Source organism: Coregonus lavaretus (genome assembly GCF_964263955.1).
Source record: "Coregonus lavaretus genome assembly, chromosome: 9".
In the NCBI taxonomy this organism is placed as follows: domain Eukaryota; kingdom Metazoa; phylum Chordata; class Actinopteri; order Salmoniformes; family Salmonidae; genus Coregonus; species Coregonus lavaretus.
The window spans coordinates 32,513,749-32,767,638 of record NC_139996.1 but is presented as its reverse complement, the minus strand read 5'-3'; the positions used below and the strand labels follow the sequence as shown (position 1 = coordinate 32,767,638).

Here is a 253,890-nt window from a genome sequence, read left to right as displayed (position 1 = left end):
GCTTCATTAAATAGTACCCGCAAAACATCAGTCTCAACGTCAACAGTGAAGAGGCGACTCCGGGATGCTGACCTTCTAGGCAGAGTTGCAAAGAAAAAGCCATATCTCAGACTGGCCAATAAAAATAAAATATTAAGATGGGCAGTCTGAGATATGGCTTTTTCTTTGTCCTCTTGCTCAGTTGTGCACCGGGGCCTCCCACTCCTCTTTCTATTCTGGTTAGAGCCAGTTTGCGCTGGTCTGTGAAGGGAGTAGTACACAATGTTGTACGAGATCTTCAGTTTCTTGGCAATTTCTCGCATGGAATAGCCTTCATTTCTCAGGACAAGAATAGACTGACGAGTTTCAGAAGAAAGTTATTTGTTTCTGGCCATTTTGAGCCTGTAATCGAATCCACAATTGCTGATGCTCCAGATACTCAACTAGTCTCAAGAAGGCCAGTTTGATTGCTTCTTTAATCAGCACAACAGTTTTCAGCTGTGCTAACATAATTGCAAAAGGGTTTTCTAATGATCAATTAGCCTTTTCAAATGATAAACTTGGATTAGCAAACACAACGTGCCATTGGAGCACAGAACTGATGGTTGCTGATAATGGGCCTCTGTACGCCTATGTAGATTTATTCCATAATAAATCAGCCGTTTCCAGCTACAATAGCCATTTACAATATTAACAATGTCTACACTGTATTTCTGATCAATTTGATGTTATTTTAATGGACAAAAAAATTGCTTTTTTTTTTCGAAAAGAAGGACATTTCTAAGTGAACCCAAACTTTGGAACGGTAGTGTATTTCTAGCTGCATGTTCAGATTGGCGGCTCCTCATCTGTAGTATATTCATTTCGTACACACATATTATCTCTCTTATGGATAACTTTATATGTCTGTACAATATTACTTATATCAGATGTTTTATTCATAGATTTTAGATGTGTATTACAATTGTTTTTGTTGATAAACGCTATATATCCATTGTTTAGCTGGAATGGAATGTTCGTATCCTGTATATTTAACATATAAATTCAACACGTCATAAATCTAACCTCATGCTATAGTGCTTGGTAAGAGTTAGGCCTCGTCCCAAATGGCACCCTATTCCATACAGTGAGGGAAAAAAGTATTTGATCCCCTGCTGATTTTGTACGTTTGCCCACTGACAAAGAAATGATCAGTCTATAATTTTAATGGTAGGTTTATTTGAACAGTGAGAAACAGAATAACAACAAAAAAATCCAGAAAAACGCATGTCAAAAATGTTATAAATTGATTTGCATTTTAATGAGGGAAATAAGTATTTCACCCCCTCTCAATCAGAAATATTTCTGGCTCCCAGGTGTCTTTTATTCAGGTAACGAGCTGAGCTCCTAATCTCAGTTTGTTACCTGTATAAAAGACACCTGTCCACAGAAGCAATCAATCAGATTCCAAACTCTCCACCATGGCCAAGACCAAAGAGCTCTCCAAGGATGTCAGGGACAAGATTGTAGACCTACACAAGGCTGGAATGGGCTACAAGACCATCGCCAAGCAGCTTGGTGAGAAGGTGACAACAGTTGGTGCGATTATTCGCAAATGGAAGAAACACAAAATAACTGTCAATCTCCCTCGGCCTGGGGCTACATGCAAGATCTCACCTCGTGGAGTTGCAATGATCATGAGAACGGTCAGGAATCAGCCCAGAACTACACAGGAGGATCTTGTCAATGATCTCAAGGCAGCTGGGACCATAGTCACCAAGAAAACAATTGGTAACACACTACGCCGTGAAGGACTGAAATCCTGCAGCGCCCGCAAGGTCCCCCTGCTCAAGAAAGCACATGTACAGGGCCATCTGAAGTTTGCCAATGAACATCTGAATGATTCAGAGGAGAACTGGGTGAAAGTGTTGTGGTCAGATGAGACCAAAATCGAGCTCTTTGGCATCAACTCAACTCGCCGTGTTTGGAGGAGGAGGAATGCTGCCTATGACCCCAAGAACACCATCCCCACCGTCAAACATGGAGGTGGAAATATTATGCTTTGGGGGTGTTCTAAGGGGACAGGACCACTTCACCGCATCAAAGGGACGATGGACGGGCCATGTACCGTCAAATCTTGGGTGAGAACCTCCTTCCCTCAGCCAGGGCATTGAAAATGGGTCGTGGATGGGTATTCCAGCATGACAATGACCCAAAACACACGGCCAAGGCAACAAAGGAGTGGCTCAAGAATAAGCACATTAAGGTCCTGGAGTGGCCTAGCCAGTCTCCAGACCTTAATCCCATAGAAAATCTGTGAAGGGAGCTGAAGGTTCGAGTTGCCAAACGTCAGCCTCGAAACCTTAATGACTTGGAGAAGATCTGCAAAGAGGAGTGGAACAAAATCCCTCCTGAGATGTGTGCAAACCTGGTGGCCAACTACAAGAAACATCTGACCTCTGTGATTGCCAACAAGGGTTTTGACACCAAGTACTAAGTCATGTTTTGCAGAGGGGTCAAATACTTATTTCCCTCATTAAAATGCAAATCAAATGATAACATTTTTGACATGCGTTTTTCTGGATTTTTTTGTTGTTATTCTGTCTCTCACTGTTCAAATAAACCTACCATTAAAATTATAGACTGATCATGTCTTTGTCAGTGGGCAAACGTACAAAATCAGCAGGGGATCAAATACTTTTTTCCCTCACTGTATATAGTGCACTACTTTTGACTAGATCTCATGTTACGGTATTGATACATTTTTAAATATATATATATTTTAAATATTAATGTCCAAATGTATAATTCTACAGTACTTTAATAAAAATGTAATTATATGTCACATTTGACTGTGTAAAACCTTGCAGTGCTACACTTTTTCTCTGAGAGGGAGGCGAATACAATGGGGTCTGAAATTATTGAGAGCCTTGATAAAGTAAATAATTAATGTATTAAATAAATAATTCAAATAATGAGTTATATTGTATGCAAAAAAAAATGGAAAATTATATTATTTTATACTAACACAATTGCTCAGAGAAAGAGATTTTGTTTAACAAGTAATACTTTTTTTTCTCAAAAAGGTAGGGGTCAAAATGATTGACATCCCTAAAGATTCTTATAAATAAAGTAGTCAAAGTTTAGTATTTGTTCCCATATTCCTAGCACGCAATGACTACATCAGGCTTGTGACTACAAACTTGTTGGATGCATTTGCAGTTAGTTTTGGTTGTGTTTTAGATCATTTTATGCCCAATAGAAATGAATGGTAAATAATGTATTGTGTCATTTTCAAGTCACTTTTATATAAATAAGAATAGAATATGTTTCGAAACACTTACCATGATTATGAATACTCCTTAATGAATCGTGATTAATGATGATTGAAAAAGTTACAGAGGATCAAAGATCATACCTCCAAGACATGCTAACCTCTCACCATTACCAATAACAGGGGAGGTTAGCATGTCTTACTGCTCATCTTTATCAAGGGTGTCAATCATTTCGGACCCCACTGCATATCTCGTTTTGCAACAAAAAGTGATGATTTGTCTCTCTGAAATAAAACCATCTAATGATAGGTTTCAAACAAATACATGTCTGTCATTGTCACGTTCGCTTATAGACGGGACGGACCAAGGCGCAGCGTGATATGCGTACATGTTTATTTTAATGAATAAACAACCGACAAAACAATAAACAAACGAAACGTGAAGTCCAAGGTAGAACACAAAACAACCTACACGGAACAAGATCCCACAACCCACTAGTGCCAATAGGCTGCCTAAGTATGGTCCCCAATCAGAGACAACGAGCGACAGCTGCCTCTGATTGGGAACCACACAGGCCAACATAGATCTATACGATCTAGATCTAAACATAGAAAATGCAACATAGAACTTACAACACAGATAATACACACCCTGACTCAACAAATACGAGTCCCCAGAGTCAGTGCGTGACAGTCATTTAACAACCCCATGACATGATTACATGAGGAAGAAACACACCAAAAAAAAAAGCTAATTTACCAACATTTTTGAAAATGGATATATGGTGTTTTGGAATTAAACTCTTCAGTTGGATAATATGGTTCCAGGGGGATGCTGTCTGGGAGAGCTGAGATTAGAATGTAAATGATCACATAAACCTCCAACATCTGGAACCCAAGACAGATTCTTCAAGCCTTACCAGGCAAGGCTTAACAGCAACATCTCAAACACTGCATCCTAAGTTTGTGAGGTTGCTATTCAATCAGAGAGCACTGTGGGATGTTTTGTAGCATTGAAGGCTCAGCCTATTTTTGTTATTTCGTTTGGGACTCACTGAGGATTACTGAGAGGATTACTCAGAGTAAAACCTCTAAAACAATAGAGCTCACCTGCAGGCAAGCATAATGAAATACACCCAGGTCTAGGCAGTTTGAATGTTAAGGACTGAAGGCTCGGATCGCTGCCACTGCTCAACTGTGCAGTCATCCCGTGTGCTTAATACAGTGTTTATGAACAGATAAACCACTTAACTTACATTCAACATCACTTCTTATTGTCTGGCTCAAGTCTGACCTAGAATTATATTTACATTTACATTACATTTTAGTCATTTAGCAGACGCTCTTATCCAGAGCGACTTACAGGAGCAATTAGGGTTAAGTGCCTTGCTCAAGGGCACATCGGCAGATTTTTCACCTAGTCGGTTCGGGGATTAGAACCAGCGACCTTTCGGTTACTGGCACAACGCTCTTAACCACTAAGCTACCTGCCGCCCCATATTTAGTTATTTGTGTTGAAGAAATATGGATGAACGTGTACATAATGTATTTGATTAATATTCATATGTATGTACATATACAATGGCACATCAATATATAGTAGGCTGGCTATATACAGTGGGGGAAAAAAGTATTTAGTCAGCCACCAATTGTGCAAGTTCTCCCACTTAAAAAGATGAGAGAGGCCTGTAATTTCCATCATAGGTACACGTCAACTATGACAGACAAATTGAGGGAACAAAAATCCAGCAAATCACATTGTAGGATTTTTAATGAATTTATTTTCAAATTATGGTGGAAAATAAGTATTTGGTGACCTACAAACAAGCAAGATTTCTGGCTCTCACAGACCTGTAACTTCTTCTTTAAGAGGCTCCTCTGTCCTCCACTCGTTACCTGTATTAATGGCACCTGTTTGAACTTGTTATCAGTATAAAAGACACCTGTCCACAACCTCAAACAGTCACACTCCAAACTCCACTATGGCCAAGACCAAAGAGCTGTCAAAGGACAGCAGAAACAAAATTGTAGACCTGCACCAGGCTGGGAAGACTGCATCTGCAATAGGTAAGCAGCTTGGTTTGAAGAAATCAACTGTGTGAGCAATTATTAGGAAATGGAAGACATACAAGACCACTGATAATCTCCCTCGATCTGGGACTCCACGCAAGATCTCACCCCGTGGGGTCAAAATGATCACAAGAACGGTGAGCAAAAATCCCAGAACCACACGGGGGGACCTAGTGAATGACCTGCAGAGAGCTGGGACCAATGTAACAAAGCCTACCATCAGTAACACACTACGCCGCCAGGGACTCAAATCCTGCAGTAGAAGACGTGTCCCCCTGCTTAAGCCAGTATATGTCCAGGCCCATCTGAAGTTTGCTAGAGTGCATTTGGATGATCCAGAAGAGGATTGGGAGAATGTCATATGGTCAGATGAAACCAAAATAGAACTTTTTGGTAAAAACTGAACTCGTCGTGTTTGGAGGACAAAGAATGCTGAGTTGCATCCAAAGAACACCATACCTACTGTGAAGCATGGGGGTGGAAACATCATGCTTTGGGGCTGTTTTTCTGCAAAGGGACCAGGACGACTGATCCGTGTAAAGGAAAGAATGAATGGGGCCATGTATCGTGAGATTTTGAGTGAAAACCTCCTTCCATCAGCAAGGGCATTGAAGAAGAAACGTGGCTGGGTCTTTCAGCATGACAATAATGATCCCAAACACACCGCCCGGGCAATGAAGGAGTGGCTTCGTAAGAAGCATTTCAAGGTCCTGGAGTGGCCTAGCCAGTCTCCAGATCTCAACCCCATAGAAAATCTTTGGAGGGAGTTGAAAGTCCGTGTTGCCCAGCGACAGCCCCAAAACATCACTGCTCTAGAGGAGATCTGCATGGAGGAATGGGCCAAAATACCAGCAACAGTGTGTGAAAACCTTGTGAAGACTTACAGAAAATGTTTGACCTGTGTCATTGCCAACAAAGGGTATATAACAAAGTATTGAGAAACTTTTGTTATTGACCAAATACTTTTTTCCACCATAATTTGCAAATAAATTCATTAAAACTCCTACAATGTGATTTTCTGGATTTTTTTTTCTCATTTTGTCTGTCATAGTTGATGTGTACCTATGATGAAAATTACAGGCCTCTCTCATCTTTTTAAGTGGGAGAACTTGCACAATTGGTGGCTGACTAAATACTTTTTTCCCCCGCTGTACATAATGTATTTTTGTAAACATAATTTCATTGCTTTGAATGCTTTACTTCCTGATTTTCTAGCCTTTTGATGGGGCAAGAGGCTATGCGTAAGCTGAGACCCTGGTGGAATAGGAACGGTATAGAAAGAAGCAAGGTTTTATAATATTAAACACCATGAGGATAACTCCTGCTTGACTCCATGACATGAAAAGTTAGCTGCGTTTAAAACCTAGTACTAATTGAATGTATGTCTGAGATAAACTACCATGTTGGAAATGTTACTGTACCTTTTAAAAAGTTAATGTTTTCCACTGCCTTTGCCCTATTCAACAGCTTTACTGGTCAATTTGGATTTGCAATGGTTTAGCATTTTTTATTGTCAATTGATCTTGTTTGCTAATGCAGCAAAGTTATGTGTGATGGTCATGGAGGCAGTAGTAAACTGGAGTGAAAACCTGAAGGAAATCTATTTTAATCTGCATTCTAAAATATATCAAGTGGATTAAGTTGATCATTAACAATTTAAATATTTAAATAATATTGTGTGGCTATAACAACAGCTAGCACTGTAACATTTTAGGTCACTGGATAACACATTTTAGGCTGTTGGCAAACTCTCTTTTTCAACAAAGTGTGTGTGTGTGCGTGCGTGCGTGTGTCTGTGCGTATGTGTGTGTGTGCTTGTTTGTCTGTGTGTGTGTGTGTGTGTGTGTGTGTGTGTGTGTGTGTGTGTGTGTGTGTATGTACCTGCTTGTGTGCATTGTGCCAGTGTAATAACACTTGGTGAATAAAAGCTATGCCTTTTATGCCTGCCTCTCCTTTATCTTGCTTTACAATAGGCTTTTTCATTCCTGTACACATCAGTTCATAAGCATAATTATTCTTTGGAAATATATGATGTTAATGTACCTGCATTGTATAGTTCTGTACTAGCAGTTTTAATAGAACAAAAGTGTTGTGTTATATGCTTGGGACTCTTTATGATAGGCATGTAGAACTGTGCACTCTTCCTTTTTATGATATGTTGAAAAAGAAGAAACCATTCTGTCTGTAACCTCATTGGACATTGACCATACATCTCTCAAAGATGGAAGCAGATGAGATGAAGGGTGCAAATTCAACAGATTCTATATTCCTCCCTTTGAATATGTGATACTGTCATCCTAAAGGCGGCCCATCAAACAGAATCCTTATTTAGAGCCCCGGGGATGAATAAGCCTCTGAGGGACATTCATCTATGGGGTTTTTCCACTGTGGACAGTCTACACACTGGACCAAGTTCAGAGATACTGGGCTTGGGAGAACAACATCCGGATATATGTCATTCAATTGAATAGTGTTTATTGACAATCTTCAGTAGAAGCCTATCTTTAGTACAGAAAGCCATGTATCTCCACAGGGTGCTCCGGTCTTATTTGACTGTGTTTTCAACATTGGTTCAATTTGTTCTTTTCACTTTCACTAATTGTCTGTCTGTATGAAGTATATTTTGCTACATTTATAAATAATCAATAAAATGGTGATGACTGATGCTGAATCTGCATTTACTTTCAATGGGTTTTACATGTTCTACTCAGTGTACTAAAGCCAGCCAATTAATGACGGCCTCAAAATGTCCTTTAGTTTTGATGAAATACCAAATGGAAATGTTGGTGTTGCGAGTTAGTTGATGGCTTTAGTACACTGAGTGTTCACTTGTGTTCAGTGACTGCAATTTGGACAGATACGGTACCTTCCTGCACAGGACTTCAGATTTACATTTGGTGTAAAGATGGGAGGTATGCAAAACTTGCTCCTAGTTATTTGGAAGACTTTATATATTAATATTTAATCCCTCCCAGCTGCCTCAGTAAACAGAAAAACATCTCCAGTTAACTGAATGGAGACTTGGTCCCAGCACACACCATATTCCTATACCATAGACTGTAAGTAAAGACAGATTATTAATTCATGACGTGACAAATGTTGACATGTACAGAATGTAAACATAGAGCATTCTAATTCATGCGCAGATCATATTAGAAAAGGAGATGTTATGTTTGACATGTAAAAAATGCAACATCCACACATCCCTCCCTCAAGGTTCAAACGTATATCAGGCTTCAAATCTGGAACCTCTATCTCTCTGATCTGTTTAGTGCAGTTATGGATAAAATTATGCTGTTAAGAAATGTAGGAGATCACCCATGTAGATCAGTAGTTCTTTACAAACCCTGCCCATCCATGGCCAGTGTTCCCCTGCAAAAACCACTGCATGCAGTAATCCTAACACAGCCTGATTGATCGTAGACAACCAAGGGCGTTTGATCATAACTCTGGCTCTGGCTACCCTCCTGTCTGTGGCTTTGCTGTTCTGATCTATCAGAAAACCCCACCCGTCGACAAGAGGTTCAATTAAGGTTATGTTTTATAAAGCCACTGTCTGAAGATGAGAGTGACTGAGTTTTCAGCTAGGGGTATTTTGGAAACCTTGGCTCCAGCCCCAGTGAACAACATCAAGTGTGCAACTTGGGATTTGGGCTTTGGGAGCAAGCTGACCTACTGAATAATGAGAGTTTCATTCTCTTTAAGCCTACAAGTGTCAAGTAGAAAGGCCAACTCTGTCCACAAAATGAAACCATACCCTAAAACAAATAATTGCTAATTTCTACTCTTTTACATAACAAGTGGTTTGTACAGTTACAGTGCCTTCAGAAATTATTCATACCCATTGACTTATTTAACATTTGGTTGTATTACATCCTGAATTCAAAATGGATTACAAGTATTTTTTGTCACCCATCTACACACAATACCACATAATGACAGTTATTATTTTTTGTGCAAATTCATTGAAAAGGAAATACAGAAATATCTCATTTAGATAAGTATTTACAAAACTTTGTAAAAGCACCTTTGGCGGCAATTACAGCTGTGAGTTTTTTGGGGTAAGTCTCTAAGAGCTTTGCCCACCTGGAATGTAAAATATTTGCCAATTGCTCATTTAAAAATTCTCCAAGCTCTGTCAAGTTTATGTTGATCATTGTAGACAGCCATTTTCAAGTCTTGCCATATATTTTCAAGCGGATTTAAGTAAAAACTGTAACTAGGCCACAACATTCAATGTCATCTTGGTAAGCAATTCCAGTGTAGATTTGGTCTTGTGTTTTAGGTTATTGTCCTGCTGAAAGGTGAATTAGTCTCCCAGTGTCTGTTGGAAAGCAGACTGAACCAGGTTTCCTCTAGGATTTTGCCTGTGCTTATAGCTGTAATATGTTTATTTTTATCCTAAAAAAAAACTAGTCCTTGCCAATGACAAGCATGCCCATAACATGATGCAGCCACCACCATGCTTGAAAATATGAAGAGTGGTACTCAGTGATGTGTTGTGTTGGATTTGCCCCAAACATAACGCTTTATATTTAAATTACAGGTTGAAATGCAACAAAATAGGAAAAATGCCATGGGGGGTGAATACATACGCAAGCCACTGTATATCTTTGTAGTGACTGGGTGTATTGATACACCATCCAAAGTGTCATTAATAACTTCACCATGCTCTAAGGGATATTCAGTGTATGCTTATTTTTTATCTTTTTTACACATCTACCCATCGGTGAGCTTCTTTGCGAGGCATTGAAAATCCTCCCTGGTCTTTGTGGTTGAATCTGTGCTTGAAATTCACTACTCGATTGAGGGACCTTACAGATAATTTTATGTGTGGGGTACAGAGATGGGGTAGTCATTCAAAAATCATATTACCCACTATTTTTGAACAAGGAATGTGTCCAATCACCTTATTATGCGATTTGTTAAGCACATTTTTACTCCTGAACTTATTTAGGCTTGCCATAACAAAAAGGTTGAATACTTATTGACTCAAGACATTTCAGCTTTGTAGTTTTTATTAATTTCAAAAAATGTCTACAAACAAAATTCCACTTTGACATTATGGGGTATTGTGTGTAGATCAGTGACACAAAATCTGCGTTCTCCAAGAGGGAATCCCCCATGATTGATTACTGCTGCTTGAAAATCCCTTTCAATGTTCACTTAATACATTCAGGAAGACAATAGGTGATTTATCACTCAGGAAATCCTGATATTGCCCCTACCAGCTCCAAACAAAACAAGCACACACTTGCTTATTAAAACTGTGCCCAGGGGGCTGACTGGAGTTTACTTTCAGCATTTCCCTCTCGTTTCAGCAGTCTATAAGTCTGAGAGCAACACAGAGAAAATTTTGATTAATTTTTCCTTTCCTCTCCCCTTCAGATACAAGGTCTCAAGTCATTGTCTGAACTGAGAGGGGATAGGAAAGGTGAGATCATGCAGATGGAGATTGAGAAGAGGAATGGAGAATGCAAAGCAGAGAGGGGATAGGGAGCAGAAAGGGAGAGAACACAAGGTACACTACATGACCAAAAGTATATGGACATCTGCTCGTCGAACATCTCATTCCAAAATCATGGTCATTAATATATAATTGGTCCCCACTTTGCTGCTATAACAGCCTCCACTCTTCTGGGAAGGCTTTCCACTAGATGTTGGAACATTGCTGCGGGGACTTGCTTCTATGCGACCACAAGCGCATTAGTGAGGTTGGACACTGATGTTGGGAGATTAGGCCTGGCTCGCAGTCGGTGTTCCAATTCATCCCAAAGGTGTTCGATGGGGTTGAGGTCAGGGCTCTGTGCAGGCCAGCCAAGTTCTTCCACACCGATCTTGACAAACCATTTCTGTATGGACCTCGCTTTGTGCACGTGGGCATTGTCATGCTGAAACAGGAAAGGGCCTTCCCCAAACTGTTGCCACAAAGTTGGAAGCACAGAATCGTCTAGAATGTCATTGTATGTTGTAGCGTTAACATTTCCCTTCACTGGAACTAAGAGGCCTAGCCCAAACCATGAAAAACAGCCCCAGACCATTATTCCTCCTCCACCAAACTTTACAGTTGGCACTATGCATTGGGGCAGGTAGCGTTCTCCCGGCATCTGCCAAACCCAGATTCGTCCGTCGGCTTGCCAGATGGTGAAGCGTGATTCATCACTTCAGAGAAGGCGTTTCCACTGCTCCAGAGTCCAATGGCGGCAAGCTTTACACCACTCCAGCCGACGCTTGGCATTGGGCATGGTGATCTTAGGCTTGTTTGCAGCTGCTCACCCATTTTATGAAGCTCCCAATGTGTTGCAACCGAGGACAGACGATTTTTACGCGCTACGCGCTTCAGCACTCGGCGGTCCCATTCTGTGAGCTTGTGTGGCCTACCACTTCGTGGCTGAGCCGTTGTTGCTCCTAGACATTTCCACTTTACAATAACAGCACTTACAGTTGACCGGGGCAGCTCTAGCAGGGCAGACATTTGATGAACTGACTTGTTGGAAAGGTGGCATCCTATGACGGTGCCACATTGAAAGTCACTGAGCTCTTCAGTAAGGCCATTCTACTGCCAATGTTTGTCAATGGAGATTGCATGGCTGTGTGCTCAATTTTATACACCTGTCAGCAACGGGTGTGGCTGAAATAGCCGAATCCACTAATTTGAAGGGGTGTCCACATACTTTGTATATATTGTGTACGTGTCAAGATAACAGATGGCTAAGTAATTGAAGAGGAGGAGAAGGAGATGGGCTGCTCAGTGTGTGGACTGACCTTGAAAAGACGGTAAAAAGCAATGCTGATACAAGTGGCATAGCTTTGGATGATTGAGATTAAATGAATCATATTTTGTGCTCAAAAGGGATGTATTTGAGATGACACTGGGCCATTGTAAAGTACTGCATGATGATATATAACACACAAACACTATTCAGTCATTGTCCTCTCTCCCACATTATAATACATCCTGATCCGACACTAAAACACAGGGTTAGATGGGCTGGTTAACAGTGTGGATGCTGTGCTGTCACATGTCCCAGTCACCCGTGGTGAATTGATCTAATGAACAAGTGAAATAAAGAGAGATTTTAATTTTTGTTCTGCCAGTAATTGTGTTGAATATACATTTGATAGAAAGGGTATTGGTCGAGTGATTGTTTGACCTTTAACTAATTGTTTCAAATCAATCAAACTCTCATAATCTCTAATAACAACACCAGAGATTTCCAGTCTACAAGAGGCAATCTACACAATTATCTTGTCTGTTTGTACATGCAAAGGGCAATGTGCAGCAGAAATCATTGTTGTGTCAGCCATTGAAAACATAATGTAGTTGGTTATTGAGAGTTTTGACCCTGCCCATATTTTCCCCCCAACAAAACACTGACTGCCCTTAAATTGGATTGAAGCAGCAGAGTTGTTTGTTACATTCTCCTTCCCTCTGGTCTACATGTAGGATGGCACTCTATTCAGATCAATATTCTCTAACCCTATGGCCTCACTTCCCCCCTAGGGACTTCTCTCTCTGTTGGATACAGACAAACAAAAAACAGGGGTATGTAGGGGCTGAAAGTCCTGGTCATCCCCTTTCCTGCTCACCCTCCCCCTGTTTCTGCATGTTATGATATTGTTTCTTCTCAAAATGTCATAAGACCATTGCATGGCACTTGAAACATAACATTTCAACCTAAGATTGGTTCCCTGAAGGATCCAGTGACTGGATGAGCAGTTTGTATTTTCTTGTTTCTCCCATCTTACGTTCTCTCCATATATATACAGTGGGGAAAAAAAGTATTTAGTGAGCCACCAATTGTGCAAGTTCTCCCACTTAAAAAGATGAGAGAGGCCTGTAATTTTCATCATAGGTACACGTCAACTATGACAGACAAATTGAGAGAAAAAAAATCCAGAAAATCACATTGTAGGATTTTTTATGAATTTATTTGCAAATTATGGTGGAAAATAAGTATTTGGTCACCTACAAACAAGCAAGATTTCTGGCTCTCACAGACCTGTAACTTCTTCTTTAAGAGGCTCCTCTGTCCTCCACTCGTTACCTGTATTAATGGCACCTGTTTGAACTTGTTATCAGTATAAAAGACACCTGTCCACAACCTCAAACAGTCACACTCCAAACTCCACTATGGCCAAGACCAAAGAGCTGTCAAAGGACACCAGAAACAAAATTGTAGACCTGCACCAGGCTGGGAAGACTGAATCTGCAATAGGTAAGCAGCTTGGTTTGAAGAAATCAACTGTGGGAGCAATTATTAGGAAATGGAAGACATACAAGACCACTGATAATCTCCCTCGATCTGGGGCTCCACGCAAGATCTCACCCCGTGGGGTCAAAATGATCACAAGAACGGTGAGCAAAAATCCCAGAACCACACGGGGGGACCTAGTGAATGACCTGCAGAGAGCTGGGACCAAAGTAACAAAGCCTACCATCAGTAACACACTACGCCGCCAGGGACTCAAATCCTGCAGTGCCAGACGTGTCCCCCTGCTTAAGCCAGTACATGTCCAGGCCCGTCTGAAGTTTGCTAGAGTGCATTTGGATGATCCAGAAGAGGATTGGGAGAATGTCATATGGTCAGATGAAACCAAAATAGAACTTTTTGGTAAAAACTCAACTCGTCGTGTTTGGAGGACAAAGAATGCTGAGTTGCATCCAAAGAACACCATACCTACTGTGAAGCATGGGGGTGGAAACATCATGCTTTGGGGCTGTTTTTCTGCAAAGGGACCAGGACAACTGATCCATGTAAAGGAAAGAATGAATGGGGCCATGTATTGTGAGATTTTGAGTGAAAACCTCCTTCCATCAGCAAGGGCATTGAAGATGAAACGTGGCTGGGTCTTTCAGCATGACAATGATCCCAAACACACCGCCCGGGCAACGAAGGAGTGGCTTCGTAAGAAGCATTTCAAGGTCCTGGAGTGGCCTAGCCAGTCTCCAGATCTCAACCCTATAGAAAATCTTTGGAGGGAGTTTAAAGTCTGTGTTGCCCAGCGACAGCCCCAAAACATCACTGCTCTAGAGGAGATCTGCATGGAGGAATGGGCCAAAATACCAGCAACAGTGTGTGAAAACCTTGTGAAGACTTACAGAAAACGTTTGACCTGTGTCATTGCCAACAAAGGGTATATAACAAAGTATTGAGAAACTTTTGTTATTGACCAAATACTTATTTTCCACCATAATTTGCAAATAAATTCATTAAAAATCCTACAATGTGATTTTCTGGAGAAAAAAAATCTCATTTTGTCTGTCATAGTTGACGTGTACCTATGATGAAAATTACAGGCCTCTCTCATCTTTTTAAGTGGGAGAACTTGCACAATTGGTGGCTGACTAAATACTTTTTTCCCCCACTGTATATCTTTAATGGAAGTTGAAATATAAAAAACAACATGACAGTAAAAGAGCATTTGAGTCTTAGTTATTATTTAATGATTCTCTATTTTTATTGATATCTGAGTATAGATTAGCATCGGTCAATGTATGTAACTTATCCCACTGCATAATGTCCAGAGATTTCTCCAGAGGGATTTATAGCAGAGAGCGTTTATGATCGCCATAAAGCACCAATCACAAAAGCCCATGAGGGGTTACACTGTCTGCCGTATAGGATGCTATGTGTGTGTACGCGTGCATGCGTGCTTGTGTTTGTGTGTGCGTGTGTGTGTAGCAAGTACAAAACTGTGATTAATTTATCTCTGTAATCATATTCTAATTTCCAACTGAGATGGGAATGGTCCTTGAAAGAGTCCCAGTGGAAATCATGCAAGGCAGCAGTGGGCTTGCAATTGCTCTGCACTCAGAGAAACAGTGATTAATAATCGATTGTACAGAGGGAGAGTGGTATGTGTGCTGAGGAGGAATGATAGCAATGCACAGAGTCATATACACAATGTCTATGACATGGAAAATCCATTGCCTGTACACACTCATTTTGCTACACCCGCAACAAGATCTGCTAAATATGTGTATATGACCAATAAAATTGGATTTGATTCGATTTCTTCCTCTGTGGCAATATTTTCTTCAAATCTGTACCTGAAAAAATATTGTGTTACTGTTATTGTGTTTGTTTATTTGGCTCACTGTATTATCATTGCTACATAAACAAAATTGGTCAACTCTTTAGCAACAATTACGAAGTTGTTAATCTGAAAAGTGTTAATATTGACAATTCGTCAGATAAAATGTTTATACTCTGTAAAGCATATACACTCAGTGGGACACAAAATAACAGTGCAAGAGCATGATACCGTACTTACAGTTGAAGTCGGAAGTTTACATACACTTAGGTTGGAGTCATTGAAACGTGTTTTTCAACCACTCCACAAATGTCTTGTTAACAAACTATATTTTTGGCAAGTCGGTTAGGACATCTACTTTGTGCATGACACAAGTCATTTTTCCAACAATTGTTTACAGACAGATTATTTCACTTATAATTCACTGTATCACAATTCCAGTGGGTCAGAAGTTTACATACACTAAGTTGACTGTGCCTTTAAACAGCTTGAAAAATTCCAGAAAATGATGTCATGGCTTTAGAAGCTTCTGATAGGCTAATTGACATAATTTGAGTCATTTGGAGGTGTACCTGTGGATGTATTTCAAGGCCTACCTTCAAACTCAGTGCCTCTTTGCTTGACATCATGGGAAAATCAAAAGAAATCAGCCAAGACCTCAGCAAAAAAATTTTAGACCTCCACAAGTCTGGTTCATCCTTGGGAGCAATTTCCAAACGCCTGAAGGTACCACGTTCATCTGTACAAACAATAGTATGCAAGTATAAACACCATGGGACCACGAAGCCGTCATAACGCTCAGGAAGGAGACGCGTTCTGTCTCCTAGAGATGAACGTACTTTGGTGCGAAAAGTGCAAATCAATCCCAGAACAACAGCAAAGGACCTTGTGAAGATGCTGGAGGAAACAGGTACTGACAAAAGTCAGTGTACCAAATCTACCAACTCTGACTCATTATGTTTGTAGTGCTGTCCATCTGCCAACAGACAGATAGATACACAGAGTAAGAAAGATCATCATGAGAATAATTGAGCGGGAGAGAAACAGTCAGTTGAGCTTTTAATAGAGCTGCTTCCTTCTCCATGTTGATAAATAATTCACAGCAGTCAGCAAATTCGGATTTAACGGATGATATTTACCTTTTTGGAGAAAAAGGGGGGGGGTATAGACAGACTGAGACGGGAGAATGTGGTGGACATTGCTATGCAGGAGAGAGACATGAGTGTCAATACTTTTGAAGGGATTGAGCAAATAATCTTTATCAGGGGGACAGAAGAGCACTCAATCCGAAATGTTTAGCCGTTAACCTCCCATCTACTATTCAGGTCTCTGACCACATCTGCACTGCAGGACCAGGCCTAAAAGACAGCTGTCAACCTGAGGAACAGCAGGGTAAAAACAGGGTAAACTATTAGGCACACACGTGGTCTGGTAAATCTTCTCTCTCTCTCTCTCTCTCACTCATGCAATGCAATGCAATGGGCTTTACTGGCATGGGAAACATATGTTTACAGTGCCAAAGCAAGTGAAATAGATAATAAACAAAAGTGAAATAAACAATAAAAAATTAACAATAAACATTCCACTCACAAATGTTCCAAAGGAATAGAGACATTTCAAATGTCATATTATAATACATGCAAATAGTTCAAGTACAAAAGGGAAAATAAATAAACATAAATGTGGGTTGTATTTACAATGAGGTTTGTTCTTTACTGGTTGCTCCTTTCTTGTGGCAACAGGTCACAAATCTTGCTGCTGTGATGGCACACTGTGGTATTTCACCCAATAGATATGGGAGTTTGGATTTGTTTTTTAATTATTTGTGGGTCTGTGTAATCGGAGGGAAATATGTGTCTCTAATATGGTCATTCATTTGGAAGGAGGTTAGGAAGTGCAGCTCAGTTTCCACCTCATTTTGTGGGCACTGCACATAGCCTGTCTTCTCTTGAGAGCCAGGTCTGCCTATGGCGGCCTCTCTCAAAAGCAATGCTCACTGAGTCTGTACATGGCCAAAGCGTTCCTTAATTTTGGGTCAGTCACAGTGGTCAGGTATTCTGCCACTGTGTACCCTCTGTTTAGGGCCAAATAGCATTCTAGTTTGTTCTGTTTTTTTGTTAATTCTTTCCAATGCGTCAAGTAATTATCTTTTTGTTTTCTCATGATTTGGTTGGGTCTAATTGTGTTGCTGTCCTGGGGCTCTGTGGGGTCTGTTTGTTTTTGTGAACAGAACCCCAGGACCAGCTTGCTTAGGTGACTCTTTTCCAGGTTAATCTCTCTGTAGGTGATGGCTTTGTTATGGAAGGTTTGGGAATCGCTTCCTTTTAGGTGGTTGTAGAATTTAACGGCTATTTTCTGGATTTTGATCATTAGCGGGTATCGGCCTAATTCTGCTCTGCATGCATGATTTGGTGTTTTACGTTGTACACAGGGGATATTTTTGCAGAATTCAATTTGGTGTTTGTCCCATTTAGTGAATTCTTGGTTGGTGAGTGGACCCCAGACCTCACAACCATAAAGGGCAATGGTTTCTATAACTGATATTTTTTGCCAGATCCTAATTGGTATGTCGAATTTTATGTTCCTTTTGATGACATAGAAGGTCCTCCTTGCTTTGTCTCTCAGATCGTTCACAGCTTTATGGAAGTTACCTGTGGCGTTGCTGTTTAGGCCGAGGTAGGTATAGTTTTTTGTGTGCTCTAGGGCAACGGTGTCTAGATGGAATTTGTATTTGTGGTCCTGGCAACTGGACAATTTTTGGAACACCATTATTTTTGTCTTGATATATATGTTGAAGAGGGTGGGGCTCAAGCTGCATCCCTGTCTCACCCCACGGCCCTGTGGAACGAAATGTGTGTATTTTATTTGTCCATTTCAACCGCACACTTGTTGTTTGTGTACATGGATTTTATAATGTCATATGTTTTTCCCCCAACATCGCTTTCCATCAATTTGTATAGCTGACCCTCATGCCAAATTGAGTCAAAAGCTTTTTTGAAATCAACAAAGGATGAGAAGACTTTGCCTTTGTGTTGGTTTGTTTGTTTGTTTGTTTGTTTGTCAATTAGGGTGTGCAGGGTAAATACGTGGTCTGTCGTACGGTAATTTGGTAAAAAGCCAATTTTACATTTGCTCAGTACATTGTTTTCACTGAGGAAATGTATGAGTCTGATGTTAATGATAATGAGGATTTTTCCAAGGTTGCTGTTGACACATATCCCATGGTAGTTATTGGGGTCAAATTTGTCTTCACTTTTGTGAATTGGGGTGATCAGTCCTTGGTTCAAAATATTGGGGAAGATGCCAGATCTGAGAATGATGTTAAAGAGTTTAAGTATAGCCAATTGGATTTTGCGATCTGTATATTTTATCATTTCATTTCGGATACCATCGACACCACAGGCCTTTTTGTGTTGGAGGGTTTGTATTTTGTCCTGTAGTTCATTCAATGTAATTGGAGAATCCAGTGGGTTCTGGTAGTCTTTAATAGTTGATTCTAAAATGTGTATTTGATCATGTACTGTATATGTTTTTGTTATAGAGCCAAAAAGATTGGAGAAGTGGTTTATCCATACATCTCTGTTTTGGATAGATAACTATTCGTGTTGTTGTTTGTTTAGTGCGTTCCAATTTTTCCAGAAGTGGTTAGATTATATGGATTCTTCAATTACATTGAGCTGATTTCTGACGTGCTGTTCCTTCTTTTGCTGTAGTGCATTTCTGTATTGTTTTAGTGATTCACCATAGTGAAGGCGTAGTAGGGTCAGGCTTTCTGGGTCGCTATGTTTTTGGTTGGATAGGTTTCGCAATTTCTTTCTTAGGTTTTTGCATTCTTTAAACCATTTGTCAATGTTGTTCATTTTCTTAGGTTGTCTGCTTGGAATTTTTAGATTTGATAGGGAAGCTGAGAGGTCAAATATACTGTTTAGGTTTTCTACTGCCAAGTTTACACCTTCACTATTACAGTGAAATGTTTTGTCCAGGAAGTTGTCTAAAAGGGATTGAATTTCTTGTTGCCTAATTGATTTTTGGTAGGTTTCTACACTATTTTCCTTCCATCTATAACATTTCTTAATATTATGCATTTCCTTTGGCTTTGATGCCTGATGATTGATTATTGCTCTGTTCAAGGAGACTGTGATTTTGCTGTAATCTGATAGGGGTGTCAGTGGGCTGACTGTGAACGCTCTGAGAGACTAAAGTAATTTACAGTACTACTGCCAAGGGATGAGCTGTAGGTGTACCTACCGTAAGAGTCCCCTCGAAGCCTACCATTAACTGTGTACAGACCCAGTGTGCGATAGAGCTTCAGGATTTGCAACCCATTTTTGTTGGTTGTTTTGTCATAGTTGTATCTAGGGGGGCATATTTGGGAGGGAATGCTGTCACCTCCAGGTAGGAGTTTGTCCCCCTGTGTGCTTTTAGGTCGCCACAGACCAGTACATGTCCCTGGGCCTGGAAATGGTTGATCTCCCCCTCTAGAATGGAGAAGTTGTCTCATTAAAGTATGGGTATTCTATTGGGGGGATATAGGTAGCACACGAGGACATTTTTCTCTGTTGAGATAATTTCCTAATTAATTTCTAGCCAGATGTAAAATGTTCCTGTTTTGACTAATTTAATAGAGTGGGTTAGGTCTGCTCTATACCAAATTAGCATACCCACTGAGTCTCTTCCCTGTCACACCTGGTAGTTTGGTGGATGGGACTACCAGCTCTCTGTAACCTAGAGGGCAACCAGTGGGTCTGTCTCCTCTATACCATGTTTCTTGTAGGATGACAATGTCACATAGGTCTGATCTGGGGGGCCTATATAGGGTGTGGCCAGGCTGTATAGGCTGAGAAATAGGAGGACATTTGTTTTTGGGGACTGCAGTCTCATTTCCAATGTCACATCAGATTGTTTTTGCCCTTTACAGGCTGTTTGACTGTGGCAATAATTTATTCATTGACTACAGCTCAGCATTCAACACCATAGTGCCCTCTAAGCTCATCACTAAGCTAAGGATCCTGGGACTAAACACCTCCCTCTGCAACTGGATCCTGGACTTCCTGACGGGCCGCCCCCAGGTGGTAAGGGTAGGTAACAACACATCTGCCACACTGATCCTCAACACGGGGGCCCCTCAGGGGTGCGTGCTCAGTCCCCTCCTGTACTCTCTGTTCACCCATGACTGCAAGGCCAGGCACGACTCCAACACCATCATTAAGTTTGCCGACGAGTGGTAGGCCTGATCACCGACAACGATGAGACAGCCTATAGGGAGGAGGTCAGAGACCTGGCCGTGTGGTGCCAGGACAACAACCTCTCCCTCAATGTGACCAAGACAAAGGAGATGATTGTGGACTACAGGAAAAAAAAGAGGACTGAGCACGCCCCCATTCTCATCGACGGGGCTGTAGTGGAACAGGTTGAGAGCTTCAAGTTCCTTGGTGTCCACATCACCAACGAACTATCATGGTCCAAACACACCAAGACAGTCGTGAAGAGGGCACGACAAAGCCTATTCCCCCTCAGGAGACTGAAAAGATTTGGCATGGGTCCTCAGATCCTCAAAGAATTCTACAGCTGCACCATCGAGAGCATCCTGACTGGTTGCATCACCGCCTGGTATGGCAACTGCTTGGCCTCCGACCGCAAGGCACTACAGAGGGTAGTGCGTACGGCCCAGTACATCACTGGGGCCAAGCTTCCTGCCATCCAGGACCTCTATACCAGGCGGTGTCAGAGGAAGGCCCTCAAAATTGTAAAAGACTCCAGCCACCCTAGTCATAGACTGTTCTCTCTGCTACCGCACGGCAAGCGGTACCGGAGTGCCAAGTCTAGGTCCAAAAGACTTCTCAACAGCTTCTACCCCCAAGCCATAAGACTCCTGAACAGCTAATCATGGCTACCCGGACTATTTGCACTGCCCCCCCACCCCATCCTTTTTACGCTGCTGCTACTCTGTTAATTATTTATGCATAGTCACTTTAACTCTACCCACATGTACATATTACCTCAACTAGCCGGTGCCCCCGCACATTGACTCTGCAACGGTACCCCCCTGTATATATAGCCTCCCTACTGTTATTTTATTTTACTTCTGCTCTTTTTTTTCTCAACACTTTTTTTGTTGTTGTTTTATTTTTACTTTTTTGTTTAAAATAAATGCACTGTTGGTTAAGGGCTGTAAGTAAGCATTTCACTGTGATGTCTGCACCTGTTGTATTCGGCGCATGTGACCAATAAAATTTGATTTGATTTGATTTGATCACTCATCCAACACAATTCATAACATTCATTGACCATATAAAAACCATAGGCTTTTCATTGCCTTGCCCTGTTTGGTGGAATTGTTTATCTGAACATTCTAATTCAAAAGTCACCCATGTAGCCAGTTGAGCACAAGCTCAGCAAGAAGCATGAAGTAAATTTCATCCCCAAAATGTAATAGGAATACAACAGATGACGGGGGTTGCATAATCATAAGGAAAACGGTGAGAGATAGTGGTCTAATCCAGGGGTTCCCAAACATTTTCACTCGGGCCCCCATTCCAGCATTGGGGAACATTGGGGAACGTTTCAAGCCGGACTGAGTTCCTAAAATACAAATACATTATAAAAACCCTAGCGCCCCACAGTTTGGGAACTCTGGTCTAATCAATATCACATGCATATAGCGCCATCCTGAGGATATGTCTGGTAAAATTAAAAAGCAGAACAATGTTTATTTGTTTATAATTCCCAGTAATTAAGCCTAATCAAAATGTAGCTAACCTATTCTGGTTTTATAGAGCAACATTCTGAGGTTTAGGCTTCAGGTCTTTACACCAGATCACATTTCAAGTAGCCTAGCTGTGATATAGACCTTGCAGCATCAAGAGAAAACAAAATTCAGAAATTCATAGAATTAACCACATCAACACTTATGCCATTAGCCTAATAATGAAACAATTATGACAGAGTTAGTTAGCAGGACAATAACTTCAGGTAGGTCTGCCCTACACTGTAATTCAAGAGCTATTTCAACGTTTCATGTATTTTCCACACTTTTGACAGTTGTTCTTGTAATATTTTAGATAAAAAATATATATATGCGTTGGAACGATACTTTTCTTTGTATCCAGGAAGTGACCTCAGGACGTACTCGTGAGGATTTTCTGGGGTCGAAACAAGCCGACGAGGAGGTCGTTCCTACGAAGAAGTTTGCAGGAAAAAAGGTGGTCCCACTCATAAACACCGTCTTATGAAGCGAACGACTGAGCGCTTCTATCTGCTTTTTTTTTGCCACCGTGTTGTTGCCTTTACGCGCAAAATGAAGCCCTAAACTTGTTGCAATTTACTTGAAACGTAAGGGAGCAGTATGCCGTTTTATCATCTGGATTCAACTTTGAAAAATCCGAACCAAAAAAATAGAGAACAGCTGAGAGTGGGGTGAGGAGGAGGTTGGCTTTGGCAAGTTGTGGACTCCTGCCTTGTTACTCCCGCTGTCGTATGTTGCTAACTAGCTTGCTAATTAGCTAACTTGGATATAAGGACCTAAGGTGAGATTTTATGTTGTTTTGATGTTTCAGAGTCCAGAATAAGATTACATGTACTTTTTTATTTTTTATTTTTTTATATAACATTCAATCAAGATTAAATGTAATGGCCTGGAACTTTATCTTGCTTATTGTTTCAAATCCCAACCACAAACTTTCAGACAACTTTTAGGCCTATACTTTTAGTTCATGCTACAGAGGAATGCTAGGCTACTATCGGCATTTAGGTTTGCTACAATCATCATGGCCGACAAAGTAATTTTGCTGGCTACATCCACCAAATGATACAATGTTGTCGTAAGCTGCACAATGTATCATTTTCTCAATTGTGGATACATTATATATTTCATACATGGCGGCTGTTGCCAATACCACTATTTTCCTCGTTTACAAGGTCAGTATAAGATGGGATGGGGGGTCTGAACCGTTATTTAGCCTTATGTCAACACATGCATACTTTCTTATAGGCAATCTTGGTAGGCCCGATTATACAACGTTTACCAGACAGCCCAGTGTTGATTCTACTAACATAATTATTGATTTTATTTTGTATAGTCAACACTTCTCAGTTGAGGTAGAACATGTGATACATTGCCACAGCATTGCAAATAGGCCTATATGGACTTTTTTTGGTGTTGATCTTGGAATAGAACAGTGATTTATTTTAAATGTATAATTGTTTACGCTGTATTCTTTCTTTCAGTCTACTACAGTGTGGAGAAGTATTTTCTGAGTGGTCTGCCACAGTGATTGCCATTGATAAAGTTGGTTCAGTGGGCCACTGCAGCATTTCCTCAAGAACATTGGCAGCCTGCTGTGGCTTGATGCTTTTCAGTGCTTGGATGTTGTGTGGGCGATAAGGATGTCCTGCTGCTCCCAGCGGGACAGGATTGTGATGTGATGGGGTGCAGGACGAGCAAGGTCCTCCCTGAGCCACCTGGAGATGTCCAGCTAGACTTGGTCAAAAAGGTGGAGCCCCCCCAGACCGACATCTACAAACATTTCATCCGAGGCGACGGCAGTGGGAGTAAAATGAGAGGTGAGAAAACAGGCTCTCCCTCACCCCAGGCCCAGGCACCCCCAGATACAGGCCAACCAGAGGCCTCTGACCCACGCAGAAACAAGGTAGCCAAGTACCGAGCTAAGTTTGACCCACGGGTCACAGCCAAATATGACATTAAGGCGCTGATAGGCCGAGGTAGCTTCAGTCGGGTGGTGCGAGTGGAGCACAAGAGCACGCGGCAGCCCTACGCCATCAAGATGATAGAGACGCGCTATAGAGAGGGACGTGAGGTATGTGAGTCAGAGCTGTGTGTCCTGCGGCGTGTACGCCACACCAACATCATCCAGCTGATGGAGGTGTTTGAGACAGCTGAGAGAGTATACATGGTGATGGAGCTGGCTACAGGGGGAGAGCTTTTTGACCGTATCATCGCCCGTGGCTCTTTCACAGAGCGTGATGCTACACGCGTCCTACAGATGGTACTGGACGGGGTCAAGTATCTACATACACTTGGCATCACCCACCGTGACCTCAAGCCTGAGAACCTGCTCTACTATCACCCCGGAGCGGACTCTAAGATTATGATCACTGACTTTGGGCTGGCCAGCACTCGTAAAAAAGGTGATGAATGCTTGATGAAGACCACTTGTGGGACACCAGAGTACATTGCCCCAGAGATCCTGGTACGAAAGCCATACACTAATGCTGTGGACATGTGGGCTCTGGGGGTCATCTCCTACATTCTGCTAAGTGGCACCATGCCCTTTGAGGATGATAACCGCATGCGCCTCTACCGTCAGATCCTCAAGGGGAAGTACAGCTTTTCTGGGGAGGTAAGCACATATGACTTTACACCCTCTTCATCCATTTATTTTCTGTTTCTTACTAATTTGTTGACTCAGGAGTGTCAACTTATGTAAATAAGATATTACTGTATTTCATTTTCAGTAGATTTACAAACATTTCTAAAAACATGTTTTCACTTTGTCATTATCGGTATTGTTTGTAGATGGGTGAGAGAAAAAAAATGAATACTTTCTGAAGGCACTGTAGATTTTAAAACAAATATTTGAGTAGATTGTTTTGGAGTAGTGGACTCTACACATGATGGTAATTATCAGAAATACCTTCAGCATCATGTCGGCGTGGGGATGTAACATCTGTAAGCTGTGTATGTGTCATGTATGTTAAGCTCATATGAGATTTATCTGTGGGTCTAAAAAACAGTATATTGGGTGTCTGCTGGGTGATTGGAAATGCAGCAGTTTACAGTTCAGGGGGTGGAACATCTAGGGCTGCGGCGGTCATGACATTTTGTTAGCCGGTTATTGTCATGCAAAAGACTGCCGGCCTCAAGGTAATTGACTGTTAATTAACATAAACACGTTTAGCATCCCCAGGCCTCCACGCATACAAGCTGCTGATGCGCACCTTTTGGAACATCTACATTTAAAAAAGTCTAATAAATCAATTGAATATACACCATCACAATAAAAACATTTATTTTAGGCCGGGCTAAAGAAACATGATATGACGAAAAATGTATTTCAGAACAGTTGCCTACTGTATGTTATCTGGCTATCCGCCATGCCATAGGCTTTAGGCTAGTTCATTTTGCAGACAAGATATGCTTTAAGTCCCACGCCATTATTTTATATTATTTTATAGGAAGAAGAATATAATTTAGCTAAATAAAATAGAAGGGATATTTTTCCCAATTCCGGAGCGAGTGCGCATATGAAGTGGCTGTGTTGAGCATAAAAGTGATCATTTGAAACAGGTCCTATATGTTCGATTTAAGATATAACATATTTAATTAAACTGTTGATAGCCCCTCTCACTGTGTGCTCGAGAAAGGAATGAAGGAGAGAGGGGTGAAGATGGAAACGCAAGTTGGTAATGTCAGCCTATTAATTATGAACATTTTAAAAACTCCCTATTACTAGGCTATTCAAAATCAAATACAAATTCACTAATTGTAGACTAACTCTGTAATTATGTACCGAAGACATCTTAAATTAGTTTTTCTTTTCCTGCCATGCATAATATGCGGTAGGCTATGTATTGTATACGCACAGTCATTATTTTAATTCAGGGTTTTTTTTCGGGCTTGGGCTCATATATAGGCCTATTCTTTTTGAATTCATCCTCACCTTAGAAAGCGTTGCGTTAGGCTTTGAAACATCCACAAAGACCATGTTTTCCACTCAGTTTCAACCTGTTGTTGAACTTCTTTCTTCAAATTGATGAGTCACAGTTAGGTACGTTTTAAAACCACATACTGTTTTGATGATAAGTGTTTGATGTGATTTTTGATTGAATTTGCATTGACGTCATAGTGGTTAGAGGGACAATAGAGCCCCGAGTACCAGGCCATTAGCGACCTGATGATTGTTTAGCGAGTTGAGTACTACCAACGCATGTCCAGAGTGCATAAAATGAGATTACCGTGACTCAACGGTCACATGTCATTTTACTGCGGTCATGACTCATGTGGCAGTAATATGGTCACTGCAACAGCCCTAGTAACATCTGACTGAGGTAGAAACAAGTGTTCAGTAGGGCACTTGAGTGTGCTTAGTGGTCAAGAACTCGAATGAAAATGAAGAGGATTTTGACTCCGCTGTAGTAAAGACAGATTCCTCATATTTACAAAGCTACCCAATCATGCCAAAAGAGTTGAGGAACACCTGAATCCTTGCAGAGAATCAAAAGGTAAGTTAAAAACAACTAAAAGATGTCTCTTTGTTAAATTCATACTGGATGCATTGCAGACAGTTGCTTATGTGTTAGGTTTCATTTTAATCAAAAACGTGTGTCTGTGTTTCTCGACTGGGCGTAATGCTCATGTCTTGTCATCTCTAAACTTCCAACACGACCCCCCTACGTGACTTTGTGACGTAGCCTAAGGCTGGAGTTCCTGGAAGCAACCACAGTATGCTTAATGTGTGTGTGCGTCAGGGCCTTTCTTATACTCTGAATCAGACAGGCTCAGCTTCTCAGTGGGGGTAACATACATGGGTGTAGCTATTTTTCCTTTATAAAGGCCTAATGTTTATGCTGTAGTCTGATGGCAACCACCCCCTGTCGTTTATCACTGGACAGCGCTTTGGATGAGACAAAGACAATCTTGGCCATGTCTTTTCCCTTGGATCCTAGGGTTCTGAAATTGTACTCAATATCTCGTTACCGTATGTTACTCTACAGAAAAATTATTGGCCTTTATGTTCACATTGTGAAGTTAGTACTGCGCTATTAGCGTGTAAGTCGCTCTGGATAAGAGCGTCTGCTAAATGACGTAAATGTAAATGTAGCCTGTAGGTTTACAGAGCCTTACAGTACAGTAATGTTAAACTGTAGCTGCTTTACACAGTGCTGCCCTCTTGTGTGTATTGGTCATTATAGCCATGTCCCAAAATTGAACTGGTATCAACCAGTGTGCTAGAGAAATGGACTCTCTCTGCTACTTAATTACTTTGATTTGACCCCCCCCCCCCAATAGTGCATTGAAATGTGCAGTTTCTCGACATTTAAACCTCTTTCTTTCTCCCTGCTCAGCCATGGCCCAGTGTGTCTAACCTGGCGAAGGACTTCATCGACCGTGTGCTGACTGTTGACCCCAGTGAGAGGTTAACAGCAGGCCAGGCTCTGAAGCACCCCTGGATCGTCAGCATGGCCGCGTCGTCCTCCATGAAGAACCTGCAGCGCTCCATCTCCCAAAACCTCCTGAAGAGGGCCTCGTCACGCTGCCACAGCACCAAGTCTGCCCAGTCCACACGCTCCAGCCGCTCCACCAAGTCCAACAAGGCTCGCCGTGCTCGGGAGAAAGAGCTGCGTGAGCTCAACCGCCGCTACCAACAACAATACAATGGCTGAGTAATAGTTACGTGGGTTGCAATGTTGAAACTCATAATGTTGTGTGTCTCATTGAGACCACAAGCAGGGACTTACCAGCAGCTGCCTGGAACAGCAATTCAGCTCCTAGGCCATAGTGCCACTGAGGCAGCAAGCAAAACATCCTCAGATTTCACCCTTTTTTCCTAGATTCCTATTCCCTAATGTTTCTTTCCTGTCCTTGTGTGTCTCACATATTTATTTATTGTTGTCATGATTATATTGTTTCTGTAGAAATGGTCACTTGAAGCTGTCCATCTAAACGGATCTGTTGAACAAAATTCTAGGAATTAAGTTTTAGGAAGGGGTGTTAAAATACTGTTCCTGCACTCGTTCTTGATTATTTGCTGTGAATTTATGTTACAAGAACAGTGGGTTACTTGCTTTGGTGGAGATACTTTTGGCCATGTAGTGTATGTGGACACCTGCTCGTCGAACATCTCATTCCAAAATCATGGGCATTAATATGGAGTTGGTCCCCCCCCTTTCTTCTATAACAGCCTCCACTCTTCTGGGAAGGCTTTCCACTAGATCCACTTTATCCATTCAGCCACAAGAGCATTAGTGAGGTCGGGCACTGATGTTGGGCGATTAGGCCTGGCTCGCAGTCGGCGTTCCAATTCATCCCAAAGGTGATGGATGGGGTTGAGGTCAGGGCACTGTGCAGGCCGGGTCAAGTTCTTCCACACCGATCTCGACAAACCATTTCTGTATTGACCTCGCTTTGTGCACGTGGGCATTGTCATGCTGAAACAGGAAAGGGCCTTCCCCAAACTGTTGCCACAAAGTTGGAAGCACAGAATCATCTAGAATGTCATTGTATGCTGTAGCATTAAGATTTCCCTTTACTGGAACTAAGGTGCCTAGCCCGAACCATGAAAAACATCCCAGACCATTATTCCTCCTCCACCAAACTTTACAGTTGGCACTATGCATTGGGGCAGGTAGCGTTCTCCTGGCATCCACCAAACCCAGATTTGTCCGTTAGACTGTGAGATGGTGAAGCGTGATTCATCACTCCAGAGAACATGTTTCCACTGCTCCAGAGTCCAATGGCGTAGAGCTTTACACCACTCCAGCCGACGCTTGGCATTGGGCATGGTGATCTTAGGCTTGTGTGTGGCTGCTCGGCCATGGAAACCCATCTCATTAAGCTCCTGACGAACAGTTCTTGTGCTGACGTTGCTTTCAGAGGCAGTCTGGAACTCGGTAGTGAGTGTCGCGCTATGCACTTCAGCACTTGGCGGTCCCGTTCTGTGAGCTTGTGTGGCCTACCACTTCGCGGCTGAGCCGTTGTTGCTCCTAGACGTTTCGACTTCACAATAGCAGCACTTACAGTTGACCGGGGCAGCTCTAGCAGGGCAGAAGTTTGACGGTGACTTGTTGGAAAGGTGGCATCCTATGACGGTGCCACGTTGACAGTCATTTAGCTCTTTAGTACGGGCCATTCTACTGCCAATGTTTGTGAATGGAGATTATATGGCTGTGTGTTCGATTTTATATACACCTGTCAGCAATGGGTGTGGCTGAAATAGTCGAATCCAATAATTTGAAGGGGTGTCCACATACTTTTGGTAATGTAGTGTATATATCCTGAGATACGTACAAAAAATACAGTGATACTTTGTGCTAAAACACAAGAATGTCAGTAGCTAGGTTTCCATCCAATTGACGACAGATTTTCATGTGAATATGCCAAAAATCTGCATAAAAACAATATGCACATTTTCCCACCAGAGATGTGTTTCCAGCAAATTGACTTGTTGTGGATAAAAGGCTGTGCGTGATGACGTAGTGCACATATAATTAACTTTTTTGCTGTTCAATTCCTGTAAAAAAATATAAGTAAATGGGTTTCCATCGCATTTTCAAATCTGATGGTTTTGTCACAAAAAAATTGTGTTATATAGCGAATGTGCCCACTCTGGTATTGACACTTGCGCTCTAGCCAACAACTCGCAGATACTGTGCAGGTATAGCCTACATGATGAGATTATTATGGACATCATGTCACCAGAATAAGACCCTCGATATTTATTGGAAAGGAGCCTCAAGCTCATCACTGTGCACTTTCACCACCCTGTGAAGTTCATCATAACTTATTTCATCTGCCTAATAAACTGCATGCTTTCCCGAGTTATAGTGGGAGGACCATACATGTCATCACGTGACTCCAAGTTTACTTCGATATGATGGTTCTATCAATATTTGTGCATAAAAGCATTTCCACCTCTATTTCTCAGATAATTAATTTTACCGACACAAAAAGATCCCACCTTGTGTAGCGTGTTTTGTCGACATTTGGAAAGTGTACAGAAAAATGTGCTGTTTCCATCAGGCCTGTCGTGACATTTTTTTATCCAGTTGGATGGAAACCTGGTTAATGAAGGCCAAAATAAACATGTATTTATTTAATTTTGGTTTAGAAGTCAAGTATATCCAATATTATTGTATTCTGTCCAGTTGCTTTCATGATTTGAAAATTAAGTATTTTTCTTGCCAGGATTCAGTTTTTGTAACGTGTAAATGTAGGAGTTGTTTCTATTCATTTTGGGATTATTTTTTAACTGTGATCTTGAAAGACTATGGGAGGTTGACTGGAAACTCTAAATAAGGAAAGATGAGCCAGCGCTTTTGCAGAGTTTTCATTGTGGGGACTGGGGACTGATTCGGATCTAACCCTGTCTTGTCTCTGCACTTTCCTGGTCCTGCTACACCGTCTGAGATGGACAGCCCTGTTGTAATGAAGTATACACGTCAAGTGATGTGTAATTTAACAAACTGATGGAGAATCGATCCAATAGGTCGCTAACTGATGGAGAAAACTCCAATATTGGTTGAAGGCTCAGTATTAATTTAATTTGTTATCAAATATTTCTTTCCAATTTGTTCAGAGTAATGCAGGCATGTCATGTTTTTATTGTATTTTTTCCATAATTGTCATTGAACAAACTGTATAGTTAGTTGATTGACAACAATATTTGTGATATTGTGGATGCTTTGCCAGTCATAGAGCTCACAGACAGCTGTTGGGAGAGACCAATTCAAATCTGGCACTTGTTCTCTGTTGTCAAGTCTTTTAATAGTCAAGAATAATTGCCATAAAATGATATGCTTAAAAACAAATCTGGAGTGTTGTGATGACGTATTTTACATTGTTCTTTTAAATAATTATCTTCAATACTTCAAGGTTTTATTATTTTTAGTGTACCTTGTTATAGCCTGTGAATGCACTTATTCTAATTCTATTCAAGTGATGGATCAAGAACCTGATCACATTTACCTGATCGTTTCCAGTTTCTAGCATTTCATTTTGAGGGGTCATTCAAAAGCAATTGTGTGTAAAAAAAAAAAAAAAAAAAGATGTATACCTCTTTTGGTTATTGTGTTGACAGGCTGTAGGTTTTATGTCTTAATTACAACTGCTCTTGTTAGATACTTTTGTGTTTACCTTTTTGTACTCCCCAACCAGAACCACCCATTGTAAGCAATTGGTATGATGTGGTCATATGTACTTTTAAGTAATTTGCAGTGAGAAGCTGTGGTATTTTGAAGCAAAAGAAATTAAGATACTAGAAAGTCAACAGAGCCGTATCAGCTGACCTCAGTCTCTCTTTTGGTGTTCCTATAATGTTACATTATTCTCTATCTACACTGTTGGTCCTACTGCTGTTATTTGTTTTGTAAATCGTTGCATACACAGTCAAGTGCAGTGGTGTCTTCCCCCCCACACTTCACTTGGTCACCTGTTGACATAATGGTAACTCAATTTTAAGAGCATCTCTGTTTGTTACATGAAGTGCCTATTGTTATAAATTACATTTGTATTGTTGATGTCATTGATGTTTATGTTTCTGTAAGTAGACACTTTTTTGTTTAACAACTCTGTGTTTGTCATGCAACATAGTTTTCAGACCCCAAACAAAGTTTTCAGACCCCTTGACTTTTTCCCACATTTTGTTACGTTACAGCCTTATTCTAAAATGGATTAAAGACACTTTTTTCCCCTCATCAATATACACACAAACCCCATAATGACAAAGTGAAAACAGGTTTTTAGAAATGTTTGAAAATGTATGAAAAGTAAAAAACAGAATACCTTATTTACATAAGTACTCAGACCCTTTGCTATGAGACTTGAAATTGAGCTCAGGTGCATCCTGTTTCCATTCATCATCCTTGATGTTTCTACAAGTTGATTGGAGTCCACCTGTGGTAAATTCAATTGATTGGTCATGATTTGGAAAGGCACACATCTGTCTATACAAGTTCCCACAGTTGACAGTGCATGTCAGAGCAAAAACCAAGCCAAGAGGTTGAAGGAATTGTCCGTAGAGCTCCGAGACATGACTGTGTCGAGGCACAGATCTGGGGAAGGGTACCAAAATATTTTGCAGCATTGAACGTCCCCAAGAACAGAGTGGCCTCCATCATTCTTAAATGGAAGAAGTTTGGAACGACCAAGACTCTTCCTAGAGCTGGCCGCCTGGCCAAACTGAGCAATCGGGAGGGAAGGGCCTTGGTCATGGAGGTGACTAAGAACCCGATGGTCACTCTGACAGAGCTCCAGAGTTCCTCTGTGGAGATGGGTGAACCTTCCAGAAGGACAACCATCTCTGCAGCACTCCACCAATCAGGCCTTTATGGTAGAGTGGCCAGACGGAAGCCACTCCTCAGTAAAAGGCACATAACAGCCCGCTTGGAGTTTGCCAAAAGGCACCTAAAGGACTCTCAGACCATGAGAAACAAGATTCTCTGGTTTGATGAAACCAAGATTGAACTCTTTAGCCTTAATGCCAAGATTCATGTCTGGAGGAAACCTGGCACCATCCCTACGGTGAAGCATGGTGGTGGCAGCATCATACTGTGGGGATGTTTTTCAGCGGCAGGGACTGGGAGACTAGTCAGGATCGAGGGAAAGATGAACGGAGCTAGAGAGGATCTGCAGAGAAGAATAGGAGAAACTCCCAAATACAGGGGTGCCAAGCTTGTAGCGTCATACCCAAGAAGACTAGAGGCTGTAATCGCTGCCAAAGGTGCTTCAACAAAGTACTGAGTAACGGGTCTGAATAGGTATGCAAATGTTATATTTCCGTTTTTATTTTATGAATATGCAAAGATTTCCTAAAATGTTTTTTCTTTGTCATTATGGGGTATTGTGTGTAGATTGACGAGGGGAAACAAACAATTTAATCAATTTTAGAATAAGGCTGTAACATAACAAAATGTAGAAAAAGTCAAGGGGTCTGAATACTTTACAAATGCACTGTAAGATGCATTTCCACCCCACAGAACTAATAATGCCATGGTTTCAGTCACTTGTTGATTGGTTTTTGAAACACCACTGTCTTACATTTATTTTCAATCAAGGTTTGGTTTTAATGCACAGTTGAGATTCTAAATTCCCAGTACAGCCCAAAAACACAATTGCTGGACCAAAAGAGAATAAAAAAGAAAAATGTTCAAATGAGGCAAAGGTTTAAAATATAACACTTAATTGTAAAGTGTGCAATGTGTGCCAGGTCAATGAATAACCAAATAGTATTTGCAAGCGATTTTGCAGAATGTAAACATTTTCCTAAAGTGTTCGCTTTCACCTTTTTTATCTGTACTATACATGTATAAATGCTGTTGACCTTTTTCTGAAGCAGCCAATTCAACACTGTCTCCTGAATATAATTATTTTTATGTATTTTGAATGTTCTTGTTAATGTGTGTTTAAATGAGTGTTAACACATTGATTCTTCGACATTAACTATTTTTAAATTGTGAACTGGTTCAATTAGTCATGTTTTTTTATGCAAATGTGCCAAATAAACTCGAACCTGACTACTTTTTTTTTTTAATAGTCATTTAAATCAGTTTTCAGCAATGATCAGTCTTAGTGATCGTTTTTTGCCAAAATCTATGCAAGTACCAGCCATATGTTCATACCAAAGTGAATGGAAACGCACCCTTATTCACACAGTGTCTCATGCGTTGTCAGTTCCCTGTGTTTTGATGGATTCGCCTTCATTGTGGTCTTCCGTGTGAGCCCTAAGCATTTTTTTGTTTGGCAGTCCTAGTAAAACATATTCCGCAAATTTGACAAAAGGGTTTTGCTGCAATGTAATATTGATGGTGATCTATCATGTTTAATCCTTTGTGGGTATTGTTATATGGTTAATTAAATTAGCTAAGAATTTAAAATACTTTCCACAGACCTGGTTTACAACGACAAGGAGCAGCATTGCTATGACTGGTTGATTTCAGATTGGACAACCCTAAGAGAAATTCTCCACTCATCATATCAACACCATGGTTCGAATTATCAATGCATCTACAAAAACCAAGACTGTGAAATTGTGCTTTTATCTCGTTTACCAGTTGATGTGTACAATATGTTTACATGATAGACTAGTGTTGATGAGTAGTTTAAATGTAGCCAATAAATCAGTGTAACTATGTAATGGTGGTGGATTCTGCAATCTGCATCCCATCCAGTAGGCATGGCCAGACAGCTAACGTCGTTGCCTGGCAAAGAGGCGTCTCTGTGTGTGTTGCTGCTGAATGATGGTTAGCTATCTGAACGTCAGTGTTCTGCAGCGGTGAAGTTATTGCTTTTGTTTGAGACCAAGCCAGGTTGCTAGCTACCAATCTCACTAGCCAACACAATACACGATTATATTATTCAGGCTGGCGTCAAGCGACTGGCAAATTAAAGGTGAGTATATATTTCTGCCAGGTAAAATGATAACGTTAGCTAAGCTAGCAGAATACTTGCTAGCTAGCGTATGTGTTAGCTAGCTAGGCTAGCTGCGGTTCACGAGACGAGAGAAACATTGATATGTTGACACTGTCGGCTACTATGGGCTAGATAGCTAGCTAACTAGTTATCTAATGGCGGACTAGCTAGCCAATGGAATGTATTTTATCAACATGCTTCATTAGTTGACTGGATACCGTTAGCTGTACAGCATCGCTCCGCGAACAGCGTGTTGTGTTGGGAACTTCAGTGCGTTTTAGCTAGCTAACTAACGTAGCAGTATCCCATTTAGCATGCGTGCATACATTTATGGATAGTCCCGGGAATCAAGCATACTACCCTGTCCCCTTACGAAAAAAGATTGCAGTCAGAGTGAAGTATAATTAGTGGTGGGGAGTCGACTCCAAAATCGATTAATTGTCACGGTGTCGACTCCTATTTGTGGGTTTCGACTCCTAAGATTCAGTATCTTTTTGCAACGGAGGAAACTATTTTCCGTATCCTACTTCGAGAACGACAACAGTCTTGCGTCTTTCACAACAAAGAAAGACCGAGCTAGCGAGGGAGAGAGATGGGAAGGGCAAAGCTAGGCATAGGTAAGCATATCGGCCACCAGTAGGGGCTATCAATGAGTATGCTGAGCTATTCTACACACAACAGACCGAAGACCACACATCAGCGTTTTTCATAGCGAAGAGAAAGGGGAGCAGGCGAGGGTGAGTGAGGATAGGGGCAGGCAGAGACAGTCAGAACCGTGCGCATAGGCTATAGCCTTTTTATTTTTTTATTTACCCGTTATTTAACTAGGCAAGTCAGTTAAGATCAAATTCATATTTACAATGACGGCCTACAGTGTCTTGGTAATTTGTATCTAGCAATGCCTCTGTAAATTCACCTAAAGTATATATTAGGCTCAGTGGCGACCCGTCATTTTGAGCCCCACCTGTTAAGCTAAAAATATATTTTTTGCAATGTTATTTTGACATTAATACTTGTCACATATCAGTTTGCAAACAATGTAATAAAACATTCTAACAAATCATTGATTTAATAAAACTGCATACAAACATGGTCTCTTTTTTGCTTTCTTGAGTAAGGTAGGTGTTTCAGCCTAGCTCAGTACTTTCTGTGGTGATGGGGCAGCCAGCGGAAAATATGGAGCACAGAGGTTGGTAATGTTCTCTAGTTGCCCCGTGATTGGCTCAGTGTTCTGTCACTCATGGGGCCACTGTCAGCACAAAATGTAAGGGTAGAGCTAGAAAATTCAAGCCCCTTGGGTGCTGCCATAGAGTTATATTAGAAGTGTCCATCAAAGAAGGCTCACAGTCATTGGCCACAGATAAAATGTCAAATGACATTATATCTACAGTAGCTTTGATTGGACTGATCATGTCAACATCATACTTTAAAAATCTTAGCTAGCAAGCTAGCAGTGATCATCATGAATCAAGTCAACAATCTACTGGCAAAGCCTTTATAATCCATCCAAATCATATGAAGATAGATAATTAAGAAAAATTATAGATAAAACGTATTGGTGCTCATCGGCCATTGGACATAAACATTACACAAGTTGGAAATTGCAAATTCAATAATGAGTGGTTTGGAAGGAATCAGCATTGCAAAGCAATCACTAGCCTGCTATTCAGTGGAGTGGGTGTGTGGTCCCAAGTCTGGGTTTAAGGGTCTCTTTTCCAAGCTTAAAAGGATAAACATTCAACATTGGCTATGCTGTCAATCCAGCATGACTTCTGCCGCGCTCAGAACAACTGGAAACCCCGAACTGGGAAATCTGGCTTCAGTGAGTTCAAGACAACTATGAACTCAGGGAAAATAAACGAGCTCCTACTGGGAAAATACGTTTTGAACGGTCATCCAACTCGGAATTGCAAGTCGGGAACTCTGTCCTCTTTCTAAAGCTCCGACCTGAAGATCACTGATGTCATCATGATTCAACCTTGTTTTTTTTCAGAGTTCCCAGTTGTCTTGAAAGCACCATAAATCCAGAGAATGCCAGACTTTGATGACAAAGTTTGATGACAAAATTTGCCCATGAAGTACTGCCGCACCACCTTCCTGTTCAAGTGAGCACAGTACAACAAGGTCAGTCAAAAAATGTATTGTATGCTGCTGCATAAATGATGTAATATGCCAGGGAGATGTATACTGTCTGTAGCTAATAAAGTAATACTAAGTGTATGTTCTGTAGTAAGCTGTTAGTAGCCCATGTGCATCACCCTAATAATTTGGTCACTTTTCCCCTCATAATTTTGCCTACTGTTCTGACTTGGTGGTGCACATGTAGCCTATAGCCTGTTTTAGAGAAATGTAATCATCGAATATTGTAAGAGCTTTCATTGTCTGCTTAAATGCCCCTTTATTTATCCTACGAGTTCCTACATCCTAGCTCGCTCATTAATGTCTTAATTGAAATTACGGATTGCCTCTTATCCGCTCGTCGTCCCCTTATGCCATAGTTTGTACATCTCAATTGTCAGTAGAAACCACATTTGTTTAAGCAAGTCAGCCATATCAGCAATGTTTTTTTTTAAAGGCAGTAAATGAGGCTGAATGAACTGTTTCGCTGCCAGACAAGGCTCCACTGATAGCCAGGTGTAGCAGTGGTAAGGTGTTGGGACTCTGCTGTTGGGACAGCTTTATGTAAGCCCTAACAGTTTGTGGGCACTGTTTGTCACCATTATAGTGCAATTAATGTATTGTTTAGTGTTGCGCTGTGTAGAGGTTTTGCTTGCATGCATGAAAAAAGAAATGGGGAGGAGTTTGCCCCACCAAGATTTACATGCTAAAATCGCCACTGATTAGGCCTTCTCAAATAGTGGGGCGCGCCCCCCTGGGGGGGCTCGGAGCGATGCCAGGGGGGGCGCGTGTGACCCGGGGAACATGCTTTTTTTTGCTGCAGGGAGTAGGGTTTTTTTGCACCGAACAAGAGCACACAGCACAGAGCAGGAGATATGAAGTGCAGATAACAAACCCTTAAGAGACACCATGGAAAAATATTTAACAGGTATGAAAAGAAAGGCGGAGAGAGACGGAGATAATGAGACAAACGTAAGTCTCCCGAAAGCTAAGACGAGGAAATATGACGAAGCGTATGTAGCGCTTGGCTTCACTGTGACTACGGTCGGAGACGAGGAAAGACCGGTATGTTTACTGTGTCTAAAAATTTTGGCAGCGGACAGCATGAAGCCAAATAAATTAAGGCGTCACTTAAAGACATTACACCCCAATCACGCTGATACACCCCAATCACCAGACCACTAAAACGTATTCTCTGCTATCTGTGAGGAGATGGGAGCTGAACATCAAGCTGTGCTGTTTCACAGTGAAGCAAGGTGGCTGTCACGAGGAAAAGTCTTGTCCTGAGTTTTTGAGCTCTGAGAGCAGATAAGAATGTTTTTGGAGCAGGAGCACAAGTATGACCTCGCAGAAATTTAGTGATGAGAACTTCCTGGCAAAACTGGCCTACCTGAGTGACATATTTGGAAAGCTAAATGAACTAAATCTACAGCTTCAAGGGAAAGATAAACACCTCCCTCAGGTCACAGACAAGATCAGCTCTTTCACTCGAAAGCTTGCAATGTGGGGCAGGCGACTTGATGAAGGAAATACTGATTCATTCGAGAACCTGCATGAATTTGTTGACACTACTGACTATGAAGCCACTTCAGTGATTCCATATATTAAGGAGCATATTTCATCACTGATGGGATTCTTTAAAAAGTACTTCCCTGAAAACAGTTCCCAATATGACTGGGTGAGAGATCATTTCAATGCACCAGCTCCAACTGGTTTCAGCTCTGCAGAGGAGGACCAGTTCATTGATATGACGTCTGACTCCACATTGAGACTGAGGTTCACATCACAGACACTGAGTGAATTCTGGCTGAGTGTAGAGAGGCAGTATCCACTCTTAGGGCAGAGGGCCATGGGCATTCTTCTTCCTTTTGCAACATCTTATCTTTGTGAGACTGGCTTCTCTGCTGTTGCTGCACTGAAGACCAAGTACAGGTCCCAGCTAAACATTGAGCAGGAGCTGAGAGTTGCAGTATCATGCTTCAAACCCCGCTTCGAAAAGCTGTGCACTGCAAAACGTGCTCAATGTAGCCATTAATCCTGACTTCCTCATTTTTTTTTTTTTTTTTAAATCAGCACATTGTTTTATTCATTTTTGTTTTATAGGTCAAAGTGTTTCATATATTGTGCTCCTGAGTTAATGTTGCTGATCAATTTGAATGTATTATTATTTATTGATTATATTTTATTTTTCAGTATCAAATGGTCAAAAAATGTTTACAGTTTGAATAAGGATTGCATTTTTGTTTTAATTTCAGGCAAATTGATGCACTTTAAGTATTTTCTGTTACAGACTAAAAAACGATGTTAATAAAGTTATTCTTTGTAAGTTGATCTATATTTCTTTCTTTTTTCTTTTGTTTTCTTTAATGTTAATAAGGATACATGTTATGCAGAGGTGTACTTATAACAATTTTATAGACAAATGATACTATTTACAGTCGCGGCGGAGAGTTGGGGGGCACGAAATGTTTACTTCTTCCTATGGGGGGGCGTAACAGAAAATAATTGAGAAGCACTGGATTAGCCTAACAATGAGTATGGCTAAGCTATTCTTCATAGTGCCAGTGAATTAAAGTTGAACATTGCCAAATGCATCGGTTTAATTAGGCCTAAATGTTCAATAAAAGGTATTGCCTATAGCTTATTTAATGAAACCCTGGCTGTCTGGTGATGTCCTAGGTCAGGGCTATCCAACCATGTTCCCGGAGAGCTATCAACCTTCCTCTAGGTTTTCACTACAACCCCAGTTGTAACTAACCTGATTCAACCAGCTAATTATTGAATCAGATGCGCTAGATTAGGTTTGGAGTGAAAATCTACAGGATGGTAGCACTCCACGAACAGGGTTGGATACTCCTGTCCTAGGCAATAGATCGCAAAGCAGCATCCCCGATAAACTTTTTGGAAATGTCAAGTTCACTTTCTCTGTTGGTCTGTTGTGTAGAATAGCTCAGCCTACTAATTGATAGCCCCTACTTTAGTGAACTTGCACGAGACATTGCAAGCCAAGAAATTGCGAAATACAGCATTGCGATAGCCTATAGACTACATACAGTGGGGAAAAAAAGTATTTAGTCAGCCACCAATTGTGCAAGTTCTCCCACTTAAAAAGATGAGAGAGGCCTGTAATTTTCATCATAGGTACACGTCAACTATGACAGACAAATTGAGAAAAAAAAATCACATTGTAGGATTTTTAATGAATTTATTTGCAAATTATGGTGGAAAATAAGTATTTGGTCACCTACAAACAAGCAAGATTTCTGGCTCTCACAGACCTGTAACTTCTTCTTTAAGAGGCTCCTCTGTCCTCCACTCGTTACCTGTATTAATGGCACCTGTTTGAACTTGTTATCAGTATAAAAGACACCTGTCCACAACCTCAAACAGTCACACTCCAAACTCCACTATGGCCAAGACCAAAGAGCTGTCAAAGGACACCAGAAACAAAATTGTAGACCTGCACCAGGCTGGGAAGACTGAATCTGCAATAGGTAAGCAGCTTGGTTTGAAGAAATCAACTGTGGGAGCAATTATTAGGAAATGGAAGACATACAAGACCACTGATAATCTCCCTCGATCTGGGGCTCCACGCAAGATCTCACCCCGTGGGGTCAAAATGATCACAAGAACGGTGAGCAAAAATCCCAGAACCACACGGAGGGACCAAGTGAATGACCTGCAGAGAGCTGGGACCAAAGTAACAAAGCCTACCATCAGTAACACACTACGCCGCCAGGGACTCAAATCCTGCAGTGCCAGACGTGTCCCCCTGCTTAAGCCAGTACATGTCCAGGCCCGTCTGAAGTTTGCTAGAGTGCATTTGGATGATCCAGAAGAGGATTGGGAGAATGTCATATGGTCAGATGAAACCAAAATATAACTTTTTGGTAAAAACTCAACTCGTCGTGTTTGGAGGACAAAGAATGCTGAGTTGCATCCAAAGAACACCATACCTACTGTGAAGCATGGGGGTGGAAACATCATGCTTTGGGGCTGTTTTTTTGTAAAGGGACCAGGACGACTGATCCGTGTAAAGGAAAGAATGAATGAGGCCATGTATCGTGAGATTTTGAGTGAAAACCTCCTTCCATCAGCAAGGGCATTGAAGATGAAACGTGGCTGGGTCTTTCAGCATGACAATGGTCCCAAACACACCGCCCGGGCAACGAAGGAGTGGCTTCGTAAGAAGCATTTCAAGGTCCTGGAGTGGCCTAGCCAGTCTCCAGATCTCAACCCCATAGAAAATCTTTGGAGGGAGTTGAAAGTCCGTGTTGCCCAGCGACAGCCCCAAAACATCACTGCTCTAGAGGAGATCTGCATGGAGGAATGGGACAAAATACCAGCAACAGTGTGTGAAAACCTTGTGAAGACTTACAGAAAACGTTTGACCTGTGTCATTGCCAACAAAGGGTATATAACAAAGTATTGAGAAACTTTTGTTATTGACCAAATACTTATTTTCCACCATAATTTGCAAATAAATTCATAAAAAATCCTACAATGTGATTTTCTGGAAAAATAATTCTCAATTTGTCTGTCATAGTTGACGTGTACCTATGATAAATTACAGGCCTCTCTCATCTTTTTAAGTGGGAGAACTTGCACAATTGGTGGCTGACTAAATACTATTTTTTCCCACTGTATGTTGATTACCGATGTACGGTTCTGACTGTGCCTGGTGGCCGACAGGCCTACCTATGCTTGGCTCTACCACTCCCATCTCAATTCAATTTCAATTTAAGGGGCTTTATTGGAATGGGAAACATATGTTTACATTGCCAAAGCAAGTGAAATGGATAATAAACAGAAGTGAAATAAATAATAAAAATGAACAGTAAACATTACTCACAAACGTTCCAAAGGACTAGAGACATTTCAAATGTTATATTATGTACAGTCGTGGTCAAAGGTTTTGAGAATGACACAAATATGAATTTTCACAAAGTCTGCTGCCTCAGTTTTTATGATGGCAATTTGCATATACAATTTGCATATGTTATGAAGAGCGATCAGATGAATTGCAATTAATTGCAAAGTCCCTCTTTGCCATGAAAATGAACTTAATCCCCCAAAAACATTTCCACTGCATTTCAGCCTTGCCACAAAAGGACCAGCTGACATCATGTCAGTGATTCTCTCGTTAACACAGGTGAGAGTGTTGACGAGGACAAGGCTGGAGATCACTCTGTCATGCTGATTGAGTTAGAATAACAGACTGGAAGCTTTAAAAGGAGGGTGGTGCTTTAAATCATTATTATTCCTCTGTTAACCATGGTTACCTGCAAGGAAACACGTGCCGTCATCATTGCTTTGCACAAAAAGGGATTCACAGGTAAGATAGTAAGATTGCACCTAAATCAACAATTTATCGGATCATCAAGAATTTCAAGGAGAGAGGTTCAATTGTTGTGAAGAAGGCTTCAGGGCGCCCAAGAAAGTCCAGCAAGCGCCAGGACCGTCTCCTAAAGTTGATTCAGCTGTGAGATCGGGGCACCACCAGTGTAGAGCTTGCTCAGGAATGGCAGCAGGCAGGTGTGAGTGCATCTGCACGCACAGTGAGGCGAAGACTTTTGGAGGATGGCCTGGTGTCAAGAAGGGCAGCGAGGAAGCCACTTCTCTCCAGGAAAAACATCAGGGACAGACTGATATTCTGCAAAAGGTACAGGGATTGGACTGCTGAGGACTGGGGTATCTCCCGAGTGGTGCAGTGGTCTAAGGCACTAGCTGTGCCACTAGAGATCCTGGTTCGAATCCAGGCTCTGTCGTAGCCGGCCGCGACCGGGAGACCCATGGGGCGGCACACAATTGGCCCAGTGTCGTCCAGGGTAGGGGAGGGAATGGCCGGCAGGGATGTAGCTCAGTTGGTAGAGCATGGCGTTTGCAACGGCAGGATTGTGGGTTCGATTCCCACGGGGGGGGCAGTATGAAAAAAATAAAATAATGTATGCACTCACTAACTGTAAGTCGCTCTGGAGAAGAGCGTCTGCTAAAATGACTAAAATGTCAAATGTAAAAAATAAAGTCCACCTGTGACTAAAATGTAAAGTCATTTTCTCTGATGAATCCCCTTTCCGATTGTTTGGGGCATCCGGAAAAAAGCTTGTCCGGATAAGACAAGGTGAGCGCTACCATCAGTCCTGTGTCATGCCAACAGTAAAGTTTCCTGAGACCATTCATGTGTGGGGTTGCTTCTCAGCCAAGGGAGTGGGCTCACTCACAATTTTGCCTAAGAACACAGCCATGAATAAAGAATGGTACCAACACATCCTCCGAGAGCAACTTCTCCCAACCATCCAAGAACAGTTTGGTGACGAACAATGCCTTTTCCAGCATGATGGAGCACCTTGCCATAAGGCAAAAGTGATAACTAAGTGGCTCGGGAACAAAACATCGAAATGTTGGGTCCATGGCCAGGAAACTCCCCAGACCTTAATCCCATTGAGAACTTGTGGTTGATCCTCAAGAGGCGGGTGGACAAACAAAAACCCACATATTCTGACAAACTCCAAGCATTGATTACGCAAGAATGGGCTGCCATCAGTCAGGATGTGGCCCAGAAGTAAATTGACAGCATGCCAGGGCGGATCGCAGAGGTCTTGAAAAAGAAGGGTCAACACTGCAAATATTGACTCTTTGCATAAACTTAATGTAATTGTCAATAAAAGCCTTTAACACTTATGGAATACTTCATTATACCATAGTAACATCTGACAAAAATATCTAAAAACACTGAAGCAGCAAACTTTGTGAAGACCAATACTTGTCATTCTCAAAACTTTTGACCGCGACTGTATACATACAGTGTTATAACGATGTGCAAATAGTTAAAGTACAAAAGGGAAAATAAATAAACATAAATATGGGTTGTTTTTACAATGGTGTTTCGTCTTCACTGGTTGCCCCTTTCTTGTGGCAACAGGTCACAAATCTTGCTGATGTGATCGCACACTGGTATTTCACCCAATAGATATGGGAGTTTATCAAAATTGGATTTGTTTTCGAAATCTTTGTGGGTCTGTGTAATCTGAGGGAAGTATTTGTCTCTAATATGGTCATACATTTGGCAGGAAGTGAGGAAGTGCAGCTCAGTTTCCACCTCATTTTGTGGGCAGTGTACACATAGCCTGTCTTCTCTTGAGAGCTTTCTCAATAGCAAGGCAATGCTCACTGAGTCTGTACATAGTCAAAGCTTTCCTTAATTTTGGGTCAGTCACAGTGGTCAGGTATTCTGCCACTGTGTACTCTCTGTTTAGGGCCAAATAGCATTCTAGTTTGCTCTGTTTTTTTGTTAATTCTTTCCAATGTGTCAAGTAATTATCTTTTTGTTTTCTCATGATTTGGTTGGGTCTAATTTGTGTTGCTGTCCTGGGGCTCTGTGGGGTCTGTTTGTGTTTGTGAACAGAACCCCAGGACCAGCTTGCTTAGGGGACTCTTTTCCAGGTTCATCTCTCTGTAGGTGATGGCTTTGTTATGGAAGGTTTGGGAATCGCTTCCTTTTAGGTGGTTGTAGAATTTAACAGATATTTTCTGGGTTTTGATCATTAGCGGGTATCGGCCTAATTCTGCTCTGCATGCATTGTTTGGTGTTTTACGTTGGACACAGAGGATATCTTTGCAGAATTCTGCATGCAGAGTCTCAATTTGGTGTTTGTCCCGTTTTGTGAATTCTTGGTTGGTGAGCGGACCCCAGACCTCACAACCATAAAGGTTAATGGGTTCTATAACTGATTAAAGTATTTTTAGCTAGATCCTAATTGGTATGTCGAATTTTATGTTCCTTTTGATGGCATAGATGGCCCTTCTTGCCTTGTCTCTCAGATCGTTCACAGCTTTGTGGAAGTTACCTGTGGCGTTGATGTTTAGGCCGAGGTAGGTATAGTTTTTTGTGTGCTCTAGGGCAACGGTGTCTAGATGGAATTTGTATTTGTGGTCCTGGCAAACTTTTTACACCATTATTTTTGTCTTACTGAGATTTACTGTCAGGGCCCAGGTCTGACAGAATCTGTGCAGAAGATCTAGGTGCTGCTGCAGGCCCTCCTTGGTTGGGGACAGAAGTACCAGATCATCAGCAAACAGTAGACATTTGACTTCAGATTCTAGTAGGGTGAGGCTGGGTGCTGCAGACTGTTCCAGTGCCCTCACCAATTCGTTGATATATATGTTGAATTGGGTGGGGCTTAAGCTGCATCCCTGTCTCACCACACGGCCCTGTGGAAATAAATGTGTGTTTTCTCTAATATCTCTGGTACAGCTAGCTAGCTTGTTGCTTTGTTATCTAGTTAACTAGCTAGCTCTAACACTATTTTTATAATTATTAGCTAAGTCCCAATCTTCATGACCTAATAAATAATATATTCTAATTAAAACAGATAATAGACATAATAATGGTTTAACCATTAGTGTAGGAATGGATGTAAGCGTGTACATATAACTTGTTTTTTAGCCTTGCACCTGTAGTTTCATTACATACTTTGCATAAAAGTTTGTCACTCTTTAAACTATTTCATCATCTTCTTCTCCGGATGAACTATTATGTTGAGGTTGTGGAGCCCAGTCCGGAACAGGATATAAGTCCGGAAAATAATTTTTAAGGTTTGCTCCCAATCTGTGCTTTTTAGTTTCGTAGTCATGGCAAGCCCATCCTCCCCCGGGGATAACACTCCATTCGCATTCAGTGTTGCCAAACGGACAGTCCAGTGGGCCCCCTTTGATGTTGCACGGTTTTCCTCTCTTATCAACATACTGTCCTGGAGCTCCTGAAGCTGGATATACTTCCTTGGGTGATTTGTTAACAATTGTCTGTACAGTCATTTAATCGTGGTTTGAATCAAGAATGATGTCAACAGAGGTAGTATGCAACAAAATACTACTCCCATTACTACCAAGGCTACACCTATCATATTTGCAGTCTTTGCAAACATGGCTCCCCATTTTCCCAGAGTCAAGTCCAGCCAATCCCAGGCATGAGCATCATGCCCAGCATTGTCTCTGACTTCTTGTCGTAGTCCTTTGAGTTTTGTCATGGCCTCAGTGAATGACCCTTCTGGGGAGGTGTTTTTGGGGATAAAGGTGCAGCACTGTTTCCCAAACAAAAAAGACAGGTCATTTTGCTAGTTGCATGCACCTGTTCTCCTAAAGTCCGTATAATTTATGAACCTCTGTTGATTGTAATAAATGTAATTAATCCATTCTAAGATTAATATTGATTCAAATCCTGACCCAACTTCGTCTCTTGCCTTATATTCTTTTGGAATTCCTCTAGGTTGGCCAATTGCATCTAAATATATATTAGGGTCAGACACATAATCTCTTTTTGTCCTTTTTAGTAGGGTATTTTGAGTTTCAACTCAAGGAATCCCACTCCACTATTACAGCTTGTTGTATCAACTGTACCCTAGCACAGAGCCCTTTCCAGTCCCCTGGTAACGTTGCCCTGAGTCGTCGCTCTTGGCAGACCCAGAAGAAATCTGCCAATGCCACTGACTGATCTTCATATGGAGCAATCAGGGGCAATGCCAAGGTCTGATTCTGACATTGTTCTGGTGTCACTATTTGTCCTTTGCTTGTCCCTGCTGCCTGGTACGTAGCCCTTTATGGCGTATCTGCATTCCAAGAGGTATCAGTGGTTAAGTGCCAGGTAGTACCACACTTACCCTGGAATTTCCCAAAATCGTGTTTCCCTTGAGTTCTATTAAAACACTCATTGCTCATTGCTACACCATAGGTCTTAAATTGGTAATCTGACTCATCTAATTTACATGCATCCTCTGTCTGATGGTGCGCCGACTCCTTTCGCAACTCGAGTGCAGTGATTCAGATACCACGTAGTGCTTCCTTCCACCTGTATGGCCGTAGGCGTAGCTCGAACCACCTTGTATGGACCTTCTCCCTGAGCTGGTTCCACTTCCTTCGGAAGACCCTGATGTACACTTGGTCCCCTGGCACCACCGGACCGGACACCTCTGGTCCTGGCTCTGGTCCTCGTCTTTTTTCCTGGAGATAAATAGTTTTATGTATAGCAGTTAGTTGTTTCACATATGCTTTGAGTTCCATTTCTAATTGTTCAAGTGAGGGACCCTTTATAGGGTCCTCTCAGAACTGGCACTGGCATGGGTCGACCCGTAAGCATTTCATGCGGGGTTAGGTGCGTGTTTCTGTTAGTTTACATGCGATAGCTCATTAAGGCAAGCAGTAATGCATCCATCCAGTTAAGCTTTGCACTAGCACATATTTTATTTAGCCTTGAGGGTTCCATTTATTATTTCAACCATCCCTTGCGACTGTGGGTGATACACACATACCAGTCTTTGCTTTATCCTTAGCTGTTGTAATACTTGTTTTACTGTTTTCGGAATAAATGCTGAACCGTTGTCTGAACTGATTTCTGTCGGTATTCCAAACTTGGGTATCACTTCTCTGGTTAGGAATTTGATTACTGTTCCTGATCATAGGTCTACTGATGGTACTGCTTCTACCCATCTACTGAACCTATCTATAATTACAAGCATGTATCTTTTTCCATTCACTTTCTTAATCATATCCACGTAGTCTATGACCAAGTGTCGAAATGGTCCCTCTGTGACCGGTATGTGACCTATAGGTGTGGTTATGCCCTTGCGCACATTGTTTTGTGCGCAAACTTCACATTTTGCCAATGTATCATCTACCATTGCCTGTAGATATGGTGACCAATATCCTTGCTGTTTGATCTTCCTTATCACTTCCCCCCTTGTGCAATGGTCAAAATCATGCGCATCTGTTATTAACAGGTTAAGTACAGGGTGCTACAATAGTACCCTCATGGGATCTCCATAACCATGTCACATCTTTCGTAGCTCCTCTTTGGTGCCACTTTGTCTGTTCGTAGGGTCCTGCCCTTTCATGCATTCTAATGATGTCATCTAACTGAGGTGCAGATTTTATAATGACCATTGGTGCTAGCATCGGGATGATGCATTTGGAGGCCTGTTTAGCAGCTTCATCTGCTGCATTATTGCCCCTGATAACAAATTCATTGCCTTTATTGTGAGCCTGACACTTAACTATAGCCAGCCGTGTCGGTTACATTAGTGCTGTCATAAGTTTCACAATTTGCTTGTGATGTTGTATAGGCGTGCAATCACTTTTCCTGAACCCCCGTTGTTTCCAGACTGCCCCAAACAGGTGACACACACCATGTGCATAGGCTGAATCAGTGTAGATGTTAACTGTCTTCCCTTTCCCCAGCATACAGGCCGCAGTAAGTGCTTTAAGTTCAGCCAGTTGGGCTGAACATGGCTGTGGGCAATGTTCTGTCATTACTTCTCTAAATTCCCTTCCTTGTTTCTTCACTACTGCAAATCCAGCCTTGTTTCCTGTGTGGTCTTTGTAACAAGACCTGTCTACAAAATAGTCCTCCACATAGCCATTTCCCAGATCGGGCAATGGTGTTGACTCTAAGTCTGGTCTAAGCCGGTTGAATGTCAATGATTCTGTCACACAATTGTGTGCTAAACCCTTGAATTCTAACGGAATTCTTTCTGCCGGGTTCACTGAACTACAGCGTTTCATGGAGAAATCTGGGTATGTTAATAGGGTCATGTATTCCAAAGTTCTTGCATTGGTAAGCACAAATTTTCCCTGTTCTATTAGCTCCACTATTTTATGATGTGTGTACATTACTATAGGGTAGCCAATAGTAATGGTGGATGCTTTGTCATATGCATACTGCAGAGCAGCTAGACCCTGATAGCAGGGTGGATATCCCTGTGCCACAGAATCCAGTCTGGTGCTATAGTATGCAATAGGCTGCTTCCGTCGCCCACTGCAGGACTCCTGCATAAGAACTGATGCTGCATAACCGTCACACCGATTTGCTGCGGATAACAGAAACGGCTTTGTGTAGTCCGGGGCTGCTAGAGCCGGGGCAGACTGCATTTATTGTTTTAATGTTTCAAATGCAGTTAAGGCATCATTCGTCCAATCAAGGTTAGCCCTAAGGTTTAGTTGCCCAGCATTTTTCATAAGTTCTCGTAGAGGGGCTGTTTTGACAGCATATTCTTGTTTCCATTCAGTGCTGAATCCTGTCATCCCTAAAAACGTCATCACTTGGGCAACTGTGTGGGGTAGCGGTGCTTTGCTGATGCCTTCTAATTGTCCTGGTGCTATTGCTTTTGTACCATGAGCTATTGTCCGTCCCAGATATTCAACTTGAGGCTGGCAGTATTGGAGCTTTGTTTTCGATACCTTGTGTCCCCCTTCCACTAGTTTTGTCAAGAGTCATGGAATCAGTATGACATTGTTCCAAGGAAGGAGCACATTAATTTCAGTTATCATATCTCCATCCAGGGATTCCTCATCATCTTCCTCATTTACCTGCATTCTCTCCAGGGCTTCTCTTACCCCTTCGTAACAATCAAACCTTTCTGAGTTAATTTCTGTATTCTGCTCAGTCTTTCTTAACCTTTCTACACCCCTTTCTTTTGCTGGAGAAGGCGCAGATGGAGTCCCTCTCTCCTCTTCCAGTTCTATTTCTCCTTTTATTTCTACATTTACATTTTACATTTACATTTTTTTTACATTTATGTCATTTAGCAGACGCTCTTATCCAGAGCGACTTACAGTTAGTGAATACATATATTTTTTTTTTATACTGGCCCCCCGTGGGAATCGAACCCACAACCCTGGCGTTGCAAACACCATGCTCTATCAACTGAGCTACATCCCTGCCGGCCATTCCCTCCCCTATCCTGGACGACGCTGGGCCAATTGTGCGCCGCCCATCAGTCTCCCAGTCGTGGCCGGCTGCGACAGAGCCTGGATTTCTACCACTCCAGACACTAGTGGGTACTGTCCGCTGGTGTATGGTGGGGGTCTTATGGACCAGTTCTCTTTCTTTCTGTTTGCCTTTTCATCATCCTTTCTCAACATGCTCCTAGCCTTTCGCATACTTTTTAGTAGCCCTTCTCCTTCTGCCTGGAACATTTTTAGCATTTCCCTTTCTCTCTCTTTTTTTCTGTCTCTTTTTCCCTTTATCACCTGCTTTATAGTTCTTTATCATTGTGTCCATTTCTTCACATACTGAGACATCAAACGTTCCTCCTGTTGGCCATACTGTATTCATTTTCTTAGTGCGTTGCTCCCATTTTTTTGACGTTTTTATCTGCATACAGGGTATCTATCCCCAGGATTTCTACCGCTGTTTTACTCATTTCTGCTGCCTGTATTCTTGGACTCCCCACTGCCAACCTCAAGTGTGATTCTTTTTCCGTATTTGGTTTAATAGTTACCAGTATTTTCCTTAGTGTCAATCTAGTAACTGCCTGTGGTTTCAATATCACTGGTATTTTGTTTATTGTCGACTCTACTCGTCTTAGTACCACTGAAATTTATATCTCTGGGTCTTTTATTTGTTGTCCAGTAACTCATTTTCCTCTTTCAAACCCTTCCTGCTCTCCTATGTCCAGATATAATTCTATCTGGGTGTCTATGGGTACTACTACAAAGTGTAAGGTTGTTGCCTGTGCTAATTCCTCAAGCGTCTGCCCTATCCGTCCCACAGTCCAATTTCTTCCAATTATGCTTCCCCAATCTACGTATGGCCACTCTTCTACTTCCTCTAGATTCTGTATCTCAGTTTAACTTCTTTCCCTCCGTTAAGCTACAGTGAGGGGAAAAAAGTATTTGATCCCCTGCTGATTTTGTACGTTTGCCCACTGACAAAGACATGATAAGTCTATAATTTTAATGGTAGGTTTATTTGAACAGTGAGAGACAGAATAACAACAACAAAAATCCAGAAAAACACATGTCAAAAATGTTATAAATTGATTTGCATTTTAATGAGGGAAATAAGTATTTGACCCCTCTGCAAAACATGACTTAGTACTTGTTAGCAAAACCCTTGTTGGCAATCACAGAGGTCAGACGTTTCTTGTAGTTGGCCACCAGGTTTGCACACATCTCAGGAGGGATTTTGTCCCACTCCTCTTTGCAGATCTTCTCCAAGTCATTAAGGTTTCGAGGCTGACGTTTGGCAACTCGAACCTTCAGCTCCCTCCACAGATTTTCTATGGGATTAAGGTCTGGATACTGGCTAGGCCACTCCATGACCTTAATGTGCTTCTTCTTGAGCCACTCCTTTGTTGCCTTGGCCGTGTGTTTTGGGTCATTGTCATGCTGGAATACCCATCCACGACCCATTTTCAATGCCCTGGCTGAGGGAAGGAGGTTCTCATCCAAGATTTGACGGTACATGGCCCTGTCCGTCGTACCCTTTGATGCGGTGAAGTTGTCCTGTCCCCTTAGCAGAAAAACACCCCCAAAGCATAATGTTTCCACCTCCATGTTTGATGGTGGGGATGGTGTTCTTGGGGTCATAGGCAGCATTCCTCCTCCAAACACGGCGAGTTGAGTTGATGCCAAAGAGCTTGATTTTGGTCTCATCTGACCACAACACTTTCACCCAGTTCTCCTCTGAATCATTCAGATGTTCATTGGCAAACTTCAGACGGGCCTGTATATGTGCTTTCTTGAGCAGGGGTCCTTGCGGGCGCGGCAGGATTTCAGTCCTTCACAGCGTAGTGTGTTACCAATTGTTTTCTTGGTGTATATGGACTTTCTCATAACACACTTATCTCTCTTGATTGCCACCACCTTTTTGTAGCTAATCTCAAAAACCTCCATTTCACTTTTTTACCCTTATTTCTAGACCATTCGGTAGCTTATAGCTTTCTACTCTCAGTATTTCAATGGTCATTCGTGCATCATTCACACTCCTTTTTCCCAGTGCGAGACTAGGCGCGTCCTCCCTACCGGGTCACACTCAAGTGACGGTCCAGGAGAGGTGCGCGTCCCCTTCCCACACTCACTTTCACTCTCACACTTCCACACGCTTTCCTAAGCGACCTGCAAATTCAGCCCTTTCCTGATACACTTCCTCGACACAAAAAAATTGTATTATACAGGGGTTTTGCCTGTCTATGCAGCCCTTTATTGATACACTTCCTCGACACAATAAAGCGGTATCCTCAGGACTTTTTGCCTGCTTATGCAGCCCTCTGATGATACACTTCCTCAACACACCAGAGCAGTATCCGCTGGACTTTCTTTCACGTGACCCTACCTTGGGATTTTTACTGTTGCAACCCTCAAGGCTTTTATTCCTTCATTGTTTTGCATGCATTATTTGAACCCAAAAGCTCCCAATTCATATTTTTCAAGTTCTTAAATTTGGAGAGACGTACTTGGTGTCCTACCGCTGAGGCCAGGCCCTGGGGCGAACCACACAAGCTCTATTCTAATAAGCAAGAACTTTGCTTACCTTTTTTAGTGGCCACTTGTTTGTGTAGTTCGTCCAAGCCGTCCACAGCTGCAGCTTTTCACCATTCTTGGTCCCTTTTTGCCAATCCTGTTCGTTGACGCCAAGATATGTTGTGGAAATACTTCTCAAAGATATCTCTCAGACACTGGAGCTTGTGAGCTCAGAATATACTTTATTACAAAATAACAAGCCGAGCTGGTCCGCGGAGCAACTGCCAGTCCCAGACTTGGAGCTCTCTTTTTATACAGCTTCATCTTTTCATATCATATCGGAACCCCTTCTTTATGCAAATAGCCACCCTCCCTTGACCTTGAGCCACTATGGTTTCTTTGTCTAGCCTCTTTCCTGTCTATACCCATGTCTGCTTGGTTTCCCCTCTTGCCTGACTATTGGTGACGTGATAACGACAGTTCCTTTAAAAATAATACACATACACACCTGATGATAATTATATAGTACATTGATTACTGCTGTCACTTCGGCCGAGGCTGCCTCCTCTCCTTGTTCGGGCAGGCTTCGGCGTTCGTCGTCACCTGAGTACTAACCACTGCCGCTCCAATCATCACAATTGTCTTGTCTCGTTATCACACACACCTGGTTCTAATCCCCTAATTAGTCTGTGTATAAGTGTTCCCTCTGCCCCCTTGTCCTTGTGGGTGATTGTTTATTGAGAAGGTTAGTGAAGCTCGGTGGAGCTTGTGTATTTTGTTAGACGGGAGTATTTTCCTGTGTGCCTTGTATTTTCCAGTGCACCTGTTTTGTGCCCTGGAGTGTGTTTGACGCAGTTCTGCGTAAACCTGTATTTTGCGGATTAAAGCCTGTTATTCTGTGATTTACCCTCTGCGCCTGACTCCTTCAACACCACCTCATTACAACTGCAGTCACAATGTGGTTGTCCAGTCATGCATCTGGATTACAAAATATGTTTCATACATCATATGTTTCAAAATATAGACAGGTGTAGTCACTAATCCTCTTTTAAACCCATAATGATTCTGCTTATTGTTCAATGATTTTATAATATATGTAATGGAAAAATACCTATAATACTTCCCAAGTGGGAAACCTGGGTATCATCTTTCTACAACGAGTAAGCAAGTCGGAAGTTTCTGACATGACGCAAACGTGGCAGTAGTTGCTGCCATATGTTAGTCACTAGCCAGAGTTGCTGAAAAAGAACACTACTACTAATACTATAGTATACTATAGTTACCTTTTTGCAGACTTTACTGTAGTATTTACTATAGTGGTTTTGCTTAATCTTTGACATAGCAGTGGGGGCTTTGTTCTTGAGGAAACCTACTATGCAAAATACTCAAAAGAGCACATTTTCGATAACCTGTAGATAGGACTGAGGTGTGAACCGACAGTTCACAGCTTCTGCTCTTTTTTTAAATAACCAGTAGGGAACACAATATATGCAATATACTTGGCATGTAGGTTTCTCACTTATGGCTCAAATTGGGATATGGGGGAGGGAAATGAGCAGGGTATATGCAAATTTAATACTGGGGTTTATAGTAATTACTGTAGTGTTTTTGCAGACTGTGTTTTTGTGGACATTACTCTAGTCTTTACTGAAGTGTTTTTGTGGTCTGTAGTATTTACTATACACTACATGACCAAAAGTAAGTGGACACCTGCTCGTCGAACATCTCATTCCAAAATCATGGGCATTAATATGGAGTTAGTCCCCCTTTGCTGCTATAACAGCCTCCATTCTTCTGTGAAGGCTTTCCACTAGATGTTGGAACATTGCGGCGAGGACTTGCTTCCATTCAGCCACAAGCGTTAATGTGGTCGGGCACTGATGTTGGGCGATTAGGCCTGGCTCGCAGTCCCAAAGGTGTTCGACAGGGTTGAGGTCAGGGCTCTGTGCAGGCCAGTCAAGTTCTTCCACACCGATATCGACAAACCATTTCTGTATTGACCTCGCTTTTTGCACGGGCATTGTCATGCTGAAACAGAAAAGGGCCTTCCCCAAACTGTTGCCACAAAGATGGAAGCATATAATATTCTAGAATGTAGTTGTATGATGTAGCGTTAAGATTTCCCTTCAATGGAACTAAGGGGCCTAGCCCGAACCATGAAAAACAGCCCCAGACCATTATTCCTCCTCCACCAAACTTTACAGTTGTCCGTTGAACTGACGGATGATGAAGCGTGATTCATCACTCCAGAGAATGCATTTCTCTTGCTCCAGTCCAATGGCGGCGATCTTTACACCACTCCAGCAGACGCTTGGCGTTGGTGATCTTAGGCTTGTGTGCAGCTGCTCGGCCATGGAAACCCATTTCATGAAGCTAACGACAAACAGTTATTGTGCGGACGTTGCTTCCAGAGGCAGTTTGGAACTCGGTAGTGATGTTGCAACCGAGGACAGATTACTTTTACCCGCTACACGCTTCAGCACTCGGTGGTCCCGTTCTGTGAGCTTGTGTGGCCTACCACTTCACAACCTGAGCCATTGTTGCTCCTAGACGTTTCCACTTCACAATAACAGCACTTAAAGTTGACCAGGGCAGCTCTAGCAGGGCAGACATTTGACGAACTGACTTGTTGGAAAGGTAGCATTCTATGACGGTGCCACGTTGAAAGTCACTGAGCTCTTCAATACAGGCCATTCTACTGCCAATGATTGTCTATGAAGATTGCATGGCTGTGTGCTCTATTTTATACACCTGTCAGCGACGGGTGTGGCTGAAATAGTCGAATCCACTAATTTGAAGGGGTGTCCACATATTTTTGGTCATGTAGTGTAGTGTTCTACAGTATACTACAACATTCTATAGTACGTACTACACGTGATCGAGGTATACTACAGTGTGTAGTATAGTATACCACAATTTACTACAGAATTCTATAGTAAGTACTGTAGTGTTCTGTAGTATTCTTTTTCATGTGGGTAACAAATGTTTGCAATGATTAGAGGTCCAATGCAGCCATTTTTATCTCAATATCATTTCTGGGTAACAATTAAGTACCTTACTGTGATTTGTTTTTCAATTAAAATGGTCAAAAAGAAACGACTAGCTTCTTAGCAAAGAGCAATTTCTCAAGCAAGAATTATGTCTGGGAGTGGTCTGAGGGGAAAACTGAAAACTAGCTCTTATTGGCAGAGAGGTTTGAAACTCTCTTTCTTATTGGTCTATTAACTCATTTACCGCCTGGTAATGTTACTAGGCAGGCCTAAAGTCCATCCCACCACAACAGGTTACAATTTCAGGCAGCCTTTTCAAACAGCTCTTACACTAAAAGGGCATTATCATAATTTTAACAATTTCACATTATTATTCCAACCTCATAGTGTGAAAATATATACACAGGAAAATCACTTTTTTGACAGCATTGGGCCTTATTATTAATTAGACTGCGCGTCTTTGTCTTACTTGTGTTTAATAAGCTGTCTAGATAGTTTTTACAAACATGTTAATCATGTCTTTTGTGTACAACATGTAAATAGCTGCATGTAGCCTAAAGGCATCAGCATGCTTCCGAACTCAGCTAGCCGAACCGAACGAGTGTGCTCGCGTACTCCCTTAAAATACATTCACTTGAAAAACGAGAAAAAAGCGGCAGTAGTACTGTTTGTCCATTTAGTGACGCCGTAGCAGGTATACACTTCCTCAAAATAGTCAGAATGAATCTAAGATAACTCAAGAAATCTGTCATTAATTTTGACGTTTTTGCCGAATAGATCTTAATCATGCAATTTTACATCTAACAAAGATGTTTGGTGCAGTAGAAATTTTGTGTCCCCGAACAACCAGAAAAACCATCACGAAGTCCAAAATGAACAAAAACACCACAAAATGTTGTCATAATATATGCACAAACTCTACCAAACTAAGTAGAGCAGAGCAGCAGCAGCGGAGTGGGCAGCAGCTACGGAAAGAAATATCCTGCACATGCGCATAAATATTTCTATCATTAGCCAGGCAAATCGAGTTTCCCGAAAATCTGGAACCGCAGTCACTCCATTTATAGTTTTGTGTTTATATACAGTACCTTGCAATAGTATTCTTCCCCCTTGGCGTCTTTCCTATTTTGTTGCATTACAACCTGTAATTTAAATGGATTTTGATTTTGATTTCATGTAATGGACATACACAAAATAGTCCAAATTGGTGAAATGAAATGAAATAAATAACTTGTTTCAAAAAATTGCAAGCGTTCAGATTCCAAACTCTCCACCATGGCCAAGACCAAAGAGCTCTCCAAGGATGTCAGGGACAAGATTGTAGATCTACACAAGGCTGGAATGGGCTACAAGACCATCGCCAAGCAGCTTGGTGAGAAGGTGACAACAGTTGGTGCGATTATTCGCAAATGGAAGAAACACAAAATAACTGTCAATCTCCCTCAGCCTGGGGCTCCATGCAAGATCTCACCTTGTGGAGTTGCAATGATCATGAGAACGGTGAGGAATCAGCCCAGAACTACACGGGAGGATCTTGTCAATGATCTCAAGGCAGCTGGGACCATAGTCACCAAGAAAACAATTGGTAACACACTATGCCGTGAAGGACTGAAATCCTGCAGCGCCCGCAAGGTCCCCCTGCTCAAGAAAGCACATATACAGGCCCGTCTGAAGTTTGCCAATGAACATCTGAATGATTCAGAGGAGAACTGGGTGAAAGTGTTGTGGTCAGATGAGACCAAAATCGAGCTCTTTGGCATCAACTCAACTCGCCGTGTTTGGAGGAGGAGGAATGCTGCCTATGACCCCAAGAACACCATCCCCACCGTCAAACATGGAGGTGGAAACATTATGCTTTGGGGGTGTTTTTCTGCTAAGGGGACAGGACAACTTCACAGCATCAAAGGGTACGATGGACGGGGCCATGTACCGTCAAATCTTGAATGAGAACCTCCTTCCCTCAGCCAGGGCATTGAAATGGGTCGTGGATGGGTATTCCAGCATGACAATGACCCAAAACACACGGCCAAGGCAACAAAGGAGTGGCTCAAGAAGAAGCACATTAAGGTCCTGGAGTGGCCTAGCCAGTCTCCAGACCTTAATCCCATAGAAAATCTGTGGAGGGAGCTGAAGGTTCGAGTTGCCAAACGTCAGCCTTGAAACCTTAATGACTTGGTGAAGATCTGCAAAGAGGAGTGGGACAAAACCCTCCTGAGATGTGTGCAAACCTGGTGGCCAACTACAATAAACTTCTGACCTCTGTGATTTGCCAACAAGGGTTTTAAGTCATGTTTTGCAGAGGGGTCTAAGACTTATTTCCCTCATTAAAATGCAAATCAATTTATAACATTTCTGACATGCGTTTTTCTGGATTTTTTGTTGTTATTCTGTCTCTCACTGTTCAAATAAACCTACCATTAAAATGATAGACTGATCATTTCTTCGTCAGTGGGCAAACGTACAAAATCAGCAGGGGATCAAATACTTTTTTCCCTCACTGTAGCTATGCAAAGTGCCAGATAGGTAACCATTTACAGTAACTGCTGTTCATTATTACTCCGTCAATAAACACCATCAGCCGGCAGAAGATCTAGCTACTGTAAATTAGCTACAGAAAGTAATGGAGAAATCTGACCTTTCTGCAGCAGGTAGCTCTGGCCAGGCAGCTTCACTACCAGCTAGCATGACTGTAGCCAGTAACCCAGCCGTTTTCCATTCTTTTGTCTTATTTCTTGTTTGTTTCACAATAAAACATATTTTTCATCTTCAAAGTGGTAGGCATGTTGTGTAAATCAAATGATACAAACCCCCTCAAAAATCAATTTTAATTCCAGGTTGTAAGGCAACAAAATAGGAAAAATGCCAAGGGGGGAGAATACTTTCGCAAGCCACTATTAGTTTTTATTTCTATTAGTTTCAGTTTAGTTTTCAGGTCCACTTTACTCGTTTTTATTTAGTTTCAGTTTTAGAAAACATTTCTATTTAGTTTTTATATTATTTCGTTTCAGTTTTAGTGTTCGGGACAGAAAGTAGCCTATGCGTGGGAGGCTAGGAGACATTTGTGTTGTATATGTTTTGGGGATGTAACTTCTAACAACTGGAAAACACGACTCTTGTCCCAGTTCATTTGCAAAATATAGTTTTGACCGACATGGTTCTGCTTCATTTTTATTTTTTCGGACAATTGTTCTAAGAGGGGGATGAGGTGCCCAGAGGTTTGATGTTGTTTTCTCATGTGTGTTTTAGGGACCACTCGCTGGTGGACGTCTGACTAATTACGTTCGGCACTCTGTTCAGATGTGCTAAGTATTCTTGGCCGGCTAACGCCACCAGTGTGTCCAAGCATTTACACCCTATTTTAACCCAGCAGACAGTGTTCCCAGCCGGAGCCTGAACTAGTTGTTTGGTTTGGGTCTCAGAAAGGCCCATCTGGTGTGCACAAAGGGAGGGAGAGAGCTGTCCATATATTCCAGGAAAAGGCTGCCTTAGTGGTATAATGTAACTGGTTCTTGCTAACTTTGGAGGGGTTGTGACTGCAGGGTCCATACCTCAGGACGCTGAAGGGAAATGAAACCCCACCTGTCCAGGGTAAGTGATTTAGAGGGTGGGATTTTAAGACTACTGACTTATCCCAATGATAAGGGATTTTTCCCTTGGGGCCAAGCCTTTGTGGCTGAGTTTTGGCATTCCCCCAGATTTCAGGTAGTTTCCTTGCAAGAGTGGAAGTCCTCTACGTCAAACCAGCAGTACCAATGGTTAGAGGTCCCTTTGACCACCCCATTACGATTTTATGTTGCCTTGTAACTACTGAAATTACATTGTACACTAGTTTACCCCTCAAAAACTAGGCTACATAGGATCTAAGTATACAGAACAAAAATTAAAATCCAACATGCAACAATTTCAAAGATTTAACTGAGTTACAGTTCATATAAGGAAATCAGTCAATTGAAATAAATAAATTAAGCCCTAATCTATGGATTTCACATGACTGGGCAGGGGTGCAGCCATGGGTGGGCCTTGGAGGGCATAGGCCCACACACTTGGAAGCCAGGCCCACCCACTGGGGAGCCAGACCCAGCCAATCAGAATGAGTTTTTCCCTACAAAAGGGCTTTATTACAGACAGAAAGGAGAAATGCTCACTAACAGGGATGTAAACACATTTGTGCACCAAATTTGAGAGAAATAAGCTTTTTGTGAGTATGGACAATTTCTGGGATGTTTTATTTCAGCTCATGAAACATGGGACCAACACTTTACATGTTGCGTTTATATTTTTGTTCAGTATAGATTGATTTGATTGGAGAACAGAAAGCATGAAGTTGCTGAAGCATATGTGTGCATTATATTTTATTATGTCCCATTAATATGACAATGTGTCTTCCATTTCGTTCCAGGTATTTGAGGAAAAGATCTGCAGTGGAACTCTCTAGGCTACACAACCACCATCCTCATCTGCCTCTGTGGATCTCCTCTGTGTGTGAAAATGGATCCCCGATAGTTGCCTGGCTGAAGGACAGATCAACACACTGGACTTTAAAGATGGAGAGGAAACGCAGAAAGAAATGAAAGAAGCTCAGGCCATGTGCAATGAGGGCATCTGTGAGCGCTGGACATGAACTGCTCTGTTGATGATTGCCATATCAGCCATATTTTTGTCTTGTCATATGTTAAACAATTCCCCCTGGCTGCTAGGACGCCTGCTCTGGGCTTGGAGGGATAAAGACTATTTCTGATGGGTAGTGAACAGAAAAGGACAGCTTGGACTATGACCCTGGTGCCTATATGGCTCTCCATAGTAGTGGTCCTGCTATGTGGCAGGTTCTTTCTAGTGGGGACAGAGGGAGGGGATGGGGCTGTGTCCTCCTCCACCTACTCTCCCAACCCTGATGAGACCCACAGTTCCAACTGCTCAAGTCTCACTGTGAAACTGGAGTTTTCGACCAAAGTAGTCGAACATGGTAAGCTATGTTACTGTAGTTTACAGACTAGAACACCAATGGCAGGAAGGGCTGCCTCTTGGCTACTCCTATGGAACTTCTGCTGTAAAATCATGACTGACATACAAGGTCCATACTCACCATTTCCTAACATTTCATTATTTGGGTCAAAGCCAAAGGATGTTTGGGAGATATTCAGGCCACATTCTCTTTATGGTGATTGCCATTTATGACATGTAAGTCAAGTTTATCTTTGTTTTATGGTGTTTTTTCAATGAATTGTCACTCATTGACCACATACCGATAACACAACCTGAGCGTGGCAGGACGATCACTGTCAAGCTGCTCTACTCTACTCTACCTGGCTGGAGGTTCCCACATGGCTTAGCAGGCTTCAGCCAAGGGGTATTCAACTATTAACATACGAGGTCCGGAGCCTGCTGGTTTTCTGTTCTACCTGATAATTAATTGCATCCACTAAATCAATCCCTGATTTAGAGGGGAACAATGATAAAAAGCAGTGGAACTGGCTTCGAGGTCCGGAGGTCGTGTCTAAACTTGACACTTACATGCAACTTCTGCTATCAGAATACGAAGATAGCATTGAAAAGACGGGTGGTCTGATTGTGTACAGATCTGGCTGACACTTCAGAAGGTGGTCTGGCTGACCACTTCAGAAGGTGGTCAGGGATGCATTGTGTGCGGATTTCTCCTCAGTCTGACGCAATCAGGCTACCGAAAGCTCATACAGTGGGTGACATCATCAGCACTCCACTGTGGTCCACAGTGGTCCTCTGTAGCTCAACTGGTAGAGCACGGCGCTTGTAACGCCAAGGTAGTGGGTTCGATCCCCGGGACCACCCATACACAAAAATGTATGCACGCATGACTGTAAGTCGCTTTGGATAAAAGCGTCTGCTAAATGGCATATTATTATTATTATTATTATTACTCCTCCCACAGCATGTGAGAAACTTGTTTGCTGGCCTCATAAATGCTAGCATTCTAGCTAATATTTAGAAAAAACATTTGTTTGGCTAGAGTTATGCTAACCTGTTTGCAATCCCTTTAGCGTTGCTTGCTTGCTGGCTAGCTACAGAGGTTAGCTGGCTAGTTAGCTACAGTAGTTAGCTACTGTCATCAGTTGTTGTGGCATTATCATATTTTGCCTTTTCCACCGTTTGTAGAATGCATGCTGGCCTTTGAATATAGCGCCGGAAAAGGGAATCTGGACACGGTAGACACATTTATATATAGGTGTAGACGCATGAGACGTTTGGAATTCCATGATCAGAACTCTATGATCAGAATACTAAAGCTGCATGAACGGGTCAAGTCTAGACACGGCCAGAGTTGAGTTTTAGGGCTTTAGCCAAACTGTGTTGGATCCTTCATTGTTGGATGGAGTATTCATTGGCTGTTGTCCCAGAGCGTACATACCCCCTCCTTCCTCTTAAAGGTCCAGGACTCGAGTCAGAGTAGTCTGTCTGGGATGCGTGTCTGTGCAGCCTTGCTGGCAGAGCACCATGGCAGAATATAACATGGTATTTATAGTCCCCTTATTATTGACCTTTATTCCACAGCCTTATTTTTCAATGAATTCCTACTGACTCAGTGAGAGCAGTGCATTGTGAAGCAGGGCGAGGGATCATCATGATAGAGTGGTCGGGCTAAGCGGTCAAGATCATGTGAAGGGCCTTGTGCAGAGTCAATAAAGAATTGGCTTGTAGTTTTATGTCTCTGCCAACACATTCATACTAAATTCATGAAAGTTAAGCTACATTGGTGCCACGCGCCAGGGGTCTGTGCAATTGTACACCGACGATGGCACAATGTAGCTAACTGAAAGTTATTCAGTATGATTTGATTCTAGGCCTCCTTTTGTCATTCATTGCTGTTTTTATGGGCTTTTATTTCACTGTTGTGACAGCAGAGGAACTGCTAGTACAATGCAGACTTGCAGGGTATCAGTGCAGACTTGAAGGGTATCACTGTACCAGTTTTTCTTCTAGAAACAAGAGAATATTACAGTGACTGTAATGGCAAACCTTGAGCTTTAAGGACATCTAAAACCAATGGAGTAATGAGTTTTACCTATATCGCTCTCCCCAAATGGCAATGCCACCTATAAATCCGTTGACATTGGAATGTCCCACAGCTGAAGCACAACTGCCTTGGAGATGTTTAATGATTACCCTGTTCTCTCTTTCTCCAGAGTACATAGTGGTGTTTAATGGCTACTTTACAGCCAAGGCACGCAGTCTCTTCATCAGCAGTACTCTGCGGACCGCCGAGGCCCTGGACTGGCACATCGTGCTCCGGGAGAACCCAGCCAGTGACTTCCCCAGTGACTTTGAAGTGGTGCAGATCCGCCAGGCCTCTCGCAGCAGCCTGCTCACCCTGGAGGACCACCCCTACATCAAGAGGGTCACTCCCCAGCGCAAGGTGTTCCGCACACTCAAGTATACACCTGACTGTGAGTCTCCATCTCCGCTCAGCCCTGCTTTTCTTGTTTTAACTGATCCACATACTTTATGCTTTGTCATATAGACAGTCCCCATATCCCACATACAGTGGCTTGCGAAAGTATTCACCCCCCTTGGCATTTTTCCTATTTTGTTGCCTTACAACCTGGAATTAAAATGGATTTTGGGGGGGTTGTATCATTTGATTTACACAACATGCCTACCACTTTGAAGATGCAAAATATTTTTTATTGTGAAACAAACAAGAAATAAGACTAAAAAACAGAAAACTTGAGCGTGCATAACTATTCACCCCCCCAAAGTCAATACTTTGTAGAGCCACCTTTTAAAGCAATTACAGCTGCAAGTCTCTTGGGGTATCTCTATAAGCTTGGCACATCCAGCCACTGGGATTTTTCCCCATTCTTCAAGGCAAAACTGCTCCAGCTCCTTCAAGTTGGATGGGGCCTGCTGGTGTACAAGAATCTTTAAGTCATACCACAGATTCTCAATTGAATTGAGGTCTGGGCTTTGACTAGGCCATTCCAAGACATTTAAATGTTTCCCCTTAAACCACTCAAGTGTTGCCTAAGCAGTATGCTTAGGGTCATTCTCCTGCTGGAAGGTGAACCTCCGTCCCAGTCTCAAATCTCTGGAAGACTGAAACAGGTTTCCCTCAAGAATTTCCCTGTATTTAGCGCCATCCATCATAAATTCTGACCAGTTTCCCAGTCCTTGCTGATGAAAAACATCCCCACAGCATGATGCTGCCACCACCATGCTTCACTGTGGGAATGGTGTTCTCGGGGTGATGAGAGGGGTTGGGTTTGCGCCAGACATAGCGTTTTCCTTGATGGCCAAATTTTAGTCTCATCTGACCAGAGTACCTTCTTCCATACATTTGGGGAGTCTCCCACATGCCTTTTGGCGAACACCAAATGTGTTTGCTTATTTTTGTCTTTAAGCACTGGCTTTTTTCTGGTCACTCTTCCGTAAAGCCCAGCTCTGTGGAGTGTACGGCTTAAAGTGGTCCAATGGACAGATACTCCAATCTCCGCTGTGGAGCTTTGCAGCTCCTTCAGGGTTATCTTTGGTCTCTTTGTTGCCTCTCTGATTAATGCCCTCCTTGCCTGGTCTGTGAGTTTTGGTGGGTGGCCCTCTCTTGGTAGGTTTGTTGTGATGCCATATTATTTCCATTTTTTAATAATGGATTTAAATGGTGCTCCGTGGGATGTTCAACGTGTCGGATATTTTTTTATAACCCAACCCTGATCTGTACTTCTCCACAACTTTGTCCCTGACCTGTTTGGAGAGCTCCTTGGTCTTCATGGTGCCGCTTGCTTAGTGGTGTTGCAGACTCTGGGGCCTTTCATAACAGGTGTATATATACTGAGATCATATGACAGATCATGTGACACTTAGATTGCACACAGTTGGACTTTATTTTTTACATTTTACATTTTAGTCATTTTAGCAGACGCTCTTATCCAGAGCGACTTACAGTTAGTGAGTGCATTCATTTTAATTCTAACTAATCATGTGACTTCTGAAGGTAATTGGTTGTACCAGATCAAATTTTTTGAAACAAGTTATTTTTTTCATTTCACTTCACCAATTTGGACTATTTTGTGTATGTCCATTTCATGAAATCCAAATAAAAATCCATTTAAATTACAGGTTGTAATGCAGCAAAATAGGAAAAATGCCAATGGGGATGAATACTTTTGCAAGGCGCTATACGTGTGTGTGTGTGTGTGTGTGTCAAGTCATATAGCTGCCCTCCGGTCATGTTTTTCTGTGTTTGATCGACGTTTAGCAGGGATCATATATCATGCAGCACCTACATCCTAACCAGCAGTGGGGCAGCTCCAGGAGAGCACTGTTTGTGCCTGGGGGTTGGTAGAAACTCCTCTCAGGACCTGGGTCAGTATGAATGAGTGCTGTGTCTGGGCACATTGGAGCCCCCTCCAGCCCAGAGCCATTTTACATTTACATTTTAGTCATTTAGCAGACGCTCTTATCCAGAGCGACTTACAGTTAGTGAATACATATTATTTTTATACTGGCCCCCCGTGGGAATCGAACCCACAACCCTGGCGTTGCAAACGCCATGCTCTATCAACTGAGCTACATCCCTGCCGGCCATTCCCTCCCCTACCCTGGACGACGCTGGGCCAATTGTGCGCCGCCCATGAGTCTCCCGGTCGCGGCCGGCTGCGACAGAGCCTGGATTCGAACCAGGATCTCTAGTGGCACAGTTAGCACTGCGATGCAGTGCCTTAGACCACTGCACCACTCAGGACCACTGCGCCCTAAATAGTCGTCCTCCTCCCACCACCTAGTCTGCATCTGTATTGCAGGAATCACTCACCACTACAATGACCGTGCTGCACTGCAAACCAACACCAGTACCACTTTAAACATTATTTAATTGAAAGGGGACATTGAAAATGAACTTGATGGAAGGGGAGTGCATTCAAAATCACAGCGCTCTCCTCCGAGTTGATGAACCATTTCATAGTTTCCAAGGATGTTTTATTCCATTGACATTAATAAGGCTAGAATTATCTCCACCGATTGACCTCCTGGATCCATTTAGAGGTGGTAATAATTATGAGCAGGCAGCGGTGGTATCATCATCACTGTTGGAGTGACTAGGAGAATACAGATTGTAATATAATTACACTTCATAGTGGAGACATCAGCAGCTCTGTCAGTGTCGCTGAAGACTAACTGTTACTGCAATAGGGCCATTTCACATGATTAGATCAGTGGTGCTTGTTAACCGCCCACCACCATCTCCTATATATTGTCGCTGATTATTGTAGTGGTGCTGTTTCATTTGGAACCCAATCAAGTTCAACGAGCTCATGTATTCTGCATGATGAACTACATTCAGTAGCTAGTTAACATCCAGATGAAGTCAGAAAGCAGCATTTGTGGTATTCTGTTGCTTCTTGATTTGAAATGAGAACAAAAGAGATTACTTCACTGTACACAGAATAAAGAGATATTTCATATCACATTGGGGAGCTGTCGATTTCTCTCAATATTGTACACACACTAACAATGTATGACTGAATGTTTGTTTTTCACTCCTGGGCTTTTTCAGCGATGATTGTTCTTGATGTTTTCCTCTCTTGTCATCTCTGCCCGTCAGCGCCGGACCCCGGGGCACCCTGCAACAACGACACCCGCTGGACCCAGAAATGGCAGTCGTCCCGGCCACTGTGCCGGACTAGCCTGTCTCTGGCCTCGGGCTTCTGGCACGCCACGGGCCGCCACTCCAGCCGGAGGCTACTGAGAGCCATCCCCCGACACGTGGCCCAGATCCTGCAGGCTGATGTCCTCTGGCAGATGGGACACACTGGTGAGGACAGACATACAGCAGGGGGTACTGTGTGTTTGTTTGGCTAACAAGTTTGTGGTTGTTTACATTAACGTGTCTTGTGTACATACTTCTTGCAGTTGTAGTTTTTGAGTACATTTATTTGCTGGTTGATTCTAACTGTCTGTATTCTCTGTGTGTAGGTTCCGGAGTGAAGGTGGCTGTTTTTGACACAGGACTCATCGAGAAACATCCACATTTTAAAAACGTGAAGGAGAGAACCAACTGGACCAATGAAAAGACACTTGATGATGGTAAGATCATGGGTTACTAAGTGAACCCTCTTCTCTCCTTTAGTGATGTGATCTGATTCTGTGCTGTGGCCATTGACACTAAGTTCGGTCTCTTCCTTCTCTCTCCAGGGCTGGGACATGGTACCTTTGTGGCAGGGGTCATTGCCAGCATGCGAGAGTGCCAGGGCTTTGCCCCAGACTCTGAGCTTCACATCTTCAGAGTTTTCACCAACAATCAGGTCTCATATACCTCTTGGTTCCTGGATGCCTTTAACTATGCCATTCTGAAGAAGATTGATGTCTTAAACCTCAGCATCGGCGGTCCAGACTTCATGGACCACCCATTTGTTGATAAGGTGAATAATAAAGAATCCCAAAAGCATTTAAACTGATTTACTTTTTTTAAGTTTATCCCATTCTGAGTATCTTTTGATGAAAATGTGTGTTTGTGTGTGCCAGGTTTGGGAGCTGACTGCTAACAGAGTGATCATGGTCTCTGCCATTGGGAACGATGGACCACTATATGGGTGTGTTCTGACACCGAGAGGAGGTGTGGTGGTCAAAAGGGCGTAGCATTGATTGTTACAAGAAACCAAGATAAAAATATATGTAAAATAATAATTACAATTCCATATGTATCCTAGCACCCTGAACAATCCAGCGGATCAGATGGATGTGATTGGTGTCGGTGGGATCGATTTTGAGGACAACATTGCCAGGTTCTCCTCGCGCGGGATGACTACATGGGTGCGTCTCACTCACAGCATAACCCTGAATAACCTCTCAAATGTCTATCTCAGTGTACTCTTACCTTTCCCAGTAAGACTAAACTGAACTCTGTTCCCCAGCCAACCTGGTATCAGTCCCAGACTAGACATCTAACCCTGTGATCTGCAGCCCCCGTCTCTCACACTCAGCCATAGGAAAACACTGAGATAGAGGAATTGAATTTGTTCAGACCATGAAGCCTGTTTTTTGTGGGACATATAAATGAGGAATGCAAACAAATCTCAGTTTACTCACTTACTTATATGGCGCTGCCTACTCCTGATGATTATTTTTCTAATCAAATGAGCAAAAAATATTTAGCTTTGTCTGGGATGCTAAACCATTCAAGATAAAGCGTGCCTATCTATATAATGAATATGAACTGGGTGGGTTGAGATTATTAAATATAAAAGCACTAAACCTCTCTAAAAGCTTCACTTATACAAAAGTTTTACTTGAACCCTAAATTACTAATAAAAGCTCATCCATTGTTTAAAAATGGCCTTTTTGCCTTTGTGCAGATTGATATGTCTCATTTTCGATAATTGAAAATGAAACCTTTTTCAAAGTATCTCTCTTTTTCAAACAAGCATTGCAGAGCTGGTTACAATTTCAATTTCATCCCCCTGAAAAGATAGAACAAATATTATGGTTGAACTCAAATGTGCTGGTTGATAAAATACCTGTATTTATGGAAAATATGTTTTAAAAGGGTATTTTGTTTTTAAACGACATTGTAAATTGGAATGGTAGAGTTATGTCTTTCATGGAGTTATCAGAATTGTATGGGAAGGTCTGCTCAATCCAAGATTACAACCAATTGATTACAGCATTACCCAAAAATGGAGGAGGCAGGTGGCAGCGGGAGGAGGTAGGGAACTGGTCTGTCTGCCCAATATAAAGGCTCAACTGGCAGAGGAATAAAGATTGCATATATACCAGTTTCATTTGTAGACCAGGATGTTGACAGCTGTGCCATACAGATTGCAAAATAGTTGGGAAGAGATTTCTGATGTACCGAGTCCATGGTACAGGGTGTATGAGTTGATATATAAAACTACGGAAGATTCAAGACTTTGTGCTTTTCAGCTAAAATTATTGTACAGAATTCTTGCCACCAACAAAATGTGGAATATTTGGTGCATACAATAATCACAGCTCTGCAGATTTTGTTGTGAGGATACAGAATCAATAGATCATTTGTTTTGGTATTGCCCTCAGGTAGCCTGTTTCGGGTCTCAGGTTCAGGAATGGCTGAAAAAGCATAACATTAATCTAAAATTGACCCTAGAAATAGCATTGTTGGGAGATCTGGAGAGACCTGGTCTCTGAACTGTGGGGAGATCTTGGAGGGCGGTTGGGAGCTTGGGCCAGTGGCTGATAGGTCGCTGGTTCGGGTCCCCGTTTTTGACCTTGTGGGAGATCTGTCGACGTGCCCTTGAGCTGACCCTGGTTGCTTCTGTGGGTCGCTCTGGATGGGAGTTTGTTAGATGACTGAATGTAATGTTGAGCGGCTTCACTGCTAGTAGATTGTATGTTTTAATATTTAAAAATAAAAAAACATTGTCTGTTTTTTTCCATGTTCTCCTCTCTCACTCACTCTTTATTCAACACGATTCTCTCTGCCTGCTGTTTTAGGAGCTGCCTGGGGGGTATGGCAGAGTGAAGCCTGACGTTGTGACCTATGGCTCTGGGGTGAGGGGCTCAGGGATGAAGGAGGGCTGCCGCTCTCTCTCAGGAACCAGTGTAGCATCACCTGTAGTGGCAGGCGCTGTGACCCTACTGGTGAGGTGAGTTCTCACAATCAGTACCTTTACGGGTTCATTTATGTTTGTGTGTATGAGTATAGTTTGTGTGTATGAAAAAGTTGCTTGTTCCTTGCCTGGCTGTCTACACCTCCCTCTTCCCCTGGCCCCTCCCTCCCACATGCTCTTAGCTCTCCCCCATGCTCTTAGCTCTCCCCCACTTCCTCCACAACACACACACTCTCTCACACACATACATATATGTTATTCATGGTCAAACTTTGCTTTGTGAGAAATACGTTGCTGCTTTTTATCTGTGAGCAGAATAACTTTAGAACATAGTGTTACAAGGAGTGGCTGCTGCATTCCCTACCAGAGGCATGACTACTTTTTACTGAAATGCTGAGACATGGCTAATGGTGAACATACTTCTATAGTCTGCCAGCAGTTTACTCTCAATTTATTTGGTTCAATAATTACCATTGCAACATATCTCAATGGGTTGTCATACATCTTGTGTCTGTAAACATTATGCTACTAGCTAGCTACAGCCTAATGTATAGGGCTAGTAGCATTAAAGCACAGTATCAGTATCTGAAGGAGACATCTTACTCAGCAGCATTTCTCTTAAGAGACCATGAACACCTCATTTGCAGTGTTAGTGACATAGTTATCAGCTGATAAATTGCAACAACTGTCTTCAGGTTCAAGATGCAGTTACAATTTAACAGAAATAATGTTTGTCTGTGTGTTGTGGACCATTTGGAATAAATGAAATTGATAGCTATCCTTCACTTCAAAACAACAAGGACACAGACATTTAACAGAATCAATCTACTTTCCCTCCAGGGAAGGAGCTGACACACTTTCACTTTTTCTCTCCACTTCTTATGTTTGTATCTCTTAAGATCCAGACCGATTGACTTCTCACGTCTCTTACAAATGGGTTTATTGCACCTAAATCTCCATCTCTCCGTCTCTGTTTCTAAAATCTCATCCCTCTTTTTCTCATAGCAAGCTGTTGAGTCAGATGGAAGCTCTCATTTGCTTTTTATTTCTCATCTTTATTGATCATTGAAACACAATGCAAAGTTAATGTAATAGTTGTTAATCCAGCTGTGTCCCTCCTACAGCACAGTGTTGAACAGAGAGCTGGTGAACCCAGCCAGTATGAAGCAGGCTCTGATCGCCTCAGCACGGAGGCTCCCTGGAGTCAACATGTTTGAACAGGGCCACGGAAAACTGGACCTCATCAGAGCCTACCAGATCCTCAACAGCTACAAACCCCAGGCCAGGTTCTACACACACTCATCATACACTCTGTTTACATAGTATTCACTTTGTTATATGTTCACTCTTTTTACTTATTGAAAAGGTTCTAGCAATGTCCAGTGGTCCTCTTTCATAACTAACCTGATCTCATGTTGATTTGATCCTGTTTGTCTTTAGTCTCAGTCCCAGCTACATCGACCTGACTGAGTGCCCCTACATGTGGCCCTACTGCTCCCAGCCCATCTACTACGGTGGCATGCCCACCATCGTCAACGCCACCATCCTCAATGGCATGGGTGTGACTGGCAGGATTTTGGACAAAGTACTTTTATATAGAAGGCTTTAGGTCTCATGTTCTGACATGCTGTGTTCTTTTAGTTGGATCATCCTCCCGTTTGGTGACATTCTCCTTTTTTGTGCTGTCCAGCCCATCTGGCAGCCTTACCTACCACAGAATGGTGACCACATTGATGTGGCAGTCTCCTATTCGCCAGTCCTCTGGCCCTGGGCTGGATACCTGGCAGTCTCCATCTCTGTCGCCAAGAAAGCTGCATCATGGGAGGGGATTGCCCAGGGTCATGTGATGGTGACCGTGTCCTCGCCTGCTGGGAATAATGTGAGTAACAACCAGGATATGTTTAGCATATTTACCGTATCTCACCTTTCACTGTTTTTTTTATGTGATTTCTGTAATCTCACACTGACATCCTCTAATGTAGATTTTTAACCAGAGAGCATCATATTTAGATACTACTGTTAGGGTTAGCGTTATCAAGCTACCTGCTAGCAAAATAGCTTGCTGTATCCTGGGTCAATAATATGCCATTTAACAGACGCTTTTATCCACATTTTTGTGTATGGGTGGTCCCGGGGATCGAACCCACTACCCTGGCGTTACAAGTGCCGTGCTCTACCAGCTGAGCTACAGAGGACCACCATCAATGGTTCAATGTTCTGACCCTCATTGTTGTGTAATTCCTCAGTCTGAGGTGGGTGGGGAGATGACCTCTACGGTTAAACTGCCAGTCAAGGTGAAGATAGTGCCCACTCCTCCTCGTAGTAAGAGGGTTCTGTGGGACCAGTACCACAACCTGCGCTACCCGCCTGGCTACTTCCCTCGAGATAACCTGCGCATGAAGAATGACCCACTGGACTGGTGAGTTCTTTGGGCAACTATTTACCTCAGTATCACTGTTTATTTTTAAGAGATAATATTAGGCTGTTTCAGGTGTACTGGCTATTTGGGGTCATTGCAGTCTGCAGTGCAACTCTTAAAACGTGCCTATAGAGGGTGCCATAGCATAAGAGCAAGCCAGACCTTTTTCCCCTTTACAATCATAGCTTTTTTTTGTGATTGGTGTCTTGATATTAGCTTTGTCTGAATCATTTGTAGGAATGGAGATCACATTCACACCAATTTCAGGGACATGTACCAGCATCTGAGGAGTACGGGTTATTTTGTGGAGGTCCTGGGTGCACCCATCACCTGCTTTGATGCTAGTCAATATGGTGAGAATATTTTTGCTCTCTTTGTCAGTTGATTGTGATCTAAAATATTTTAGAGAGGGATATGGGGGAGCAGCACCTGAATGAATGGCTTCTCATGCTGTCATTGCTTACAGCAGTAGTTCCAGTGCCTCTGCATGCATAGCAGAGATTATTGTTTTTCTGTGTCTCGGTCTGACATTTTCTGTATGTGTTTAGGGACATTGATGATGGTGGACAGTGAAGAGGAGTACTTTCCAGAGGAGATAACCAAGCTGCGGCGAGACATTGATAAGGGACTGTCTCTCATTGTCTTCAGTGACTGGTACAACACTTCTGTCATGAGGAAAGTAAAGTTCTACGATGAAAACACCAGGTAGGTATTATAACCCCACTTTGTAGCTTCTCTGAATCTCTCTCATAAACTAAAGTCCTCATTCAAACATCAAAGGACAGACAGGGCATCAAGCCTCAGCATAACCTGTGTCAATAGGGGACGGCTGTAGCCTTGAGGTTAGAGGAGTGGGCCAGCCGGTTCGAATCTCAGTGTTGATGGGGTGTAAATTCTGGCGTAAGTAAGCCGGCAATCTCAGGTGTCACCTACTTGCGAGGGACTAATCCCCTTAAACTGCTCATTGGGTGCTGCACTGCGATTGCCCTCTCCAGCCTGTTTGTGTGTATATCAAAGGGGTTGGGTAATGAAAAAGCAGAAGACAAATGTCAGTTTTGTATGGACTAATAAAAGTACATCTTATACTTACCGTAAAACTTACATTAATGGGCGTTCATTTGCTTCAATCACTGAACACAACAGGCGCTTAGAGACAGGCTTCTACAGTATTTGAGCCAGGTGTCCATTTCCTTAATGCACAAAGTTTTTGCTTAGTAAAATGTTGAAAAGACTACCACACTGTTTATTGTGATTAGTATGACCAGTATAAACATTATAATAAGCAATCCATCGCAGATCTGACTTGCAAAGACTAGGCTGCCTTATCATATACCCCCGATTTCGCGCTTCAGAGCTATGTCTATGGTAACCTCATAAACAATTAATTTAGACCCAGCGTTTATTTGAAACAGGCGTTTATTTGCTGAAATGTGTGCCGATGCCCGGCATATTAGCATAGACATGACATCAGTCAAAACAAGATATGGTATCAATAACAAGATACGAGCTGAAATGAGCCACCTACGATTCCCCACAAGGCAGCTTGTTGTCATTGTTGCTAGCTATCAGACCATCCAGAATCATAGCAACACACTGCCCCATCGACGCGTGCTCATCGTTTTCGTGACGTTGTCAGCTAGCCCATCTATGTTGTACAGGTGGCCTTTCATTTGTATCCCCTCTCATGGGTTGAATATGTTCTCCTCAGGCAATGGTGGATGCCAGACACAGGGGGCGCCAACGTACCAGCTCTAAATGATCTGATCTCTGTATGGGGGATGGCCTTCAGTGATGGGCTCTATGAGGGAGACTTCACCATGGCAGACCACGACAGTAAGAACACACACGCGCTCACACACCCTCATTCACTCGCTGTGTCACTCATTTGTGTGTAAATCTAGAAAATGAATCAAGGTGAGATGGATTAATACATGTTATATTATTTAGTGTAATGTTTAAACTCGTCTGTCTCCTCAGTGTACTATGCATCAGGCTGCAGTATTGCAAAGTTTCCAGAAGATGGGATTGTGATTGCCAAGACCCTAAAGGATCAAGGTGCAAACACCCACTTCCACAATACACCTGACAGCGGTTACCGTGGAGATGTTCCCGTGGCTGTATATTCTCGTGTCTCTCTCCTTTCTCTCATCTCTCTCACATATTCACTCCCCCCCCCCCCCCACCCACATATTCAATCCCCCCCTCTTTCTTTCTTTCTTTCTTTCTTTCTTTCTTTCTTTCTTTCTTATTTCCTCAGGGCTGGAGGTCTTGAAGCAGGAGACTGTGGTTGTGGATGGTGTTCCCATACTGGGAATGTACCAAACACCGTCTGAAGGGGGAGGTCGGATAGCCCTTTACGGAGACTCAAACTGTATAGATGACAGTCACAGGCAGAAAGGTAGAGACCCCGCCTGCATTTTCAGACCTCTAAAACCATATTATCTGAGAAACTGTCAGTTATTGAAATTTGTATGATTTGAACTTATCGGAAATTATCAGTTGGTGTGGTTTTGACCATTGTGTTGTGTTCCCCCCATAGACTGTTTCTGGCTACTGGATGCTCTCCTGCAGTACACCTCCTACAGCATGACACCTTCTAGCCTCACCCACTCCAAGAGCAGGGTGGCTCCTCCCACTGGCACCAACCACCCCCTGCCAGAGAGACTGGAGGGTAAGACAAACACTAAGCCCTCAAACATATCCAGCTCAGCACTTGTGTTTCAGCTTTACATACTTAGTTGCTATCCCTCTCCTCCACAGGTAATCATCTATATCGGTACTCAAAGGTATTGGAGGCTCACCTGGGAGACCCAAAGTCACGCCCACTCCCTGCCTGCCCTCACCTGTCATGGTCCAAGCCACAGCCACTTAACGAAACGGCACCCAGGTGTGTGCCAAGTCTCTAAGCCATGTAACAATGTCCCTACCCCCTGAAGTGTTATTCCTTTGGTTAATTTCCATCTCCTGGCTTTCCTTTCATTTTCTATCAAACATATGGGGAGATTATGTTGAATACACTCTCCTTAACTGTTAATCTCCTCCATATTGATAAGTACAGTGTCGTAACGCGCATCCATGGCTTTATTTGTTACACAGTAACCTATGGAAGCACCAGAAGCTGCTATCTATTGACATGGACAAAGTGGTGCTGCCCAACATCAGAAACTACAAACCTCAGGTCCGGCCTCTGTCTCCTGGGGAGAGTGGAGCCTGGGACATCCCTGGAGGTGAGAATACATACCGAGTAGCATTATCACCTACTCAATCGCTCAACAGCACATGTTTCAGATGTACTGTATTCTGAGTCCGTTTGTAAAATGCACACAAACTGTTTAAATATCTAAGAGATCTGTTTTTCTGTCTATTCATTGTCCATTTTGATAATGCTACTATGTGCTGCTTTCTGCCTCCAGAGTTACTAAGTGACCCCTGACACCCATGTCCTCTCCCCAGGTATAATGCCAGGCCGCTACAACCAGGAAGTGGGCCAGACCATCCCCATGTTTGCCTTCCTGGGAGCCATGGTTGTGCTGTCCTTCTTTGTGGTGCAGCTCACCAAATCCAAAAGCAAGCCCAAACGACGGAAACCCAGAGTCAAACGTGCAACTTACCTTCAGCATCAACAACTGGCACCAACAGGCAAGAACCCCACAGTGTGAGGCTGCCTTCCCATCCACCACAGACTATTGGGCCACAGTACACAAGGCCCTGAACTCTGGAAGACTATGCTCCCCTGAGATGTTGAGACTGTATGTGTGCTTCTGCCTTTGAGTTGGGGCTGTTGGATGAAAAAGATTAATGGGCAGTTTGTTTGTCTGACTTTGAAATATGCAGCCTACAAACCCAGTCAATTACGTTTTCCACAGGATCTTGCCTCCACTCTTCAAAGGAGCTTTTCATTCCACTGACCAAACAGAGTTTGATTGAAATGTCTGTCCGCTATTCGCATTTATTGAATCTGCATCGTCCCCCGATTGGCCTCTCATCTTCCCTGTGTTCTTTTAAAGTCAGATTAGGTTAACTGGATTGAATTGATATATTGGGATCCTTATTTAGGACTTGCTTTCTCTTTTTGTTCAGGCGATTATGGGGTTGCTTAATTGGTTGTCTTGTTTGTTTTTATATTTTGTATAATGAGCTCTGGTGAGGCATTCTGTTAATAACCATCATGATTTAACTGTCAAAGGAGTAGCATTGGCAAACTTCAAATTAATTATAAAGCGTAAGCCTTGGGTCCCTTGTTTATTGTTGTAATGTTCTAATATCGAAGATGACCCACGCATCTGTCATCTATATACTGACCCCATCCCAAATGGGAATGATAGGCAGCATCTGAATTGATGAAATGATATGGTGTCTATCTTTCCCATTCATTTGGCATTGAGCCATGTAACTGGGTGCCTGGATGGATCTACACAACAGATGGCTATGGACGTGGACCAATCTTCGTAATAAACGACTTGAGGCCTGAAAGTGTCTGACAAACTTTTAAGTGGGCTATCAACATATTTGTGGCAACTGAAGATTCATTTCATATGCCGTTGTTGATGAAACTGTTCTTCAGCTAAAACAAGATGAATGGCCTTGTCATGATCTGTCAGCATGAGTGAGTGGTTTACAAACCCTCTCGGTAAAATAGCTGTCTTCCAAAGTGGCTACATTCTTGATCAATGATCAAATAAAATATTTTACCTTAAAGTAAGTCATGGTCAAACAGTTTTCTAAGGACAACTCTCGCATTCCTCATGTACGTTGGTGTTTGAAACTCTGTCCCACACAGTGTCATTGTTATATATGAAAAGAGTGAATGCACCTGTTGGGATTTTCTACAGAGCTGCATTTTGATAAAAGTGGTTCACATATCAGAATAGCTGTATATAAATGATCTCGGTAGTGTAATGCCATACCAGCAAAACCAGAGATGCTAATACTTCCCATCCCAGTATAGCCTGCCTCAAATTCCATCAGAGCTGTCTGAGGATCAGTCTCCTTGTTGCCCATTCAGTCGCCCCTTTGGTTGTGAAGTAGACTAATTCCATTAAAGGTGATGGGGGCCGGGCGGTCCTGCTAAAGCCCCAGCTTGATCCACTTTTAATGGGGGAGAATAGCCTGTGAAAATGTCACTGGTCCCTCTCGGATGACAGCCCACAATGGATGCTAATTACCTGGAGAACATGGGAACTGACCCTGTGACCAGTTATCTGTGGTTAAATGGATTTTAAAAAATCTTGTCCTAAGCGAGGTCACATGCCCTCTTTTCCCTTGGAAGGTTCCCAGCAGCCAGGAAAAGTAGCCAACGATTTCCCCTGCTGACATCCCCAAATATGACAGTAAGCAAACTCATACCTACAGGCTTCACCACAACAGACCTGAGGGATATACTACAATTTAAGCTAGATCTACTCTGGGTTTTCTAAAGCTAGCCAGCTTCAGTTAGCTTCACATTCCAGCTCAGGCTTCATCTGTACTATGACGGTGGATATTGCTTGTCCGCCTGCCTCTAACTCTAGCAGGCTTGTAACTGCGTGTGCATGTCACACGTGGCTAGTCGAACACCGAACTCTTCATTGAGACAATGCTGAAACATCAATCCAGGGGCATGTCAGTGCCACATTTTCATTTGTGCCAAAATCAAAATGAAAGAACAGTTATCTTGCAAATTCAGCAGGCTATGGTGTAAAAAAGGCTATTAGAAGTGCTGCAGTTTAAGCTTGCTTGAGTTAGCGGCAGCTGCATGATCAATATCCTCCTTCGTAGTATGGATGACGCTTGAACTGGAACGTGAAGCTAACTGAAGCTTGCTAAATTTATAAAAGCCTGAGTAGATCTAGCTTCAATCGTAGTATACCCCTCTGAATGGCAGGGACCTTGGCCCCAGTGATGTACTGGGTCATCCACACTGCACCACCCTCTGTACCGTGTTGCGGTCATGGGCGGTGCAGTTGCCATACCAAGCGGTGATGCAGCCAGTCAAGATGCTCTCAATGGTGCACTGTCGTGCCCTATTCACAACTGTGTGGACCATGTTAATTAAGTCCTTATAATGATATACCCACTTATAAATGCCTCAATGTTACGTCAATGTTTTTAAACGACCCAAATATATACTGTAAAGCCTCAAAACATGGATACAATTATACATTTGATATCATGGGTGGTCAGTGCTTGCATCCATAGCTCGGTCTATGAATTTGAGAGTGGTTACACTTTTTTCTAGCCCCAAGGACGCTTTTATTGTTTCAGTTAAGGATTCTAGTTAAGTAATTAATATTGGGCACTAACAGTTTGTACATGTGTTAATTCATGAAGGCAAAGATTATCTATCATATTGACATGATAGTCGAGTGACCGCTCTAACAATGGAAATACAGTGGGGAGAACAAGTATTTGATACACTGCCGATTTTACAGGTTTTCCTACTTACAAAGCATGTAGAGGTCTGTAATTTTTATCATAGGTATACTTCAACTGTGAGAGACGGAATCTAAAACAAAAATCCAGAAAATCACATTGTATGATTTAAGTAATTAATTTGCATTTTATTGCATGATATAAGTATTTGATCACCTACCAACCAGTAAGAATTCCGGCTCTCACAGACCTGTTAGTTTTTCTTCAAGAAGCCCTCCTGTTCTCCACTCATTACCTGTATTAACTGCACCTGTTTGAACTCGTTACCTGTATAAAAGACACCTGTCCACACACTCAATCAAACAGACTCCAACCTCTCCACAATGGCCAAGACCAGAGAGCTGTGTAAGGACATCAGGGATAAAATTGTAGACCTGCACAAGGCTGGGATGGGCTACAGGACAATAGGCAAGCAGCTTGGTGAGAAGGCAACAACTGTTGGCGCAATTATTAGAAAATGGAAGACGTTCAAGATGACGGTCAATCACCCTCTGTCTGGGGCTCCATGCAAGATCTCACCTCGTGGGGCATCAATGATCATGAGGAAGGTGAGGGATCAGCCCAGAACTACACAGCCGGACCTGGTCAATGACCTGAAGAGAGCTGGGACCACAGTCTCAAAGAAAACCATTAGTAACACACTACGCCGTCATGGATTAAAATCCTGCAGCGCACGCAAGGTCCCCCTGCTCAAGCCAGCGCATGTCCAGGCCCGTCTGAAGTTTGCCAATGACCATCTGGATGATCCAGAGGAGGAATGGGAGAAGGTCATGTGGTCTGATGAGACAAAAATATAGCTTTTTGGTCTAAACTCCACTCGCCGTGTTTGGAGGAAGAAGAAGGATGAGTACAACCCCAAGAACACCATCCCAACTGTGAAGCATGGAGGTGGAAACATCATTCTTTGGGGATGCTTTTCTGCAAAGGGGACAGGACGACTGCACCGTATTGAGGGGAGGATGGATGGGGCCATGTATCGCGAGATCTTGGCCAACAACCTCCTTCCCTCAGTAAGAGCATTGAAGATGGGTCGTGGCTGGGTCTTCCAGCATGACAACGACCCGAAACACACAGCCAGGGCAACTAAGGAGTGGCTCCGTAAGAAGCATCTCAAGGTCCTGGAGTGGCCTAGCCAGTCTCCAGACCTGAACCCAATAGAACATCTTTGGAGGGAGCTGAAAGTCCGTATTGCCCAGCGACAGCCCCGAAACCTGAAGGATCTGGAGAATGTCTGTATGGAGGAGTGGGCCAAAATCCCTGCTGCAGTGTGTGCAAACCTGGTCAAGACCTACAGGAAATGTATGATCTCTGTAATTGCAAACAAAGGTTTCTGTACCAAATATTAAGTTCTGCTTTTCTGATGTATCAAATACTTATGTCATGCAATAAAATGAAAATTAATTACTTAAAAATCATACAATGTGATTTTCTGGATTTTTGTTTTAGATTCCGTCTCTCACAGTTGAAGTGTACCTATGATAAAAATGACAGACCTCTACATGCTTTGTAAGTAGGAAAACCTGCAAAATCGGCAGTGTATCAAATACTTGTTCTCCCCACTGTACATGTCCTCAAAGATGGAAGGCAGGCGGGAGAGGGCAGATACAGGTGTGAACAACAGACACAACTCTGATATAAAGTTGTTTTTCTTCAAATTTGCCAAAATGCCACGTGCGCCCACTTATATCAATGCATTCGTAACAACCTAACTATTACGACACTTCTATTAGCTCAAATAAGCCTTACATAACAAATGATACATTTCATTTTTTGTTGACCAAATTAAACTCTCATTGACCTTTGACCCGGTCCGTGTACATTTTCTTATTTTGATTTGAGTCAAAACGGAGAGTGGAAAAACTGAAAACGGCTGGGTTACTGGCTACAGTCATGCTAGCTGGTAGTGAAGCTGCCTGGCCAGAGCTACCTGCTGCAGAAAGGTCAGATTTCTCCATTACTTTCTGTAGCTAACTTACAGTAGCTAGATCTTCTGCCGGCTGATGGTGTTTATTGACTGAGTAATAATGAACAGCAGTTACTGTAAATGGTTACCTATCTGGCACTTTGCATAGCTAACTTAGCCTATTGCTTACACACACACAACAATATCCAATTAAGATATAGTCAGTGCTGATGTGTAGTGTATGCGTGTGTGATTCTGAATGTTCCTGCAGGAGAAAAGCACAGTATGGCATCTCAGCTGATCATCATGAACTTCATGTAGTTACATTAGCCAATACAGTAAGTTAAAATATGCCTTTTTATTGTTATGGGTATACTTCACAAACATCCTTTCCTGCTCACTGAAAGGCAGACATAGGCTATACTTCTCTGAATGTATACAGGTGTAGGATCTTAATTTGATCACCCTGTTGTTGCTGGAGGAAATGCAAACTTGTAGTGTATTCTAGGTTTAAAAAGGCTTCTAAAGTTTGTAATTTCCACTTCAAAATGTCAGACTTGACGAGGTGTTATGGTGTGGGAGTGCTTTTCTGTGAGATATACAGTGGGGAGAACAAGTATTTGATACACTGCTGATTTTGCAGGTTTTCCTACTTACAAAGCATGTAGAGGTCTGTAATTTTTATCATAGGTACACTTCAACTGTGAGAGATGGAATCTAAAACAAAAATCCAGAAAATCATATTGTATGATTTTTAAGTAATAATTTGCATTTTATTGCATGACATAAGTATTTGATCACCTACCAACCAGTAAGAATTCCGGCTCTCACAGACCTGTTAGTTTTTCTTTAAGAAGCCCTCCTGTTCTCCACTCATTACCTGTATTAACTGCACCTGTTTGAACTCGTTACCTGTATAAAAGACACCTGTCCACACACTCAATCAAACAGACTCCAATCTCTCCACAATGGCCAAGACCAGAGAGCTGTGTAAGGACATCAGGGATAAAATTGTAGACCTGCACAAGGCTGGGATGGGCTACAGGACAATAGGCAAGCAGCTTGGTGAGAAGGCAACAACTGTTGGCGCAATTATTAGAAAATGGAAGAAGTTCAAGATGATGGTCAATCACCCTCGGTCTGGGGCTCCATGCAAGATCTCACCTCGTGGGGCATCAATGATAATGAGGAAGGTGAGGGATCAGCCCAGAACTACACGGCAGGACCTGGTCAATGACCTGAAGAGAGCTGGGACCACGGTCTCAAAGACAACCATTAGTAACACACTACGCCGTCATGGATTAAAATCCTGCAGCGCACGCAAGGTCCCCCTGCTCAAGCCAGCGCATGTCCAGGCCCGTCTGAAGTTTGCCAATGACCATCTGGATGATCCAGAGGAGGAATGGGAGAAGGTCATGTGGTCTGATGAGACAAAAATAGAGCTTTTTGGTCTAAACTCCACTCGCCGTGTTTGGAGGAAGAAGAAGGATGAGTACAACCCCAAGAACACCATCCCAACCGTGAAGCATGGAGGTGGAAACATCATTCTTTGGGGATGCTTTTCTGCAAAGGGGACAGGACGACTGCACCGTATTGAGGGGAGGATGGATGGGGCCATGTATCGCGAAATCTTGGCCAACAACCTCCTTCCCTCAGTAAGAGCATTGAAGATGGGTCGTGGCTGTGTCTTCCAGCATGACAACGACCCGAAACACACAGCCAGGGCAACTAAGGAGTGGCTCCGTAAGAAGCATCTCAAGGTCCTGGAGTGGCCTAGCCAGTCTCCAGACCTGAACCCAATAGAAAATCTTTGGATGGAGCTGAAAGTCTGTATTGCCCAGAGACAGCCCCGAAACCTGAAGGATCTGGAAAAGGTCTGTATGGAGGAGTGGGCCAAAATCCCTGCTGCAGTGTGTGCAAACCTGGTCAAGACCTACAGGAAACGTATGATCTCTGTAATTGCAAACAAAGCTTTCTGTACCAAATATTAAGTTCTGCTTTTCTGATGTATCAAATACTTATGTTATGCAATAAAATGCAAATTAATTACTTAAAAATCATACAATGTGATTTTCTGGATTTTTGGTTTGCAGGTTTTCCTACTTACAAAGCATGTAGAGGTCTGTCATTTTTATCATAGGTACACTTCAACTGTGAGAGACGGAATCTAAAACAAAAATCCAGAAAATCACATTGTATGATTTTTAAGTAATTCATTTGCATTTTATTGCATGACATAAGTATTTGATACATCAGAAAAGCAGAACTTAATATTTGGTACAGAAACCTTTGTTTGCAATTACAGAGATCATACGTTTCCTGTAGGTCTTGACCAGGTTTGCACACACTGCAGCAGGGATTTTGGCCCACTCCTCCATACAGACCTACTCCAGATCCTTCAGGTTTCGGGGCTGTTGCTGGGCAATACGGACTTTCAGCTCCCTCCAAAGATTTTCATTGGGTTCAGGTCTGGAGACTGGCTAGGCCACTCCAGGACCTTGAGATGCTTCTTACGGAGCCACTCCTTAGTTGCCCTGGCTGTGTGTTTCGGGTCGTTGTCATGCTGGAAGACCCAACCACGACCCATCTTCAATGCTCTTACTGAGGGAAGGAGGTTGTTCGCCAAGATCTCGCGATACATGGCCCCATCCATCCTCCCCTCAATACGGTGCAGTCGTCCTGTCCCCTTTGCAGAAAAGCATCCCCAAAGAATGATGTTTCCACCTCCATGCTTCACGGTTGGGATGGTGTTCTTGGGGTTGTACTCAACCTTCTTCTTCCTCCAAACACGGCGAGTGGAGTTTAGACCAAAAAGCTCTATTTTTGTCTCATCAGACCACATGACCTTCTCCCATTCCTCCTCTGGATCATCCAGATGGTCATTGGCAAACTTCAGACGGGCCTGGACATGCGCTGGCTTGAGCAGGGGGGACCTTGCGTGCGCTGCAGGACTTTAATCCATGACGGCATAGTGTGTTACTAATGGTTTTCTTTGAAACTGTGGTCCCAGCTCTCTTCAGGTCATTGACCAGGTCCTGCCGTGTAGTTCTGGGCTGATCCCTCACCTTCCTCATGATCATTGATGCCCCACAAGGTGAGATCTTGCATGGAGCCCCAGACCGAGGGTGATTGACCGTCATCTTGAACGTCTTCCATTTTCTAATAATTGCACCAACAGTTGTTGCCTTCTCACCAAGCTGCTTGCCTATCGTCCTGTAGCCCATCCCAACCTTGTGCAGGTCTACAATTTTATCCCTGATGTCCTTACACAGCTCTCTGGTCTTGGCCATTGTGAAGAGGTTGGAGTCTGTTTTATTGAGTGTGTGGACAGGTGTCTTTTATAAAGGTAACGAGTTCAAACAGGTGCAGTTAATACAGGTAATGAGTGGAGAACAGGAGGGCTTCTTAAAGAAAAACTAACAGGTCTGTGAGAGCCGGAATTCTTACTGGTTGGTAGGTGATTTTCTGGATTTTTGTTTTAGATTCCATCTCTCACAGTTGAAGTGTAGCTATGATAAAAATGACAGACCTCTACATGCTTTGTAAGTAGGAAAACCTGCAAATTCGGCAGTGTATCAAATACTTGTTCTCCCCACTGTGTGTGTGTATATACATACATACATACATACATACATACATACATACATACATACATACACACTAACAGTCAAAAGTTTGGACACACCTACTCATTCAAGGGTTTTTCTTTATTTTTACTATTTTTTACATTGTCGAATAATAGTGAAGACATCAAAACTATGAAATTACACATATGGAATCATGTAGTAACCAAAAGTGTTATACAGTGGCTTGCAAAAGTATTCACCCCAATTGGCATTTTTCCTATTTTGTTGCCTTACAACCTGGAATTAAAATGGATTTTTTTGGGCGTTTGTATCATTTGATTTACACAACATGCCTACCACTTTCAAGATGCTAAATAAAAAAAATTGTGAAACAAACAAGAAATAAGACCAAAAAAATGAAAACTTGAGTGTGCATAACTATTCACCCCCCCAAAGTCAATACTTTGTAGAGCCACCTTTTCAAGTCTCTTAGGCTATGTCTCTATAAGCTTGGCACATCTAGCCACTGGGATTTTTGCCCATTCTTCAAGGCGAAACTGCTCCAGCTCCTTCAAGTTGGATGGGTTCTGCTGGTGTACAGCAATCTTTAAGTCATACCACAGATTCTCAATTGGATTGAGGTCTGGGCTTTGACTAGACCATTCCAATACATTTAAATGTTTCCCCTTAAACCACTCAAGTGTTGTTTTAGCAGTATGCTTAGTGTCAATGTCCTGCTGGAAGGTGAACCTCCGTCCCAGTCTCAAATCTCTGGAAGACAAACAGGTTTCCCTCAAGAATTTCCCTGTATTTAGCGCCATCCATCATTCCTTCAATTCTGACCAGTTTCCCAGTCCCTGCTGATGGAAAGACATCCCGATGGAGCTCTCGGGGTAATGAGAGGTGTTGGGTTTGCGCCAGACATAGCGTTTTCCTTGATGGCCAAAAAGCTCAATTTTAGTCTCATCTGACCAGAGTACCTTCTTCCATATGTTTGGGGAGTCTCCCACATGCCTTTTGGCGAACATCAAACGTGTTTGCTTATTTTTTTCTTTAAGCAATGGCTTTTTTCTGGCCACTCTTCCGTAAAGCACAGCTCTGTGGCGTGTACGGCTTAAAGTGGTCCTATGGACAGATACTCCAATCTCCGATGTGGAGCTTTGCAGCTCCTTATGGGTTATCTTTTGTCTCTGTTGCCTCTCTGATTAATGCCCACCTTGCCTAGTCCGTGAGTTTTGGTGGGTGACCCTCTCTTGGCAGGTTTGTTGTGGTGCCATATTCTTTCCATTTTTTAATAATGGATTTAAAAATGGTGCTTCGTGGGATGTTCAAAGTGTCAGATATTTTTTTTTTGAACCCAACCCTGATCTGTACTTCTCCACAACTTTGTCCCTGACCTGTTTGGAGAGCTCCTTGGTCTTCATGGTGCTGCTTGCTTGGTGGTGCCCCTTGCTTAGTAGTGTTGCAGACTCTGGGGCCTTTCAGAACAGGTGTATATATACTGAGATCATGTGACAGATCATGTGACACCTAAATAAAAGTCCACCTGTGTGCAATCTAACTCCTTATGTGACTTCTGAAGGTAATTGGTTCCACCAGATCTTATTTAGGGGCTTCCTAGCAAAGGGGGTGAATACATATGGACGCACCACTTTTCCGTTATTTATTTTTTTGAATTTTTTGAAAGTTATTTCATTTCACTTCACCAATTTGGACTATTTTGTGTATGTCCATTACATGAAATCCAAATAAAAATCCATTTAAATTACAGGTTGTAATGCAACAAAATAGGAAAAACGCCAAGTGGGATGAATACTTTTGCAAGGCACTGTAACTCTGGGTCTTCCATTCCTGTGGCGGTCCTCATGAGAGCCAGTTTTATCATAGTGCTTGATGGTTTTTGTGACTGCACTTAAAGAAACTTTCAAAGTTCTTGACATTTTCCGTATTGACTGACCTTCATGTCTTAAATTAATGATGGACTGTCATTTTTCTTTGCTTATTTGAGCTATTCTTGCCATAATATGGACTTGGTCTTTTACCAAATAGGGCTATCTTCTGTATACCTACCTTGTCACAACACAACTGATTGGCTCAAACGCATTAAGAAGGAAAGAAATTCCACAAATTAACTTTTATGAAGGCAGACCTGTTAATTGAAATGCATTCCAGGTGACTACCTCATGAAGCTGGTTGAGAGAATGCCAAGCGTGTGCAAAGCTGTCATCAAGGCAAAGGGTGGCTACTTTGAAGAATCTCAAATCTCAAATATGTTTATTTGTTAAACAGTTTTTTGGTTACTACATGACTCCATATGTGTTATTTCATAGTTTTGATGTCTTCACTATTATTTTACAATGTAGAAAATAGTAAAAATAATGAAAAACCCCTGATGCTGTACCCTACTGTGCTGAGACAATATGACTCTAGAACAGTTTTACACTATTTTAAATGGAATGCTCAACAGTGATTATCCCTCTCAATTCAATGGGGCTTTATTGGTATGGGAAATATAATGTATGTTAACATTGCCAAAGTAAGTGGAATAAATAAGCTCAAATTAACAGTTAACTCTCCCTCTATCTATTTCTCTCTGTCTTGACAATCCTCACAGTTCACTCACAGAATGTATGTAGGCTGATTGATGGCACCTGCAGGCCTGTTTGAGTGACAATTGGACAGAACATATCAGAATTCTTGGACCTTCACTTCACCAATTTGGACTATTTTGTGTATGTCCATTACATGAAATCCAAATAAAAATCCATTTAAATTACAGGTTGTAATGCAACAAAATAGGAAAAACGCCAAGTGGGATGAATACTTTTGCAAGGCACTGTAACTCTGGGTCTTCCATTCCTGTGGCGGTCCTCATGAGAGCCAGTTTTATCATAGTGCTTGATGGTTTTTGTGACTGCACTTAAAGAAACTTTCAAAGTTCTTGACATTTTCCGTATTGACTGACCTTCATGTCTTAAATTAATGATGGACTGTCATTTTTCTTTGCTTATTTGAGCTATTCTTGCCATAATATGGACTTGGTCTTTTACCAAATAGGGCTATCTTCTGTATACCTACCTTGTCACAACACAACTGATTGGCTCAAACGCATTAAGAAGGAAAGAAATTCCACAAATTAACTTTTATGAAGGCAGACCTGTTAATTGAAATGCATTCCAGGTGACTACCTCATGAAGCTGGTTGAGAGAATGCCAAGCGTGTGCAAAGCTGTCATCAAGGCAAAGGGTGGCTACTTTGAAGAATCTCAAATCTCAAATATGTTTATTTGTTAAACAGTTTTTTGGTTACTACATGACTCCATATGTGTTATTTCATAGTTTTGATGTCTTCACTATTATTTTACAATGTAGAAAATAGTAAAAATAATGAAAAACCCCTGATGCTGTACCCTACTGTGCTGAGACAATATGACTCTAGAACAGTTTTACACTATTTTAAATGGAATGCTCAACAGTGATTATCCCTCTCAATTCAATGGGGCTTTATTGGTATGGGAAATATAATGTATGTTAACATTGCCAAAGTAAGTGGAATAAATAAGCTCAAATTAACAGTTAACTCTCCCTCTATCTATTTCTCTCTGTCTTGACAATCCTCACAGTTCACTCACAGAATGTATGTAGGCTGATTGATGGCACCTGCAGGCCTGTTTGAGTGACAATTGGACAGAACATATCAGAATTCTTGGACCTCCGCTGAAACCCTCTTCTCCTTCCCCGTCCTTCAAGGAAAGTCCCTTATTTACACTTCCTGTTAGTCATGATGCTCTCAAGATGAGTCTCAATTTCTCGCATGTCGTGTGGTATTACCTATAGATGACACTCAAATTGGTTGTCCACATCAGACTAATTACTTGTTACCTGTGTGTTTAAATATTGCATCCTTCTCACAGAATTTGAATGATTCCTCAACTGCCCCATGCTTTCTCTCCAGGATACATTGGGGGAAGTTGTTTTGCTGTTGGCACCAATGCCATGCTGTCAGGTTGCCAAATCAACTACTTTATCCCCCTCATACTAAACTTTCTCATTCTTGTTCAACTGCCCTTTGATTAAATCGGTTTAATTCAATGTTTAAATTAGCTTCAAGTGTGTTTTTTTTACTGAAAGTTGACAGATGGCACTTGTATGGAGGGATGTAGGCGTGGGGAGAGAGAGAGTGGATAGATGGGTGTCGATGGGTTTGGTTGAAGAAACTCCCTGTCCCTCTACCTCCCCTCCTTCTCTTGATAAGTAATACAAGTGAATGTAATTGCTGCATTTTACCTGTGATCGAAAATCAAATAATTTTAGATTTTTAAAATTTACAAGCTAAGACTAAATGAGATTTCATGATATTACTGTCTTTACACATCTATTTACTATGGAACAAATGCAGTCACCATCCACTTCAGCTAGCATTTACTGTTTTTAAGCCTGTTTTAACATTTTAAGGTAAAGCACTTTGGATTAAGTGTCAAAAATGTGACACAGGCTGTATTATTATTATGCTTATGTATGTACAATAAGGTATCCAGTATTCTTAAATATTCTTACATGTATTTATCTACTACTTGACAAATGCAGTCACCATCCACCATCCATCCTGAGTGGCGCAGTGGTCTAAGGCACTGCATCGCAGTGCTAACTGTGTCACTAGAGATCCTGGTTCGAATCCAGGCTCTGTCGCAGCCGGCCGCGACCAGGAGACTCATGGGCGGCGCACAATTGGCCCAGCGTCGTCCAGGGTAGGGGAGGGAATGGCCGGCAGGGATGTAGCTCAGTTGATAGAGCATGGTGTTTGCAACGCCAGGGTTGTGGGTTCGATTCCCACGGGGGGCCAGTATAAAAAATATATATATATGTATTCACTAACTGTAAGTCGCTCTGGATAAGAGCGTCTGCTAAATGACTAAAATGTAAAATGTACACAATAACCCCCGTGTTGTAAAAACATTAATCCACTAGATGGCAGTAATGTGCTACCACCTTCAAAGAGGTCTAATGTGAGAGTTTTTCTATTCACCCTTCAAGTACTGAGAAAATGTCCAAATTAATGAAATTCCCAGAATTTGCATTGCGAACATTGCTTTGATGGATACTAGATATGAATGGTTGTGATCCAGACACGTGACATGCAAAGTACAAGTGTCATACAAAGTGGTTAATGTTGAGCCCCCAACTCCTGTCTGTCACTCACTTCATTAAATATCTTAAACATATACAGTTGAAGGTGTGGTCTGTACCTTGTGAATATTTCCTTTTGATTGCACAAATATTCCCATTTGTTCTCTCTGCTAAAAAAATTAAGATGTTTTTTAGAATTACTGCCACAGACATATGTTGAATACTCAGGCACTGGCTCATTGTAAGAGAGGGAAGGGGTCAGAGAATGTACATATTTAGCAGATGCTCTTATCCAGAGCGACTTACAGTTAGTGAGTGCATAAATTTTTCATACTGGCCCCCTGTGGGAAACGAACCCACAAGCAAGCGCCATGCTCTACTAACTGAGCTTCAGGGGACTAAGAGGCAAAGGCCTGAGGCTACAGCCCACTAACAAATGACCAGCCAGGTCACCACACACACCTGCAGTACACTCCTCTCCCCACCCCCACTTACTTACACACATACATTCAAGGAAGATCTAAGTATGTATTCACTAAAGGGCCAATTCCCACTTAGGAAATGTACGCTTTTCCTACGCACGCCTTTCTTACACACTTCTCAGTAGTTGGTATTCAGACTTACCTTATGCAGGTGCGTAACAGGCTTTGCAAGTGTGGTTCCCTTGCGCACGCTGAATACATTTAATTCAACTGCTGAAAATCCTCCCAATTGATGGCCAACAGATTTTCTCATGGAGTTTTCATTCAATAGGGCTTTCAGCACAGGAGGTTGGTGGCACCTTAACTGGGGAGGACGGGCTCATAGTAATGGCTGTTACGGAATATTTGGAATGGTAATCAAACTCAAACACATGGTTTCCATGTCTTTGATACCATTCCATTTACTCCATTCCAGCCATTATTATGAGCCGTCCTACCTTCAGCAGCCTCCTGTGGTTTTCAGCACATTTAACTTAAGCCATCCCTTTAAATACAGTGTACCTTTAATTAGAATTTTGTCAACAGAAAGTAATGGAGAAATCTGACCTTTCTATAGCAGGTAGCTCTGGCCGGGCAGCTTCATCTTGTTGCAGGTTGAGGGACTAACTTACTTCCACTAGCAACTACTAGCTAGCATGACTATAGCCAGTAACCAGGTAGGGCTAGCTAGCCAGCCTGCTAGCTAGTCAGTAGCGAGCTAGTGCTAGCTAGCCACCTAGTGCAAGCCAACTTTGTTCAGTTGTTGTTGAGTTTGTTCTATTGGCATGCTGACTTCATAATAAGCCCAGCATCTTAGCTAACATTAGTATTTTTATCTTCCTGTCACACTCACACAGTCTAAGCCTTTCTTTGTGCTGCCAACCTAGGTTCTAAATACACCCCCTAAGATAAATAAATATTCTATGAGGGGGCGTGTACTTCCAGGTATGAACAAAATGAAAAACGAAAGTGTCATAAATGTTGTTGTTATTTGTTTTACCTTATTCCATGTCCAACATTGAAACAATAAAGGAGCGAACAAGTTGATTTACAATTTTCGTTTCTCAAATTCAGAAACTAAAAACGAGCCGTTTTCTGTTTTTCCACTCTCCGTTTTGACTAGGAAATCAAAATAAGCAAAGTACACGGACCTTCCCAACCCAATCCCTTGCTCCAGCCTCCTTTCTAGTTCACCTTTATTTCTTGAGCAGATTCGTGTGAGCACACCGCCTGGCACGAGTCGCAGAGGTTTTTCGGAGAGTTTGGAGCAAGTCTGACCAAGCATGGAAGAGTTGGCGAGAGAAAGCATCAGTTTGCTGGCCAAGCCCACGCTCGATACCGATGGCCCAAGACTTGGATCTATGGGAGCAATTTTCATCATGCTCAAATCTGCGCTTGGTGCAGGACTTCTCAACTTCCCATGGGCTTTCGAGAAAGCCGGGGGAATTCGCTCCGCGGTCGCCGTGGAAATGGTTAGTGACTTTACTGACCCCAGTACCACAATTTATTTGATTTGATACATTCCTGTTTTTAAACTTAATTTTAACCACCTCCTGTTTTAAAACTTATTTTAAACCAATTTAAACGATCTATATAGGCCTACTCCAAACCTATTGATTTAGGCATGTAATTTACTGTGCAGGTGAACCATCTAGAATTGGGTGGTGGGAATCAAATCAAGTCAAATTGTATTCGTCACGTAAACAACTGGTGTGGACTAACAGTGAAATGCTTAGGCTACTTATGGGCCTTTCCCTACAATGCAGAGAGAAAGAAAATAAAGAAAGGCTAGAAAAGTAAAACACATAAAAATAGATACACAAGGAGTAATGATAACTTGGCTATATACAAGGGGTACACCTGTCTATATTTTGAAACATATAATGTAGTCCCCTGTAGCTCAGTTGGTAGAGCATGGCGCTTGCAACGCCAGGGTTGTGGGTTCGTTTCCCACGGGGGGCCAGTATGAAAAATGTATGCACTCACTAACTGTAAGTCGCTCTGGATAAGAGCGTCTGCTAAATGACTAAAATGTAAATGTAAAATGTACCAGCAATGTTCCCTCAAATTTTTTAGTGCAAACTTGAACATTGTGAAAATTCTGTGCAACTACCAGCGCACGTTTACTGTGAACACTGGGGCTGTACCCCCTTTAATTTACTGTTTTAACAGTGGCCAAGTAGGCTACTGTGGCTATTTGATCATAATGTAGGCCTACCAGAGTGGCCTACCACAAAAAAACGATGCCGAAAATGCATCACATAACATTTTAACATGGAAATATCGGTTCTATCATTCAGCCTACAGTAGCAGCCAATGTGTGGTTTTCAATGTAGGCCTACATTCCATGAGACCTTTGAAAAAAACATGCAGGGTTTGACATTAACCTGTTTATCCACTTGTCCTTCAGACAAGGGGGTGACTGAACATTTTGTTGTGTTGTTTGATGCAAGAAACCACTTTACAAAATAAAATTCATTATTATCCCCATACCATTATTACAGAGAATCATACAAAGTATGCTACCCTCTGCCTATTGGCTACTTAGCTTATTCAAGCCTGTCTTAAAATACAACACTGTCCCTTTAAGGCATAAAAAAAAACTCTTTACCTGACTTGCTTTTCAAAGATGACTAGAAATGTACACGTTTTGTGCTCTTGTAGGAAGCAATCACTCCCTCATTGCTGACTACAAATTAGCAATAACTGGGCTAATAACTCACTAACTAGCAAAGAACATGAACAAATGTGGCTACATGAAGCTCTCACTTTGATCTCTAAACAAGCGCATAATAATCACGACCGCTCATACAGTCCAGTTCAAAGTGAATGGTACAAATCCATATATGGCAATGGTCTATTTGCATATAGGCCTACTGCAGCTCTGATTGGTTATGGCGCACTAGTCTGTATAGAGTACGGGCCTGAGTCCTGCCTGTCAATGCAATATAATCCTATTCCGATGCGCTCTGCCTACAACAAAATCTCTTGCATAGTTAGTTTTGATAACTAAGTCTTGCATAGTTCGTTTTGTTTCGGTATGTTGCATTGAAAGTGGCTAATATTGCGTTGATTCGATCACGGACACGTGCGCAGCTTAGAGGGAACATTGGGTACCAGTACCTAGTCGATGTGCAGGGGTACGAGGTAATTGAGGTAGATATGTACATATAACTAGGAATAAAGTGACAGATAGTAAACAGTAGCAGTAGCATATGTGATGAGTCAAAACAGTTAGTGCAAAAAGGGTCAATGCAGATAGTCTAGGTAGCTATTTGCTTAACTATTTAGACAACTATTTAGCAGTCTTATGGCTTGGGGGTAGAAGCTGCCGTGCGGTAGCAGAGAGAATAGTCTGACTAGGGTGGCTGGAGTCTTTGACAATTTTTAGGGCCTTCCTCAGACACAGCCTGGTATAGAGGTCCTGGATGGCAGGGAGCTCGGCCCCAGTGATGTACTGGGCCGTCTGCACTACCCTTTGTAGCACTTTGCGGTCGGATGCCAAGCAGTTGCCATTCCAAGCTGTGACGCAGCCAGTCAAGATGCTCTCAATGGTGCAGCTATATAACTTTTTGAGGATCTGAGGGCCCATGCCAAATCTTTTCAGCCTCCTGAGGGAAAAGAGGAGTTGTTGTGCCATCTTCACAACTGTGTTGGTGTGTTTGGACCATAATAGATCCTTAGTGATGTGGACACCGAGGAACTTGAAGCTCTCGACCCGCTCCACTTCAGCCTCGTCAATGTGAATGGGGACGTGCTCGGCCCTCCGTTTCCTGTAGTCCACGATCAGCTCCTTTGTCTTGCTGACGTTGAGGGAGAGGTTGTTGTCCAGGCCTTCCACCGTCGTGTCGTCGAGGAGGGGTCAACATGCCAAGAGATGGATAGCTTGTCTAATTGATTAATTATGGGTAGCCTACATATTCTTCATCTGAATAATTGCATCAATATTGATCATTTCCAGTTTTTGCATTTTGTATATAATCAATATCAAGCACCGCAGTCAAGCACATGATTCTCAGCAGTTGTACACCCTAAATTCACCTTTCTGTGACATTCCCTCTGGTTATGCCTTCCCCTCATCCCTGTTATCCTTTATTAGCCTGGCTGACGTGAATCACGAGGACTTCGAGTTTGGTGTCAGCCAGACTAATCCTTTATAGGCCTACTCTCTTATTATTTGCTCAATCACATCTCTCTTCTCCCACTCAGCAACCTCTTGTATCTTCATCTCTCCTCTGCCCCAGGTGTCCCTGGTGTTCCTCATCAGTGGGTTGGTAATCCTGGGCTACTCCTCCTCCATCAGTGGTCAGAACACATACCAGGCCGTGGTGAAGGATGTGTGTGGGCCTGCCATCGGGCAGCTCTGTGAGGTTGTCTTCGTTTTCAACCTCTTCATGATCTCTGTGGCCTTCCTGGTCATAGTGTCAGACCAGCTGGAGAAACGTGAGTATGTTCATGCTTCTCCCCGACTGCATGATTCCCTGACTATCTCTTGCTGGATTATGTTACCATTTGATAATCAAGTCATTCCTTCATGAACTATTTCTTCTGGAGCCTTTGAAATCATCAGATTTTCATGTCCCCACTTCTCATTATGTAATGATGATCATTGGAAATAGGTTAATGATATAGACTTTCAACTTCATATACAGTATCTGATACATGTTTCTTTATGTCATTTATGTGTTTGTGTTGCAGTATGCATCTCCCTGTATGAGTTGATCACTGGATTACCCGAGGCAGAAATGCCATACCACTGGTACACACACCCACATTTCGCCCTCATCCTCCTGTGTGTCTTCCTCATCCTCCCTCTCTCCATCCCTAAAGAGATCAGTATTCAGAAGTACATCAGGTGAGTGAGTCATTTATGGGCAGTGTACTACAGCATTGCAAAGATTTAAACCCAGGCTACTTGGTGCAGAACATTGCACCATTTGTGTGGCGGTTGGCTGCCATATTCAATCTCATGTTATACTCAACCCTTTCCCTCTTTTGAAGTGTTTTAGGTACTCTGGCAGCTACATACTTAACAGTGGCCATCATTGTGAAATATCACACAAGAGAGGGCAGTGAGGTGCACGAATCCCCCTTGTACACTAGTGGGTGAGTGCTTGTCATCTCAATTCGTATTCTTTTTTTTTCTTTGAGCAATTTCTGTCCTTGTTACATAGTCTGAGTGAGGTGAACAATATCGATATGATTTTATGATAGGCCTATATGAGGGCCTTTAGCATAGGCCTATATGCTACTTGGAAAAATGCTGTCAAGTTAAATGTAACCTGTAAAGAAGTCTGTGAGATCAGGATCTAAGATGCTCTTTAATATAAGCTGCAATTAGTCCTTGTTCCCTTGTTAAAGGTATTTTAATTGTGAACTACATTTTGACTGTCTGGGAGTGGAGTCCAAGCCCTCAGCCCACACATTGTAATGTGTAGGTGTGATTGACAGAAACTGTAAAAGACTGAAATTGCCTCAGGTCAGACTAGGTCCTGTTGAAAAGGCCCTTTTCAGAGCCACTCTGAAGTTTTCTTGTCGTCTTTCTGTAGAATAAACTCTTGGGCTTCGATGTTCAGCGTTATACCGACCATCTGCTTTGGCTTTCAGGTGAGTACGGCTTCAATCATGTTTGGTTTTCAAAGTGGTCACTTGTGAGGTTTGATTTATTTTCTTTATGACGCCAGTGGTTTAAAGTCTGGCATTTACCCCAAATTCTGGTCAATTGAGGAGCTGTCTATTAATGAGCATCACAATTCAACAGAGCCTCAGGCTATCCGGCAGAGGAGAGCTGTTTCTCTGTTCAATATTTTAACTTGGGTAAGATTGGAAGAAAATTGGAAAATATCACTCATTTTCAGAGATATTATTTGTAATCTTCTGAGTAACCAAGGAAACACAGGGGGATTGTCAGAAATGTAATAAAAGGGAAGTAGGGAGAGAGGCCCACAAAGCCCATCTCCCTAAGCCCCTGAACCCCCAGGCTGATTGATTACTGAGCTGGAGAAAAAAATAGGAAGGATGGGAATCCTGAAGGGAGGTGGGATGGAGGATTGTTAGAGAAAGATCGAGGAAAATTAGATTGAGGAACCTGGAAGAACCTTGCTAGTGTAATGTATATAGTTGAATTGTCAGCTTATGACAAAGGCTCTGACGTTCTATGATTGGGAGCATTAAGAGCTGTGGAGCCCCATGTTATAGATAGCTCTGGCCCTTACATTGAGACTAACTGGCCACCAGAATGATTCAAAGGATTACACTAAGTGTTGGGACTCATGTCTGTCACAGGTCTATGTAGTCATGTTTCTCTGAGCTTTGCATTCTGACCCTGCCATGTTCTGTTCTGTATCATTCTGTGCTCCAGTGTCACGAGGCCTGCATAGCCATCTATAGCAGCATGGAGAACAAAAGCCTGTCCCATTGGGTACTCATCTCTGTGGTGTCCATGTTCTTCTGCCTGGTCATTTACTCCCTAACTGGTGAGACTCATCCCTTCAATGCTCCGTCTCATAGCACCAATTGATTGTAGTGAACACAGTGACTATTCTACTGTAGACTCTTAGAAAAAAAGGTTCCAAAGGGGTTCTTCGGATGTCCCCATAGGATAACCCTTTTGGGTTCCATGTAGAACCCTCTGTGGAAAGGGTTCTACAAGGAACCATAAAGGGTTCTACCTGGAACCAAAAGGGTTCTACCTGGAACCAAAAGGGTCCTTCAAAGGGTTCTCCTATGGGGACAGCTGAATAACCTTTTAGGTAAAGTTGGTGTCTGAATGTGTTTCTCCTCTTTCTGGTTTAGGTGTTTATGGATACCTGACATTTGGCAAGGATGTTGCAGCAGATATTCTGATGTCATACACAGGGGACGATGTCCTCATGATCATTGCAAGACTGCTCTTTGGGATCTCTATCATCACCATCTACCCCATCATCCTCCTGCTTGGAAGGTAACATGATGGCTGGAGAGCATTTAATAATGGGCATTAAATAGAAATAGCATTCATTGGCCATTAAATCAGAACATTTAAGCCAAAATAAAGAACTTGTTATGAAATGTGTCTGTTTTGACCCAGTGAGTCTCATTGCACAGTGTCTCTAACGTCCTGCACACAGGTCCGTGATTCAGGACCCACTGCTGAGTTTCCGTCGGAGCTTCCACGTTGTGACGGAGTCATATGAGAACTGTAGCCGCGTGGGGCTGACTATAGCTTGGATCACTGTCACCCTCCTCATTGCCATGTTCATCCCAGACATCAGCAAGGTTATCAGTATCATTGGGGGAATCAGCGCATTTTTCATCTTCATCTTCCCAGGTTGGCAAATTATCCCCCTTTCACACCTTCACTCTCTCCCACACAGTTGTATGTGAATCGAACCAGCAGAGATAATGTATGTTTGCTTCATCTGCAGGACTATGTCTAGTATTTGCCATGCAGTCAGAGCAAGTATCTTTCAAAACACGGTGAGTTTAAATCAATCATGGTCACTCATGCAAACCATTCATCCATCCAAATCCTTCTTTTAATTTACTCAATTGTTCTCCTTTATTTTCTCACTACCCCTCCCCCATTCCCTCTCAGAGTGGTCCTAACAACATGGGGGATGATCACTCTGATCTGTGGAGCCTTCATCTTTGGACAGAGCACCACCATCGCCATCATGCAGCTCCTCAATAAGATCTAACTCTAACTGGTACATGTCTTCATTGTATGAGATTTGTTGGTTGGGTAGGACTAGGGGAGATTCTTATTCTTCTTACTTTTGTATTATTCCATTTGCACAATGTGTTCTGCTCACTGTCCAATACACTGAAGGAAATCTCAATGAAAAGTTTACATAATAGGTAAAAAACAGTATTTATAGCCATAACTAAAGAATGGCCATAGAGTAAACATGTCATATGAGGGTGGGGGGGGGGGGGGAGAAAGTGAGTTATTTTCACTTTTTGTAAATGTTTGTCTTGTGTGTGTGGAGGTGTTTGCATTGATATTTTGTATGAACATAAGTGGTGTATTCTCGCGTAGATTGCTAACTCAAGTTACAATTTTGCCTTTTGTGTACAGTATGTCGATGTTTGTCATTGTATTGACATGTTAATCAGAAGTAAAATGTTTTATAGGAAATATGCACTGGCATTTGTGTTCATACTACATGTTGTGTGCATGCTTTCCCAGAAATGTAAAGCAATGAAGCAACAGATTCATGGTGTATTTCAGTATTTCCATTTTATTGAGTTTTATCACTCTACATGATCTAGAATTTCAACAGTTTTAAGACTAATTATAGTACGTTAAGTCTCTACACTGAGAGAGAAAGCATTTTACTGAAACATACATAAGTATAAGAATTAGTATTTCTCTAAACATTGCCATAAAAGTGAATGTTCATTCTGTATGCCATTTTCTATTCATATATATTTGTTTTGTTTGTCCTTTATAGGAATACTATAAAAGAAAAATAAGAAATGCACAAAACCCAGTGACAGTAGCATGGCTAAATACTACGGCAAATAAATTACTGGTCATTCATTTTAACATGCACTCGAGAGATGGGGAGAACAAAATTGGTTGCACAGTTTAGGAAACAGCCAGGAATGTTACAGAAATAGTCTTGGCATTTTTTGGCTGGCTCTGACCTGTTCATACAGAACCCAACGGAAGCTACCTTTCCAGTAGAATGTACCCACATACGTCTGTCAACAAGGGAGCCATGCTCTTGCTCCATTCTGTAATACTGATGCTGAGGCTAATATAAAGCCCAAGGCATGCTATTTATTATTTATTAATATCACGGGTGCATTAACACTGAGAAGTCCAGGGTTCTCTCTAAGTAATGTGGCCTAGCACCAGAGATAGAACTGGACATGAGTTAATTCCATTTCAGTGGTGGTCCTAGTTATGATCAAAGGCAAGTAAACAAAGTTTAATTATTTACAGTGAACAAGGACAGTCTTTGTTATTACTTACATGACATAATCTGAGACGATCTGATAATCTGATCCTGGGGGAGTGAGGGTTTGATATTCCCCCATTGGTAAAGGACAAGCTTGCCACCACCATGTGCTTACAGGACAAACAAAGTTCAATGGAGAAGTGGGTGAAAGATTCCACCCTCTAAAGGTAGATCAAGATGAGTGATTCATACATTATTCTTTATAGATAAAACACATTTATTGTGATCATTTGTAATAATCTCATACTTTAAATATATGTAATCGCTATATTTCATGAATTTACATTGTGCTTTTCGACTGTTTCTGTTTGATCATGTTGATTTCAAGTTGGTGAGGTTGGGGTTGGACAAAGTCGTCATGCTCCTAGATGTGCAGAAGAGGTTCTTCAACTGGGTTGGTGGGTGAACATTCTTTCTGATATATTTTCTGTTACTATCATTTGCTTGATAGGCATGTGAAACATCTCCTTTTTGCTCAATTGCAATGAACACTGTGATTGTAATATGTGGCTGCGCGTTAGATGTTTTTAAATCGAATTACTCTGTGTTTATGGGTAGTTTATCCCTCGACTATAGGTCCCGAAGCTTCTGTGCATGTGCGGATCACGTTCTGCTCATGGGTTTATTCTCTACTTTATGCACAGTCTCTGCTCTACAAAGGTAGGCTATGCTACAGTTTGTTAACACCATCTGCTCTAAAATTCTCTCACTGTACATTTCAATTCTCTCACTGTACATTACATATTCAAAACAACACTGTAGGCTACTTCTAAACAACACTATAACTCAAGATCTAAATTAATATCCCCATGAAACTGATTGAGATCAAATGGTTGGTATGCAGATGCTGCATGGATGTTACACCAGTAAAACTTGACAAATGATCATCAGTGAGAAATGTGAAGGTAAGGAGACCACAAAAATGAGTGCGTAAAGTAGAGGTAAAGAAACACATGCGCAGAAGCTTCGGGACTGAAGGTCCTGGGGAAAAAAAGATCCTGGGAAAAGTCGGATCTGTAGCCACTCTATTATGGGAATTCCTACAACCTCAACCACCTGCTGATGTTTAAGGCTTGAGATTAGTTGTTCAAAACCACAAGTTTTGCTGCTTTTGTTGTAACCGCATCTGCTGAGGAATTTTGCACTGTACCACTAAAGACGTCAATACAAATATAATTATAATAGAACATGTTTTCATATAATTTTACTAGAATTTAACAGCTAATATATCCATTGCTGATTCATACATGTACTCTTAACACAACGAAAAAAAAAAAACCTTAACCACTTGATAGAGACGAATGTTGTGGGCTCTATTACTCTGTCATTAGCAGCAGCAGCAGGCATGGATGACATGCACTAGAGCCTCAAAAGCAGGTTAACTGTTCACCTCATTTCTACCATGACTTGAGGGTGAACGATACAATGAACAAATGCATTGGATGGAGGTAATCTCGCTTTAATGCACTGTTTAATATTCACTGCAATTGATGCCTTCCATTTTGCCTCAATATCAAACAGACACTGTGTAAACATGTACTACCAAAAGAGAGAAAGAGAGGGATTGTGAGAGCGAGGTAAAGGGGGTATGGGGGAGCTAAGGATGGGGGTGTTGCGAATTTAGGCGATGCGGCCCCACCCCCATCAGTCTCTGCTCAGGCTGCACCAGGCGGCTGCAGGGAGAGAGAGGGAGGAGGAGTTCAGTTAGACACAAGCAGCTAAGGAATAGAGAAAAACAAGTTATCATTTACAACACATTCACACTCAGGTCTAGTGTTTTTCTGCTCAATGTGATAATACAATGATGATACACTGCATAATATCATTCAAATTGAAAGTCATACATTTTCAGGTTTGTCTGAGGTAAGTCTATGACACGCATTTATACCAATAACAATAAGTCCACAACAATAAATATCAGGGTATGTGTTTTCCCTGACTGCTCTTCTTCAAACAGTTCTCTCCCCCAGTAGGTTCCATCGCTATCAGGGCTCCCCATCCCAGACACACGGCACTGTGCCAGCATTACCCAGGGGATTGTGCTCTATGCCAGCTCTCTCTCAGGAGACTAACCTGGCACAGCAACAGTGGACATAGCTTCAGGCTGGCACAGAGTGTCCACTTTAACATGTTGAAAGGCCTTGAAGGACGCAGTCTGGAGGTGCCTGAGGACAGAGGTGGTGTGCATGAGATCACATATAAACACAGACGCGCACACACATGCAGACGCACACACACACTCCTTCAGTTCTCCTACGCCCCATAGATTATAATGTGATTGTGAGCAGTAAAATATTAATAGAGAACTTACAAGATAGAGACTCATCACAGCCTCAGCACATCCCCAAAAACATCAATAAGTAATTACAGTTTGTCAGCCTTATTCAGTGACTGTGGCTGTAGCTAGGTTCCTGCTGTGATAGAGCTTTGTACCTCTGGAGTCTACTTAACCAAAGTCTGACTCCAGATGTTAGCTTTGTATCAACATTTAAACAAAAACACTAAGCAATGACGGCTCTTCTGTAATCATTTACCCAATTGTGTAAAAAATACACATATCTCATATGAGAACTGTGCTTACAAAATAGTAGACACCAACATATCAAATTAATGTGCATTATTGATTCCATAATTTCTGGAAATTGTACCTATGGGATTATAAGAAGACCAAGGAGTGAAGGGTCAGAAGATGTGGGGGAGGGAGGGATGACTCCATACCTGAGAAGTCAAATGAGACACAATTCTAGAACTTACTTTTTCCACTCCTCCTCTCCATCCCAGAACTCATACATCACGAAGGACAGCCCATCTGGCAGCCGCACTGCAGTCACACTGAGGAAGAAAGGAATAAAAAAAGAGAGAGTGAGACACTGGCAAGTCAATAATGGGCATTGGACATTGGAACAGTGGAGAACTAGAAAATATTCAAATAAAGAGAGTGAATTGCCAATAAGCTTACGCAGACAGATGTGAGAGAGTGATGTGTGGTAGCTGAGCACAGAAACACTTTCACACCACATAAACCATAATAATAGACGCCCATAGTCAACCATTATAGTAGAAGCCCATAGTCAACCATTATAGTAGAAGCCCATAGTCACTTGACTTCAGCTCCACTCACTCCCACGCATAATCCTCCACTGGAGGGCAGTAGTGGTTCAGATGGCTGAGTTGTACCTCAGGGGTTTAGTGCAGTAGAAGAGTTCTACTGTATGAGCTGGGTTTTATGTTTCCTTCCATCACAGTGGAGCTCGCAACTGGAGAGACTCCTGACACATCTTATTGACCTGCTGAATGCTTCCATTACAGCTGGCAGCTCTCTGTCTGAGGTTACATCTAGATCAGACGACTGCATTGTTTCATTTGACGGGCCACTTCTGTGCGAGGAGGCTCCACAATCACATTCATCAAACCGAAAAAAACATGTCTAAGTTAATGTGTGTCCATCTAAAAGAAAGATGTGGACAAGGGGAGGGTGTTTGCATGTGTGTCTGTGCATCCATGCGTGTGCTTCCTTCCCATAACTTTGTCAATGTTTGTGTGTTTGTCTGTGTGTTTGTCTGTGTGTTGTGCGTGTAAGTTCAAGGACAAAACATTTGCATAATTTACAGGATGTATTAGTACCATATAGAAGCACATATAGGAACCAAGAGTAGAGAGATGAGGGAGGAAAATAAAGTTTCAGACTTAAATAGTGGTAATGTGTGAAAGAAAGAGAAGAGAGAGAGAAAGAAAACCATCTATTCACAGTACAGACTCAGAGCCCAATTCCTCAGTGATCAATTATTGACCATCCCTACGTGTATAATGATGGGACTACAAAACACTGCTGACAGCAGCCAGCCCATTTTCTGGACTTGGCTCCAGGGAGTAGCTCTGAAACCGACCGTAGAGGAACTTGTCCTTTTGAACTGAGTCTTACACACTCTAGGCATGAGAATCTGCTGCTACATTGATTGGAAAGAAGATACAATTGTACTATAGGCAGCAGCAATAATAGTGAAAATAAATGTAATCTTCTCTACAAATCAGCTATTTCCAGCAGTGCTCTAAAGCGTATTTGGAGGTTGTGCAGTAGGCTGCTGCACACTACCTCAGCTCAGAGCAAGAAGATCTGAGAAGCTCTGTCCACCTAAACCCAGGTTTCTCTAATCTGCTCAACCCTATTTTCCACTTCATCGTCCCTTGTCACATGGAGATTCCTCCTGGTTGATGATAGTTGTGGAGAGGCAGAGGACAACAGCGTGTCTAACAGGTTTATCCAGTCTGATTGCCTCTTCAGTCCCCAGCACATCCTTTCTCTGCCAGATGCTCTCTCAACCATCCCTAACCTGTACACACCAGCACTCAGAGGCTCTCTGTCTCTCCCTATCTCCCTCAACTGTAATGTTGACTTATTTGTCCTTTATTTTCTCATATCTATTCATGCTCTCTCTGAGTTTCCTTCCACTGAGCCTTCCTGCCATTATACTTGGAGCTGAGATTAGTACCTTGCAGAGCATTGTGACAAAATAAGCATTATAGATGTAGGATCTTAATTTGATCACAAGTTGCAGGAGTATATTACTTTTAAGACTTGTAGTGTATTTGAGTTTTAAAAAGGCTTCTGAAGTTTGTAATTTCCACTTTGAAATTACAGACTTTATTTTCCCTTAAGAAAAATGAATCAACACCTACAAACATATCCATTAATTAAAATCCATATAATTCACATTTCCTGTTGCTTCAGGATAATTTTCCTGCTGTAACAAACTGGCTCAAATTAAGATCTTCCATCTGTTAGAAGGCATGGCCCATCACTCCAGAGACTAATGTGAGGATTTGTGAAGGCATGACACAATCACAACAGGGTTAACAAAGAAATGTGTCAGGGCATCTGTCTCACGATATTAAGTTGTATATTGAGGATTGGTAAAGTACTTGAGCAGGGTTCGTATTTAACCAGTTAGGTTGTGAATACATCAGCCATGTAGAAAAACACACACTGTGGACAAATGGTCACCAAAGGTATTGTGTGAGATGGACAATGAAAGACACACAGATAAAGTTAAATAGGTGGACTCACTGGAAGCAGTCTCTTTCAGCAGAGACATTCTTCAGGTACTGCTTTAGGGCCTCACAGAACTCTCCCAGCTGCTTCTGGGATACCGTCATCTCCTGACGAATCAGGTACAGGGACTGGACAGAAAGAAAGACAGAAGGAAAGAGTGAGAGGTTGAGAAAAAGAGGGAGATAAAAGCAGAAAAATAGGTAATGAAATCAATTAAATAGTGTGATGGGAATGCTCTATGGCATGGTTCATCAACTAGATTCAGCCGCGGGCTGATTATTTTCTTGAGCGGATGGTCGGGGGGCCGGAACATAATTACATATAATTTATAGACTGCAAATTGACCGCAAGAAGCCCAAACAGATATCATATTTGACTAAAACATAATAATTTTAACCCTTGCTTACATTTATAAACAATCACGTCTCTCTATTATGTGTGGCAATACTTGGGAACAGATTTCCAAAATGTAAATCACTTGGAGCTGATTTCCTGGTGTTTTTACAGTATTTGATGTCTAACAATGAAAATGTTATAATTTTTTGGCTCAGAAAACTTGGGGGCCAAATAAAACCCCCCAGTGGGCCAAATTCATCCCACGGGCCGCCAATTGGGGAACCCTGCTCTATGGAGTGCTTGCAGTGTGCTGTATAGCCATGGTATAGACCCTTTTCCAGTACAAGACACACTGACATCACGCACAGATGCACGCGTCTCTTGGCGGCAGTAAGAAAGCCATCACCATGGCTCAGCTGGTAGAGCACGGCGCTTTTAACGCCAAGGTAGTGGGTTCGATCCCCGGGACCACCCATACACAAAAAATGTATGCACGCATGACTGTAAGTCGCTTTGGATAAAAGCGTCTGCTAAATGGCATATTATTATTATTATTATTATTATCTGCGAAAATCACTTTTTGGGGTTCTCATAGGCTTACAATGATGTTTTGATTCTTGCTTGAACAGTCGCTAAGATTATATTTGGTTGTGATCTTTGCAAAATAACTATTTTGGATGCAGCATTTGTTAGCTAGAATGCTAACGCTCATTGCCATTGATATACTTTAGGCTGTAGCAAAAGCTAGCCAAAGAGCCATTTTACTGGTTGAAGTTAAAGTGTGTTTTAAGTATAATGCAGTTGATTTGTGATGATGACACACATATTATAATAAGCAGGACATTCATACAAGCCTTAAAATCCAATTATAATCCAAAAGAAGTGTGAAATGCACTCATAAGCAACATGGGGGGCCAGTATAAAAAAAAAGATGTATTCACTAACTGTAAGTCGCTCTGGATAAGAGCGTCTGCTAAATGACGTAAATGTAAATGTAAATGTAAATAGAGGCTTTTTTTGCTGCCGCTCTGTAATAACTCCCCTTTGTTCTGCCACCAACTTGCACGCATTGCCCTCTTGCGGCAATGTTTCTAAACACAGAAAGGGATCTATTGCAGATTGCCCTTTTGTCAGGTCAGTTGACGATAGAAAGTAATGATTGAGGCTAATCCAGCATTATCAAGTAGTAGATTCTCATTGAATGTCAGCATTAGGAAAGATCTTGGCATTTGAAAGAGAACTGCTTATTGTCATTCTCCTCTCCTCCTGTATACTGTATAAAAAAATCTAAATTGCATAACGTTTGTGCTATGTTCACGTTTAATGTGTCATCTTTAGTCGTTACGGTCACATTTCAAATTCATAGACTCTTTATGGAATGGAGCTCTGCAGCTGTTTCCCTTCCACATACAGTAATTATTAATTTTTATGTGGTGTCATGATGTATGCTGTCAGTTTAATTCAGATGTTCATTGTATTAACCCTAATTGAACAGTAACCCATTATCTCCTCTATAAATATGGCATTTCAAATTGCAGGGTTGTAGCCAGTGGTTAAATTGAGCCAGAGCTACCCGGAGCCGGGCTCCTGCACATTGGGTTAATGATAGCCAGGCGGAGCCAAGCTCCAGCACCTTACGGGTCCAACAAGGAAAGTAGGATAAAAATAAGGATAAAAGTAGGATAACCGTAATTTGGCATAACCCTAATCCTAATCTTGCCATTACCCTAACACTAGCTTCATGTCCACTTCCCTGTTCAATCCTAAACCTAGCCTCAACCACAACCCTAACATTAACTTAATGTCAACATCCCGGTTCAACCCTAATCCTAGCCTCAACCACAACCCTAACCCTAAACCTAGATTAATGTCCACATCCTGGTTCAACAATAACCCTCAACCACAACCCTAACTACAGCTCCAACTCCTATCATTAAATCATGTTCTTTCTGTATAAAAAAGTATTATACTGCATGTATTTATGTCACTGATTGGGTGACTGCTATACAGTCGGCTTGCGAAAGTATTCACCCCCCTTGCCATTTTTCCTATTTTGTTGCCTTACAACCTGGAATTAAAATTGATTTTGGGGGGGTTTGTATCATTTGATTTACACAACATGCCTACCACTTTGAAGATGCAAAATATTTTTTATTGTGAATTGGATTGAGGTCTGGGCTTTGACTAGGCCATTCCAATACATTTAAATGTTTCCAATTAAACCACTCATGTGTTGCTTTAGCAGTATGCTTATGGTCATTGTCCTGCTGGAAGGTGAACCTCCATTCCAGTCTCAAATCTCTGGAAGACTGAAACAGTTTCCCTCAAGAATTTCCCTGTATTTAGCGCCATCCATCATTCCTTCAATTCTGACCAGTTTCCCAGTCCCTGCCAATGAAAAACATCCCCACAGCATGATGCTACCACCACCATGATTCACTGTGGGGATGGTGTTCTGGGGGGGATGAGAGGTGTTGGGTTTGTGCCAGACATAGCATTTTCCTTGATGGCCAAAAAGCTCAATTTTAGTCTCATCTGACCAGAGTACCTTCTTCCATATGTTTAGGGAGTCTCCCACATGCCTTTTGGCGAACACCAAACGTGTTTGCTTATTTTTTTATTTAAGCAATGGCTTTTTTCTGGCCACTCTTCTGTAAAGCCCAGCTCTGTGGAGTGTACGGCTTAAAGTGGTCCTATGGACAGATACTCCAATCTCCGCTGTGGAACTTTGCAGCGCCTTCAGGGTTATCTTTGGTCTCTTTGTTGCCTCTCTGATTAATGCCCTCCTTGCCTGGTCTGTGAGTTTTGGTGGGTGGCCCTCTCTTGGTAGGTTTGTTGTGATGCCATATTATTTCCATTTTTTAATAATGGATTTAAATGGTGCTCCGTGGGATGTTCAACGTGTCTGATATTTTTTATAACCCAACCCTGATCTGTACTTCTCCACAACTTTGTCCCTGACCTGTTTGGAGAGCTCCTTGGTCTTCATGGTGCCGCTTGCTTGGTGGTGCCCCTTGCTTAGTGGTGTTGCAGACTCTGGGGCCTTTCAGAACAGGTGTATATATACTGAGATCATGTGACAGATCATGTGACACTTAAAGTCCACCTGTGTGCAATTAACTAATTATGTGACTTCTGAAAGGTAATTGGTTGCACCAGATCTTATTTAGGGGCTTCATAGCAAAGGGGGTGAATACATATGCACACACCACTTTTCCGTTATTTATTTTTTAGAATTTTTTTAAACAAGTTATTTTTTTCATTTCACTTCACCAATTTGGACTATTTTGTGTGTGTCCATTACATGAAATCCAAATAAAAATCCATTTAAATTACAGGTTGTAATGCAACAAAATAGGAAAAACGCCAAGCGCATGAATACTTTTGCAAGGCACTGTACAATACATTCATTTAAATTATGTCTAACATTATTCTGATATGTGACATAGGGACTGTGACAATGCAACCAAACTGCTTCAATCTATAGTTGGTTGGTTTTCTTCATTATTTAACAGCTGAGTCCAATATGTGGTGCTTCAGCGGGTGGGAGAGATAAAACTAATTGAAGCCATTAGAAACTCCTGTCTGACAGGACCATTCCAAACCACAGTTATCATCCCCTCTGGGCCTGCGCAAAACTCAATCAGAAACAGTAAATTACCTATCTTACCTCAAACCAGAGCACTATTATTACATTTCCTCTTCCATTCCAGATGGAGAATAAATCAACTATTACCAAGGCACATGCAGCATTTACCAGGCTACCTAAAATAAGGGCTAGGCCCATCATGCTCAATTAAAGTTGATTCAAATGTGTGCCTTTCATTTGTCATCTAGGCTGGTTTTAACAACACAGCGTGTGGCACAGACAAAAACTTGTAACTGTGTATCTCAGCATGAGTTTCCATAAAATAGTCATTGTTCGTGGGGAGATCTATAAAGTGTCATCATTACTGAATGTGAAAATAGGGACAGTTCACAAACGGTCCTTGAGTCTATAAGGCTGTTTGATAGGAAATATTTTTACTGCCATAAAGATATCAGAGGCCTTATCAATGGCCGTATTAAAATCCCATCCATTCATCCCCCTTTTCTCTCTTTATTACCTACATTATTTAATGTGTGTGCCTCTCTCTCTCTCTCTCTCTCTCTCTCTCTTTCTCTCTCTCTCTCTCTTTCTGTGTTTGTGTGTGATTGTACTAGGGTTTGTCTGTGCGTATGGCTCAGGGTAAGATCTATATGTAAATAAACATTTATATTATTATATGTAGATATATATGTGCACATGAACACATGCAGGCACACGTGAAATAATGAAGGCAGTAAGGAATCCATTGAATATATCATGATATAATAGCGTATGACTGTGTATATGAGGGTGTGTGTGTGTGTAAGAGAGAGAGTATGAATGTATGTACGGGAATGTGTCCCCCATAGGGTATGGAAGAAGATGGGGGAGAACTCAGAGGGGAATCACAGAATTGCACCATTACCATGGAAACTGGGGAATACCCCCCCCCCCCCCCCCACACACACACCATTTTCAGGCCTCCATCTCCCCTTCCTCAGCTAGCCCTACTCTCCCATCCATCTCCCTCACTGTAACCCAGCTCAGTAAATCATTGAATCATTTATTCACAATCATATGCATATATTTACATATGCAGCTTTACGTAAACCAGATTAAAGAGCTCTGTCTTGGAGACAGAATGGTGTGAGTGCTGATAAAGGAATCACGCATCTCCTAGAGCAGGGATCATCAAATAGATTCAGTCGCGGGCCGATTTTTTGTTGAACAGACGGTCGGGGGGCCGGAACATAATTTAGAAAACAAATGTGATTGCAAATTGACCGCAAGAAGCCCAAACTGATTTATATTTGACTAAAACATAATAATTTCAAACCTTGCTTACATTTGTATACGATCACATACAGTGCCTTCAGAACGTATTCATACCCCTTGACTTATTCCACATTGTGTTGTGTTACAGCCTGAAAATATCTAATTTACATAAGTATTCACACCCCTGAGTTAATACTTTGTAAAAGCACCTTTGGCAGAGATTACAGCTGTGAGTCTATCTGGGTAAATCTCTAAAAGCTTTCCACATCTGGTTTGTGAAACATTTGCCCATTATTTTTTTCAAAATCTTTAAGCTCTGTCAAATTGGTTGATGATCATTGCTAGACAACCATTTTCAGGTATTTTCAAGCAGATTTAAGTCACAACTGTAACTCGGCCACTCAGGAATATTCAGTGTCTTCTTCGTAAGCAACTCCAGTGTAGATTTGGCCTTGTGTTTTAGGTTATTGTCCTGCTGAATAATGAATTAATCTCCCAGTGTCTGGTGGAAAGTAGACTGAACCAGGTTTTCCTCTAGGATTTTGCCTGTGCTTAGCTCCATTACGTTTCTTTTTTATCCTGAAATACTCCCCAGTCCTTAACGATTACAAGCATACCCATAACATGATGCAGCCACCACTATGCTTGAAAATATGGAGAGTGGTACTCAGTAATGTGTTGTATTGGATTTGTACCAAACATAACACTTTGTATTCAGGACAAAAATGTAATTGCTTTGCCACATTTTTGCGGTATTACTGTAGTGCCTTGTTGCAAACAGGGTGCATGTTTTGGAATATTTGCATTCTGTACAGGCTTCCTTCTTTTCACTATGTCAATTAGGTTAATATTGTGGAGTAACTACAATGTTGTTGATCCATCCTCAGTTTTCTCCTATCACAGCCATGAAACTCTGTAACTGTTTTAAAGTCACCATTGGTCTCATGGTAAAATCCCTGAGTGGTTTTCTTCCTCTCCGGCAACTGAGTTAGGAAGGACATCTGTATCTTTGTAGTGAAAGGGGTGTATTGATACACCATCCAAAGTGTATTTAATAACTTCACCATGCTCAAAGGAATATTCAATGTCTGTTTTTTTATTTTTACCCATCTACCAATAGCTGCCCTTCTTTGCGAGGCATTGGAAAACCTCCCTGGTCTTTGTGGTTGAATCTGTGTTTGAAATTCACTGCTCGACTGAGGAGTACAGAGATGAGGCAGTCATTCAAAAATCATGTAAAACACAATTATTGCACTCAAAGTGAGTCCAGGCTTGCCATAACAAAGGTGTTGAATACTTATTGACTCAAGACATTTCAGCTTTTTATTTTTAATTAATTTCCAAAAAGATTCTAAAACATGATTCCAGTTTGACATGATGGGGTATTGTGTGTAAATCGACATTTCATCCATTTTAAATTCAGGCTGTAACTCAACAAAATGTGGAAAAAGTCAAGGGGTGTGAATACTTTCTAAAAGCACTGTATGTCTCTATATTATGCATGGGAATACATGGGAACACCCGCGGGCCAAATTCGGCCCGTGAACTGCCAGTTGGGGAACCCTGTCCTAGAGGGACGATTCTCTTTCTGCAGTGGTGCATTCCTCCGCACCATAATACCCTCCAAATGAGCAAGGTTGCATATCTTTCTCCAATGATTCTCTCTCCCTGTCTTTCTCTCCATCCCTCATGGCACAGTGGTTGTACCGACAAGGGCCAGTGATTTCAGGACTGCCAATCTAAAATAAAGCTGTGTGTGGTCTAGGAGACTATTAACAACTGTGAAAATGCATTCTAAACCCTTAAAGAAACTGCAGAAACACTGTGGTGTGATGTGCAAGAGCAATGATGCGTTCACACTCTGACTCTCTCCCGATGGAGACAGTATATGTTTGAGCACTGGTCACTCCCACAAGGCTACAGTGAGCAATAACTACTGCTCAGTCCATCTAATGCTGCGATTCTTCACCACATAGCTATTGAGTTTCATATTCAGGAACAACCAATTGGAGAGTGGATGAAAATATTTATTATCCAGGCTGCACCCAGGATGAAAAAGGTCAGTCAGAAGTACCACTGTGGTCAGTGCTATACACAGTATCCACTGTACTGGCTGAAGTTAGGTCAGATAACTCAGGTCTGCAGCACTGCTCTGTCCCAGGTACAGTATATCACTCTGAACTGGGTAATGGAAGGAGAAATACAGTGTGGTCTTTCAGGTAAGGCAGACTGGCCCTTTGTTTTCCTCACAGTCAAACCAGATAAATCAGTGTCAATAATGGGGTTCCTGCATACCGAGTGCTTCTTGAGGGCATGCACCGCACCCCCATTTTTTCTAAGCATGCAATCAATATGTAAAAGGAAATGCTTGACTATTGAAATTCACAATTCAGCAAGAAAACAGAAGCCTGAGCATCATTAGCTGTGGCACAGTACATTGGAAGCATGTAATTAAATAGAGACTAAGGCATATCAAAGAGATAATAATCAGACCCTAGTCTCATATCCATGTGTGACCTGGGTGCTGGAGAGGAGGGGAAAATTACTGGAATGATTCAGGCATTTGCATTAAGAAACACTGCATAATACACATACAGCAATGGTACCGCGTTAGTATCAAAATGCCATACAAAATGCATTCTAAGAGCAATTGCAAGCAAGGATACTCAGTAAGCTATTTCAAGGCATTTCAAATGTGGATGGTGAACTCTGGCACCTCTGCTGTACATGCTGTTGTAGAAAACATTACTCTAGACACTATCTTTCTATTCTTGATTGTATGCTGAGTGAATCACTTTCAGCAGTGCTCACAGCACTAAGAGAAACCCTGCTGAGAGTATGGTGGGTCAAAAGGTCCAATCTTCTCTCCCACTTTAAGAATACCAGTCGGGCCTTCTAATGTGCCCCTATTGAGCTCTGGGTACACAAGCACACATGCAGTCCCACACCAATCAGACCGGCCCAGCTGACAGGTGAAGCCTGCTCTAATCCTATTAGTCGGAGCAAATGATAGCTCTAGATGCTGACAAGGATTAATGGGAGAAAAGGAATTATTCAATTTGCTTGGATCCCTCAAGCATCAATAAGGCAGAAGCCAATCAGAGCCAGGATACGGGCGGCTTGGTTCAGATTCAGAGCAGGCGCTGCCAGTGGACTGCTGCAGTAGGACCCTAGGAGCGAGCAGGGGAGCTGCACTGATGCTCAGATAAAGACACCAGTCCCTGTATTATTCATCAGATCCATCAGACCTCTGATTGTCCCTGTGTGAACTGCTATCTCTCCATCTTACTCATACTGACAGCTCTACAGGCCACTGCCTCCACATCTCATACAAATCAAATCAAATGTTATTTGTCACATGCCCCGAATACAACAGGTGTAGACCTTACAGTGAAATGCTTACTTACAAGCCCTTAACCAACAATGCAGTTTTAAGAAAAACAAGTGTTAAGTAAAAAATAGATAAGTAAAAAATAAAAAAATAAAATGAAAGAGCAGCAGTAAAATAACAGTAGTGAGGCTATATACAGGGGGTACCGGTACAGAGTCCATGTGCAGGGGCACAGGTTAGTTGAGGTAATTGAGGTAATATGTACATGTAGGTAGAGTTAAAGTGACTATGCATAGATAATAAACAGAGAGTAGCAGCAGCGTAAAAGAGCTGCTCTCGATGGTGCAGCTGTAGAACTTTTTGAGGAACTGAGGACCCATGCCAAGTCTTTTCAGTCTCCTGAGGGGGAATATGCTTTGTCGTGCCCTCTTCACGACTGTCTTGGTGTGTTTGGACCATGATAGTTTGTTGGTGATGTGGACACCAAGGAACTTGAAGCTCTCAACCTGCTCCACTACAGCCCTGTCGATGAGAATGGGGGCGTGCTCAGTCCTCTTCTTTTTCTTGTAGTCCACAATCATCTTCTTTGTCTTGATCACATTGAGGGAGAGGTTGTTATAATGGCACCACACGGCCAGGTCTCTGACCTCCTCCCTATAGGCTGTCTCATTGCTGTTGGTGATCAGGCCTACCACTGTTGTGTCGTCGCCAAACTTAATGATGGTGTTGGAGTCGTGCCTGGCCATGCAGTCATGGGTGAACAGGGAGTACAGGAGGGGACTGAGCACGCACCCCTGAGGGGCCCCCGTGTTGAGGATCAGCATGACAGATGTGTTGTTACCTACCCTTACCACCTGAGGGCGGTCCGTCAGGAAGTCCAGGATCCAGTTGCAGAGGGAGGTGTTTAGTCCCAGGGTCCTTAGCTTAGTGATGAGCTTTGAGGGCACTATGGTGTTGAACGCTGAGCTGTAGTCAATTAATAGCATTCTCACGTAGGTGTTCCTTTTGTCCAGGTGGGAAAGAGCAGTGTGGAGTACAATAGAGATTGCATCATCTGTGGATCTGTTGGGGCGGTATGCAAATTTGAGTGGGTCTAGGGTTTCTGGGATAATGCACTTCATGGCTACAGACGTGAGTGCTACGGGTCGGTAGTCATTTAGCCAGTTTGCCTTAGTGTTCTTGGGCACAGGGACTATGGTAATCTGCTTGAAACATGTTGGTATTACAGACTCAGTCAGGGACAGGTTGAAAATGTCAGTGAAGACACTTGCCAGTTGGTCAGCGCATGCTCGGAGTACCCCTCCTGGTAATCCATCTGGCCCTGTAGCCTTGTGAATGCTGACCTGTTTAAAGGTCTTACTCACATCGGCTACGGAGAGCGTGATCACAAAGTTGTCCGGAACAACTGATGCTGTCATGCATGCTTCAGTGTTGCATGCCTCGAAGCGAGCATAGAAGTAATTTAGCTCATCTGGTAGGCTCTCATCACTGGGCAGTTCGCGGCTGTGCTTCCCTTTGTAGTCTGTAATAGTTTGCAAGCCCTGCCAAATCCTTCGAGCATCAGAGCCAGTGTAGTACGATTCAATCTTAGTCCTGTATTGACGCTTTGCCTGTTTGATGGTTCGTCAGAGGGCTTAGCGGGATTTCTTATAAGCGTCCGGGTTAGAGTCCCGCTTCTTGAATGCGGCAGCTCTACCCTTTAGCTTAGTGCGGATGTTGCCTGTAATCCACAGCTTCTAGTTGGGGTATGTATGTACGGTCACTGTGGGGACAACGTCATCGATGCACTTATTGATGAATCCAGTGACTGATGTGGTGTACTCCTCAATGCCATCGTAAGAATCCCAGAACATTTTCCAGTCTGTGCTAGCAAAACAGTCCAGTAGCTTAGCATCTGCGTTATCTGACCACTTCTTTATTGACCGAGTCACTGGTTCTTCCTGCTTTAGTTGTTGCTTGTAAACAGGAATTAGGAGGATAGAGTTATGGTCAGATTTGCCAAATGGAGGGTGAGGGAGAGCTTTGTACGCATCTCTGTGTGTGGAGTAAAGGTGGTCTAGAGTTATTTTTTTCTCTGGTTGCAGATTTAACATGCTGGTAGAAATTAGGTAAAAAGGATTTAAGTTTCCCCGGATTTAAGTCCCCGGCCACTAGGAGCGCCGCCTCTGGATGAGAGTTTTCCTGTTTGCATATGGCCTTCTACAGCTCATCGAGTGTGGTCTTAGTGCCAGCATCGGTTTGTGGTGGTAAATAGACAGCTATGAAAAATATAGATGAAAACTCTCTTGGAAAATAGTGTGGTCTACAGCTTATCATGAGATACTCTACCTCAGGCGAGACTTCCTTAATATTAGATTTCGTGCACCAGCTGTTGTTACAAATACACACAGACTGCCACCCCTTGTCTTACGAGAGGCAGCTGTTCTATCTTGCCGATGCAGCGTATATCCCGCCAGCTGTATGTTATCCATATTGTCGTTCAGCCACGACTCAGTGAAACATAAGATATTACAGTTGGTAGGATATCTGTGATCTTAGTTAGTCTATTTTGTTATCCCATGATTGTATGTTGGTTAATAGGACTGATGGCAGAGGCAGATTACGCACTCGCCGTCGGATCCTTAAGAGGCACCCCGACCTATGTCCCCGATATCTCCATCTCTTTCTCATGCAAATGACGCGGATTTGGGCCTTGTCGGGTGTCTGAAAAAATCCTGTAATCGCTGTCCTGATATAAAGAAGCTATTTCGGTCATAAGAGACGGTGGCAGAAACATTATGTACAAAATAAGTTACAAATAACGCAAAAAGTAACACACAATAGCACAATTGGTTAGGAGCCCGTAAAACGGCAGCCATCTCCTTCGGCGCCATTCTTACAGGCATACTAAGGGAGGGATATATAAATTATTTAAAGAACCAGATGGAGAAACTTTGGCCTCTTCAGTAAAAATTAATCATGAAAGGGTCATAAAAGCATAATACCATTTGGCATTTGAAGAGTATGCTTGTTGCAGACTACACAAACTGTAAAGCAGTTTGTGTAGATGGCGTAGTAGTGCAGTCCTGTTTTTGTCGTGTGTCTGTAAATAGCCTGTAAATACCCTGTTTTTTTTGTATTTTTCGTACATATTTTCCTATCAGACTTTTCATCCTTCTACAAAATATACTTTCCTGCAACCCGCCTCACTCAATGTGGAACGGATTCTATTATTGACTTACCTTTTATCTAGAATTGCCAGTTGAAACTAGCTAGCCAGCTAACTAGCTACTTGCTATTAGCCACAGTTGCTATTTCACCCAGAACATTGGATTTTCTGCCGGAATAATTTAATCACTGGACATTAATCACCGGATCGCAACTAGCTAGCCGCAACCGAATGGATGTTGCTGTTTGGCTAATCACCACTGCCCCCGATGCAAGCACCAGTTAGCCTCGAGCTAGCCTAGAGCCAGGCTCATATCCCGGCTATCTACCTCTAGGTCTACCGGACGGGAGTAGCCAGCTAACTAGCTACTTGCTATCAGCTACCGTTAGCGGTTTTTCACCATTGTCCGTGGCCTGCACCACCTACCAGCCAGCTCTAGTCTGGACTATTATTCGGCCAGTCTGCACTGTCTGCACAGTGCGTTATCGACCCAGAACATATCCGTTTTTCTGCCGGAATCACTGAATCACTGGACCTTTAACTCTGGCTAATCATCCTGAGCTAGGCCCATCTCCCATCTCCCGGCTATCTACCTCTCTGTCAACCGGACGGGACCACCTAGTGTTGACACGGAGCCCAGCCGATCCTACACGACTGGTCTGCCGACGAAATCGTCTGATGAGGTAGATTTTACAAAAGGCTTCCCGTTACGACGTTGACCACGAAGATTCCATCTGCTAGCCCCGGCCTGCTAGCACACGCTAGCCGTGCCCTCTTGCTCGCTAGTGCTTTAGCAGCCCCCAAACTACCTCCGAACTATCCTATTGCTGTTCACCGGACCTTATAACTCAGCTATACAGCTGATGTCTGCTGGACTGTTCCTTTTTACGGTACTGCATCCTGTTTATGTTTAGCCTCAGCCCAAACTGTGTCGTCATTACCAGCTGTTGTCTTAGCTCTCTCAAATTACACCTTGATTGCTTTATGCATCTCTCCCTTGTCAATATGGTTAGCTTATTGTTGTTTCGGTTATTTCTAATTGTACTATTTCACTGTAGATCCCCCAGCCCAGCTAAACCTGCCTTAGATAGCTCCTTTGTCCCACCCCCCATACATGCGGAGACCGACTCAATTGGTGCCTCCAGTGATGCTATCTCTTTCATTGTTACCCAACGCTTAGGTTTACCTCCACTTTACTCATATCCTTCCATATCCTTGTCTGTACATAATGCCCTGAATCTTTTCTACAACGCCCGGAAATCTGCCCCCTTTATTCTATGTACCCAACGCACTAGAAGACCAGTTCTTAAAGCCTTTAGCCGTATCCTTATTCTAGTCCTCCTCTGTTCCTCTGGTGATGTAGAGGCTAACCCAGGCCCTGCAGCCCTCAGTATCACTCCTACTCCCCAGGCGCTATCATTTGCTGACTTCTGTAATCGCAAAAGTCTTGGTTTCTTGCACGTAAATATCAGAAGTCTACTTCCTAAGTTTGAGTTATTCACTGCGTTAGCACACTCCGCCAACCCTGATGTTCTAGCAGTGTCTGAATCCTGGCTTAGGAAGGCCACCAAATATTCTGAAATTTCCATCCCCAACTATAACATTTTACGTCTAGATAGAACTGCCAAAGGGGGTGGAGTTGCAATCTACTGTAGAGATAGCCTGCAGAGCTCTATCATACTATCCAGGTCTGTGCCCAAACAGTTTGAGCTTCTACTTCTAAAAATCCACCTTTCCAGAAATAAGTCTCTCACTGTTGCCGCTTGCTACAGACCCCCCTCAGCCCCCAGCTGTGCCCTGGATACCATATGTGAATTGATTGCCCCCCATTTATCCTCAGAGTTCGTACTGCTTGGTGACCTAAATTGGGATATGCTTAACACCCCGGCCATCCTACAATCCAAACTAGATGCCCTCAATCTCACACAAATTATCAACGAACCTACCAGGTACAACCCTAAATCCGTAAACATGGGTACCCTCATAGATATCATCCTGACTAACTTACCCTCTAAATACACCTCCGCTGTCTTCAACCAGGATCTCAGCGATCACTGCCTTATTGCCTGCGTCCGTAACGGGTCCGCGGTCAAACGACCACCCCTCATCACTGTCAAACGCTCCCTAAAACACTTTAGCGAGCAGGCCTTCCTAATTGACCTGGCCCAGGTATCCTGGATGGATATAGATCTCATTCCGTCAGTAGAGGATGCCTGGTTGTTCTTTAAAAGTAATTTCCTCTCAATCTTAAATAAACATGCCCCATTCAAAAAATACAGAACTAAGAACAGATATAGCCCCTGGTTCTCCTCAGACTTGACTGCCCTTGACCAGCACAAAAACATCCTGTGGCGTACTGCATTAGCATCAAATAGCCCCCGCGATATGCAACTTTTCAGGGAAGTTAGGAACCAATATACATAAGCAGTCAGGAATGCAAAGGCTAACTTTTTCAAACAGAAATTTGCATCCTGTAGCACTAACTCCAAAACGTTTTGGGACACTGTAAAGTCCATGGAAAATAAGAGCACTTCCTCCCAGCTGCCCACTGCACTGAGGCTAGGAAACACTATCACCACCGATAAATCTACAATAATCGAGAATTTCAACAAGCATTTTGCTACGGCTGGCCATGCTTTCCACCTGGCTACCTCTACCCCGGCCACCAACTCTGCACCCTCCGCTGCAACTTGCCCATGCCCCCCCCGCTTCTCCTTCACACAAATTCAGACAGCTGATGTTCTGAAAGAGCTGCAAAATCTGGACCCCTACAAATCAGCTGGGCTAGACAATCTGGACCCTTTCTTTCTAAAACTAGCCGCAGAAATTGTCGCAACCCCTATTACTAGCCTGTTCAACCTCTCTTTCGTAACGTCTGAGATCCCCAGAGATTGGAAAGCTGCCGTGGTCATCCCCCTCTTCAAAGGGGGTGACACTCTAGATCCAAACTGTTACAGACCTATATCCATCCTGCCCTGCCTTTCGAAAGTATTTGAAAGCCAAGTTAACAAACAGATCACCAACCATTTCGAATCCCACCGTACCTTCTCCGCTATGCAATCCGGTTTCCGAGCTGGTCATGGGTGCACTTCAGCCACGCTCAAGGTCCTAAACGATATTATAACCGCGATTGATAATAGACAGTACTGTGCAGCCGTCTTCATCGACCTGGCCAAGGCTTTCGACTCTGTCAACCACCGCATTCTTATTGGCAGACTAAATAGCCTTGGTTTCTCAAATGACTGCCTCGCCTGGTTCACCAACTACTTCTCAGATAGAGTTCAATGTGTGAAATCGGAGGGCCTGTTGTCTGGACCTATGGCAGTCTCTATGGGGGTGCCACAGGGTTCAATTCTTGGGCCGACTCTTTTCTCCGTGTATATCAATGATGTCGCTCTTGCTGCTGGTGACTCTCAGATCCACCTCTACGCAGGCGACACCATTTTGTATACATCTGGCCCTTCATTGGACACTGTGTTAACAAACCTCCAAACGAGCTTCAATGCCATACAACACTCATTCAGTAGCCTCCAACTGCTCTTAAACACTAGTAAAACTAAATGCATGCTCTTCAATCGAACGCTGCTGGCACCCGCCCACCCGACTAGAATCACCACTCTCGACGGGTCTGACCTAGAGTATGTGGACAACTTTAAATACCTAGGTGTCTGGTTAGACTGTAAACTCTCCTTCCAGACTCACATTAAGAATCTCCAATCCAAAGTTAAATCTAGAATCGGCTTCCTATTTCGCAACAAAGCCTCCTTCACTCATGCTGCCAAACATGCCCTTGTAAAACTGACTATCCTACCGATCCTTGACTTCGGCGATGTCATTTACAAAATAGCCTCCAACACTCTACTCAGCAAATTGGATGTAGTCTATCACAGTGCCATCCGTTTTGGCTCCAAAGCCCCATACACTACCCACCACTGTGACCTGTACGCTCTTGTTGGCTGGTCCTCACTACATGTTCGTCGTCAAACCCACTGGCTCCAGGCCATCTATAAATCACTGCTAGGCAAATCCCCGCCTTATCTTAGCTCATTGGTCACCATAGCAGCACCCACCCGTAGTCTGCGCTCCAGCAGGTATATCTCACTGGTCATTCCCAAAGCCAACACCTCCTTTGGCCGCCATTCCTTCCAGTTCTCTGCTGCCAATGACTGGAACGAATTGCAAAAATCTCTGAAGCTGGAGACTCTTATCTCCCTCACTAACTTTAAGCATCAGTTGTCAGAGCACCTTACCGATCACTGCACATGTACACAGCCCATCTGAAATTAGCCCACCCAACTACCTCATCCCTATATTGTTATTTATTTTGCTCTTTTGCACCCCAGTATCTCTATTTGCACATAATCTCTTGCACATCTAGCATTCCAGTGTTAATACTAATTGTAATTATTTTGCACTATAGCCTATTTATTGCCTTACCTCCATAACTTGCTACATTTGCACACACTGTATATATATTTTCTGTTGTATTTTATGACCTTATGTTTTTTTTACCCCATATGTAACTCTGTGTTGTTGTTTTTATCGCACTGCTTTGCTTTATCTTGGCCAGGTCGCAGTTGTAAATGAGAACTTGTTCTCAACTGGCTTACCTGGTTAAATAAAGGTGAAATAAAAAATAAATAAATAAAAAATATTAGTAATTTTTGTTTTTGGTTAAGCATGTTTCAGATTTATAGATAAAGAACTTAGCCGAAATTGTTCAAATTGTTTATCAATTGTTCATATCGAAGCAAGAGGCCATAACAACAATATGAACAGAATGTATGCTTTCCCTGAGGTTTCAGGGTCAAATAACCACCCATGGGAGGCACTTAAAATACATATTTTGAACTCAAGCACTGAGTCTGACCACTTTGATAGGAAAAAAAGAAATAACATGCACTCATGCTTTTCATGCAGGGAGACGAAAAGCAACTTTTAGACACGATTAAAATTGAAAATAAATTGGAAGTAATCTTCTTGGCTGCTTTCAGCTTGAGAGAGGAGGTGGATATGAGATGCCAATGATTCTCTGTGCAAGCTGAGAGCTTCAGAATGGAGATGTGTCTACAGGGGGTCGTGAGGGGTAGTGAGAGTTGGAGCAGCAAGTCCCCCACAGTGCCACAGCCATACCGTGCCCCCCTACCAGGCTCTCAGGCATAATGATGCTACTTACTGCGCTGGCTGTGCCATCAGTGTCTGTTAGCCTCTGATGCAGGTCAAACCAAACTGTCTGCAACAAGAACCAAAACACAAGAACCACAAGTGGGTTAGTGTTAACCCTAAACTGCACTGGAACAGTGGAACAGAGGAACCCTACTCTGCACTGCACACACCCAGGTGGGCAGGTTTATTCCACCTCCCATGTCTTATTTGCAACTGTACAGAAATAATGCATGTTTCTTTTAATCAGACTCAAGACTTGCCTTCATGAATGAATATCAGTTTTGGGGAAGCTACTCTGAATATATAGTTTACCAAGCTACCAATCAATTTACACTGAAATAAGTTAAGCTACACTACAGCTACCCTTAATAAAAAAACAGTTTACTTATCTAAAGTTACTTTGAAAAAGTAGTTCACTGTATCCAAACTACTTAGTGAAAAATTATCATATCTAAATCTGAAATGTCATAGACTACAAATTGCAAGAACAAATCACTCTGGAGTCAGATGTTAACACAATGTGTAATTTAGCCTATTAAACACAAAAAGTGAGAATTAGGTACACAAAAAGTGTTTCAAGACAGAATTAGGCAGGTCTGATGCTGAAAAATAAAGGAAATTCTTGCCTACTTCATCTATATTTTATTTTTGCAAAAAAAGTAGTGTGTAGTTCCAGTAGTTAGCTTCTAGTTGAGAAGTTAATAAAAACTGCAGTAACTAAGGTGGTCATGAATTATTATTTTATTGCTGCTTTATTACAGTTAACAATGGAGTTCCCTTCAAACTGTCAAACTATCCTCCTATTTGTTTGTAGAACATATTTTTTATGTAATGAAGGAAAGGCTTGCTTTGTATTTGAGCAGAAATCTGGCTTGAATACTGTGACACGCTATATCGTTTAGCTAGCTAATATACTCACAGATATGTAGAGGAAAATGTTACACTACAGAGAGGGTGGCTATCACATAGTATAATGTGGAAGGGCCTTAGATCATATTTAATATCGAATCACAGAGATCTTAATCAGAGATGCGCATCTCCGACCGCAAGAAAATGTAAAGCCCAGAAAAACCCATCACTGTATTACAGAGCTATATTTCCCATCACATCATAAAAGGAAAATTATACCCAAAAACGATATTTTGGTATTTGTTTCATTAGTCCATTGATGACATAGTCCCAAAATATTTTGAATGTCAGTAATGAAGTTTTCAAAATGTATTACTTAAAAAATACAGAAAGACAGCATCCTACCGGCTGTATTTCTGTATTTTGAAAGTTATTTATCTTGAAAACTTGATGATATGCAAAACATTTTGGTACTATATCAACAATGGACTAATGAAACAAAAACCAAAATATTGTTTTTGGGTTCAGTTTTCCTTTACATCCAATCAAAAGCAGTGATAGGAGAAAGTGGGCTGGATCAACTGAGTCAAGTTACAATTTATTTATTTATTTTACCTTTATTTAACTAGGCAAGTCAGTTAAGAACAAATTCTTATTTACAATGACGGCCTACACCAGCCAAACACGGACGACGCTGGGCAAATTGTGCGCCGCCCTATGGGACTCCCAATCACGGCCGGGTGTGATACAGCCTGGAATCTAACCAGGGGGTCTGTAGTGACGCCTCAAGCACTGAGATGCAGTGCCTTAGACCGCTGCACCACTCGGGAGCCCAATGGCATTAGCAATGCAGGCATTCTGTGGCCTATTCATCTGAAGCCTAGTCTACAGCAGGCCACATAGGACAGAGCCAATACATTACATGAGACAAACTGTGATGAGTACGTTATGGACTGAAACTATTGAAAACTCATGTAGAATTCACATTCTGTGGTGTTTCTGAAGTTACTCTCATCTTTCCGGTGGGAGTGGAGTTAAACACTGTATTGTATAGCAGTATCCTTCCCACAAATGTCTTACTGAGTGCATATTGGTGCATAATGACGAGCAGACTTAACGCAGATGTGTCTGAATGTGGGTTGAGACCCTGGATTTTCTTTCATTCAGCACCAGATACTGTACAGATGTAAGATCTTAATTTGAGCCAGTTTGCTAAATTACAGCAGAAAAAGAATCCTGCAGCAACAGGAAATGTGAATTATTATGTGGATTATAATTGAAGCTGCAATATGTAACTTTTTGGGCGACCTGACCAAATTCACATAGAAATGTGCATTATAGATCTGTCATTCTCATTGAAAGCAAGTCTAAGAAGCAGTAGATATGTTCTATGTGCGCTATTTCAATGCTTCTCGTTCTTAAGTTTCTTTTTTGCATCTTTTACTTCCGGTTTTGTACACCAGCTTCAAAAAGGTGAAAACACAATATTTTGGGTTATTGAAAATACACTACAAGTTTGCATTTCCTGCTGTGCAGGAAAATTCTCTGCAACAAAATAGTGATCAAATTAAGATCCTTCATCTGTAGCAATATGAGGGCTGCTGGAGAAAAAAAGAAAGCATGCTGGTGCTCCAGTTGCCACGGTGATTGAGGCATTTAAAATGACACAACGGGGAAAGGAAATGATGCTTCCTGAACCAGCAGGCAAGCATTCTACAGCATTCCACAGCATTATACAGACAACAAGAGCTCTGATGACAAGGATCCTTCACACATCTGGGATGGGCTTGAGGTCACCTCTGGTTAAAATCCTCCTGCAGGTAATATACAATGACTAGATCAGTGTGTGCAAATAAGTCACATTGTATAGGACTAACAATTTAAAGCATATGCCTGGTTTGCAAGAGAAATCCAGAAAAGTACATTCATGAGTACAATCACAGACGGAGATAGCATGGAAATAGCTGAGGGGACTACTACTTTGATCTCGTGAGGCAGAAGACAACTCAATTTGTGCAATGCATGTTAGTCATAACGGCATCCAGTAAACAAAATTCTCACTCTGTTCGAAACCCTTTTGTAATACATTTTTTCACACCCATTAATTTGTAGTCCCTCTCTTATAACATGGATAATAAGCACTTGCGGCAAACAGCGCAGCCCGCTGCAAATACATATTTTCTGTGAGGGAACATTTGTCTGATCCCCCCAAATCCATCCCGCCATAGATGTACAGTACAGTTGACTGCTCCAGGATAGTTCCTAGCCCTGTGACACAGAAGGTCTGCCTCGGAAGACCCAGAAATCCTCCCTTTAGGAATCTTCACTGGGATCTGACAGCGCCTTCCTTGTTCTCTCAGGGGCGCTTCATCAAGCGTGGAATAAACCTATTCAGCTATTCTTAGCTGCTGCAATAAGAACTCGCCTGCCTGCCAGATACAACAGAATTAACTGGAGACTCCATTAGTCTACCATGCTCACTGCATACAAGACATGGGCAACGGAGAGAGACAAAGAGGAGAGCGAGTGAGAGAGAGAGGAGCGAGAATGAAAGAGAGAGAGACACAGAGAGAGAGTGAGGGAATGAGTGAGGGAAGACAGCGTGGAGAAGGGGAGAGGGCATGAGGGGGGAGAAGAGTGCTAGGGAGAGAGGGAGGGATGGGTGAAAGAAATAGCAAGACATATTGCAATAGTTTGGAAGTCAGGGCTCTATAATTGCTTCCTTTGTCTCTTTCTTTCTCTCTCCCTCGTGCTCTTCTCTCATCCCTCCCCTTCCCCCCATCTTCCTATCGCGGATTTTTTTGGGGGGGGCGCATTTTACGTTCATAAACCATGTCGAGGGCCGTTTTAAAGGGTCGTCACTAGTTACCACAGCCACAAAGTCAAAAACCAATACAATTTATTTTCTTAAAATCTGATTTTAAACCTAACACTAACCTTAACCTTAACCACACTGCTAACCTTAAGCCTTAATCTAACTTTAAATTATGAATTTTCAAGGTATTGTACGATATAGACAATTTGGACTTTGTGGCCCTTAACCTTTTATTTTATTTCATCTTGTTCAGTCAAGTTAATTACGCCATTAGCTAGCTAGCTAGCAACCTGATAACTTTACCAGTAGTATATCCAAACATTTGGGGGCACAGTAAGAAAGGAAAAGGGATAGCTTCTTCAGGAGATCAATGATCATAGCAATGAATTAATGAATGACTGATCTCTTGCATGTTGTAGTCACAAACTTGACACTTTTAAAAAGGCTGTACAATTTTCAATGTAATGCATCTCAAATTTGTGCTTTTACATAATGTAGAAACCTAACATTCCACAAATGTATTTTTAATTTCAATGACAGGTATTTGTATTAAGATTTTATTTATTTTTATAATAAACAAAATGTATTTACAGGGTTACAAATTAGTTTCTAAGGCACAACATGTGCTTCAGAAGTAGCTAGAATTCATATAGGCCTGGGCTGTTCAATGTCAGGCCTGGAGGGCCAAAAAACTGGAACCTGGGAAACCAAGTGAGTGCAAAAATACCAAGTAGAAACAAAAACGAGAAGTGTTCAGTAAGGACCAAAATTGAACATGTAACAAATCGTATTTTCTGGTACTACAAAATGTTATGTTGTGCTCCTAGTTTTTTAAAGTAGGGAACACCGGGCCTCCCGAGTGTCGCAGCGGTCTAAGGCACTGCATCGCAGTGCTTGAGGCATCACTACAGACCCGGGTTCAATCCCGGGCTGTATCGCAGCTGGCCGCGTACAATTGGCCCAGCGTCGTCCGGGTTAAGGGAGGGTTTGGCCGGCTGGGATGTCCTTGTCCCATCGCGCTCTAGCGACTCCTTGTGGCGGGCGCATGCACGCTGACACGGTCGCCAGTTGTACGGTGTTTCCTCCGACACATTGGTGCAGCTGGCTTCCGGGTTAAGCGAGCAGTGTGTCACGAAAAAGGGTTAAAAAGTCAAAGAAAGTAGGGAGCACCAGTGCTGCAAATACATTTTTACAATTTAGAGCCCTGCCTCTGAGGTGCAGCACAGATTGGATGTGTTGTTGGAGATGCACTAAAGAGGCACCATAGGATGTACTAGAGATAGAGGGGCCGGCCCGCCCATTAGGCATGATTAGGCACCCTCCTAGGGCGGCAGATTGACGAGGGTGGCATTTCCCAAGCTAAACTGACCAAGACGCACCTCCAACAACACATAACACCACACATAATTCTGCCCCAAAACAATTGAAACATAATTCACCCAGTGGCATACAGTGAGGGAAAAAAGTATTTGATCCCCTGCTGATTTTGTATGTTTGCCCACTGACAAAGAAATTATCAGTCTATAATTTTAATGGTAGGTTTATTTGAACAGTGAGAGACAGAATAACAACAACAAAAATCAGAAAAACGCATGTCAAAAATTGAATAAATTGATTTGCATTTTAATGAGGGAAATAAGTATTTGACCCCCTCTCAATCAGGAAGATTTCTGGATCCCATGTGTCTTTTATACAGGTAACAAGCTGAGATTAGGAGCACAATCTTAAAGGGAGTGCTCCTAATCTCAGTTTGTTACCTGTATAAAAGACACCTGTCCACAGAAGAAATCAATCAATCAGAATCCAAACTCTCCACCATGGCCAAGACCAAAGAGCTCTCCTAGGATGTCAGGGACAAGATTGTAGACCTACACAAGGCTGGAATGGGCTACAAGACCATCGCCAAGTAGCTTGGTGAGAAGGTGACAACAGTTGGTGCGAATATTCGCAAATGGAAGAAACAAAAGAACTGTCAATCTCCCTCAGCCTGGGGCTCCATGGAAGATCTCACCTCGTGGAGTTGCAATGATCATGAGAACAGTGAGGAATCAGCCCAGAACTACACGGGAGGATCTTGTCAATGATCTCAAGGCAGCTGGGACCATAGTCACCAAGAAAACAATTGGTAACACACTACGCTGTGAAGGACTGAAATGCTGCAGTGCCCGCAAGGTCCCCCTGCTCAAGAAAGCACATATACAGGGCCGTCTGAAGTTTGCCAATGAACATCTGAATGATTCAGAGGAGAACTGGGTGAAAGTGTTGTGGTCAGATGAGACCAAAATCGAGCTCTTTGGCATCAACAAAACTCGCCGTGTTTGGAGGAGGAGGAATGCTGCCTATGACCCCAAGAACACCATCCCTACCGTCAAACATGGAGGTGGAAACATTATGCTTTGGGGGTGTTTTTCTGCTAAGGGGACAGGACAACTTCACTGCATCAAAGGGACGATGGACGGGGCCATGTACCGTCAAATCTTGGGTGAGAACCTCCTTCCCTCAGCCAGGGCATTGAAAATGGGTCGTGGATGGGTATTCCAGCATGACAATGACCCAAAACACACGGCCAAGGCAACAAAGGAGTGGCTCAAGAATAAGCACATTAAGGTCCTGGAGTGGCCTAGTCAGTCTCCAGACCTTAATCCCATAGAAAGTCTGTGGAGGGAGCTGAAGGTTCAAACGTCAGCCAAACGTCAGCCTCGAAACCTTAATGACTTGGAGAAGATCTGCAAAGAGGAGTGGGACAAAATCCCTCCTGAGATGTGTGCAAACCTGGTGGCCAACTACAAGAAACGTCTGACCTCTGTGATTGCCAACAAGGGTTTTGCCACCAAGTACTAAGTCATGTTTTGCAGAGGGGTCAAATACTTATTTCCCTCATTACAATGCAAATCAATTTATAACATTTTTGACATGCGTTTTTCTGGATTTTTTTGTTGTTATTCTGTCTCTCACTGTTCAAATAAACCTACCATTAAAATTATAGACTGATCATGTCTTTGTCAGTGGGCAAATGTACAAAATCAGCAGGGGATCAAATACTTTTTTCCCTCACTGTATGGGCTATTAAGGTGAGTGCTGATGCTGCCCCATGATAAGCAGTGCCCACTTTGCCAAAGGCAGGGGTGCAAAATATTGATCTTGTCCATGCCCAGTGCACCTCTCCATGGTACTGTTGGAGAGATGCAGCGCTGCGGCACTCCACCAACGCTTCACCAACTCTCTGTCAAAGTCATCTAACACAAATCATGTAGCAGCCTATACAGTAGAAATACTATAAAGCCTCTGTGGCCTTTTCTGTAGCCTACAGGGTGACCAAATGTATGATAATGTCATGAGACAGACACTTTTTACATCATGAGTGTTTCTGATTAAATAGCCTAAATGGCATCCTATCAAATAAAAATGGGCTTCGATGTGAATATGAATTAACATGTTAACAAACACACCAAACCCTATAAACAGGACAGGCCAAAGTAAAATGGACAATAGCCTGTGGAATGAAATTAAGCTACTCACGACTGCTGTCCAGGAGTTTCAATCAGTGGGCTAAATTGTCATGATAATCAGTGATTTCAAGTTTGTATTCATCAATTTCTGAGCTGATCATGGCGAAGAAGAAAATACAAACTGCAATTTCCAAGATTATACAACATGCAACAATTTCAAATTCTTTACTGAGTTACAGTTCATATGAGGAAAACAGTCAATTGAAATACATTCATTAGTTAGGGGCATGGATCAGAAAACCAGTCAGTATCTGGTGTGACCACCATTTGCCTCCTGCAGCGCAACACATCTCCTTCGCATAGAATTGATCAGGCTGTTGATTGTGGCCTGTGGAATGTTGCCCCACTCTTCTTCGATGGCTATGCGAAATTGCTGGATATTGGCGGGAACTGGAACACGCTGTTGTACACGTCGATGCAGAGCATCCCAAACATGCTCAATGGGTGACATATCTGGTGAGTATGCAGGCCATAGAAGAACTGGGACACTTTCAGCTTCCAGGAATTGTGTACAGATCCTTGCGGTACGGGGCCGTGCATTATCATGCTGAAACATGAGGTGATGGCGGCAGATGAATGGCATGACAATGGGCCTCAGGATCTCGTCACAGTATCTCTATGCATTCAAATTGCCATCGATAAAATGCAATTGTGTTCATTGTCCGTAGCTTATGCCTGCCCATACCATAACCCCACCGCCACCATGGGGCACTCTGTTCACAACATTGACATCAGCAAACCGCTCGCCCACACGACACCATACACTCTGTCTGCCATCTGCCCGATACAGTTGAAACCAGGATTCATCCGTGAAGAACACACTTCTCCAGCGTGCCAGTGGCCATCGAAGGTGAGCATTTGCCCACTGAAGTCGGTTACGATGCCAATCCGCAGTCAGGTCAAGACCCTGGTGCGGATGACGAGCACGCAGATGAGCTTCCCTGAGATGGTTTCTGACAGTTTGTGCAGACCCAGTTTCATCAGCTGTCCAGGTAGCTGGTCTCAGACGATCCCGCAGGTGAAGAAGCGATGTGGAGGTGGAGGTCCTGGAATGGCGTGGTTACACATGGTCTGTGGTTGTGAGGCCTGTTGGACGTACTGCCAAATTCTCTCAAACGACGAATGGTAGAGAAATTAACATTCAATTCTCTGGCAACAGCTCTGGTGGACATTCCTGCAGTCAGCATGCCAATTGCATACTCCCTCAAAACTTGAGACATTGGTGGCATTGTGTTGTGTGACAAAACTGCACATTTTAGAGTGGCCTTTTATTGTCCCCAGCACAAGATGAACCTGTGTAATGATCATGCTGTTTAATCAGCTTCTTGATATGCCACACCTGTCAGGTGGATGGATTATCTTGGCAAAGGAGAAATGCTCACTAACAGGGATGTAAACACATTTGGGCATAACATTTGAGAGAAATAAGCTTTTTGTGCAAATGGAACATTTCTGGGATCTTTTATTTCAGCTCATGAAACATGGGACCAACACTTTACATGTTGCGTTTGTATTTTTGTTCAGTGTCATTTTTTTGAGCAGGGTGGGGGTTCTTACCTTGTTCTCAAGGCGTCCAATCAGCTCAGCCAGTCGGTTGATTTGTGCCTCCAGCGTCTCTTTCCTCACCTCCACCACCCCTGATAGAACAGAGCATACAACACCTGATGCCAACACACTCCCAGCATTCAACACATTTTATGGTACAGATCTTTTGCTCCAGAGTCTATGAATATGTGATGCAAATAAAGAGTTCCAACCAGGTCTGATAAATAGGGAATACAATTTGTTAATCAGGAAAAATCATGACTATTCAAGGTTTGACGTTGAAATATATACCTAGTGCCTCAGCTCTGTGTAGAAAGAAATAACACATTCTATCCTAGCGCACTTGGCTCTTGTGATTAGCTTTGCCTTTGTAAGTCACCCTGGATATTAGTGTGTGCTGTGAAGGCCCAGCAGGGACGACAATGACAATAGAATGAAACACACTGAGAAGCCCTGTGATAGGAGGCCTCAGTGAGGCAGAAATGAACAGGTAGGTAAATAATATTAATTATTCCATTCTTCTCCCCTCCATGTGATGCAACACAACCAATTAGTGGTGGAAAATGGCTTTCTGCTCTTTAAAATCATCACCTCTCAAGGTGCCAAGCCAATTAGAGGATGACACTTCCCCCTGTGTGGATGAGCTTACCACAGAAGCACAGAGCTTAGAGGAGCTGCGGCATTTTGGAACTACCAGCCATAACCATAGAGACCTTTGAAGCATGCACATAGCAGGCACATTTGGTCAGTTGGGGCTGAATGGCTGAATGGCTGCCCAAGCTGTTTGAGCATACTCTCTGTCATATGCAGGAGAGCAGTCATTATTCCTGACTGGCCATGCTAACAACAGACAGCCATCTCCATGTGCAGCTGCCTCACCATACTGTCTAACATATGGCAGTCGCAGATAGGCTGTGAGCAAGGAACATTTTCATTCCACGCACTGGTGCCTGCACACTCACACACACAAGCACAAGCACACAATTGTCAAAATGCATGGAGTGTGGCTTGCCTCAGGTAACATTGAACAATGAACAATGGCTCATTTAAAAACAAAATTTCTCCCATAGTGTCATATACTCCTGCAAGGAGGCAGTTCCACAAAACTGATCAGTGTGAATGTTTAAATTGAGCACTTTGACTGGCAAGGTATTCTCTGATCAGTGAAGAGAGAGCACAGACAGATTCTGCAACGAGAATGTTTTGTCTGCCATGATACAAAAAAGAGGGATATAGCAATATAGCAGGAAAAACTGTAGGAAAAAAAGATATTTGATAAAAGTGTGTGGGATAGTCAGGGGAGAACAAGTGAGTCTACGAGTAAGAGGCAGGGGGAGTGGGGCACAGGGAAGTATTGATCAATATTTTCTTCCTGATAAAATAAATGACAGGCCAGACAAAGCTGGCCCCAATCAAGGCCTTCTTCCTAGCGGCTGACAGCTGTAATACTGGCTTTTATTGCCCTAACGGTCAGGTTTATGAGTGTCTGTGGGAAATGTTTAACTGCTGTCAGGCTTAAGTAATGGACTCAAAATTGCCCCTTTCTATAGACAATTTCAATGGTTTCCATGTCATTCTAATGTAATTCTATAAAGATTGTTATTAAATGAGAGCAATTTTGACTGGAATTAATTTGTGAGGCCATAGCCAGAAGCTCTATCTCTGCTTTACAGTGGAGCCGCGCTCTAATTGAAATTCAGGAATGGATTCAGGGAAAATTGGATTATTTATCCCCATTGAAAAGTAGTTTTCAGCACTTGGTCTACTCCCAAACAACTGTATACTTACAGTACATAATGCTTATCTACTGTATGCATGATGCATGATGATTGTGCACTCTTTCTTTATTCTGTAACTGCTCTGAATGCTGTACGTTATGCAAGCTGCTTTAAATGGATTGATTCCAGAATTATCTTTGAGACAGAAGCATGAAACAGCTGAAATGTCATTGTGGTTCTGAATGAATGAAGAAATCTAAAAATGATGGTGTCTGGCAAATGCACACTGGTTCTGGTAGACTGATATTGCTACTGAAACCCATAGGCCTACATCTTTACAGCGGCTCACTGCAGAACATAGGGCCAACTCTAACTGAAGTGATGGCTGTAAGCAGAGTAAAATGTATGTGACTTTTTGATCTGCATATCTGTGTCATTGTACAGCCACCCTCCCTCCCTCCCTCCCTCCCTCATCCTCTCTGTGGGAGAGCTGGAGCCGCCAGGCACATCTCTATGTTCCTGTAGATGATTGATTGAGAATGTAGAAAATGGGAAATAAAAGAAGAGAACAGTGCTTTTGATTTCCATTCTGCTTGATTAATACTACCAGGCTTGTCTCCAAGCTAATCACAAATGCAACTGACAAATGTATGTCGCACTTCATTCAGAAAACATTTAATTTACATTGCATTTGGTTCAGGTGACACGTCTACATTCTGCTTAAATGTGATGTGTTTTTAGGGGAGAGAGAGGGTGTTCTTAGGGGAGAGAGAGGGAGACAGAAGGTAAAGTACATCACTTAAATGAATCAGCAGATTGTAGAAGGGGCTGGATAATCGACTCCAATCTATACAAACCTTCTTCAGTGAGAGACGATATACTGTAGGCCTATGCCAGTGTATCTTGTGTGTGACACAGGCATAGAGGCCTCACCTGTAGCAGTGTTGATGTTCCTCGGGGCAGCATCCTTGACAGCACTGACTCTGTTGTTAGGAGGGTAGTCAGTTACTGGGTTCTCATAACGTTTCTCTGGAACCCGTTGACTGACCTTAGTAGGGTACCTATACAGAGAGAGCGAGAGATAGAGAGAGACAGACAGACGGACGGACAGACAGACAGACAGACAGACAGACAGACAGACAGACAGACAGACAGACAGACAGACAGACAGACAGACAGACAGACAGACAGACAGACAGACAGACAAAGAGAGAAAGAGAGAGAGAGAGAGAGGGATGAGAGATGAGAGAGAGGATGAGTGAGGATCACAGTAGCCAGAGAAGGCACATAGCTAGGAACCTGAGTGATTTCCATTTGGGGGACTGCCAGGCTAAATTTCACACACATAAAGACATGACACAGCAGTGGTGTCCTCCTCACTCCACAACTCACCCTGATTGGCTACAGTGCTGCTCGTCAATAGCGTCCACAGCACTCTCCACCGAGTTCAGCAGAGAATGGATCTGATTGGCTGATTCCTTCAACAGGAAGCGGGTAACAAATTGCTCCACGTTGGTTCCTCGCTCGTACACCTGGTGAGAGGTGAGATGGAGAGAGGAGTACGGGGGAGGAGATAGAGGATGAGAGAACACACCAGATAAGTCCCTCTCCATGTCTTTCACTGCCTCTGAAAGCTTCCTTCCAGCAGAGTGCTTTTTGCTATATTATTATGTTTTTGTTTCAGAGTGTTCAAGGGTTTTTCAAGGTTGAAGACAGGCACTTTCTCTAAGCTTAAGAGGAAAAAAAAGGAAATATAGGGTGGTAACATTAAGGAGTCTGAAACCTGGACTCAGAACTGCACAGCAAGACAGAACTAAGGACAGTTTCAGTTTCACAGGCAGTAGTCAGCTAGGATGCAGCCTTGGCCATACTCATCTATAGTCAGTTTAATTTCACTGGTTGAAATATACAATATTCTTCCTGCTTTGCCATTGTGGGGAAATGGTCTGTGCTGTCAAACAAGCTTTATGTTGTTTTGGATAAACTTCATTGTCAGCTCTTGTAAGCAGACACACAATACGATTCCTGAGATAATTGGAACACTGTTATATCAGCCTTATAATTTATTGTCATAGAAATACGTAAACAGGCCAAGAAAACAGAAAGTGAATATCGAATTCCATTATCTCAGCCAATGTCAGCTGTAGGTTCAGAAACAGTTTGCATACTGGTCTGATAAGAACAAATGAAACAATGTGCTGAATCTAAGACTTTGTATTGGCATTTCTGGTGATTGAATACCAAAGAATGAACATTAATCCAAGTCTCATCATTGCTTGGAGATATGAAATATAGTCTACTGTGTGACATTAGAGAATCTACTAAGAGGCTGTCTGATACTTTAGAAGAGTTATAACTTTGTTCTCAAATTGCACACTATTGACATTGCTGAGCTGGTATAGTAAAGATGCAGACAGAATGGAATGGAATCTGGGGTTGGTGCCGTGGCAATGTTTCATCAGCATCAGATTTTTTTTCGAGGTTGTAGAGTTCAGGTTATAGTGTGATAGCAGGAAGGAGGAGGTTTAAGAGTGTGGTCATTCCTCCACCATCCTCTGCCTCTGCCCCCGTCTCTGCCTCTGACCCTGTCTCTGACCCTGTCTCTGGCTCTGCCTCTGACCCTGCCTCTGCCTCTGACCCTGTCTCTGGCTCTGCCTCTGACCCTGTCTCTGACCTGCCTCTGCCTCTGCCTCTGCCTCTGACCCTGCCTCTGACCCTGTCTCTGACACTGTCTCTGGCTCTGCCTCTGACCCTGCCTCTGACCCTGTCTCTGACCCTGTCTCTGATACTGTCTCTGGCTCTGCCTCTGACCCTGCCTCTGCCTCTGACCCTGTCTCTGACCCTGCATCTGCCTCTGACCCTGCCTCTGACCCTGTCTCTGACACTGTCTCTGGCTCTGCCTCTGACCCTGCCTCTGACACTGTCTCTGACCCTGCCTCTGACCCTGCCTCTGACACTGTCTCTGACACTGTCTCTGGCTCTGTCTCTGACCCTGCCTCTGACCCTGCCTCTGACCCTGTCTCTGCCTCTGACCCTGCCTCTGATCCTGTCTCTGGCTCTGGCTCTGCCTCTGCCTCTGACCCTGCCTCTGACCCTGTCTCTGCCTCTGACCCTGCCTCTGATCCTGTCTCTGGCTCTGGCTCTGCCTCTGCCTCTGACCCTGCCTCTGACCCTGCCTCTGACCCTGCCTCTGACCCTGTCTCTGCCTCTGGCTCTGCCTCTGACCCTGCCTCTGACCCTGTCTCTGACCCTGTCTCTGCCTCTGCCTCTGGCTCTGCCTCTGACCCTGCCTCTGACCCTGTCTCTGACCCTGTCTCTGACCCTGTCATTGCCTCTGACCCACCTGTCTCTGACCCTGCCTCTGACCCTGTCTCTGCCTCTGACCCTGTCTCTGACACTGTCTCTGACTCTGCCTCTGGCCCTGTCTCTGGCTCTGCCTCTGACCCTGTCTCTGACTCTGCATCTGGCTCTGCCTCTGACCCTGTCTCTGACTCTGCCTCTGACCCTGTATCTGACCCTGCCTCTGACCCTGCCTCTGACCCTGTCTCTGCAGAGAGGAGATGATGGATTCCATAAAGGACTATACTGCACCAAAGTAATACTGAGAGCATTCATATAGTAGACCATATAACAATCAAGCATGCCAGTATTTTCATTAAAAAACTATCAAAACAGTGATACAATGTTGTTTACAAGTACAGGGTGTAATTTAGGGACAGTATCAGCAAGAAATAATGGTTTATGCAATGGATTGAAAATATATTGCATGGACAGTTATGTAGACACTGGTATTGTGCTGGAGATAATGAAAATGAGGTTGAAAAGTAGTATAATTGCCCTTTAAGATTGTTTGCACAAACAGAGACTTTTTGATTGATCTAAGCAAAGTATAAACATTAGCTTCAGATCATTTGATATTACGTCAGTCATTTTTGTGTGCATATGTCACACAAGTAGAGCAACATATGATACATCAAGCGTGTGGTTGGCCTTGTGTACTGCACTAATGGTCAGCCTGCTGAACGGTCCTCCAGGGGAGACAGACAGTGAGGTCTATTAGTAGTGTGATAGTAACGCAGGCAGGGGGAATACTACAGTGTTGGCTCACAGGTCCATATTCTATTACGCTGAGGTCACCAGTATAGGGTGTGGGCGCAGACTGCAGCCTGTTAAATGTGGGTTCAAAGCCCTGCGTCATTGACAAGTTTTTATTTAACCAGGCAAGTCACTTAAGAACAAATTCTTATTTACAATGACGGCCTACACCGGCCAAACCCGGACGACGCTGGGCCAATTGTGTGCTGCCCTTTGTGACTCCCAATCACTGCCGGTTGTTATACAGCCTGGAATTGAACCAGGGGGTCTGTAGTGACACCTCAAGCACTGAGATGCAGTGCCTTAGACCGCTGAGCCACTCGGGAGCCCGATAGTTACGGGATTCCCAGCTCCATATGAGGTGTTGAGGAAAATTACATGAATCTGGAAAACTGATTATCAAATGGCTGGCCCGGAGAAATAGCCACAACCTCTAAATGCATGTGAGTAGATCTCATTTCACAAAATCTCTAATTCAATTCAGAGCCATCCATATTAAATGGCGGCTGAATAAGGTGTATCTTGTCTCAGATGTGCCTGTAATATGATTGACAATTCAGAGGTGGGAAAATCAGAAAAGGTGTTTTGTTAACTAATGGGCTTGTCAAATATCAAATATTAGTATGCTGAGCAGCAGCACCTGAGCCAAAGCCCATTCAGCCACAGATCATATCACTGTAGGTCATTACCACAGGAGGTTGGTGGCACCTTAATTGGGGAGGATGGGCTCATGGTAATGGCTGCAGCGGAATCAGTGGAATGGTATCAAATACATCAACACATGGTTTCCTTGTGTTTGACGCCATTCCATTTGCTCCGTTCCAGACATTATTACAAGCTGTCCTCCCCTCAGCAGCCTCCACTGGTCATTACACAGGGAGATAGAAAGCATTAATAGATAACATTAAGCCTGGCTGCTGTAGGCTGATTACTGAAGACGAGCCATAGAGGTCTAATTGCTGCTCTGTGTGTGTGAGCTGAAGAGTCTGGTGATGAATAGGACTATGATCTCTTCATTAACAGGGTCTCCCTCCAGGGACAGACACACACAGGAAGGGTCTCAGAGAGAGTCACTGTGTGATAAAGGCTTTCAGCAGTCAGTCAGTCCGACAGTCAGTCAGAAAATGAGACATAATGAGGGTTGAATGCATTGTGAGACAGAGAGACCTGAATTGAGTTGAGTGATATTTGTCACTTCTATCCCTTTCAGGGTAGGCTACCATAATATTATGCAAAATCTAGACATACAGTAACCTCCTGGAAGCTCATATTTTTATGACTTTTAAGATGACGGTGCCTGATGATTCCTTATTGATAATGTGTGAGCCTTAGCCTTGGCTTCCTCAAATACTTTATTCGAAGGCCCTGCTAAAGCAATTGTACACAAGAGGGTGTGCTAAACTACTTTTTTAGCACTGCTGTGCTGCAGTCATAGGTACAATTGCTTTTCTACAATGGGTTACCAATTAAATAAATAACTTTATTTTGATAAATGTATTCATAGGCTACTATTTCATCCCTTAACAAAAATATAGGCCTAGTCCCGACATGGTTGCTAGCCAAGTTATCGGTCAGGTTGCCAGAGACGCGACCCAGTTGTGAAGTCTTTTTATTCTATATCTATGGACACGACCCAGTCGTTCGTTCTAAATGTTCTGTTGCCATGCTGGCTGGCAATGCTCTTATCCTTTGCATGCTAGCTAGCCTACTAAGGCTAACACAATCACTTCAAACTGAAGCTGGTAAGACAGCAAACTAGCTGCATTTAATTTTGTTTGACCTGTTTTTCTATTCACATTTCTTTCTATACAGTAAAATCATAGGCTTACCCATGCTAAACGTTTTTTTTTAGTATGGCTTAGAACGCATCTCAACCAATCACAATGCTTGTTTTGACCAACCTGTTGTAGAATTAAATATAATTTATGCATATCCAAATGGTGTTGCTAAGCAACATATGGTCCTCTGTAGCTCAGCTGGTAGAGCATGGCGCTTGTAACGCCAGGGTAGTGGGTTCGATCCCCAGGGCCTCCCATACACAAAAATGTATGCACGCATGACTGTAAGTCGCTTTGGATAAAAGCGTCTGCTAAATGGCATATTATTATATTGACTGCTGTTGCTAGGATACTATTAATTGGTTCATGTCAGCCAACAGCCACTTTAGAGTGTGTAGCTTTGAATGTTTATATTTTAAAATAGATAAAAACATGAGTTATCTTGGCATATTTGTTTTCAAACAGATCACACCTTTTTTGGTAGGATTGCATTCCAGCTGGACTACAGACTGTGACACAGAGGAATGCTTTGCTGTAGAATAGGCCTTGCACAAGACTGAAAATTCTAAGCAAAATCAATAATTCTACTTGAGCCTACGATAATGCCCATTTTCTGTCTATAAGGATAATGTTACACTGTCAATTCCATAAAAAACACAGTTCACATAGTTCACAAATATCAAATAATATTTCATGATATTTCATGACGACCTGACGTCTGTTGTGTATGTACTTAATCATTGCAATACATAATTATCATACCCTGGAATTGACAGAGCTATGGGATATAGGAAGTTAGGCAAGGACGAAGTTTGACTTCTCACACAAGTTTGACTTGTATTACCTCTACTGTATTATGAGAGAAGGTTCACAGTGTTACACTGTCACTAGCACCTTATTGAGTGGCTGAAGAAAGGTTTGGGATTTTCGTTTTAAACTCATCCCCTGCATGATTGAGTCTGAACAGTGACAGCCAGGTAAAGGTGCTGTGCTGCCTGCATCAGTAGAACTCCTTTGGTCCTGCTCCAGACCCAGTTAGACAAAGCTTCAGAGAAAATGAAAGAAAAGATTGAATCTCAATCGCATTAGTGAGGCTTGAAAGCAGGAGTCAGGACATAAGGCAGTTTTTCAGGCATGGATACAGCCATTCAGCGGCTGCTATGTTGTAGAGACTTTATAAGACTGGTCTACTAGATCTACTGCTGGAGAAAATTAATGGAGGAGACGAGGAGCCTCCTCTCAAAGGAGCCAATGATTAAGCTGTATCTCTTCCATTGTGTGTGTGTGTGTGGTAAGTCAGGGGAATCCATACAATGTGAAATGAAGTCTCTGCTTTTCTTCATCCTCTTGCTGCAGATGTCTGTGCACATGCCATGGCTGTGTGCGTTTCTTGAGCCTCAGTGAGTTCAGAACGCTGAGAGGAACCTTATGGAAGCTTTTATCATCCCCTTCTACTCTACAGAGCTCTGCAGCAGTTCTACCAGAAAGGACACTTCTCACAATGACATTTGTCACCCCTTCAGCAAAGATAAAAACCTGCTAAGGTCCACCTTCATGTTCTATGGTTTGCGGATTAAATGACTTAAGATGGTTCTACGAATAAACTGAAAGGGCGATTAGCTGACTAATATGCCAGAAATTATACAAACATTTTAAGCAATGTAGATATTGGTATTCCAAGATTGTCTCTCTAGGAGAGAGTCATATAGATTGAATGCAAAGTGTCATTTCAAAATGATGTCTTCAATAAGAAAAGGCTCAACCATTGACTGTCAATATGGGAAAATGACATCATGTAAAGGTGTGGATTAAAGTAGGAAGACTAGCAATTCACCAGATGGGTATTCCAATGATGTACAACCCAGGCATAGAAAACCCTAAAGGGTACACCAGAGGCTCTCTTGACAATATCTCCACATCCATACCACGAGACTGGAGAGGTAACTGGATTCTGATGAATACACACAATCAGTACAGAACTGCTCAAGCATGACTTAAATACATCAATATCCACCTGTCAGTCGAGCCGTAAAAACAGTGAAAGCAGTAGTAGTAAAAGTAGTAGTAAAAACGGAAGAGAGACAGGAAATGGGAGTTCTGCAGTTATCTCTGTGTGAGGTTGGGACTGACAGTTTAGCGGAAAAGTCTAAACAGAATCCTTGGGACGTCCCAACTCTGATGTCACCCAAGTGAAGTTGACATTTAAAATGGTTAAGGTAAGGGTTCATGTTAGGGTTAGGTAATGGTTAGGGTAAGGGTAGGGGTTAAGGTTAGAGTTAGGGTGTAGGGTATGGATGTTCCAAGGATCCCAGATAGCGCTAGCCATAGTTTAGCAGGTGCAGAGTGGTCTCCAGTAGGGTGTACCTCTTTCCCAGAGGACACCTCTCTCCACTCTCTATACACACCATCAGGCCAGCAGGAAGGTAACGACAAACAATGCCCCCAAATACCACCAAATGAGTCCCGTCCAGCACCTAATTATAATCGCTGCTCACCAACATTTTCCAGGCAATTTTAATCAGGAAGGGCATTTTGGAGAAATCACAATCACAAAGGCCTGGGATTCTGTAATGATGATAAGGCTTTTGTTTGGATGGCGGAGAAGGCTGAACAATAAATACTTTTCAGCGAGGGCTTTTCTCTATCGCCTTTGATTAAGACTTGACGCAGCACGGCTGTATCTCTGGATCCCTGCCTGGGTTTCACATGTGCGACTGTACTCCCTGCCACAGAGGAAGCGCTACTGAGGAGTCATACTGTAAATTGGCTAAATGCTTCTCATTGCTCTAGCTCTTTTGTCCCGCCGCTCGGTGATTGAATGTAATGATGCAGAAGGACTGCATTCAGTAAAACCACTGTACTGACAACCTGCCTCTTCAAAAGGGAATAACGAGACAATATTATATGATTGCATGAAAGGAGCTCTCCACTGCAGTGCGGTAAGAAAAGAAAGAAAGTCCATAGCCAAACTCCTCCGACAGTCTGTTTCAATTCACATGGCGTTTATATTTCAGACAGGGATCACTTCTGGGATATAACTTCCCACAATTCAGACAACTAACCACGAGTCTGCAGCACGGCAAACACGCTCCTGCAGCATCACTGAAGACAAAACGGGTGGAGAGAGAGAGGGAGGCTGTGGAGTCTGTCTCGCTGACTGGCGCCTGCAGCCATACAGTAAACCCCCAGAGAGGTTTACTGTAGAGCAGGAGGCTCCCAGGCTTAACGAAAGAGCACATTCCCTCCTCTATTAGCCAGGGATGGGCCAGCCCACGTAGTGCTGCTGCTCCATCACATAAATCTTCATCCTCCACACCCCAGACCATGCTGCCCAAACAATATATCTCTCCCACACTCTCCCATGCTACCTACATTTCTCACCCCCACTCTCCCAAACTCCCTCTCTTCCAGCCTCCCTAAGCCCCTTAACCACACTCTCCCATCCTCCCTACATACCTCTACCCCTCTCTCCCATCCTCCCTACACACCTCTACCCCTCTCTCCCATCCTTCCTATATCCCTCTACCTCTCTCTCCCATCCCTCCTACACCCCTCTACCCTATTGTCCCATCCTCCACACTCCTCTCTCAACCTATCTCCTATTGTCCCTACACACCTCTATCTCCCTCTCTCATCCTCCTTACATACCATCTACCTCAGTCTCTCAATGTCCCAGTCCCATTTTCCACTTGTCTACACAGTAGCAGTGATGTTAGATGTTAGATGGTGATGTGTGGTGGACAGGCCCTCTCTGTGCCCCCTCCATGTTGATACTTCAAGACAAGCTACTACAGCACCCTCTTAATGGATAAGGGATACCAACTCAACATAAAGGTGAGAACAATGTGTTATGAAGAGACAGAGAGAGACAGAGAGAGAATCCTTGACCTATTTCAAATTCATAAGATGTAATTATAAACACTGCTTGACTTGGGTAGGAGTTCACTGGAGCTGAGTACCGGCACCTCAGATTTTCCACTGCTTGAGCTCCGCATGGCAAGCGGTACCGGAGCGTCAAGTCTAGGTCCAAAAGGCTTCTTAACAGCTTCTACCCCCAAGCCATAAGACTCCTGAACAGCTAATCAAATGGCTACCCAGACTATTTGCATTGTCCCCCACCCCACCCCCTCTTTTACGCTGCTTCTACTCTCTGTTTATTATTTATGCATAGTCACTTTAACTCTACCCACATGTACATATTACCTCAATTACCTCGACTAACCTGTGCCCCCACACATTGACTATGTACCGCTACCCCCTGTATATAGCCTCACTACTGTTATTTTATTTTACTGCTGCTATTTGTTATTTTTATCTTTTACTTATCTCTTTTTTACTTAACACTTTATTTGCTTAAAACTTAGGCTTGAAAGTAAGCATTTCAATGTAAGGTCTACACATGTTGTATTCGGCACATGTGGCAAATAACATTTGATTTGATTTGATTTGTTCCTCTTAAAGAATATTAGTTCAAAAGTATTGTGGAGCTCCTGCACCTAAATGTAAACAGTACCGGCACCCAAAATGAGTACAGGCACCTATTTCAGTCCAAGCCAAGGACTGATTATAAACACACAACGTGACAGACAGAAGCATGTCCTATTCTCTCACTTCCCTTCTCTCTCTGGTGAAGAAAAGAGTTGAGACAAGAGCAAAGATTCGTCTAATCTCAAAATTCAATTCACTGGTACTATTCATCAGGCACTAACAATTCAGTTATCACTATGTTGGGTTGTAATTGGACTGAATGAAAGTTAAAGATATTAAGGGGGGAAATCTGATCATAAGTCAGTTTGAAAAGCAGTTGGATTGGCTGGCTGGTTTAGTACCTGATGGCCATTGCTGATACTGCATTGTGATTTACAGGCTACATTAAAGTCAGTACACCGAAAAATTATGAACTATGAATCATAAATGCATATGTATGGAAATAGATTCAAGGAAATTAAAATACTGCATTGAGCTACTGTGTGATAGCTTCTAGGGTGTCAGAGCCATGTGTTAGCAGCACCACAACCCAACCACAACACAACCACAACACACCCACAGCACAACCACAACACAACCACAGCCCAACCACAACACAACCACAACCACAACCACAGCCCAATCACAACACAACCACAACACAACCACAGCCCAACCACAACACAACCACAACAGAACCACAACACAACCACAGCACAACCACAACACAACCACAGCCCAACCACAGCCCAATCACAACACAACCACAACACAACCACAGCCCAACCACAACACAACCACAACAGAACCACAACACAACCACAGCCCAACCACAACAGAAGGTGAGGAGTAAGATGAAAACAAATCAAATCAACCTTCCAGATAGAGGGGACGATGCAGTGACTCTCCAGAGGTCCCTGACCTCAATGAATTATAGATTACAGGATTCAATCTTTTTTTTCTATTCCCAAAAGGAAATGGGGTCATTCTCTCGGGTAGGGGGATATGATAGAAACTACTGCTGCAGTGAGAGAGAGAGATAAGGAGATAGAATAACTGTCGTGTCCCTAATCAAATGGATTACAGCCCATAGGTTTATGGCTAGGCTAGAGAGGGAATTCAAACAGAATTCTTTATTAAGGTTGCTGGTGTGATTCTGTGTTGTCGTGTATGGTTTAATTTTTACATTAACACTGGATACACAATATCAATAAGGTCAAAAAAACATATGCAGGACTGAAGAAAGCTAAGTTATAAACCTGACCTCTGTATCCAACTTTAAAGCAAACTCTGCTTGAAATGGGCACACAACTAATGAATGCTGTGCAGCTGTTGCAAAATTTGCTATGACACACTGTAGTAAGGCTTGTAAATAAAACAACACTATACAATAAATAAATCAAACTTTGTCTTTGATTTCCTGTGTCCTATCTCCCCATGCTCTGTGATCAGATAGGACTAGATGGATGACTACATGCATCTTTAGGCAAGGTAGAAGGTCCTCCATTTGGCTTTCATCAATTCTGTCAGGGAAGTTAGGAGATGGAGAAATGATATAAAGATGGCACATTGAGACACATACAGTGTATATGATCCATGTCCATGTTCAGCCACGTCTCCGAGAAACATAGAATAATACAGTTCTTCAGATCCCATTGATAGGATAGTCTCGAGCGGAGCTCGTCCAGTTTGTTCTCTAGTGATTGTACATTCGCCAATAGAACAGAGGGTAGAGGCGGTTTATTTGCTCGCCAACGTAGTCTTGTCAAGATGCCAGCTCGTTTGCCTCTCTTGAACCGTCACTTCCTCTTTCGAGTCCCGGGGATTAGGGCCTGGTCCGGAGTAAGCAGAACGTCCAGAACTGCTGACTTGTTGAAGTAGAAATGTTCATCCAAATCGAGGTTAGTGATTGCTGTTCTGATGTCCAGAAGCTGTTTTCGGTCATAGGAAATAATGGCAGAGACATTATGTACAAAAAAGTTAAGATTGGCATAAACAAACACACACAAAATAGCAGAAATGGTCAGGAGCCTGTAAAACGGCTGTGTCGTGATGTGACTTACTTTAATGTATGACTGTTATTTATCGAATCAACTAACTATGTTTAATTGTCACTCAATTAAATTAATCATGTAACAATTAACTCATTAGGAATTTGGGGCACCACGGAAGAAGTTGTTTAATGAGTTACCATCTCCCAAATTAAACTCTTAGAAGATTTTATTTATTTTTGAACCTTTATTTAACTAGGCAAGTCAGTTAAGAACAAATTCTTATTTACAATGACGGCCTACACCGGCCAAACCCGGACGACGCTGGGCCAATTGTGTGCCGCCCTATGGGACTCCCAATCACGGCCGGTTGTGATACAGCCTGGAATTGAACCAGGGGGTCTGTAATGACGCCTCAAGCACTGAGATGCAGTGCCATAGACAGCTGCGCCACTCGGAAGCCTGATACAGTGGGGAAAAAAATTACATAGTCAGCCACCAATTGTGCAAGTTCTCCCACTTAAAAAGATGAGAGATGCCTGTAATTTTCATCATAGGTACACGTCAACTATGACAGACAAATTGAGAAAGAAAAATCCAGAAAATCACATTGTAGGATTTTTAATGAATTTATTTGCAAATTATGGTGGAAAATAAGTATATGGTCACCTACAAACAAGCAAGATTTCTGGCTCTCACAGACCTGTAACTTCTTCTTTAAGAGGCTCCTCTGTCCTCCCCTCGTTTCCTGTATTAATGGCACCTGTTTGAACTTGTTATCAGTATAAAATACACCTGTCCACAACCTCAAACAGTCACACTCCAAACTCCACTATGCCCAAGACCAAAGAGCTGTCAAAGGACACCAGAAACAAAATTGTAGACCTGCACCAGGCTGGGAAGACTGAATCTGCAATAGGTAAGCAGCTTGGTTTGAAGAAATCAACTGTGGGAGCAATTATTAGGAAATGGAAGACATACAACACCACTGATAATCTCCCTCGATCTGGGGCTCCACGCAAGATCTCACCCCGTGGGGTCAAAATGATCGCAAGAACGGTGAGCAAAAATCCCAGAACCACACGGGGGGACCTAGTGAATGACCTGCAGAGAGCTGGGACCAAAGTAACAAAGCCTACCATCAGTAACACACTACGCCGCCAGGGACTCAAATCCTGCTGTGTCCCCCTGCTTAAGCCAGTACATGTCCAGGCCCGTCTGAAGTTTGCTAGAGTGCATTTGGATGATCCAGAAGAGGATTGGGAGAATGTCATATGGTCAGATGAAACCAAAATATAACTTTTTGGTAAAAACTCAACTCGTCGTGTTTGGAGTACAAAGACTGCTGAGTTGCATCCAAAGAACACCATATCTACAGTGAAGCATGGGGGTGGAAACATCATGCTTTGGGGCTGTTTTTCTGCAAAGGGACCAGGACGACTGATCCGTGTAAAGGAAAGAATGAATGGGGCCATGTATCGTGAGATTTTGAGTGAAAACCTCCTTCCATCAGCAAGGGCATTGAAGATGAAACGTGGCTGGGTCTTTCAGCATGACAATGATCCCAAACACACCGCCCGGGCAACGAAGGAGTGGCTTCGTAAGAAGCATTTCAAGGTCCTGGAGTGGCCTAGACAGTCTCCAGATCTCAACCCCATAGAAAATCTTTGGAGGGAGTTGAAAATCCGTGTTGCCCAGCGACAGCCCCAAAACATCACTGCTCTAGAGGAGATCTGCATGGAGGAATGGGCCAAAATACCAGCAACAGTGTGTGAAAACCTTGTGAAGACTTACAGAAAACGTTTGACCTGTGTCATTGCCAACAAAGGGTATATAACAAAGTATTGAGAAACCTTTTTGTTATTGACCAAATACTTATTTTCCACCATAATTTGCAAATAAATTCATTAAAAATCCTACAATGTGATTTTCTGGAATTTCTTTTCTCATTTTGTCTGTCATAGTTGACGTGTACCTATGATGAAAATTACAGGCCTCTCTCATCTTTTTAAGTGGTAGAACTTGCACAATTGGTGGCTGACTAAATACTTTTTTTCCCCACTGTATATGTTATATATCGATAACAGTCACTTATTAAATAATTACCTCTTATCAGTCTCATTCTGAACGTCGAATAATCCTTGAACCTGCAAGAACCCTAACCATGAATCAGCAATACACAAATTAGCTTAATTATTTATTTACTAACTAACTAAATAACAACACAATACAAACACACACACACAGGTTATTGATTACTAACGTAATACAATGAAAACAGGTCCCTAGTGGACTGGACTAACAATAGCATGAATGCTTGGGTAGAGGGAGGGTCAGAGTGGAAGGGAGAGACAGAGAACTATCGTTGTTACTTTGGAGACTACTCTCACAGTAATCATAATACTTATGCACCCTAATAACCGCTCATTCGGATTAGAAATGCAACATGTGTAGCTGTCTTTGATAGTTGAGTTGATGATGTAGGACTCTGGTTTGCCCACCAGAGAGCCCAATGTCCTTGGTAGACTTTCTGGTCGTAGTGGTGGTTAGAATGTATACTTCAGCGTACCCTGTAATTCATAGAGTTGATCTGTTAGAATAGATACTTCAGATGTACCAATGGTTGTCTGAGAGGGATTGTCCTTCCCAACTCGAGTCTTTAGTGAAAGTTCTCTAGAAGACTATACATGCCAGCTGCAGACTGAGATGATAAGGTCTAGTGCATTGTCTTCTTCTTCACCTCGTGTAGAGGTTGAGAGTTTCAGAGTTTCTCCATGGTCTAACCATTTTGTAATGTTTAGCTCACGCTTCACGTCTGCTGGTCTTTTCCTTTGGTAATGGAGTTGTAGTTTTAAACCATTTTGCCATATTCAGCTCTCGCTGCATGTCGGCTGGTCTGAGTGTCAACCATTTTAAGCCGTGGGGCTTCCTGGTCTAACCATTTTAAGCCGTGTAGCTTCAGCTTCACGCTTCCTGGTCTGGTAGAAATTAAACCATTTGGCTTATACCGTAATCTGCTTGGTCTGAGGTGAATTTCATCACGAGGGGTTTTATACTTGAGTGGGGCGGCAGGTAGCTTAGTGGTTAAGAGCATTTTGCCAGTAACCGAAAGGTGGCTGGTTCTAATCCCCGAGCCGACTAGTTGAAAAATCTGTTGATATTCCCTTGAGCAAGGCACTTAACCCTAATTGCTCCTGTAAGTCGCTCTGGATAAGAGCGTCTGCTAAATGACTAAAATGTAGAAAAGGGGGCGTTTCATCATGTTTGTGCTCATCTGGGTGTAGCCACTGACTGAGAACAAATCAATATGGAAACAATCATCTCATCTAAAATCACATTGTTATCTTCACAAAAGTATTATTATACTTTATCATTTGTTTTATACAACAATTAGATGCAAACCTCATAACTGGGAAGTGTACACCCCCAGAAATACAGTTATGTTGTTCCACTGTCTTTAATGACATCACAACATAGTAACAAATTCGACATGATTGTTCTTTAAGTCCCCAACGACCATTTCCCACATTCTTTGTGGTAGAAATATTGTTTCATAATCCACTTTTGGATGGAGTTTTGGCGTGTTAACAAAGGAGTCCTTTCTCCTAATACTTCATGGCAAGGAAGCGAAAGTCTGCATGGTATTTACGACCGGTCATAAAACTGGCCCCCAGGAGAGGGGGTGTTCAAAACTTTGCATAGCCAGCATCTTTGATCCTCAGCCCATGAGGGCAAGTCATGACAGCTGCTATCCGCGGCAGCGCCATCTGACCAGCATGGCATTCATATTGACTGTAACCACTGACTACTAAAGTATAGGAGCTATGTTTAGTGCTAATGAACCTGGCATCATATCTAAAGGTGCCTTATGTTTTTAGATGTTTTAGACTGCCATCGTACCATCACAACTTAAACAGATCTGTTTCTACAGACCTTATGGATCCATTCCAGACATTTTGGATCAAAATATGGTCATCTGTCCCCAGATTCAGAACTAAACCAATTAGCAACCATGAAATTTTAATATTTATCAGCATCTGATATGACTTTGAGATCTTGGCATGGAGAATCACATGAACCAATATCTAGTATTCCTGGATCATCAGTGAACAACACATGAATGATTCTGCAAGAAGAGCGTTGAGGGTCTGAGGGTGCCATCAACCATGCACTGTAATGTACAGTACATCTCGCTGGTTTTTCAATACATCGTCTAGACCAGGGGTGTCAAACGTCCGGCCCGCGGGCCGGATCAGGCCCGCAAACAGGTTTAATCTGGCCCGCGAGATGATTTTGTAAAGTATAAAAATGCGCTGCAATTTTTCAATAAAATAAACTGCTGTTCCAATTGCGTCCACTGGATGGCACAATAGCAATTGTGTTAAGCAAGCAAACTGTTTATACCGGGGCAGAGCAAGTAGGTCAAGTCTGTGTTTACTCACAGCCGAGACATCAGTGACGCTGCAGTGAAAGCTAGCTACCTCATTGCTAATGAAATCGCAGTGGCTTCAAAACCATTTAGTGAGGGTGAATTTGTAAAAACATGCATGATGAAGGCAGCGGAGATTGTGTGCCCTGAAAAGCGTCAGGCTTTTGTAAATATCAGCCTGACAAGAAACACAGTTGCAGACAGGATTTCCGATCTTTCAGTGGATTTGGACAGCCAGTTGAAGCAAAAAGTAAAGTCATTTATTGCGTTTTCGGTTGCAATTGATGAAAGCACGGACATTACAGATGTTGCACAACTGGCCATTTTCATCCACGGAGTTGATGACACATTGACCGTCACCGAGGAGTTCGTGGAGTTGGTGCCGATGACAGATACAACGACAGCAGCTGATATTTTTACCGCACTCGTCGGCGCGCTGGACAGGGTCGGAGTGGACTGGTCCCGCGCTGTCAGCCTGGCTACAGATGGTGCGCCCTCAATGATCGGGAAAAAAGCAGGCGTTGTGACAAAGTTCAGAGAGAAAGTGCAATCTGCAAATGGAGGACGTGATTTTTTGACTTTTCACTGTATTTTGCACCAGGAGGCTTTGTGTTGCAAGTCATTAAAGATGGATAACGTCATGAAGGTGGTCATCCAAACTGTTAATTTCATCCGATCCAGAAGCCTGAATCACCGTCAGTTTGACAGCCTTCTCAGAGAGAAAGACCACATCTATGGCCTGTCATACCACACTGAGGTAAGATGGTTAAGCCGAGGTGCTGAGGCGTTTCTTTGATTTACGAGAAGAAATTGAACAGTTCATGGAAGAAAAGGGCAAACCAGTGTTAGAATTCCATTCCGCAGAATGGATGCAGGACCTTGCATTTATGGTGGATGTTACAGAGCACCTGAATAACTTGAACAAACAGCTGCAAGGGCGCAACAAAGTTGTCACGCAGTATTATGACAGCATACGTTCTTTCAAGTTGAAGCTGTCATTGTGGGAGACGCAACTTGCCGGTGGTGATGCAGCTCACTTCCCCTGTCTGAAAAATGTGTGCGCGACCCAACATGTGGCAGACATGAAGCGGTTCAAAGATAAAATAACGGGACTGTTACGGGAGTTTGAGCAACGCTTTCAGATTTTTGGTGAACTGGAGAAAGACTTCAACGTTTTTTGCTCGCCATTCACCGTGAATCCCTTTGATCTGCCCGTCAGCATCCAACTTGAAATAGACTTGCAGTGTGATTCGGATTTGAAGGGCAAATTTGCCGCAGCTGGCTTGGACACATTTAATCAGAATCTCTTGCCAGGTTACCCCAACTTGACAGCCCTCGCTGCAAAACTGTTGTGTATGTTTGGAACCACATATCTTTGTGAGCAAGTTTTCTCTGTAATGAGCATAAATAAAACAAAGCTGCGCTCAAGGCTCACGCACAAGCACTTGAATCACATCCTGAAGTTGGCTGCCACTCAGGATGTGACGCCTGATATTGATGCGCTGGTGAAAGCTAAAAGATGCCAGGTATCAGGAGTCAAATAAACTATGCAACCCCACTTAAAGTGCTACATGAGACACCCTGATATAGTTCTGTGATCTGTGATATACTTCTGTGAATCACTGAGGCATTGTGTGTTTGTGTGTTCTTTGTCCTCAGAACTTTCAAATAACTTGAGGTGTTTTATGATTAATAGTGATGTTGTGCTTTTGGACACACTGTCCTCAGGCTCCAGCTTTATGTTTATATGTTTTTATGTTGATGTGCTATTGTTTTTAATTGATTTTATTTTATTTGTATATTTAACCTATTCTTGACTCTGTGGTTCTTGCACTTGTTTGGGGAACAGGATTTCATTCTTTTTATCTACATTTCTGCCTGAGAAATGACCCCCTGATATAGTTCTGTGATCTGTGAAACAGTTCTGTTAATCACTGAGGCATTGTGTGTTTGTGTTCTTTTTCTTTAGAATTTTCAAATAAACTTGACGTGTTTTATGATTAATAGTGATGTTGTGCTTGTACTATTTTGGACACACTGTCCTCAGGCTCCAGCTTTTTGTTGTATGTTGATCGTATTAAAACAAAGAAAACAATCTGAAGTTGTTGTTTTTAAGTTATATATACCATGATTTTTCCGGTCTGGCCCACTTGGGAATAGATTTTCCTCCATGTGGCCCCTGAGCTAAAATGAGTTTGACACCCCTGGTCTAGACCAAACAGCAGCCTCGGGTAAGGCGAGGGGTGGAGGGGTGTGTCTCATTGTTAATAAAAGCTGGTGCGCAATCACTAATGTCAAGGAAGTTTTTGCTCACGTGAGTTAGAATATCTCATGATAAGCTGCAGACCATACTATAGTATTTACCAAGAGTGTTTTTAAAGGCTGATATGGCAGACTGAAGATGGCGGTGCAGAATGCCTCGTGAATGCCTCATGAATGCCAATTGAAAAAGCTTAGAAATTATTGTCCCTAAAACTGACCAAATAATAGTACTTTTACGCTGATCTGATCTGACTCCCGAGTGGTGCAGTGGTCTAAGGCTGCGATGCAGTGCTAGCTGTGCCACTAGAGAACCTGGTTCGAATCCAGGCTCTGCCGGCCGTGACCGGGAGACCCTTGGGGCGGCACACAATTGGTCCAGGGTAGGGGAGGGAATGGCCGGCAGGGATGTAGCTCAGTTGGGAGAGCATGGCGTCTGCAACGCCAGGGTTGTGGGTTCGATTCCCACGGGGGGCCAGTATGAAAAATAAAAATATAATGTATGGCATTCATGAGGCACTGTAAGTCGCTCTGGATAAGAGCGTCTGCTAAATGACGTAACTGTCATATTGACTGTGACTACTAACGTATAGGAGCTATGTTTAGTGCTAATGGATAATAACTCAAAGCAACTTGTAAGGCTAGAGAATTTTACGCAGTCAAAATAAAAATATGGCGGAGGATAAACATGGAAAGAATGGAGAACCAAAACAAATAAAAAGAACGAAGAGACTCTTCTAATGACATGGATGGCCTACTTTCACCACCCTGTACAGTAAGCGTGGAAACCTTACTGCTAAAATCTATAAATGATCAATTAGGCGTTTATAGACTAGATCAATGCGCGAAAATCTGGTGCTTACTGGAATTAAAGAGGAAGAAGGTGAAGATCCAGAGAGTGTGGTGAAAGAATTCATGGTTAAAGTGCTGCAGATCCCAGGCGACACTGTCGACCAAATTAAACTTGAACGTGTACATCGTTTTGGACAGTGATACGAGTGCCCAATTGTTGCCAAATTTGCATCCTTTAAAGATAAAATAATAGTTAAAAGCCTGGGAAAAAGACTTGCTGACTTTAAAATAGGCATGAACGATCAGTTCCCAAAGGAAATCGTAGAATGACGCAAAGTACTGTATCCACTCTTCAAAGACAATAGACTAAAAGGGAGGCGTGTAGCTCTCGTAGTCGACAAGCTACAGTGCATTCGAAAATATTCAGACCCCTTGATTTTTTCCACATTTTGTTACGTTACAGCCTTATTCTAGAATGGAATAAATTGTTCCCCCCCCCCCTCATCAATCTACACACAATAACCCATAATGACAAAGTAAAAACAGGTTTTTAGACATTTTTGCAAATGTATTAAAAGTAAAAAACTGAAATATCACATTTACATAAGTATTCAGACCATTTACTCATTACTTTGTTGTAGGACCTTTGGCAGCGATAACAGCCTCCAAGTCTTCTTGGGTATGACGCTACAAGCTTGGCACACCTGTATTTGGGGAGTTTCTCCCATTCTTCTCTGCAGATCTTCTCAAGCTCCGTCAGGTTGGATGGGGAGCGTCGCTGTACAGCTATTTTCAGGTATCTTCAGAGATGTTTGATCGGGTTCAAGTCCGGGCTCTGGCTGGGCCACTCAAGGACATTAAGAGACTTGTCCCTCAGCCACTCCTGCGTTGTTTGGCTGTGTGCTTAGGGTCGTTGTCCTGTTAGAAGGTGAACTTTCGCCCCAGTCTGAGGTCCTGAGCACTCTGGAGCAGGTTTAATCAAGGATCTCTCTGTACTTTGCTCCGTTCATCTTTCCCTCGATCCTGACTAGTCTCCCTGCCACTGAAAAATATCCCCACACCATGATGCTGCCACCACCATGCTTCACCGTAAACTTCTTCCATTTAAGAATGATGGAGGCCACTGTGTTCTTGGGGACCTTCAATGCTGCAGAAATGTTCTGGTAGCCTTCCCCAGATCTGTGCCTCAACACAATCCTGTCTCGGAGATCTACGGACAATTCCTTCGACCTCATGGCTTGGTTTTTGCTCTGACATGCACTGTCAACTGTGGGACCTTATATAGACAGGTACAGTGAGGGAAAAAAGTATTTGATCCCCTGCTGATTTTGTATGTTTGCCCACTGACAAAGAAATGATCAGTCTATAATTTTAATGGTAGGTTTATTTGAACAGTGAGAGACAGAATAACAACAAAAAAATCCAGAAAAACGCCTGTAAACAATGTTATAAATTGATTTGCATTTTAATGAGGGAAATAAGTATTTGACCCCCTCTCAATCAGAAAGATTTCTGGCTCCCAGGTGTCTTTTATACAGGTAACGAGCTGAGATTAGGAGCACACTCTTAAAGGGAGTGCTCCTAATCTCAGCTTGTTACCTGTATAAAAGACACCTGTCCACAGAAGCAATCAATCAATCAGATTCCAAACTCTCCACCATGGCCAAGACCAAAGAGCTCTCCAAGGATGTCAGGGACAAGATTGTAGACCTACACAAGGCTGGAATGAGCTACAAGACCATCACCAAGCAGCTTGGTGAGAAGGTGACAACAGTTGGTGTGATTATTCGCAAATGGAAGAAACACAAAAGACTGTCAATCTCCCTCGGCCTGGGGCTTCATGCAAGATCTCACCTCGTGGAGTTGCAATGATCATGAGAACGGTGAAGAATCAGCCCAGAACTACACGGGAGGATCTTGTCAATGATCTCAAGGCAGCTGGGACCATAGTCACCAAGAAAACAATTGGTAACACACTACGCCATGAAGGACTAAAATCCTGCAGTGCCCGCAAGGTCCCCCTGCTCAAGAAAGCACATATACAGGGCCGTCTGAAGTTTGCCAATGAACATCTGAATGATTCGGAGGAGAACTGGGTGAAAGTGTTGTGGTCAGATTAGACCAAAATCAAGCTCTTTGGCATCAACTCAACTCGCCGTGTTTGGAGGAGGAGGAATGCTGCCTATGACCCCAAGAACACCATCCCCACCGTCAAACATGGAGGTAGAAACATTATGCTTTGGGGGTGTTTTTCTGCTAAGGGGACAGGACAACTTCACTGCATCAAAGGGACGATGGATGGGGCCATGTACCGTCAAATCTTGGGTCAGAACCTCCTTCCCTCAGCCAGGGCATTGACAATCGGTCGTGGATGGGTATTCCAGCATGACAATGACCCAAAACACACGGCCAAGGCAACAAAGGAGTGGCTCAAGAAGAAGCACATTAAGGTCCTGGAGTGGCCTAGCCAGTCTCCAGACCTTAATCCCATAGAAAATCTGTGGAGGGAGCTGAAGGTTTGAGTTGCTAAATGTCAGCCTCGAAACCTTAATGACTTGGAGAAGATCTGCAAAGAGGAGTGGAACAAAATCCCTCCTGAGATGTGTGCAAACCTGGTGGCCAACTACAAGAAACGTCTGACCTCTGTGATTGCCAAAAAGGGTTTTTCCACCAAGTACTAAGTCATGTTTTGCAGAGGGGTCAAATACTTATTTCCCTCATTACAATGCAAATCAATTTATAACATTTTTGACATTCGTTTATCTGGATTTTTTTGTTGTTATTCTGTCTCTCACTGTTCAAATAAACCTACCATTAAAATTATAGTTTGATCATGTCTTTGTCAGTGGCAAACTTACAAAATCAGCAGGGGATCAAATACTTTTTTCCCTCACTGTATGGACACTCAATTATCATGATACTTCTTAATGGTAAGTTTACAAACCTATATTATGGTAAGTATAATCGAAACATTTATCTCATTATGGTAAGTGGTGAAATAAGTATAGTTAGTTATAATTGTAATGGCTTAGCAGATAATAAGAAAAGACAATCAGTCTTTACCTGGCTAAAAGAGAAGGAATATAATATATATATTGTTTACAGGGAACTCAGTCTACACCTTTAGAATATATTTTTGCCATGGGCAAAGAAACTCAAAAGGGGTGGTGATATGAATGAACAATAATTTTCATCCGAATGTGCAAACTGTTCATACAGATCAGCAAGAAAGGTGGATCCTTTTAAATATGCTATTGGACCATAAACAGATTTGGCTCATTAATCTATATGGTCCAAATAATGATGATCCACACTTCTTTGAAAATATATATATAATAATTTGTCGAGCTTACAGGCTATACATGACTCAATTATTATGGTGGGAGATTATAATACGGTTTTAAGTACCTCAATGAACCGTAAAGGAAATAACACTACAAACTATCACCCTCATGCACTTTACGAATATTATGGATATATACGAATTAGTGGATATATGGAGGCTTAAATATCCTGACCTAGTGAGATACACATGGTGGAGGCTCAATCAAGCTAGTCGTCTTGACTACTTGCTTATGTAATTTTCGCTGTCACCAAAAGTTAAAAGAGTGTTGATAGGGGACAGAATGCGGTCGGACCATCCAATAATTGGTATACACATTACACTTACAGAATTTCCAAGACGGCGAGGATATTGGAAATTGAATCAAAGCCTACTGGATGACAACTTGTTTTTAACCAAGACAGAATAACCTACATAACATAGGTACAGAATATCCCCTTATTGTATGGGACACATTTAAATGTGCCTTTAGAGGCCATGCAATTCAATATTGATCTTTGAAACAAAAATAATTTAGGTCAAAAGAGTTCATCTTAAAAAAGGAAATAGAGGAACTAACAGTACAGATAGATAGCAATAAAAACTGTAACATAGAGGCACATAATAAGTTAGAGGAAAAACAAAAAGGAAATGGAGGAACTTATTCCAGAAAGATCAAGTGTAATATATTATAAAAATAAAGCGAACTGGATGGATAATGGGGAAGCATGTACCACGTTATTAAAATCTTCAACATAAACAAAAATTATTTACAGAAACTTGTTACACATGACAGTCATCCATGATTCACCAAACAATATTTTGAAAGCGGAAGCAAAGTACTTTAAGCATATGCTTTCATTTCAGTCTACTCCATCTCCACTAACTGAAGTTAATTATAAGGATTTTTTTCTATTAATAGAGTAAAATGAACAGCTATACAGAAAGACTCATGTGAAGGCCTAATTGCAGAGGAGGAACTTCTAGATGAAATTAAAGCCTTCAAGTCTGGGAAAACTCCAGGACTGGATGGCATACAAGTTGAGGTATATCAAATATTTTTCTATGTACTCAAAGGTCCGTTATTAACATGTTTTAACCACTCCTATAAAAATGGTAGACTATCAGATACTCAGCAAGAAGGTCTGATTGCACTATTACTAGCAAAATGCATAGCGCTTATAATTAAAACGGAATTGTTTGATATTATTAATCCTAATCCTAATTAATCCTAATGTTTTTTACATGGACAATACATTGGAGATAATATAAGACAAGTACTGGAAACAATAGAACACTATGAAAAATATGTGAATCCAGGCCTGGTATTCATAGCTGACTTTGAAAAGGCTTTTGATAAAGTACGACTGGAATTTATAAATAAATGCCTGGACTATTTTAATTTAGGAGAATCTCTTATACAATGGGTTAAAGTTATGTATAGTAACCCCAGGTGTAAAATAGTAAATAATGGCTACTTCTCAGAAAGTATTAAATTGTCAAGAGGAGTAAAACAAGGTTGTTCACTATCGGCATATCTATTTACAGTGGGGAAAAAAAGTATTTAGTCAGCCACCAATTGTGCAAGTTCTCCCACTTAAAAAGATGAGAGAGGCCTGTAATTTTCATCATAGGTACACGTCAACTATGACAGACAGATTGAGAAAAAAAATCCAGAAAATCACATTGTAGGATTTTTAATGAATTTATTTGCAAATTATGGTGGAAAATAAGTATTTGGTCATCTACAAACAAGCAAGATTTCTGGCTCTCACAGACCTGTAACTTCTTCTTTAAGAGGCTCCTCTGTCCTCCACTCGTTACCTGTATTAATGGCACCTGTTTGAACTTGTTATCAGTATAAAATACACCTGTCCACAACCTCAAACAGTCACACTCCAAACTCCACTATGGCCAAGACCAAAGAGCTGTCAAAGGACACCAGAAACAAAATTGTAGACCTGCACCAGGCTGGGAAGACTGAATCTGCAATAGGTAAGCAGCTTGGTTTGAAGAAATCAACTGTGGGAGCAATTATTAGGAAATGGAAGACATTCAAGACCACTGATAATCTCCCTCGATCTGGGGCTCCACGCAAGATCTCACCCCGTGGGGTCAAAATGATCACAAGAACGGTGAGCAAACATCCCAGAACCACACGAGGGGACCTAGTGAATGACCTGCAGAGAGCTGGGACCAAAGTAACAAAGCCTACCATCAGTAACACACTACGCCGCCAGGGACTCAAATCCTGCAGTGCCAGACGTGTCCCCCTGCTTAAGCCAGTACATGTCCAGGCCCGTCTGAAGTTTGCTAGAGTGCATTTGGATGATCCAGAAGAGGATTGGGAGAATGTCATATGGTCAGATGAAACCAAAATATAACTTTTTGGTAAAAACTCAACTCGTCGTGTTTGGAGGACAAAGAATGCTGAGTTGCATCCAAAGAACACCATACATACTGTGAAGCATGGGGGTGGAAACATCATGCTTTGGGGCTGTTTTTCTGCAAAGGGACCAGGACGACTGATCCATGTAAAGGAAAGAATGAATGGGGCCATGTATCGTGAGATTTTGAGTGAAAACCTCCTTCCATCAGCAAGGGCATTGAAGATGAAACGTGGCTGGGTCTTTCAGCATGACAATGATCCCAAACACACCGCCCGGGCAACGAAGGAGTGGCTTCGTAAGAAGCATTTCAAGGTCCTGGAGTGGCCTAGCCAGTCTCCAGATCTCAACCCCATAGAAAATATTTGGAGGGAGTTGAAAGTCCGTGTTGCCCAGCGACAGCCCCAAAACATCACTGCTCTAGAGGAGATCTGCATGGAGGAATGGGCCAAAATACCAGCAACAGTGTGTGAAAACCTTGTGAAGACTTACAGAAAACGTTTGACCTGTGTCATTGCCAACAAAGGGTATATAACAAAGTATTGAGAAACTTTTGTTATTGACCAAATACTTATTTTCCACCATAATTTGCAAATAAATTCATTAAAAATCCTACAATGTGATTTTCTGGATTTTTTTTCCTCATTTTGTCTGTCATAGTTGACGTGTACCTATGATGAAAATTACAGGCCTCTCTCATCTTTTTAAGTGGGAGAACTTGCACAATAGGTGGCTGACTACATACTTTTTTTCTCCACTGTATTATGGCCATCGGAATGTTAGCTATTAAAATCAGATCCAACAATAATATCAAGGAGCTAGAAATCTAGGGCTTAAAAACAAAGGTGTCATTGTACGTTGACGATTCATGTTGTCATTTAAATCCATAATTTGGATCCCTGCACAGCCTCATAGAGGATCTAGATAATTTTTCTAACATCTCTGGATTAAAACCACCCATATTACCTATTGAATCTCTAAAAAGTACAATTTATGAAGTGGACATAATCCATATTCATATCCCGAAAGAAAGAAATGATCTCACTACAATATATTTTAATAGAAAGTTAGCCAAATTAGATAAGATTTTTCTACCATGGAAAGGACAACACCTGTCTATTTGTGGGAAAAAAACAACAGATTAATTATTTTGTCATATCCCAGTTTACTTACTTAGTTATGGCCCTGCCTAAAAAGATTTCACTTTATCTGGCACGGCAAGCCAGACAAAGTTAAATGGGCCTATTTATATAATGAATATTAATTTGCAGGGCATAAATTATTAAATATTAAAGCATTGGACCTCTCACTAAAGGCTTCAGTCATACAAAAACTATAATTAAATCCGAACTGGTTCTCTAGCTGATTAGTAAGAATGGCTCATCCTGTGTTCAAGAATGTCCTATTTCCCTTCATTCAGATGATCAAATCAATCAAATTTTATTTGTCACATGTGCCGAATACAACAGGTGTGGACCTTACCGTGAAATGCTTACTTAAAAGCCCTTAACCAACAATGCAGTTCAAGAAATAGAGTTAAGAAAATATTTACTAAATAAACTAAAGTAAAAAATAAAATGAAAAGTAACACAATCAAAATAACAATAACGAGGCTATATACCGGGTGTACCGGTACCGAGTCAATGTGCGGGGGTACAGGTTAGTCAAGGTAATTTGTACATGTAGGTAGGGGTAAAGTGGCTATGCGTAGATAATAGACATCAAGTAGCAGCAACCTCTCGCAACCTCTCACTTTCGGTTATTTGAAAATGAAATAATCTCCAAAATATAGCTATTTTTAAAACAAGCAATAGAAAGCTGTTTGCAATTTCAGTTTGATTTCATCCACCAGAAAAGACAGAACAAATATTATAACAAATATTATGGTTAAATTCAAATATACCAATTGATTAAAAAAAGCTATTTTTGGATGCAATTTTTTTTTTGCAGTATAATCTTTGTAAGTTATATCAGAAATAGGACTGGTGGAGTTATGTCACACATGCTGTTAACAAAAATATATGGAAATGTCTGCTCTATCCAAAATTACAACCAACTGATTGCAACGCCAAGGTAGTGGGTTCGATCCCCGGGACCACCCATACACAAAAATGTATGCACGCATGACTGTAAGTCGCTTTGGATAAAAGCGTCTGCTAAATGGCATATTATTATTATTATTATTAACATTACAGAAAAAATGGAGGAGGCAAGTGGAAAGGGGAGAAAGTAAAGAACTTGTCTGTCGGCCCTACATTAAAGACCAAAATTGGCTAAAGAAAACTGTGATAAATAAAAAAGTATACCAGTTGAATTTATGGACCAAAAAATTTACAGCTGCGCCACACAGGTTGCAAAATAGTTGGGAGGAGATTTTTGATGTACCGATTCCATGGCACATGGTTTATAAAATGATACACAAAACGATGCCGGATTCAAAACTTAGAGTTTTTCAATTTAAATTATTATACAAAATTCTTGCAACCAACAGAATGTTATATATGTGGGGGATAAAACCATCCCAGCTCTGGGAAGAGCGAAGAGACAGAATCATTTTCTGCGAAGAGACAGAATCATTAGATCACTTGTTTTGGTACTGCCCATTTGTAGCGATTTTTGGTCGCAGGTTCAGGAATGGCTTAAAAATGGCTAACTCTGCAACTAACACTGCTGGGTGATTTGAAAAGTCATAGTCAATCAATCAACAATATAATAATACTCTTAGCAAAGGTGTTTATCGTTAATTTAAAATCTGTAGAAACTATGAGAATAGAAAGGTTCAGAACTTTTGTGAAACATATATGGCAACTAGAAATCAAAACTGGATGGTCTTCAGAGATAGATGGGAAGGGTTGAGGGTAGCTGAAGGCTTTGACAATTTTTTTCTTCTACAAAAATGATACTAATGTAAAATATACTAACTAATGTAAAATATATTGTCCGTGAAATGTATGTAGTATGTATAAGTTGGAAGTGGAAGCCTAAGTATTGTTGTCCATTAGTTTACTCCAATTAGGGGAGGGTGGTAGGGAAAATAATAAAGGAGGAAAATATATTTAATATACAGTAATCCCTCGTTTATCGCGGGGGTTACGTTCCGAAAATGACCCGCGATAAGTGAAATCCGCGAAATAGAAAACTTTTTTTTTTTACAATTAGCAACTATTACATGTATACAAATACAGTGACTCACGTGTAGGCCGTTTCACTGCTCTTCAGACTGGGCCGCTGCATCCTGACTGCGCTCTGCAGTGTTCTCTTCTTCTGAAGCCCGCGGTGCAGGTGTGTTTGTTCGGGAGAAGAACATAGTGATAGGCAGCTGTTGTCGCTCTTTTTTCTTCTTTGCAAAAAGATCCTTGTACACCGACATGCCACCATCGATTACGTTGGAGAACTGTAATGAACGGCTCATCAAAGGGTCCCATTCCTCAGCTACTCGCTTAAGTTCAGTGGCCATTCGCACCATGGTTGCTAAGCGACCAAGCGTTAGTCCTTCCTCCTCATCTCTCGTGTCCTCTTCTCCCTCTTCTCTTTCATCGTCGCTTTGTGGCTTTGTCATTTACCTTCCCTTAGCATGTCCAGAAGTTTAACTTTATCTGAGATAGGTAGCATCTTCCGCCGTTTGGGCCCATCCGCAGGTGCTTTTGTCGGTCCAGGCCGTTTCGTCGACATTATGGGTTTAGGAGATGTTCGAAATTACAAGATAATTTGGCCAACTTAATGTAAATTTGCCAAGCTGTTTTATGTACGTACACATAACTGCACGAGACGACAAAATGATAGCACAATTCGTAGCATGTTTTGATACAAGAAGCGGGAGTGAGTTTTTAGCGAATCAGAATGCAGAGCACAATGCACCAAAAAAAAAAAATGCATTATGAAAATCCGCGAAATAGCGAATCCGCGATAAGTGAACCGCGAAGTGGCGAGGGATCACTGTATATATATATATATATTTAAAATAGTATATATTTACAAAAATATTTATATATATGGGCGATTGGAAATGATGCAGACAATTACATTGCTAGAAGCCACAATCTATATGCAATATTAAAGCTGATTCATTCTCAATTACCCCGTACCCCTGCACATCGACTTGGTACTGGTACCCCATGTATATAGCCAAGTTATCATTACTCATTGTGTATTTATTCCTTGTGTTATTATTTTTCTATTTTCCTCTCTGCATTGTTGGGAAGGTACGTAAGCATTTCACTGTTAGTCTACAGCTGTTGTTTACGAAGCATGTGACACATACAATTTGACTTGATAAATATGTACGGGGCGGCAGGTAGCTTAGTGGTTAGGAGCGTTGTGCCAGTACCCGAAAGGTTGCTGGTTCTAATCCCCGAGCCGACTAGGTGAAAAATCTGTCGATGTGCCCTTGAGAAAGGCACTTAACCTTAATTGCTCCTGTAAGTCGCTCTGGATAAGAGCATCTGCTAAATGACTAAAAATGTTTTTAAAAAGTGTAAATGAGTTCTGAGAGAGAGAGGAATCAGTGTAGTCTCAGCCCTCCCCTGTAGTCTCAGCAGAAAGCAACAAAAGTCTACCCCAATAGAATGGGCAGTACTGGAGGTGAGGAATCTTTATATGGTTTATACCAGGGTCTTTGAGTGAATCCCTCATATATTTACTGCTCAGCCATGTCTCTGTCTACTTCATATGGCACTGGTCACCGTTCCCATCCTCCGTGGAAGGGGAAAAAGGGTCAATCTCATCCCCATCAATATAATATGAAAGCATGGAGGGGTGACCTGAACATGTTCTAGTTGGGAGTGAGACACATTACTCATGCATGCATTAATTGTCTCTCAGATGTACATCTCATACCCTCTAACTAGACCAAAAACTTCCATTGAGTGGAGAAGAGGAAGGAGACAGTGGGTTAGGGAAAAGTGACACAGTGTGCCATGTGTTATCACTATGGAAGTAACAATGACTGCATACTATTGGCGGTACAACCTATCACAATAGTAAAGGGAGCAACAAAAGCTTCTGTCTATTCTGTACATAAAATAAATAAGCCAACAGTATACCTAGCTAAGCAGTAACCTGTCATCTGCAGACTTATATTCAAATCTAACACTCACCACTAACCCTGTTATCTATATAGAATTTAAAATGAGCTCCCCAATTAGATTATTCAGACGTAGACAGATCTGTCAGAGCCCTGTGCGCCACAGCAGCAGCATGAGCATGTTCCTGAGGAAAAATAATGAATGAGAGAGAGAGCTTCATCTGGATGTGCCCTCCCCTGAGAAACACAGCAACCATGCCTTGAAGGCTAGCTTCCTCACTCCTTCCTCCTCTTTCTGCTCCCTCTTTTACATTACACTAAAACATTTGATTCACTGGGTGGAACTGTATTACTCAGAGAGCCAGGCTTACAATGCAAAATATATTCCTTTAGACAGACCACACACTGGGACGTTTGCTGACAAACAGATGTTATTGTGACAGTTGGTTGCATTTGAGTCATTGAGCAGACACTCTTATCCAGAGCAACTTACAGTTAGTGAGTGCATACATTTTTCATACTGGCCCCCCGTGGGAAACGAACCCACAACCCTGGCGTTGCAAGCGCCATGCTCTACCAACTGAGCTACAGGGGACATGACACACCCATCAAATTACTTTAGTGAAAACATTATTTACACATCCTCATAAAATTCTCGACACTGACCCTGAAACATGATGACAAACAGAGGCACAGTAGGGATCAATCCCTTGGCTTTCCCCTCCAACACCTCTGGTTTACAGTAAAGCAGGCGAGGGCTTCTTGACGGGTGCCTCCTCAGTTACCATGGTAACCCAATAACCCTAGTCACCAGGTTTGATTAGGTGAGAGGTATGGAGATCAGGTGCCACTAGAGTTCACACAGGGCCATGGTTAATATCACCTCACTGCTACACAGACCAAGACGCCGTGACTTTAACAGTAAACAGAAAATAAGCAAGGAGCTATTGAGAATCTTATTTTCAGGAAACCTTATCACCCCTATTCATGACCTCATCAAAGGAAAAGCAGTTGGATGAAACCTTGGTCCTGTACAGGCAAAAAAAAAAAAAAGCACTTAAGTGGACTTATCTCTGGGTTTGAACTGTGTGTCAGCATTGAAAACACATTGAAGCTACACTGTCCCTCTGTCCCTCGTTTAAAAAAGCATAGACCACTGAAGAAAGGATTGAGCATGATCAAACCAACACAGCATCAGCGACAGTGCCTTCAGAAAGTATTCACAGCCCTTTGCTTTTTCCACATTTTGTTGTGTTACAGCCTGAATTTAAAACTGATTAAATTGAGATTTGTTTGTCACTGGCCTACACACTATACCCTATAATGTTAAAGTGGAATTATGTTTTTTGAACATTTGACAAATAATTAAAAATGAAAACCTGAAATGTCTTGAGTCAATAAGTATTCAACCTCTTTGTTATGGCAAGTCTAAATAAGTTCAGGAGTAAAAACGTGCTTAACAAGTCACATAATAAGTTGCATGGACTCACTATGTGTGTATTAATAGTGTTTGACATGATTTCTGAATGACTACCTAATCTCTGTACCCCACACCTTACAAATGGTCCTTCAGTCAAGCAGTGAATTTCAAACACAGATTCAACCACAAAGACCAAGGAGGTTTTCCAATGCCTCACAAAGAAGGGCACCTATTATTGGTAGATGGGTAAAAAAAAAAAGCAGACATTGAATATCCTGTTGAGCATGGTGAAGTTATTAATTACACTTTGGATGATGTATCAATACACACAGTCGCTACAAAGTTACAGTCCTTCCTAACTCAGTTGCTGGAGAGGAAAGAAACCGCTCAGCAGGACAATAACCTAAAACACAAGGCCAAATCTACACTGGAGTTACTTACCAAGAAGACAGTGAATGTTCCTGAGCGCCCAAATTACAGTTTTGACTTAAATTTACTTGAAAATCTATGGCAAGACCTGAAAATAGTTGTCTAGCAATGATCAACAACTAATTTGACAGAGCTTGAAGAATTTTGAAAAGAATAACGGGAAAATGTTGCACAATCCAGATGTAGAACGCTCTTAGAGACTTACCCAGAAAGACTCACAGCTATAATAGCTGCCAAAGGTGCTTCTACAAAATATTGTGAATAGTTACACTTCCAGTCAAAAGTTTGGACACACCGCCGTGTCTTTGTGAGATGCGGTATGGGTGAACGGATGATCTCAACATGTGTATTTCCAACTGTAAAGCATGGAGGAGGAGGTGTTATGTTGTGGGGGTGCTTTGCTGGTGACACTGCCTGTGATTTATTTAAAATTCAAGGCACACTTAACCAGCATGGCTACCGCAGCGTTCTACAGCGATACGCCATCCCATCTGGTTTGGGCTTAGTGGGACTATCATTTGTTTTTCAACAGGACAATGACCCAACACACCTCCAGGCTGTGTAAGGGCTATTTGACCAAGAAGGAGAGTGACGGAGTGCTGCATCAGATGACCTGGCCTCAATCGTCCCCCGACCTCAACCCATTTGAGATGGTTTTGGATGAGTCAGACCACAGATTGAAGGAAAAGCAGCCAACAAGTGCTCAGCATATGTGGGAACTCCTTCAAGACTGTTGGAAAAGCATTCCAGGTGAAGCTGGTTGAGAGAATGCCAAGAGTGTGCAAAGCTGTCATCAAGACAAAGGGTGGCTATTTGAAGATTCTCAAATATAAAATATACTTTGATTTGTTTAACACTTTTTTGGTTACTACATGATTCCATATGTGTTATTTCATAGTTTTGATTTCTTCACTATTATTCTACAATGTAGAAAATAGTAAAAATAAAGAAAAACACTGGAATGAGTAGGTGTGTCCAAACCTTTGACTGGTATAGTATGTAAATGTAATTTTTTCTGTATTTGCAAACATTTCTAAACACGTTTTTACTTTGTCATTATGGGGTATTGTGTGTAGATGGGTGAGAGAAAAAAAAATCAATTTCATCCATTTTGAATTCAGGCTGTAACACAACAAAATGTGGAATAAGTCAAGGGGTATGAATACTTTCTGAAGGCACTGTATATAGAACATGCACACTTCGACTGGGTCTTATAGCAATATGCTCTACCTACTGCCCCAACACAACTATCCTTCCTTGACACCTGAAGAGTGATACATTAGCAATGTGCTGGAACAGACTGGCTAGGTGCTGACAGGTATCTCTATCTCCTTCAAGCTTGGGAGTGGAGGAATAGTACCTACCACATCAGTCAACTAAATCAATTTGTTTTTTTTAATTGTTTTTTATTTCACCTTTATTTAGCCAGGTAAGCCAGTTGAGAACAGGTTCTCATTTACAACTGCGACCTGGCCAAGATAAAGCATAGTAGTGCAATAACAAAAAAAAACAACAACACAGAGTTACATATGGGGTAAAAAAACAAAGTCAGAAATACAACAGAAAATATATATACAGTGTGTGCAAATGTAGCAAGTTATGGAGGTAAGGCAGTAAATAGGCTATAGTGCAGAGTAATTACAATAGTATTAACACTGGAATGCTAGATGTGCAAGAGATTATGTGCAAATAGAGATACTGGGGTGCAAAAGAGCAAAATAAATAACAATAAATAAATAAATATCAATCAATGTCAAACTCACAGAGATAAACATCATCAACAAAAATATTCAGAAATAACTCCCCTGCTGGCCACCATGTCAGAGAGAGAGAGATGCATTCATACATATGAAGTAGTAGGGAGACGACCATAGATACACTGGAGGTGCATGAATATGAACCTAGATCAATGAGACATGACTGGAGGAGATAGAGCTGTTAAAAGGGCTGTTGCACCAGCGCTGCACCATTTAACAAGTCTCTCTACATTTCCATTTTAAACAATAGCTTCATCTCACCCTCAATGCATGTGACAAGACATCTTTCAAGACAAGGGATGGCAGGCAGGGCCGGATTAAGAAATCATAGCCCCCCCCCCCCCCCCCCCCCCCCCCCCCCAGCTCTGTAAACAAATCTGTGCACAAAGATGCAATTCGAAGTGTGGTAAATTTACTGTTAAAGAAAAAGCCCCTTTATAATAAAGCCATAATAACGTTTGCAGTGTGGCATAAGCTACAGTTGAGCAGAGGCGTTTTTAGGATTTCTCCCCCAAAATTGCAGGGTCCGAAATAAATCAGCCTTTAAAAACAAAATGCATTTCATGCAATTCTACATAATTTACATGACAGAAGACATTAGCTAAATATTTTTTAACACCACACAAATGACTGAAATGAGTGGCTACTCTGACTGACAAACTAAGATCAAACTGTTCTTGAATTCAAACAAACAATAGCCCAGGCCAATGAAGCGACACACAGATTGTACAATATTAGGAGGAAATATATATTCAGTATATATATAGGCTACAGTAGGCTACTAAATATAATTTCCAGTGGCACACTGACTCACTTAATGATGAAAATGAAGCCATAGGCTACCCACGATGATGGCCGGTGTGCTCATCATGCCAATAGCCAGTGGTGGAAAAAGTACACAATTGTCCTACTTTAGTAAAAGTAAAGATACCTTAATAGAAAATGACTCAAGTAAAAGTGAAAGTCAACCAGTAAAATACTACTTGAGTAAAAGTCTAAAAGTTTTTTGTTTTAAATATACTTCAGTATCAAAAGTAAATGGAATTGCTCAATTGTACTTAAGTATCAAAAGTAAAAGTAAAAGTATAAACCATTTAAAATTCCTTTATTTATTTTTTTATTGACGGATAGCCAGAGGCACACTCCAACACTCAGACATAATTTACAAATGAAGCATTTGTGTTTAGTGAGTCCGCCGGATAAGAGGCAGTAGGGATGACCAGGGATGTTCTCTTGATAAGTGTATGAATTGGACCATTTTCCTGTCAAAATGTAACGAGTACTTTTGGGTGTCCTGGAAAATGTATGGAGTAAAAAGTACATTATTTTCTTTAGGAATGTAGTGAAGTAAAAGTAAAAGTTGGCAAAAAATATAAATAGTCAAGTAAAGTACAGATACCCCAAAAACTACTTAAGTAGTACTTTAAAGTATTTTTACTTAATTACTTTACACCACTGCCAATAGCCTATCTCAAGATGAGCTACTTTGAAAAACAGTGCTGCTGTTAGTAAAAAATAAGGAGTTGTTGAGAATTTTTCTTCTTCTATTGTTTCTGAAGACAGATTAGTCTTCTTTTTCAGCAGTACACATTTGCTTTCCAAACTGTACGTTTTTCCCGCCATTATATTTTGAAATCTGCAAAAGGCAAACCAACAGCCACAACCAACCATATAAATATAATCCATAGATGGCAGTTCCCATTCAAGTCAGGACTGGCATCCATTGCTAGTGTACCCATGAGTTTAACAGTCGAATTGCCATGGTAAGAGGTTACAAAACCCTTTTATGTATTATCTGTCTATGGCCACAATGCAACAAGCTGTATATTTAGCCCGCATGCTGCCCAAACTGCGGTCTTTCCAACTGTAGGCATACCGGTAAATGCCATAATAAAGGAAACACTTGAGTGAACAAAGGATACAAAGTACACTACCGTTCAAAAGTTTGGGTCACTTAGAAATGTCCTTGTTTTCGAAAGAAAAGCCATTTTTTTGTCCATTAAAATAACATAAAATTGATCAGAAAAACAGTGTAGACATTGTTAATGTTGTAAATGGCTATTGTAGCTGGAAATGGCTGATTTTTAATGTAATATCTACATAGGCGTACAGAGGCCCATTATCAGCAACCATCAGTCCTGTGTTCCAATGGCACGTTGTGTTTGCTAATCCAAGTTTATCATTTTAAAAGGCTAATTGATCATTAGAAAACCCTTTTGCAATTATGTTAGCACAGCTGAAAACTGTTGTGCTGATTAAAGAAGCAATAAAACTGGCCTTCTTGAGACTAGTTGAGTATCTGGAGCATCAGCAATTGTGGGTTCGATTACAGGCTCAAAATGGCCAGAAACAAATAACTTTCTTCTGAAACTCGTCAGTCTATTCTTGTTCTGAGAAATGAAGGCTATTCCATGCGAGAAATTGCCAAGAAACTGAAGATCTCGTACAACGCTGTGTACTACTCCCTTCACAGAACAGGTCAAACTTTCTCTAACCAGAATAGAAAGAGGAGTGGGAGGCCCCGGGCACAATTGAGCAAGAGGACAAATACATTAGTGTCTAGTTTGAGAAACAGGCGCCTGACAGGTCCTCAACTGGCAGCTTCATTAAATAGTACCCGCAAAACACCAGTCTCAAAACAGAAATATGACATTTACATAAGTATTAAGACCCTTTACTCAGTACTTTGTTGAAGCACCTTTGGCAGCGACTACAGCCTAGAGTCTTCTCGGGTATGACGCTACAAGCTTGGCACACCTGTCTTTGGAGAGTTTCTCCCATTCTTCTCTGCAGATCTTCTTAACCTCTGTCAGGTTGGATGGGGAGCGTTGCTGCACAGCTATTTTCAGGTAGCTCCAGAGATGTTCGATCGGGTTCAAGTCCGGGCTCTGGCTGGGCCACTTAAGGACATTCAGAGACTCCTGTGTTGTCTTGGCTGTGTGCTTAGGGTTGTTGTCCTGTTGGAAGGTGAACCTTCACCCCAGTTTGAGGTCCTGAGCACTCTGGAGCAGGTTTTCATCAAGGATCTCTCTGTACTTTGCTCCGTTCATCTTTCCCTCGATCCTGACTAGTCTCACAGTCCCTGCCACTGAAAAACATCCCCACAGCATGATGCTGCCACCACCATGCTTCACCGTAGGGATGGTGCCAGGTTTCCTCCAGATGTGACACTTGGCATTCAGGTCAAAGAGTTCAATTTTGGTTTAATCAGACCAGAGAATCTTGTTTCTCATGGTCTGAGAGTCCTTTAGGTGCCTTTTGGAAAACTCAAAGTGGGCTGTCATGTGCCTTTTACTGAGGAGTGGCTTCCGTCTGGACACTCTACCATAAAGAACCTGATTGGTGGAGTGCTGCAGAGATGGTTGTCCTTCTGGAAGGTTCTCCCATCTCCACAGAGGAACTCTAGAGCTCTATCAGAGTGACCATCGGGGTCTTGGTCACCTCCCTGACCAAGGCCCTTTTCACCCGATTGCTCAGTTTGACTGGGCGACCAGCTCTAGGAAGAGTCTTGGTGGTTCCAAACTTCTTCCATTTAAGAATGGTGGAGGCCACTGTGTTCTTGGGGACCTTCAATGCTGCAGACATTTTTTGGTACCCTTCCCCAAATCTGTGCCTCAACACAATCCTGTCTCGGGGCTCTATGGACAATTCCTTCGACCCCATGGCTTGGTTTTTGCTCTGACATGGACTAAAAACCAGTTTTTGCTTCATCATTATGGGGTATTGTGTGTAGATTGATGAGAGAGAAAAAAACAACGTAATCAATTTTAGAATAAGGCTGTAACGTAACAAAATGTGGAAAAAGTCAAGGGGTCTGAATACTTTGGAAAGGCCTTTCCAAATCATGTCCAATCAATTTAATTGACCACAGGTGAACTCCAATCAATTTGTAGAAACATCTCAAGGATGATCAATGGAAACAGGATGCACCTGAGCTCAATTTCGATTCTCATAGCAAAGGGTCTGAATACTTATGTAAATAAGGTATATCTGTTTTTTATTTTTAATAAATTAGCAAAAATGTCTAAAAACCTATTATGAGGTATTGTGTGTAGATTGATGGTGATTTGTATTTATTTAATCAATTTTAGAATAAGGCTGTAACGTAACAAAATATGGAAAAAGTGAAGGGGTCTGAATACTTTATGAAAGCACTGTACACAGTATATAGTTCCTTAATAAATGCTATTTTAAAAATGTTTGGGCTTAATCTTGGGCCCCCCATTGACCTGGGCCCAGGGGCTTCAGCCCCGGTAAGCACCTGCATTAAGCCGGCCCTGACATAAGGGATGGGGAGGGGTGGAGAGGAGAATAGAGAGAAGATGAAAGTGGTGCACACGAAAAGGAAAGAAAGGACAGAAAATCAAAAAAGGAGAACAACAGGCCAGTGTTGACATTTCTTATTGGAAAAGCTGCAAACTTGGAAGGTCACTTAGCAAAATAAACAAATGGTCCTGAGTGGATTCAGAAATAAAGTGTGTGAGTGTTCGTGTTCGTGTGTGTGTGTGTATGTGTGTGTGTGTGTGTGTGTGTGGTGTGTGCTGGCTCCAGGCTTGAATAAATAAGAGGATAATGACAGTAGCTCATTAAGCAGTGTGTGCAGGACGAACAGCAGATGAGATGTGTTTAATGAATTCTCATGTTTTCTCTTACTCCTATCCTCCCCCCATTGGAGTGTCCATTAGTCAATTCCACCTGCCAAAGAGCCAGTCAAAAATGTTCAAGAAACATTTCAGACTTCCTTATTAGCATAACTGCTTTTAAAGTACAGTAGTTGGAATATTCAACACACATGTCCTGTACACTTGTGTATTTATTTGGGTACATATTTGTATGTTGTCTGTTTGGTTATTTTGATATAGTCCAACTGACTGTTATGTGGGAATGGAAGCTTTTCCCCAAAGGAGTTACTGGATCTCTAGCTCAACATCTCTTCCCATCAGCGTCAAATCCAGTCCCTGCCATCCAGATAATCACAGTGAGTCCTGGTGGTCCAGTGCTGGGTCAGTATGTCAGCTGCAGGGTGAGAAATGACTGATCCCTGTTGGGGAGAGAGCTGCCAATCTTCTCTTAATGACAGCCCCTGACTGACCCACAGCCTGCTCTTAGGGGGGATATAGACAGACCCAGAACAAAATCACTCCATGGCAGATTGGCTGTACAGGGATGAGTGCAATCATTGTGACCAGCCTGTCATCAGCAACAATTCAGCCCAGCAGGTAGAATCCCATACAGTGTCTGCTCCACACACTGCTAATGACATGTTCACAGGCAACTATCGAAGATCAAGAAGCTAGCAGGGACACAGGTATACCAGCTAGATTTGGGTATGGCACAAACTGCTTCACTGACATTTCCATCTGTCGCTGTGGAGTGGATTATACCAACAACAATAAAGATTTGTATGCAATACCCAAGAGATTCAGGAGTTTTATTAAATTAATGCAGCTCTTAACTACCTGAGTAATCCTGCAGTTTAACAAAGACAAGGCATTAACACTAGCACTACCAGAAGGAGGCAGAGATGTAAATCACTCACATAGACACCCTAATTATTCTTAATTACCAAAGCTTTGTGTGAAAGTTCAGGGTGCATTATTTCAAGCTCCTGTTTATTAATTACTTAATAATCACTTTTGAGAATTGGTTTGCATATTTAACTTCCACCCTAAAAAGGGGTTACAACTGTCCCTCTAATTGACACGTAGACTTTCACAGAATGAATATTTCATGAAGTGAATGGAAATATAACATTTACATGAATTATAAGTGGTGTGTCCCCTGAGACGTGAAAGATAGACTGTGAGTGATGGGACTCTCAAACAGAGAAGGTATCAATAACTTATTCTATAAACCAGTCAGGTGCTCAAGCAAAGACCACATGGATTTGAGCCTGGGTTGTTAGATTAGCCAAAATGAAATAGACATCAATCTCCTGGGCTTCATTTTCCAGCAAGGCGAGAGAGAACACCTGACATACTCGCCATGGGAAACGCCATAATGGACATAATTGCAATCAAACTCAAGGGATGTGGAATTCAATACTGTGTCCAAAGTTCAAAGGTAGAAAGCAGAACAGCAGGCAGCAGGATTGTGCTGCACACCATAAGGCAGGAATTTTCAGCATGAAAGCAGCCTTCTTTAATGCTCCCTCTTTCCCTGGGAGAATTTCACAATCCGTACAGAGGGAAACATTACATTTTACACTTCAGTCATTTAGCAAACACTCTTATCCAGAGCGACTTACATTTAGTGCATTCATCTTAATAAACAACAACACATCACAATCGTATCAATACATTTTCCCTCAACAAAGTATTTATCAGCGCAAGTAGGAAAATAACTCACGGGGGCACCGTGAGAGTTATTTAAGATACTCTTCAAGAGGTTTCAGACTTACTGAGATCTTCCACCTGTAAAAGGTTTCAACAGCCGCCCTGTAAACACACTTCACGTTAAAGGAGACGTTTAATGTTTAAGTTTAAACATCAGAGCATAGCAAGCAGAGTCAGTGCTGCAAGAGAAGAGAGAAGAACAGGAACAAATGCTGTGAGAGAAGGAGAAAGAACAAAAGAAGAGAAGGAGAAGAGATAGGTGATAGAGAAAAGGGTGGTGGAGGAGGACATGACAGTGGTGGAAAAAATGTATTTTCAAAATCATTGAAGGTGTTCTTGTTTGTAGCCATTCATCTGTGTTTAAACAGAAATGGTTTTCTCTCTCTTGCCCGAGGTCCTGAGGAGGCCACTGCAGCACAGCCAACCATGTGAACACAGCAGCACCAGCAGCAGCAGCACCGCGTAGCGCAGCACCGCGTAGCGCAGCACCGTAAACTTTTTCGCTTTTTACTCTTAATTACTATTTCATCAAACTCTGTATTTAATAAGTTTACCAAGGTCTAAGTTTTGTCCTCACACAACTTTTTTAATTCAACTTATTCAACCAGGAAGCTTTATCTGGACATCTGCAGGACCTCCTCCCGGCGAAAAAAAGAAAAAGCTAAGTAACATTATGCCTTCTCATTGCAGTCGCTGTACTCTTAATATACAAGAGAACTATCACCTTATGGTGAGGATAGCAGAGTTGCAAGTTCGGCTTCAGATGCAATCGTTAAGCAAGGGAAATTTAAGTGTAGGAAAGGATGATACAGCGTCTGTGCCACCAGTAAATAAAGGGAGTAGTGTTAATCCCCTTGTACAGTCCCTGCTGCCGGACAATTTTCTCATGGCTTCTGGAAAGAAATGCTTTCCGCATGCTCAACAGGTGTCGCTCATTCAGCCGATATAAACTGTCAACCGGTTTTCCCTACTAAGCAACAAGTCGGAGTTAGAGTCAGACCTCGAGCCCGAGCCTTCTCAGGTCTCTCCTCCACCCGTTACGGGATCTGAGCCGCCAGAGCCTCCCACCAATAGCACTGACAAATTGAAAACCCTAGTCATTGGCGACTCCATTACCCGCAATATTACACTTAAAAAGAATCATCCAGCAATCATACATTGTTTACCAGGGGGCAGGGCTACCGACGCAAAGCCTAATCTGTACAGTGGCTTGCGAAAGTATTCACCCCCCTTGGCATTTTTCCTATTTTGTTGCCTTACAACCTGGAATTAAAATTGATTTTTGGGAGGTTTGTATCATTTGATTTAAACAACATGCTTACCATTTTGAAGATGCAAAATATTTTTGGGGGTGAAACAAACAAGAATTAAGACAAGAAAACAGAAAACTTGAGCCTTCATAACTATTCACCCCCAAAAAGTAAATACTTTGTAGAGCCACCTTTTGCAGCAATTACAGCTGCAAGTCTCTTGGGGTATGTCTCTTTAAGCTTGGCACATCTAGCCACTGGGATTGTTGCCAATTCTTCAAGGCAAAACTGCTCCAGCTCCTTCAAGTTGGATGGGTTCTGCTGGTGTACAGCAATATTTAAGTCATACCACAGATTCTCAATTGGATTGAGGTCTGGGCTTTGACTAGGCCATTCCAAGGCATTTAAATGTTTCCCCTTAAACCACTCGAGTGCCTGCTAAGGAGTGACGGACTCCATTCAAGCTGGAGGGGTGCTCTCATCTTATCATCAACATAGACAGGGCTCTAACTCCTCAGCTCTACAATGAGATAGGGTGCAGGTCAGGCAGCAGGCTGTTAGCCAGCCTGCCAGCTTAGTGGAGTCTGCCACTAGCACAGTCAGTGTAGTCAGCTCAGCTTTCCCATTGAGACTGTGTCTGTGCCTCGATGTAGGTCGGTCAAAACTAAACATGGAAGTGTTCGCCTTAGCAAGCTCACTGGAATAAAGACCTCCTCCATTCCTGTCATTATTGAAAGAGACTGTGATAATATCTCACATCTCAAAATAGGACTACTTAATGTTAGATCCCTCACTTCCAATGCAGTCATAGTCAATGAACTAATCATTGATCAATACCTTGATGTGATTGGCCTGACTGAAACATGTCTCAAGCCTGATGAATTTACTGTCTTAAATGAGGCCTCTCCTCCTGGTTACACTAGTGACCATATCCCCCGTGCATCCCGAAAAGACGGCGGGGTTGCGAACATTTATGACAGCAAAAAAAAAAAAAAGACTGCGTTTTCATCTTTTGAGCTACTAGTCATGAAATCTATGCAGTCTACTTAATCACTTTTATAGCTACTGTTTATAGGCCTCATTGCCGGATACAGCGTTCTTCACTGAGGTCCCTGAATTCCTATCGGACCTTGTAGTCATGGCAGATAATATTCAAATATTTGGTGACTTCAATATTCACATGGAAAAATCCACAGACCCACTCCAAAAGGCTTTCAGAGCCATCATCGACTCAGTGGGTTTTGTCCAACATGTCTCAGAACCCACGCATTGCCACAGTCATTCCCTGGATCTAGTTTTGTTCTGTGGAATAAATATTGTGGATCTAAAAGCAAATCTTTATAATTCTGGACTATCGGACCACCATCTTATTACGTTTGCAATCGCAACAAATAATCTGCTCAGACCCCAACCAAGGATTATCAAAAGCTGCGCTATAAATTCTCGGACAACCCAAAGATTCCTAGATGCCCTTCCAGAGACCCTCCACCTACCCAAGGACGTTGGAGTACAAAAATCAGTTAAACACCTAACCGAGGATTTAAATTTTACCTTGCGTAATACCCTAGATGCAGTTGCACCTCTATAAACAAAACACATTTGTCACAAGAAATTAGCTCCCTGATATGCAGAAAATACCCAAGACCTGAAGCAAGCTTCCAGAATATTGGAATGGAAATGGCCAGCTTGGAAAGACAGTACCGTGCAATATCGAAGAGCCCTCACTGCTGCATGATCAGCCTACTTTTCCAACCTAATTGAGGAGAATAAAAACAATCAAAAATGTATTTTTGATAGTGTTGCAAAGCTAACTAAAAAGCAGCATTCCACAAGAGACGATGGCCTTCACTTCAGCAGTGATGAATTCATGAACTTCTTAGATGAAAAGATCATGATCATTAAAGAGCAAATTACTCCTCTTTGAATCTGCGTATTTCTCCAAAACTCAGTTGTCCAGAGTCTGCACAGAACTGCCAGGACCTAAGTTCAATGGAGACACTAAAGATTTTTAATCTTGTATCTCTCGACACATTCAAGAAAATAGTCATAAACCTTCCAGCTGCCTACTGGACCCTATTCCAACTAAACTGCTGAAAGAGCTACTTCCTGTGCTTGGCCCTCCTATGTTGAACATAATAAACGGCTTCCTATCCTCCAGATGTGTACCAAACTCACTAAAAGTGGCAGTAATTAAGCCTCTCCTGAAAAAGCCAAACCTTGATCTGGATTTTTTTTATTTTATTTTTTTTATCTGCTTTTATCGAATCTCCCATTCCTCTCAAAACACTCCAGTCTGGTTTTAGACCCCATCATAGTACTGAGACTGCACTCGTGAAGGTGGTAAATTACATTTTAATGGTGTCAGACCAAGGCTCTGCATCTGTCCTCGTGTTCCTAGACCAGGGGTACTCAACTACTATTTGAGAAGGTCCAGTGACACAAATTTCCTAGGTGGCAAAGGTCCGGATGAATGTCGTCCTTTATCGGCGCTGTGGTACAGCGTATTAACAAACGTAGTCGTCTACAACTTCTGAAACATGTTGTTATATAACATGTACATTAAATACATTAAATGAGACTAAGAATTTGAATGAATTACAACTTATTTTGATGTACAACATTGCAGAAGAACAAAAGTGGTTGCATAATTGTCTATGCAAAAAGTGCACTGTGAACCATTGTACATGGGTCTTGTAAAATAAAGTAAAATAAAGTGCATGTTCTCTGGAGAACAAAGGAGAGTTGGATGGAATAATAATAAATAATAATCTGAATGGATGGTACATCACTGTAGGCCATGCAATATTCATGTATAAGTCACTCTGAGAAATTACATTTCTGCTGCAGGCACCATCTTTCCCGAGAAAGTGACAGGGTCACAATCACCAGTCTGCTCCTTCAAAGCCACATTTTCTTGCAGCTCAATCAACTCCATTTGCTGTGATGCAACATCTACCCATCTGAAGATCTGTTTTGCTTCTTCTGACAACTTTGTCACATTTGTGACCAGAAAGGGGTTCTGGATGAGCAGCAGCAGTTCTCTTCCAACAGTGAAGTCATCAAAGCGAGCCTTGAAGTTATCCAACAGCTTCTGGATGAAATCAACATGGTTGGGAACAACTTTGTCTCCCTTCGTTTGCACCAGAAGATTGGGGAAAAGGACAAGTTGTCCTTGGAGATCATTCTTGAAAAGCGAAAGTGATTGGGAGTCCCATAGGGCGGCGCACAATTGGCTCAGCATCGTCCGGGTTTGGCCGGTGTAGGCCGTCATTGTAAATAAGAATTTGTTCTTAACTGACTTGCCTGGTTAAATATAAAATAGAATAAAAACCGTGTCAGATTTTTGTTGTTGTTGTGTTTTCCCAAAACCCAAGCTATCCTCAGTGAACACTTCATTGCACGTTGTTGGGCTGTCAGGGAATTGACAAGAACTTTGGTGGACCTCTCATATTGGGATTTAAATTGGTTAATCTTCTTTGTTCTCACCTCCGTGTTCAGGGGATACGTCTGATCTAATTTACTTTGCCTGGTGTCATTGGCACTTTTCACGAGAGATATGGACTCACTGCATATCAGGCACATTGATTTTGTGCTAGTTGCGGGGAGAATAAATAAATACTGTTCCGTCCACTTGTCTTTGAATATACGGTTTTCAGAGTGAACTTTTTTGGAAAAAGCCATATTAACAAAGATACTGGTAATTAAACCTCCTTCTATCAGTGATATTTACAGTTGAACCGCGGTCAAATCTTTCTGTTTCTTTCTGCCTGCTTGTCCCAAGGTTCCGCAGAAGATATTTTGATTAATGTGATTGGGTAAGACGCAGCCTCTTGTATTTGCATATAACCACGTATTTACTTTTATATAACAAAATGCGATGTTGTCCGGTCCGGATTGACCCTTCTCTGGGTCCGGACCCGGACCGCGGTCCGCCAGTTGAGTTTGGCTGTCCTAGACCTTAGTGCCGCTTTTGACACCATCGATCACCACATTCTTTTGGAGAGATTGGAAACCCTAATTGGTCTACACGGACAAGTGGTTTAGATCGTATCTGTCGGAAAGATATCAGTTCGTCTCTGTGGATGGTTTGTCCTCTGACAAATCAATTGTGTGTTTCGGTGTTCCTCAAGGTTCTGTTTAGGATCACTATTGTTTTCACTATATATTCTACCTCTTGGTGATGTCATTCGGAAACACAATGTCAACTTTCACTGCTATGCAGGCGACACACAGCTGTACATTTCGATGAAAAATGGTGAAGCCCAAAAATTGCCTACCCAGGAAGCCTTTGTTTCAGACATAAGGAAGTGGATGGCAGCACATTTTTTACTTTTAAACTCAAAACAGATCTGCTGTCTGATCTGACAATTGACCTTGATGGTTGTTTAGTCCTCTCAAATAAAACTGTGAAGGACCTCAGTGTTACTCTGGACCCTGATCTCTCTTTTGATGAACATATCAATAATATTTCAAGGGCAGTTTTTTTCCATCTTCGTAACATTGCAAAAATCAGAAACCTTTTGTTGAAAAATTATGCAGAAAAGCTAATCCATGCTTTCTTAACTTCTAGATTAGACTATTGCAATGCTCTACTCTCTGGCTACCCGGATAAAGCACTAAATAAACTCAGTTAGTGCTAAATACGGCTTCTAGAATCTTGACTAGAACCCAAAAATGGGATCATATTACTCCAGTGCTAGCCTCTCTACAGTGGCTTCCTGTTAAGGCTAGGGCTGATTTCAAGGTTTTACTGCTAACCTAGCATTACATGGACTTGCTCCTACCTATTTACATTTACATCATTTAGCAGACGCTCTTATCCAGAGCGACTTACAAATTGGATCTCTCCAATTTGGTCCTGCTGTACATACCGACACGTATGCTACGGTCACAAGACGCAGGCCTCCTTATTTTCCCTAGAATTTCTAAGCAAACAGCTGGAGGCAGGGCTTTCTCCTATAGAGCTCCATTGTTATGGAATAGTCTGCCTATCCATGTGAGAGACGCAGACTCAGTTTCGACCTTTAAGTCTTTACTGGAGACTCATCTCTTCAGTAGGTCCTATGATTGCGTGTAGTCTGGCACGGGAGTGACAAACCACCCTTGCTGTCTCTGCCTGGCCGGCTCCCCTCTCTCCACTGGGATTCTCTGCCTCTGACCCTATTACGGGGGGGTCACTGACTTACTAGTGCTCTTCCATGCCGTCCCTAGGACGGGTGCGTCATGTCGTGCCAGGCTTTTTTTTGCTATACTCAACTTGAGTGGGTTGAGTCACTGAGGTGATCTTCCTGTCCGGTTTTGCACCCCCTCGGGCTCGTGTGGTGGAGGACATATTTGTGGTCTATACTCATCCTTGTCTCAGGGTAGTAAGTTGGTGGTCTGTTGATATCCCTCTAATGGTGTGGGGGCTGTGCTTTGGCAAAGTGGATGGGGTTATATCCTCCCTGGTTGGCTCTGTCCGGGGTGCTACTGATCCAGTTTCTGCTGTTCTACCTACGGCTATGGAACCCTGACCTGTTCACCGGACGTGCTACCTTGTCCCGGACCTGCTGTTTTCGACCCTCCCTCTCTCTCTCACTATACCGTACCTGCTTTCTCAACCTCTGAATGCCCGAGTATGAAACGCCAACTGACATTTACTCCTGAGGTGCTGACCTATTACACCCTCTACAACCACTGTGATTATTATTTGACCCTGCTGGTCATCTACAGTGAGGGAAAAAAGTATATGATCCCCTGCTGATTTTGTACGTTTGCCCACTGACAAAGAAATGATCAGTCTATAATTTGAATGGTAGGTTTATTTGAACAGTGAGAGACAGAATAACAACAAAAGAATCCAGAAAAACGCATGTCAAAAATGTTATAAATTGATTTGCATTTTAATGAGGGAAATAAGTATTTGACCCCTCTGCAAAACATGACTTAGTACTTGGTGGCAAAACCCTTGTTGGCAATCACAGAGGTCAGACGTTTCTTGTAGTTGGCCACCAGGTATGCACACATCTCAGGAGGGATTTTGTTCCACTCCTCTTTGCAGATCTTTTCCAAGTCATTAAGGTTTCGAGGCTGACGTTTGGCAACTCGAACCTTCAGCTCCCTCCACAAATTTTCTATGGGATTAAGGTCTGGAGATTGGCTAGACCACTCCAGGACCTTAATGTGCTTCCTCTTGAGCCACTCCTTTGTTGCTTTGGCCATGTGTTTTGGGTCATTGTCATGCTGGAATAACCATCCACGACCCATTTTGGCATCAAGTACTAAGTCATGTTTTGCAGAGGGGTCAAATACTTATTTCCGTCATTAAAATGCGAATCAATTTATAACATTTTTGACATGCGTTTTTCTGGATTTTGTTGTTGTTATTCTGTCTCTCACTGTTCAAATAAACCTACCATTAAAATTAAAGACTGACCAATTCTTTGTCAGTGGGCAAACGTACAAAATCAGCAGGGGATCAAATACTTTTTTCCCTCACTGTATGTGGATATATTGAAGCAACATCTCAAGACATCAGTCAGGAAGTTAAAGCTTGGTCTCACTGTTCAAATAAACCTACCATTAAAATTATAGACTGATCATTTCTTTGTCAGTGGGCAAACGTTCAAAATCAGCAGGGGATCAAATACTTTTTTCCCTCACTGTAGCCTCCCAACTGTTATTTTATTTTACTGCTGCTCTTTAATCATAAAAATATATTTTACTTATCTATCTATTTTTTACTTAACACTTATTTTTCTTAAAACTGCATTGTTGGTTAAGGGCTTGTAAGTAAGCATTTCACTGTAAGGTCTACACATGTTGTATTTGGCGCATGTGGCAAATACAATTTGATTTGATTTGATTTGAGACTCACCTTCTTGGTGAAGTCCATGGCTCTGAGGATGGACAGGTTGAGAGTCTCCAGGGAGGCCAGTACACCCTCATAGTCACCCATGTGTTTGGCAAAGTAGTCTGGAAGGACAGGGAAGAGGACAGTGGTAAGAGGGGCAAACACACACACACACACACAGGCACGCACAAACACACACACACAGGCACGCACAAACACACACACACAGGCACTTCATATGACTTATGGGATAATGGACTTGCTACGTGATTAATCAATGCAGATATTCTACTGGGATGGTTGGGATGAAAAACTAAACATGGCATATTGACTTCACAGATGAACAATCTGGTCATACATTCACATATCCAACACATCCAAAGACACAAACAAACACCATGTAAAGCTCACAGATACACACACAGATTAATCTGTTAAAACTTACCACAGAGTTCCTTAGTGTCAACATTACTAACACACCACAGGTTAGTTAGGAGCAGCATATGGAGAGAGAGAGGGAAGAGGCAGTAGGAGAATGGGGTAAGAAACAGAGGAAAGGCTAGCATGCAACACAACATGGATCTACAGTATAACCCTCTATATCTATACTTCTCCATCAGGGGGGACCAGCAGGTGACAAGATCCAAATTTAAATCAGAAGCGTATCTGTGCCCATGAATTCAGCTTCAGGTCACTAAATCGTTATTCATTTTGTATCTTATTCTTTGGCATGAAACTGCTACAAATCACTGATTACACATTTCTACAAAGGCGGAACCAGATTGATGAGGAGCAGGAATAAGGAGAACAGTTAATCTTTGCTTGCTGTGGTCCGGTCAGTCGATAAATCAGATTGGCATTAAATAGCAAAAGCTTACATTGTAATTTAACGTTCTAAACAGGCCAATCAATTACCCCCCAACAGTAACTGGTTATACTGTTGAGTAATGGTGAAGGGAAGGAAACTTTCTGATAAAATCTAAAGATGTATTTTATTTAAAAAAGTCCTGATTAAAGAGACATTTTGGGGAACCATTAAGTTATTTCAATCGATATTCTAATGAGAGAAAGCATTTAGTGTCAGAAAATAACAAGGTTGCTGTCATGGATAGCCAGGGGTAAAATGCCAGCCGGAGGGCCAGTGAAAGAAGATGAAAGAGAAAAAGGAAGAGAGGGAGGAGATAAGAGGAGAGACCACAGGTAACACAGGAACTGGACGACTGTCCTTAGTCTCTGCTATTCTTTCATCATTCTCTCTCTTTTCCTGGTGCTTCATCTTTCTCTCCATCATTTTCTTTTTCTATTTTTTTAATCTAAAGGTGTCATCAACAAAGGCCTGTCAGCTAAAGGTTCCACCAGTTCCACATCAAAAGATCTTGAAAAAGTGGATGTGACATTTATGAGTATAGATAAATTGTATACTTTTGCAAACACACACACACAAACACACACACACTTATGCACACACACTTACACACACGCACGGTCACATGCACAGTCACGTACGCACACGCACACACATACAGACACACTGCAGTCTTTTTATTGTAGCTCAGACTTGTGAAATTTCCACGTCAATGTAAAATACTTTATTTGAACAGTCCATAATTAGAAAGCAGATGATGATCTACATATTCCAGATCAAATTCATGTAGATCAGAGGCAGAGTTGGACTACTGTATAGCACAGGTTAGCGTTTTCGTCATGAATCGTGTTCTGGAGGCAGCTCTGCAGAGTGCACAGCCACAAAGTCATAAAATCAGATTTTAAACCTAACCCTAACCTTAACACTAACCTTAACCACACAGCTAACCCTAATGCCTAACTCTAACCTTAAATTAAGACCAAAAAGCTAATCTTAGTTTTTATGAATTTTTACAATATTGCCAATTTTGTCTTTGCAGCTGACTTATCTAAGGGGAAATCGCTCAGTTCTGCCTCCAAGACAAGACTCATGACAATAAACGTCAATCTGCTTGTATAGCACTGCACAGCACAAATACACATTCTTATAGGATACGCCCATTTGTTCACATATGCAGACACATACGCACACACACGTCTTTTGCAGCCCTATATGTTAGTGAACAGGCTACTAGCATGAATAGAGGGGAATAGAGGTTCTGGGATGCCCCAGCAATAGATAAAAGTAGATCGAAACTAGAGGATAATTTCAGTAAAAAAATTCAATAGTTTCACATAGCTTCATTGGTATCTCCACCCTGGGGTCCAGACCCATAGTGGTCCGGTCAGTAGCTCTGCTCTGCTGTTGCAGTGTGATGTGATGCTCTGTCTCACCTGGTGTTATCGGAGTCAATGGTGTGAAACAGCTTCTCCAGTTCCTCCTCGTTCAGCGTCCCGTCGGAGAAGAATGCCTGGAACTCGTCCAGAGACAGCTTCCCATCATCTGCAGGCAGGAGAGGAGGAGAGGAGCAGAGGAGAGGAGGAGGAGAGGAAAGGAGGAGACATCCATCAAGTTAACAGCTGCCCTTAGCCATGCAGCCATTAGCCATGCAACTACACACACCATGATCACTGTCATTACCACTGGGTTCATTGTGATTATCATACACACAGTGATCAATAAACATAATCTTTAGCATTATATCATTATCGCCATTATCACCTTAATCATCACCAACAATGTCAAAATCAGCATAATGATCGCCATAACAATAATCATCATCATCGTCATCATCCGCATCATGATCTATCAAAATCACCCTGCAGTCTTCGGGCTCAATACTGAACCATTATTGATTATGATATAGAATTTACACAATGCTTTGGGCATTTGCGAACTGTAAGATCAATGAAGTGAAAATAATTTGAGGGGCTACCACTTGCAGAGCTTTTGTTACGGGCCTGCTCTCTGCTGATCAGTTATCTCAGAATGACTCTAGACTGATGTACAGTACTGCTACATGGCCGAACAGGCATCTGGAGGTGGGAGAGAACCTGCTGCAGACTCCAACTGAAACAGGGCCACCCTGGACCCACTGAGGCCCTTGACCCAGGAACAGAACCAGAAACAGACCTAAGTCCCAGTACCAAACTTAGTCCCCAGCCCCAGCCCCAGCCCCAGCCTTAGTCTCAGCCCCATCTCCAGCCCCAGATTCCAAGCACAGTCCCAGCCAGGAGGACTCCAGTCAGCTTTAATAGGACTACAGGAGCCTGTGGAGCCGTGCTGTGCCCTGGCTCACCATGTGAATGGGAAGCAAATGAAATATTCATACCACTATGTTTGCCCTTGAAGCTGTTCAACTGGACTTTTGGCTATTGGACAAAGTGTGGGCAATAAACTCCAGTGTATGAAAATGACTGCAGTGCAAGCCTAAAAATAATGAGTTATTTTAGCTATTGGCACCGACCAGAACTATTGGGACGTTTAAAGAGAAAATATTTTGAATCCGGTCCTTTGAATTGAAACGACAACTGGCTACAGCAGCACATCCCCCCTCCACCCCTCTCTCTCTATTTCTCCTCTGTATCCTATTAATATCCCTCCCCAGTTCATTCTCTTCTCTCTACCTTTATCATTGCTCTTTCTGTCACCCCCCTTTCTCTCTTCTCTCCACTGTCACTGTCATTTGTCTCTTTGCCTTTGAGAGACACGCATAGGCACATAAAAGCTGAGTGAACTGCTGGAACGGAGGAGGATGGATAGAGAGCAGAGACATCTCTCTACTGAACACAGGCTCATCTCTAAACTAAAAGGGTTCTTTGGCAGTCCCCATCGGAGAACCCTTTGAAGAACCCTTTTTGGTTCCAGGTAGAACACTTTTGGGTTCCATGTAAAACCCTTTCCACAGAGGGCTCTACATGGAACCCATAAGGGTTTACCTGGAACCAAAAAGGGTTCTACCTGGAACCAAAAAGGGTCCTCCTATGGGAACAGCTGAGAACCCTTTGAATCCCTTTTTTCTAAGAGGGCACCCCTCCTCTGTGTCTCCCTGTCTTACCCCATTTCCTGCGAGGGGTAGAGCCTCAGAACAGCACAACTGTACCACTAGTTAATTAAACACTGACCCACTTTACCGCATTACTCCCCACTAAGGAATACCATTGCATGAAAAAGCATGCCAGCCCAACCCAGCCATCCTCTACTCTAAATTAGAATGTGCTGAAGCTCAGTGGGTACAGTGGGTTAAGGGCTGGATAGGTTCTGATGTGGGCAGATCACAGGTTCCAGCACTGCCTCTATTCACCAACGGGGAAGAGAACATTCTCTGTGTTCCAGTTTAATGGGTGGACTATCACTCATATCTTAGAATCAGGATCTGATAATAACAGACTGTAAATGCCAAGCTGCATGAAAAGCTCTGCTCAGATGGCCACGTTTTTCAGATTACATTAAGAGCCCAGATAAGACGGAACATTCAAAGCAATGAAAATACCTCATAGCCAGTGGTGTTATTTGGTGATAAAAATGGATAAGTGTGTGCGTGTGGGGAGGGATCTGAAGTGAGGACTGATAGGGATATATCAGACAGATGGGAACAGTTCTGCTAATGTGTCTGAGTGGGCAGACAGGAATGGGGACGACACTATGCAGACCTCACTGCTACTTACAAAAGGGATGCAATTAGCACTTTTTACTTCCAGCAGGGCTCTCACATCCTGAGCTCTTCTAAGAATAAGAAGAGACAAACACTCTGTATTTCATGTCTATCCTTTATCATTCTTTTTTGGGGCGCTGGGCTGCATGGTTGTCATGGCAACCAGAAAAAGTGAGCTGACCCTCCTTGGGATGTCTCAATCTCACTCTGTCCGCATCTCTCTCCTTTTCCTCTATTCCCCATCCTCCTCATTTCAAATGACCCGATCCAGGTAAAGGGTATAGAGATATATTCATTAATATCCAGTGACCCATCTTTTCTCTTTTTTATCTCCTGGACTAATAAAGGACCTTTTTACAGTTATTATCTCCTGCCTGAGGTGGTCCATGTCAGGGATCCATCCATTCAGAACAGGAGAATAGCCCCCTGCCAAGCAAGATTGCCACACACAGAGGAATATCTGAAAAGTTGGGGTTGTGATTGTCTGAAAGTGATAATGTGTGTGTGTGTGAGTGAGAGAGAAATAGAGAGAGTGAGAGAGAGAGAGAGAAAGAGAGAGAGAGAGAGAGTGTGTGAGTGTCTGAAAATGATAACACACACACATGGAAACCACCAACCTCCTGTGACAAACACACACACACACACACACACACACACACACACACACACACAGGATCGGCCCCACACACAGCCAAGGCCTGTTCCAGAGACAGAGGCCTGTTTTGGCTGATAAATGAGGAACACAAGTGGCTCTCACAAGGCTGTCAGCTATCCGTATCCCCCTCTATCCATCAGCACAGCCAGACCTGCCCTGTCTGCCAGGATAAAGGAACACACCCAACTCCTCACACACCAGCTGCACACCAACAGATGCTACCACATAAATGAACAGACTTTAGCGTAGGTGTGAAGCATACAGCAACATACTGTATAATTAGTGATTACATTAAGTGCAGAGCTTGGTAGAGACAGAGATTGAGTAATCTATACGTCCCATGTCTCGTCAATGAGTGGCTGTCATCTGTCATGATGAGAGTGGGGGAGGGAAGGGAAGGGGTCCTCAACCCTCATTACTGGAGTTCTACAATCATTAAACATTATGATCACCAGCCTCACTGACAGGATTAATTAATGAACAATAGCCCAATGTGATTAAGATTTAATAAACTCCTACTACTCATCCCTCAGAACATGGCCACAGAGACAGAGGCCTGGTGAGGCTTGATGTTCAGGACTGGAGAACACATAGAGATGTTTAGTTGTATCTCTATTGAGGAACAGCCCTGATTTCAAACCTATGAACATGAGCCCAGTTACACACGCAATAGCAGCTCAGCACAGACTGTGAACACAGCACTCCCAACCAATCTGCTCAAAATACAATCACTAAGAAGTCAAACTATTCTTATCGCAAAATACAAAATCAGTTACCCCTAATCATTACAAAGGACTGTGCACAATCTACCTACGGGTTATTTAGCATGATCAGAACCTAATACTGTAATCCAGTACATTAAGGCTTTTTATGGAGATATGATGGGTGAAGAATATGTAATAAATGATCACCATTTCCTCTTATTCAGTGGCTAAGAGCTGATTGAAATGGTACAAGGACAGACTCTCATGTAATCATCATCAATCAAGTAGATGAACAAGAGTCCAGTGTGTGTGTGTGTGCGCGCGCACATCCGTACATGTGTGTGTGTGTGTATGTATCTATGTGCACATGCAAATATCCATAATGATATGCTGTTTAGGTAATTATGCTTTATAGTCAAAAATAGCAATGTGTCAAGTTGATGAAGATTTATTCAGTGAGAAGGCCTCTGATGGTAACTAAGACCATGAGGGGATTTCATCACTAATGGTGTTTCGTGGTCATTATGGTCAGTTATAGTGTTTAATGGGCAATACTGCGGCTTTATGTTGAATAATTATGTTTTATGGTTAATAATAGACTATAGAATGTAAGGGGCACAGAGGCAGTCGCATGGTTGTAGTTTTGCTGCCTTATAGACCTTTGGCCGTTAATCACCTTAATTCACAACAATAAGTGTTTTTTCCAACGTAGGTCAAGTCTCTGAATGGCCTTTAGAATTGGCATTATGCGGGTATCGAATAATGTACTAGAAATGTCACTTGGAACATTACATACCAAAGAGGGGTAAAAGAGAGGAAAATAAGAGAGAAAAAAGGAGGAGGGGGGTGTAAATGGAGAGAAAAGGAAAGTCAGCCCAGCAATACACTCTACAATAGACAATAATAACATCCCACATTATACTCCCACTCACTCTTAAAGGAGCACTAATCTAATAAGACTCTTTTATTTCCTCAGAGGATTAAATATTTTCAATAAAAAAAATGTGTTCATGCTGTGTGGATTAAAAGGTGAAAAAGGTAGTGAAAGCATTTACATACACCGGACTGGACATCGACTTTGAAACCAACGATTCAATTAAATCAGGCTAGTGTTCAATGGCAGGTCTTCACCTTCCATTAGGGAAGGGCAAAGGAAAGGTTGGTTACATGGCTCATTTTCTGAATCAATGTACGGTGCCACTCAATTACTCAATCAAACCTCTATGGATATATGAAGCACATGCGATAAGATGAGGCCATGATCTGACCTGAGATTGGATTTCCATTTCATTAAAGCACTCAGCCATCTTGTTCTGTGGGATCTCCCTCAGAAAATGTTTGCAATTCTACACTGTTCGTTTTTTTTACAGGGGGAATTCAAATTTATGAACAGAAAAACTATTTTGAAAAAGTGTTTTAATGACTAGATTACTAATCTACCCCCTTCCCTGAAAATCCCACCCTCAATAATTCATTGACAGGTATGAAACCCTCCCAAACCTGTGATTCACAAACACCCCACCACATTCCCTGAAAATCCCACTCATATTGATTGATTGACAGGTCTGAAACCCTACCAACTCTGTGATCCTGCTCCTCTCCTGACAATCCCACCCACAGTAATTGATAGACAAACCAAACTGTTAAGAATGTGGCCAGGACAACGCATGACAATGAGGATATGAAATCGAAAATGGGAGGAAGAATATTGTTTTACCCAATAAGGATTTGAATTTGAATTTTGTACTTGGTAGGTTAAGAAAAAACATTTTTAAATTGCACATTAAGTTTTCTTTTTCTTTTAATCACATAATGATAATGCACTAATGTAGCACAACCATTTTCTTTCTCAATATGGAAGTGTTATCTGGTAAGGCACTGAACAAGAACTGTCACCTTGAAAATGTAAACTAGAGTTTTGAATTTAAATTTGGTCATAGATTATGTTAACATAAAAAATTATATTGCAAACACATTATGAATTTATCATTATCAAATTTGCATCGAAGCCTAATCAGAATTGCCCATGCTAATCATGTTTTTACAGGCAAAGTGAAATGATACAATGATCGGTTCATGCTGCACGCTGCTCAAATGATATATACCAACACTCTGAGTGCACCGATACAAATGTAACAACAGCACAACAAAATAGATTTACAAAAATTGACTAGTACTTTCTAACTGCACTCAACCAAAACAGTGGCGTGCGGGAGAAAAGCAAAATTATCGAATGGTCAGAACCATTCATCTTCAGGCGGACATACATTACCGTTCAAAAGTTTGGGGTCACTTAGAAATGTCCTTGTTTTCCATGAAAACATACATGAAATGAGTTTGAATAGGAAATATAGCAAAATGCATAGGAAATGTAGTCATTGACAAGGTTAGAAATAATGATTTTTAATTGAAATAATAATTGTGTCCTTCAAACTTTGCTTTCGTCAAAGAATCCTCCATTTGCAGCAATTACAGCCTTCCAGACCTTTGGCATTCTAGTTGTCAATTTGTTGAGGTAATCTGAAGAGATTTCACCCCATGCTTCCTGAAGAACCTCCCACAAGTTGGATTGGCTTGATGGGCACTTCTTACGTACCATACGGTCAAGCTGCTCCCACAACAGCTCAATAGGGTTGAGATCCGGTGACTGTGCTGGCCACTCCATTATAGACAGAATACCAGCTGACTGCTTCTTCCCTAAATAGTTATTGCATAGTTTGGAGCTGTGCTTTGGGTCATTGTCCTGTTGTAGGAGGAAATTGGCTTCAATCAAGCGCCGTCCACAGGGTATGGCATGGCGTTGCAAAATGGAGTGATAGCCTTCCTTCTTCAAGATCCCTTTTACCCTGTGCAAATCTCCCACTTTACCACCACCAAAGCACCCCCAGACCATCACATTGCCTCCACCATGCTTGACAGATGGCATCAAGCACTCCTCCAGCATCTTTTCATTTGGTCTGCGTCTCACAAATGTTCTACTTTGTGATCCGAACACCTCAAACTTCGATTCGTCTGTCCATAACACTTTTTTTCCCAATCTTCCTCTGTCCAGTGTCTGTGTTCTTTTGCCCATCTTAATATTTTCTTTTTATTGGCCAGTCTGAGATATGGCTTTTTCTTTGCAACTCTGCCTAGAAGGTCAGCATCCCGGAATCGCCTCTTCACTGTTGATGTTGAGACTGGTGTTTTGCGGGTACTATTTAATGAAGCTGCCAGTTGAGGACCTGTCAGGCGCCTGTTTCTCAAACTAGACACTAACTAGACACTCCCACTCCTCTTTATATTCTGGTTAGAGACAGTTTGACCTGTTCTGTGAAGGGAGTAGTACACAGCGTTGTACAAGATCTTCAGTTTCTTGGCAATTTCTCGCATGGAATAGCCTTCATTTCTCAGAACAAGAATAGACTGACGAGTTTCAGAAGAAAGTTATTTGTTTCTGGCCATTTTGAGCCTGTAATCGAACCCACAATTGCTGATGCTCCAGATACTCAACTAGTCTCAAGAAGGCCAGTTTTATTGCTTCTTTAATCATCACAACCGTTTTCAGATTTGCAAAAGGGTTTTCTATTGATCAATTAGCCTTTTAAAATGATAAACTTGGATTAGCAAACACAACGTGCCATTGTAACACAGGACTGATGGTTGCTGATAATGGGCCTCTTTACGCCTATGTAGATATTCCATTAAAAATCAGCCATTTCCAGCTACAATAGCCATTTACAACATTAACAATGTCTACACTGTATTTCTGATCAACTTGATGTTATTTTAATGGACAGAAAAATTGATTTTCTTTCGAAAACATGGACATTTCTAAGTGACCCCAAACTTTTGAACGGTAGTGTATCTAAAAAAATCAAATGGACATATCTATTTTAATACAGACTTAGCTCGAAACATCACTAATCATTGAAAATGACAAATTACCCAATGGATCATGATCATTTTCTGGTAAAAAACACAAGTTTTGAAAGTGAGGGTGCAGCTGCTCTGTTTGCTCCATTGCTCAGGCGCCTATGCACACACACACACGCACACACGCACACACACACACACACACACACACACACACACACACAAACACACACAAACACACACACACAAACACACACAAACACACACATACACAATTTCGTGATATCACACAGAGTTCTGAGACTCAAACGCACACACGCACACGCACACGCACACACACACACACACACACACACACACACACACACACACACACACACACACACACACACACACACACACACACACACACACACACACACACAGACAGACTAACACACAGCAAGGCAGCCTGGTTTATTACCAGGCATCTAAATGTCATTTGGACAGGGACGCTACAGAGAAGCACATTACATCCAGCCATCCCCCATGTTATGTGATTGACACCTTTATGACCACAGCTCATTAGTGAGAGCACAGAAAGGGCAGGCATGAACAGAAACACAAATATAGATTACCCTCAGGATGGATTCCATACCATATGCCATCTCTTGTAATAAGAGACAAAGATAGACTCACTCACATAAAACACACACACAAGCTAACACACACACACACACACACACACACACACACACACACAACTCATACACAAGCAGACTCCTGTACTCACTAATGTCGCATGGTATACCGAAACCTCTGTACTTTTTTGACACTAGAACATGAAAAAACTTACTTTCAGTACTTCTGTCAAATATGTCTCACGGATCAAGTCTGTCTTTCAGTGCTGCCAATCTCCCCCACGAAGTACACCATGCCTGATCTACATACTCATTGCTAGCTTGCAGTGGGAGTCTGGGCTGCATCATGTTTAGCTCCCCACTCATGCTTCATAGAAGTTTACACACTTCAGTAATGCGACACGTCATGTAAAAATGTTGAAACTGTTAATTACTGCTCACAAAACCATGTCCATACAGGCTAGAATAACTTTACAATGCAAGAAGATACCGGTAGGGGGATTCCTAAGGACTTTTTTGGAAGTTGAAGCTCATTTACTGCATATCTACACAATTTAAAACTCTAAAATGCTATTTGGAGAACACAAAAACAAACAAAAATGAACCCAGCCATTAATTATCACAGCAATTTTAGATTTTAAGGTCTGTGGAACGGCGTGTACAATGTCAACCACTACTCAACCTCATCATAAATTGACTCAATTTAAATTACAGGCTGTAATGCAACAAAATAGTTAAAACGCCAAGGGGGATGAATAATTTTGCAAGGCACTGTATCTCTATCTTTCTCTATCTCTCTGGGGTTAGGCCTAAACTTATCTTCCTTTATATACACTCTTATCTAGAACCTAAAATGGTTCTTCGGCCGTCCCCATAGTATAACTATTTGTAGAACACTTTTTGGTTCCAGGTAGAACACTTTTCGTTCAAGGTAGAACCCTTTTGGGTTCCATGAAGAACCCTTTCCACAGAGGGTTCTACCTGGAACCAAAAATAGTTATACCTGGAACCAAAAAGGGTTCTCCTAAGGGGACAGCTGAAGAACACTTTTGGAACCCTTTTTTCTATGTAAAAAATAGTTAAAATTAAGAAAAACCCTTGAATGAGTAGGTGTGTCCAAACTTTTGACTGGTAGTGTATATACAGGGCATTCGGAAATTATTCAGACCCCTTCACTTTTTCCACATTTTGTTACGTTACAGCCTTATTCTAAAATGGATTAATTAAATATTTCCCTCATCAATCTACACATAATGACAAAGCGAAAACAGGTTTTTAGAAATGTTTGCAAATGTATAAAATATATATATATATATATATTTACATAAGTATTCAGACCCTTTGCTATGAGACTCGAAATTGAGCTCAGGTGCATCCTGTTTCCATTGACCATCCTTGAGATATTTCTACAACTTGATTGGAGTCCACCTGTGGTAAATTCAATTGATTGGACATGATTTGGAAAGGCATACACCTGTCTATATAAGGTGCCACTGTTGACAGTGCATGTCAGAGCAAAAACCAAGCCATGAGGAATTATCCGTAGAGCTCCTAGACAGGATTGTGTTGAGGCACAGATCTGGGGAAGGGTACCATGTCTGCAGCATTGAAGGTCCCCTGAGCAATTGGGGGAGAAAGGCCTTGGTCAGGGAGGTGACCAAGAACCCGATGGTCACTTTGACAAAGCTCCAGAGTTCCTCTCTGGAGATGGAAGAATCTTCCAGAAGGACAGCCATCTCTGCAGCACTGCACCAATCAGGCCTTTATGGTAGAGTGGCCAGATGGAAGCCACTCCTCAGTAAAAGTCACATGACAGCCCGCTTGGAGTTTGCCAAAAGACACCTAAAGACTCTCAGACCATGAGAAACAAGATTCTCTTGTCTGTCGAAACCAAGATTGAACTCTTTGGCCTGAATGCCAAGCGTCACGTCTAGAGGAAACCTGGCACCATCCCTAAGGTGAAGCATGGTGGTGGCAGCATCATGCTGTGGGGATGTTTTTCAGCGGCAGGGACTGGGAGACTAGTCAGGATAAAGGGAAAGATGAACGGAGCATAGTACAGAGAGATGTTTGATGAAAACCTGCTCTAGAGTGCTCAGGACCTCAGACTGGGTCGAAGATTCACCTTCCAACAGGAAAACGACCCTAAGCACACAGCCAAGACAACGCAGGAGTGGCTTTGGGACAAGTCTCTGAATGCCCTCAAGTGGCCCAGCCAGAGCCGGGCTTTGAACCCTATCGAACATCTCTGGAGAGACCTGAAAATAGCTGTGCAGCAACGCTCCCCATCCTGACAAAGCTTGAGAGAATCTGCAGAGAAGAATGGGAGAAACACCCCAAATACAGGTGTGCCAAGCTTGTAGCGTCATACCCAAGAAGACTCGATATTGTAATCACTGCCAAAGGTGCTTCAACAAAGTACTGAGTAAAGGGTCTGAATGCTTATGTACATTTATAATAAATTAGCAAACATTTCTAAAAACATGTTTTTGCTTTGTAATTATGGGGTATTGTGTGTAGATTTAATCTGTAATGTGGAAAAAGTTGAGGGGTCTGAATACTTTCCAAAGGCACTGTATATGCTATGTATATTGTGAATAACATTTACCATTAGACATTTCACCAAATAATAATTCAAGGAATATTACTCAGAAATGTGAGGACTATGGTTCGTATCCATTTAAAAGTGTTGGATTCTTGCTTGAAGTAATCCGATTTATTACAGTTACGCAATACGAATACAATTAGCAAATGGTACATACCTGAAACCTTCACAATAAAAATAATACAAAATATCCTAAGTCTTAACAGCATAGAAAATTCACCACTATGACATACAAACGTACACCAAGAGATCGGTTTACCAATGACTCCATGATCAATGTTTAAACCCAGCTTTTATTCTTCCAAGAGCGCCAACTCCCAGTATCTCCTATCGTCTAATTAACATCACTTTTCATGGCCCAAAAACATTAAAACAAAGGCATGAAAACAACACATATTCTCTAATCTAATCAAATCAAATAAAAACATAAAATCACCACACCTTAACAGAATAACACAGTTTCTCTGTAACAATAAATCCATAGCACTTACAGTACAATGAAACATATCAAAATTCATGAAATTTATGAACTCTTGAAACAATCCAAACATGAGAATTTAATTCACCCAGTACATTAATTTTGTCGATTCAAGTTTCATCAGTCTTCACCTCTCCTGCCTTCAGTGACCCTAGGGCTTTTGTGAGAACACACTCTTCATCAAGATAGCCACAGATAAGGAGTGTTTGATCTCTGTGATAGCCCACAGACGGTCTGCCATCCAAACAATGTCATAAATCGTGATTGAGTCATCACGCTGCTCCCACTCCAGCCAGTTGCTAGTCGCAACTATCACCTTCTCTCATTCTTCCACTACAACATTACCAAGAGGCTGATTCTAATCTCCACCTTCAGTCTAACTCAGCCACCATGTCGCCTGTCTCTACCATCCTGCTACCTGACACAACCCTGGTCGATTTGGGTAGTGTAATCTATGCCAGGACACACAGTGCAGTGCTGTGATCCTGTCGTATTGAGTTGTTTGTTTGTTCTGGTTAGTAAGAAGGTCAGAGAGGCTGTCAGTCTGTTTATAAAAGGCTTTGAACAGAAAGGTCACATCAATGATTCATTCCCACACCTCACGGGACACTGGATGGACAACTGGGATATATCGCCTAATTTGAGTATGATAGTAAAATTATTCACAAAATAATAATACCACAGGCAAGCACTTATTTTGCTGGTATGCATTGTTCTTATTAATAGACAGTGTGCATTCCCTGTATGTAGGTACTGCACAGGTATCTACAGTAGGTATCTGAGACTTTGAATGCTGCATGAACCAGTGTTCAGCTCCTCAGTCCCCCTTCAGCAACAACCAAATGGCTTCAACAAAGGTTTTGCTAAATCTCCTTATTTCATAAGTTCTCCCCTGCTGGCAGTCCTCACTCTCCTCCAGCTACATAAGCACATAATTAAATGGATAATTGTGATCCTTGCTGTGGGCTATCGCTGGAGAGGAGTTCGGAGAGGGTGGTATCTGCCCACTCCCTCCCCCAGGCTTACACGGCTCCGCTACTGTCACTGCTCCAATGACAGTACTGACAGTAGGTTGGCATATGACAGTGGTGCCAGCCAGGCTACGTAAATATATCCTGCCTGCACCTCTTACTGCAGGAGTCAGAGGAAGACATTCTGAGATCACTGGTGAGGCACAGGCCTTTTACTGAGAGAGGAAAATGTCCTCAAGCTGCTATAAAGGTTATCGTCACACCAATTGACTTGTAGAGGGATGCATTTGAGATAACTGCTCTAAGAATCTCAGTCCCATGTCTCAGTGGGCACATTCTAGTATACTGATGGACACATGGAGTTATGGTGGTTGGGTAGCAGTCCATGTGGCTTACTGAAAGCCACAACAGCAAACATTTGAACAGGTAGGCCTAAATGTGCTACTTACTAAAGAGCACACTTGAGAGAACATCCTTAATGGCTTTGCGTCTACAGATTTGCTATCTTAAAGCAGCAATCAGCAGTTGAAACAATAACAAAGCGTACTCCCCACCACTGTTTCGGTAAAAAGCGGGGGAGATGGGGCTGGAGAAATGTAAACACTCTCAAATCCAAAGACAGAGTTATGGATGCAAGGACTGACCATCCATGATATCAAAATTAAAGTTTGAACCATGTTTTTAGGCTATACAGTGTTATTTTTACATTTACTTTGATTACAAGCATTGGAGTAAAACAAGCTTATATTTTGGGTTCTGATGTGGTACCACAGTTGAACTAAGCTCATAAGGCATGTATAAGTTATATTTTTCAAGAATCAATGGGTACCTATCATTCATTTATAAGTCCAAAAATGATTGCCCCTTTAATTCGATCGCTCTGTCATCACAGATAATTTTCCAGTGCAGCAGGAAATGCAAATTGTAGTATATTCGAGGTTTAAAAAGGCTTCTAAAGTTTGTAATTTTCCTGCTGTGAGAAACTGGTCAAATTAAGATATTACACCTGCATGTATGACAGGGCAGTTTGTATTGAAGTCAGACAGCAGCTCACCATGGTATGACAGGGCAGTTTGTATTGATGTCAGACAGCAGCTCACCATGGTATGACAGGGCAGTTTGTATTGAAGTCAGACAGCAGCTCACCATGGTATGACAGGGCAGTTTGTATTGATGTCAGACAGCAGCTCACCATGGTATGACAGGGCAGTTTGTATTGATGTCAGACAGCAGCTCACCATGGTATGACAGGGCAGTTTGTATTGAAGTCAGACAGCAGCTCACCATGGTATGACAGGGCAGTTTGTATTGATGTCAGACAGCAGCTCACCATGGTATGACAGGGCAGTTTGTATTGATGTCAGACAGCAGCTCACCATGGTATGACAGGGCAGTTTGTATTGATGTCAGACAGCAGCTCACCATGGTATGACAGGGCAGTTTGTATTGATGTCAGACAGCAGCTCACCATGGTATGACAGGGCAGTTTGTATTGATGTCAGACAGCAGCTCACCATGGTATGACAGGGCAGTTTGTATTGATGTCAGACAGCAGCTCACCATGGTATGACAGGGCAGTTTGTATTGATGTCAGACAGCAGCTCACCATGGTATGACAGGGCAGTTTGTATTGATGTCAGACAGCAGCTCACCATGGTATGACAGGGCAGTTTGTATTGATGTCAGACAGCAGCTCACCATGGTATGACAGGGCAGTTTGTATTGATGTCAGACAGCAGCTCACCATGGTATGACAGGGCAGTTTGTATTGATGTCAGACAGCAGCTCACCATGGTATTCACTCTACCCCAGTCTCTAGTGTCTCCATAGTGTCTGTGTTAGTGTCATAGTGTCTCCAGCTGACACTATAGACAGTCTGCATGGCCTGACTAGACAGGTGTCAGTAACAGTGAATGCAGGAGACAACACAGCTGGAGAGAAGTGTTACCTTTAAAGGCCCAGTGCAGTCAAAAGTAATTTTTTTCATATTGTGTTTTGTATCATATTTTGCAACAGCTGATGAAACTAACACTGTAGAAGTTTGAACAAATTTGATCAGTGCTATTTCCTGACAGTTGCTGGTTGACAATACAATATACACAGGACCTTCTAAACAGCAGATTTTGCATGGGTGGAGTTTCAGCTTGCCTGGTGACATCACCAGGTGGTAAATGAGTTAATAGACCAATAACAAAGAGTTCCAAACCTCACTGCCAATAGCTCATTTTCAGTTTTCCCCTCTCCACTCAGACCCCTCCCAGACAGTCATAGCAAAAATAGTTATTTCCTAAAAAGCTATTTTGGTTTATTTTTGAAGATTTTAATGGAAAACTATTAAAGGTACTTAATTGTTGCCCAGTAATGATTTGATATTGATATAAAAATTTCTGCATTGGGCCTTGAACATTAACGTAATGTAACACTGCAATATTATTACCATAGAGAGCTTACAACCATACGAAGACTAGCCAATGTTGAGTCATATTTGTGGATTGTTTTGTGTGAATGCAGCATGAGTGCTCAGAGCGTGGATGTTACAGCTCACAGGGGGGTGGATGGCAAAGACTTTATCTCAGTGCTAAGCTTTTCAGCACCTTAAAAGGTTCAGGTGGAGAAAAAATCTTAAAGGGGCATCTCAACTTTGAGCGTTTGATCCAAAATCCACAAGACCAAGACATTTATTGAAAAGATCAGACTCTCTTATAGTCTGTCTCCTAACTCCAATCAATGCCTACAGTGGTGTAACGCAGTTTCGCGGGGCCCGCTTGCAAGGTCCGAGCAAGGCCACACCCTCAACCCCCCCTCCGAAATGATAATTAATCATTATTTTGGGGAGGGGGTTGGTGTATACTTTTGCCATGGGGCAGTAAGAAAAATGTGCAGCACATTTTGCTATGATGCTGAGATTTTTTTTTTGCTGTTTTAGAGCTCAGAGATTCTTGAAAGACGGGACAATCTCAATTTTTTTCAACAAATATTTGTCTTAGCAAAAACTGTTATATACATTTTGATAGACCGAAGTATAAGCTATCACACCATGTAAAGGAACAACCTCCAATTTATATATTTCATCTTCATAAAATGCAATTAACTGGACACAATAAAAGGCATTTCATTTTTACAGTAATTGTCCAACAAGTCTTTAAAGGTCTTGATTGTTTAATTCTAACATTAGATTATTCAAATATGTAATACAAATCTCCAAATGTCTTTTTGTTTTGCAGAAGAGGTAACTCTGGGTCTTCCATTCCCGTGGCGGTCCTCATGAGAGCCAGTTTAATCATAGAGCTTGATGGTTTTTGCGACTGCACTTGAAGAAACGTTCAAAGTTCTTGAACTTTTCCGTATTGACTGACCTTCATGTCTTAAAGTAATGATGGACTGTCATTTCTCTTTGCTTATTTGAGCTGTTCTTGCCATAATATGGACTTGATCTTTTACCAAATAGGGCTATCTTCTGTATACCCCCCTTGTTTAACACTTTTTTGGTTACTACATGATTCAATATGTGTTATTTCATAGTTTTGATGTCTTCACTCTTATTTTACAATGTAAAACATAGTAAAAATAAAGAAAAACCCTTGAATGAGTAGGTGTGTCCAAACCCTTGAACCCTGTGTCCAACCTTTTGACTGGTACTGTATATCTGTATAGTAGCCTATCTGACAATAACAAAAAATGCATGTTGGTGTCGTAGCATGCCACCCACATATCTTCTATCTCTCTCTCTCTCTGGGGCTAGGCCTAAACTTCTCTTCCTTTATATATATATTTTTAAAATAGTAATATCATACAGTAGATACCTAAGCCTATGCCTATGCATGCAATGTCACATACACCCGATAGAGCTCAAATCTCTGACAGCTGAACCGTGCGGTGGACAATTATTGTTTTAGGGAAGTAAAAACCGATAAAACCATACACTCTCAGATAAAAGGTGCTATCTAGAACCTAAAATGTTTTTTTGGCTGTCCCCATAGGAGAACCCTTTGAATAACCATTTTTGGTTCCAGGGAGAACCCTTTACACAGAGGGTTCTACATGGAACCCAAAAGGGTTCTACCTGAAACCAAAAACGGTTCTATCCGGAACCAAAAACGGTTCTCCTATGTGGACAGCCGAAGAACCGTTTTGGAACCCTTTTTTCTAAGAGTGTAGGCTATAATGTTATGCTTATGCAATGACATCTTAACACAAGGAATAGTAATTTGTTTATAAGGACATGTAAATGCGGCTCATTTGGCCAATATCCCTCGTTTATTGACAGCGCGGTCTGAGTGGATGGACGCCCTAATGGATGTCCGATAAATAAAAATCTTCCCAGTCACTTGTTCGGCGCAAAATGTTCCTAACGGAAACCCTGATATATAGTATACTAAAATTTACTTTCCAGTGACACTGACTCACCCAATGATGAAGATGAAGCATAGGCTACTCACCGGTGATGACCGATGCCCTCATGCCAATATCTCAAGATAAGCTACTTTGAACAACAGTGCTGTTCACTCAGAATCGCTCAAAAGTTGTAGAGAAACAATTTGTTAGCATATACAGACATATTGGTCTTCTCTTTTCAGCAGTAGGCATTTGCTTTCCAAATGGTAGGTCTACGTTTTTCTCACGATTGTATTTTGAAATTTGTGAAAGGCAAACTGACAGCTGCAACCAACCATAAAAATATAATCCATAAATGACAGTTCCCATTCAAGTCAGGACTGGTAGCCATTGCTAGTGTACCCATGAGTTTAATAGTCAAAGTGCCAGGGTTAAAGGTTCCAAAATCCTTCTATGGATTATATCTATGGCCACAACACAAAAAACTGTTCTATATTCTATATTCTACGTGGTCCTCTGTAGCTCAATTGGTAGAGCATGGCGTTTGTAACGCCAGGGTAGTGGGTTCGATCCCCGGGACCACCCATACGTAAAAATGTATGCACACATGACTGTAAGTCGCTTTGGATAAAAGCGTCTGCTAAATGGCATATTATTTTTTATATTTGGCGCACATGCTGCCCAAATTGCGACCTTCCTGACTGTAAGTGATAAAACTCAATCCACAGCTATTTTCTTTTAGAAGTTATTGATCCTCTGTAGCTAAATTATGGTCTCTGATGTAGTATTTAGAATTATTTGATTATGTCTGTTCAGACAGGTGTAATATAATCTTTGGGAGAAAAAACATGTATAGCCTAATTTTGGCAAAATGATTTCAATGCTGCAGCACCCCCAGCACCCCTACTTTCCGCGGTTATGAAGCTAGGACTCCGGTACACAGGCAGGAGGTGGGGGTGGCACTCCAGTCCAGTTGGTGGCGGTAATGCACCTTTGAAGTTGGTTGCCAACCGCCATATTAAATCCTAGCTAGGACACCGTTAGACAGTGTCCTTCACCCCCGCATGCCAAGCACTGCTTTCCCACAGTTCTGTTAACGTTACGGCGAGGGCAGGTGCTCGACAGGCGGGGGCAAATTACACTGTGTATTAGCTAGCTAGCTAGTACTCTGGTAATGTTACATAGGCAGGAGGCGAGGGCGACACAGGTAGCTAGCTAGATTGAAAACTGGTAGACAGTGTCTTTCGCCCCCGCCTGCCGAACACTGTTTTCCCGCATTTCTACGGCGAGGGCGTCTGTGTCCCAAGGATCCCGGATATTAAGGAACGTTTATTTATTGCATCACTTCCTCACAGCTTTGATAAATAGAGGGGTGGCATGGCTGGGATACAGTGCATTCGGAAAATATTCAGACCCCTTCACTTTTTCCACATGTTGTTGCGTTACAGGATTAAATTAAATGTTTTTCTCATCAATATATACACAATACCCCATAATGACAAAGCAAAAACACTTTTGTAATTTATTTTGTAAATTTATTAAAAATACAAAAAAAAATATATATATATATATATATATATTTTTTTTTTTGTATTTTTAATAAATTTACAAAAAAAAAGTATTCAGACCCTTTGCTATGAGACTCGAAAATGAGCTCAGGTGCATTCTGTTTCCATTGTTCATCCTTGAGATGTTTCTACAACTTGATTGGAGTCCACCTGTGGTAAATGTAATTGATTGGACATGATTTTGAAAGGCATAAGGTCCCACAGTTGACAGTGCATGTCAGAGCAAAAACCAAGCCATGAGGTCGAAGGAATTGTCCGTAGAGCTCAGAGACACGATTGAGTCGAGGCACAGATCTGGGTAAGGGTACCAAAACATTTCTGCAGCATTGAAGGTCCCCAAGAACACAGTGGCCTCCATCATTCTTAAATGGAAGAAGTTTGGAACAACCAAAACTCTTCCTAGAGCTGGCTGCCCGGCCAAACTGAGCAATCGGGAGAGAAGGGCCTTGGTCAGGGAGGTGACCAAGAACCCAGTGGTCACTCTGACAGAGCTCCAGAGTTCCTCTGCGGAGATGGGAGAACCTTCCAGAAGGACAACCATCTCTGCAGCACTCCACCAATCAGGCCTTTCTGGTTGAGTGGACAGACGGAAGCCACTCCTCAGTAAAAAAGGCACATGACAGCCCGCTTTGAGTTTGCCAAAAGGTCTACCTAAAGGACTCTCAGACCATGAGAAACAAGATTCTCTGGTCTGATGAAACCAAGATTGAACTCTTTGGCCTGAATGCCAAGCGTCACATCTGGAGGAAACCAGGCACCGCTCATCACCTGGCCAATACCATCCCTACGGTGAAGCATGATGGTGTCAGCATCATGCTGTGGGAATGTTTTTCAGCGGCAGGGACTGGGAGACTAGTCAGGATTGAGGGAAAGATGAAAATAGCAAAGTACAGAGAGATCCTTGATGAAAACCTGCTCCAGAGCGCTCAGGACCTCAGACTGGGGTGAAGGTTCACCTTCCAACAGGACAACGACCCTAAGCACACAGCCAAGACAACGCAGGAGTGGCTTTGGGACAAGTCTCTGAATGTCCTTGAGTGGCCCAGCCATAGCCCGGAATTGAACTCGATCTAATATCTCTGGAGACACCTGAAAATAGCTGTGCAGCGACGCTCCCCATTCAACCTGACAGAGCTTGAGAGGATCTGCAGAGAAGAATGGGAGAAACTTCCCAAATACAGGTGTGCCAAGCTTGTAGCGTCATACCCAAGAAGACTAGAGGAGGTGATTCAGCAAAGTACTGAGTAAAGGGTCTGAAGACTTATGTAAATGTGATATTAAAGTTTTTTTTTTTTTTACATTTGCAAAAATGTCTAAAAACTTGTTTTTGCATTGTCATTATGGGGTATTGTGTGTTGATTGATGGGGGGGGGGGAACAATTTTAGAATGAGGCTGTAATGTAACAAAAAATAGAATGTGAAAAAAGTGAAAGGGTCTGAATACTTTCCGAATGCACTGTATCTGTTCTGTTACATCCATGCTATCCAACTCATCAACAGATTACACATACATTTTAAGGTAAAACATTGCACATTAATTATACTACAATGATGGCATAGCCTAAACAAAAAACTCTGATAATACTTTTATTTCCCTTTTGACTCTAATTTTAATCACATAGACAATCAGGGGAAATCCAGAATAAGTGTATTTTAGTGTCACTTAAACACAAGCCACTTGCAGAGATGCTCGAGGACTTCCCACATGCAGGAATGCCTCCAACTGCGGGCCACAATTACATTGAGGCAGACGGCTTTGGAGGAAAGTCAGAAACACACCCTCTATTTGTCCAGTACCCATGTCACCCAAACAATTGTTATTACATTTTCTGATACTTCTACATTCAAAAAAGGCAGCACTCCATTGCTTATTCTGGGGGAGAACAATTTAAAATGGGAACAAACCCAAAGCTCTGAGCTTGAGACCCAAAGTGTGTTTTAATTAGTCTGGGACTCCTGGGATTAGGTAGTGCGACTTCAACAGATCTGCGGGTGCCAAAACCAATTTCAAAACACTTTTAACAGATTCCCCACTGACTTTTGATGTTTAATAGTTCTAAGGCTTCTGCTGCAATGTTGCAAGGTGGTTTTTGTTTCCTGGGTTTGCTCGACATCTCATGGTTTTCTCAGAGCACTAAACCAAGGGTATTCAATTTTTACCCTATTAGGTCCGGAGCCTGCTGGTTTTTTGTTCTACCTGATAATTAATTGCACCCATCTGGTGTCCCAGGTCTAAAATCAGTGAAACAAAGCAGTGAAACAATGCAGTGGAACTGGCTTCGAGGTCCAGATTTGAGTTTGAGGGCACTAAACTTTAGTGCCTTAGCTTTCTCTCCCCATTGACAATGTATGCAGGACAGAGCCAGGTCGTTCAAGATTGATTTCGAAATTGGACGTCTATCCAGTTCCTGAGGACGTTGGGTAATGCCTTCAAAACCGGCCACTAAGGGCAACAGTGAACGCTATTTTCACTGTTGAGCTCCCTGCCATCCAGGACCTCTATACCTCTATACGCTTTTTTTTTGTTTAAACCCTATCCCAAACCTTAACCCTTACCTTAACCATTTGTAATGAGTGCCTAAGGGAGTGAACATTATTTATAATAAGGGTTACATGGAGAAAATCGGACCTCTCTGCAGTTTTAGAAACTGTTATTCCTCCTGTAAGCATGACATGGCAACGCAGGAATTTTGATAGCACACAGGGCTGCGGGCCAGAAGGTTGTGGGTTCGCAGAGCACCATGGACAAGAGAAGGGGTGGAACGATCTAATTTATAGTATTCATCGTATTTGCAGGTTCGAGAAAAAATTGCCTTCTAAAAACATTTCATGCAATTCTACATTCTTTTACATATTGGCAGAATATTTTTTAATACCACACAAATGACTGAAATTACAGGCTAAGAATGGACAGAGAGATAGGTGCTATGTGTTCATCTTATCATATTTATCCAATGCCAAATCAATGTGTCTTGTTTGCAACGAAACTGTCCCTGTTTGCAAATAATTAAATCTGAGATGTCATTAGGAATCTGAGCATGGCACTTTCAAAAGTTAGGCCTACCTTTCCACCCCAGACAGAGTATGCCTACCGACGCAGAAAAATGTCAAGTTTAACCTCTAAGAAAATGCCAAAAAGCACAGGCCTACCTCTTGTTAGCTTAAGATTTTGAAGAAAATAAAACAGATCCGATTATATAAAGTGATCTATAACAGCACTTTGTCCGCGATGCATTATGCTAGAAAAAAGCTGTAAAATACCAGAGAAAGACGTGACTCCGATGCATATGGGAATTTGTTTCTTTGAAATTCAGAGGCTGAGCTACAACCATCTATAGCCAAGGAGACAAAAAATTGACTTTGCTTGGGAAGTAATCTAATTCTGTCACTATCAATTGATTAAGCTATTCACTTTCTGTTCAATAGAAGATGTTTAAACCCAGACAGCTTTTAGGGTATAGCCACGGAAGAAGAGTAGAAAGAAGTTAATAAAAGGTAGACCTTCGCTGACACGGAGGTCGGCTATTTAAGAGTGCATGGTGGAGGAATTTACCGACAAAATCTATGGATATAGCAGCCTATAGCCTAATTTCGTCTGTCAAACATGTAGTCCTACCTCTTATTTCTTAACCTTTTACTGCAGTTGGCTAAATCAGGGTCACACAGAGTGTTTCTAGGTAGTCTTAAACAAATATACTTTGAAACCAAAGTATACACCTCACACACATGGTTATGGGCAAAAAAAACTGAAAACAAAGTACGATTTCAGATATTGAAATGTATTCAATTTTGAGTTTGCATCCCAATATTACACTTTATATACATCACAGAAGACTGAAATATAACAAAACCGTTTGACATAGAAACACCAGATAGTAAAAAAAAAAAAAAAAAAAAATGTATTAATTATGAAATTATGAAACAGATGAATAACATTCCACCCATGAGGCCACTAGTCATTTGACTACAGGAAATGGCTACACAGGAATAAATAGGCTCCAACAAAAAGCACTCTTGTTGTTAGTAAAGTCTAATTAAAATGAAGATGGTTTAAATGAATTATGCCTACTCGGATTTGCCTACTTTCAGCACCATGAGCTGTCCGTTTCTGACTGATTGTGCCGCGGCTGCTGCTTCAAGTTTCAGCACCACAATATAAGTTACTCGAATCTGGCTTATTGTGAGGTCAATAATACATAATAGGAAATAAACATATTGTTTTTAATAAAATAAATTACAGTAGTAGCAAGCTATCAAAGTTGACCTCCGGTCCTCCTTCTCATCTTTGCGCTCTCCTTCTCAAACTGAACAGAACATAGGCTATAGGCTAGTCCGCATGCATTTTTTGGAAAATATTTTCGGAAGAACCCTTTGACTCTCCTCCTGAACTGCCACCGTAGGCCTACACTTCACAGCCATTGGTTAGGCAGCACACAAAAAAGTTTGGGATCAGCAAGAGCAGAGCAGGGCTCAGGGTTGGAATATCCATTGCAGTGTGTAATGCAGCCTAGTTGTATTTACACCATCCCAGCACTATCTTAGAAATATAACTTTGCTCGGTGCTTCTCCAAGCATGCATTTCTTAGCCTATAGGCTATATGTAATTTGATTGAGACCACTCTAAATAGTCTATATGCACACTTGATATTGGGCGCACAGCAGAGAATTAGAGATGAGGTGCAGCATCAGGCACACATTGATATATAGCCTAATAAGCAACTAATTCTAAACACTGAGAAATATTGAAATTTCATCAATTACAAATGACATGACCCTCACCTTAAAAAATGCTAAGCCCTCCCCTTGAATGAAATTGAAAAAGCATGACCCTCCCCCATTTCACTACAGGTAACTATTCGGTAACTTTTGATCCATCCCTTAACTTAATGTTTTAACCCTATCCCAAAACCTTAACCCTTACCTTAACTATTCGGAATGAGTGCTTAAACTTAACTCTTAAATTCTAAATGTGACGTTTGGAGAGCAGCAGGAGCAACAAAAACACTTTGAAATTTTACGTTAAGAAAACGTGGATGAACGTCTAATTCTGCAGTGAGAATGTGAGAGCTTGTTGGGACAGATGGGCTATTCTGTATCCTTTGGATTCATGTACTGTAATTGAGCACTTTTGATTATTAAATACAGATGGCACAGTTTTGAGTGAGGATATCAGTAGTTATGAGACTGCTGAAATACATAGCAAGGTCTCGTGGTATAACTAAATGTATCTGTACTTGAGAATAAAAGAGGACAATTCTAATGAGAGCAGCCAGCTCTGAGTTAATTAGACCTCCTATCCTACCCTGTGTGTAGTCTCCTGCAGAGAACATGTACTGTACTAGCTAGCATACCGGCCTGTAGGGAGTGACTAATGCACTTTTGTGTTGCTTCAGTAAGGTTTCACTTTTAAAAAGCAATTTTCAAAGTAATGTGTTACAGGCTCCTGATGGCAGGAGGGCACTGTAGTTTCCCAAAACTGTCTTTTTATATATTTTTTTAAGTTGTGTTTCTTCTTGGCCTGGTCTGGTCTGGGGAATAGAAAAGCCTATCTGAGCCTCAAAGTTAGTGAGCAGGTTCTATCATGCTGGTATTGATGCTGAATAAACCATGAGCACCCTTCTTTTCTCTTCCAGTCTCCTCTTGCTCCTCTTCCCAGCCCTCTCCTCTCCCCAGCCCTCTCCTCTCCCTGGCCTGGCTGCAGGTTAATGATTAAATTAGCAAGGTTGGGACTGGCTGACAAACTCTGGGGGGCAGTTAGAGGAACATGTGTTTACAAGTGTTTGTGGCAGTAATGCTGCTCATTTAGGTCCACCAATCACCATTATCACGCCATTACCCTTTACCCTAGCCCAACACTGAAATCACTGTGTACGCATTTGTAGAGAATCTTGGATAAAGAAACGTCCCTAAATGCCTGCTGTCTCCTTATCACCGTGAGTGACAATAATTACCTCAAGCTAAATGAGTCAGAAATCTATGGAGCATCAAAAACAATAATTAAACCCCAAAATATAGGAACAATGGCACCAGGCATCAGATAGACAGGCACTATCCTGCCAGGAGGACAGGTGTCTGACAGGTATTCACACAGGGATGATGACAAACACAAGGGAAAGTCACTTAGAGAGATAGAGCGACAGAGAGAGAGGGAGAGAGGGAGAGAGAGAGAGAGAGAGAGAGAGAGAGAGAGAGAGAGAGAGAGAGAGAGAGAGAGAGAGAGAGAGTATATCTTCATGTATACAGTATACAATATGGTAACTCTGAGAGAGAAAAAAAAGAGAGAGAAACAGACAGAGTGAACAAGGGAGGGAGAGAGAGGCAGATACACATAGAGAGAAAGAGAGAGAGGAAAATGGATGAGGTGGAAATGCATGGGTGTGTGTGTACGTGCACTGTCCTTTCCTGACACTGGCGACAGCCCTGGTTCAGATGATGTTCCAACTTTGAGTAGAATGTCAGAAAAATGCCAAGGCAGAGGCCCCTGAATAATAGATGATGCTGAACAGAGGACAGGACAGGGAGGAGAGAGTAGCAGCAGTTCTATCTGTCACGCCTCATCAGCTTCCAGCTGCCCTGTGAAGCTCCCCAGCCTCCTCTGTCCTGACTCCTGTCCTATCTGTGGCCAGGGAAAGTCAGGGAAAGCCGGGGAAAGCCAGGGAAAGCCAGCGCTGTGATGGGGGCAAGAGGGATCAGCCTACCCTGCAGTGAGATGACACGTATGGAGCAGACTTCAAAGTCACCTCTGTTAGCATGCTGTGCAGGTTCCATTACAGCTGGGATAGACGATAGAGGACTCCGTCTATGGACCCATTTCTATCAGTAGGCAGGAACTAGAACAACTGCCGTTATCTAAGCAACACGGTCAACACTCCTGAGAGCTCACCACAGGCACAAGAGCCAAAATACTGTAATAAAGAGGCGAACAAAAAGAGCATTATAGCATAGAAGGAAATGTTGGATTAGCGGGTCAGACTCATGCTGCCCTCTGTGGGGTTGTGAAAGGGACTTTCCCTTCAGTCTACCCATAAAGAGGAGGAGAGGAAAATAGGACAAGCTAAAACCTTTATGCGAATCCTCCCCGCAAGGCTTCTCTCCTCTCTCCAATGTATTTTCCTTCTCACGCTCTCTCTTCCCCTCTCCCACCCCTTCTCTTCCTTTTTCCCTCTCCATCTCTATCCTCTCTCTCTCTCTCCATCGCTCTCTCTCATGAAAATACAACAAGTGCCGAATACAACAAGTGTAGACTTTAACGTGAAATGCTTATTTATGAGCCCTTTCCCAACAATGCAGTTAAAAAGTATGAAAATGAACAAATAGATAAAAATAAAATAGTAACACAATAAAATAACAATAACAAGGCTATATATAGGTTATATACAAGGAGTACTTGTACTGAGTCAGTGTACTGTGGTACGAGGTAGTTAGGGTGATTGATTTAGGTAATATGTACATGTAGGCTTGGTTAGGTGATTGATAGAAGTACTATGCACATATAGGTAGGGTGTGAAAAGCAGAAAGTCTGGGTAGCCGTTGAATTAACTGTTCAGCAGTCTTATGGCTTTGGGGAAGAATCTGTTCAGGAGCCTTTTGGTCCCAGACTTGGCGCTCCGGTACGCTTGCCATGCTTTTCACCCCCAGAAAGAACAGACTGTGACCTGGGTGGCTGGAGTCTTTGACTATTTTTAGGGCTTTCCTCTGACACTGCCTGGTATAGAGGTCCTGGATGGCAGGGAGCTCAGCCACAGTTATCGACTGGGCTGGACACATTACCCACTGTAGCGCCTTGCAGTCGGATGCCGAGCAGTTGCCATACCAAGCGGTGATGCAGCCAGTCAAGATGCACTCAATGGTGCAGCTGTATAACTTTTTGAGGATCTGAGGGTCCATGCCAAATCTTTTCAGCCTCCTGAGGGGGAAGAGGCTTTGTCGTGCCCTCTTCACGACTGTGTTGTTGTGTTTGACCATGATAGGTCCTTAGTGATGTGGACACTGAGGAACTTGAAGCTCTCAACCGTCTCCGATACAGCCCCGTCGATGTGAATGAGGGAATGCTCTGCCCTCCTTTTTCTGTAGTCCACGATCAGCTCCTTTCTTTTGCTGACATTGAGAAAGAGGCTTTCTTGGCTTTCTTGGGCATGGGGACTATGGTGGTCTGCTTGAAACGTGGATATTACAGACTGGGCCAGAGAGAGGTTGAAAATGTCAGTGAAGAAACTTGCTAGCTGGTCAGTGCATGCTCTGAGTATGCGTCCAGGTAATCCGCCTTGTGAATGTTAACTTGTTTAAAGGTCTTACTCACAAAGGCTGAAATCTGCAAACATTTCCTCATTGTGATTCAATAAACAAACATTTCTGAAAACTTGTACTTTGAGCAGTCATGAAAATTGCATATTATACAATAGGCAGTGGATTACTCTCTGCAGGCCAGTCCCAAAAAACAGAGTAATAGATCCACAATGACCAAGGCATGGTAATCACTAATCAGGTACACAGGCTTATACTCTCATACAAACTAGCGGTGCTCCAAAATGAAAAAAGACTATAGTATACTATGGTATAAATACTATAGTATTCACTGTAGTGTTTTTGCAGACTTTACTGTAGTATTCACTGTAGTGTTGTAGAAATGACTGTAGTTGTCACGATCGTCGTAATGAGTGGACCAAGGCGCAGCGTGATATGCGTACATCTTTTAATTAGTACTTAGCAGCACGATACAACAACAAAACGAAACGTTAAGTCCTCGGTCATAAACACAAACCTACACGGAACAAGATCCCACAAATGACAAGTGCACAACAGGCTGCCTAAGTATGGTTCCCAATCAGAGACAACAAGACACAGCTGCCTCCGATTGGGAACCACCCCGGCCAACACAGAAACACACAATCTAGAAAAGAACACATAGAAAACAAAACATAGACACTACACATATAAACTAACACCCTGGCTCAACATATAAGAGTCCCCAGAGCCAGGGCGTGACAGTACCCCCCCCAAAGGCGCGGACTGCGACCGCGCCAACTAAACCCAACAGGGGAGGGGCCGGGTGGGAATTCCGCCTCGGAGGCGGATCCGGCTCCGGGCGTGACCACCACCCTCTAACTACCCCCCCGTAGCGGAGCTGGACTGGACATCTGTGGAGCGGATTGCTTAGGCTCCGGTGTGGAGCAGCTGACCGGTACCTGACCAGGCACCGGTGAAACAGGCACGGGCTGTGCCGGACTGACGACGCGTACCACAGGCTTGGTGCGGGGAGCAGGGACGGGCCGGACCGGGCTGGCGACGCGCACCACTGGCTTGGTGCGGGGAGCAGGAACGGGCCGGACCGGGCTGACGACGCGCACCACTGGCTTGGTGCGGGGAGCAGGAACGGGCCGGACCGGGCTGACGACGCGCACCACTGGCTTGGTGCGGGGAGCAGGAACAGGCCGGGCCGGGCTGGCGACGCGCACCACAAGCTTGGTGCGGGGAGCAGGCACAGGCCGGGCCGGGCTGGCGACGCGCACCACAGGCTTGGTGCGAGGGGCAGGAACAGGCCGGGCCGGGCTGGCGACGCGCACCACAGGCTTGGTGCGAGGGGCAGGAACAGGCCGGGCCGGGCTGGCGACGCGCACCACAGGCTTGGTGCGAGGGGCAGGAACAGGCCGGGCCGGGCTGGTGACGCGCACCACATGCTTGGTGCGGGGAGCAGGAACAGGCCGGGCCGGGCTGGCGACGCGCACCACAGGCTTGGTGCGGGGAGCAGGAACAGGCCGGCCGGGCTGGCAACGCGCACCACAGGCTTGGTGCGGGGAACAGGAACAGGCCGGACCGGGCTGTGGAGACGGACTGGAGCGAAGAGCTGACACAACCCGTCCTGGCTGAATGCCTATTTTTACACACTATGTGTGAGGCATCAGTACAGGACGTACAGGGCTGTGTACTCGTACTGGCACTACAGCACGTGGCACTGGCGCAGGATATCCGGGACCGAGGAGGGGTACTGGAGGCCACGAGCGTTGAGCCGGCACACTCCGTCCTGGCTGCATGCCCACCTTAGCACGACACGTGCGTGGTGCTAGCACAGGACGTACAGGACTGTGCCGGACCACTCGCGGCACAGTACGCAGCTCCGCATACCTCGGAACCTGCCCAGTCTCACGCTGCCTAGCCTGAGTACGGGGAGTTGGCTCTGCTCTACCTCTAGGCTCCGCCAACCTCCCTTCCAGCCCCCCAAACCCGGTGGCCTCCTCTCCTAATCCACAAACTCGCCCTGTAGCTGCCTCCAGCAGCCCCGTCGTCCATGCCGTGTGCCCCCCCCAAAACATTTCTTGGGGTTGCCTCTTGCGTGTCCGACGTCGGCACGGTTGGCGCCGCTGCTCCTCTCTATGGCGCGCCTCCACCGTCTCCTCCCACGGACGGCGATCCATTCCGGCCTGGATTTCCTCCCCAAGTCCAGGATCCCTGCCCGTCCAAGATCTCCTCCCAAGTCCAGGCTGTCTGCTCCTGGACACACTGCTTGGTCCTGTTATGGTGGGATCTTCTGTCACGATCGTCGTAATGAGTGGACCAAGGCGCAGCGTGATATGCGTTCATCTTTTAATTAGTACTTAGCAACACGATACAACAACAAAACAACAAAATGAAACATGAAGTCCTCGGTCATAAACACAAACCTACACGGAACAAGATCCCACAAATGACAAGTGCACAACAGGCTGCCTAAGTATGGTTCCCAATCAGAGACAACAAGACACAGCTGCCTCCGATTGGGAACCACCCCAGCCAACACAGAAACACACGATCTAGAAAAGAACACATAGAAAACAAAACATAGACACTACACATATAAACTAACACCCTGGCTCAACATATAAGAGTCCCCAGAGCCAGGGCGTGACAGTAGTATACTGTAGTATTTATAGTTTACTATAGTATATATCTTTTAAAAAACTGTAGTAATTACTGTAGTGTTTTTGCGGACTGTAGTATACTGTTGTATTTACTGTAGTGTTTCTGCAGACATTACTGTAGTACTTACTATAGTGTTTTGGTTTTATTATCTTTGATATAGCAGTGGGGGCTTTCTCCTTGATGAAACCGACTGGACAAACTACTCAAAGAGCAAATGTTCCATAACCCGTAGGTAGGTAGGTACTACAGGTTACTACAGAATTCTATAGTAAGTACTGTAGTTTTCTATAGTAAACTGTAGTCTTTTTCATGTGTGCTGTTACAGCTATCTCCTGTAATGCTGGATGGGAACCCCCCCCCCCCCCCCCCCCCTCCCCAATTGGGAGCTGTACTCAGAATTTAAAGTGGGAGAAAGAAGACAATTACATTTCCATTAACACACACTTTTCTATAATTACTGATACCTCTCTTTCTCTCAGGAAAGAGTTTCATTTACAGGACGTCCGTCTTTAAAGGGCCGTGATGCGGTCCCCTCTATGACGGTGGGCCCAGCAGCATAACAACGCAGGATCAGAACCTCTAATCAGGGCCTGGAGGCAGCAATGATAAAAGCTCCTGGGCCAAAGGAGCATGTCAGCTCAGCTATAAAACACACACTAATGATTACCCTTCTCACTGCTAATTGTGTTATCAACGATAGGAGACATATAGGCTTCTTTAGCAGGTGCCCTTTTGGAAGTGGGCAGGGAGGGAGAGGCAACACAACCTTTGACCCTAGTCGATCCAATCAATCAATCAATCAATCAATCAAATGTATTTATAAAGCCCTTTTCACATCAGCAGATGTCACACAGTGCTATACAGAAACCCATCCTAAAACCCCAAACATCAAGCAATGCAGATGTAGAAGCACGGTGGCTAGGAAAAACTCCCTAGAAAGGCAGAAACCTAGGAAGAAACCTAGAGAGGAACCAGGCTCTGAGGGATGGCCAGTCCTCTTCTGGCTGTGCCGGGTGAAGATTATAAGAGTACATGGCCATTTCAGGCCAGATTGTTCTTCAAGATGTTCAAACATTCATAGATGACCAGCAGGGTCAAATCATATTCAGTGGTTGTAGAGGGTGTAACAGGTCAGTACCCATACATGGGTACCCATACATGGATCCCATTGTGAAGACCAGAGCAGATCTTGGAGCGATGTTGGACCCCTGATATTTTTCTCCCTTATCCCCTATCTATCGCGCTCTCCATCATATCTCTCTCTATGTGTTTAGCATCTCTTTTTCTCTCTCTTGCTACTCTCTCTCTTCTCTCTCTCTCTCTCTCTCCCTCTCCATCCCTCTCTCACAGTGTGTTTAGCATCTCTCTTTCATTAAAACAGCCACAGAACATTTCCCAGGAGAGGAGGGTAAAAATAGCACAAACTGAGCTTGTTCCATGCATCAAATAACAAGGATTCTCTTTAACTAGGTGCTTTTGGCAGCTCTGGTCCTTTTCACAGTGATTAGCTGCTTTTCCCTTTTCAAAATAAATAGTTAAGTTTTGCATTACTCATAAACCCACAGGAATGTTATCATTTTGTCCTCTCAAAGCACATAGTTCTACGTAACCCAGGACAAATTGTGCGATTTAGAACAGAAGGTTGTTTGAGAAATGTAAAGGGAACTTGCATTTGCAGGAGGGTTGGGTGTGCCTGAAAAAGTACTACACACTGTTAAATTGCAATAGATAAAATGCACTTTGGTGCATTGACCATGTAGTTCCATTCAGCTAATGACATATTTGTAGTGTATCTACTGTGTCTCTAACAAACATACACACAGAATAGTTAACTAAAACATATAGAAGTGAGTTCATAAATCAGTGAAATTACCATTGCTATTTCACAAGGTAGTTAGAGATACAGTGCAACCACACAGATCAGAAAATAAAATGGCCTGGTTGGTATAAAAACGGATCCTTCTAAGTTGTCTCCTTAGTTTTCTCCTGTCAAAGGCTCCAAGACACGACAGCAGAACAAACAAGTGCCAGAGGGAATGAGGGAAGCGCTGGCACTGCACCACACTGTATCAGCCTGGAAATTAAACAATGCTCTAACAATCCACAACACTGGGCAGAGTGGCTACCTCACTGGGAGGACACATACAACATGATAACAAATACGTTTAACAAACCAAAACACACTTACCATCCTTATCAGCTCTCCGGAAAATCTGTTAAGACAAAACATGAGCTCTGCATTAGTGAAGGGACTAGTCACGTGAACAGTGTCAAAGCATGAAACATGATAAAGCGTGGCACAAAAGGTAAATGAGAGACAGTAAATAAGCCTGCCTGAATAGCTAGGTAAGAGTAAGTGAAAACCCAGTGTAATTTTGTTTAAAAAGCCTGACCACATTGTGCACTCATGTGTGTAATAGCACAGTTAAGACTCCAGGATAGAGTGAGAAAAATCATTAGTTTGTCACTGGGAAAGCAGTAACTACAAAATTTTAGAACACCAATCAATTATCTGTAATCCTTGTTATATCTGGTGGGGGATATATATGCATGTTTTGTTTCTTTCTATGCTTTTGAAAGTGGTGAGTGCATTTCATGCATGAACGAGGTTAAAGGGGAACTCCACTCAAAAACGTTTTTCTTTTTTTTTTTACTTTACTTCTTGAAAGTCCAATATCTTGAAAACTTGACTGCTGACATGCAAACCATTTTGGGACTGTATCAACAATGGACTAATTTTATAAAGTTTTTGAGTGGAGTTTCCCTTTAACAGTATAAAAGACTGTGTATAGGTGTTTGTCTTTTGTGCCATTATTGATATCTATTTGCTTCACCAGACTGATGAGCACTTGAGCAGTTTTAATAAAACAAATCGGGGGTAAGAAATTGTCCATGGGACATTGGGAAAAGCTCATGAGATTTTCCCAATGAGAGAAATTTTTCTCTCAGCCTCATGATAATGTCACGATCGTCTAAGGAGGAGGACCAAGGCGCAGCATTGAAGGTGAACATATTATTTATTATACTGATCACACGATCAAAACAACAGACGATAACGTGATGTCTACGGTTTAACACAAACCAAATAAGAACAAGAAACCACAAACACAAAGTGAAAGACAGACAGTTAAATATGGCTCCCAATCAGAGACAACCAGCTGACACTCGTTGCCTCTGATTGGGAGTCACTCAGGCCAACATAGAAATACAAACTAGACCCACAACCTACAACACAAAACATAGAAACTAACACCCTGGCTCAACATACGAGAGTCCCCCGAGCCAGGGCGTGACAGATAAAATGTGTAGAATAGTATTATAGGTAGGTGCCCCGGGGCCCCAACTGCAGTAGTCTGGCCCTGGGTCCAATGAGTGAAAGACAATGGACACTGACTCAGAGAGCACACCATACATTACAATGGCTTTCATTATTATGTGGCTGCAGATGATTGAAGCCTTTATAACAAGTCTGAGCCATGTTTTTCTTTGTCATCTGGGGGGTGGAGTAAGCTAAGCAAAATGTATTGGGAATGATTTCAGATCAATACCACAGAGAGAGAGAGAGAGAGAAAGAGGGGGAGGGAGGGAGAAATAAAGATTGGGGGAAATGAGACGGGGAGAGGGAAAGAAATACAGGTACCTATCCTCCAGAAAGACCCATTCTCACTGACTTGATAAAAAAAGGGCCCATTAAAATATTACATATCATGCTAAATGTAAACGACAATTAAAGCAACAGAAGTGGGGCATGGCTAATGATAAAAGTGGCAGTGGTGTGTGTATAAAATTGGCCATTCTGGTGTTAAGGGACTTGTCTGATCATCCATTTGTCAGGCCTTACAGCATGGTGTCACATAATGTAGGTGACCCAATTTCACTCCTTATCAGATGAAAAACATACAGTGAGCTCCAGAAGTATTGGGACAGTGACAATGTTTTGGTTGTTTTGGCTCTGTACTCCAGCACTTTGGATTTGAAATGCTACAATGCCTATGAGGTTAAATTGCAGACTGTCAGCTTTAATTTGAGGGTACTTTCATCCATATGGTGAACCGTTTAGAAATTACAGCACTTTTGTACATAGTCCCCCCATTTTAGGGCACCAAAAGTATTGGGACAAATTCACTTATACAGTGCATTCGGAAAGTATTCAGACCACTTGACTTTTTCCACATTTTGTTACGTTACAGCCTTATTCTAAAATTGATTACATTGTTTTTTCCCCTCATCAATCTACACACCAGGTTTATAGCAATGGTGCCAGGTTTCCTCCAGACGTGACACTTGGCATTCAAGCCAAAGAGTTCAATCTTGGTTTCATCAGACCAGAGAATCTTGTTTCTCATGGTCTGGTTCTTTGGCAAACTCCAAGCGGGCTGTTATGTGCCTTTTACTGAGGAGTGGCTTCCGTCTGGCCACTACCACAAAGGCCTGATTGGTGGAGTGCTGCAGAGATGGTTGTCCTTCTGGAAGGTTCTCCCATCTCCACAGTGGAACTCTGGAGCTCTTTCAGAGTGACCATCGGGTTCTTGGTCACCTCCTTGACCAAGGCCCTTCTCTCCTGATTGCTCAGTTTGGCCGGGCGGCCAGCTCTAGGAAGAGTCTTGGTGGTTCCAAACTTCTTCCATTTAAGAATGATGGAGGCCACTGTGTTTGTGGGGACCTTCAATGCTGCAGAAATGTTTTGGTACCTTTCCCCAGATCGGTGCCTCAACACAACCCTGTCTCTGAGCTCTACGGACAATTCCTTCGACCTAATGGCTTGGTTTTTGCGCTGACATACACTGTCAACTGTGGGACCTTATATAGACAGGTGTGTGCCTTTCCAAATCATGTCCAATCAATTGAATTTCCCACAGGTGGACTCCAATCAAGTTGTAGAAACATCTAAAGTAAACAGGATGCACCTAAGCTCAAGTTCGAGTCTCATAGCAAAGGGTCTGAATACTTATGTAAATAAGGTATTTCTGTTCTTTATTTTTAATACATTTGCAAAAACATCTACAAACCTGTTTTCACTTTGTCATTATGTGGTATTGTGTGTAGATTGATGAGGAATATTTTTTATTTAATCAATTTTAGAATAAGGCTGTAACGTAACAAAATGTGGAAAAGGTCAAGGGGTCTGAATACTTACCGAATGCACTGTATGTATATTAAAGTAATCAAAAGTTAAGTGTTTGGTCCCATATTCCCAGCGCACAATTATTACATCAAGGTTGTGACTCTACAAATAATGTATTGTGCCATTTTGGAGTAACTTTTCTTGTAAAAAATAATATAATATGTTTCTAAACTCTTCTATATTAATGTGGATGCGACCATGATTACGGATAGTCCTGAAATAATCGTGAATAATGATGAGTGAGAAAGTTACAGATGCACAAATATCATAAAAAATAATATATAACCCCAAGACATGCTAACCTCTCACCATTACAATAACAGGGGAGGTTTGCATTTTTGGGGGGTAATATATTTACATATTCTATTCTATTCTATTCTATTCGTATGGGTGGTCCTCTGTAGCTCAATTGGTAGAGCATGGCGCTTGTAACGCCAGGGTAGTGGGTTCGATCCCTGGGACCACACATACGTAAAAATGTATGCACACATGACTGTAAGTCGCTTTGGATAAAAGCGTCTGCTTAATGGCATATTATATTATTATTTACATTAAAAGTGATTAAAAAATGACACAATACATTGTTTACCATTCATTTCTATTGGGCACAAAATAATCTGAAACACAACCAAACAAACAGCAAATGCATCCAACAAATTTGTAGAGTCAGAAGCTTGATGTAGTTATTGCATGCTATGAATATGGGACCAAATACTTAACTTTTGACTACTTTAATACACATATAAGTGAATTTGTCCCAATACTTTTGGTCCCCTAAAATGGGGGGACTATGTACAAAAAGTGTTGTAATATCTGTCACTGTCCCCAATACTCATTGTATTAGACAAAAAAGGGGGACAAACCCCAAACGCACACACTGCTCCTCTAAAATATAAATACTTTTATTTTTATTTATTTTTACATCAAAGTGTCACCTATGAGACAAATCTAAAACAACTAGAGCAGCTCAGCTCCCAGTGAACAGGCTATGGTTTTCTATTGTCTTAGCTAGTTAAATCACGCTAATTTCTAGAGCATGTATTTGTATTTATTAGGGATCCCCATTAGCTGTTGCCAAGGCAGCAGCTACTCTTCCTGGGGTCCAAACACATTAAGACCAGTGGCGACCCGTCATTCAGGGCAGGTGGGGCTTTTGAGCCCCACATTTTTATCCCCCCAAATGCTTGCCTGTTTTGCATGTTATTTTAGCATTAATACGTGTCACATATCAGTTTGCAAACAATTTTTTTAAAGTACTTGAGTTAATAAAGCCGCTTTTTTGCTTTCTTGAGTTAGGCAGCTCCAAAATGCAGGTGTTTCAGCTTAGCTCAGTGCTTTCTGTGGTGGTGGGGCAGCGAAATCTGACTTTAGTGAGTTCAAGACAACTGGGAACACGGGAGAAACGAGCTCCGACTGGGAAAATACTTTTTGAACGGTCATCCAACTCGGAATTGTAACTCCGGAACTCGGGCCTACTTTCTAGAGCTACAACCTGAAGATCAGTGACGTCATCATGATTCGACTTTGTTTTTTTCAGAGTTCCCAGTTGTCTTGAAAGCACCATAAATCCAGAGAATGCCAGACTTTGATGACAAAGTTTGATGACAAAATGTGCCCACGAAGGAGCGCCGCGCCACCTTCCTGTTCAATTGAGCACAGCACAAGAAGGTGAGTCCAAAAATGTATTGTATGCTGCTGCATAAATGAGGTAATATGCCAGGGAGATATGTACAGTGGGGGAAAAAAGTATTTAGTCAGCCTCCAATTTTGCAAGTTCTCCCACTTAAAAAGATGAGAGAGGCCTGTAATTTTCATCATAGGTACACATCAACTATGACAGACAAATTGAGAATTTTTTTTCCAGAAAATCACATTGTAGGATTTTTTATGAATTTATTTGCAGATTATGGTGGAAAATAAGTATTTGGTCACCTACAAACAAGCAAGATTTCTGGCTCTCACAGACCTGTAACTTCTTCTTTAAGAGGCTCCTCTGTTCTCCAATCGTTACCTGTATTAATGGCAACTGTTTGAACTTGTTATCAGTATAAAAGACACCTGTCCACAACCTCAAACAGTCACACTCCAAACTCCACTATGGCCAAGACCAAAGAGCTGTCAAAGGACACCAGAAACAAAATTGTAGACCTGCACCAGGCTGGGAAGACTGAATCTGCAATAGGTAAGCAGCTTGGTTTGAAGAAATCAACTGTGGGAGCAATTATTAGGAAATGGAAGACATACAAGACCACTGATAATCTCCCTCGATCTGGGGCTCCACGCAAGATCTCACCCCGTGGGGTCAAAATGATCACAAGAACGGTGAGAAAAAATCCCAGAACCACACGGGGGGACCTAGTGAATGACCTGCAGAGAGCTGGGACCAAAGTAACAAAGCCTACCATCAGTAACACACTACGCCGCCAGGGACTCAAATCCTGCAGTGCCAGACGTGTCCCCCTGCTTAAGCCAGTACATGTCCAGGCCCGTCTGAAGTTTGCTAGAGTGCATTTGGATGATCCAGAAGAGGATTGGGAGAATGTCATATGGTCAGATGAAACCAAAATAGAACTTTTTGGTAAAAACTCAACTCGTCGTGTTTGGAGGACAAAGAATGCTGAGTTGCATCCAAAGAACACCATACCTACTGTGAAGCATAGGGGTGGAAACATCATGCTTTGGGGCTGTTTTTCTGCAAAGGGACGACTGATCCGTGTAAAGGAAAGAATGAATGGGGCCATGTATCGTGAGATTTTGAGTGAAAACCTCCTTCCATCAGCAAGGGCATTGACGATGAAACATGGCTGGGTCTTTCAGCATGACAATGATCCCAAACACACCGCCCGGACAACGAAGGAGTGGCTTCGTAAGAAGCATTTCAAGGTCCTGGAGTGACCTAGCCAGTCTCCAGATCTCAACCCCATAGAAAATCTTTGGAGGGAGTTGAAAGTCTGTGTTGCCCAGCGACAGCCCCAAAACATCACTGCTCTAGAGGAGATCTGCATGGAGGAATGGGCCAAAATACAGTGTGTGAAAACCTTGTGAAGACTTACAGAAAACGTTTGACCTGTGTCATTGCCAACAAAGGGTATATAACAAAGTATTGAGAAACTTTTGTTATTGACCAAATACTTATTTTCCACCATAATTTGCAAATAAATTCATGAAAAATCCTACAATGTGATTTTCTGGAAAAATAATTCTCATTTTATCTGTCATAGTTGACGTGTACCTATGATGAAAATTACAGGCCTCTCTCATCTTTTTAAGTGGGAGAACTTGCACAATTGGTGGCTGACTAAATACTTTTTTTCCCCACTGTATACTGTAGCTAAGAAAGTAATACTAAGTGTATGTTGTGTAGTAAACTGTTACTAGCCCATGTGCCGCACCCTAATAATTTTGTCTATTTTCCCCTCTTAATTTCGCCTACTGTTCTGACTTGGTGGTGCACATGTAGCCTATAACCTGTTTTAGAGAAATGTAATCATCGAATATTGTAAGAGCTTTCATTGTCTGCTTATATGCCCCTTTATTTATCCTACGGTTCTGAGTTGGTGTACAGGGAGAATACTCTAAGAACGGCCCATGTTCTGAATTCTGTCGCTGTACATTTCAAAGTGCTGAACAAATAGTTATATAGACTACGTCCGTCCTAGCTCGCTCATTAATGTCTTAATCGAAATTACAGATTGCCTCTTATCCGCTTGTCGTCCCCTTATGCCATAGTTTGTACATCTCAATTGTCAGTAGAAACCACATTTGTTTAAGCAAGTCAGCCATATCAGCTATGTTTTTTTTAAAGGCAGTAAATGAGGCTGAATGAACTGTTTCGCTGCCAGACAAGGCTCCGCTTATAGCCAGGTGTAGCAGTGGTAAGGTGTTGGGACTGCTGTTGGGAGGCCCTAACAATTTGTGGGCACCGTTTGTCACCGTTATAGTGCAATTAATGTATTGTTTAGTGTTGTGTTGTGTAGTGTCTTTGCTGGCATGCATCCCACATTATTTTGTTTTTGCCCCACCAAGATTTACATGCTACAATCGCCACTGATTAAGGCACTTACATTACATATAAAACAAAAGATAAAACAGTACATCATATAACATTATTACACCACTACATATCTACAATATCAAATATATAATAGCACCATACAACAATATTACAATGTACGTGTGTGTAGAGTGCGTGTTCTAGCACTTGTGTCCGAATGCGTGTGTCTGTACCTTTGGGTGTGTCTCTTCACAGTCCCAGCTGTTCCATAAGGTGTCATTTTACCTGTTTTTTAAATCTGATTCTACTGCTTGCATCAGTTACCTGATGTGGAATAGAGTTCCATGTAGTCATGGCTCTATCTAGTGCTGTGTGCCTCCCATAGTCTGTTCTGGACTTGGGGATTGTGAAGAGACCTCTGGTGGCATGTCTTGTGGGGTATGCATGGGTGTCCGAGCTGTGTGCTCTTAGTTTAAACAGACAGCATTCAGCTTGTCAACACTTCTTACTAAAACAAGTAGTGATGAGGTCAATCTCTCTTCCACTTTGGGCCATGAGAGATTGACATGGATATCATTAATGTTAGCTCCCCATGTACTTTTAAGGGCCAGCCGTGCTGCCCTGTTCTGCCAAAGTCCCTCTTTGTGGCACCTGACCACACGACTGAACAGTTTTCCAGGTGCGACAAATCTAGGGCCTGTAGTACCTGCCTTGTTGATAGTGTTGTTAAGAAGGCAGAGCAGTGCTTTATTATGGACAGACTTCTCCCCATCTTACCTACTGTTGTATCAATATGTTTTGACCATGACAGTTTACAATCCAGGGTTACTCCAAGCAGTTTAGTCACCTCAACTTGCTCAATTTTCACATTATTCATTACAAGATTTACTTGAGGTTTAGGGTTTAGTGAATGATTTGTCCCAAATACAATGCGTTTAGTTTTTGAAATATTTAGGACAAACTTATTCCTTGCAACTCATTCTGAAACTAACTAACTCATTCCAAGATGGAATAGCAGTGCGGTCGTGTACTATGTGTGTGTCCGTGTAAATAGCCAGTTTTTTTTTTTTTTCGTACATATTTCCCTATCACACTTTTAATCCTTCTACTAAATATACTTTCCTGCAACCCGCCTCACTCAATGTGGAACGGATTCTATTATTGACTTACCTTTTAGCTAGAATCTCCAGTTGAAACGAGCTAGCCAGCTAACTAGCTACTTGCTATTAGCCACCGTTAGCGGTTTTTCACCATTGTCCGTGGCCTGCACTACCTACCAGACAGCTCTAGCCTGGACTATTATCGGCCAGTCTGCACTGTCTGCACAGCGCGTTATCGACCCAGAACATATCGTTTTTTTCTGCCGAATCACTGGACCTTTAACCCCGGATCATCGCAACTAGCTAGCTGCAACCAAATGGATGTTGTTGTTGGCTAATCAGCCTTGAGCTAGCCTCGAGTCAGGCCCATCTCCCGGCTATCTACCTCTCTGTCAACCGGACGGGACCTCCTAGAGTCGACACGGAGCCCCGCCGATCCATCACGACTGGTCTGCCGACGTAATCGTCTGTGGTTTCAACAGGCTTCCCGTTGCGATGACCGCGAAGATCCATCTGCTAGCCCCGGCCCGCTAGCACACGCAAACAACAGCCGTGCTTCCTGCTAGCCAGTGCTGTAGCACCAATTCGAACTGCTCTCGGACTCACATATTGCTGTTCACTGGACCTTATGATCACTCAGCTGCACAGCTGATGCCTGCTGGACTGTTCCTTTACACGGTACCCTGTCCTGTTTATCTGTTTAGCATCAGCACAAACTTTCGTTGCCATTACCAGTTGTTGTCTTAGCTCTCTCGAATAACACCTGTGATTGCTTTATGCCTCTCTCCCATGTCAATATGCCTTGCCTATTGCTGTTCCAGTTAGTTCTTATTATACAATTTCACTGTAAAGCCCCAAGTCCCTCTCAAACTGCCTCAAATAGCTCCTTTGTTCCACCCCCCATACACGCGGAGACCGGCTCAATCGGTGCCTCCAGTGATGCTATCTCTTTCATTGTTACCCAACGCTTAGGTTTACCTCCACTGTACTCATATCCTTCCATATCCTTGTCTGTACATAATGCCCTGAATCTATTCTACAACGCCCAGAAATCTGCCCCCTTTACTCTCTGTACCCAACGCACTAGAAGACCAGTTCTTAAAGCCTTTAGCCGTATCCTTATTCTAGTCCTCCTCTGTTCCTCTGGTGATGTAGAGGCTAACTCAGGCCCTGCAGCCCCCAGTATCACTCCTACTCCCCAGGAGTTATCATTTGTTGACTTCTGTAACCGTAAAAGCCTTGGTTTTCTGCACGTTAACATCAGAAGCCTCCTTCCTAAGTTTGAGTTATTCACTGCATTAGCACATTCAGCCAACCCTGATGTTCTAGCAGTGTCTGAATCCTGGCTTAGGAAGGCCACCAAAAATTCAGAAATGTCCATCCCCAACTACAACATTTTCAGTCTAGATAGAACTGCCAAAGGGGGTGGAGTTGCAATCTACTGTACAGATAGCCTGCACTGCTCTATCATACTATCCAGGTCTGTGCCCAAACAGTTTGAGCTCCTTCTTCTAAAAATCCACCTTTCCAGAAATAAGTCTCTCACTGTTGCCGCTTGCTACAGCCCCCCCTCAGCCCCCAGCTGTGCCCTGGACACCATATGTGAATTGATAGCCCCCCATCTATCCTCAGAGTTCGTACTGCTTGGTGACCTAAACTGGGATATGCTTAACACCCCGGCCATCCTACAATCCAAACTAGATGCCCTCAATCTCACACAAATTATCAAGGAACCTACCAGGTACAACCCTAAATCCTTAAACATGGGCACCCTTATAGATATCATCCTGACTAACTTACCCTCTAAATACACCTCCGCTATCTTCAACCAGGATCTCAGCGATCACTGCCTTTATTGCCTGCGTCCGTAACGGGTCCGCGGTCAAACGACCAACCCTCATCACTGTCAAACGCTCCCTAAAACACTTTAGCGAGCAGGCCTTCCTAATTGACCTGGCCCAGGTATCCTGGATGGATATCGATCTCATTCCGTCAGTAGAGGATGCCTGGATGTTATTTAAAAGTGCTTTCCTCTCAATCTTAAATAAGCATGCCCCATTCAAAAAATTCAGAACTAAGAACAGATATAGCCCCTGGTTCTCCTCAGACTTGACTGCCCTTGACCGGCACAAAAACTTCCTGTGGCGTACTGCATTAGCATCGAATAGCCCCCGCGATATGTAACTTTTCAGGGAAGTTAGGAACCAATATACACAAGCAGTTAGGAAAGCAAAGGCTAGCTTTTTCAAACAGAAATGTGCATCCTGTAGCACTCCAAAAAGTTTTGGGACACTGTAAAGTCCATGGAGAATAAGAGCACCTCCTCCCAGCTGCCCACTGCACTGAGACTAGGAAACACTACCACCACTGATAAATCTACAATGATCGAGAATTTCAACAAGCATTTTGCTACGGCTGGCCATGCTTTCCACCTGGCTACCACTACCCCGGCCACAAGCTCTGCACCCTCCGCTGCAACTTGCCCATGCCCCACTGCTTCTCCTTCACACAAATTCAGACAGCTGATGTTCTGAAAGAGCTGCAAAATCTGGACCCCTACAAATCATCTGGGCTAGACAATCTGGACCCTTTCTTTCTAAAATTAGCCGCCGAAATTGTCGCAACCCCTATTACTAGCCTGTTCAACCTCTCTTTCGTAACGTCTGAGATCCACAGAGATTGGAAATCTGCCGCGGTCATCCCCCTCTTCAAAGGGAGTGACACTCTAGATCCAAACTGTTACAGACCTATATCCATCCTGCCCTGCCTTTCGAAAGTTTTTGAAAGCCAAGTTAACAAACAGATCACTGACCATTTCGAATCACACCGTACCTTCTCCGCTATTCAATCCGGTTTCCGAGCTGGTCATGGGTGCACCTCAGCCACGCTCAAGGTCCTAAAAGATATTATAACCACGATCGATAATAGACAGTACTGTGCAGCCGTCTTCATCGACCTGGCCAAGGCTTTCGACTCTGTCAACCACCGCATTCTTATTGGCAGACTAAATAGCCTTGGTTTCTCAAATGACTGCCTCGCCTGGTTCACCAACTACTTCTCAGATAGAGTTCAATGTGTCAAATCGGAGGGCCTGTTGTCTGGACCTATGGCAGTCTCTATGGGGGTGCCACAGGGTTCAATTCTTGGGCTGACTCTTTTCTCTGTGTATATCAATGATGTTGCTCTTGCTGCTGGTGATTCTCAGATCCACCTCTACGCAGACGACACCATTTTGTATAATAATATAATATAATATAATATGCCATTTAGCAGACACTTTTATCCAAAGCGACTTACAGTAATGTGTGCATACATTTTTACGTATGGGTGGTCCCGGGGATCGAACCCACTACCCTGGCGTTACAAGCGCCATGCTCTACCAATTGAGCTACAGAGGACCATATATGTACATCTGGCCCTTCATTGGTCACTGTGTTAACAAACCTCTAAACAAGCTTCAATGCCATACAACACTCCTTCCGTAGCCTCCAACTGCTCTTAAACAAAAGTAAAACGCATGCTCTTCAATCGAACGCTGCTGGCACCCGCCCACCCGACTAGAATCACTACTCTCGACAGGTCTGACCTAGAGTATGTGGACTATAAATACCTAGGTGTCTGGTTAGACTGTAAACTCTCCTTCCAGACTCACATTAAGCATCTTCAATCCAAAGTTAAATCCAGAATCGGCTTCCTATTTCGCAACAAAGCCTCCTTCACTCATGCTGCCAAACATGCCCTCGTAAAACTGACTATCCTACCGATCCTTGACTTCGGCAATGTCATTTACAAAATAGCCTCCAACACTCTACTCAGCAAATTGGATGTAGTCTATCACAGTCTCATCCGTTTTGTCACCAAAACCCCATATACTACCCACCACTGTGACCTGTACGCTCTTGTTGGCTGGTCCTCACTACATATTCGTCACCAAACCCACTGGCTCCAGGCCATCTATAAATCACTGCTAGGCAAATCCCCGCCTTATCTTAGCTTATTGGTCACCATAGCAACACCCACCCGTAGTATGCACTCCAGCAGGTATATCTCACTGGTCATCCCCAATGCCAACACCTCCTTTGGCCGCCATTCCTTCCAGTTCTCTGCCAATGACTGGAACGAACTGCAAAAATCTCTGAAGCTGGAGACTCTTATCTCCCTCACTAACTTTAAGCATCAGTTGTCAGAGCACCTTACCGATCACTGCACCTGTACACAGCCCATCTGAAATTAGCCCACCCAACTACCTCATCCCCACATTGTTATTTATTTTGCTCATTTGCACCCCAATATCTCTATTTGCACATCATCTCTTGCATATCTATCATTCCAGTGTTAATACTAATTGTAATTATTTTGCACTATGGCCTATTTATTGCCTTACCTCCATAACTTGCTACATTTGCACACACTGTATATATATTTTCTATTTTCTGTTGTATTTTTGACTTTATGTTTTGTTTTACCCCATATGTAACTCGGTGTTGTTGTTTTTATCGCACTGCTTTGGTTTATCTTGGCCAGGTCGCAGTTGTAAATGAGAACTTGTTCTCAACTGGCTTACCTGGTTAAATAAAGGTGAAATAAAAAATATAAAAAAACATAAGACACACTGGCTTTGCTCTTTGACATACAGATATTAAGAGTTTATTTGATTCCATAATACTAATCACTGCTCCTAATGGCAATATGGCATAACGCAGTTTGGAGATAAAGCAATGTACCACAAATCCCAGACCTAATCCGTTATTTAGAGAGAACAGCCTAGTCGTCACTGAGTGCCGGAGATCAGTGCTCAATTCATTGAAGCTAAAATGGGTAAACATTTGTCATGTGGGGTATGGTGGAGCGTCTGGAGACAGTGGGGGGATTGGGAGGGGGAGGTGAGAGATGGAGTTTACAGAGGGCCTCATACAATAGAAAACAATACAGATGGGCTTGGTTTACAGTAAATGGAAGACTGACCTATTCTGTACAGTTCAGCAGACAAGTCATGTGAGAACACTAGATGAGAGTGGTGTGTCTTGCCAAGAGAGAAGGAACGGAGGTGTCATGGGGATGGATGGAGACTTGAATAGCATGCAAGGCAGAAGGAAGAATTAAGAAGCAGGTAATAATGAGAGGCAAGAAAATGTGTGAGAAAGAAAGAGGCACGAAATGGTGGGAAAAGGTAGAGTGTGTGTGTGTGAGAGAGAGAGAGAGAGAGAGAGAGAGAGAGAGAGAGAGAGAGAGAGAGAGAGAGAGAGAGAGAGAGAGAGAGAGAGAGAGGCAGCGTTTTGCCTCATTACGAATGGACGGATCTGTGCCCCTGCTGTGTGGAGGAGGGGTGTGGAGGAGGGGTGTGGGGGAGAGGAGAGAAGAAAAACGAGGCTATAAAAAATACAGTACAAAGAACAGCCACTGTGAGTTTTCTCTTCTCATTCTATGGGTTTTCAATACTCACACACCTTTAGATATAGGTCCTGGAATCCTATTTAATTGCACGCAACAAGCAATAGATAATATTATTTAATACTATATTCCCTCCCCCCCAATCTCTCTCTCTCTCTCTCTCTCTCTCTCTGCCTCACACACCCACGCACGCACACACAGCATATGTTTTACTATCCTTTTTTCCATTCAAAATCCTATTTTCGCTAACCCCTAACCGTAACCCTAAACCTTACCCTACTTTAATCCTAACCTTTACCCCCCCCCCCCCCCACACACACACACACACACAAACACACACACTAGGATACTTCTACCCCTCTGGTCTTCATTTTATAATTATAATGAGATTCCATGCACCACTTCTTCATCACCTAGCTTATCTGGGTCTGGATCTAAAAGTGAACTAGTTTATCTGACTCTCTCAGATTAGTTTTACCTTTAAATGCAATACGTAGATCCCTAGAAGAAGGAGCATCAGATACACATAATTATAAAGCAATGATGAATAATACTATGGAAACACTTTGACCTCCTAAATCAATACTGCTGAGACCAGCTTCAGCCGCCTACCCCTAGCGTATTTGCCGGATACTCTGCAAAAAAAATTATACATTATTCAAAGTAAGATATGCTTGTCAAAGATGCACTAGTGTTATACAGACAAGATGTCTGGCTATCAGTCATATATTAATCTATAGCTCTGTATAAGATTATTTATTATGACACATGTAAAGGACTGTACTGTATATGCATGCTGTGGCATCAAAGGACATCAGTTAACCTACCATGTAACAAACTGCACACATCTAGGAGAATTTACAGCAATTGATACCAATTTGGAGCATGGAGAATATTATATCTAGGATGTATAGCCTATACACGCTACCCAAATCCAATTTGGGGTGCACTTACAGTTGAAGTCGGAAGCTTACATACACCTTATATACATTTAAACTCAGTTTTTCACAATTCCTGACATTTAATCCTAGTAAAAATGCCCTGTTTTAGGTCAGTTAGGATCACCACTTTATTTTAAGAATGTGAAATGTCAGAATAATAGTAGAGAGAATTCTTGATTTAAGCTTTTATTTCTTTCATCACATTCCCAGTGGGTCAGAAGTTTACATACACTTAATTAGTATTTGGTAACATTGACTTTAAATTGTTTAACTTGGGTCAAACGTTTCAGGTAGCCTTCCACAAGCTTCCCACAATAAGTTGGGTGAATTTTGGCCCATTCCTCCTGTCAGAGCTGGTGTAAATGAGTCAGGTTTGTAGGCCTCCTTGCTCGCACACGCTTTTTCAGCTTTGCCCACAAATGTTCTATAGGATTGAGGTCAGGGCTTTGTGATGGCCACTCCAATACTTTTACTTTGTTGTCCTTAAGCCATTTTGTCACAACTTTGGAAGTATGATTGGGGTCATTGTCCATTTGGAAGACCCATTTGCGACCAAGCTTTAACTTCCTGACTGATGTCTTGAGATGTTGCTTCAATATATCCACATCATTTTCCTTCCTCATGATGCCATCTATTTTGTGAAGTGCACCAGTCCCTCCTGCAGCAAAGCACCCCAACAGCAAGATGCTGCCACCCCCGTGCTTCACGGTTGGGATGGTGTTCTTCGGCTTGCAAGCAACCCCCTTTTTCCTTCAAACATAACGATGGTCATTATGGCCAAACAGTTCTATTTTCGTTTCATCAGACGAGAGGAGATTTCTCCAAAAAAGTATGATCTTTGTCCCCATGTGCAGTTGCAAACCGTAGTCTGGCTTTTTTATGGCGGTTTTGGAGCAGTGGCTTCTTCCTTGTTGAGCGGCCTTTCAGGTTATGTCGATATAGGACTCGTTTTACTGTGGATATAGATACTTTTGTACCTGTTTCCTTCAGCATCTTCACAAGGCTGTTGTTCTGGGATTGATTTTCACTTTTCGCACCAAAGTACGTTCATCTCTAGGAGACAGAACGTGTCTCCTTCCTGAGCGGTATGATGGCTGCGTGATCCCATGGTGTTTATACTTGCGTACTATTGTTTGTACAGATGAACGTGGTACCTTCAGCTGTTTGGAAATTGCTCCCAAGGATGAACCAGACTTGTGGAGGTCTACAATATTTTTTCTGAGGTGTTGGCTGATTTATTTTGATTTTCCCATGATGTCAAGCAAAGAGGCACTGAGTTTGAAGGTAGGCCATGAAATACATCCACAGGTACACCTCCAATTGACTCAAATGATGTCAATTAGCCTATCAGAAGCTTCTAAAGCCATGACATCATTTCCTGGAATTTTCCAAGCTGTTTAAGGGCACAGTCAACTTAGTGTATGTAAACTTCTGACCCACTGGAATTGTGATACAGTGAATTATAAGTGAAATAATCTGTCTGTAAACAATTGTTGGAAAAATTACTTGTGTCATGCACAAAGTAGATGTCCTAACCGACTTGCCAAAACTATAGTTTGTTAACAAGACATTTGTGGAGTGGTTGAAAAACGAGTTTTAATGACTCCAAGCTATGTGTATGTAAACTTCAACCGTAATTACAGGTATACTCCGCGATATGAGGTAGATGCAGAAAGTAAACAGCATAGTGGGTCAATTTCAGCAACAACTAAGAGCGTAGAATCGCAAGGCTCAACTTCTCCGCTGTTTAGGTACCGAACCCACGCTGTAACAGCATGAAGTGAACCCGTTTTGTGCAGCTACTGTGTGTGACTGTTTGAGGGTCTTGCATTTCACGCATCTCAATTGGCACATTCGACATTGCAGCCGCCTTTAAAGGCGAGGCGGACTAATCTACAAATCACCTTGCATCATAAATAACTACTCAATATTGTTTGTAGATCAGTCAGTCGGTCACTACTTACCCATGATACATCACGGTTCTGATGCCCTCGAACACGGCCAATATCTGCGGTGCTGCTCGTGGCAAAATAATTTCGCTGCTACCTTTAAGGCCAACTCGATAAAAACTCTTGAGTAGCCTATTTGATTTGATTATGGTGCTCAGAATTAATCCACCGTTTAAGGAAAATATGCGTCAGATAGCCTACAGATTACATAAACACTTTATTTTAAAGTAATATAAAGTGAGTACATGTATATTCAGAGAGACTATGTAACGAATTGATTATGTGTATACGGTATTGGCACAACGTTGCGGAGGATCTTTACGCGTAATTGCGCACTGAATTAAAATGGGACTTTCTTCCGCAAACTCTTCCACCTCTGCCACCATATCAATAAATAATTTGTAGGTAAAATAGCTGATAATCCTACAGGTAAGTAAGCGATACCTACATCCAGTATTAAAGCGATACCTACATCCAGTATTACAGAGATGCCTTTCCGTGGCTCTGGTGCGAAGAACTGCTCATGGGCAACCGCTGCCTCCTCCTTCGCGTATTCCCGGGTAGAGATGCTTTTGTTGTCGCTCATCTTGGTGACTATCCAGCGGACGAGCCCGTCAATTCCACCGGGCTGGGCGCCGCTGTTTCCAGACTGTGCAGCCGTCGCTGACTCGCTTTCCTCTGCCACGGGTTTTGGTTGCTCTTTGCTGTCCTGAGCCCGGAGTTTCGGTTGTTCTTTTTGGAGCAGTTTGTGGACACCGTCCCTGCAGTAGCGCGCTGCTTGCTCACACATCCTTTTGCCGTGGAGCGTTCATGCTGAGCGTTATGGGGGCAATCCCTCCCTCCCCTCTTACATCATCATCGACCCTCCGAACCTCCCCGAAAACACACCTCTCCTCAACATCACTTTCACACTTTCAGAGGGTTATGGACTGTAGTGGACTGTCTATTGTTGGCTTGGCAATTTTCTATCAGACTTATCAGCATCTTGCCTGATATACTTCCTTAAATATATTAGAAGTAATTGTATATGTAAAAGTTATTGTAAAGACATTAAAGTAACAAAGTGTTGAGAGACATTGTACAAGGTGGACTTAAGCACCTTGAATTAAGTTATAGAGTAGTATCCCACACTGGGCACACTGGTTGAATCAACATAGACGTTGAATTGACGTCTGTGCCCAGTGTGATACAAGTCATTTTATCACTCTAACTCTAACGTTCTTCAGCATTCCACTTAAATAAAGTAAGCACGCTTTTGCGTTCAGGTGAGATGGGGCAAATGTTCACTTTCATTGAAGGATCAAGTCACTACTACTTTTCCATTAGAATAGAGGGATTGAGTGGCTTGGTTGAGTGGGGTGATGTCACCTTGTGTAGGTTCATTAAGCCACTGACTGGGCCCCCTGTTGCATTCATAAACTATGCTAGATGAAAAACGTATATGATAATCAGAGACATTGGGCCTCATCATAAAGTGCAGAACGCCCCACCTACATGTTTAATCTGAGCCTCTCTCAATTTTGAGGAAAGTCCAGTGGCGGCTGGTGAAAAATATTCTCGGTGGGGCTGTGCCATACTTTTTTTTTCCTGTAACCATCGCGATATATTTTAACACAAACTGCAGGACAGCAGTGCTCAGTGAAACATTCAGTAATTATTTAATGCCAATATTAAAAAGTTGAGGCATTCTTACACAAAAACATATTACACAAACCCAAGCCTTTCATTTGCATTTAAAGTGAACTTTTCACCATTGGTAGTAAACAGGCAACGCAACAGGCATGCTGTCAGAACAGAGTGGAAAGTGGACAATAACATGAAATTATTATAAAGTTTATAGGAAATCTTACACTGTATAAAAGGATGTATAATATAGAAATGGATATCAAGTGGATGAACTCAAACCTTTGACTGGAAGAATAGCATACAGTATTTTATGATCATACTAAATGTGACTAATTGTTAATGTGCTCCAGAACTGCAACAATTAATTGATACAAAACAACATATATACAGTAATATTAGCAAATACACTATTAAGACTTTCTAGAGTACCATATATAACTGGATTTTTTATGCTAAGGTCAACTATATACAAAGAAACATGCGGCCAGAGCTGCTCTGTGTGTGTGTGTCTGTCATCTTATTTGTACAGGAATTTTGCCCGTCTGTCCTTCTGAGTGGCAAACCTCTCAATGACCCTTTGATTAAAGTCAGGAATGTCCCTGACAAGTTTCTTCTCCATGGAGAGCATGGCCAGAGCGTTCAGGCGATCCTGTGTCATGCTGTTTCTCAGGAAGGTCTTGATCCTTTTCAGTGTAGAGAAGCACCTTTCTGACTCAGCAGTTGTCATGGGTGTGGTGATGAGGATCTTGAGGAGGCTGGCAGTCTCTGTGAAAGTGCTCTGAAGGTTGTTCTCCATGAAGAACTGGTACAGGGGCACTGCACCACTACAAGCCTTGAACTCACTGTTCTCATAGATGAGGGACAGTTCGGTTTTGAGCTTGGCCTTGTTCAACATGGGGTACGCCTCCACGGTTGTTTCAAGCGCTGTATCGGGGAACTTCACACTGTGTTGTGGGAACAACTCTCCGTGCAATAGTGTTGCGCTGATGAGGTGCTGGGTGAAGGAGAACCTCTCTTTGGCATGACTCAGGATGGTATCACATACCTGTAAAAGATACATCATCAGCTTTAATTTGCAATTAAGCTATTTTGATGCAAGTGATCCTGACTGACACATGCCTATGTCCAACTCAAGTATATGATTACCAAGGTGCTGATTGTTCAGGGTTTTGGCTACATACTACCAGGCCTGAAAAATGTTCTAGGGGGAAACACTGACAATTACATCACAACTTACCTCTATAGCCAACCTCTGTTGTTCTCCTGGTCCCAGCATCCTCCGTCGCTTGATGGGCTGTTGCTGCTCGTCAGATGCGCTGTCCCCACACAAAGAGGGAATTGAGGCCCTGGGTCCAAAAAATAAAGTTTAATTTGATAACTTGCAATCAGACTTCTTAACTCACTGTAATTCCCCCTCAACACACAACCAGTGACTTTATATATATATATATATATATATATATATATATATAGACAGACAGACAGACAGACAGACAGACAGACAGACAGACAGATAGTGTGTATATACACACAAACTATGTCTAGTAACTGCTTTTAACCTGTGATGTACATAATTAACTGATGTTATTACGTTTTAAAGCCTTTTTCTATTACATTTGTGAGAGGGATGCAACATCATTTTGTTCTGCTGTGCACTTAGCAATAAAGTTAATCTTCAATAACAACTAGGCCTCTTCTAGAAATTGACCTGGTGGACACCTAAATAATTATTACAAACTGTGTAGTACTTTCCTGCATTATTATCAACGTCTGATTGTGTCTTCTCTTTCCTTTTAAAATACTAAAACAAATATAATTGTGACGGCTCTATGATAATCACTCACTTTGATGACCAGACACATTTAGGCTTTTAAACTGTTGTAAGTTAACTATTCATCTTTCTAACAACATCTTTATCAGCCAATAGTAAATATAGTTATTTACCTGATTGTTAGCATGCTGTCTGTGAACCTCTGGACAAGTGCTTTAATGAAGACAGGGTCGATGTTCCTCTTCTGCAGCTGGCTGAAAAGCATGTCCACATTTGGCATGATCTTGTGGAACAGTGCCAGGAAAAAACAGAAAGCCTCGTCTTCGAGCATCCTCACAAAGCCCCCCGCCTCTCTGACAGTCGGGGCATCAAAGTTCCCAGAGTCTCCGATGGTCTGGAAACACGTTAGGAGGTCATCCCTGTACTCGTACACAGTGTTTACAGCGCGACTGTGGAAGTTCCACCGTGTTGTAGAGGCTCTGGGGAGTCTATGCGCAACCACTTCGTCAAGCACGGTGGTTCGCTTGGGAGACCTGGAGAAGAAAGCAGAAAATCCTGCAAGGTCGGAAAAAAAAGTGCCGATCCTGGGGATGCGTGAAGTAGCCTGCTGCATGATGAGGTTCAGCTGATGTGCATAGCAGTGGACGTAGTGCGCATTTTCGTACACATCCACTATTTTACGCTGCACTCCGCCGGTGGCTCCCCTCATCACACTTGCTCCGTCGTAAGCCTGGGCAATAAGTTTGGCCTTTTGTCCATGTGAGAGTATGGTGCTGAACCTCTCCAGCAGCGCTGTAGCGATGGTGTCGGCGGTTGCGTTCTCGATCAAAATGAACTCGAAAAAACGCTCTTGGACGTTACTTTTAGCATCGATGTAGCGTATCACAAGCACCAACTGGCAGTGGGTGGAAACGTCAGTCGTCTCGTCAGCTTGAATGGCGATAAAATCAGCACTCTTTACTTCCTCCAGGATGTAATCCTTAAGCACTGACAGCATACAGTCCAACAGCTCGTTCTGTATCGTCTTTGACGTGCCCTTAAAAACGGTAGCTGTCTTCAGGTGCTCCTCCAGCACACTGTCGAGGGAGGCAACAAAATCCACTAAGCCCCGGAAAATGCCGGGGTTGTCCGAGGAGTCAGTCTCCTCGTGCCCACGCAAGGCCAACTCAAAAGCCCCACAGAACTTCACACAATCGATAATTTTGGATAGAATGTGCCTGTTTTTATCCACCTCCTCATTGTGTTTCCTCACCGCAATCCTGTGGCCGTCATCCAGCTGCGTAGCAATGTTCACCCTTCCTAATACAGCTAGCTTTACAGAGTTGTCCTTGTGTGCCCTGGTGTTCTCATGTTTCTTTACCTTCTCTGACAGGTGCTTCATATCCCTCACTCCGGTACCTGTCCATGCTGAATCTGACCCCGTCGTTTTAAAAAGCAAGCACGGAAAGCAAAATAAAGCATTAGCATCAGTGCACCCAGCTAGCCAAGCCTTCCTGGTGTACCAGCTACGGGAGAAGCCGCGCATATACTGCTTCCCTTTCTCGCTAGCCTGCTGTCTGATTGAGAGGTCAGGTTGATCTGGGCCCAGCTCTTTCACCCGAACTTTCTCTGACAAAGTTCTCCTCTCAAACGGATCTTGGAGGAGAGATTTCACCGAGTTAGGGTTGGGTCTTGGAGGAGTAACGTTTGCGCTCGCCATTGTCGTCTAGTAAAAATGGCGCCACTGGAGCCCGGTCCTTATTTTATCAGGGGCGAGCTTGGGGCGATAAAATAATCGCCCTCCTTGGATTCGATTTAAGATCGCTGATTGGCTACATTTTATGTCATACATTCATATCTTAAATTAGCAATTGGCTTAACTGCTACGTAGACCCGCCTCCTCGGGGCACTTTCTGTATCGCCCAGAGCTGACGAGGCATTTGACAGGCAGAGGAAAGGTTGCGAATATGATTTTCTATCATATCTTACACATATTACTGTGTGCATTCCATATTTCAAACACACAAATATTGACATACTGATGTTTTTATTATTATTATTATTATTTTTATTTTATTTTTATTTTATTTTTTAAAATTATTTTATTTAAGGGGGCGGCGCCCTAGCGCCCTCTATCGGCCAGCCGCCACTGGGAAAGTCCCTCATTACTAGTGAGTGATGTGTGCAACTATAAAGGCCCATGCAGGATAACCTTTGTGAATTGAAAGGCTCCCTGGTCCTGCCCTTTTCAGCAAGGTGATTATAGCTTAGAGGCCCCTCCCTTAAATTAGCCAAACCTACCCAGAGTATTAGCACAATTTGGAGGAATTATCTGCCTTTAGAAAGATGAAAATATTATTATTGCTATTTTTATGTAGCAAAAAACTTTGCATACGGTAATCGTCCCCAGCAGTTGTTGAGGAAGAACCCATTCTGAGAGGACATCTTGCCTTGGTGACTAAAAGTGCTTCCATCCACCAGTCTTTGACAGAGGAAAGCCTGGTGCAGAGCACAGCCAGTCAGACCTGGTTGGGTTCAATAGGACTTCTGTTAATGTGACTCTGGTTACTTTAGCCTCATCAGCCCCATGCTTCACCACATGGATCAGGAAAACAAGCCCATTACAGATAGCCCAGCATACACAGGCCTCTCCTGTGGTTAATCCCAGATGGATGTGATGCCCCTTAGCACAGGGCTAGGAGGTTTCCATGTAGAGCGAAATGAGAGCTCTTTCACAAGAGAATCTATCTGTCTGCTCTGATTACATTTAAACTACATCACAACTGCTACTCAGTTTCAAACTGACAATCATAAACACAACACATGCAATTTCTGTAAAAACTGTTCATCCTGTTCTGGTCACTGTCTTCTCTTGAGATCATACCAGATAGGGGTATTAGGAACAATCTGACTATATCACAAGCCCCAGTGTTTCCCCTACATATGTAGGATCTTAATTTGAGCCAGTTTTCTACAGCAAGAAAATAATCCTGCAGCAACAGGAAATGTGAATTATTATGTGGATTATAATTCATGTGGAAATTACAAACATTAGAAGCCTTTTTAAACCTTAAATACACTACGTTTGCATTTTGCATGAAAATTCTAAGCAACAAAAGAGTGATCAAATTAAGATCTTTTTTTTTTTTCAGCAGGGATGGCAGAGGTAGCGGGTGGGGATAGGGGGGGTCCGGGGGCATGCCCCCCCCCCCCCCCAGATTTTGTTGTTGAACGACTGTGAGAAGGTGACTTCTGATTACTTTTTTAAATTACATTTTACTCCAAATTGCAAGCAAATGAAATTATGTTCTCTTCCTTTGAAACTCATCTGAAAATCGAGGACAGTTTGATTTTATCTCTTGATCTCAATGACATCATCAGCCAATTCAATATTAACCCCCAAAATTATTTTGGTAGCGTAAAGTTACTGTATTTTAGCTAACAATTATTACATACATCTATTAATAGGGTTGGCTAAACAGGATTAAACGCTAGCTAGCTAGTTACCTGAGAGGTTTCTCTGACAATCTGATGAGAATCTGAGGAAGATATGTAATTTGTGACTTGACAGCGCATCTTGGCAGAAAAAGAAAATATATACACTACCAGTCAAAAGTTTGGACACACCTACTCATTCAAGGGTTCTTCTTTATTTTTACTATTTTTTACATTGTATAATAATAGTGAAGACATCAAAACTATGAAATAACACATATGGAATCATGTAGTAACCAAAAAACTGTTAAACAAATCAAAATATATGTTATATTTGAGATCCTTTGCCTTTATGACAGCTTTGCACACTTCGCCTCAACAATCCCTCGATCTCAACCCAATTGAGATGGTTTGGGATGAGTCAGACGGCAGAGTGAAGGAAAAGCAGCCAACAAGTGCTCAGCATATGTGGGAACTCCTTCAAGACTGTTGGAAAAGCATTCCAGGTGAAGCTGGTTGAGAGAATGCCAAGAGTGTGCAAAGCTGTCATAAAGGCAAAGGGTGGCTATTTGAAGAATATCAAATATAACATATATTTTGATTTCACATTTTTTTTGTTTCCTACATGATTCCACAAGTGTTATTTCATAGTTTTGATGTCTTTACTATTATTCTACAATGTAAAAAATAGTAAAAATAAAGAAAAACCCTTGAATGAGTAGGTGTGTCCAAACCTTTGACTGGGACTGTATGTGTGCCTGTGCAAGGCCCTCCCACTCCCTCATTGAAGTAACTGTCTATTGAAAATCTCACTTTTAAAAGTTTATATTCTGTTAACTCATTCCCAAATAATGTTGTTGACTCGTCCTAAACTCATATTTGTGGCCAAAGCATCAATTGGAGAAAAAACCCCACCTCAAACTCAGTGGAGGCTCCTCAGAGGAGGAAGGGGAGGACCATCCTCCTCAGTGAATTTCATTTTTTTTTTTTTATGGTAAAACATAAAAAATGTTATCCTTTTTAGATGGAACTATACTAAATATATTCACACCAAATAATTGATTAAAACACACTGTTTTGCAATGAAGAAACCTTTCCATGCCAAACCATATCATAACCACTACACACAACATACATCAACAGGGCTCTGTGGTATAGCTGGAGGACAGCTAGCTTCTGTCCTCCTCTGGGTACATTGACTTCAATACAAAACCTAGTAGGCTCATGGTTCTCACCCCCTTCCATAGACTTACACAGTAATTATGACAACTTCCAGAGGACGTTCTTCAACCTATCAGAGCTCTTCTTTATGAACTGACATATTGTCCCCCCCAATCAAAGGATCAGAGAATGAATCTAGTACTGAAAGCATAAGCTACAGCTAGCTAGCACTGCAGTGCATAAAATGTGGTGAGTAGTTGACTCAAAGAGAGAGAAAGACAATAGTTGAACAATTTTGAACAAATTAATTTCTTCCAAAATGAAGGAGAAGCAAGAGAGAGATAGGGAGAGATTGCAGCTAGCTAGTTTAGCCTACTCAAACACCCTGCTCAAGGAGAGGGATGCTATGTTAGCTAGCTGGCTATGACTATCCAACACAACACTGGAACTCTTCCAAGTCAAGGTAAGCTTTTGGTTTTACTAAGTGCTTTTGGTTTTTGTAAGTGCTAAACTGCCTACTGACTTTACACTGTAACTTTGCTGCATGATTGTAGCGGTTTTACTAACGTGTTAGTTACATTTTACATTTTAGTCATTTAGCAAACGCTCTTATCCAGAGCGACTTACAGTTAGTGAGTGTATACATTTCTTTTCATACTGGTCCCTCATGAGAAACGAACCCACAACCCTGGCGTTGCAAACGCCATGCTCTACCAACTGAGCTACACAGGACCTAGTTCTATTAGCTATGTTGACTATGACGTTACTTTAGCTAATATGGTGACAACGATGTATGTTGTGTTTAGTGGTTATGATATGGTTTGGAAAGGTTTCTTCGCCTGGTCACATATAGCTGATGTGTTGTGCATTGAAGTCCACAAGCGAAGGGAAAAGGTGAGAGGAGGGGAGCGCATAGATGCGAGAAGGAATACAAGGTGGCTGCTATGAAAGTGAAACGTGTTTACAAGTGATCAGGGATGTATTCATTCTGCCGATTCTGTTGAAAAAATTTCTTAAACGGAAGCAAACGGAACTAAACGGGGATAAACATACCTGAATTTGTCCAATAGAAACTCTCCTTTGTAACTGTTGTACTAATGATTACACCCTAGATCAGCTAGATGCAGGCAAGAGTGTGCAAGGCGCTATTGAATGTATCACTGTCTGTCCATGCGTCACTGTCTGTCACCTCAAATGTTTCTCTCGACCTGTGTGCACCAACGTTGTAAACTTTCAGTAGGCTAGGTTGTAGCAACCTCATGATGGGTGTAGGGAAAATTTGAGAATCATGTGGTAGCCTAAAACTATCACTGTTATATTGAACTGGATGAATGGAATATGAATGACAGTCATCCAATATGCTGTAATTAAAATAAGGCCATGCTCATGAAAAGTACAAATCGTCCTCCCTCGTCTTAAATGGCACGACCGCCACTGCTCAAACTTGTGTCTCAAACAGAGGTTTCAAAGATCCTTGCTATTTCCTCATAGAACATGATGTAATGTTGGCTCATTGGCTGAGCTGGCCAATCAGTGTTCTACTCGCATGAATATTTTTAATGACCGGTATACGCCCACAGCATTCTGTTGTTGTGGTATGCCACACATTTCGAACAAAAAAAACATTACTTTTAACATACTTAATTCAAAAACTTTGGAAGGAAAACTATTTTACTTACAGTATATTGTAATTAATTATAGGTCATACTTAATAGAAATCAGGAAATACTGGACAGTTACTTTAAAGCTCTCCTACTCACCAAATTAAAAGCTCTGCCAGGAGACTTCAAACGCAATATTTAAATATGAAAGAATTTAATAACTCCTTGACTGTGAGAGAACACAGGTACTCATCCTGCTCGCTCACACACACACACACACACACACACACACACACACACACACACACACACACACACACACACACACACACACACACACACACACACACACACACACACACACACACACACACACACACACACACACACACACAATTAAACTATTCAACATACACACTATTGAACTGCTGTTTATGCAAATTGGGGAAACAATTATATTTAATGCATCCTGAACACCCATCCTGTTTCCACAAATGAACCCAGGAGGTACAGTATCTGGTGCTGATGCCTAATGATTGCTATTTGGGGAGGAGCAAGTGCTCTCCCTAGTGGCTCTGAGAAGAACACATGGATCTAGATGAGAGAAATTAGAAGAGATAACACCCAACAACATAGCTGATAAGATAGACCATTACTGCTATAAATATATTTATTCTTTAATCTCACAATGGATCAATCTCCTAAGGCTCTATAAATAGGACAAAGACAATTAATATTTGTAAAATAAATACAGCAAATAAATGTAATTACTGTAGCCTGCTGTATATCTAAATTCAGTATGAAGTCTAAATATGAAAATATTAAACATATGAAAATATTTCAAGTTGTTTCAGTGCTAAAAGTATTAGCTTGACATTTGCTTAAAACTATATTGTTGAGGAGTAAACATAGTATCAACCACAATGTGCTTTGGACAGTAGATCCTGTGTAGGTTGTCCCTCCTCTAGGAGGTCTTGTCCCTCTGGGCCAGCTCAGGACAGTAACCCTTCAGGTAGAAGACCCAGGAGATGCTCTGGCCGTGGCCCTCAAAGCGTGGGCTGTAAATGGTCATTGTCCCACTATAGAGGCCCTGGGAGCCAGGGGGAGGCCCCTCTAACATCACCAGGATGTTGTGGGTCTTCTTGGGCCTGATGGTCTCCACACCCTTCACAGTGACGACTGGGTTGTCCACCTGGAAGGAGAAGGCAGTGGTCTGGACAAACACGTTCTTAAAGGGGATGGACACGTTGGATCCAGCGCAGATGGTGAAGGGGCCCTGAGCTTTGGGATGGGTGAAACAACCATAGAGAAGGAACATGTATTCCCCACCAAATCCTGAGGAGAGGGTGAGCATGCCACATATCTATCCCAACTGGCAGGTCTCAAAGTAACCCTACCTGGCAGGTTCACTGACAGCACCTACGGTACAGGAGAGGAATACATGTCTCATCACACTCACTCACTCAGTTAGAACTCAACTAGAATGACAACTCCATGAAAGGGAACACTATTTTTGGCTCAACTGTGTTCTCTTTATAGCTACATTCTGAGCAAAACATCTATTAATCTAGCTACTGCACTACTTGACTGGTCGAGGTAGCCATATGCCTTGCGTTTCAGTAAGAGGGCACAGTGACAGTGATGTTGAGGTGGTTCTGAGAGGCGTACAGTACCCTGGAGTCAAGCAGAGTGTGTAGAGTGGAGCTGAGCAGAAGGGAGAAGGTCAGAGAGGAGTGGCTGTTGTTCACCAGGGGAATCACCCTCCTGACCTTCTGACCAATCTGCAGAGCCCCCAGATTCACCACCTTGTGTCTGGGGTCCACAAAGTCAACCTGGGAGGAAGAAGTGCACAGAAAATGTATGCATAAAGACACACACACATGCACGCAAGCACAAAACACAAGCACACACACGTATGCACACACACACATGGACATCTCCTCACCTTCATCTCAATTCCTTGACCTAGGGTCTCGACCACCTGCTTGGCACAGTCATTGATCTCGAAGACCACTTGCTCATGGTAGTGCATGGTCTCCTGTGGGTAGAAGGTGATGGGCACCTCCGTGGACCCACCAGGGGGCAGCACTTCCGGATGGAACCCCGCCTCCAGGAACAGGGTGTTGGAGAACTGACAATCTAGACCAGGGTTCCCCAACTGGTGGCCCGCGGGTGGTTTTATTTGGCCCTCCAAGTTTTCTGAGCAAAAAACAAAAAACAAAATCTGTTCCCAAGTATTCCCACGCATAATAGAGATACACGGCGTGATCGCATACAAATGTAAGCAAGGTTTGAAATTATTATGTTTTAGTCAAACATTATATCTGTTTGGGCAGTCAATTTGCAGTCTACAAATTATTTGTAATTATGTTCCGGACCCCCGACCATCCGCTCAAGAAACAATCGGCCCAGCGCTGAATCTAGTTGATGATCCCTGATCTAGACTGAAGAGGAGAATAACATGCTATGGCAGCTCCGTCATTGAGAATCACTGATATATATTAACTCTGCTTTTCCCTGCCAGTGCAGTGAGGCCCTCTGTCTTTTTCATTACATTTCATTTGGAAGTATGAGTGAGAGGAAATTAAAAGGGCTGACAGCGAGCCTGTCAATGAATGTAGGCTGTTTTGTTTCAGTTTTAAAGTTGTCGCTCAAACACAGGCAGAGTACGAGGCAACCTGTCAGCAGTTACCTGATGCACCTCTCTCCCTTGTCGCTTATGATCAGTGTCTGTGTAGCTGGCACCATCCCTGCATCGTAGATGAAGCCCATTACAATGTTGTGTTTGAGGAAGGAGAAATCCAGGCCAGGGGCAACAGCTGAACCCAGGATGGAGCAGCTGAACGCAGGCCCATTTTCAATCTGAAGAGGAGAGAGAGAGAGAGAGAGAGAGAGAGAGAGAGAGAGAGAGAGAAAATCATAATCAGAACAAATGGTAGACATAGAGGGAGAAAGAGGGAGATTCATTTCTGCTAAGATTCTGCTAAGAGATACCTTGATGTTGAGGCCCTCGTCTTTGAGCACACACATCTGACACACTTCTGCAGGGGGAAGAATGTGACAGTACAGCGGCTCTGTTCGCCCACCTCCCTCTCTGTCTCAACCATTAGGTGGTGCTGCATCTCAGGGGGGCCCCATAGCTCATACTGAACATCCAGACTGAACCTCCCCGGGTTGGACACCAAGAAAACACACAACAACTTATCACTGAGCTCCACCTGACCAAGGACAAAAAGCAACAGCAGAAGACAGTGGAAAAAATGTCATTATAAAACTTCAGACAAGGCAAAGGGATGAAAAAGTAGCTGTGAATTTGCATTATCTTTGTTCTTCACACAACAAAGGCTTAAGGGGAGTTAAGTGTATATTAGCCTTTCTGTCTGAGTCTTAAGCTTTGAAGCCGACATTTCTCACATGTTTGAAGTCCACCTGATGAGGAGAGTTGCCTGGAGACAGCTCGGTGACGCCGCCCTCGGTGCTCTCACACTGCACACAGGTGTTCATGCTATAGCCCTCTGCCTTGACATTCATAGTGAGGGGCTGGACCTTCACCTTCATCTGAACTGGCAGGTTAAAGATCACCACTCCATCTTGTGTTGGGGTGAAGGACACTACCACAGGAAACCTGCAGGACACCAAGAGAGAGGGGATGCTTTGTGTCAAAGGTATCACTGACAATACATTAACTGTAACAACAGATGGACTGCTACACCATACACCATTCTGTTACATTACATTTAGATGATTTGTTGATTTGTTGATGTACCACTGATAAGCTGAGAGTTGAGTCACACACCTGTCTATAGGTGACGCTACCCCTTCCATAGGCTCCAGCTGCAGGCTGTCCAGAAAGGCTTTGAGTGGCGAGACATTTCTTCAATGATAAACTGGAAGGGCTGATTCTCCCTATTCACCAGATACACTGTTTGGTGAGCCTTGAGTCCTACAGAGAGACATTCACACAAGGCCCATGTTTCATATAGTTATTATATTGTTGTATAATAAGTGTCCTAGTGCAGTGGGTATTTTCTACCTTGGTTTCTGTATTGCACTCACCCACAAGCAAGTTACCCATACTAAGATTGGTGCAGTCTATGTAGACAACAGGCTCACTAGCTGTTCCAACCAGCAGGAAGGGCACAGAGAGGTTCTGATCTGGGATCAGGAAGGTCCAGAATGACTCCACAGTGTCCGGTTCCTGGGCCTTGAACCTGCAGTGGGAAGAATTAGATTTTTCATCTGACATTTTCTCACAGGAAAAACTGCAGAGAAAATGCTTAGCTGGAGATGCACTAAAAGCAATTAAGTCAAACTGACATTTTATCAGTGTTCAAGCACCTCAAAGTGAAACACAATACACACAAGCAATACCTCTACTTTCTTCCCAAGCTAAATGGTTATTGGGTGGAAGTGGCAGAAAGGCAGTAAATTGCGACCACACACCACCATGGTGGGGCTCTGCTCGTCTTTCAAGGTGGGGATGCTCGTATTTAAAGAACTGCAGGTCTCACCCCTAATCGACTGCTCTGACAGGGGCAAGGGGTAATGTCTGGAAATACTGTGCACAGCTGACGTGAGTTACAGGGTCTTCTATACACATTAAGTGGTAGCAAAGTAATTTCCTTTAGAGCAGATATTACTGATTGGTACTTCAGAGGTGGCTTATTGAACGTTACCTCCATGGTCAAAGTTGACACCTTTTTCATATCTGTCCATCAGAACCTGCCATGAGTACTTCAACTTCTCACTGCCTTTGTTAACTATCTGGATCCTGCACATGGGACATGGAGAGGACAATATGATTTCTTATTTCAGATTTCTATGTAAATCACAGACACCCAAACCCAAATAGATAGTAACTCACTGCAACACTTCGGTCTGATAGAGCAGTGTGTCCTTTGAAGCGGATGAACTTGGCATAATCACACACAGCACTGATGCGTAGTTCCATATCTCTGAATTAGTTCTCCACCATAGCTCTGTGTCTGTCTCAATCACCTGGGGACAGACAGGGCACACTTCCACTACAGATTATCCCAGGTCAAATCAAAGCTTCCACTGCAGATCAAACTAGGCCTTTTACACCGAAAGTCCCAGAATTCAACCCTATGGATTATACATGACCTCTAAATCAGTAAGCCATCAGTAAATATTAATGTACTGCTCCGCAGACACTTTCATTTTGTATATATGTCTTCTCTATCATGATAAAAGATGTTCAGACAGTCTGACAGCAGAATTAAAAATAAGAGTGTGGTTCCACTGCAGAGCAGACCTACCGTCCTCCTCCTCACAGTTGTGGTCATTGTAATAGTAAATTATCTCAGGAGGTAGTGACTCTCCCGGGGCACGTGGGGGCAACAGCAGGATATTCTGGCCATCGTAGTCCTTCATCATACGCAGAATCTTAAGAGAGAGGGAGCGATTTAATCCAAAGCTTTTAAACAGTCTTTCTTAGTACTTGAAAGGTAATAAAACCTCAACAGAACATAGGAGATCATTCAACATAAAATTTATGTTTTCTTTGATAAGAACCATGTCTGCCAAGGTCCACCATTAGAGGCAGTCAAATTATTTCAACTTCTCTTCCTCCTGGTATTGATTGTCAAACTCCCAGGATTAGATCTCGATGGGAAAGGGGCAGGGGTTCCATATGATCACATAAGCCTCCTCTCCAGCACTGAATGGGAGGGTCGATCCCAGCTCCAGCATAGAGGAGGATAACTCCAGTTGGGGCTCCTCTCCTTGCCACTGGGCCAGCAGCAGCATCTTCTGGGTGCTTTGGGCCACCGACACCATCAGCCTCTGGCTGTACACCCTCTATGGAAACAACACAGCCGTTCACATCCAGGGAAGCAGCCAGACACCATCTGAACTACAGCCCAGCCAACACTCTCTCTCTCCCAGTATTCCCTAAGGTGTCTCTGTCTCTCTCTGACTCTTCAACATTACTTTCACCAACCAGACACATACTGTAGAGGCCTCACCAAACTTTTAGCTAGGTCCAGCTAATCTCCACGAGACGCCATCAAGACTCTAATTCACCAGGCAGCAGAACTGTCATAGGTGTGTGTGTATCTGATGGAGGAGGTCCATAATGTGGCAGAGAGAGATAAGGCCTTCTGAGTCTGTCCTCTTATCTGTGTCTCCCATGGCTCATTTCTGTTCCCAGCTGGCCGTGACCAGCTCAACCTGACTCCATCATTCATGAGAAATACTGAGAAAATGTCAACATGCAGTGTTAACAGAACAGACGAGAGAGAGACAAGGTCAAACTTTTCTGTAATTTATGAGAGAGCCGTGTTCCCTGCAGTCATGACTGCTTAAATATATTGAACTGTAATGGGCCCTTTGGTCTTACTTACCCCCTCAGCTGGGCTGAATTTGACCTGGACGTTGACTCTATCTCCAGGATACAGCACGCCTCTTGAAAGAAGCATCTCAAACACCACTGGAGGAGGATGCTGCTCCAATCTGGCCTTCCATCTCAGGTGGAGGGGGACATGCTTGTCAGTCTAAACACAGGCTATAGACACATATTCCTCGAACTAATAACAATTATTAACAGTTAAGTAAGGGATAATCAACGAGGGGCAATGCGTTCTCTGGAAAATAATGAACGACGAGGAAGGTGTGTTCCACGACGCATTAGCGGAGTGGAACTGACCTTCCACGGAGTTGCATTATTTTCCAGAGAATTGTCACGGATTCAGCCGAGGCTGCTCCTCCTCCTTGCTCGGGCAGGCTTCGGCGTTCGTCGTCCCCGGAGTACTAGCTGCTGCCGATCTATGTTTCGGTGTTTGTCTTGTTTGGTCTTTATTGTTTACACCTGTTTCCAATTATGTTGTATTGTGTTCCCTTTATAAACCTCTGTCTCTCATTGTGTATTGTGTGTAATTGTTTCTCGTCTTTTCGGCAGTTGCCTATGTGTGCGGGTTATTTTGTTCCTCTCAGAAAGGAAGTTGGCGTCTGTACTTTGTATTGCATTGTGTTCAGTAAAGTACGTGCCAGTATCTCGGTGTCCTGCTCTTGACTTCGCCTACCGCATACACGTCGCTCTGACAGAATTACGCACCAAACGAAAACATGGAGTCAGCAGGAGCGGCGGTGCCAGCTGGATCAATGGAAGAGCGCGTAGAACAACAAGCGGCCATGATCCAGGCTCTCGGCACCGCCATGGAACGGGTGGTGAGCACCATGGAGCGATGGGAAAGAGGAGGTTTGCCTACACCTCCTCCGACGATACCACCACCATCAGCTATTCCCATCGCTTCACCACCGGGGTCCAGTGCAGCTGCCGGGTGTCAGGGTTTCCTGCTCCAGGTGGAACTCTACCTGGCAACCATCCACCCGGTGCCCTCGGGATACGAGAGCGTGTCCGCCCTCATCTCCTGTCTGTCTGGCAAGGCGCTGGAGTGGGCCAACGCAGAGTGGGGGGGAATAGACGCCGCTACTGTCAACTATACGGAGTTCACCCGCCGCTTCAGGGCAGTATTCGATCATCCACCAGAGGGTAAAGCGGCAGGTGAGCGTCTATTCCACCTCAGACAGGGGAAGAGGAGCGCGCAGGAGTTCGCACTGGACTTCCGGACGCTGGCTGCCAACGCGGGATGGAATGAGAGGGCCCTCATCGACCACTACAGATGTAGCCTGAGGGAGGACGTGCGTCGGGAATTGGCCTGCAGGGACACCAACCTAAGCTTCGATCAACTGGTGGACATGTCAATTCGCATGGATACCCTGTTGGCTACCCGCGGACGTCCAGATTCGGGGCCGTCCATTCTATCCCGCAGCACTTCCGAGCCGACCCCTATGGAGCTCGGAGGTGCTGGTACTAGGAGAGAGACCAGGAGAGAGGCCTGTCCTGCACCAACTGTGGCCGCAGAGGACACACTGCTGGTCGGTGCTGGGGAGGGTCTTCTCGGAATCGAGGCAGTAGGCAGCGCACTGATGAGTCATTCCAGGTGAGTAGGCACCCAACTCACCCAGAGCTCCCTGTTGCGCATATGTGTATTAAAGTTGTGTTCCCCGAGGTTTCTCCTCATTCCCAGCATAAGGCGCTAGTAGATTCAGGCGCAGCTGGGAATTTTATCGATCGCCAGTTCACTTATAAGTTAGGGATTCCTATTGTACCAGTTGATGTGCCCTTCCCTATCCATGCCCTAGATAGCCACCCTTTGGGGTCTGGTTTGATTAGGGAGGTCACAGCACCTCTCAGGATGAAAACGCAGGAGGGCCATGAGGAGATAATTCGGTTGTATTTGATAGATTCTCCTGCGTTTCCCGTGGTGTTGGGGCTTCCTTGGTTAACGTCTTATGACCCCAACATTTCATGGCAACAGAGGGCTCTTAAGGGATGGTCTGATCAGTGTGTCGGGAGGTGTGTGGGTGTTTCCGTAGGGGCCACGACGGTGGAGAGTCCGAACCAAGTTCCCACCATGCACATTCCACCTGAATATGCCGATTTGGCTCTCGCCTTCTGTAAAAAGAAGGCGACTCAATTACCACCCCATCGACAGGGGGATTGTGCGATAAACCTCCAAGTAGGCGCTGCGCTTCCCCGTAGTCATGTGTATCCTCTGTCTCAGGAGGAGACGGCGGCTATGAAGACATATGTCACCGAATCGCTGAGACAGGGATACATACGGCCGTCCACTTCCCCTGCATCCTCGAGTTTCTTTTTTTGTGAAGAAGAAGGATGGGGGTTTACGCCTGTGTTTTGACTACCGTGGTCTCAATCAGATCACCATCAAATACAGCTATCCTCTCCCTCTGATTGCTAGTATGATGGAGTCATTACACGGGGTGCGATTCTTCACAAAATTGGATCTCAGGAGCGCGTACAACCTGGTGCGCATTAGGGAGGGAGATGAGTGGAAGACAGCATTCAGTACCACCTCGGGTCACTATGAGTACCTCGTCATGCCATACGGTTTAATGAATGCTCCTTCAGTCTTCCAATCGTTTGTGGATGAGATTTTCCGGGACTTGCATGGACAGGGTGTAGTGGTGTATATTGATGACATTCTAATATACTCCACTACACGCGCCGAGCATGTGTCCCTGGTTCGTCAGGTGCTTGGTAGACTGTTGGAGCATGACCTGTATGTGAAGGCGGAGAAATGTATGTTCTTCCAGGAGTCCATCTCCTTCCTGGGACACCAGTTGTCCGCGTCAGGGGTGGAGATGGAGATTGACCGCGTTTCAGCCGTGCGCAATTGGCAGACTCCCACCACGGTGAAGGAGGTGCAGCGGTTCTTGGGTTTTGCCAATTACTACCGGAGGTTTATCCGGGGCTTTGGGCAGGTAGCAGCACCCATTACTTCCCTGCTAAAGGGGGGTCGGGTGCGTCTGCAGTGGTCGGCTGAGGCGAATAGGGCTTTTAGGCATCTGAAGGGCCTGTTTACCTCGGCTCCAGTGCTGGCACATCCGGATCCCTCTTTGGCGTTCCAAGTTGAAGTGGAAGAAACGGAAGAAACCTGGAACGCGGAAGAAACCCGGAAGAAACCTCGAACGCTGCGCATGTCCATCTGCAGCGGGCAATCAGGCGGCAAAAGGCAAGCGCCGATCGCCACCGCAGTGAGGCTCCAGTGTATGCACCGGGAGATCGAGTCTGGCTCTCGACCCGAAACCTGCCCCTTCGCCTGCCCTGCCGGAAGCTGGGTCGGCGGTTTCAACAATGCCATGGTATAATACAGTTAAGAAATAACAGAGAGATACAATATCTATACCATAGCCTAATTAGAACATTCCAAATTAATATCTATGTGGATAATTTCATTACTGAAGAGGACTTTGTACTTGTGAATATTTGTATCATAATATTGGTTTACTTTGTGATACAATGCAGTCCTGTTGGTAAAGATAAAGCCCAAATATAAATGAGATGAGCTTTACCTCTCAGTAGACTCAGTGTAGACCCTGGGGTCTATAATTATCCTCTGAAGACACACAAGACAAGAAGAAAAATTAGCCAAAGCCCTGCAGCTAATACCCTTAATATCCTGTTTTTAAATATTTAATCCATTATAAAACACAAGATAATGAACAAAAATGCACCTAATTAGCTATTTGCTTTAATGGTAAGAGCACATAATTTAGGTTAAACACACTGACAAGTCATCTGTTTAAAGGGTGTGTTCTTTTGTACTGTACAGTTTTGATGCCTGCTGTTTGTGAACACATCCTCAGGTTCAACAAACCCCTTATAAACCATGAGGCAGTATAGTATACCAGTGCTTATGCTGGGTTGTGTACCTTCTTCTTGGGCTGTTGCTCTTCTGCGATGCTCCACTCACAGGGGACAGGCTCGTGGTTGAACAGCTGGACGGTGGTCACCTGAAACAGTCCACACTGGATGCTGTCAAACTGCAGCATATCCGTGGAGACTTAGAGGGAGGATATGGTGACTACGGCACACAGACGGATCTGGACTGCAGGGCCCCCAACCATTTGGCAATCTCAACACACAGCACAACGGCACCATGGCACATTCAGCCTGTTTGACCTTAAAAGACTAGGGGTCTAAATATTTCACACATATGTTGGAAAACAACAAAACAGCACATAAACAGAGGATAAAATAACTTCCATATACTGAGGTAGAGAACTATTGTTGGCTATTCGTGCAACAGTTTCCCTACTGTACCTATATAGGCATCACAGTGTTGATCTACCCCAGATCCAGATTGGCTCATCGTGGGTCAAACTTCACTTCAAAAGTCTCAGTCTTACAATAGGGCAGGTTCTTCACCCTATCCAGTTCTACACTGAACTCTGAGGATAAGAGACAGAGAGAGAGAGACAGGTCTTGATCAAAACCATCCCTTAAATTCCTGAAAACAGTCATATAGCATTCATTATCTATCTACATTAATTCCAAGTGCTGCCCAGGAACCCCCTGTGCCTGTAAGTCGTCGGCGGTCAGCCCAGAGGGAAACAGACATGGTCCCAGTATTTGTCACTTTAACTAACTATGTGAGTAGGAACACTATCATGGATCACATAGCCAAAATCCAGTGTGTACTCCATCAAGAGGAACCTAAACATGAGACATAATGAGATCCCACTTTCAGTAATGAGCTGAATATATGCATAGCCATACATATCCATGCTGTGATTATGTACTTGCATGTGAGCCTACCTGCTAAGCTTCTTGCACCACTTTCTAGTGGACGCAGGTGTGTCTCTATGGTCCACTTGTCTCTTCTCAATAGCCATGGCATTCTGTTTCACCAAGAGCCTCTCTACCTCTATCTGCAGCATGGCATCATCCTGAACACAGTGAGAGAGAAATACATGTCCCTCACATCTGTCCACACAACACCCAGGTATCATGTCTGGTATACAAACTGAACACATTGGCTTTGTGTCATCTTATGAAGACAATACTAATGGTGAGATCTATGTACATGAATCAAAGGAAAAGTGATGAGTGATAGACCTGACTATACTGACTATAGGGATGTAGTCCTCGTCATACAGGAGGCCCTCTCCAATGGCAGGCTGACTGGTGCCTTCATCCCTCCTGTCCTCCTCCAGGGCCTCCTTCACCACTGCAGTATATCTCTCATCATCTACACAAGGCAAGAATAGAGAGTTACATACTGTAACAAAACTCTTTCACAGTATGGAGATAGAACTACACAATGACCAATGGCACATACCGAGCACTCTGGGTCCAGACACATCCTGGGGAAAATGCCCTCTCCTCTGAGAGTGATGATCTCTGGTTCACAGAAAGCCACCTGCAGCTGGAACGTCTTGTGGAAAACCTCAGGGATCCCAGGCAGATAGTACACTGACAGCTTCCGCTCAGCCTTCGCCTCAATGTAGCCCTTTGAGTAATGAGAGACAGGTAAATGGTTGCAGAAAAAAACACCCTAAATAGCTACAGTAAAACCACTAGATGTGTGTATGTAGTTATGCTAAATACTAAACATGGGGTGCTGGTAGAGAGGATTGGTACAGAAAGCACTGTATATCCTCTATACTGTGGGCTGTCTCACTGTTCTAGGGATGACCAGGGGATGTCCAGGCTGAGTGTCCTCACACTCATTCTGGTCCCCCAACAGAGCACTGAACTCAAAGCCCACCTTCCCTGTTTTCCTCAGGGTGATCTCTGCCTCGACCACATGGTCAAACAACTGCAGGAGAAAGAAGAGAAGAGAAGAGGAAGGGGAATGGATGCAAAAATGTATGCTGAACCGGCAAGGAGGAGAGGATTCTGCTGATACACTCATTTACAAATCAAAAATCAATAAGTCCTTGTTTGAATATCAATGATAATTGCCTGGATGCATTCATTGCATACCCAAACAGGGACGAATGAAAAACACAAGCAAAGAAAGCTCACACAGATACCTTTATCCTGCACAAGTAAACCGGACACAACTAACACAGTCTCAGGATGATCATAGTATAGCTAAATACCTGAAGGCCAAAGTCGATCTCTGTTCTGTCCAGGCTGTAGGTGACCAGTGAGGCCTCTCCTTTGAGTTTGATCTCATACGTGGGGCCCTCCTTGACCTCACACAGAGCCAGAACCGGAACACTGATGTCTGCATAACCATAAAATAAGAAGGATACCAGCTGGCTTTCACCTGGCTGCAGCACCCCATACAGTAGATAGGTAGGATGTCAAAGAGAGAGGAGGAGAGACAGATAAGGAGGTATACCTTAGGTCAGAACAATGATAGAACAATAGATAAAGACACAAGGACATATGGATAGAGCAATCGTGAGAGAGGGTAGGGGATGCACAAAGGAATAGTCGATAAAAGGAGAGGAATTCAGATTCAATACTGTAATTCAATTTAACATTGTTCTCGGTTAAGGTGTTCCCAAGGTCTGAGCAATAGAGACAGAGAGGAAATCTCATCAGCAGGCCATCTGTTAGTGTGTACTGTACCTCCTTCACTCCAGCACTGGGGTGCTCCTTAGTTATACGGCTTGCTGTGCCTGTGTTCTGATCAGCACTGGCTGGCCACTGTGCTGCTGGGGAATGGTTGTGCTCCTGTCTGCTGGGGGCATAGCTGTTTCATACCTGACTCTGACTACCCATTTGTGATGAGAGTGGGGGTGACGGGGGCTGACAGGGGATCTTTGGGAGACCCCCTCCCCCTTAGTCTCATTCTCTGGGTCTCTCTTCTCTTCCTCCCCCTCCTCATCCAGGAGCAGTTTGGGAACATCAATTTCCCTAAAAACAAAAAGTATAAAAATCTTATATCTACAGTATTGAGCTGTAAAAAATAAAACTCACTGGATACTTCATCTTGGAACTCATAAGTTATCCAAGTAACAGACACATTAACTATGTAAAAAACTAAGATTCATTAGTACTCTCTCTCTCTCTCTCTCTCTCTCTCTCTCTCTCTCTCTCCCCTCCTCAGTAGCATCACGGTTGGTACATCCATGATGTTAATTAATTACAGCGTGCTCCATAATTAAGAGACATTTTAATAGATCTGCTCCAATGGACTGAAAACCTATTTTGCAAGAAAGGGAACAGGACAGATGTTGCCAGGTAATAAATGAAAGACAGACATGCAAATCGACAGAAATGTACTGACATGGCAAGATAGAGAAACACACAACTACTGAGATACAAAATACAAGGAGATGTGGTGACTACAAGGCCTTCCCCGCCCTCCTTTCGGCAAATCTGACCACGACTCCATTTTGCTCCTCCCTTCCTATAGGCAGAAACTCAAACAGGAAGTACCCGTGCTAAGGACTATTCAACGCTGGTCTGACCAATCGGAATCCACGCTTCAAGATTGTTTTGATCACGCGGACTGGGATATGTTCCTGGTAGCTTGCAAAAATAATTTTGACGAATACACTGAAACGGTGACTATTAAAACCTACCTGAACCAGAAACCGTGGATAGATGGCAGCATTTGCGCAAAATTGAAAGCACGAACCACCGCATTTAATCATGGCAAGGTGACTGGGAATATGGCAGAATACAAACAGCTTAGCTACTCACTCCGCAAGACAATTAAACTGGCAAAACATCAGTATAGAGACAAAGTGGAGTCGCAATTCAACGGCTCAGACACAAGACGTATGTGGCAGGGTCTACAGACAATCACGGACTACAAAAGGAAAACCAGCCACGTCGACAACACCGACATCTCGCTTCCAGACAAGGTAAACACCTTCTTCGCCCGCTTTGAGGATAACACAGTGCCACCGACACGGCCCACTCCTAAGGACTGTTTGCTCTCCTTCTCCGTAGCCAACGTGAGTAAGACATTTAAGCATGTTAACCCCCGCAAGGCTGCCGGCCCAGACGGCATCCCTAGCCTCGTCCTCAGAGCATTTAAGCATGTTAACCCCCGCAAGGCTGCCGGCCCAGACGGCATCCCTAGCCTCGTCCTCAGAGCATGCGCAGACCAGCTGGCTGGTGTGTTTATGGACATATTCAATCTCTCCCTATCCCAGTCTGCTGTCCCCACATGCTTCAAGATGGCCACCATTGTTCCTGTAACCAAGAAAGCAAAGGTAACTGAACTAAATGACTGTCGCCCCGTAGCACTCACCACTGTCATCATGAAGTGCTTTGAGAGACTAGTCAAGGATCATATCACCTCTACCTTACCTGTCACCCTAGACCCACTTCAGTTTGCTTACCGCCCCAATAGATACACAGACGATGCAATCGCCATCACACTGCACACTGCCCTATCCCATCTGGACAAGAGGAATACCTATGTAAGAATGCTGTTCAGTGACTATAGTAACAGTAGGTGTTTTGGAGAGTAACAGCAGGGGGCAGTATTGTATGGGGAATTCTATGGCGTAGTCCTGTGACGGTTCAGGCTACCAGCAGAGATTCTAAAAATACAGATAATTAATATACTCCAGAGGACCACTGTCAGGAGGAACCACCATCTTCTCTCACTAGAAAATAGTGGATTTTTTTTCTATCTTGTCCCACTGCTCTCATTTGTAAGCGTTTCTATGTGTGTGTGTGTGTGTGTGTGTGTGTCTGCGTGTCTGTGCGTGTGTGTCTGTGCATGTGTGTCTGTGTGTGTCTGTGTGTGGCTATGTGTGTCTGTGTGTGTGTGTCCATCACACTAATCCCCAGACACCTCAAGAGGTCTCCAGAACAAATAACATTTCAATAACACCAAACTGTCAGCAGAGAGAGAAAAGTAGAGATTGTTATATCGTTAATGTAGTCCACGAAGCCCAATGCCTTTTCAAAGAGTGTCTGAAGTGGAGACCCTCCTGGGAGAAGCTTACTATGGTTATTCTCTGCTATAACTGTGGTAGATGTAGCCTGGTTGCTGTCTCAAATTATTTGGCAAATGACAGGAGTGGCAAGGAGTGGAATGTTAACTAAAAAGATTGGTACCCAGGCTAGGGTAGATGCTGACAGTCCAGTTATTCAATCATTTGACACATGAATTTGTTCCTCTATGGAATTATTTCTAGTTAATGTGAAGTTCTAAAAATCATATTTTATATGCAGTCACTATGTTTTCAAATAAACCTGCTGTGAATCTCTGCTGTATTCAGCTAATTTCGCTCTAAATATAAAGAAATAATATTGCTCATTCTATTCAGATATGGGGTGCAAGTACTGTAGCTTGGTGAACGGCAGGATTAGACTTGTTTGAGTCCACTCTGATGTCAACTCTCTTTGGACAGGTCTCATTGCGTGTCCCTTTTGTCCTCTCGTGTGATGGATTGCCCTTCACTCCCATTGGTCTGCTCAGGAAACCTGGGGAAGTGAAATCCATCAGCACCAAATCAACCATTGATAGCAAGGGGCTTGAGCTGATCAAGATAAAACTGTCCGTCAGCAACATATACACTGAGTGTACGAAACAATAAGAACAACTTCCTAATATTGAGTTGCATATATTGAGTCCTTTTGTCCTCAGAACATCCTCAATTCGTCGGGGCATGGACTCTACAAGGTGCCGAAAGCATTCAACAGGGATGCTGGCCCATGTTGACTCCAATGCTTCCCAAGTCTCCTCCCCTTCATCTACACTGACTGAAGTTGGAGTTAACAAGTGACATCAATAAGGGATCATAGCCTTCAGTTGGAAAGAGAAGGTGTTCATAATGTTTTGTACACTCAATGTACACCGTAAACCAGTTTAGCTAAGCGGATGAAAATGGTGCAATAATAGCAGGATCACACCTGGTTTAATTGCTGATAGGCATTTAAGTAGCAGGGTGGCTGGTGCATTGTGAGAATCATGCGAATATTGATAGGAAGTGTCATCAACTTCTAAGAGGATGGGTCTGGAGAAATGAAAAGCAGGAGGCTGAGTGATTCATCTTCACTGGCCTGCACTTTAACCCCACAGAGAAACAGCACTATTGATTCATCTGAGGCAGGACATGGCAGGAGCTTTAGAACAATTAAAAACGATAAAAACTCAACCCTACGCTGCCAGAAAATGGGACTGTATTGACAGCTGAGATTTAACATCAGAGTCAGCATAGGCCTTTGGTTTGCTT

The 253,890-nt window shown here is 42.6% G+C and overlaps 4 protein-coding genes across 4 annotated transcripts; 3 read left to right on the top strand and 1 right to left on the bottom strand.

Annotated features, from left to right (window-relative positions):
- Nucleotides 1-22,547: 22,547 nt before the first annotated feature.
- LOC311135063 (serine/threonine-protein kinase H1 homolog) lies at nucleotides 22,548-33,595 on the top strand. The gene is made up of 3 exons (XM_084168930.1): nucleotides 22,548-22,866; nucleotides 23,567-24,699; nucleotides 27,425-33,595. Exons 2-3 carry the CDS (start codon nucleotides 23,764-23,766, stop codon nucleotides 27,740-27,742), a joined length of 1,254 nt encoding a protein of 417 aa, XP_084025056.1. The 5' UTR covers nucleotides 22,548-22,866; nucleotides 23,567-23,763; the 3' UTR covers nucleotides 27,743-33,595.
- Nucleotides 33,596-34,332: 737 nt separating this feature from the next.
- Nucleotides 34,333-75,495, top strand: LOC311134542 (membrane-bound transcription factor site-1 protease-like). The gene is made up of 23 exons (XM_084168242.1): nucleotides 34,333-34,463; nucleotides 36,478-36,608; nucleotides 59,226-59,789; nucleotides 61,984-62,244; nucleotides 65,394-65,603; nucleotides 65,765-65,875; nucleotides 65,984-66,210; nucleotides 66,314-66,381; nucleotides 66,499-66,601; nucleotides 68,261-68,412; nucleotides 69,501-69,662; nucleotides 69,817-69,961; nucleotides 70,067-70,255; nucleotides 70,623-70,795; nucleotides 71,033-71,148; nucleotides 71,344-71,500; nucleotides 72,504-72,628; nucleotides 72,773-72,850; nucleotides 73,053-73,193; nucleotides 73,335-73,466; nucleotides 73,556-73,682; nucleotides 73,892-74,022; nucleotides 74,249-75,495. Exons 3-23 carry the CDS (start codon nucleotides 59,564-59,566, stop codon nucleotides 74,452-74,454), a joined length of 3,240 nt encoding a protein of 1,079 aa, XP_084024368.1. The 5' UTR covers nucleotides 34,333-34,463; nucleotides 36,478-36,608; nucleotides 59,226-59,563; the 3' UTR covers nucleotides 74,455-75,495.
- Nucleotides 75,496-89,545: 14,050 nt separating this feature from the next.
- LOC311135419 (putative sodium-coupled neutral amino acid transporter 8) lies at nucleotides 89,546-95,941 on the top strand (the record flags this gene model as incomplete). Its single annotated transcript, XM_084169361.1, has 10 exons — nucleotides 89,546-89,734; nucleotides 92,507-92,705; nucleotides 92,961-93,117; nucleotides 93,264-93,368; nucleotides 93,812-93,869; nucleotides 94,624-94,738; nucleotides 95,058-95,205; nucleotides 95,372-95,571; nucleotides 95,669-95,720; nucleotides 95,839-95,941. 10 exons carry the CDS (start codon nucleotides 89,546-89,548, stop codon nucleotides 95,939-95,941), a joined length of 1,326 nt encoding a protein of 441 aa, XP_084025487.1.
- A 2,913-nt stretch (nucleotides 95,942-98,854) lies between these two features.
- On the bottom strand, nucleotides 98,855-228,622 carry LOC311135420 (N-terminal EF-hand calcium-binding protein 2-like; the record flags this gene model as incomplete). Its single annotated transcript, XM_084169362.1, has 13 exons — nucleotides 98,855-98,883; nucleotides 99,284-99,375; nucleotides 99,965-100,042; nucleotides 102,276-102,388; nucleotides 119,095-119,151; nucleotides 127,815-127,894; nucleotides 130,454-130,581; nucleotides 130,913-131,052; nucleotides 178,111-178,208; nucleotides 178,532-178,557; nucleotides 180,385-180,493; nucleotides 211,521-211,545; nucleotides 228,305-228,622. 13 exons carry the CDS (start codon nucleotides 228,620-228,622, stop codon nucleotides 98,855-98,857), a joined length of 1,293 nt encoding a protein of 430 aa, XP_084025488.1.
- Between the last annotated feature and the right edge of the window lie 25,268 nt (nucleotides 228,623-253,890).

Coding starts and splice junctions, on each gene's coding strand:
- LOC311134542 (XM_084168242.1), top strand. CDS start 59,564: ATGGGTAGTGAACAGAAAAGGACAGCTTGGACTATGACCCTGGTGCCT. Junction 66,382..66,498: donor AACGATGGACCACTATATGG/GTGTGTTCTGAC, acceptor TATGTATCCTAG/CACCCTGAACAATCCAGCGG. Junction 73,683..73,891: donor CTTAACGAAACGGCACCCAG/GTGTGTGCCAAG, acceptor TTTGTTACACAG/TAACCTATGGAAGCACCAGA.
- LOC311135063 (XM_084168930.1), top strand. CDS start 23,764: ATGGGGTGCAGGACGAGCAAGGTCCTCCCTGAGCCACCTGGAGATGTC. Junction 24,700..27,424: donor AGTACAGCTTTTCTGGGGAG/GTAAGCACATAT, acceptor CTCCCTGCTCAG/CCATGGCCCAGTGTGTCTAA.